The 288,358-nt window shown below is 49.2% G+C and overlaps 1 protein-coding gene across 1 annotated transcript; it reads right to left on the bottom strand.

Moving 5' to 3' along the window:
• Nucleotides 1-64,135: 64,135 nt before the first annotated feature.
• On the bottom strand, nucleotides 64,136-274,643 carry CCDC91 (coiled-coil domain containing 91). Its single transcript, XM_056134580.1, has 13 exons — nucleotides 274,580-274,643; nucleotides 254,841-254,884; nucleotides 251,736-251,814; nucleotides 219,794-219,948; nucleotides 218,095-218,298; nucleotides 216,869-216,973; nucleotides 190,652-190,729; nucleotides 168,846-168,953; nucleotides 133,701-133,793; nucleotides 133,539-133,607; nucleotides 130,897-131,073; nucleotides 117,804-117,917; nucleotides 64,136-65,295 (listed from the first exon to the last, which is right to left on the bottom strand). Exons 2-13 carry the CDS (start codon nucleotides 254,868-254,870, stop codon nucleotides 65,185-65,187), a joined length of 1,323 nt encoding a protein of 440 aa, XP_055990555.1. The 5' UTR covers nucleotides 254,871-254,884; nucleotides 274,580-274,643; the 3' UTR covers nucleotides 64,136-65,184.
• Nucleotides 274,644-288,358: the final 13,715 nt, after the last annotated feature.

Here is a 288,358-nt window from a genome sequence, read left to right as displayed (position 1 = left end):
CACTTGCCTTGCATGTGGCCAACTCAGGTTCAATCCCTGGCATCCCACAGGGTCCCCTGAGCACTGCCATGAGTGATCCCTGAGTACAGAGCCAGGAGTAACTTCTTAGCATCACTAGGTGTGGCCCAGAAAACCATCCAAAAAAAAATAATAATAGCACTGTAGCACTGTCCTCCTGTTGTTCATGGATTTGCTCGAGCAGGCCCAGTAACCTCTCCATTGTGAGACTTGTTGTTACTGTGTTTGGCATATCGAATATGCCACGGGGAGCTTGCCAGGCTTTGCCGTGTGGGTGAGATACTCTCGGTAGCTTGTCAGGCTCTCTGAGAGGGGCAGAGGAATCAAACCTGGGTCAGCTGGGCTGGCTGCATGCAAAGAAAATGCCCTACCGCTGTGCTATCACTCCAGCCATAATTTAAAAAATAAGTAAAAGGTAATTGCTCACAGAAGATATACCTGTACACACAGGAAGTTCAGATGATTTAGAAACAGCAAGAACAGCACAGGAGCTCGGGAAGGCCTCCAGGACACTGGCCCGTCACCCTGCTCCAGGTTGGAAGTGTAGGGACGGAACCCGGGGCCCCCCGCGTGCCAGCATGGACCCTGGCTCTCTCTGTTTCATCAGGCGTCATGGGCGCCAGACACAGGTCAAGCAGACTGTCCGCGGCGCCGGACCCTCTGCTGAGCCAGCCGTCAGCACGGCCATATATCTAAGCTGAAATGACGTCAGGAGCTCTGGGCTCCCGACAACTGCCAGGGAGCAGACACGCCGCCTGAGGTCGGGCCCTGCTTCCCCCCTACCCCACCTCCCACCTCGGCCTCAGCACCCTCCTCCTCCAAGCTGCCTGCTCGTCCTTCAGTCGCCAACCCGCTTTGCACACGCACACTGCGAAGAAGCGCCAGGTCGAACCTCACCCAAGCTCAGCCTTCCCCACATCCCCGACCTTTGTTGGGGTGGGGGCGGGAGGCCTGGCCGCTCCAGGAGACACTGGTCACGTGGGCCAGCAGGCAGACGGACGGGCCTCGGGTCCCCCCTCACCAAGCATCACCACCCGCTGGTGTTGGCCGGGCTGGGGACGGGCTAGGGAGCGCCTGGCCTGCCTCTGTGCTGCCTCCCCTGCCCGCTCCTGGTCATGAGGGGAAAGAGCCTTTCCTGCAGGACCCTCCTGGCATTGGGACCGCCAAGGGTCAAGCCGGGATGACACTGCCCTGGTGCAGCCTGAGGCAGGGAGCCTGGGCTCTGGGTTCCCTAGCTCGGTCCCCCTCGGGTTGGAGGGCCTGGCCCGGGGCGCCCAGGGGTGCCAACACTGAGCTCCGGCTTCTGACCTTTTCCAAACCCTGCCCTGCCGGCAGCAGGGGTGTGGCAGAGGGCACAGGGAGGAGACAAACCACTAGAGATGCTGCGGCCTGGGGGACAGAGTAGAAACAGCCTCGGGGAACACGGATCATCCTCAGCCCGGTCCAGTGGGTGCACAAAGAGCTGAGCCTCGTCCCTGCCCCAGCCACAGGGGGGGTCGAGACCAGCGGCCTGGAGCACAGGCTAACAGAGCGCCCTGCCCTCTGTCCTCCACGAATAGAGTTTAGGACACGGACAATTCTAAAGCTGGGTCCTTCCACCTGCCACTCTGCACCCACAGGAACCAAGGCACGGTCTCACTGCCCACGGTCACACCCCAGCTTCTGCCCCGGCCATAAAGGCCACACTACGCCTCAGGGGTGGGGGCTCACTGCCTCTGCCCTCCAGGCAGCTACAGGGGCTGCACCCAGCACCCCCAGCCCCAGAACCCCACACCCCTCTTTCTGCCCCCAGAACCCGCCTTCTCCCCGCCACCTCCTCCTTTAGCCCCTACGCCCCTCCTCCCCTCACCCCTGCTTCCACCCCCCCGCCCACCCCCTCCTCCGCTCTCCACCGAGAAGCTCTTCAGCGAGTCAGAGAAGAAGGCGCTCTTTCTGACAGCTTGGCCCGGGAGCCCCAAATGTAAACTCACATCACAGCTCCCCATGAATGATTTTATTCATGTGCAGGTACTCCGCTTCTTTTATTCAAATACAGTTTTAAGACATGCAATCCGCCGAAAGGAAGTGGAATAAGTTTTTCTTTTCTTAACTTTCCACCGGGCAGATGGACAGGCCCGCGTCGGCCTTAGAACTAGGAGGGCTCCCTCGGCCCCTCCTGCTGGAACCTGCCCCGCGCGCCGGGCGCCCGGAACATCAAGGCGGGCTGGGCGCGTTGCGGGTGTGTGGGCCGGGCTGCCGGGCCGGGCACCGGTGCCACCCACGCCTCCGAGGCCCTGCCCGGTGCCCTGCGTGCTGCCGCGGCCGGGCTGCCGGCAGGAAACCGCGCGGTGCAAAGACTAAACATTCTTGAGGAAAGCGCAGGCTGGCTGCGAGGGGCAGTTACCGAAATTTTCCAAATAAATAAAGCAAACAAGTTACTTCAGGAAGAAGTCCACAGCTATATGATTTATCGCGCTGGGAGGCGGCCCCTGGAGGCCGGGGGACGCGGCCAGCGAGGCCACCCAGGCGAGCCCGTGGACGCGCTCCGGCCGCCTTCTCTGGACGCTGCTCCCGGGGTGCCCACGCAGAGCGTCTGCAGGACCCGCGGCCTCCACGGGGGTTAGCACCCGGCTATTCACCCGGAGGGGGAATAAGGTTCCTATTTAGAGGGCCCTGGCAGCGGCCCCGAGAGAAAAAAAAATCCTCCTCCAAAATCAATGTTTGCTTTGCTGAGGGCCTCCTTAGGCGGCCCTGGAAACAATCCTGTCTGTCTACCGCAGCGCAGTGCCCAGCGGCCAGCCCGCCTGCCCGCCCGCCCGTTGCAGCCTCCAGAGTCAACAGGGACCCGGGCAGGGGAAAAGGGACAATGGTCCCTGTTGCCGGAGGCCTCGAAGGAGGACGCTGTACAGGAGAAGCTCTGATGCAGGCCTGCCCTCCGGACCCCCAATGGCCGCCCCACTGACCACCACACTGATTCCCCCACTGACCACTGCACTGACACTGCACTGACCCCCCTCTGGCTCCTCCACTGACCACTGCACTGACCCTCCTCTGGCTCCCCCACTGACCACTGCACTGAGGCTCCCATTGCCCACTGACTCTACCCACTGACCACTGCACTGACCACTGCACTGACCCCCCTCTGGCTCCTCCACTGACCACTGCACTGACCCTCCTCTGGCTCCCCCACTGACCACTGCACTGAGCCCCCCACTGCCCACTGACTCCACCCACTGACCACTGCACTGACCCCCCTATGGCTCTCCCACTGACCACTGCACTGACCTCTCCCACTGCCCACTGACCCCCCACTGACCCCACCCACTGACCACTGCACTGATCCCCACACTGAGCCCTGCATACTGACCCCCTTATTAACCCTCCATTGACCCTCACCCACTGGCCTCACATTGACCTCTGCCCACTGACCTCTGCCTACCGACCCTCCTGCTGACCCCATCCACTTAGCACCCAACTGACCGCCACCAATGTCCCCCAGCCTGTACAACCACTCAATACTGTTCTGGACTTTACTGAAGAAATGACTGTCCAGTAGCTGACCTTCTGAGTTTTTCCCGGCACCTCCTGAAAGCCATACAGACACAGACACACACGCACACACACACACACACACACACACACACACACACACACACATCTCATGGACCATCAGACGCCTCCCAACCCTCCTCCCCCATACGAACGCACAACACAACACAGACCATAAGGTACCCCCCCACCACCACCACCACACATACACACGCCCCAGCAGGATGCTGGTTGAAGGGATACTGAAACATACTCCACATTCCTGCAAGCAGACCTGCAGAGGCGATGTGTAGAACCAGATAGTGAGGCACACGGGGAGCAGAGACTCTTCTGGTTAACTCCCCTTCTACATGGGTTAACATTGTTCCATTGTTCAACTTCAGTCCTTTATTCAGATGACAAGTCTCCTCAATTTTCGAAAAGAACTTTCATATGCATCTGCCGATATAAGTGAACTGCATTTGCAAACGACAGCAGCAACTTACAGCCTCCACGTGGCCTGGGCAGTGACTCGGATTCTCAACTCCCAGGCTGGACGATCTGACTTTCGCTCCCGGTTGAATGAACACACTGAATGAACACACTGATGCAGTTTTCACAAAAATGACAGAAACTCAAACGATAAGTTGTCCCTCATTGAAAGTAAGGCATATGCAGAGACTGTGACAGAACAGAAATATTTATAAACATTTAGTGACACTCCAAATGCTCAGTGACACATTTCCCTCAGAGCATGCATCTGTGAGGCAGTGAGAACATCAAGAGCTGAGTATATCTATTTGTGTCCAGAGCCATGTCTGGGGTCTCCTTCCTCTCCCCCTCCCTTCTTCTCCCCCTCCCCCCCCCCCCGTATCTCTCTGTCTCTCTCTCTGTCTCTCTCTGTCTATATCTCTCTCTCTCTCACACACACACACACACCATGCCAAGGTGACACGAAACTCGATGGACCAGAGCCATAAATGCAATAAACATGGAAGACACTTTAAAAAAAAAATCAGTAAATAACCAACAAAGAGAATTTAATGAACACGAGGAAACCAGTAAGAATAATCAAACCAGGAAATGAAAAATGTTCAAGAAAAGTAGCCTCTGTAACAAAAACATTTTAGAAAAATTGAATTTATTTTAATGGCATAATGTGCAAAAGAAAACCCTGTTCTAATTAGAATAAGAATGTGCAAAAAAAGAAAGGAAGAAGAAAGGAAAGAAAGAGAGAAAGAGAGAAAGATAGAAAGCAAGCAAACAAGCACAGCTCCTCCGAAAGAAATAAATAAGGAGAAGTTTCAGACGGAAGACTGAAAAGCAAAATTACTGACGAGGTCCCAATACATCATCATTTTTAAAAACTGGATTGAAAAGAATGTGGAAAACAAAATAGCGATATTAAGACTGTTCGCTTTTGTGACTTCAAAAAAAATGACAGAAACCCAAACAATAATTTGTCTCTCATCAAAAGGCGGGCATATGCAGAGACAGTGACAGCCCAGAAATATTTATAAACAATTAACGACATTGCTTTGTCACCTGATACAACTACTTTGGCTTTATTTATTTTTTTAAAAGACTCATTAAATGATTGGAAACAAGAAGTTTTTTAAAAAATTGGCTTTGGGTGTGCGGGGAAGAGACAGAGGGAGAGAGGAGAGAGAGTGGGGGAGAGAGACAGAGAAAGAGGGATAGACAGAGGGAGAGAGAGACAGAGGGAGAGAGGGGAGAGTGGGGGAGAGATAGGAGAGAGAGGGAGAGAGGGAGAGGGAGAGAGAGAGAAGAGAGAAAGAGAGAGAGGAGAGACAGAGAGACAGAGGGAGAGAGGAGAGACAGAGGGAGAGAGAGAAGAGAGACAGAGAAGAGAGAGAGGAAGGGAGAGAGAGGAAGAGAGAGCGAGAGAGAGCAAGAGAGAGGGGGGAGAGAGAGAGGGAGGGAGGGAGAGAAGAAGGGAGGGAGAAAGGGAGAGAGAGAGAGAAAGAGCACCTCCCTAGAGGCAGCAGGGCAGGGGTGGCAGGAGGGAGATGGGACGTGGGTGTGGGATGTGCCCGGTGGAGGCGGGTGTGTTGTATAAGGGAAACCGGATCATGCACAACTTTGTAACTGTGTATCTCGAGGTGATACAATTAAAACAATGTTTTTAAATGTTTTGGAAGCTTTGAAAACTCACAGTACATAAAACAAGTTTAAATACTTGCAAGAACGACCCCAGGCCTGGCCTCTCAGATCACATTTCCCACCCCGGCAAGCCCCCCCAGGACCCCGGCACCCCCGAGATGGGACCTTCCTCCTGGGACGGCGGCTGGCCCTCAGGGCACACACCCCCACGACGCAGCCCCCAGCCCCGGCAGCCCCCAGCCCCAGAGGCCCCACTCACCGAGGCTCTGCAGGGGGAAAGGGCTTGGGTCAGGAAGACCCCCGCCCGCCGCTGTCCTCTGGGATGTGGGCATGCTCTCCCGACACCTCAGGGAGCTCGGCCTGGCCAGGACCCCACAGGGCCTGCACAACCGCTCCTGCAGCGGAGCACCAGCGTGTCTGCATGTCTGTGCGTGTCTCTGCGTGTCTGCGTGCCCGTGTGCGTGTCTGCACGTCTGCGTGCGTTTCTGCGTGTGTGTCTGCGTGCGTACCTGCCTGAGAGTCTGTGTGCATGCCTGCGTGCGTGCCTGTGTGTCTCTGTGCGTGTCTGCGTGCATGTCTGTGTGTCTGTGTGCTTGAGTGCATGCCTGCATGTCTGCTTGTGTATTTCCCTGCATGTCTGCATGCATATCTGCATGCCTGTGTGCATGCCTGCGTGTCTGCGTGCATCTGTGCATGCGTGTGTCCCTGCGCGTGCGTGCGTGTCTGTATGCATGTGGGCGTGTTTGTGAGTGCCTGCATGCCTGCGTATCTGTGCATGTGTGTGTCCCTGCGAGCGTGCGTCCCTGTGTGCACGTGTCCCTGGTGTCTGTGTGCGTGCCTGCATCCTTCAGTATCTCCCCGTGTGCATCCCCTCGTCCCCAGGTGCATGCCAGCGTGCTGTGTCCCTGGCTGCATGCTCACATGCATGCTAGGTGCCCCATCACCTGCCTGTGTCCCCTGAGAGCTGTGTGCGTGCACGTGCTGACCCGTCCATGCCGAGCTCGGCCCGTGGCCCCACAGTGTGTTGCTTGGAGCAGCAGGAAGCTCTCCCTGGGCTCTAGAAAGCGGCTGGAGAGGACAAATGCCAGCCCTCCTTTGCCGGAACAGCGTGACCTGGGCCTTAGAAAGAGGGTGGTGCTGCGTGGACACACTCAGTCCTCCCACCCTTGAGGACACCTAAGAGACCACCAGGGCCTCGGAGCTCCAGGGCAGACTCCTCTGGCCCTCGGGTTCCTTTCCAGAGCCCCGTGGCTCACTGCCCCCCTCCTGCGTGTAGGGGAGGCCTCGGTGCCAGGCTGCAGGATGGAGCCTGGAAAACCTAAGAATTCCTCTTAGACATGGAGCTTCAAGGGCCTGCCGCCATGAAGAAACTGTTTTTCCCTGAAATAACTGTGCAAACGGCACACTCGCTGGGCTTTATAAACATCAGAAGGAGCCTGCTGACACCCAAGTGCAAAAGCCCCGCCTTGGCCAGGATGGTCTCACTGCAAACAGCGTTCCCTTCCACCGAAAGCCTCCTGGCCTCGGCAGAGCCCACACCTCCCAGGCACAGAGGCTGAGACATTCGCCCCCTCCACTGGCAAAGGTGTTTTTAGGGTGCCGTGGGGCTCTCTGGAGCCAGAGGCACCTCCCGCCTGCACCCCAGCGCAGCCCCACACCTCGATGTGTTGGGCATTCACCGCTTCACTCGCTCTGGGTAAACAGCTGCCCTTCTGCCAGCCAGCACTCGCCTCCTCCCGCGAGCCGCCCTGGTCCAGGCCTGGGCTGGACCAGCAGCTCACAAACAGCCTGGGCTCGGGGCTCGCTGCGTGGCAAGCCAGCCAGTCCCGGCGGGGGCCGGGGGCCGTGGAGCTTCTTGGCTCTCACTTCAGCGAACTACTCTGGGGCAGCCCGCGAGGGGTGCTGTGCGCCTCTAAAGTGTCGGAGTGCTTTGCTGGGAATGGTGAGCGCCTGCCTGCCAGTCTGAGAGACCGTGGCAGCCCAAGCTGGCTGCATGGGGCAAGGCCTGGGGTGGGTGGCTCTGCCCCAAAGCTGGCCGTCAGCTCCAAGGTGCAGGATCAGAACTCATCCATGTTCTTCTGAATCCATGAGCTTCTTTCTGCCCTGCAGACCGTCATCATCTTCTTTGTAACCTGCGATGGTACCTCATTCTCGGCTGATAAAGAGAAAGGTGCCTCACACGTACTCATTACATCCACTTTATGAAGAAAAACAGCCCCCCGGCCCCTTGTAGACACCCTTTAAAGATGACGCCAGCTCGTGCAGGATATGGTACAAAGGGCGAGGTGCTTGCCTACCGTATAATGGACCAGGTTCCAGTGGTCCTCCAGTCCCTTCTGATTCCTGAGCACAAAGCCAGGGGGATCCCCCATCCCCCCAAAACACCCACATAGGGAGCTGGAGCGATAGCACAGCGGGGAGGGCGTTTGCCTTGCATGTGGCCGACCCGGGTTCAATTCCCAGCATCCCATATGGTCTCCTGAGCACCACCAGGAGTAACCCCTGTGCATCACCAGGTGTGATCCAAAAAAGAAAAAATAATAAATACATTTGAAAAACCCAAATAAATAAAAAATTAAACTAAAGCAACATAAAACGACATAATTTTTTTACAGGAAAAGCATTTCTGGGGAGCTCATGCATTTCTTCCCTCCATCCCAACGTCCATATGATCACGTTAGTTTGCTCTGCTGCCAACTTAGTGCTTCCATGTGTTTTTCTTCCTTCTTAAGTGTACTATAAAAAGATGATTAATCAAACAGGGAGGGCTACCTTTGATTAAGGAAGCTGTGAACGGCGACTGGACGTGGGTGGGAGGTTTCACTCAGCCGTTTATTTGCTTCTCGATGGGAGAGCTAGCAAAATGGACTGCAGGAAGCACACACGGAAGGAATCACTGCAGCAATAAAAACCTTGAAAGGAAACGGCGACTCCCGCTGCCATCAGCAATAAGCAGTGCCGAAAATGTATCTTTGCCTACATTTTATTGCACATTTAAAGGGCCTCCAAGTGCTAGACAAACATTGAATGTTTCCAAAGTCCCATGATGGATTATGTAAGTCAGCGCCACCTCGCATTATACTCAGTTCACGATGGAGACGCGGGCGCAAACCTGAACTGCAAGAAGGAGATTATTTATCAATTGCTTCACCTCCTGTAGATCCGAAAGAGGCAGTGTGTGTGGACCGGGCCTGGCTGCCCAGGGTGGACCCCCTGGTCCTGGCCTCTTGTGAGCTGAGAGAACGTGGGAAGTGTTCAAACCCCATGTGCCTCCATTTTTTTTTTTTTTGATCTGTATAAAGGGGATGGGATTCCAAACACAGTAACAACAAAGTCTCCAGTGGAGACGTTACTGGGCCCGCTCGAGCAAATCGATGAACAACGGGAGGACAGTGGTCAGTGATAAAGGGGATGATAATATTTCCTCTGTCAGATGAGATAGGGCAAGTCATGCGAAGAGCTGCTCTAGGCTGTATCAGATGGCTAAGGAAAGACGGTCTTGGTAAACCTGAGGAAGGAAGGTCTTGGATAACATTGGTTTGACCTTTCTCCCTTGCTTCAGGGAACTTAGGCTTATTGGGTTACACCCATCACAGTTTGAGGTTCTTCATGTGCCTGGAGTGAGCAAACACCATTGGGCTATACCAGCACGCGACAGGGATGAATGGAGATGTTACTGGCACCCGCTTGAGCAAATCGATGAGCAACGGGATGACAAGTGATACAAGTGATACCCATCACAGTGCTCCCGAGGCACTCCCATTCCCCTGTGCTTATCTTTAACCTCTCCTCAGTTAATCACCTATATCCCCAAATCAGACCCTATTATGACTTGTAAGGGCAGACTCTTCTAAGGACTCTGAATTGTGTATTTGTAAGTGAAATGTCGCTTTTCTCTTTCACTTATGTCCTCTGCAGTTTACTTTAGAGCAATGTCCTTTTTGTATGGACGCAGGAAAAAAGTTAATGCTATGCTTTGTAACTTGGGAGTTAATTGACTCTGAATAATATTTACTCCTGGGCATCTGTCATATTTGCTCGACTTAAGCCTCAGTTGCCCTTAGTTCCGAGCACCCCAAAAACAGGGTCCCAGTGAAGAGACTAGATGGACCCAGGGCAAGCTGTGATCTACCCTGACATCAAAAAGGAACAGATTGGGGCTGGAGCGATAGCACAGCGGGTAGGGCGTTTGCCTTGCACACAACCAACCCGGGTTCAATCAATTCCCAGCATCCCATATGGTCTCCCGAGCACTGCCAGGAGTAATTCCTGAGTGCAGGCAGCCAGGAGTAACCCCTGTGCATGGTCATGGATGAATTCTGTCAAGACCCATAGAGAAGTGACTGGACAAGGACCCTGCTCACCTGCCCTAAGGACTGTAGTCTGGGATCCATAGCGAGACGACCCCTGGAGAGCCATCCTTTGAGCTCAATATATTGTGGTCACACAAAATGACTAGAAAGATTATTAAGAACTACATATAAGGTGACTGTTAAATGTTTATGAACTAAGGAAAGGAGAAATACGAACTTAGATGAAATTTCTCCCTTGCGGACACACATAGAAGGAGTGCACTCATTTGTGGAGTATGAAACAACATCACATGAAGCTGACACCTGAGGATAGTAGATACACAGGATTGCTCCGTAGCTGGAAGCCTGCCTCATGAGCAAAGGGGAGAAGGCAGCTGGAATAGAGAAGGGATCACTAGGAAAAAGATGGCTGGAGGAATCGGTCGGGATGGGAGACGTATGCTGAAAGTAGATAAAGGACCAAATGTGATGGCCTCTCAGTGTCTGTATCGCAAACCATAATGCCCAACAGTAGAGAGAGAGAGTATGGGGGAGATTGTCTGCCATGGAGGCAGGGGAGGGTGGGAAAGGGGGGATATTGGGGACATGGGTGGTGGGGAATGTGCACTGGTGGAGGGATGGGTGTTCGATCATTGTGTGGCTGTAACCCAAACATGAAAGCTTGTAACTATCTCATGGTGATTCGATAAAATTGAAAGAAAGAAAGAAAGAAAGAAAGAAAGAAAGAAAGATTCCTCCCTTGGGCAGCTCTCCTAGAAGGATGAGATCTTTGTATGGGGCAGGAGGGGCTATGTTGATTGTGCTACCTCACCTGTGTGTAATCGCTACTCCCAACCCTCTACAACCAGGCTGTGGGAGTGGGCTGGAGGAGGAAGGATATGGGCAGTGAGTGGGACTGGGAGGAGGCAGAGGAAGAATAAATTTAATTTAAAAAGCAAATAGGAAACATGGTTAGCTCATTCCATTCCCTGCACGAGTGTCCATTTGTTGTGGTATCAGTAAGTGGTTCTGAAAAACGTCTTCTCAGAGATCCTGGTGCCGGAGTCATGTAGGCAGCCCTCGGCCCACAGACACGTGCTTGGAAACTCAGCACCGATGTGTGTTTCGGATTCGTTGAATTTACTTGTTGAATTTAAATCTAAATTCGAGAATCAAGACTTTTCAGTTGCCACCTCAGCAGTGATCACTCATTTGAGAAGAGTTCCCAAAGCGTGTATGTGTTTGTGTGTGCGTCAAGGAGGACAGCTGTAGGTGGCTTAGCTGCTCTTGGTGGTCTATAACTTGGAAACGTATAAAGGCAGCATCGTCCTCATCGACAGACAGCGACTATCGGGCAGAGGACTAAACAGCACAGAAGTCACCAGGCGCTTTAGGCCGATTGGATTTGCAGCCAGACACTAGAACCCATGTAGGCCTACGGGCTGAGCACTGTGCAGGAATGAGCCCATTTGTTGTCAGGTGTTGAAGCCATTTGATAGTTTAGGAATGACCATAAAAGACAGTTCTTAAGACGCGACTGTGGCAGAGCAGATGGCAGTCAGCCTCTGACATCCTAAACGTACCCGTACACTTGCAAGTGCTCGGGGAGGGAGACAGACTATGAACTCGTGATGTTCCCACCCAACAGAAGAATAAATGCACAGCAGCTGAGATAAAGGGGGCGGGGGGTGGCTGTAGGGAGGGGAGGGCAGGGGAGGGGAAGGGAGGGTGCGGAGCATACAACATCTCTGCCCTCCACCTGGAGAAAACCACACAGCGCTCCTTTCGAGAGCCGGTTTCCCTCTCAGCCCGCTTATACCGCATTGCACTCTCTGTTGCGATGATCCCTGACCCAAGGAGAAGGTCTTGCATGGGGAGGGGAGGGGATGGGGAAAGGGGATGGGAAGGGAAGGGAAAGACACCTTAGATGGATTCTAGGACTGAACCGCTTTATTCCAAGAAACACGAGCTGTGAGTAGGTGCCCCAGTCACTCGGGCTGAGGGTTGGTCCACCTGGCCCCTCAGCACGACGCCTTATGTTGCCTAGCTCAATGCTGACTCTGGACGCACCCGGTCATTTTCTCACTTTCACTTGGTTTCACAAGTGGAGACCAGCAACTGGCTGAGCTCAGTGTCTTGCGTAAGTTTGCCATCCGGGCTTCAGAATTGTAGCTTTTCTTTCTTTCTTTCTTTCTTTCATTCATTCATTCATTCATTTCTGCAGCTTCCTGAACACCCAGACTGTGCCACGATGCTCATATCAGTGATTCACTTGTCGTCTCCAGAAGGGAGAAAGCTTGCGAGTGACTTTCCCACAGGTGACTCTGGGCCGATGCCGATTAGAACCGCACAGTTCTACGGCCCATGGATTTTCCTGTGAGGAGACGGCATAAATTCAGGCACTAGGAATAGACAATACTGTCTTATTTTCTTCATGTTGTCTTAGTCTGCGTAATAATATTTTCTTTTATCTAGCTTCATTGCAAGAATATAGTATGTAGTACAGAACATGAAGACCTCCAGTGAGCCACAAGCTGTAAGTGTCAAGAATTAGGAGTGAAAAGTTCCGTGCAGGTTTTTAGACTGTGTGGGAGGTTGACTCCTAATTGTTTGTTGAAGGACCAACTGTACATGCATCAATAAAAATGATTCTGAGCCTTGAACGACCAACCTCAGAAGTGTCTTTCTTTAAAGCTCTTTTTTTAAAAAAAAATAATTTATTTAAAATTTGTTTTTTAAAAAATAAATTCAATGATAACACTGCAGTTTGCAAAGTTGTTCATAAGACAGCTCTTTCAAACATTCAGTGGTCCAACACCAATCCCACCTCCAGTGTGACCCTTCCCCCACCAACGAACCCCGTTTCCCTCCCACCCCCCAAGCCTGCCCCTTGCAGGCACAAACAAATTTACTTCATATTGCTCATTACAACAAAATGGAATTATCATAAAATAGACCAGGTAAAGTCCCCTTGTGGCGTTTGTTCTATCTCACAATGGCGCTGCTAAAGTTTGGGGAGTTCCTGGGCTGCCCGGTGAGCTGTGAACATTCTGTGTTTTTGTTTCACTCACTGAGCTTGGCAGCGAACTTTTTTTTTTTTTGCCTCTTTGCTTGTTTTCGAATACAGAACTACAGAATGAAAGGACACGTATGCTTTATACGGTGGCATTGCCAAATTGTCCCAAAGGAAAATTCTTCTCTCGCGGGCATTGAGTATCTACGTCCTCATCGTGACAGCAAGCCTGGACTCATTCTGTTCACTTGTTCTAATCCTCTGCACCAAATATGTATCTAAGTTAAATTTCTGATTGGTGGTAAAAAGGGCCATTCATGACTGCATATTTGCGAGTCGTTTGAATAGCTCTGTGGATTATCTGTTGGCTCTACCATGTGTTCCCATGGACATACTTTTCCTCTGGGATGGCTAATCCTCTTGAGAGAAGTTTTCACTGCATTCTGAATGGATGCTAACCTATCTGATCACATGACACAAACCTGTTCTGCAATTCAGTCTTGGATGTGTTGCTGCTGCTCTTGAGAGCTGGTGGAGCATACCAGGCAGCCAGGGGCCACACCCGTTAGCTCTCAGGGCCACGCCATGCCAGGGCTCGGACCCAGGGCCTCACCCCTCCACGCATGCGCCATTCAAGCTACACCCCACCCAATCTTGCATGTTCCCATCTGTGGAGTCCAGAACTCTAGAATTATTCCGTAACCAGATCTGCCTTTCGAACTGGGTTCCTCTGGGTTTTGTGTTTGGAGGGAGGTATGGTCTTTTCCCACAAGCGTGGATAAATTCTCCTACATTTCCTTTTAAGAACTCTGCAATTTTATTTTTACATTTGACACAACTATTACATTTGGATTAGAAAGATACTTATTTTTTTTTTGGTTTTGCTTTATTGTGCTTTTCATTCTTATTGGGGGAGGGGGGCCGCCAACAGGATTACCCCAAGAAATGCTGGGAAGGTCATTCCATGTGGGTGATTTTGCTTCTTGGGCCACACCCAGTGGTTCCTGGGGCTTCCTCCTGCTTGTGCTCAGGGACCACTATTGACGGGGTTCGAGGACCAGCTGCAGACCTGGGAATGTTGCCGTATTGATCTGCACTATCTTTTTGGACCCCAGTTTTTAAAAAACATTAATGAATAAAACCACATAGGGTGACTTAATGGAGCCTTTTCAAATAGACTAATTTTCCCCCCTCAGGTTTCTCTAACAACTCAAAACACCGTGTTTATAAAATCGCTATGTAAAAAAATGTAAATTGCTAAATCTTGTCCCGCTTCAGTGGCCAGGATTTTCTATTATTATATATGCCCCCTTTTAATTCAATATTTGACTTAATTTGTTCCTATTAATTATGCTTGCAGGTATATTGAATTACTTCCAGGTAAATTGGAGAAACATCCAATTCCCTGAAACAACCATTGGAATTTTGAGATTCTGCACAATTTTTGGATTACCATGGAGCCATTTGACATCTTCATAATATTTTCCTCCCAGCACACAGTATGTCCTTCCACTTAAGTCTTTTTTTTTAAAATGTTCTTGGAGAGAAGATTTACCTTCATCTAGCACATTCCAGGCTCCTTCTCAATGGATTCTTTTTGACATCTGGTTTCCCCAGGTTACAGACAGAAGCCAAGACAGGGGTGCTCAGTTCAAAGGCTTTGCTTCCCTCTGACTGCAGTGCCCAGAGAGCACTGTCCCCCAGCTGGGAGAGTGTGAGACCCCCATGCCCAGAGAGCACTGTGTTCCAGCTGGGAGAATGTGAGTCCCCCCCATGCCTGGAGAGCACTGTCCCCCAGCTGGGAGAGCGCGAGACCCCCATGCCCAGAGAGCACTGTCTTCCAGCTGGGAGAATGGACCCCCTTTTGCTCTGGCTCTCACACTGCTGTCATCTGCCCCCTAGTTCTGTGCCCCCAGGGATGCTGACGGGCAGCTTCTCCCAGCCAAGCAGGTCCTGTGTTGTTCTGCAGCGGTTCCCGCCGAGTATGTTTGTTTGGGGAAATCTAAGTGGCTGAGCCTGCATGTCCCTCCGGCCCCCACCCCAGGATTCTGGCCAAGCCCCTTTCTGCTGCACGCCCCCAAAGACACAAGTTTTCCAGCCGCGGGTGAATTGGCATGAGAGAGGCCACCTCAACACGAGTGTTGGTCCTTCACCCGCTCTGCACTAAATGTCAAAGGGCTGAGCCCTCGGCTTCCAGGGAGTCCATGGTCGACTGCCCATCACCCTGGGTAGGAAGGGGGGCTGGGAACCAAGAGGAAACTGTGACTCCAAACACGTGACACAGGCCCGTACATGTGAACTCAGCTCTGCTCTGAGGAAGGGCTGCAAACCCTTCACCGGGCGCTTCCAACTCACCCGCCCTCTGGCCCTCTCTGCTGCCTCGGCTGGGGGGAGCCCCTGGCACTGGCCTGAGTCCAGCTTCTGCCCTTCCACTTCCGTCCACGGCCCACAGAAGGCCCAGCAGGCCCGGCATCCCTGGGTCACCACACCCCTTGGAGGTGAAGAACTTCAGCCAGCATCCCCCCTTCTCAAAGGTCTCCCGCTGCCCTCCTGAGCGCAGATTGCCCTGGACACCCCCGTCCAAACACTGGGCACTGCCCGGTTTCTGCAGCTGCCCTGCCTCCCGCATCACTGGCACAAAGCCCTGCCCAGGGACAGATGTGGAGCCGTGACTGGGGTCAGCCAGCGCCTCAGCATCTGCAGACTCCCCTGAGGAGCAAGAGGCCAGCCCGGGGTCTGTGAGTCACCGGCTACAACCGAGGGCTGGACCGCAAGCAACAAGGGTGAGGAGAAGGGCAGATGGAGACAACCCAGAGCCCGCTGTGCCGGCCCGTGGGGGGCTGCGGCGAGGAGAGCGTTTTCCTCCCAGGACGGGGAATGCCGAGAGGCAGAGGCCCCGCCCGCCCGTGGGAGCCTCCGGGCCCCCAGAGAACAGGGTCCCGAGAGCCCGCAGGGATGGCCGCCTGCACCCGAGCACAGGCCCAGGCGAGGGTCGCTCCAGCCCCCGTCCAGCCTCAGTCAGGCCAGTGGGCAGTTACCTCCAATGTGGCCGGGTCTGAGAAGCCAGCACTTCCCAAGAGGCGGCTGGGGGCCCCTCCTGCGGACCCTCCTCCAGGGCAGCCCTCAGCTGCTCCCTCTGCCCATTGGCTTCTGTTTGTTATTAAATTTAGCAAATACAACGTTTAAAAATTCTGTTTGGGGTGGTTGTTGGGGTTGGTTTACACCCGGCCGAGTTCTGGGCTTACTTTTGGTGCTCGAGGGTCACTTCCATGGAGGTCAGGGGCCATACAGAGTTCTAGAGATAGAAACGGGGTCGGCACATGCAAAACAAGCACCTAGACCAGAGGGCGATCACTTGGGCCCACATTGTCTCTTTTTTGGGGGGGGTTGGCACACCCAGCAGTGCTTAGTACTTAGGGTTACCCAGGGGTCACTCGTTCCAGACACCGCGTTCTTCTTAGAAAACTAAAGCATCGGCTGGGAGATGCCAGCTCTGATCATGCAGGTGACCTGCTGGCCTCCAGGCTGAGATCTCTGGAGACTTCTGGGATGGGGGGTGGGCTGGGTGCCCCCTGCCGCAGGGCCCAGCGCCCCAACCACACCTGACTTCCCCTGGCATCCAAACAGCCCAGCCTCATGGCTCCCTGAGTAATCTGGAAGCAACATCAGGCTGCTGGAGCGTCCAGCCCATGGGTCCTGGAGCGTCCAGCCCACAGGTCCTGGAGGACATGGCCGCATATGTGGGCGCAGGACACCCCGAATGCACAGCAAGTGAGATGGGGACAGCGTAGGGAAGCCCCCATCCCCAAGAGTGAAAGGGCTGACCGAGAAGGGCCGGCTAGTGCCTGACTAGTAAATCCCTGGACAATGATGTCAGCAGCACATCTGTGAGACCTATGCCTTGACAAGCGGGATCAAGTCAGCCATCTGCGCCTGCTGAGGGGGCGGTCTTGGGGGCTGGGGGATGGAAGGGGCACTGCGGGCATTGGTGGAGAGAAGGTCACACTGGTGGTGGCACTGCCGTCGGAGCACTGAATACCTGAAGCGACTCATTCCCAACATCTTTGTAGATCACAGGCTTAAAGTTTCAGACATTTAAAAAATATTGGGATGGGGGGACAGGGGGTGGGAGGGATACTGGGATCCGTGGTGGTGGGAAATGGGCACTGGAGGAGGGATGGGTATCTGATCATTGTATAATTGAAACCCAAGCACAAAAATTTGTAAGTCTGAAACTGTACCTCATGGTGTCTCACTAATAAAAATTTTAAAAAATATATCGCATTTGAACTTCTTCCTCTGCCTCCAAAACCACCTCCTTTGTACACACCAACTCCCACATGCCTCTTCCTGCCACTTCTGCTCTGTCCTTGGACAAAATCCCTATGGCCTTCCCAAGATTGGTGACCCCGTGTCCCCAAGACAAGTCCATTGGAGTAACCAAGACCCACAACAGCCGAGTCATTCACCCCATTGTGAATCACTGCATCAGAAGATGAGGGTGAGACCTGGCCGGATGAGGGAAGAGATGAACCTGTCATTGGACTCACAGAGATACGCCGAACAGAATCACAGGACCGGGATTCAGATGGAGGGCTGGGCTCTTCAATGCTTATTCTGCATCCCCGCCAGGATAATATACATCTGGTGGGGGGGAAAAAAGGAGTCTATTTTATTTCATTTTTTGGCTTTTGGGGGCCAAACCTGGCAATGCTCAAGGCTTACTCCTGGCTCTGCACTCCGGAATTCCTCCTGCTGGTGCTCAGGGAACCATATGGGATGATGGGAATCAGACCCAGGCCAGCCCCATGGAAGGCAAATGCTCTACCCACTGTGCTATTGCTCCGGCCCCAAGATCTGAGCTCATTTGGAACCAGGACTAGAGATAGTTCTAAAGAATATATAGTAATTTGCACAAGAATGTTTTGACTACTCGCATTGCTGTGAAAACCTGAAGATAGGCAGGACAATACTTGCAGGTATCTGCATAGAAAATGCCGGGAAGATGCCTGGGACCCCATTGTGAATCACTGCATCAGAAGATGAGGGTGAGACCTGGCCGGATGAGGGAAGAGATGAACCTGCCTTTATTGTTTTATATATTTTTCAATGCCTGCATTTATTTCTGCCATGAGCAAGTATTATTACATTTTAATTTATTTCAGTATAATAGTGAATTATTTAAAATGATTTTTTTTTTAATGAATCACCATGAGTTACAGACTGACAAACTTTCGTGCTACATTTCGGTCATACAATGATGGAGCACCCATCCCTCCACCAGTGCCCATTCTCCACCACAAATATCCCCACTATCCCTCTTAAGGTGAATTTTTAAAAATAAGTTTAAAATTTAAACTTTCTGATTATTAAAGTATAAAAAATAACAGAGGAAAAATAGCATTCATTTATTTTCTCTTTGGGGGACTTCCAAGTGTACTCAAGGCCCTTATTGGGGATTCCTAGACAACCGACGGTGCTAGGGTCAAGCCCCATGGCCCCAAGGATGGCATGAGTCACCCAGGCAGAGCCAGGGCTCCCACGTCCACACGGGTCGTGCTCGGGTTCCCGTGGTTTCAGGCTCGCGACACGCCAGTTGCACGCGGAGAAGCACCTGACCTTCACTGGATGCTCCTCTCTCCAGGAAGTAGGAATCAGGAGAGGAAAGTTGGCCAGAGAGACAAACGACCACAGGGAGAGGCAGGTCCGGTATGTGCCGCCGGCGTCAGCCTTGCCCCATGGAGCTGGCACTGGCGCCAGGCCTGCCGGCTGGTGAACACGTGGGCCCGTAAGCAACTTCCTCCCCCGTGGGAGCCAACTTTATTAGACCAATCACAGCCACAGAACCGAGGGGCAGGATTCGGAGTTGATGAGGGTCTCTAGAGTCACCCACAGGAAGGGCATCTGTTGGCAGTGAGGTTACTTGGTCCCCTGGGAGCTGTGACATGGAGTGTCCAGGACAGAACCGAAACATGGGGCAGCATGGTGGGGGGTCCCACGCCCCCTGGCTCCCAGTCAGCACTGGCTGCCAGCCATGGCATCTGCTTCTTCAGACGTGAGCCTGGTCTTGAGCCCGAGTGCCCACCTGGAGCCTGTACAGACTGACAGGGAGACACCTGGCCTGGGCACCCGCAGGCTTGGCAGGTGGACAGCGGGGCCGGGGCTCAGCTCCTGGATGCAGCCAGGGATGGACTGAGTCCCAGGTGAAGGCCAGGGTTGCTTCCCCACACGCCCAGTCTCCCACCCAACCCTCTTAGACAACTGGGCAAGCCCCATGGCCCCTACATGGATGAAGGGCCAGGCAGGCCCCAGCAGACGCCTTCTGTTGTGTGGTCTGTCCTGTGGGCCCTGCCCATGAGCCACTATCCCGTCCCTCTTGAGAGATCACGATCACAATCACGACCATCCTGTTGTTCATCGATTGCCTCGAGCAGGCCCCAGTAACGTCTCCTTCAACCTAGCCCTGAGATTTTTTAAAAGTGCCATATTCAAGGCTCTTTCAGGGTTAGGAGAATGAGACCCTCATTGTTACTGGTATTTGGCATATTGGGTACGCCACGGGGAGTTTGCCAGGCTCTGCCGTGTGGACAGGCTACATTCAGTAGCCTGCCAGGTTCTCCAGAGTAAGAACTAGGTAATAAGATGTTGTGCGACCACTTCCGGGAGGTGGGTTTTACAGTCTCTGGGTCTTGGCCATTGATGGGATTACATGGCGCTGGGGGTCAGATGGTGGGTCACACCTGACTGGAAGATGGAGGATCTGGGTGGAGGATGCTCAGCCCCGATCCAAGCAGGCTTGGAGATCTCAGCCCTGGGACCCGCATGCCTTTGTTCCTCTGCCGGTACCTTCATACCTTGAGGGATCTTTTGTGATTATTTAAGCACACGATTTGATGCTGGTCCCACCCCTGGCCCGGGTACTCCCGGGGGTGATAGCTCAGCCCTCTTCCACTTCCTGACACGGAGTTCATGCTTTCAGCAACTGAGGACTCGGAGCCCGGAATGGCCCCTCCAAGAACAGGCAACAGCTATGGACGCTGTCTCTGCCCCCTTACGGTGCCCTCCACGACAGAGCTCTGACTGGTGCCCCCTCTTCAACTGTGATTCAGATGCCAGGAGGAGGGTTCTGGTGCCGACACCCTTAACCATAAAGCCAGATTCCCTCAGGAATCTTGTCAGTTGTGGAAGTTCGCCTCTCCTGAGCTCTCTCTGATTCTTTGTTGCCATGTTTTTTCCCCATAGGGAGGCTATTGACCCCTTTGTCCTTCTCTGTAAATCAGCTTGAAAATAAACTTGTTTAGCTCATAAGCACAGCCGGGCTCTCAGCACCAGTCAAGCACCGAGCTGAATGGCCCCAGAGTCAAAAACTGCTGGAAATACAGCGGGACCCCGAAGAGAAAAGGAGCAGAATGAGTGCCCCACATGGGCAGCACAGAGACTCCGAGACCCTCCTGCCCAGGGCTCCGAGACCCTCCCACCCAGGGCTCCAAGACGCTCCTGCCCAGAGGTTCCTCCACTTCACAACTGAGGGAGGAGGTGGGGAGGGAAAAGCAGGAACGAGCAGGGAAGTGTGCTGATCTGGGAGAAATTCTGGAAGAAAACACCAGAGAAGGGAAACATCCTGCCGTCAGCCACGGCACGTGGCAGTTCCCTCTCCCCTACTGACCCTGGCAGTGTGGCTGACCTGCTGGCCATCTCTGGTGGGATATGGGGACGGGGACGGAAGTGGCGTGTGGCTGGACTCGAGGTCCGACCTCTCCTGGGCTGTCTCAAACCCGCTTCTCACTGGTTTGTTAAGCCTTTTCTTCTCTGGGATCCATGACCTGAGAGTGGGGGGAGGGAAGGAAAGATGTCAGTCTGCACGTTCCGATAGTTCCAGGATATCGGGACACTTGGAAAAGACTAACTAGAAGACAGAAAACCAGCGACAGAGCCCTTCCTAACCTTGTATTTTATTATTTTTAATTATTTTTCAATACTGCCCAGATTTATTTCCTCAAGTTGGAGAGTCGACCGGTCTTATTGGCGATAGTCATTTTAAAACTCAAACGAACCGCGGTTAACATTGAAAAGCAACGACCACGATGCCAACAGCCTGGCATTCAGGAACAGCCCGACAGCAACAACCGACACGGGTAAGCAGGAGAGACACATTGGCAGGGAAACGGGTTCATTTCCAGCGTTTCTAAAGGCTGAGTATATAAAACAGTGACTACATGTTCTGTTCAAACAATAACCTTAGGGTGCCTTAGAGTGTTTATAACTATTTTCAAAAGGAAGTTGCATGGGTTAAAGGACTGCATCAGGGATCAGAAACTTCCACCCCGGCTTTCTCAGTATGGTCTGGCTGTGTGGCCTTGGGTAAACTACTTACCCTCTCTGTGTTCCTCCCCTTTTTCATAAAATGAGGATTATGCTGTGACCACATAGAGGAGGTATTGTGTTCACCAATGAATTAGCAACGAGAATGAATCATTCAACTATGAACAAAGCAGTGCTATGTCTAACCTAAAACACATTTTAAAGTCGTTGGAACCGGTTCCCTTATTAGGTAAATAAGGCAGTTTGACTAGTTGATTTTCAAAATAAATTCCAACTTTAAAAATTCAATTACTCTCAAAACCATGTTTCTAAAGCAACCCCAGAAAATTCATAATTTACTTTTGATATTGAAACTGTCTACTCCTTTGCATAGTTTCCAAATGAGGATTACTTTTTTTTCTTTAGAAGAAAAAAAAAGGAAAGGTTTTTATGACATGGAATGTAGAACAGAGAAATCGCTTCAGCATCCGTGTCCTTGTCTGCTCTTAGCAAACCCAGTTAGTTTCTTTGAGTCCTGAGTCTGATTTACCAGCGAATAAATCAGAGTAAGTGGGTGCCTATGATAGGACCTGAAATGTCTCCCACGAAACCCCACGAAGGAGCAGGAGGGAGAAGCCTGGAGTCTGTCTGCTTCTCTGCTGCCTCTTCCGGCCGTGGCCAAGTGACCACCTGGCCGAGGGCTGTACACGGGCCGCCCCACACAGTCCTCTGCGTTGACATCACAGCCACGAGGGTGGAAGTAAAGTCCTTGAATCGACACAGTTCTGACTCATGGAATCACGAAACAGAAGAGTTCCAGGAGCTTCTTCTATCAAACCACGGGATAAGGGAGAGTAACGAGGCGTGGCTAATTTAATCATTTCCGTAACCTCCAATAACTTTCCACTACGCACGGATTGCCTAACCTTTGCCCGATGCCCGCCCTGGGCAGCCCGTGAGCATTGTCTCTGGGTCAACTCCGTCTCCGCCTTGGCTCAGACTTGCTTCCCCGTCTCAGGGAACTCTGCTCTCCCGCAAACACCAGGCTCTGCCCCATCCTCTCAAATCACACTGGGATGTCCCGGGTAAACGTGCTTGTTCTTGTTTGGATTTTTCTTCAGCTCACCCAGTGGTGCTCAGGGATCACGCCTGGTGGTGCTGGGGAGACGGTACTTGGTATCCAGGATGGAATCCGGGCCAGATGCATTGGTAGCACCTCTGCAGCCCAGAATATGTGCCTGTTCCTGAGATCACCCTTTCCCCATACTCCCCCGACCTGAACTCCACAATCTACTTCTTTGCTCGGCATTTCTTTGTCGAACTCCTCAGACACGGATCTTGGGCCCTTTCTTGTTTTTATTTATTTTTCTCCATGCTTTATTTAGATACTGTGGTTTACAACATTGTTCATGATGATTTGTTACGGGCATTTAATATTCCAACCCCAATCCCTCCACCACTGTCTCCAATTTTCCCAATCACCCCTCAAGCCCATCCCCGAAACAGACCCACGATAATTTATTTTATATTACTTGTCACCCAGAGTCTCTTGCCCACACACGAGGCTGTCTTCAACGGGGCCCCTCGGAGGGGGGCGGGTTGAGTTTCCCTCCCGGCCCTGAGCAGAGCCCTGGCAGCCAAAGACCTCTGGAACCAGCCACAGCCATGCTCAAGGCCATTCTCCACACACTCGGATGAGCCTCACGCATGAAGGAACCGGGAACCGGCAGAGGAACCCAGATGCGTGGGTCACGGGGCTGAGATCTCCATGCTTGCTCGGATCAGGACTGGGCCTCCTCCACCCAGATCCCCCATCTTCCAGTAGCTAGGCAGTTACACCCACAAACTGCCCCTGGTACCATGAAATCCCATCAACGGCCAAGATCCAGAGACTATAAAACAAAGCGCCCGGAAGCGACCTCTTACAATCTAGGTCTTCTTCTCAGAGAACCCAGCAAGCTACCAAGAGTATCCGGCCCGCACAGCAGAGCCTGGCAAGCTCCTACGGCGTATTCAATATGCCAAAAACAGTAACAACCATGTCTCTCATTCCCCTGACCCTGAAAGAGCCTCCAATGTGGCACCGTTGGGAAGGATGAGTAAGGGGAGGCGGCTAAAATCTCAGCGCTGGGATGAATGCAGACGTTACTGGTGCCCGCTTGAGCGAATCGATGAATAATGGGACGACAGAAATACAGTGATATAGTGATACTTGTTACCAATAAATGACCAGTGAATGATTAAAAAACAAATCTCCTTAGAAGAAAATTAGTGAAAATTATTGCATCTCACCAAGGGGACCTTAAATCCTTGTCTGGAGGATTACTAAGATGTTTGCTACCAGTTAAGTCTTCTGTATTGTGTTTCTGTCCATCGAGAAAGGATCATCGTGGTGTCTGGCTCTCAGTGGCACTCAGCACCTTGCTGTGTGATGAGTGAGGGGGTGGGGGGCTGTTCTTCCGTGAGTGTTCTCTCCCTGGGCAGGGTTCTCTGTAATCAGTGGGCACCAGGCTTTGAGGATGAATGAATCAGATCCCCGGGGACACAGACATAGTACAGCGGGGAGGTCATTTGCCTTGCATGCAGCTAACCTGGGTTCAATCCCCAGCATCCCATAAGGTCCCCTGAGCCACTCCAGGAGTGATCCTGAGCACAAAGCCAGGAGTAGGCCCTGAGCATGGCCAATGAGGCCCCCCCCAAATAAATAAATGTAAGAAGGACCCCTGAGAACATGGACAGTTCAGTTTACAACGGAGTGGCCAGTTCACACAGCCAGTCCCCTGGCAAAGATGATTTGTGTGTCCTGTGAAGCCCTCACAACTTTGGGGACAAGTGCCTAGGCCAACCGATGAGCTGGGTGACCCCACATGCACAGAGGACACATTTCTTCCAGAATGAGTCGGTCTAAGTGGGTGTTCCAAACAGATGACCTTGCTAGAAGACAAGACCCCAGTTACAGGGACTAGTGTTTCCAAGGGGACATTCCCGCCCAACGCTTCCCCGGAAACTCATAGGCTTTCCCAACTCTCCACCCTGAGCAGAAGTTGGTGGAGAGGCTGAGTCGTGCAGGAAACGGCCTGATATACTGTGAGGACGGGCATGGCCCTGAGATGCCACTCTGTGGACAGAGAAACCAGGAACTGGCACCGAGCTTGAGGGACGAAAGTCAGGGTGGCCCAGAAGGACTCCGGGGTGCTTTGCGGGTGCTGGAACTGCCCTCTTCATCCCGGCCAGAGGACGCTGCCCAGCACTCCCTGTGGTGGTCTTTGTCTGTGAAGTTGATTGTCCTAAAGCGTTAGACTTCAGAGAAGGAGGAAAAAAGACTGTGAAGGGGACCCAAAGTTGCCAAAAAGGAGGAAAAGAAAAGGTTTGGCCTGTGGGGAGTAAGAACTCACCTGTTTCCTTCCGTTAGCCGAGGCAGCTGCGGAAGGCCTTCCCTGCTGCTTCCTCGGGTCCTTCCTGGCCTTCCTCTCCGGCCTGCGTTCCTCCGTCCCTCTGCTGGTGGGCACGTTAATTCACCTGGCCGCCTGGGTGGGGCTCCCAGTGTTACTCCACCGATAGCAGAGCTGTGCTGTAGCGAGGAATGCTGCTTTGTGGATGATCCGAGCTGGCTTCGGTGTGGAGCTAATCGCGGGTAACCTCCCCAGGCCTCGGGAGATTACCGATATCACACACCCGGTCTGTGCGTTACATTTCCTCGTTACATTACATTACAGTAAGTCTACGAGGTATGAACTAACAAAAGATAAACTGAGGCATACTAAGGATTCCAAGAGTCTCTCTGAGCCAAACTCGACTGAAAGCAAGCATGGCTTGGGCTGGAGAGAGCTCGGTCCTCCCACCTATGCGCCTTCCCAGGTGAGGCTGGAAGCAAAGAAAGGGAATTGTTTGATGGGCTGTGGCTGAAGCTCTCACCTTATTTGGGGGAGCCTCGCCGGCGACCGTGATTTTGATTTCTTAACCTTGAGACAATATGGCTGTGATCACTGCCACTGTCCTCCCGTTGTTCATCGATTTGCTGGAGTGGGCCCAGTAATGTCTCCATCATGAGACTTGTCACTGTGTTTGGCATATCGAATACATCACGGGTAGCTTGTCAGGCTCTGCCGTGCGGGCGAGATACTCTCAGTAGCTTGCCGGGCTCTCCGAGAGGGGTGGAGGAATCGAATCTGGGTCGGCCAGGTCAGCTGCACTCAAGGCAGATGCCCTACCGCTGTGCTGTTGCTCCAGCCCGATCTATCGCACAGCTCAGGCTGTGATCAATTAATTGTAATTGGGGCTGGAATGATAGCACAGTGGGTAGGGCGTTTGCCTTGCATGTGGCCGACCCGGGTTTGATTCCTTAGCCCCTCTCAGAGAGCCTGGCAAGCTACCGAGAGTATCCTGCCCACACAGCAGAGCCTGGCAAGCTCCCTGTGACGTATTCCATATGCCAAACACAGTAACAAAAGTCTCACAATGGAGACGTTACTGGTGCCCGCTCCAGCAAATCGATGAACAACGGGAGGGCAGTGCTGCAGTGCTACAGTGAGACAATCTAGGCTTAGATTTGACTTTGCGAATGTCGGCTGCTAAGGCATTAACGGCCTTCAGGTTTCACAGCTTTTGTAGTACTTGCTAATTTCTGCCTCTTTACACATAAGGGCGCAGAGTCCCACAGCTGGGAAGCATCAAAGCTGGATGGGAACGCAGGTTGAGCTGCGATCACAGCCGCCTCTCCCCCGCCTTCTGGCGTCTGCTCATCCCGGCCCAGCCAACACCTTTCTTTCCCCTGTAAGATCAGACGGACTCCGTGATGCTCTGGGCAAGGCTGGAGAGGCCAGAGGCACCGAGGTCTGGATCAAGTGCAGTTCTCAGGCCACAGTCCCCAGTCAAGATCCCTCCCGCTCTCTCAGCAGCTTTGCAGTGATGTGGAGCAGGTGCATCACAACAGAGCGCGCTTCAGAGACACCCGACTCAGGGCCTCTCACAGTTACCTGCCTGGCATCATTGTGAAGTCAGTGCAGTCTGCAGTGCTAGAGCCAGGGCTCAAGTGTCTTATTTAGCATTTTGGAGGGTCTGAGGGAAGCCGGGCCCTAAATTCTAGCTGCTTAACTTAATCACTTAACTTCCCGTTAGTCGTCGATTTGCTCGAGCAGGCGCCAGTAACGTCTCCATTTGTCCCTGTCGCGTGCTAGTGTAGCCCAATGGCATCTCTTCGCTCCGGGAACATGGAGGGCCTCAAACCGATCGTTCATGATCTTGACGAAGAAGTCTGACCATCTGGTAGGTGGGCGGCCACACGGTCTTTTGACATCCCGTGGAATCCAGTCGGTAACAGCTCTAGTCCAGCGGTCGTCTTTAAATCTCATTACGTGACCAGCCCATCTGATTTTCGACACCTTGGCATATGAGACAGCGTCCCTGATCCTTGATCGTCGACGGATGTCAGAACTCCGGATTCGTTCTCTCATTTGAGTGAAACGTGATATTCCAAGCATAGCTCTTTCTATTCTTCTTTGGGAGACCTGAAAAGCGTTCTCATCTTGTTTGCGTAGGGCCCAGGTCTCTGAGGCATATGTTAATGCAGGAAGAACAGTGGAATCAAAGAGATGTGCCCGGAGCCGGAGGTTCTTCGTCCTCTTAGCTATTTCTTCGACGTTCTTGAAGGCGTTCCAAGCCGCTCTCTTCCTCCTGCCCAGCTCGGGTGCCAGGTCATTTGTCATGTTGACCTCTCGACCTAGGTACACATAGCTGTTGCATTCGGAGATGGTCGTTCCATTGAGAGCGAATGGGGCGTCAGGAACGAGGCTGTTTCTCATAAACATTGTCTTCGTAAGATTCAGCTGTAGTCCTACCTTTCCACACTCGCGGTCAAAGTCGGCCAGCATTTGTGCCGCTTGGCTGATGTTTGGTGTTATTAAAACAATGTCATCAGCAAAGCGGAGGTGGTGTAGTTGCCGACCATCTATCTTCACTCCCATTCCTTCCCATTCCAGTCGTCGCATGATGTTCTTGAGGGTGGCACTGAAGAGTTTCGGTGAAATGGTATCACCCTGCCGCACCCCTCTCTTGACATCAACGATCACTTCTTTGTAGAATGGTGAGATCCTGGTAGTGAATCCGCAATAGAGCTCACGGAGGATCCTGATGTATTGGGCTTGAATGCCCTGATTGGCTAGGGCTTCGATGACTGCTTCCGTCTCAACAGAATCAAAGGCCTTCTTTAAATCAATGAACGTGAAACAGAGCGGCATCTTGAACTCCCGAACTTGAACTCTAGCTGCTTAATGAATTTTATTTATTATTTTATTGTATTTTATTTTTTGACTTTTTGGGTCCCACTGGCGATGCTCAGGGTTTGTTCCTGGCTCTGCACTCAGGAATCACTCCTGGCATATGGGATGCCGGGGATTGAACCCCGGTTGGCCGTGTGCAAGGCAAACACCCTGCCTGCTGTACTATCGCTCCAGCCCCTGTTATCAAATTTTAGATAATGGAGCTCAACTTTGAAATTAGGGGACTGAGGCTGAAGGAGAGGAGGGGGGTGGGGGTGGGGGGGGCTCTTCCGGAAAGCACTGGCTCCTCAGCTCAGACAGATGAAATCAAGCCCTTCTCTGCAAGTCTCTGAAAATAATTGATAAGAGTTTTGCTTGGAGGAAGTAAGCTGATACGATGCCCCTGGCACTATTGTTGTAATGTGTTTGCTTAACCAAGCACACGGAGGCAATCCAAGGTGAGGAACAAGGAGGTCTTCATTACACCAGCCGGTCCGACCGGTGGGTCTAGGCTGGGCAGCCCCTGAGACCTTCGACCAGAGCTCAGGGGTCCCGAGCCTGCTTTTACTCTGAAAACTCCTCTTTGCTCAGCTTCACACTCAGGCAGTACGGGACCGGGGTGCACACACGTGATGGCATCTTATCAGTGTGGCCGCAGGGAGTTTCCTAAAATCAGCATTTTCTTAGCCCGGAACAGGGAAGTTCATCCCGAGTGCAGACAGGGTGGGCATCTCTGAAAACTTTCCACCCACAGGCAAATCATCTCTGTAGAGGACATGCTCCAAATCAACTATGAAACCAAAGACACATATAACACATTTCCATCATAACAGGATAAATTAGGACGTAGCTTATGGAAAGTGATACGACACAGTAAGTGCTTCTATCTGTTTACACAATTTGGCTTCCGGGTTCCAGTTTTAACAGACTAGCCTTGGAAACAGATCTAGTCCAGTGGTCGTCTCTAGGTCGACTAGAGCTGTTACCGACTGGATCCCACGGGATGTCAAAAGACCGCGTGGCCGCCCACCTACCAGATGGTCAGACTTCTTCGTCAAGATCATGAACGATCGTTTTGAGGCTCTTCATGTTCCCAGAGCGAACAGATGCCATTGGGCTACACTAGCACGCGACAGGGACAAATGGAGACATTACTGGCAGCTGCTCGAGCAAACCGACGATTAATGGGAAGTCAAGTGATCAAGTGATCAAGCCTCAGAAATAGTCAGGGGTAAGTAGAGGTTCATGCATGTGGCAGTAAATATACACATATATACACAGACACACATATGTAAAGGTTCTGAAGCTGGCACGGGGTTAGGGAATCTCGGAAGGGGGTTCTCATATCCCCTCTCCAGAACTTTCGTTTGGAAATAGATTGTTTAACGTCTCTCACCTCCTCAGCTCATCGCCCCCAGGACAAAATGTAGGTTTTGTGGAACCGAGACAGAACTCATTCCTCTGACCTTGTGTGTGTGCATTTGGGACCTCAGAATGGACTGAGGCTGGCGTTTCCTTGCTTCTCGTGCCTGACCTCCCTTGGCAAGCCCTGCCAGCACTTTGGAAGGCACAGACTTAGCCCCTAAGGCTGCCTGTGCCTCCCTCTCTCCCCTTCTCCGGTGCTCACTAGACGCCTTCCCAGTCCCTCGGGACCTTTGGTCTTTGTGAAACTGCACCGTGGGACTGGGTTACGTGCCGCGGCCCTCCCAGGACCCCCAAGTGCACAGTGATAAGCTGGGCTACACCAGAGATAATAGCTCCTGTGTGCTGCACCGGCAGGAATGGCTTTGCAGAGGCAGTAAACACGTTACAGCTGTTTTTCTGGAAAGAGCAACGAGCGTCAACCCACACGGCCCGCTTTGTTCTTGCTTGCCACTTGCCCGCAGGACAGATAACACTGCCTCAAACCTGTAATAGCTCATGTTTTGAAACACACAGAAAGAACCTCATCTGCCAGGAGGCCAGGTGACCCGAAATCCTCAAGTCCCATCCTCCTTTGCCAGACACAAACAAGAGGCACGTTTCTAGCTGCTTGGCCGCGTGCGACTGTTTCTGAGCAAAGGCCCGGCAGGTGGCTCAGCCCGACGCCCGCCCGGCCTGCTGCCGACTGCCGGGAAGCCCGCACCTCACGCCGACCTTCTGGTATTTGGCTCACACCACCCACCCGGCTTTGTTTAGGCCTTAAGCCTCACTTAGACTAGGCAGTCAAGCCTTTCTAGAAAGATGGAACGGCCAGAAATGGTCACCTCTTCTCTCTCCCACTCCGACGCTCTGTGAACGGGTCGGCGATGCCACATTACACGGGGACACACTGTGTCCAGTGTCTGTGATGACCTTCTCTGCGAGCTCATGTCAGGATTCAGTTCATGGGGATGAAGTGGTACTGAGGCTTGAAAGCCCATAAATAACACTGACTACCATTCTGGTCATTCACGCACAAATTGAAGACGTATCCATTGGACATATTGTGCCAAGTGTATCAGTGTGGGTGTTCGTTTTCTTTCTGCTTCAAGTGCATAGTAGGACTAGCCCTCGGAGAAGGAAGTCAGTCCAATGGGACGAGACTTGAGTTTTCAGAAGACCCTATCCCAAACTTGGGATTCAAGTACACCCTGGTCTGTCACATTCCAGTATTTGTTCAAAAGTTTGCCACTGATTTCCATGACATTTACATCATTACTTTCTTGTCCATCTTTTTCTTTAGTGTTTCTAATTACCTTAATTTTTTTTTACCGCTCCCAAGGTAACATGTTGCTGGCGTTTGTCTCTCACGTGTTCCTTGGAGCAGAGGTTTTTCTAAGTTGCTGTGGCAGCGACCTGCTGTCCCCTGGGGCATTGTCTCGGCTCTCCCCCTCCACCCCCGCTAGCCCCACCTGGATGGGTCACGTATGATCACGTATGATCACATATGATCCCTTTCCAGGGCCCAGACCTGCGCTCCTCGTACGACTCTTCTTCCTAAGAGCTCTCTGCTCGGCCCGCTGGGTCCTTACGCTCCTTCTTCTTTTCAGGGTTCCTGTTTGATCCCACGAGAGCGCAGCCTCAGGAACATCCATGGAGGGCAAGGGGAGCATTTCCTAAGGCCTCACGGTTTCCACATGACTTGGTTTCATCTTCAGAGTCAACAGGGAGTGGACGTGGGGCAGAGTCTGTGACCACCAGTTTCTCCCAGAACTTGGAAGGCTTTGCAGCTCTTTTGAGCACCCAGAATTTCTGGAAAAAAAATTTTTTTTAATGAAAATAAAATTCTTACTCCTTCCTATCCTGTCTTCTTCATCTACTGATTCTGTAGACTCTGCTCATCAATCTGTCTCACTGTTTGAACATCAGTGGTTCCCATGACCACTGGGTTTCCCTCTCTCCTCTCACTTGGCTTCCTGTTCTCATTTCCTCTGATTGGAGATATTCATGTCTTTATCCAGCTCAGACTTTTTTCCTTCAAAAATCAAGATAAAAACATCCTCTAGATTCTGTTCTTTGATTCTGGAATTTCTCTTAGATTTTCGATCTGTAAATAACATTTCTGTGTCTCTGAACGGTTTTTTCTTGTTTTGCATAGCATTCTGTATGGTTTCCATGCATTTCCTTTACTGAAAAATTTGGCAATTATTGTTTTAAATTCGATGAAATCTCTCTTGCTGTTGAGCCAGTTTCTCAGAGCACCGACGTCTGGGCGCCCATTTCCGGCCGTGTGATGGTGCGGGTCTCTCCTCAGTGTCTCTGTGCTGAGACTATCTCTGGCGCCATTCCTCGAGGGTCCTGATGGCACCTGCAGCTCTGCCATGACTGCTGCTGGCTGGGCGTCTGCAGGGCGCTGCCTGGCACTGGCTGTTCTCCTCCACTCAGTGAGAGAGCCGTGGTCAAGGCGCCGAGCATGGGCGTGTCCATCCGGAGCCACTCTTGGACGATCCAGTGAGAAGCTTGGCCCTGCGTGGGCAGGAGGGACTTCACACGGCAGCTGGCAGCCCGCTGAGGACTTCCTGGCATCCAGAAATCGCTCCCAAATCCTTCCTGTACCTATTCAGGGTCCCCATCTACTCCCTCCCACGGTGATGCTGCATGGGGCGTTAAAACGCACGTGCATTAACTTAATCTTGTTCTTCTTTACTGTCACTTTGCATTTTTGAAGTGTCACCTCCAGGTGTTTAAGGAAATCGCACAGTGGAATCTGCCTTCAAGGCCCATTCTGTCTCCTAAAGCTTTAGCCTTGAAAAGTTGATGTGTTCTGGTGGAGGATGGGCACTGGTGGAGGGATGTGTACTTGATCACTGTGTAACTGAAACCCAAGCACAAGAATTTGCAAGTCTATATAAAAAAAAAAAGTTGATGTGTTCTCCGAAAGAGTTAAGTTCTATGTGTGTCCACACAGACGCATAGACACACGTACACATACACGTACACACATGCACGCACACACACGCTTGCACACACACGCATACACACACGTGCACACATACACACATTTGCACACACGTGTACACACAAATGACACACGCATGGTGCAGAACGCCCCTGTGAAGTAAGGCGATGGGAAAAGTCAGAGGCACTCAACCAATGCTTTGGCCACTAAGAGCCATGTGGGAAGCAGTGACAGTAGTGGACACTGGTCAGCTAGGGCCTTGGGTGCAGACTGTGGGAAGTGTCCCTCAGTTGAGCTTCCTTGTGCTCTGGCACTTCTGGGTGCTGGCTGAGCCACCCACACTGGGTTCTTCCGCCCAGGGTTTTGTCCCTCCATCCTCACCCATTTCCTGCAGGCAGGTCATGAGGATTTTGCAGTTTCTTGAAAACCTACTTTGCAAGTGATATTACATGAGGGATTAAAATGCAAGCTCCCTTTCTTCCCGAGGCCGCACCGGACTTGACCCAAACACTCTTTTCTTGAAGAACTGCACTTCTGTGTAGCACAAACGGCAAAGACTTTGAGGGTGTTTTGCGGGCGAGTGAAAAGATTAGTCCCGGGATGTTTGAGTCTGGGAACAGTGGTGCTTTGGCAGCATAGAACAGTGAATGTGTGTGAGATGAGCCCGGGTGGGTGGCACCCTGCTGTCCTCACTGCACTTCCGTTCCCCTTAATGTGTGTCTCCTCACAGGACAGGGGTCGGTGTCACTCCTGCCAAAGCCCGACTCACCGCGTAAACTTACTCCCTTCGTGTTTGTTGTGACTCTAACCCAAGTTAGCTTATTTCTCTGCTGTTTTGCTTTTTCTTTTCCTGATTTCTCTCTGTCTCTTCTTCCTTCACTGCCCTCATTCTCCTCCTCCAGGCAGTGATCGCACACTCCCGGGTCCCCTTCCCCTTCCCCGGGGTGGACCCGGCACCGCCCCTCTCTGTGGCAATGGATTCCCCTCACGACGTGCTTCCCGGAGCTGTTCCTTCGAGAGCCAACTCAGCCAACACCCGCTTCCTTCTCTCTGTGCCTCCACCTGCCGTCCTGCCATCTGCAAAGGTCTGTTGCTATTGTCACAGACATAGGCTTGTTCCTGTCGTGTTGTGCCTGCGGCCTGCTGCTTTGGGGACGGTTCTTCCTCGCCACGTTCATCTACCAGGGGCCAGCGCCAAACTCCCTCACGGACACACGAAACCACGCCAGGGGCTGGCTGGTCCCATTCAGGGCCAGGGACAGAGAATGCTTCTGGCCTCAGGATTACATCCTACCCTGTGATTGCACTTTCTCCAGAGAATTCCATACAAGGAATTATGACTGCAAAATCAATAAAACAAGTATCTCTTTGGGGCTGGAGCGATAGCACAGCAGGGAGGGCGTTTGCCTTGCACGCAGCTTACCTGGGTTCTATTCCCAGCATCCCATATGGTTCTTCGAGCACCACCAGGAGTAATTCCTGAGTGCAGAGCCAGGAGGAACCCCTGAGCATTGCCGGGTGTGACCCAAAAAGCAAAAAAAAAAAAAAAAAAAAAAAAAAGAAAAGAAAAGAAAACCCAAACAAACAACAACAACGACAAAAAACCTAAACAAGTATTTATTGTTCTGTTATTGATCAGCGGTAGACAAATAAGACTTTCTGTTCAAAAAGTCCGATTTTGGGCTTGAGCTGGGGCTGAGGTGGAGCACAAGCTTTGCCATGTAAGGATAAAGGCTGACAGCCGCCATCACACGGAGATTCAGTGCACACTAAGATTCAGACGACAGTGACACTCGCAGCTTCGGACAGTAGGAGTCTCTTTGCTTTCTTTTCCTGTCTTTGTCTGGGGGCCACACCTGGCGGGGCTCTGGGCTTCTCCCGGCCCTGTACCCAGGGGCCACTTCTGGCGGTGCTCGAACCCTGTGTGGTGGGAGGGTCAAGCCCAGGGCGACTGCATGCAGGGCGAGTGCTTCCCTGCTGCTCTCTCTGGCCCTGAGTTTCTTCTCCTTGAAGCGGCTATGGCCTGGAGGGTCTCCAGCGGGGCCCGGGCAGGCAGCGTGGCGGGGAGCGCGGGCACGGGTGCGAGCTAGGGAGACTGGCAGAGTCGGCTCAGGTGAGATTGGGCGCGTTCAGGGTGGCATGGCCGTAGACCAGGGCCAGCCCAGAGTTGCTCACTTGCCCCTTTCCTTGAAGAGATCTGGGTAAGAAGAGGCGCTGAGAGTGATGGGATGGGCCGCCTTCACCAACCGTGGAGGGACTCGCCGTGGGCCGGCTCCATCTCCATCTCTGAGGGCGCGTGGACAGAGCGGTGGCCACTCTGGGCTTGCGGTGCTGAGGTGAAGGTGTGAGCTTCGGCGTCAGACCTGCCGTTAGTTCCCCTTACACAGGGGCCACTCCCACCGCTGCTGGGGCCCATGTGCTCAGCCGGTGATGCTGGCCTGCTGGCCGGAAGGTTGTCCAGGCATCCCAGGACTAGGGGCCAACAGGGCAGGGGCCACGGGTAGAGAGGGCAGCGGGGGAGGTCAGACGGCAACACCACCTCTGTGCCCTATGGGCGGCCAGTGAGTCGGTGAGGGTCCGGGTGGCCAGTTGGAGGCCCAGGGCGGGCACAGGGCCAAGGGCCCGAGGCCTGGTCCCGGCCCACATGCTGAGCACTGGTCAGGCCACACAACCATCACATGCGCCCAGCACTGCAGATGGACCCATGCCCTGACTCACTGCAGCGTCCTGGGAAGGGCAGAGTGACCCAATAAATGTGTTTAGGGACTAAATGGGCAGGGGAAGCCCCGTCTGGGGCCGTGGGATGCAGCCCAGACACCGGGGTAGGTGGCGGCTGTTTCCCGCTTCATTCTGTGGGAGAGCAGAGTGGAGGGGAGAGGAGGGAGGGAGGCAGGGCAGGGCCAGGCCGCTGACGGGCTGTTACAGGCCGGCAGGACAGAGAGAGACCGCAGGTGGCCGCCCCTTGCCTGCGCTGTGCTCTGTCAGACCTTGGCGGAGGGGAGCTGCGAGTCTCCTCTGTCCCTCCTGGAGGGGGCGGGTCCCTCCAGCTGTCTAGGCAGCGAGACTGGCCTCTCGGCACTGGCCTGGCTCCTGCCCCCAGACCCCTCGGGGTGCACCCAGGGGCGACAGTTGGTCGGGGTACAAGAGGAGGTGTGTGTGTGTGTGTGTGTGTGTGTGTATGGGGAGCTCATTCCTGGAGGCGTCCTCCTGGGGGGGGGGGGGCAGGCTATCCTGAGCCCAGGCCGCTTTCTAGAAAAGTCTCCAGGCAGCGTCCACTTCCTCCCTGACGGTGCAGGGTGAGAGGGCATGAGGGGAAGCGTTTGCATGCCCAGCAGCTCTGATGGGGCCTCTCTGATCACCTGCTGGGCAGCTCTGGGGGCTTCCCCTGGGGAGTGGCCCAAGAGCAGGGCTGCACCTGAGACCCACAGGGTGTGACGGCAGCTTCGACCTGGCACCTGGGAGAGAAGGAGTCCGGGCCCCGCTCCCGCACCCAGCCCATGCAGCGGCCAGACGAGCGGCTCTGTCCTTCCTCCAGACGTGGCAGGGTCGGAAACCCTCGCCAGCCCTCGAGGGTCAGGGCTGAGGTACTGTGGAAGAGGCGTGGATGAGGAGGGATGCTGACCATTCGATTCTGGGCTCAGCAGGGGCCAGGCCAGGGAGGAAGGTGCCCCCTTCTGTGTCCTTCCTGCACCCTTGTATGCCCACTCCTGTGCCTGCTGCCATAATACCTGCTCCTTTGTTCCATCCAAGATTTTAGGGGGGCCCTGCGGGGAGGTGCTGGAGACCCCCGCCACTAGCTGCAGGGGGACCTGAGTCTCTGGGGCTGTGCCCTCCCCCCCGGTGCAGCTCCCGTGGCTCCAGCAAAGACCCCGTGTCCCAGCCTCGGGTGCGGACGTGAGTCTGGCTCGCTGGGGAAGGCTGGGCCCGCGGGCACCGACCGTCTCAGCCAGGGAATCTGCCTGGGATCATCCACCCGTCCGCAGCAGGAGCAGGAGACACGGGGGCTGCTTGACAGAGATGGGCACTGACAAACGGGACACATTTTTGAACTCCTTTCAAAGTCCCAACTCCGACTCCATTTCACTTCCTGAGGCTCTGGATAACTTATAGACAATTTAATTGCCTGTACTTGGGACAGGGAACTCTCAAAATGCTGGGTATAATATTTGGATTTAAAGAAAAGAGACACCACAATAGAGACCATTGTTCCAGTAAGTAGAGACAGGTCCATGTATTTCAAACCTTGGACAAAATATAAAGAAGATCATTGAGCCCGAATGCGAAAGAATTCCACGGCAAGACTCGGAAAACAATCCACCGCGAGAATCTGAGAGTCGGAATACTTTCGGGACAATTGTTTTGTGAAGGAGCATTTATTTTATATCACTTTTTAATAAGACCCAATTGTCAAACTGTTTAAAATTCCATCGGGAAGATTTAGATTATCACCAAAGTGTTTACCCTGTTCCCTTCCATGAATATTGGATATTGGCTTACCCACGGAAGACAATGGAAAGAATCTGAGAAATGCTGAGGCTTGCAGAAACCGAGAGAGACGGCGTTTCGGAAATATCCCAGGCTGTGTCAACGCAAGTGACGCTGGGGCTGGATTGACAGCCGTGACGCTGCCCGCGTGGGGTGGCCCAGGGGCTGCGAGGCTGCGCCCCCACGGAGGTGAGCCCCTGGGGGAGGGGTGGGGGATGGAGGCTAACAGGTCACCCTCCTCACTCACAGCCAGGCTTGCCAGGGAAAAGCCATGTTTGTCCTGTTCTGTTCCTCGGCTGCTGTGCGACGCCCTCACGTGCTTACATGAGCCTCTGAAGTGACACCCGGGACATGGGACCATTGCTCCTGGTCGGCAGAGGGTCCCCACGAAACAGCATGTCGGGAGCAGGGTTGGACTTGGGGGTTAGGAGTGTGTTTGCTCATTCTGGCCCCCAGGGAGTTCTAGTCTTCCCAGGGCCACAGGGCTGTGACGCACCTCAGCGACTGGCGGGACGGTGGGGCAGCTCGTCACGTGGGCTGTGCATGGGCTGAGACTGGGGCACGTTTCTGGTGAGTGTACCACCCTGTTCCTGCCGTCCACTGTGAGAATCACTCAGGGAAGGGGCGAGGTGACGGAGGGACAGCGGCAGGGACAAACCTGACACGCGTGGCTCAAACTGCCCCCAGCCCAGCGTCCCTCTGGCCGCCCGCAGGCCACTGCCAGCCCATCCCCCACCGGGCCCCTCCGGCCTGATTTCCTGCCTGTAGCTCCCCGTCCTGCCAGCTGGTCTCCACGATGTGTGCTGTGGTCCCTCAATTATGCAGCTTTCCCCTATGCCCCCTTGGGACATCGTGGGGGAGGAAGGAGCCCAAGCCCACTGGCCGGGAGACGCTGGTCTCAGCCTGAACACTTGCAGGCGAGGGCGGGTAACAGCAGCCCTGCCAGAGACATCTCCCCATAAGCCAGAGATGTCTCCCCAGAAGCAGAGGCAACTCAGCCCATGGGCCTGGCTAGGGATCCTGCCTCCCTCCGAGGAAGCTCATTGGCCTCTCTGAGCCCTCACAGGAGGTTGAGGACCGTTTGTCTGAGGCCCCGTCACCCACGCAATGGACCCCTCTTCTCTGCCCCACGCTCAGGGTGCCCAAGCCCCACAGCCTGGAATCCCACCTCCCTGCCCCGTCATCTCCCTGCTCCTTCTCCCTGCTCCTGTATGCAGCCTCCGGTCCTAACAGGTCCAGGAAGCACCTCCATGCACAACAGCAACAATCCTTTGTTAACTTTGAAACTTGGCGGTTTCCAGGGGCTGGTGAGGTTGCCGTGGGGCTCAGCCTACAGTGCTCAGGCTGGCGGTGCTGGGGGTCTTGTCCTGTGGTGTCAGGGGTCACATGACCCCCTATTACTTCTCTGAACCCTTCCCAGCAGGCTCCGGAGCCACCTCCTGAGAAGGCACCCAGGGTCTCGTCCGTGGAGCGGGAGGCCTGCTTGGAGCCGCGGGAGACCCCTGTGCTCTGCCGGAAGTGAGCGTTACTCCCAAAGAGGGGTTTGCAGAGTCTGAGTAGGTGAGCACGGGGCCCGTGGCATGGTGAGCGCTCAGACGATCTCATTTCCTCTCGTTGCAATAAAATGAATGAGGAGCAGCTTGGAAACCTCCCAAGCATCTCAGCCGTGCAAGCAAGACGGGCACAAGCACAGCTTAGGTCACTCCTCATCAAGGCCCGAAATCGAACACAAGCTGAAGTCGCCTTCGAAAAACGGAGGAAGAGAATCCCGTGACACCAGCCCGCCTGGAGGGCCACTGGGCAAGGTCAGAGGAGGCTCGTTTCGGTCCAGATGTCACCCTGCTGTGCCCACCACGCCACGTCCATCTGCCATGTCCATCCCACCACGTCCTCCCCACCACATCCGTCCCACCGTGCCCCAGAGTCCTTCCTTGTGTTTGCAGTGTCCTGGCCAAGTGCCCTGCGGGCCCAGTGGCTTTCGGTCAGTGAGAACATCGCGTGGGGAGCCAGTGTCCATGCCCACATTTTCCTGAGTGCAGATGTCCCGGAGCCCCTGCCTTGCCCTCCCTCCCGCAGTGGGGCAGAGGAGGGGCGACAGCTCACCCCGCGTCTCAGGAAGGGGCCACAGGTCCTCTCCCATCTCCCTCGCGGTCTGGGAGCCCGTGGGGGCTGCAGAAAGCCCCAGGCCCAGAGAACATTCCCGAGCTCTGCGTCAGGCTGCTGACAGAGAAAGCAAAGTGAGTCCTCGGACTCGGCCAACAAGTGCTCCTCCCTGGACCCCCTGGGCTCCTGCTGCAGAGCTCAGGTCCAGATTCTGATGGAAGCCGGCACCCAGCCTTGGGCTTTTTCATAAAAAAGCACAACTGCAGGTCAGTGGGTTTCACCTCTGGGGAGAGCGGAGCTGAGTGGGTGCACCAGGGACTCACGTGGGGGACGGGGCCCCAGCCAGACCCGGGACCTGCAGTGGCCCCTACAGCCAACTCCAGCCAGGCCCATAAAACCGGCCGCAGCCCCCAAGAGCCAACTCCAGCCAAGCCTGGAACCTGGTCGCGGCCCCTACAGCCAACCTCCTCCTGCCCTCTCCTCACTTCCTCCCCAGGGCAGAGCTGGTGATTTGCATCTTCCATGCCCTGGGACCCATCCCTGCTCCCGCGAAAGAAACACAGAAGCAGCAGGGGGTATTGAAGGGACATGTCCAGGGACGAGGGAGACCCTCCAGGCACAGCTGGAAGAGACGGGGGTCGCGTAGGGAGGCAGCCCCTCCCATGGCGGGTGCAGGGCTCTTGGGCGCTGTCTCCTGAGGGTGCTGGGGTGGGTGAGCGGGGGGGGGGTCTGCTAGCATGGGGGTCTGTGAGCAGGGAGGTCCTTGAGCATGGGGGTCTGTGTCCAACCTTGCTGCAGAAGCCTCCTGCACTGGACCTTGGCAGCACCACGGAATAGTTTAATCCCGGGTCCAGCAAAGCCCTGCCCTCTGGGCCTTGTCCGGTTCTGAGCCTGTTGGGCGGGGGGCTTCTTTCTGCTCGGGAGAGTGGGGCTGGGCCTTCCCCCCCATCCCCCCTGCTGCCCAGCTATCACTGAAACGCCAACAGGTGTCAGCTCCCGCCGGAAGCAATTCACCCCCTCCTACCGTCCGATGCTCAGGTTGACCACTGGTGTCCAGGCCACTAGTCATCACAGCACAGAGAGCTGCTCCCGGCCCTCGGAACACGCTCCCCACGCGCTGCAAACCTGACTTCCGGGACCCTCTGAGGAGTCCTTTCAGTCAATTACTGTCATCTGTCAAAACTTCCTGTTTTTTTTTTTTTAGGAGAATCTGAACTTTTGTATTTTTATGTAAAATATTCCAAATTTTAAATATAGCAACGTGCCTTTTTTTCTTTTTCTTTTTTTCTGTAAAACATTCCAGGAGCCAAATAAAACAGGGCTTTAGGACAAATCCTGTCTGCAAGCTGTCAGTTTGTGAAATCTTACTTCGCCACATACTGTCCAAATAACTACCAGCGAGGGGCGGGCAGGGCGGCCTCTACCATCTGCGTCTGGTTAGCGCCAGAGCAAAGCAGGTCGAGCCCGTCAGATGTGCTCCCACACGCGTGCGGGCCGGCCAACGCGCCCACCACTGTCCCCCCGCCCCGGCTCTGCATCTGGGGGCTTGGCAGGAGGATTCGCTCCGTAGCCTCGGGGTTCCTGCTCCCCCATCACGAGAGCTGCAGGGGCGTGGAGGGATTATTCCGGGGCAATGCTGTGCCTCTGCCCTTGAACCCGAGTGCCCCCATGTCTGGGAGGGGCACGTTGCGGGGGCAGCAGGTGCGTCTCCGTGTGCCCGCCAGCTGTGAGTGGAAAGGGGGTGCGCAGGTGCTCGGGAGATGGGGTGGTGTGACCTCCTGCCCACGGGCTGTGAGCGGCCTCACGCAATGACTGAAGCACGCTGGGCACTCCCACGGTCGGGGGTCCTGATGGGCGAGGCTCCAGACGCTCACCCTGCAGATGGGCCCCTGTTCCCACCCCCCCTTCCCGCCAACACCCATGCCCCAAAGTGACCAAGGGCTTATGTGGGTGTCGCCAGGCTGCCTCTTGTAGCTGATCACTCTGGGGCTCACAGGTTCCTCGGAGAAGGAGGTATCACCCACCCTTCCTACCCTCTGACAACTCAACACCCGGACCATCACACCCCTTTTGCCGTGCCTAGCCCACATACAGTTGGCTGTCCTGCGTTTCCGAGACCCCCAGGGAGTGTCTTGCTGTTGGTTATGAGCGTGAGGGATGCAGTCAGGAGTCTCTCGTTTCCAGGGCTGGAGCGACAGCACAGCGGGGAGGGCATTTACCTTGCATGCGGCCGACCTGGGTTTGATTCCCAGCATGCCAGATGGTCGCCTGAGCACTGCCAGGAGTAATTCCTGAGGGCAGAGCCAGGAGGAACCCCTGTGCGTCTCCAGGTGTGACCCACAAAACCAAAAAGAAAAAAAGTCTCTCATTTCCGGTAAGTGATGGGTGGCTGTTTTGAGATGAGGGGCCGAGGTAAACAAAGACAACGGCTGTGTCTGGAAGTGAGCTTTGTGGGGGCGGTCTGCTGTCTGCCCCCAGCCCTGAGCCTTGTGTTCTCAGAGCTCAGCCTCCCCCAAAGGGAAGAAGGACAGAGTTACTCACCCCGTCCCGTTGCGCTCCAGCTGGCCTGTCAAGAGAAGCGGCCCGGCTCCCCGGAGCAGGTGAGCCCAGAGCCGAGAGCGGGAGTGCCCAGTTACGGCCTCTCTGCGCGATGAGGCCGGGGGCGTGCAGGACAGTTGCCCCTTCTTTACGATGATTTTGAATGATGGGAGCATCTAGGTCAGTTTTCCAAATATCTCGCGGGCATTGAGGGTCTCCGAGCGCCCCTTCAGGGGCCCCAGGGGTCACTCCTGCTGCTGTCCAGTGAGCTGCTCACATGGACCAATGCGACCGCCACTCCAGCGGTTCCCAGCGACCTCCAGGCACACGCCCAGAGGTGCTTGGGGGGTCCCGCGGGTCGGGGATGAAGTCGGGCTGTGCTCCAGCCGCCTCTCCTCAGCCATCCGCTGGCCAGAGCTGAACCCCGTCCTCTGGAATCTGACCCGTTCCCAGCACAGACTTCTGGCGCGGCCCACCCCTCTTGAAACAATAAAAGCAAAGAAGGGCTTTAACATCAAAGTCATAGTCATGTTACCGAGAATTTAATAAGGCAGTTCTTCCAATAATGTCATTTTGTTCCATGTTGTTTGTTTCCTTATAACATTTATGGAAAATATGCTAGCCAATGTTTCTGTTACCGAATCTGCTTCCATTCTATATTTTTTGGATCCAAGTCAGTTTCCATGAAACTGCAAATGTATTACTGTACAGGAGCACATCTCCATGTGTTAACAAAGGGCGTTTAACGCTTCCTTAGCAAATCCCTGCTCCAATGGCTTTGTCATCCACTCACCTGTCTGTCGCTCTGGGCCTGGGGGCGGGGGCAGGCTGGGGGGACTATCAGGCCAGAGACTGTGTCAAAAGTCACCCCTGCCCACAGGGACAGCGGTAAGGAGGCATCTGCCCACGGGCTTCCTGGGGCCAATTGAGGTCACAGTTGCGTATGACCCCAGTGCTGTGAGGTTCAAGAGGCAGCAAGTAGGACAAGCCTGGAGTTCCGTGCTGACTTGTTTCTTTCTTTCTGCAATAGCCTCTGGTTTTGAGGCTGCTTCAGGCTCATACCCGAAAGGAAGAGAGAGATCTCACATCTCCTGCCACCAGCACTTGTTATGATTGCTGAACCTACACTGGCGTCACAGCTCACTGAAGCCCACAGTTCACCGCACGCCACGCTGGGTAGCGCCCATTTGATGGATCCAGACCAACACGCAGGACAGGAGTCCAGCACTTTAGGGGACACCGAGTAGCTACACTGCCCTGACGTCCTTTGTGCCCGTGAGTCTCTCCCCGACCCCCTGACAACCCCTGTCTTTTGGCTAATTCATGACTGTCATTTCCAGAACAGCAAACAGCTGAACCATCCCGAGTGACGCATCTTCGACTGACTTACTAATGTGCATTTAAGGTTCTTCCATGCCTTGGCATGATGGAATATCTGTCTTCCTTTTTGCAAATATTCCACTGTCTGGACATACCACAGTTTGTTTATTCACATATTAAAGGCATCTTGGTTGCTTTCGACTTTGGGCAATTATGAAAAGCTGCTATAAATATCCCAGGGCACATTTTTTTTGAGAGGATCTCAAGTTTTTAGCTTCTTTTTAGTAAATATCGAGTACAATGGGTGGATTGAATAGGAAGAGTGAACGGATGGAAAGAGTTAATGAATGGGAGAGTGATGGATGGATGGATGGATGGATGGATGGATGGAAGAGTGAATGGAGGGATGGAGGAGGGTGTGGATGGGAAGAGTAGATGGATGGGAAGAGTGAATGAATGGAAGAGTGATGGATGGATGGAAGAGTGTTTCGATGGGAAGAGTGAATGGGTGATGGAGGAGTGTATGGATGGAAGAGTGGATGGATGGATGGGAAGAGTGAATAGATGGATGGAAGAGTTTGTGGATGGGAAGAGAGGATTGGTGGGAAGTGTATGGATCGATGGCAAGAGTGAACAGATGGATGGAAAGAATGGATGAATGGGAACAGTGATAGATGAGAATTCTTACTGCTCCTATTTCTCACCAGTATGTGGTGTCAGCAGTGTCCCAGGCTTTACTGAGTCTTGGGTTCTCTTTATGTTCCGTAAAAGAGATGTGTTCACCTGATTTTTTTTTTTGAGCGTGGGGGTTGGGATTGGACCATACCTGGCTGTGCTCAGGCTCACACCTGGAGGTGCTCGGGGACCATCTGTGGCACTGGGTATGGATCGGGGGCACCCCCTACCTCCTGGGCTATTTCTCCAGCCTAGCACACCTGATTCTTCAATCCTGCCCACTGGATTACTGTTGTTAACTGGATGGCCTTGACCCTCATGTCGGATAACCTGTTTTAATGTTTCTTTCTATGTATAAACTTTAGAATTAGTTTACCTACACCTGGGATTTTGGTTTGGAATTCATGGATCATTCTAAGAATTTATTCCTTTTGACTTTTTATGTTATCAATTAGAAACTGCTATTTTTACAAATTAGTCTAAGCTACCGAGAGTATCTTGTCCGCACGGCAAAGCCTGGCAAGCTCCCCGTGACGTATTCGATATGCCAAACACAGTAACAACAAGTCTCACAATGTTACTGGACCCGCTCGAGCAAATCGATGAACAACGGGAGGACAGTGCTACAGTCTAAGCATAGAGATTATTGATTTCATTGATCCCTGACCTCAGTTACTGGGGGTTGAAACAAGGTCCCCAGCATGCAAAGCATGTGCTCCTGAATCCTGTACTATCTCTCCAGTCCCTATAGCTTCCTTTTCAACATGTGCATTCAATGCTATAAATTTTTCTCTATAATAAATGCATTAAATGATATGAATGTCACTCTCAGCACCATTTTTCCTGCATCTCACACATTTTTAGAACATTCATTTATTTTCTTAATAGTCCAGAGAATACACTGAGTCTTGGAGTAATGTAAAGCTGGGTAGTAAATCCTGGACTGATAACCCACACTGTCTGTTACTGTCACTGTCCTCCCGTTGTTCATCGATTTGCTCAAATGGGCCCAGTAACATCTGTATTTTGAGACTTCTTGTTACTGTGTTTGGCATATCGAATACGTCATGGGTAGCTTACCAGGCTCTGCCGTGCAGGCGAGATACTCTCGGTAGCTTGCCGGGCTCTCCGAGAGGGGCGGAGGAATCGAACTCGGGTCGGCCATGTTGGCCGCTTGTAAGGCAAACGCCCTACCCGCTCTGCTATCACTCCAGCCCGATAACCCATAATGATAATGAATTCAAGTTCCCAAAATACAATTGTATTTTTGGGGATGGAGGAATCCAAAGGGGCATTTTAACTTGGAGTCAGGCCCCCGGAAAAAGGAACTGGACAAGAAAGGAGGTTAGAAACTGAAACTGGTTTTACGACCCTATGTGTGATTATTTTTACTCGGAGATTTTCTTTTTTGGACTACGGAAATACAGCGTCAATGAGAAATTTTCGCTCTGCAGTTTTACTCATTCTCTTTTGTTTCCCCTGGTGCATAAGAACAGCCAGCTCTGTGACTATAACTTTATGAGATGACAGTAAAGCTAGAAACAACACATCCTATTGTAATCTGGAAATCTCACGTCTCAGGACTTACTAGGAATGAATTGGAAGGTGGAGCTAAAAGAGATTCTTATTCTACCATTTCCTCTGCCCCTCTGGGAGAGCCCGGCAAGCCACCGAGAGTATCTGCCCGCATGGCAGAGCCTGACAAGCTCCCTGTGGTGCATTCCATACGCCAAAAAGCAGTAACAATAAGTCTCATAATAGAGATGTTACTGGTGCCCGCTCGAGCAAATCCGTGAACAACGGGAGGACAGTGCCACAGTGCTATTCTACCATGTTTATGAAACATCACTCAGCAGTCAGTATTTGGGGAAAAAAAGTTGTATATACACACAAGGTAACACTGTTCAGCCCGAAAAAGAAGCTTGGCCACTTACCACACCATGCCGGACACAAAGGATGTTACTCTGACGGAACTAATTCAAACAAGGCTGCAGCAACAGTTCGGCGGGGAGGGCGTTTGCCTAGCACATGACTGATCTGGGTGGGATCCCCGGCATCCCATATGGTCCTCTGAGCCCGCCAGGAGTGATTCCTGAGTGCAGGGCCAGGAATCAGCCCTGAACACCACCATGTGTGGCCACACACACACAGAAAGAAAGAAAGAAAGAAAGAAAGAAAGAAAGAAAGAAAGAAAAGCAAATAAAACCAAACAGAGAGGCAGCAATCACACGTGTGATTGCCAGGGGCAGGGATGATGGGAACATGGGGAGTGTGAGTCAAAAGGTTTTAGTTCTGTAAGAGAAAACTCCGAAGATGTAGGAAAGAGTATGGTGTCTCTAGCTAACAGCATTATATACTCAAACATTTCTGGCGTCAAGTATTCGGACCACAAAAAAGAACCAGAACTATTCACTGCTAGTGAGGACAGCTTCGTAGCTATGTCACTGGGTTGTAAGCTTCAGCTGTCTGTGGTTTTCAGCGCACCAAGCAAACCTCAACAAAGCAGCCTGAGATAAGACAGAAACGACAGGTCTGTCCCCAGAATTGTGCCCGGGTCATGTGTCCACTCCCCGGGGCGCTCAGACGGGGTGTCCATGCCTCACCGAGGAGGAGAGATGAGGGACAGAAACCCCTATAAAGTAAGGCAAATCCTTTCTTTCCTTTGCAAAAATACAACATAAGGAAGTGACCTGGCCCGGAATAGTGGAAAACAGACAGGCCGGGGTTCTTGTGCTGTAATGAATCCCCTATTTTCCCTCTCTTATAGGGGGCCCACGCCTCTCCAGCGGCCCCTCCTAAGGGCTGCCTGTTGAGTTTGACTCTCAGCATGTTGAAAACCTTCCACCTTCTCGCTTCTGTTGCTATTGATAATTCACAGAGTTGAGCAATAGGCAGATGACACATGGAAATCAGAATTACGACTTTTATGCAGACCACATTGTTTTTTAGCCAGTAAATCTCCTCCAAATGGCTTGGAAAGGAGTTTGCTTTGTACTGCTTTCAACTAAGACGAGCTCCTCACACGCTTCCCCACCATAATACTCCATAAAACCTCTTCGGGTTCCTTGAGCAAGCGACACAGACAGGCTACAGCAGTCCGCCTTTCATCTTATGGAAACCCCCCACCAGGGTACGGGGGGAAAGGTAGGAGAAAATACAAAAGCCAACTTTGGGGGAGTGATCTGGAACACCCCAAACTCACCGCAATGAAGACAGACCATTTTTTATTTTTCTGGAAGAAAAAGCAAGTGATAAGAAAGTCTCAAATATACGAAGGTGTATCTGTGCTCAACCTCGGCCAGTTGCCCAGGGCCCTGGCACATGGATTCAAACAGAGCCAGGCAGACCTGGCATCCTCAGACGGGCACAACAGAGCTTGGAGACTGAGCACCACAGCTGAGGCCAAAGAACCACATGGAGAAGCAAAGGGTTGGCCGTCACCAGGGGTTGGTTCAGCTGAATAACGGGCAGCCCTTTGGCAAGTCATGAAATTTCTCAGTGTCTGAAATTCTGAAGCTGAAAAACTGGATGCCACCCTCTAAGCTGGGGTGGGAGAACCTGGGTGCAGCCCCCCATTCCCCTCCGCCTCTGGTCCTGTCCCTCCTTCCTCTCTGGCAAGAGAGAAAACTCTTGCCTAACTTCTCTCCTGTCCACCAAGATTGTCATTTTTCTTCTTTTGCTCTTTGGGTCACACCCGGCGTTTCACAGAGGTTGCTCCTGGCTCATGCACTCAGGAATTCCTCCTGATGGTGCTCAGGGGACCCTAGGGGATGCTGGGAATCGAACCTGGGTTGGTCGCGTGCAAGGCAAATGCCCTACCTGCAGTGCTGTCATTCCAGGCCCATGACGGCCATTTTCTGACCTTGCCATTGTCATTTCCAAATTCTTCCAGAGTGGTATCCGACTTTCACAACTTCTGTTTGTCGCCCCCCCACCCTCTTTTTCTGCAGCCAGCGTTCAGTGTCACATCAATAAACCATGAGAACGTTTTAAATCAAACTGCAGAGTAAAAAAGGACAACAACTCCTTCCTCCTCTGCTCCTTGGTTACCTCCGTAACCTGGCTCGTAACCTGCTGATGAGAACCTCGATACAGGCCACCTGGTCACAAACCTGGGGCAGGGAGAGGCCTCCCTTTGGCACACCAGACTCCCTCTGTGAAGGGTGGGGGAGTTTCCCAAAGGGACAGCAGTAACCCCATGTGTAACTGGGGAAGAGGGGAGAGGTGTGTCTGTTTTTTTTTGTTGTTGTTGTTGCTGTTTTTTATTTGGGGGTCACACCCGGCAGCAGTCAGGGCTGACTCCTGGCTCTGACCTCGGGGATCACTCCCGGTGGACTCAGGGGTTCTAAGGATTGAACCCAGGTGGGCATATACAAGGCAGTGATCCACCAGCGTCCTATCTCTCAGGTCCTGAGTGGGGGGCAGTGTTTTCTATTTGTTCATCTTAAAGGTAGATTTCTGGGGAATAGATGGTGATTTTTTTTTTTCTGGAAGGGGAGTGGTAGGCCAAGTAAGTTTGGAAACTTCTGATTTAGAACTATTCTCAATTGTACCTAAGAAATTATAATGAGGGGCCGGAGAGATAGCACAGCAGGTAGGGCGTTTGCCTTGCATGCAACCGACCCAAGTTCGATTCCCAGCATCCCATAGGGTCCCCTGAGCACCGCCAGGAGTAACTCCTGAGTGCAGAGCCAGGAGTAACCCCTATGCATCGCCAGGTGTGATCCAAAAAGCAAAAAAAAAAAAAAAAATTATAATGATGTAAAATTGTGTTTCAGCAGAAATTCTCAGACTTTGCTGTGTATTAAAGTCAATTGGAAACTAATTTAAAAATGAAAGTTTCTCTCTGTTTTGGGATTTTTGGGTCACAACCGGCGATGTTCAGGGGTTACTCCTGGCTCTGCATTCAGGAATCACTCCTGGCAGTGCTCAGGGGACCATATATAATGCCAAGGATCGAACCCAGGTCAGCCATGTGCAAGGCAAATGCCCTCCCTGCTGTAATATCACTCCCACCCCCAAAATGAAAATTTCTGAATCTCCAGCAGATTTATTTGGAAATTTCAAGCAAGGACTAGGACTCTCCCTTGTTACAGCTATTCCTGGTATTCCCAATGACCCTGCAGAACAATCCCCACCCTTAAATGCTTAGAGAATTCGGGTCATTCTAAGGGTGATGAGGAGTTTTGTCTTTGTGGTATAAAACGGATTGTGGTATATCATAGGTGCAAAATAATTTTTGTATTAAAGTCTATTACATACCATCAGATGGTAGTTTTTCCCTTAATACCTGTATGTCTTAGAAAAGTTAGTCTTACTCTTCTAATATTTGACCCAATAACCCTGTAAGCAGCACCCAGGAAGCACTGTGGGAGAGAAGACATTCGTGTGCAAAATCCCAGCGTGAGGCCATAGAGATAGTACAGCAGACACGCCCTTGCTTTGTTATATATCAGCCACTTGCATGTGTCTGATCTGCTTCAATCCCTGGCACAACTCACAGTCTCCTGAGCCCTGCCAGGCGTGACCCCTGAGCATAATCCAGGAGCTCTTCCGGGTCACACCCCACGTCCTGCACTCCACCGCCCCCTCCCACCACAAAGACTCCAAAAGCTCAACTTAGCTTTGCCGAGTCAGGTAGGGATATTAAAAAGGATGATCTCACGGGCACTGTCATCTCAAGAACTAGATCATTCAACTAAATGAAGCTGACCCCCGATTCTTCATAAACTCCTTCCCACAAAGGAGCGTTTTCACCCGCAGGGAGGAGGAAGGCTGTGCCTGGCGTTGGTGGCTTCGTGGAGCAGGGGCTGGGAGTGGCCGTGACCAAGGCGTGACTATTTACAGTCTCTCAGCAGAGTCACTTCCGACTTAGCTGGGAACAGCCGCCACCTCGCCACACTGTGACAGGAGCGTGTTTTTTCTTGCTGCACTAATTCCTATGGAAAAACTCTGACCTGTTCTGCAGAAAAGAGAAAATGAGAGTTGTAGCCTGCTTGGGAAAAGAACGATATGGGGGACTGTGTTATTGGAGCCGTGTTCCCTGCCGTGGAAGGGCGGGTAGGTGGGCTCTGGTGACGCTAACCATGAATGAGTTCTGTCTGGGTTTGGATTCACTGCCAGGCCATCTGGAGAACCAGGGGTCTTCGGGCCTGGGAGGTGGCCCAAAGGGTTATGCACAGGCCTATTCTGCCTGGCCCTGGGTGTGGACCCTGACCTTACGTGGCCCTGCTGGACTTAGCCCTGGTGGCCCCCACATGCTGTGGGCCCCTGCGGTAGGTCTTGGCCTGGGCCCCCTGGGAGCAAGCCCTGCACGAGAGGAGAGGAGAATGTCTCTCCCGGCCCCTGCAATGTGTCTACAGACACATCCATTCGCTTTTACACAGAGGGAATAAACGCAGAGTTCCTGGGTAGCACACAATGTGTGGAATGTGTGTGAGCCTAGTTTCTGGTTAAGGTTTTTGTTTGTTTGTTTTGGGGTCATACCTGGTGCTGCTCAGGACTTAATCCTGAAAACGCTCTCAGGAATCACTCCTGGCAGGGGACCATCAGGGGTGCCGGGGCTCGAACCAGGGTTGGCCGTTTGCAAGGCAATCATCACTGTGTATCATCACTGTGGCCCTGAAAATTTTGATATGAGGCAAAGCTTTCGGTAAACTTTGCCAGCACTGACTGGTTCAGCCCAGCTGAGGCCCAAGACTGCGTCTCCAGCATCCCTGAACCCCGGGCTCCGCGTGGGGGACTCCGAGCAGAGACACAGAACAGACGCATTGCGGGTGAGGCCGATATGATCTCTGGAACAAGATCTAGGTAACCCGCAGTGAGATTCTCGGAGAAGTGACCATCTACCAGGCCAGGTTGTCTTGAGTTTTATCTTGCCTACGAAGATAAATCAGGCTCTGCCGAGACACCGGAACACTCCCGAGTCAGTGGTGACGTACATGCCAAGCTTCTCTCTCACTTGGCTCGAACCCTCTGCTGTTAGAGACCCTCTGCCGACTGCTTCAAGTGGAATGCAGTGGGGAGACTGTCGCCTCTGGTCTCCACAGCTCAGCCCGGATCTGCCCACTATTCCGGCATGTGACTCTAGTCAGCTCTGATAGACGTGGTTGAATATTTGACTTATAATGATACACATCACAGCTCACAGCATCTGTGCAGAAGAAACTCTAACGAGAGACAGAGAGAGAGAGACACAAACACACACACACAGAGAAACAGAGACAGAGACAGGGACAGGGACAGATAGACAGAGACAGAGCCACAGAGGCAGAGAGAAAGAGAGACAGAGTGAGAGACAGAGACAGACAGATACAGAGAGAGACAAAGAGAGAAAGAGACAGAGAGACAGAGAGACAGAGACAGAGAGAGAGAGGAGAGAGAGGAGAGGAGAGAGAGGGAGAGAGGGAGAGGAAGGGAGGGAGAGAGAGACAGAGAAACTGAGACAGAGAGAGATACAGAGAGACAGAGAGAGACAGAGACAGAGAGACAGAGAGACAGAGAGAGAGGGAGAGGGAGATAGAGGGAGAGGGAGAGAGGGAGAAAGAGTGGGAGAGAGAGACAGAGAGAGGGAGAGACAGAGAGAGAAAGGGAGAGAGGGCGAGAGGGAGAGAGAGAGAGACAAGAGACAAAGAGATAGAGAGAGAGAGAGAGAGAGCTCTGAGGGCTGGTCCAGCTTCCATCCCTGGCATTACAGGGTCCCCCAAGCACCCAGAAGGCCCCCCCGAGCACAGAGTCAGGAGTACTCCTTGGGCACTACTCCATCTGGCACCCCTAAACGATGAGGAGAATCCTCAGTTCCAGAAGCGTATCGTAAACCTCCACATATAGCTTAAATGGTTTCCAAGGGAACATTTCTCAGAGTTGACAAGCTGCTCCAGAGGGAGAGATCATGAAAAAAGCCTTGGAGACGAGACGCTGAGTCAAGTAGAAGCAGCAGCTTAGACGGCGATTAGATAGTTTCAAGCGTTTTATTTTATTTTATTTTGCGTTTTGGGTCACACCTGGCGATGCACAGGGGTTCCTCCTGGTTCTGCACTCAGGAGTCACTCCTGGCAGTGCTCAGGGGACCATATGGGATGCTGGGAATCGAACCCAGTCAGCCGTGTGCAAGGCAAACACCCCACCCGCTGTGCTATCTCTCCAGCCCCATCAAGAGTTTTTAAAAACCTAAGGAAACCTCGCTTTAAAATCAATGGGAATCTGTTTTAAAACAACTCCCAAATGCCATCCATGTGAGTCTTAGCGCAATCTAATTTTTGTTAGTGTGTAAATGAAGTAACAGTAACAACAACTCTACAAAGTAACTAAAACCCTGGCGACAGGAGACTTGATGGGAGCCCCTAAGTGCACTGTTCTGAGTCAGTCATTGTCACTGTGTACGGTTTGATCACTGGGAGTCTGAGTTAAGTGGGGAGTTTATTATTATTATTATTATTATTATTATTATTATTATTATTAACCCACTGACTACATTTCATATATACTTTTTGTCTTGGTGAAGTTCTTAGAAAACCTTGGTCATGGATTTAGAACTTAAATCCATGTTAGGCCAAAGTTTAAAGAATATGTGCAGTTCATTTCCTGATCGTTCCAAGGTCTCTGAAACACTGAGTCGGCAGAACGGAGTCAATTCTCAGAGCTTCTCTCTTTTAGTTGCTGTACATCCTGATATCATTTCTCTTTGCTTTTTGTTTGTTCAATTTTGTTGTAGATTGGAGTAAGAGAGAAGGGGAGGTAGCTCAAAGGGCCGACTGCCGGCTCTGCATGCAGGAGAGACCGCCATGATCCCTAGAAACACAGTTTCCTGCCCGCCAGCAGGAATCAACTTGGAGCTTCAAGCGAGGTATGGCTCCCTAGCCAAAGCAACAATGAAAACGAAGTGACGTTGGTTTGAGGCATCGCGCAGGCCCGCACTTCAGTCTCGCCAATCCTCTGACCTACGTGCCACACTGTTTGCCACCGAAGGTCTGGTTTCTCTCCGCACAATCAAAGGGACCCTCCCTTGGCCCAATTTGCTCACCACCTTCCTCTTCTCTTCCAGTAATCACTATTTTGTTCCTGTGGTTTCAAGGTTTCTTTCCTTTTCTGCTGTTTTTTTTTTTCTTCCATCCTTGTTTTGTTTCTTTATCTTGCCCATTGAGTGAGACTCACTGTGTCCTTACCTTCCTGCTGGAACTATTCTGTGGGCATGACAACCTCTAGCTTTGTGTTACTGCAGATGGCAAGACTTCATCTTTCTTTCCTTTATTTTAAACAGAGCAGAGTGGTATTCCATGATGTACACACACCATACCTTCTTTGTTCAGTCTCCAGTAGATGGGCCTTCAGGTTTTTAATTTTTTAAAAATATTATTGACTGGGGCCGGAGTGATAGTACAGTGGGTAGGGGGTCTGCCTTGTACATGGTCCACCTGGGTTCGATCTCTGGCATCCAATAGGGTCCCCTGAGCACCACCAGGAGTAATTATTGAGTGCAGAAACAGGAGTAACCCCTGCTCATCGCCAGATGTGATCCAAAAACCAAAATAAAATAAAATAATATTTTATAAATAAAATTAAATAAAAAATAAAATAAAATAATATTGACTATTATGAATAATACTATTATGAATAATATGGGAGTGCATATATGTCTTCAAAGGAGTGTTTCCATATTCCTCACAGCGACACCAGAAGTGGAATTGCTGGGTCATATGGTATTGCTATTTTTAATTTTGTGGAGGAATTTTCATCCTGTTTTCCACAATGACTGCACCAATTTACAATTAACATTCCAACCAACAGTACAGAAGGGCCCTTTCCACCACATTTCTGCCTACACTCATTTCTCTGACTTCTTTAGTTTTTGTTTCCTGGACATTTTCAAACACCAGGTACCAGATGGGTAAAAAAATTTAAAAAAAAATCAACCTATCCCAAAACTGACACACAAAACTGACATGAAGAATTCAGAACTCGATTGCTAACATCACATATGATGCCTACCTTCCTCCACAGACACAGAATTGTGATGAAACTTACTGGTCCAGTCGAAGAATATGGCCTGAGACCCTTTCAGAAAAAAGAAGAAATTGTCTGAATTTAAAAGAAGTGGAAGCCGAGCTTAATTAAAACTTTTGTGTGAGAGTCTTTGGTCATTTGACTCCTCCTGACTGGACGCCACTGAGGGTCGCTGGCCACCCCGTCTGCTCTGGGCAAGTTCCCACACTGTCCCTTCAGCTGAGCAGGTTAAATCCGTATCTCCGTCAGGAGCAGAATCTGATGTGTAGACAGAGCGTGCAATTTTGTAATCTGCCAAGCCAGAAGAGGATTTAACATTACATACAGAGCTGTAGTCAAATTGTCCAAAAATGTTCAGTAAAATAACATTGCCAATCATCCTCCGTTTAGCGAGCTGGCAAAGGCAGCATGACCAAGCTGAGAAATAAAGCATATGGGATGTCGTGTTAGCTCCACGCTTCCAAGGCTGACGCCCTGGGTGGTTCTCAGGATCCCTCCTGCCCCTCCGCTGTGGGCTTGAGGCAAGGCCGACTCCTCCGTCTGATTTCATGCGACTGGTCTAGTTCCAATCAGCGTTTGTCACCGACTCTTCATAGCACACAGGAAGGCAGCCGACGCAGGGAAGAGGCGGAAAAGTGAATGAATGGAGTCTGTGGAGGACAGACGAACCCGAAACAATTGTCAATCAGGAAGGTTCTCACCGGTCAACGCATCCAGGTTCACGGCTGAAAGCGAGGGCGTCTTAGGATTCTCAAAATATTTGCTCCTCGCCCCAAATGTCCAACAGCAGATGAATGACAAAGAAGCTGCGGTTTAAATACAGTCACGGCCCTGGCCCTGTAAATCCTGAACAGCCACGGGGAGAGAGTCACACAGTTGGAACTTGGAGAGAGTCGCAGGGTGTTGACTGTCCTGAGTGAAATAAGCAGAGGAAGGACAAGCATAGGATGATTCCACGCACCTGTGGCATATCTAAAAAGACAAACCACCAAGGCCCTGGGAGGCCTCAGTGGGCGACAAACCTTGGCTCCCCAGCGCACACGTGGGGTTCAGCTGTAGAGTAAAGACAAGGAACGAGAGTGGGCGACTGGCAGGAACACAGACAGGGACACAGCGGACGCGGACGGGGAGGAGACCTGGAGCACTGAGCCGAAACAGCCGTTCCTGAGCCTGTCAGTCAACACAGGGCAGGGTGGGGGAGGGCCACGGGTGACACGCGTGGGGTGGAGGGCAGGGCCGGGGGCAGTGATGAGCAGGTGTCCAGCGACTGTACATCAAGACTACAAACTTGAGCATGATTGTAACCCTGTTACTAGAATCATTTTCCCCCCTTTATTTTGCTGCTACTGGGAGAGACTCTTTTTTTCTTAGAAGATGCCTTTACAAAACTCTGTTTTTAAAATACTCTTTTATTAAACAATTACATATGCCTATGTAAAAAAAGATTTTTTTTTTTTTTGCTTTTTGGATTATACCTGGCGATGCTCAGGGGTTCCTCCTGGCGGTGCTCGGGGGACCATATAGGATGCTGGGAATCGAACCTGGGTCAGCCGGGTGCAAGGCAAATGCCCTTTCCACTGTGCTATCACTCCAGCCCCCATTTTTTCATTTTTTAAAAAAAATTCTATTTTTTAAAATAGACGTATGTAATTTTCAATGGAATCACCATGACTTACACAGTTCCAAAGTTATTCATGATTGGCTTTCAGGCATACAATGTTCCCTCCGTCAGGGAACACCACTGTACAGAGTTACTGAAGTAACCCTGCTCTAGATTATTAGATAAATGCCAGGAACACAGCATGAGTAAGACCCCGGCATAGAGCCCATAAGTCGATTTCCATCCATCACTGTATGCTTGATGTAGTTACTCTACCTCTGAACACTACTCTCCTCCTCCGACAATCTACGGGTTTTTCACTTAATCACTTAACTTCCCGTTAGTCGTCGATTTGCTCGAGCGGGCGCCAGTAACGTCTCCATTTGTCCCTGTCGCGTGCTAGTGTAGCCCAATGGCATCTGTTCGCTGCGGGAACATGAAGGGCCTCAAACCGATCGTTCATGATCTTGACGAAGAAGTCTGACCATCTGGTAGGTAGGTGGCCACGCGGTCTCTTGACATCCCGTGGAAATCGGTGAAGCCTTCAGGGTCAGGTGAATGAGACCAGTTGTAGTTACTGGTTTTGGCATATCGAATACACAGCGGATAGCTTGCCAGGCTCTTCCGGATTTTTAATTTCTACGGGTTTTTAATTTCGTTATATTCCCAGAGTGTGACCATACCTGCAAGAGCACAATCAGGTCACAGGCTTCTCCCTGGACTCTGCATTTCTGTCTACTCAGCCGTGACGTCCATCTCTCATCTTCTGTATGTGCTGGACACGACCCACTAGCAGGCGCTCCGACCTTCACCTGGTCAACTCAGCCGAGGGGGCCGGGGTGGGTGCAGTGCCAGGCATGGGGCTTCCAGGGGCCTGTGGGGCCTGGCAGGAGGGCTCTAGCCTCTGGCCTGGACGGTCAGCCTGGGTGCCAGGCCCCGATCCACACTCCCGGGGCTTCTGGGCTGGGGGCACATGAGCAGAGGTGTGTCCTGTGGGCAGGCTCACGACCATCAGAGCATGGTGGTCGTGCGTCTGGGTGGGAGCAGAACGTGTGGGTTTGTATTCTGCATTTATTGTGGAAAAGGGTGAAATAAGGTCAGGCAGGATTCACGGGGTCAAGCTTTGAGGCCAAAACTGGTTTTCCAGGGTCTCTCTTTATCGGGACATTGAAAACTACAGGCCATCTGGATTAGACCATCTGGATTAGAATCTCAGAGGCCCCTTTTCTCTCTTCTTTTTCTTACAGTGGTTTCCCACACTGCCTCACCTGTCACACGAAGAAGGGAGAAGGGACTGAGGCTGTTCTGAGATCAGGAGAACAACCTGGTCCCTGCTGCTCCTTCGGCAAGCGACTTTCTAGCCTGTCACTCTCTAGCACGAAGCCGCTAATCCCACGAGGCTGTGTACATCTGAATTTACTCAGAGAGAAATGAACTTCCTCACACACACTAACCACATGTCAAGTGTTAAATAGCCACATGTGGCCGGTGGCGATCTTACCAGGTCACACAGACGTAGAGAGTTTTCATCCTCTCCAGGACTCTAGCAGGAAGCATTGCCACACTGTCAGCAGAGAAGTTGGACGCTTTTCTTTCTCTTTCTTTATTTTCTTCTTTCTTTCTTTCTTTCTTTCTTTCTTTCTTTCTTTCTTTCTTTCCTTTCTTTCTTTCTTTCTTTCTCTCTCTTTCTTTCTCTTTCTTTCTTTCTTTCTTTCTTTCTTTCTTTCTTTCTTTCTTTCTCTCTTTCTCTTTTCTCTCTCTTTCTTTCTTTCTTTCTTTCTTTCTTTCTTTCTTTCTTTCTTTCTTTTTCTTTTTGGGTCACACCCGGTGATGCACAGGGGTTACTCCTGGCTCTGCACTCAGGAATCACTCCTGGCAGTGTTCAGGGGGGACATATGGGATGCTGGGAACCGAACCCAGATCAGCCATGTGCAAGGCAAATGCCTTCCCTGCCGTGCTATCGCTCCAGTCTCCTGGATGCTTTCCTTTCTTTTCTTTTTAACGAGCATACTGATAACAGACTTCTGGTCTTATTTGAAAAAAAATGATGTAAAAATCACTTGATCACCTGACTTCCTGTTAATCGTTGATTTGCTTGAGCGGGCACCATTAACGTCTCCATTCATTGCTGTGGCATGCTCGTGTAGCCCAATGGCGTCTATTCGTTCTAGGAACACAAAGAGCCTCAAACCGATCATTCAGGGTCTTGACGAAGAAGTCTGACCATCTTGTTGGTGGGCGGCCACACGGTCTTTTGACGTCCCGTAGAATCCAGTCAGTAACGGCTCTAGTCCAGTGGTCATCTCCAAATCTCATTACGTGTCCAGCCCATCTGATTTTCGACGCCTTGGCAAACGAGACAGTGACCCTGAATTTTTTTTAAATTTTTATTAGTGAAACACCATGAGGTACAAATTTTTTGTGCTTGGGTTTCAATTATACAATGATCAAATACCTATCCCTCCACCAGTGCCCATTTTCCACCACCACGGGTCCCAGTATCCCTCCCACCCCACCCCCCATCACCCTTCACCCCACCCTGCCTCTGTGGCAGGGCATTCCCTTTTGTTCTCTCTCTCTCCTTTTGGGTGTTGTGGTTTGCAAAAGAGGCATTGAGTGGCAATCATGTTCGGTCTATAGTCTACTTTCAGCATGCATCTCAGGATTCTTTCTCTCATTTGAGTGAAACGTGATACTCCAAGCATAGCTCTTTCGATTCCTCTTTGGGAATAGCGTTCTCAATAAAATACTGTAAAAATATTGTCCAGAATATTTACAGTATGTAAAAATATTGCACATTGTACAGAACAAAAGACAGAAGCCCATTTCAGGCCTTGTACTCCACGGCTGCCGCAACCTAATTCTCTCTGAGGGGTCTGGTCAGACTCTTCTGTCACAGAGGAAGGGTGACCACCTGACCTGCATACCAGCCTGCTGAGAGGGGCGCATCCAGGGGTTATCTGAGACTCGCCTCTCTCGAGGTGGTGGAATACGTGTGTTGTTCCCTCCTGAGAGCACAGGCTGGATCAAGGCAGCTCCTGGCTGTGGCTCTGGGTCGAGAGCTGGCTGACCACCATAGGACATATGGACCCTACACGCTGTTGTCACGTTTGCCCTGACAGCAGGTGATGTGGGCCACGAGGCAAGAGAAAGACGAGCAGAAACGCTTTCACAGAGGCTGGACTCCTCCTCTGTCTCCCAAGCAGGTCAGTGCCGTCGGAGGAAACGCTGCTTGCTCGGGCCTCAGACCAGGGGTTTTCATTTCTTCTTCATCCAGTGCCTTGAAGGTTCTAGTTTCTCTTCACTCTGTCAGAAAATGCCAGAATCGCCTGACGCTGCATGTTTTGTGTGATTTTAAAGAGACAGAAACATGATTAGCTTGAGGGCTGAGGGCATGGGAAGCTCCAACTTTCACCTCTAGCTTTCCTACCACCATGAGTCTGATTCTTGAGCAGGTCACGGAAGAGACAGTGGATATTTGTAATAGTCACTGCCCTTGTCCCACGGTAACCATCAAGAAGAGAAGTTCCGGTTTGGGAATTACATAGCGATAGGAGAAATATCGACAGGCAGATTCAAGTGATGGGGAAGACATGGGTGAATGAGAAAGAAACCTGCTGGGCTGAAGTTCAAGGTCTCTTCGTCATTCGTTGACTGAATTTTGTCTTTGCTCCAACCGGGTGGAGTTTGTGTCCCTACATTTGCTGCTCCAATGACGGAAACTACCACTAATACCTTGACCCCATTCCTATCCCATTGCATATGCTCCTGGCCTCAAAGTGAAATCATAAATGTATCTTCCCATCGAGACGTAGTAGATTTCGGTTTTGGGAGATCATGGATTGCGGCACAAGAATTGGTTACCCGGGAGCAAAAATGAACGCATATGCTCAGGTGGACTATTTCAGAAGTCTGCATAAGATATTCCAGCGGTCGTCTTTAAATCTCATTATGTGACCAGCCCATCTGATTTTCGACACCTTGGCAAATGAGACAGCGTCCCTGATTCTTGACCGTCGACGGATGTCAGAACTCCGGATTCTCTCTCTCATTTGAGTGAAACGTGATATTCCAAGCATGGCTCTTTCTATTCTTCTTTGGGAGACCTGAATGGCGTTCTCATCCTGTTTGCGTAGGGCCCAGGTCTCTGAGGCATATGTTAATGCAGGAAGAACAGTGGAATCAAAGAGATGTGCCCGGAGCCGGAGGTTCTTCGTCCTCTTAGCTATTTCTTCGACGTTCTTGAAGGCGTTCCAAGCCGCTCTCTTCCTCCTGCGCAACTCGGATCCCGTGGATTCCACGGGATGTCAAAAGACCGCGTGGCCGCCCACCTACCAGATGGTCCGACTTCTTCGTCAAGATCATGAACGATCGGTTTGAGGCCCTTCATGTTCCCGGAGCGAACAGATGCCATTGGGCTACACTAGCACGCGACAGGGACAAATGGAGACGTTACTGGCGCCCGCTCGAGCAAATCCACGACTAACGGGAAGTGAAGTGATTAAGTGATTAAGTGCATAAGATATGACAAAGGAGGTCGTTAGGCTCAGTGGAAGAAAGGGAGTCAGGATGAGGCTATGAGTAAACGGACTGTCGAATTGGCAAGTTTGGGAGGGAAGAGGGACAAGGCAGAGCTGGAACTTGTTGAAATGGGAAGACGAGGTGGTGATGAAGCTGCTGTTGATGTAAGGACTGCATGCAAGTGGAAATGTTCAGTAGGCTGCCGAACACAGGACTTGGTCTGTATGAAGAGAACGGTGGCACACACACTGGGTAGTATTTAGCTACAAGGAGTTTTGCAAAGTTGTGGAATCGGATGAGATCACACAGGTTGTTAAAAAAAAAATCAAAACAAGGGCACCAGACCTGTTCTATTTGAGGTCTATGTAACACTGCATTGCGAGTTATATAGAAGCTTTAGTTTTCTCTGTGGGCTACTTGACCTGCATTATAGAGAATGTGCATTTCAGACCCGAGCAAACACACTTATGAACACAAGAATTCTCCATGATAGGAACCGCTAGCGCAGCCAAGAGTCTATATGAAGTAAATCACTGTGACACTTAGAATGTCATTAGTATGAGTGAACACATCTTACTTTTTAATAAGCACATTATCTGGATGGCAAAGAACCTACAGACCAGAATTTTCTTGAAAACAGCTAACATTTTTACCTTGTTTATCTCACTTTCTAGAACTATTACCATCACACCAGCTTTGATGTATACATTTTTACTATTTTATGCCAAAAAGGGAAATTACAAGGAAAATTGTTGCTTACTTTTAGCTATATAAAAGCCATTAGTGTAAAAAAATATTGGCTTGCTTGTAAAATTGTAACAGAATTTTAAATATCCCACTGAGACAATAACTGAGCATTTACTAATTGAATCGCTGTATGTTTAAAAAATTTTATAGGTAAAATTAAGCATTGGAACATTTAAACAAATTAAACATGTTGGAAGTTATGGAAAACAGGCAGAAATTAAAATATTACAGGGAAAATGTTTCATAAAAGGTCAGGTGTGCTGATGAATGGTGACTAACATATTATAAAAGAATACCTACGAGGAGGAACAGAAATGCAATATTCACTATATACATATCTTGCTATGAGGCATTTTTGATAATTTGCTTCAGGAACTGAGCTGAAGTCTGTGACTTGGGTCTTCCTTTGTAAAATCAGCTCTCAGGCTTCTGAGAACTGAGTGTTTCCCAGGAAGGAGTCAAGTTTTCCCACCTTCTGAATGAGTTTGTTCCTTGATTTCTGTGTAGTTTTCAAAACTAAGAGTTTATTTCATGATTTGAGGACAAGGCTGGATTTTGAGACCATCAGTTGTTTGGGGGACCATTGTCACCCACACTGTTCTGCACTGATCTAGACACCGTCTGCCCTGACCCCAGCCCGGACACTCTTGTCTTCCGACACAACTTCACTAGATCATGGAAATCATCTGTCTACTTCCGGTCACCAAGACTCACGTATGCAAGTGGCTTCCCAAAATGTCCTCCTTCTCCCATTTATGACTGAGATCTGATGGGCTGGGGTGAAGGAGTCTACTGCGTCCTCTCTCGTCCTCTCTGAGCAGGTGGACTCAGGTACATACCGTCATCTGTTCACATTCAATTTCCCACATGCTCTCTCCCACTTACACTCTCAAGGGCGTTCTCTATTTGAGTAGCACATCCCTATCAGAGTGATGTTGCCATTCTAGCAGTGTGTGGAAATGCAGTTCATTTTATTGTTCAGAAGTTCGGTTGATTCATGGCCGTTTCTGTCTTATGAGACTTTAAACTTTCTCAAGAAGACTTGATTAAAACAGCGATGTTGCCTTCAGCATAGAATAAAAAGCAGAGGTGGGCTCTCAGGAGGACATGTATGTAAAGAATATAATTATAAACAGTGATAATACAAAATCTGACTTAATTCTATTAGTACAAAGGAAAAGCAGAGAATGCAGCACCCAGGGGTGGGGTGGGAAGTGGAATTCAATGAAAATCACCTTGTTGAAATGCTTCTAGGAAAAAGAAAGAAAACCAGTGGACAGTAAAGAAAATGTTACCGTTTTTTCCCCTTTATATATTGGTATACACATGGACACACACACACACACACACACACACACACACACGTATACCAATGACCGGTGTCTAAGTGAACGCAGCACTATATAATTGGGTTGTTTGTAATTTGTTTGTCATTTAAATAGAAGTGTTTTAGTTTCATTGGACCTGAACAATATTCCTGACAGTCCCCACTGCAAGAGCGCGTCAGTGTTCCCTGTCACTCAGCGCTGACCTGCACGGTCAGTGTCCTGCGCATCAGAACATGCCAGGCTCTGCGTTTGCTCCTGCTTCTTGTTAAAAGCGTCTCTGGGGATACAGTAGGACTGTCTATGACGATGTAAACAGAAGAACGAAGGCTATGTGCTTGGTGCTTTAACTCCTTTTTTCTTGGAGTTTTACATTTTCCAAGTTGTTTTGTCATTTTTTTTGCCTTATGCAGGATTTGTGCAGAGAACTTTCTGAAATGAATGGATAATTACTTTTTACTTTTTGTTAAAACATATATAGAATTTCTTTAAAATAATTTTTTTTATAGAGCCGTGATTTACCAAGTTACTGATAGTTGTGTTTCAGGCATACAATAATCCAAAACTATTTCTTGATTCCACTTAGTTTAAGATTTACAGGACAACACTAATGGCCACCACTAAAATGATCAAAACCCAAAGATATGAATTTTGGAGACCTGACGGGGTACAGATGGCATCAATCACACACATCTTTGTGCCTCTCATTCCAAAGCATCACTGCAAAGTCCTCCTGCATTGGCACAGAGCCAGCCCTTCCTCAGGCCAATACCCACGCCGACTCCTACCACTGCCACAGGGAGCGCTCGCCATCATTTTGGGGATCTGTGACTTCCTTGGCTTTGGGATTAGGGGCGTTTGTTCAGCTGTATTTTTAGCATTCCTTAAAATAAATCAGTGTTCTTTTCTGGATGTGGATCAGTGCCATGGGGGAACGAAGCAAGAGCCGGGGAGGGAATCTGAGCTGCCCTCGCTGAACCCTGGGTTTGTATGTGCACACACATATGCATGTCTGTTTAGATGCATACACACGTGCATGTATATATGTTCACACATATGTATGTTTATATATGCACACATGCATGTTTATATATACACGCAATGCTTATATATGTACACACGCATGCATGTATATATGCACACATATGTTTATATATACACACATGCAAGTAAGTTAATATATATGTACACATATACATAAGTGCTTTTTGTCATGCATGTAATAGAAACTGGCTCCAGCAAAGGGGAGAGAGCACTGGTATGTGCTGGTACGCTGGAGGGTACTGAGGCATTCGCAGAATCCACAGCTCAGGAAGGCAAAGTTTGGGGAATTCCTGACCTCAGAAGCATTTCTGTGCCCCTCTCCCCACTGGTTTCCCACATGCCTTTTCACTGCAGGTGGGTAGGGTGGGTCTCCCTGCAGGATCAGGGGGTCTGAGTAACCCAGGGGGAGGGTAACACCATTCGGCCAGTAACCTGGGGTCACCACACCTGTCTTTGTGGACAATTCTCAGAAGTCAGGCTGGCAGATTCTACAATACTGGGAGTTTCTAAGGCTTAATTTCACAAACCGCCTCGAATATAAAGTCACTCCTTCCAGCTCACAAACGGGGACCCCCAACTCCTACTAGGCGGCTGTGCAACATTCTCCCCATTTAAATGTGGCAGGCCGGAGCCCAGGCTATGGTCCGAATGGACTCGTGTTCCTAAACCATGCAGTAGGCCTGCTGGGATGGACGTGTCCAGGTGTTTTCTCCCGGAGAGAAAGTTGATATTTTCTCCAAATGGCCGAGGACTGGAGACAGTGAAACCCTCTGTCGGAGACTGTGACAGAGTCCCAGGTTCACCTTGTTGTGGGAGCAAAAACACTCAGTTCTCCCCGTTAGTAATCCGAGACCATTCTCTCCTTCCCAGGACGATTTCTGAGGCACAGTGAAGCACCGGCACAAAGTGGACACACAAAGCAGAGCTCAGCTATCGTGAACCTTCAAGGAAGCTACCAAAGATGGAGTCACAATTTGAGAGTGGCTTTAAGACGTGTTCTTTACTTCCCCACTTTATTTGAACACCATGATTTACAGGCTACTGAGTGTAACCTACCCACACAGCAGAGTCTGGCAAACTCCCCGTGGCGTACCCAATATGCCAAATACCAGTAACAATGATGGGTCTCATTCTCCTGACCCTGAAAGAGCCTTGAATATGGCACTTTTTTAAATCTCAGGGCTAGGACGAGGGAGACGTTACTGGGGCCTGCTCGAGGCAATCCGGCGAACAACAGGATGGTCATGATCGTGATTTACAAAGCTGTTCATGATGACTGGTTACAGGCATTCAATATTTCATCCCAATCCCACCCACCACTGTCTCCATCTTCCCAACCATCTCCCCAGCCTGCCCCCACAGCAGCCCATGATGATTTATTTTATATTGCTTACCATTAGGGGGCTAATGTAATGATAAAAAAAAATACGTCCATAGGGTTACCTCACTGATCTGAGGGTCACTCACCCCTGCGTGATGGCCATCACTTAGAACTGTAACATGAAGGGCTAGGCTGGAGTGAGAGGAGAGAGAGAGAGGCCTTCTGCCTTGCACGTGGCCAACCTGGGCTCGATCCCTGGTACCTGGCAGCCTCTGAGCATGGCCAGGAGTGAGCCCCGAGCATGGCCAGGGACGGCTCAGCCCATTCCATTATTTCCAAGGAGGAATTTCGATGACCACAGCACCCTGTTACGAGCTGGTTCCTGAATTAAAGGCTTCTCTTCTCTTCCACTATGCTGCAGTTCAAGTCAGTGGCCTGCTTAGTAAAAAATTTTTTTATTTACATAGAAAAGTAGTTTCACATTTAGGGGTTTTAAAGTAAGTAGGGGAGGTACACATGAAATACATGAACAAATATAGAAGTTTAATTAAAGGAATAATTTTAAAAAAGCAATAACCAAAAGACTTTTAGAACTCTTTTTATTACATAGCAAAATCCCAGAAAAGTACAAAGTCTGTGAAGGTAGAAGTATTTCAGATAACACAACAAAATCTTTGGATACATTTTAATGTCATTTTATTTTTGCTATTAAAAAATGATGATTTTTGCACTGAAGCACACTGCTTATGAACTAAGAACATTCTTAAGAATTAAGCGGGGGTGGGGGGATTGATCTCTGACATTTGAACTTGAACAAATGGATGTTTTATTCTTTCTAGAAACTACTTTTATCATATGGTTTCTAAGAAAAATTATTTTATTGATTTAAGGTGACTGTAAACAAACAGAAAATAGGCATACATCCTGTACCCTTTTAAGAGTTAAGCTGGATCAAAATTATAGTCAGTGTAATTTTTAATAATTATAATTTTTAATTGTAATCAATGAGACACGTGGGTCCAACGACAGAAAAGTCTTAATACCAAGAATGATTCTTTGACGTCAATGTTCTGTGTCCCAGTGGTTATTCCCATTTAGAGTTCCATTAGTGATACCCACCACCAATATAAAGTTATATCCACCATCAAGACAAAGTGGTGATGCTGAAATCTATTTCATTATATTCTCAAAATCAAATAAATATATAATTGCAATCTAGCATCAGGAATTATCATGAAGTTTTAAGTATATATTTACAACTTTTGCCAAATACAATGCAGTCAACAGCCAACAGAAAGGCCAGCATTTACTTAGTTATCTTAATTGACTCTTGGTAATCTGGCGATTCTCAGTGGATTTTGGGTCACATCATCCTTTCTGTTGCTGTTGCTCCTACTATTAATAAAATAGTAAGTGCAAAGGTGAAAACAAGAAAGTAAATAGAAATTCTCTTCTTTTTAAAATTAAAATTCTTGATAGTTTTTTTAAAGTAATATCTTGGTTTTATCTTTGAAGTAGAAATCAACTGTCCAAGGTTTTGAAAGAAAACAAAAGCATCTTTCTAAGTCACAACATCTATTTTCGAGGTCTAATGACAGCCACTGCCAGTGGGGGTGACTGGTCAAGTGTCTTTATTCAATGTCAGCTGGCTCTGTAGCGATTAAAGCACTTAACTGTTTTTGCGCACAGGAGAGGAACAGTTCCAAACTGGACAGGCTTCTCTGGCGGATGACTTGATCAAGCTGTTGATTTTTTTTAAGAGAAAGAGAAAAGAATTTTTTACTGAGTTGAGGTATCAAGAGTAATATGCCACTAAGTCCACTCAGAAACTTTAAAAAGTTAAATTCGGAAAAATCAAAGCAACTTTGAACTTAGTGGTAACCTTGCCACAATTTCTAGTTTATCAATTATTTCTAGTTTGTAAGTTGGTACCTGTTTTACTGTCGGGTCATGATTGGCAGTGCTCAGGGCTTACTCTCGACTTGGAACTCAGGAATAACTCCTGGCGGTGCTCAGGGGGCCAGGTGGGGGCTGGATTTACCGTGGATCGATCGTGTACAAGGCAAGTGCAATACCAGCTGGATTATCTCTCTGGCCCTAGCGTTAGCTCAGTTGAGGCAACGATAATTACAATTTTATAGTTAATGTTGGTATTTAGTCATTTGAGAAATACCACATATTTCACCAAAGCAATTTTAAAAGATATAAAATGTATAAAATATCAATTCTTAATGGTCTATAAATCAAATCCCTACAAAGGTCATAGCAGTGTAACATGCAAAACTATATATGCATAGTGAGAAAAACAGTATAATTATATCAGCAGGGGATAGCACAATAAAAACGTTGAAGAGACAAACACTTTGGGGGTCAGAGCTATAGTACAGCAGGCAAGATACTTGCCTTGCACGTGTCCAAGCCGGGTTTGATCTCCGGCACCCCATCGGGTTCCCCAAACCCAGCCATGTGTGATTCCGGAGAACAGAGCCAGGTGGAATCCCAGAGCATCACCAGATTTCGCCCTCCTTCCCCAATAAACAACAACAACAAGAAATTTTCTTTCGATGAAAAGCTTTTAGAAAAGGCACACTTTAAGAAATATTTAATATAACTGAATTAGTGTTCCTGCTAAGTTAGAGAATTTTTTTTTTTTTTTGCTTTTTGGGTCACACCCGGCAATGCACAGGGGTCACTCCTGGCTCTGCGCTCAGGAATTACCCCTGGTGGTGCTCAGGGGACCATATGGGATGCTGGGAATCGAACCCGGGTCGGTCGCATGCAAGGCAAATGCCCTACCCGCTGTGCTATCACTCTAGCCCCAGTTACAGAATTTTAATTAGGACTATTTTAATGTATTAGTAACAAATTAATATAATGACCCAAATAAGAGATTATAGTAATGTGAATAATGTGAAGAATTATGATCATATCAAGAATATTTTTTTCTGCTCGAAAAACAGCCAATGACAACACATTGCCTAGAGTTTATAGGGGAGCTCAAAGGAAAAAAATATATTGCATTCCACAATATTACTTAGGATATTTGTGTAAAAGCTGACGTAAGCTCCCCCAACATAAGAGGAAGAAATGAATAAAAACATCTTTTAAATTAAACTTGCACTTGTATGTCCCATTGCTAGCTTAACATAACTGAAAGTCATAAAAAAAAGGAAATACAATATACTGAACAACAATTTGTAAAAAGGCTGAACCAAGATTCAAAGACTCCACCCACCCTTCCCCCCAAAACCCTAAGCCCCAGGAATCAGACTTCAATTATAATTATATTATAACCAACTATAATTATAATATAATATATAATCAGACTTTAATTATAATATCCTGGGACTTTAATATGTGAATATAAATTATATCTATGTGTGTGCCCTTTGGGGGGTCTCCAGGTGGTACTCAAGAGGCGCCACCCAGGGAATGCTGAGGGGACCAGGTGGTCCTGGGGTCAAACCAGGTTTGGGCAAAGTCAAAGGCCATGGCTTTAACTCCTGTGCTAAATTCTCTGGTCCCCAATAGGCGATATAAATGTGATATATATGTATATGTTTATAACTTTTTTCTTGATGCATTTATACATAACTGAATATATGTAAATATGCATCCTTTTCTTTTCCTTTTAGTTTTCTTCCTCTCTTGGGTGGAGCCAAACTTACTCTGTTAAATGAAGCCAATAACGCCCCATTTGGACAGGCGCCCCGAGGGGCTGGCTTCTAACTACTTGTACCTTCGCATCGAGAGAGGGTATGGGTCGGTCGAACAGGGATGATCTGGGATGAATCAACACCTACTTAAACTTCCGAGAGACAGGCAGTCCAAGTGGGAAGGGACAGATGAACTTTTCATTCCGAGGGCGAACACACGCTTTCTTTCTCCCATCCAACGACTGACCAACTTCGAGGCCCGACCCTGCTTAGCTTCTGGGATCAGACGGGATCGGGCACGTTCAGGGTGGGATGGCCATAGGCGAACACACGCTCTCTCTCACGGAAAAGATCACTTAGGAAGTTCAGGTTTTCAAGTTTCATCGAATCACGTAAATCATGTTGAAATCAAAATATTGTTTTAAAAATGACCGTAAACTTGGCCTAACTTCAAGCAGTGCCGACTTCCAGTCCATTTCCAGTGGTTTCTAGCTCCAGTTTTTGGGAGGGGTCCTTCGTCCTTCCTAAGAGCTTAAGGGGCTCTGGGGTCACTCGTGTCTGCGGGCAGCGACAGGCTGATGTCCATGGGTCACTGCGGCCCTCAGAACCAGCAGTTATGTTACTCAGGAAGTAAAGATGAGCTCGGCACTCTTGGGAATAACTAGGAGGTGACACTGATATTCTGTAAGGAAGAAAACTGATCGGAGAGCAGAGTTTCCAATCTGGCGTTTTTTTTTTTTTTTTCCTGGCCTTGGAACCTAACATGAGGGGAAGATTCAGGAAGATTCAGGACCTTCCTCTTATGAAGACGCCGAATTCCTCTCTTTGAAACAAGCCCATCAAACTGATGTTCTTGGCCGATTCCTGAATTTCCACAGTCTCTGTTTTATTAGGCATGACCTTATTATCTTTTATTGAGGCAAGAAGAATTCTGGCAAAGTCTTTGGCTCGTACTGCCCCTTTGAGAGTGGGGCCCGGTGTCCCCCCCGATCCCGTGGCTTTTATTCTAAAGTGCAGCTCAGGGCTATTAAAACCAGGGAAGCAGGGCAGAGCGTTGGGCAGGACGGGCAGGGAGCCCCTCACGGACAAAGACGGCCACCGCGAGGTGTGAACGCATGAGGCGGAGTTGGGAGAGAAACCGTGAGAACTGGGGAAGGAGAATTTCAGGCCAGATGAAACCGCAAGAGAAATGGCTGGTGGGGGGTTGGCCGGGCTGACCCCTGGCGATGGTGTCCTGAGGGGGCCGAGTGGCAGCAGGAGAGACGGGCAGAGGGCGGTGGTCGGGCCCGGGGCAACAGGGCCAAGGGAGGCAGTGCGATGGGTCTCCCGGACTCTGAAGGAATCTCACACCTGCTCTCGCCAGACAGATAGCAGAGGCTTCACGCTCAGGACAGTCTGAGGGAGGAGCCACTGTGTTGCCGCCGGGCTGAGCATGTGGGGCAAAGGCCACGCCATGGAGCAGGTGACCAGCATGATGGGGCCGGGGGCTGAGGAGGCTGGAGGCTGCATGAGTGGCCCAAGCAGTGGGTCTGGCTTGAACACAGTTAATCCCACACTGAGATGTCGGCGACGATGGCCGTGAGACAGTTGAGGGGCGGGAGAGGCCAAACACCCTCATCCTGGGGCGTCCCACGGCCTGGGCAGGGGCGGCCACTGTGAGCATCCCAGGTGATCCCAGAGTGACCTGCACCGTGTCCCCCCGAAAGGCTGATCCCGAAGCTTCCCCGGCGGCTCTGAGTGCGGCTGTCCCGTGGCCCCGACGTGCTCCTCGGCAGGGGATGGGCAGCCTGGCACGCGGGCGGAACCCTCTGCAGTGAGGGACGTGTCCTCCCGGAGGAGACGCGCAGGGGACGGCTCACCTGACCTGACGAGGGGCCGAGAGCAAAGGGGGGAGTCGGCCACACTGGGGGCTGATTTCTAGTCTCGGCGAGAGCCGGATTCCTGCTGTCCTGAGCCCTCTGGGTGGTGGGAGATGCTGTTCTCTCTGCACGGCTAAGGTGCCCCACGGACCCCCCAAACGCTTCTCGAGCAGGCCTTGAATAAGAATATAGGGGGCCTCCGGGGCTGGGGGAAGGGCTGGCAGGCACCAGGCTGGGGAGACACCCCCCAAACGAAGGAGGAAGTGGATAGAAGGGAGTTGGGAAAATGCTCCAGTCAAGAGATTTCTTTGCCAGGGGCTGGAGCGATAGCACAGCGGGGAGGGCATTTGCCTTGCACGCGACTGACCCGGGTCAACCCGGGTTTGATTCCCAGCATCCCATATGGTCCCCTGAGCACTGCCAGGAGTAATTCCTGAGTGCAGAGCCAGGAGTAATCCCTGCGCATCACCGGGTGTGACCCAAAAAGAAAAAAAAAAGAGATTTCTTTCCCATAAAACTTCTTGCACTGCGAACTGCCAAAATGGCAGCTGAATAGTTAATGCTTTGTGAACTTTCCAAACCTTGACGTGTGTGTGTGTGTGTGTGTGTGTGCGCATGTGTGTGCACTCAAGTGCATGTGACCAGGGTAAGCATGCTTTAGAAAATGCTTCACAAATGAGCTTCTTCTGAGAACTCCTCTAGACCCCAGGAAAACAGCCAATGTGAGGAGACCCTGGTCCCACCTGGCCGTCCCCAGGGGAGAGGGCAGGCACGAACTGGACAGTCTGACGCCTCTACAGCTGTGGAGAGCTGGTGCTGAGAGTGAGACCCCGACATCTCAAAAACAGACTTCGGGCAGGGAGACGTCAGGTTTCGCCTGTGGCTGTGATCTGGGTTTGAATCCTGGCACTGCATACGCCCCTGAGCAGTCAGGAAGGGCCCTGAGCACTGTGCGATGGCCCAGGCTCCCCGCCCCAGACGTCTTCAGAATATGTTTCAATAGGCTGATCTGAGTTTACCCTGGTGTGGATCAAGTCAGTTCCGTTGCTTCTCTAACTTCTGCAGTCTCGCGGGTTTCCCTTCGAAAATAGGGGTTTCTTCACATTTCCAGAGAAGTGGATTTGATTGCAAGAAATTTGTATTGTATATAAAATCGAAGCTTTAGATGGAAATGTTCTCTCTGAGAATATGCCTCTGCCATTATTTTCATTGAAAAATTTTATTTTTCGTTTCTGGGCCACGGCCGTTGGTGCTCAGGGCTGACTCCTGTGCTTAGGGGCCATCCTGGTGGCCTCGGGGAAGCACGAGGCTCCAGGGAGGGAACAGGTCGGCAACAAGCAAGGCCAACACCCTATCTGGCCCAACTATAACGATACTATAAAACATGAAGGACAGGGTTGGACAGGGGGATAGGGGGTGGGACGGATACTGGGACCCGTGGTGGTGGAGGATGGGCGCTGGTGGAGGGATGGGTACTCGATCATTGTATAACTGAGACCCAAGCACAAAAATCTGCAAGTCTACAACTGTACCTCATGGTGTTTCACTAATAATAATAAAAAAAATAAAAACATGAAGGACAGCGGTTATCACATAAGGTGCATGTCTGAAACCAAGTCGTGCCCATCTCCTCAACCGTGGACTAGTAGAAAATGTGGACATGACTTCTGTCTGAAGGCATTCACAGGACCCAGAGCAATAGTGCAGCGGGGAGGGTGTTTGCCTTGCATCCAGCAGGCCAGGGTTTGATCCCCAGCATCCCATAGGGTCCCCTGAGCACCGGCAGGAGTAACGCCCGAGTGCAGGGCCAGGAGTCACCTCTGAGCATCACTGGGTGCGAACAAAAAATGTAAAAGAAAAGAAAAGAAAAGAAAAAGAACACATGCACAGACCTTTATTCATCCTGCAACAGTACAGTCCAAACTCCACATGTCGCTTCTCGTTGGGAATACTTTTCATGTGTAAAGTGCATTTCTAATCTACAGGACTAAGTTTTTATCCATAAACAATGTCAACATGTAAAGAAGTTGCACAACTTTCTAGCCGGCGAAAGATGAATCCCAGATGCTCGCTGGGACAGCGTGAAAAACAGGCTCAAGAACCTTTAACCTTCTGGGTCACGACGCAACTGTGGTTTTTGTTTTATTTTGTTAAGCTTGTCTGCGGGTAAGAAAACTGCCTCCGAGCCGTCTACATCCTCCAGGTCTGCGAAGTTCTGCGGTCTGCCTTTCTGGGGAGCACAGCAGTGCTCTCAGGGGCTCCTCTGAGCTCTGTGCCTGGCATCACTGTGGGGATGGAGGCGGCTGAGTCACGTGCAAGGCCTGAGGTTAACGGTGAGCTCAGACCTTGGTCCCCCCCCTTTTTTTTTTATCTCAACCTACCAGAGCACTCGCTAGGAAAAGGAATCCTGGGATTTGCTCTTCCCTAGACCCACCTGGGCAGAACGAACCAGTGGGTACCTCAGACGTGACTATGTCGACCTCAGGAACGTCTACTCAGTCATACGGGCAAGCTGACGGGGTGGAGGCACCTCACTCCTGCTCCTCCAACCAGGTACACTGCCTGGTAAAAGCTTCCAGGACAATAACAAAGTTCAGTGAAAAAAACAAATTCTGGGAACAACTATTTTGCTTCTTATTTTGAAAAATTTCAATGAAAAATTTCCAACAAAAATAAAAGAATTTCTGAACAACCCTAGTGCCGGGGCCAAACAGTGGGTCCCATCTGATCCCTGGCACCAGATCTGGTTCCCTGAGCCCTGCCAGGATCCCGGAGCACAGAGCCAGGAGTAATCCTGGAGCACCACTGATGTGGCCTCCAGATAAAAAAATGAATAAATTATAAAATAAATTCTTTAAAGCTCATAATCCTTTATTAGACTGTATTTTTTGCTTCATGACTTATGTACCTCTTGTCATTTTCAACTGAACAAGTGTTCTGATAAAATAAATTTTTAAAAAGAAAAAAATCTTGGAAATTCTAACTCATGGAGCTCTGGTCCGTACATGAGAATGCTCTGCCCTATGAGTGTGTGTTCTGCACCCTGTTCTCTGGAGCACGGTTCAAGAATTTATCTCAAATACAAGATGGATTGATTCTGGCAAGGCAGACTTACTGATCTTAATCTAAGATTCCCTATAAAGTTTCGAGTATAATTTGTTACATGCTCCAAAACCATGAATAATCCTAAGCATTATTTTCAAGATATTGGAGAGTACAAGTATTTTAATCTGTAGGATGGATTTTTCTTTTATAGATCGAGTACAGAAAAAAAAATCTCAAAGTTTATGAGGTAATAAAATCTTGTAAGTTTCTCAATTTAACTTTTAAATATTTTGTTAATGTTGCATCAGTGAAAGCGACATTTTCTGCTACTTTACTATATCTTTGGACTTTCGGCAATTTAAATGTCATATATTTTGTTTTCGGGCCATGCCTGGCGGTGTCCAGGCTTCCTCCTGGATCACGCAGGGACCATAGGGGTGTGTGAGGGACGGGGCCAGGCCATCTGCACGCCAGGCAGGTGCCTCACCTGCCATACGATTTCTCTGCTCCCATCTTACCTTGAAGTAGAAACAATTACTCTTGGCTTTGTCTTCTCTTACTATCGTATCATAAAATCCACAGATGCCTGCCACAGTTCGTGTTAAATGTTTTAGGTACAAAAAATACACTGGAGAAGAAAGATGGCGGCCGCACGGGAGCCTTGTGGACAGCAGGTTTGAGCCGGGGGCGGGGGGCAGCAGGGGCCTCATGGGAAGGGGGGCGTTCTGGGCCATCCTTCACGCCCGACCGAGGTCACCAGCTGCCCCCCACGAGCGGCTCTCCGGCACAGCCACGACTCCAGGGCACACACAGAAACCAATCTCTTAACTATCTAACTTTTAATAGAAATACTTCCAGGGTTAATAAGTGAAACAGCAGAAATCCAAAACTGCGCGGCCACTATTGCGGCCGTGCGACATTGTATTCTTAAACCCAGCTGTAGAAAGCAAATCATTTCACAACGCTGTTTCAGCATGTCTGATTGGGGGGGAGGGTCATAAACTCTAAACAATAATTGTGCATCTTCTATTGAAACAATGTATCTAGTCAAAGTAGATAGAGTATTAACTAGAACTCATCTGCCTCACAGGAATTGGGAGGGGTGGGAGGTGGGGTTCTATTGGGGTTCGCGGTTAAAAATAAGTATTGGTAAAGGGAAATGTGTTTGATATTTACACGACTGAGACCTAAACCTGAAAGCTCTGTAACTTTTCCCACAGTGATTCAATAAAGAAATAAATTATTAAAACAAAACAAAACAAAAAATACACTGGACTGTCCACGAGGTTGACTAGTGAGCTCCCTTAAAGCTCCATTTGCCGGATGGGGTCTCTCTACCCTGGCTCTGAGAACAGTGCTCAGCCGGCCCGTCATCCTGCAGGTGACGCTCTCTGGGCTACTATGACGGCATAACTCATCTCCCAGGCCCAGTGTCGCAGACTAAACAGCAATACAAATACTGTCAACTCACAGTTCCTGTGGGTGGGGAGGAAACCGCATGGCTTCTCTGTGGGGCCCCAGGTCGCGGGTCTACCAGGACGGGTTTGGGCGTTGGCTGGGGCTGGTCCAAGGAAGGTTCGAACAGAACCTCGAGGAGCTTGCCCAGGGCGGGGCGGCAGCCGAGCCCAAGGGAGACTGAGAGACAGCACGGGCAAGCCCAGGGAATGAGAGCACCCCAGGAGAGGAGCCACGGCTCTCCGTCATCCCCCTAAAGGAAGCTCAGCCCCGTCACCCCATGGGAGGAGAGGGCACGAGGCCGGCGTCGCTGGGAAACAGCTCGTGTGTATTATCTCACCTTGACCCCATGACTTCATGCCTGAGCCATGTAGCTTAGGGAGGTCCTTACGGGCCCGAGTGACGGGGCCGGGAGCTGGGGGCACAGGCGTGGACGGCCGCTCTGCCTCTCTCGGACCAGGATGCAGTTGCGGCCGGGGGCCTGGCACAGTGTCTGCTTGGTTATGAATATGCAGGGCTTTCTGGCACTGCAGAGACAGTACAAAAACCTGCCACGATGCCAAAAGCTCTCGATGCAGTCATGACGATGCGTAATTATCTTCTCTTCCCAAACGCCGGTTCAGAAAGGTTTGCGTTGCCATATAGACGTTCCCTGACAATGCAACAGAAGCATCCAAAGACCAGCCGGCACGTAACCTGTGTGAGCCATGATTTCCTTCAGGATCTGTGAACTCCAGCGACTGTCACGGAGCCTGCAGTGCACTGCCACCCCCGTCAGCAGTGACAGAGAAAATGTGATGACGGATGGTGGGTCAGCCACATTCAAGGCAAACGCCCTCTCTGCTGTGCTATTGCTTCGGCCCTAACAGTGCATATACTTTAAGTTGACACAAATTATTTCTGGAAAAAAAGAGGCATTTGATATGGACCCCAAGATAGTGCGAGGAGAGCTAAAGATATTTTGATATTGCCATATGTGAAAAACTCATTTAAACAATGAAATATTAGCAATCATGTGATTAAGACTGGAAATGGACATTTTTATATGCAGGTAGTATCATAAACACTCTACACGTACTCGTTTAATACAACAATCCCATGTGAAGAATGTACTATTTTAATTTCCATTTTATGGATGAAGAAAACGTTGCCCATAGGGGCTGGAGTGATCATACAGTGTGTAGGGTATTTGCACATGTCTGGCCTGGGTTTCTGGTCACCCCACACTGTCCCCCAACACCCAATGCCAGGAGAGACCTCTGAGCACAACTGGGGGAGGCCCCAAACCAGCCAACCAGCGAACCCAAAGCAAAACTAACAACAAAAACCCAAAATGTGGCCCAAAAGCACTTCCCAAATTTATACATAAAAGAGTAACAGTGTTCAGCTTTGATCTAAAAAATCACTCTCAAATCATACACTACACACTTCCCTCAATAGATAAAAGTCACGGTCACGGTCCTCCCGTTGTTCATCGATTTGCTCAAGCGGGCCCATTGGAGACTTTGTTGTTACTGTGTCTGGCATATCGAATACTCTCGGTAGCTTGCCGGGCTCTCCGAGAGGGGCGGAGGAATCGAACTCGGGTCGGCCATGTTGGCTGCTTGTAAGGCAAATGCCCTGCCGCTGCGCTATCGCTCCAGCCCAGATAAAAAGTATTCATATGTAATGCTATAGTGTTAGTACTAAAAGATTGCACAATAAGTGGGATATGTAGCAATGTTAAACAAATAAAAACAAGAAAAGGTGAAAAATCCCACTCTTTAAAAAAAATCGTAGAAAAATTTGAAAATCTGTGTTGGTGGGATTTGGAGCAGAAATTTTATAAATTGGTGGGCTATGAATTTATGAGACTATACATTTATGAGACTGGGTATGTTAGTATGTATATTTTGCTTTTATTTCAGTGATCAACTTTTCTTGTCAAAATAACATCTTTTTCTTGTCAAATTTTCTTGTCAAAATTAAAATACTTGGGGCTGGAGCAATAGCACAGTGGGTAGGGATTTGCCTTGCACGCAGCTAACCTGGGTTCGATTCACAGCATCCCATACGGTCCCCTGAGCACCGCCACGGGCAATTCCTGAGTGCAGAGTCAGGAGTAACCCCTGTGCATTTCCAGGCGTGACCCAAACAGCCAAAAAAAAAAAAAGACATTAAAATACTTGGTGTTTTTGCCTTTGGTGTGTTTTAAACAAGCAAATGGTTGTGAACTAAAATTCTTAACATAAACAGCCATCTCAACTGACTGAAAACTCCCATTTAAAATCCTCCCTTCAGGGCTGGAGCAATAGCACAGCGGGTAGGGCGTTTGCCTTGCACGCAGCCGACCCAGGTTCGATTCCCAGCACCCCATATGGTCCCCCAAGCACCGCCAGGAGTGATTCCTGAGTGCAGAGCCAGGAGGAACCCCTGAGCTTCAGCTAGGTGTGACCCAAGAAAGCAAAAAAAAAAAACTCCCTTCTCCTATATAAGATATATATTTTACATATGCGTGTATATATACATATGTACTTTTTAGATGAGCAAGATTCAGAAGAAACTAATGATTTGACTTCATTTGGTGTCTTTACCAAGTATGTCCCTACTAAAGCAGTAGAACCCCAGAGGAAGTAAGATGGACGCACGTGGAGGGATGATTTTCTTAGAAGCAAAAGTTCCTTGCAAGGGCACAGAGCGACTGAGGTGCTCCTGCAACGCTGTACTGAGTGGCCACATGGTCACTCTGCTCTCCGGCTGCTGCGTTCATACCGGGACTCAAAGCACCAAGCGGAGCAGCCAAGGCCCCGAAACCTTTCTTCATGCTTTAATGTAAACAAATGACATTATGCAACTGAATGGAAGGATCAAGTAACCCAAATGGTGTGTGGTAAATCAAATGCAGATGATTGTCACACAAGATTCCACTGGTGTGACCTAGCCAAACGGCTTGCCACCTCATTTACTATAAAGGTATCGCTACACTTGGATGAAAACACCCAACTTTGCTGTTACATATCCAGATTTCTCTAAGAAAAAGAACCGGTGGAATTTAAGTCTACAGTCAGTAAATACCAGGATGGTGACTCTGAACATACATTAAAAATCGGTTACGTGTGTGTATGCCAAGCTAAAGATCTACTTCAATATCCTAAAAATGTGGAGGTTTTTTGCCTACTTGAATATGAAAATTTAGTAGTTAAAAGCTATGTGACTCAGAGGCAGCGAAATCACATACCCGATTCTAGAAATTAGCATTGCCCCCAAACAAAGGTATTAGAAGAAAATGGCAAATCATTATCTCCAGTGAACACAGGCAGATAAATCGTCAAGAGTGTTAGCAAATTGAATCCAAAAAGCAGACAAAGTAACTAAAAAATACACTGTCCCAGACATGCACATCTGTTCAGCCTTCAAAAACCAATCAATAGCAACCACCATACCAACAAGTTAAACAAAGATTTTACAATCAACAGATGCAGAAAAGCCATTTGACAAAATGCAGCACCCATGCACAGCAAAAACTCCCAGCAGTCTCGCAGCTTAATAAACTTTTAAAGACCCAGAACTAATATGTTTAAGGATAAATGAAAAGCTTTTCCACTCGAGTCAGGTGCAGTTCAAGGATGTATCCTCATAACCAATTATTTTCCCTCCAAAACCGTATTGGAATGCCTTACTAATGCAATAAGTCAAGTTAAAAAAATTTTAAGGAAAAAATTTAAAAGTATTCACATTGGTAAGAAAGTCAAAACAGGCTGTTTGGATGGTAAAGATGACATGGAAAATCTAGAAAAATCTGATGAACTGACAAAAACTGGATGGAAACAGTATTTAGAACCAACTTACACGGACTTGGAATTGGTGAAACTTTTTTTAGATACACCATCAAAGACATACTCAATGAGGTATTTAAAATGGAAAATTACAAGACAACCACAGATATGGGGAATATATAAGACACCTGACAGAACACTGTGATTCATAATCACTATTCAAACTCCTAAGCAATGAACAATGACTAAACATATGCACAATCTCTCAACATCCACCTAACCAGAGAAGATGCACAGCGACAAACAAGCGTATCCCAGGTGCTCTGAGCGTCCTGCGCTGAAAGGAAAGTGCAGGTCGGAGCGGTGAGATGCCGCTACAATCTCGTGAGAACGGCTGGCATCTGAGACTGCCCGCCAGAGCTGACAGGATGAGGAATAAACAGGAACTCCATTCAGCGGGTGACAATGCAAAGCTTCATTTGGGTTTGAGGAAGATCATCTCTAAGATTCCCACACAGCTTGGGGGTAACGCAGAGACAGCACAGAAGTTAGCAGATAGGAAACTATTTGATGAGATATCCAGTCAGAAAGTTTTTGATGAACAAATTCACAGTTTAATATCAAATGTTCACAACAAAATTCTGTTATATAAGTCTATTCGTATTTCCTCAAGATTAAATTATTTTTGAAGACCTCAATAATTATCAAAGATTATATTAAGGATGGCTCAAAGTCCATGTTTTATGATATACAGCAGTGGCATTTACTAGATATATCATTCCTCACAACACAGTAGCTAATTTCCACAAATGCTTTAAGACATAAAAGAAGTAGGCGGGAGCTACGGCCTTATGTGATCTTGCATCAAAGTTGGGACACGTTACGCCACTGAGTCATTCTACTATGGACGGGAGATGACAAGAGAAGGCGGAATTGGAAAATAATGGGAAAACAGAAACCAACAAGGGTCCTAATCAGAATGACTGCTTAGCATACTAAATTTCTTGAAAGTGTTTACCCCATATCTAGAGTTTAGATGACTATTAGGTAAAGTCAGAATTAAAAAAGGATACTTCTTAAATTCACTCATAAAAGATAATTCAATTCTTTGTAGTCAGGAAGAATACATGTTCACGAGACACAAAATATAGGAAAAAAGCAAAGTTGAGAAGCAGCATAAGGAAGACTAAACAGATGATACTGAACACAGCTTCTTGAAGGGGCAAGTTCGCTTCATTTCTCCATTCGTTTTATTTTTGACGAAGTTCTTGATGTTGGACTTCCTCTCCTGGTGTCTCCCCACTAGCATGGACAAGGAAGCCCCTTTCAGACTTGTAGGATAACACTGATTTGTCCTTTCTGCCTTGCCACAGGGAGCTTAGTTTACTGGGTTACTCTCATCACAGTGCTCCCATTCTTCGGTGTTTATTTATAACTTCTTTCTCTGTGCTCTGTTGATTTGTAAATATTGTTTTTCTCTTCTCCTTAAGTCCTTCGCATAATTAATTCAGAGAATGTCCTTTTTGTATGGACACAAGAAGACAGTTAATGCGCTCAATGGTCTTTACCTCCTAGGCATCTGTTCTCTGGACTTAAGCCTCAGTTGCCCTTACTTCTTAGTACCCCCAAAGCAGGGTCCTGATGACGAGGGACTGAATGGACCCAGGGCAAGCTATGAGCTATGTGCTACCCTGGCATCGAAATGGGCCTGGCCAAAGTGCCAAAATGCTTAACTATGAGTTAAGACCATGGTCATGGGCAAATTCTGACATGATCCAAAAAGTAATAACTGGAGTAGGACCCTGCTAGGGTTAGGAAAGATTAATCTGGCCTGAGCACTGGAGTTTGAGTCTGTGGCGAGATGTTCCCAGGAGAGCCACCGGACAAGTTCAATCCATGTCTTACTGTGTCAATACAAAATAACTAATATTAAGAAGTAGAATTAAGTGTTAATTAATATGTTAATTAAATTATTGGACCGAGGAAAGGAGAAAAACACCTTAAGTGGTATTTTGCCCTTGAGCCGAAGAAGGGCTTTTGGTATGTTGATTTTGCTATGGACTGGGTGTAGCCTCTACCAAAAAAGGAGAGGGGGGGGGGGAGAGAGAGAGAGAGAGAGAGAGAGAGAGAGCGAGAGCGCACGCAGGGCAGCAAGATGGGGCACGGAAAGACTAGCAAGGAGGACAGTAGCACTGTAGCACTGTCCTCCCATTGTTCATCGATTTGCTCAAGCAGGCCCAGTAACGTCTCCATTGTGACACTTGTTACTGTGTGTGGCATGTCGAATACATCATGGGGAGCTTGCCAGGCTTTGCCATGCAGGCGAGATACTCTCGGTAGCTTGCCGGGCTCTCCGAGAGGGGCGGAGGAATCGAACTCGGATCTGCCAGGCCAGCTGCGTGCAAGGCAAACGCCCTGCCGCTGTGCTATGGCTCCAGCCCAAGGGGGACAGAGGGAGGAGAACATAGAAGAATACAAGAGTAGGCGCGTGGAGAGAGAATGAGTGAGCCCAGGCTGCGAGAGGGAGCACGGAGAGATGAGCGGGAGAGACAGGAGGAGACGGGAATGAGGGGCAGCCTGAGACTACAATGGGGGGCTCAGAGAGACTGGGGCAGGCACGAGGGGAGAATGGAAGAAACGGCAACTGATCATCAACCGGCTTGGCCTCGTTTCGTCCTCCGTCTGCCCGTGACATGGGCCACCCCGGGTGGGTGAGCGACCCAAGACCACCCAACCCCGGGGAGGGGGGGAGCCGCCAGGGCCTTCCCTAGCTGCCCGGAGATTATACACGGACGATTCTGTCTGGCACGTTCAGCTCAAACTCACAACACTTTCCTGGCTAAACCTCAGAGGATTCTTGGTCTGCCTTCAAATGTTAAAGAAAAATGCTGAAATAATGGGCATACAAACAAACCCACAAAACAAGTCGATTTAAATTAATCTTCCCCTTTAAAGAAATAATATCATAATCCGTATTGTGTTATTTAAATAAGAGTAGCACCGTAGCACTGTCCTCCTGTTGTCCATCGCTTTGCTTCAACGGGCACCAGTCACGTCTCCATGGTGAGACTTGTTGTTACTGTGTTTGGCATATTGAATACGCCACGGGGAGCTTGCCAGGCTCTGCCATGCGGGCGGGATACTCTTGGTAGCTTGCCGGCCTCTCCGAGAGGGACGGAGGAATTGAACCCAGGTTGGCCGCGTGCAAGGCAAACGCCCTACCCGCTGTGCTATTATTCCGTCCTCAAATACGAGTATAGGCAGAAAACTGAATCTCTTACAGTCACACCTCCCAGAAAGACCTGTCTTTTGTTTAAATCTGTTTTACACACACACACACACACACACACACACACACACACACACACACACATTTACATAATAAAATGAAAGAAAAATACATTTAAGTCTATAGGACCATATGTCTCAGGTTTTACACCCATATTAATATTTTCTTTTGTGCTGGCTATAAACCTGGGGTCTCCTACATGCAAGGCACATGTGCTCTGACATTGTTATTCCCACCTCAAAATGCACTTGCATATGGGTGCCCTGTTTTCACTGGACATAATTCACTCAGTACCCTGTTGCAGACATTTAAGTTGTTTTTTGTTTGAAAGAGATATTCTGAAAGAAAACCAGTTTCACTGGGGCCAGTGAGATAGTCCAGCAGGCCAGGGGGCTTTGCTCTGCACACAGCTGCCCGGGTTCGATCCTGGCACCACATACGGCCTCCCAGACCCACGAGTGATTCCTGAGCGCCAAGCCAGCATCGGCCATGAGCCTGCCACCCTCCCCTGTAAGCAAATAACAAACAGACCATACTGTGTGACTCTGTGCCGTTGGATAGGGAACGTCAAGTTTCATCGAGATTTCCTTCTGAACGTTCTGAAAAGGCAGGGAAGGCTGCAGGAAGACGTATGCCCACACAAAACCACTCCAGAGAACAGAAAGTCAGTCGCTAAGATGTGCTGGGAGCAACATTCAGGTCTTGGGCTCCAGGTGACAGAGACGCTGGAGTTGGGGCCATGAGCCCACCTACCACATTCTCGATTCCAGCCCACAATGCAGGCCCTGCACCCGGGCCCAAAGCAGACAGCTGGGAACAAGGGCTGACATGACCTCTTTTTTCGTTTGTTTGTTGGAAGTAATTTTAAAAAACACATAAAGTGAAATAAAACAAAGAGGAATTAGGAGAGGGGAAATAACTCTGAGAGAAAGGAAACTTGATAGCTCTCAAAAGCATTTTTTTAGAAATACTCACACATTTAAGTTCGTAAGTAACTGCCAGCGTAGATGAGGGCGACTTGTAAAGCGGAGAAGGAGAGGGATGGATTTTACAACAGTCAGCGTGGGAGAAGAAGTTACTGGCAGGCGCCGGGCAGGGGCAGGGCAAAGGTTTGCTCGCACTCACGCCGGCATCTCGCATCTGGCTGAGTTTGCCCGCCCTGCTAACGGGCATCGGACGAGACCTCAGCCGGCTGCCCTAATCACAAGCGTCTCTAGGCAGGAGAGGCACCCGGCGGGCCTTCCTCGAGCTTAAGAGGAGGAAAAGAATTATCTGCCCCCTAAGGCTTTCCTATTAAACGTGTAAAAGCACATCTCCAAGGATGCTTTAGAGAAAGAGACACTTTGATATATTTAGCGTTAGATGAAGCGTTTCGGCGTCAGACGATTCTTGAAATGCCAGATTGTTCTCCAGGGCCGCAGGAGTCTCTGGCCCGAAAGCACGCACCGGAATCTCTTCTGTCGGCCCACCCGAAGGCCTGGGCAGTGGCGGAGGCGGTGGCCACATTCTGCCTGACCTCCACGGGGTCCCTTCAGCAGGTGGGCTTGCTTGGGGCAACTTCATCGCGTCGGATTCTCAGAATTCACATTCAGTTAAAAGTTTTCATAAAAGGAAGCGACGGAGTAAATATAGCCCAATATACCATAGTTTATGCTCTTAATATTTAAAAGGTATTATTAGGTTATTACTGATAGTTTACACACACACACACACAGACACACAGAATGTTTTGCTTACACAGGTATTATACTATTGTGAAATCAGTCATATGTTTCCTGACTAGAAACGTTTTATTTTTCTTTTCATTTTTGGGCCATCCCCAGTGATGCTCGGGGTTACTCCTGGCTCTGCACTCAGGAATTACTGCTGGCAGTGCTCAGGGGACTATCCTGGACACTGTGGATCGAAACCAGTCGGCTGCATGCAGGGCAAATGCCCTCTTCCCACTGTACTATCGTTCCAGCCCTTAGAAATGTTTTCTTAATACTTAATCTAGAGGGTGATAAAATTGTAGGTTTATTTACATGCTCATATACTTTGATGCATATCAGTGTAATTAGCACTATGTGTGAAAGAAAAATTAATTTCTTCTAAATAATGACAGTTGAAGATAAAGACTTCAGTTACTTAATACAGAATTAAGTTGTTTACACGCCCACTACAAATAAACGAAGAAACCACTATCTTTCCTGTTAGAAAACACCACTCTAACATGGCGTAGTAGGAATACTCCGCGATATTTGCAATTCCTTGACCACAAGTTCCCCTCCTGTATAGCATGAGGGGAAATTTTTTTCACTCAAACACAACCGAAGACCCACGAGATATTCTGCGAGACTCGGAATCAGATTAAATTCTTAAGAGTCCTGCCATTCTCCTGCAGCACCCCTCTGTCGAAACCACAGCGGTGATTCTCGACTCTTTCATACCAGCAGACCAGGGGCTGACACCACCGCAGAGAGGGCAGGGTGGCGAAGCACGCGGACAGACTTTTTCATTGCTTTTTGGGTCACACCCGGCAATGCTCAGGGGTTCCTCCTGGCTCTGCGCTCAGGAATTACCCCTGGCGGTGCTCAGGGGACCCTATGGGATGTTGGGAATCGAACCTGGGTAAGCCGCGTGCAAGGCAAACGCCCTCCCCGCTGTGCTATCGCTTTAGCCCCTTGTTTCATTTCTCAATACCTTTGTTTTTGTTTGGGCGTCACACGCGGCAGTGCTGGTAGTACTCGGGACTCACTTCCGGCTCTGTGGTCCTGGCTCTGCTCAGGGCTGACTCCCGGCTCTGTGCTCAGGGCTGACTGCCGGCTCTGTGCTCAGGGCTGACTCCCGGCTCTGTGTTCAGGGCTGACTCATGGCTCTGTGCTCAGGGATCACTCCCGCCTCTGTGCTCAAGGTTCACTACTGGCTCTGTGCTCAAACATCACTCCCGGCTCTGTGCTCAGGGCTGACTCATGGCTCTGTGCTCAGGGCTGACTCATGGCTCTGTGCTCAGGGATCACTCCCGGCTCTGTGCTCAGGGATCACTCCCGGCTCTGTGCTCAGGGCTCACTCATGGCTGTGCTCAGGGCTGACTCCCGGCTCTATGCTCAGGGCTCACCCTGGCAGTGCTCAGAGCCCACTCCTGGCAGGGCTTGGGTGACCAGATGTGGTGCCAGGGACTGAACCCGGGTCTGTCATGTGCAAGGCCAGTGCCTCCTGCTGTCCTTGTGTTCGGCCCTTTAGTACCTTTTTCAGTGTGAGACCTAGAGCTGGCTTGGTAAAATCAGTGCCACTGGAAAAAAAAAAACAGGGAAGTGGCACTAATCATGGGTTCTCTTATGAATATGTCTGCCTGCTTTCAAATTGGAAACTACAGATATTCTTTCTATTGATTCAAAGCAATTTTTTTTCCAGATTAGGAAAAGGGGAAAAAAAGAAACTCAGATTGATGTTGGGCCATGAACCTGGTGCTCTCCACCTTCCGGTGCAAACCAGACAGCTGCAGAATAGACGAAAACCCACTGGGCTTAGGCCAATACCATGCGGTTTTATCACTATGGCTTTATAGCATAGGTTTTAAGTTAGGTAGTGAGACACCCACAGTTTCTTATTTTTCAGCATGGTTTTTACTCAGGGTCTTTTATGATTCCACACAAACTTGAGTAGGGACTGTTCCAAGTCCTTGAATGAATTTGGAGCGGGGTTGCATTGAATCCACATAGTGTTTTAGGTAAGTGGGTCATTTTGACCATCCAAGATAAACCCCCAGGTATATGGTCAGCTAATATTTGACAAGGTGCTGAGGGCGTGGAGTGAGGACAGCCTCTTCAACAAATGGTGCTGGGAGAATTGAATAACAATGTACAAAAAATTAAAACTGGATCCATATCTCATACCTTACACAAAAAAAGTCAATTCAAAGTGGATCAAAGACCTTAAGATCAAACCAGAATCTATAAAAGACATCGAGAAAAATACAGGCAGAATGCTCAAGATCTGGACCTCAATGGAGTCATCAATGACACGATGCCTCTCACGAAGGTGACAGAATAAAAAAAAAAAAAACAAGTGGAACTACATTCAATGAAAGAGTTTCTGCATGGCAAAAGAAACACGGGCCCAAACTGACGTACAGCTAACTGAACGGGAGAAAATATTCATGGTGAACACATCAGATAAAGTGTTGCTATCTAAGAGATGTAAAATACTTGCAAAGATCAGCAACAACAACAAAAAACCCCCAAGACCCCATAAAATGGAGAGAGGAAATGAACAGGGATTCTTTGCAGGAAGACCAACAGATGGCCATCACATCAGGCACATGAAAAAATGTTCATCATTACTTATTCTTCGAGAAATCCAATTAAGAGGACAACGAGAGACATCGCACACCAGTGGGACTGGCACAGAGCAAACTTATGGGACAATCTGTGTTGGAGAGGATGTGGTTAAAAAAGAACTCTCCTTTGCTGCTAGGGGAGGAATGCTACCTGGTCCAACCCCCATGGGAAACAGGATGGAGAGTTCTCAGTAAACAAAATCGACCAGCCCTATGACCCAGAAATCCCGCTTGTGGGGGTCTACCCCCAGGACAGAAAAGCATTCTTTCCAAAGGATGCTCGCACACCACTATTCACTGCAGTGCTCAGTACAACTTCCAAGATCTGGAATCAACCCAGGTGTCCCACGCAGACCAGCGGATCAGGAAGATGTGGTCAATACACACAATGGAACACCACACAGCTTGCAAGGCATGGTATGTTGGACGAAGAGGGACAAACACAGGATGCCGTGACTTGTACGTGGTATTCAGAGTGACTCAGTGAGGAACTGCAGTGGTGTCAAAGGGGGGATGGCTAGATCACCCTTGGCCCCAGTTTAGGGAGGAGTAGGAAAGAGACAGATGAGAAGCAATGGGGCAGAGGTCAAGGGGATTCCGAGGGATGACAGAGCTGAATTTCCAAACCACAGAGGCCCAAACTTTAGAAACCAGATTCCAGTGGTGCCTACGAAGACAGCAGGCTGGGCGGTGGGCAGGAGAGGGGGAATCATTGGTGGAGGTGGCTGACACTGGTGGTGGGTTGGTGACGGAACAATGCACGTCAAAAACCCAACTGTGAAGGACTTTATAATTCCTGGTGCCTTAACACAATAAAATGTTAGGGAGAAAAATAAACCTATTTGTAAAGAATGCAAATCGAAAACCAAATACTGGCGGTCCAGGCTGGCCACAGAGGTTGGCAATGGGATTTAAGAAATGAGATTAACATGAAATGTTAAGTGCTAATAGCCATCTAGTCACAAACTTGTGTTTTTGATAATTTTCTAAGACATGTCTATAAGTGAAAGAAATATGGTTAACTTATTTCATTGAAAACACTGCAGAAAAATCCTAGCACGCCCTAAAGCTAAGGAACTTAGTATTTTCTCAGGGCTGAAAATCATGTTCATAGGCCATGATTAAGCGGAAGACAGAAACCTGGCAATGTCAGATGACAATAAGGGACCATGCAACACTGAGTTTTCCCAGATAAAATTAACATATGAGAACGGGAACAGCAGTGGCCCCGACAGACAGAGCAGGTAGAGTATACCCTTCCCTCACGCCATGGAGAAGGAGTTGCCTGGGCTGGTCCTTGCTCTGATCTCTCCTCTCCTTCTTCAGCAAATATTTACTGTGTGCTTGCAAAGTATCAGGCACTATTCTATTTATTGGGAACACCCCCCCTCCCCCCGCCCACTCCCAGCCAAAAACAAGCATGTTTTCTTCTTGGGAGAAAACAGAAAACAATTTCAAAGTAATAGCACTGCACTGCTGCACTGTCCTCCCGTTGTTCATCAATTTTCTCGAGCAGGCACCAGTAACGTCTCACAACAAATTGTGAGACTTGGTGTTACTGTTTTTGGCATATCGAATACGTCATGGGTAGCTTGCCAGGCTTTGCTGTGGGGGCAAGATACTCTCGGTAGCTTGCCGGGCTCTCCGACAGGGGTGGAGGAATTGAACCCAGATTGGCCGCGTGCAAGGCAAACGCTTTACCCGCTGTGCTATCACTCCAACCCTTCAAAGTAATAACAACAACAAAAAATAATTTGAGTTATTGATCCGTGCAAGGGAAATAAACAAGGCATTGGCGGGAGAGCACGGCTGGGGGGTAGTGAAAAGCATGGAGCGACTTCTAGCTGTCACAGCTGGGAGGCGCCTCTCTAAAGAGGTGACCCCGGGGAGGCAGGAAGCTGGCAGGCTTCAGGCCGGGCACTGCGGTGGCCTTGTGTGTCCTGGAAGCAGACACTGTGTGCTGTGGCAAGGATCGGGCACCTGGGTACCCCCAAGTGTCAGTGAGGATGAGCTGATGGGCTCTTGGGATGTGGAGATGGTGGGAACACTGTCTCGGGCAGAGGAAGGTCAGAGACACGGCGGGAAGTATGATGTTGACCTCTCCTTGGAGGGGTGGGGTTCGGCGTAAGGACCATTAAATGAGTTATTATTACTCTCTGGCTCTTGATGTCAACCAAGAACAACGGTGAAGGAAAGAATGGGGAGTCCTCTGCCTTGGTGGCCTGGACCACGAGAGGAGACGTCACGGCACGTGTTGCAAAGCGGGACTGGATTCAGTACCCAGCCCGCACACTGGGTTGCTCGGAGCGATCTAGAGTCCCACAGAATAGACGAGCCCGAGGTAATGACAACAGAGTCGTGAAAATGAGGTAAGTCCCTACAGCAGACCTCAGACAAGAATGGAGCACTGCAGCACTGTCCTTCTTGTTCATCGATTTGCTCGAGTGGGCACCAGTCACGTCTCCATTGTGAGTCTTGTTACTGTGTCTGGCATATCGAATACGCCACGGGGAGCTTGCCAGGCTCTGCCGTGCAGGTGGATACTCTCGGTAGCTTGCTGGGCTCTCCGAGAGGGGCAGAGGAATCAAAACCCGTTCGCCGCGTGCAAGGCCAACGCCCTCCCTGCTGTGCTATCGCTCCAGCCCCAGCCAAGAATAAGAGTAAAAAACAAAGAGAGGGAGAGAGAGAAAGGGAGAGAAAGGGAGAGGGAGAGAGAGACAGAGAGTTACCAGTCTGCTGGATATCACCAGGTGACCGCTTAGAAAGGGAGACAGACAGAGAGAGAGAGAGAGAGAGAGAGAGAGAGAGAGAGAGAGAGAGACAGAGAGAGAGAAATATAGAAATGAGAAGTAGTTTGTAGCTTTAGGCCAGAGCAGCAGGAGTCATTGCTCTCTCCACCTTCTTCTAAGGACTTCAAGTTTCTCCAGCATAGACCAACAGACCTGCAGGAACTCTTACAGGGACTTGATTCTTTATTGCAGAAGGAATCTGAGTGGTGGAAAGACAAACAGGAGTAATCTACTCATGCTACCTTCAAGGCCAGGGGACGGATTCTGATGCAGCCCTGGGGGATGGGGGGTGGGTGGGTGACGGCCCTGCTGAGGTCATGTCTCTGGCCCGCTCTCACACTGGACCGAGGCTCCGGATGGAGCGTGCAGGGTGGCTGGGCCTCTTCTCTCGGGCTCAGGCAGCCCTTTGGCGCCCTCCAGTCCCGGGCCCCCTTCGGGCTGAGCTGAGTTCCTCGGGCAGCCACACTGTGACTGGCCCTTGCCAACCTCCCTTCTTCCCCGAACCATTATGACGAGTGATATTTCCTGCACACAGATGATCTTTGGGGCAGCCAATGACTTAAAACTCAGAAGAATGGACTAGCATCGGCTAATTACTAAATCTGGATACCTCACAAAGACAACATAAAATTAGCTCCCAGCACTGGACGGGCGGAAGAACAGCCCATCCAGGGGTCGTTGCTCTACACCCCCCCCACCGGTGAGTTTCGATGCAGAGTATCGAAAAGCAACTGAAATACACTCAGCACGTTACCAGTCTGCTGGACGTCACCAGGTGACCGCTTAGAGCTGCTGGCATCCTGGCGAGAGGGCAGGGACGCTGCTCGGTGTCCAGGAGGGGCCGTTCGCCCCACTCCGAGTGGACAGCCCGTCCTCACATGCCAGCAGAGTGTGCCCACACAGGGAGACCCAGTGAAAAAACCGCTATTCTGCCCGCACCGACCAATGGAACCTGGCCAGTGTATTTCTCTCACTCCCGCTGACGCTGCCGTCCCTGGGTCCCAGAGGACCTGCTGTCTCTGCCTGTAGCAAGCAGTCCCCAAGGAGTCCACTGGCCTCCGGGCTCCCGTCATCTTCGCAAACCAGTCCCTCTTGGGAAGTTGGTCTGATGTACTCTCTTGTGCTTGACGCTGAACAGCCTAAGGACACCTGGTGGCTATACCTTTCCCCCGTCTGTCACTGAATGTGTTTAATGACATTTAGCACAAAGAGCGATGGAAACGTCTCTGCTTTCCAAATGCCTTTAGAATCGACTTCCCTCAGCCCTAACACACACCCCCACGGGGCGGGTTGACACAGGAACTGGAGGCTGTTTACCTAACGGGAATTCTCCCGCGGAGCAAAGGTGCTGGTTAAGCAGTCGTCCTCCCTCTCTGCCGGAGCACTTCTTGGTAGGACTTCAAGAATCACAAGGCAGAGGAAGAGAAACTGCATGTCTGATTGAGGTCCGACTGCCCGAGTCCACGATCCTATAGGCTCACCTGAGACGGTAACTAAGACTCTTTTCAGATACAGGGGCGTTCGTTGTTTTTGGCTTTCCTTCCGGCCTTGGATGTGGTTGCTCTTGGGGCCGGGCTCCGGGTCAGAGTCTGTGTGGCAAACCCGAATTTGCGATTCCTGGCAGCAGGGCTGCGGCACACGGAGCTGCGTTTCTCAAACAAGAAAAGAAATGAATAATCGCTTCGGTTTAGAGCCTTTGATCCACTTCATTTTTCACTGTGAGGAGATAGAAAGGCAATTCTCTGGGTTACTCGAGCGTTCGCTTCCCAGAATAACTCTTCCAAGGCCACGGAGTATTCTGAGCCTGTCAGCCGGTAAAGCCCAGCTGGTTTGCAGCGCAGGGCAGAGAGACAAGCTCCTAACACACGGACCCTCGAAGTTCGGGCTCCGTGACTGTCCCCACATGCTAGGTTAGACGATTCTAACACCAAACTCCCAATTCTTTAAGCAGGGAAACTGGGAAAATCTGAATGCGAACTTAAAGTTGAAGCTCCTGGTTCCTGCGGAATTCGTATCAAACACCAGCTTCTTGTTCAAAAGAAAATAAGCGATGATAAGTCCATTAGGAGATACTTAATGGGCATCACTGTACCACTGTAATCCCGTTGTTCATCAATTTACTCGAGCAGCTGCCAATAATGTCTTCGTTTGTCCCAGCCCTGGGATTTTAGCTGCCTCTCCTTACTTGTCTTTCCCAATGCTGCCAGATTGGAGGCTCTTTCAGGGTCAGGGGAATGAGACCCGTTATTGTTACTGTTTTTGGCATATCGAATACGCCACGGGGAGCTTGCCAGGCTCCGTCGACTTAATGGGTAATGAAGCGTGCTTAACCACTGTGGTGCCTCTAGTTTGAGTTGTTCTGTAACAACCTCATCTGTTTATTGCTTCTTGTAGCAGGTTCTAAGCCTGAAACAGCAACTCCAAAAGAGATCTCTCCAGATTAACTTGCAGCTTTGGGAAGATGCACTTCTGCTGGGCTTTCCCTGCCAGCCAGTTCCCTGCCAACAGGGCAGTTTTTCTTCATCTTCTGAGTGAGGAGTATATGTAGGAATCGTTTAAATGACCTAACCATCCCTATGCATAGCTTCACAGTTCTGTCTGAGCGACCTTGTTCTCGTTCTTGAAAGAAACACTCCTTTAAGAAATGAAAGCCATGTAGTAGGTGTGGAAATATTTAGTGATTATGTAATCACTAGGAAATCAGGGAGGGCTCAGGGTGGTCTTTAATCTCTTTCTTTGCCATTGTGAGCCCTCTTTTCTGAACCTGCTATTGGCCATCCTACATTCTGAGAAAGTACCAGAACCTTGATGACCAATGGCTTTCATTGGGCTTTGGGCTACGTTCACTGAACTCTCAACAGAACGCATCAATCAAAGGATCTTTTCAATTCTTCTCATGGCACCTTCGCCATCACGGGTTACGGGAATGATGTTATTCGTACTAAAATTCAAGTGACCTCATCCGGCAGGTGCTTTGAAAGCCATGATCTCATTCTGCAGTTGGCGGCCAGGTCAGGCGTGATGCGATGCAGGATACACTTACTTCTTCGTCTGCACCCTTGTGCTTGGTCACTGTGGCAGAGAATGAGGTTGCTCAGACAGAACTGTGCTCGCTCCTTCCCACTGGAGGCAACCGGACTGGCTGCTACTCCTTTCTCTGGCTGCCGTTCCCAGGGGTCCGATTCAGCAGCATGGGGATGGGTGGAGGCGGCACTGTTACAGGCAGGGGTGCGTAGGTGGGAGCATGTGCGACGGGGATGGAATTCAGGATCAAGGACACACTCAGCAGAGGCACTACCACGGGAGCTCGCAGCCTCCTGAATACTCTCATTCAACTACTGGATCTTAATTTTCCTCTTTTTATGAAATTGATCTTTCTAGTCCACTCAAACTCAAAATTAATAGTCATACATAAAATAGAAATTAATACTCACTGACATGTCTTATTACTTTTGAGAATTTTCATTTTCCTTGGTTAAAATTAGAGGTTATTTATGTAAGCTAACTATGAGATCGTATCATATTAAAAAAAAATCTGATCCCTTCGGGAAAATGCTGGGTGCCAATGCTTTAACGGGGCACCAGACTCAAGACAAGAGACAGCATGGTAGGCACTGACTCATCTCTGCAGTCAGAACACAGGCACGGACTTCCGGAAGGAGAGGCCGGATGAATCACTCCTGCTGATAGTTTAGCCTTCAGATAACGGGGAAAGACTTAAGAAGTTTATACTGATTGTAGACTATCAAATACTTTAAAATGTGTGGGCTTATAGAATTGTCTTAACTTAAAAATAATGGATAGAGTAATACCATTTTCATTGATTGAAAACAAAGCAAACAGTAAAATAATTTCCACAAACAGATGAAAATGATTTATTTTTAAGCACTCTGACCTCTTCGGATCTTGATTTCTCCACTGCACTCAGACAAGGAGCATTACCTGGTGATCCGTTCTTATAAATCTTATAAAAAATACACTGTATATTGTTAAAGTCATTTATGACTGAAATACTATTTTCTCCATTTTTTTTACCTGATCCAAATACAAACCATCATGCTTAGTCAGAGTGCAATTGGGACAGTGAGACAGCAACCAGGCCAACAGTTGCTGTGACTTCAATGACTGTTTATTATTTAATGCCTCTTGGTCTCTGGATTTAAGTAGCCGGGCCAGACTATTCTCCTACGTGAGTATTGTGAGGTCATTTTTATCATAAGATATCTATCAGTACCTTTTGGCAATGGCCTACATTCAGGACAGAAAATAAAGCAAGAACAGGCAAAAATACCTGACAAAAAGATGTTTCTTTCTACTGGAAAAACAATCCTTAGAATCTCACTTCTTATTACAGTACATCATCCAGATGCATAGATGGCCCAGACCTCGACGCTGCCAGTGTGTCCGAGGTTCCTGTCTCCTGCCCATCGCCTGTCACCCCCTTGCCTTCACTTCTTATCACACCATCGATTTCCCTTCCCTGTCCCTCTCAGGTCTATAATCCAAACACTAGGGGAATCTCGCTATCTCTACATTGCCCTTGTCCTGTTATTCTTTATATCACAAACAGGTGAGGTCATCTGGTGCTTGTCTTTCTTTTTTGGACTTATTTAACAAGAGATCCTCCAGAACTACACAAGGAGCAAGTTACATGGTTTCATCCTTTCTTGCAGCTGCATAATAATCCATTGTGTGTGTGTGTGTGTGCGCGCGCGCGCACGTGTGTGTGATGAAGGCATAAATCGCCTTTCTTTTTCTCTAATCTGCTGTTGAATCCCTAGTTCACTCTGTAGCTTAGTTATTGTGCTAAGAGCTGCAATGTGCATAGTGTGCATATGTCCTTCTCAATGAATGTTTTTTGTCCCGAGGGCAGATACCAAGAAGTGGGATTGCTAGGTCACATGGCAGCTCTTTCACTTTTCTGTCAAATCTAGTACTGTTAATTTGTAGGCGCCTGATATTTTTGGAACTATTTTGAACGGAGTAGTCTCTCTGATCTCCTTCTCTAGTTCACTACTTGCATATAGTAATAAGAGATTTTTCTGTGTTGACTTTGTATCTTGATATTCTGTAATGGTTTCTAGTAGCTTTTAATAAACCTCTAAAAATGTATATGACCATGTCATCTGCAAATAGTGATAGTGACTTCTTTTCCAATCTGGATCCCTTATTTATTTATCTTGCCTGAGTACTGTTGCTAGGAATTCTAATACTATATAGAATACAAGTGGTGACAGTGGACATCCTTGCCTTGTACTTGATTTCAGAGGAAATACTTTCAGATTTTCATCATTAATATGATACGAATTTGTAATAGACAGCCATTAGTATCTGCAGGAAGGTTCTTTCCACCCCTATTTAGTTGAGTTTTTTTTTTTAAAGTCATGTACTGATGTTGGATCTTGTTGAAAGCTTTCTCTGCACTGAATCATATGATCATATGATTTTTATCATTTACTGATATGATGTATTAGGCTAAATGATATGATGTATTAGGCTAAATGACTTGCATATTAAACCATCTTTGCATATGTGCCATGAATCCCATTTGATTGTGCTATACAATCTTTTTGATATGCTGTTGGGTTAAGTTTGCTAAGATTTTGCTGAGGATTTTTGAGTTGATATTCATCAGGAAAATTGACCTGCAATTTCCTAGTAGTGTCTCTATTTCTTTGGGTATTAGTGTAACACTGGCTTCATTAGATGGACTCATTAGATGGATGTTAGACAGATACCCTTTCCTTCAATATTTTTGAAGAGCTTACAGAGTAGAGGTAGTAAGTCTTCTCTGAAGATTTGATAGAAGTCACCAGAAAACCCATCTGGCCCAGGGCTTTGTTCTTAAGGAAATTCTTCATTATTGTTTGAATTTTTTTTTTTTTGCTTGTAAATGGCCTGCTTATATTTTCAAAATCTCCTCAACCATATTTGGAAGATTAGATGATTCTACAGATCTGTACAACTCTCCAGTATAACAGCATAAAGGTTTCATAGTCATCTCAGAATATCTTGAATTTCTGAGGTGTCTGTTGTAATTTATACCTTTTTTTTAAAAATCTCCGATTCAGTTTATTTGATCATTTTCTTTTTTCCTCATGAGCTTAGCTAAAGGTTTTTCTGTCTTGTCTATACTTTCAAAGAACCAACGCTGGTTTTATTGACTCAGAGTATTACTTTCTTGATTTCTATTTTATTGATTTCACTCAAGCTTTTTCCTTTCTTTCTACTTTTTGGATTCATTTGTTGTTCTTCTCCAGAATTTTGAGACGTGTGTTGAGGTTGTTGATTTTAGCTTTTTGTTTCTAAGCTTCAGTTGCTATGAATCTCCCCTTTGGTAGTTTTTCACCTGTATATAAAAGATTCTGATAGTTTATATTCTCATTCTTATAGTTTTAAGAAATCTTTTTATTTCTTGATGTCCTCTTTGATTCACTTGTTGGTGTTTTGTTCAGCTTCCAAGTTCTGGTTATTTTCCCCATGGCTTATTATGATTTCTACAATTGTAATTTAAGTATGTTTGATTTATGTGCCGTATGTGATTTATCCTGGAGAACGTTCCCTGTACACTAGAGAACATTGTGTATTTGGCTGTTGGAGATGAAGGTCCCTGTGTATGTCTGTTAATCCCAGTTCTTCTAACTTCTCACTTAGGGCTCTGATACCATTATTGACATTTTATCTGTTTGATCTGTCTAGGGTGAAAGTGAAGAGCTGAAGCCCCCACTACGACTGTTTCGATTATGTCATTCTTTAGCTCTGTGAGCAAAATCTTTGTCAATGCTGCTGCCATTTCATTTGGTGCACATATGTTGGTAATATTTAGTATTCCTTGATCTCTTGTTCCCTGACCCAGTAAACTGCACCCCACGAGTCTCTAACTGCTTTGTTCGGGTTGAGCGCTATCTGGCCTAAGAATCACTGTCCCAGATTTTGCTGCCTACCAAGGCTTTGTATGGTTGCTTTCCATCCTTTCACTCTGAGCCTGTATTTATCTTGTGACTTTTGGTGTGTGTCCTGTAAGCAGCAAATAGATGGGATTGTTTCCTCATCACAGACAAGAGAGTTGAGCCCATTGACATTTAGAGAGATTATTGAAATATTGCCATTTTTGTGTGGGGTAATGATTTTAGCAATGGGCCATTTGCTTTTTATAGGCAGCCTTTCAGTAATTCTTGAGGGCCGATTTATATGTAGTAAATGTCGCTAGCTAGAGCGATAGCACAGCAGGTCGGATGTTTGTCTTGCACAAGGCCAAACCGGGTTTGATTCTTCTGTCTCTCTTGGAGAGCCCAGCAGGCTACCAAGAGTATCCCACCTGCACGGCAGAGCCTGGCAAGCTCCTCGTGGCGTATTCAATATGCCAAAAACACTAACACAAGTCTCGCTTTGTATTCCTGGAATGAGCAGACGTCATGGGGCTACCCTAGTATGCAACAGGGACGAATGGAGACATTACTGGTGCCCGCCTGAGCAAATGAATGAGCAACGGGATGACAGTGCTACAGTGCTAAATGTCACTAGCAGTTGGACTGAAAGGTTATTATCCCTCCCTCAAATCTGGACAGCTGGTCTATTCCTCCACCATTTCAATTCCACTGTATGGATTCTTTCATATTCTGAATCAGTTCTTGAATTGACTGAATTTACCTTCCAGTGATTTCTTAATCTCCATGGCCTTTGCAGAGAGTGATCTCATGTCCTCCTCAAATTTGAGCTTGACAGTGTTGGTGAACTTGATGACTTGCCCGGACCTCTGACCCTGTCTGCCAGGGCATCCGAATTTTTTGGTTTCCTCCTTGTTCAGAGTAGAGTTCTTACATTACTGATTACCTGAGAATAGATCTGACCTAATGAGGTTTTTTTTTTGTTTGTTTAATACTGGGCACCTGTTTATGCTTATTTTTCAGATGATTTTATTAATCATGACATGGTAACTGATTGTGCTATGAAGGTATAGATCCAATTTCTTTGATTAGTGTCCAGGGAATTTATGGGGGTCCTCTGGCACTGAATTAGGACTCCATAGTGAGTGTGTGCAGTGAATAGAATATCACAGTCATGTGGATGTGTGTCTGTACAGTTCTGGGTTTTGTTGGGGCCATCAGGACTGGGGACAGGTGTCGCCAGGGGCCCAGCCAAGAGGAAGGGTTCGCTTTCCAATTCCCTTCAGTGCATCTGGTTTAGAGGTTTAAAACATGTCAATAGGCATGAATCCCTAGGCTAGGGGTAGACAGACCCAGACCCAGTTACTAGCAGGGCCCGGGAGGTGGTGACAAGGCCTGAAAAACAATTTGCTCTGCCTTTTATAATGCACTAAAATTTTAATTAAAATATTAATTTTAATATAATTACATCTGCTCTAAATATTAATTTATAAATTTCATCTCAATTATGTTCCTCATAAAAGTGATTCACAACCTTTCATGGTCTCTTTAAAGATTACTTTGTTCTTGGTTGCCCTGTCATCAATCCAACAATTTCCTGAGCTGCTTAAGAGTCTACTGACTTTATGTCACATTGCCTAAGTTTATATTTTCCTCCTCATCATAATAACAGAGAAATAAAAAGAATATCCTGTATTATTTCAAAGGTCTAAGGAAATGAAGTATATTTCAAAATAACGTTAAATCTGCTATTGAAATTATTGGCATATGAACCGGTGACAGTAACAATTTTTTCATCTCTTTCCATCCTGAGTTTGTCTCAAATATGTCTTCTGGTTATGAGAACATTGGTGACTAGACTGAATAGTTATAAAGTCTTCAAAGAGATAGTGGGGGGCTGGAGAGAGCAGTGGTGGGCACCTGAGCTGCACGCAGACAGATGCGGGGACACAGGTTGGCGAAAAGCCAGGCAGCCCCCAGGCCTGAACCACCCACGGGCCACAGATTTTCTACGTGAGTGGATGTGGGTGCCCCTCGGATATTCTGGCGCAGGAACAGCAAAAGAAACTGGCCAAAGGAATGTGGCGGAACACGGCCTGGAGTGGGCTGGGGAGGATGGTGGCAGCCCTCGGTGCTGTGAGAGAGGGCAGTGTTTTAAGAGATCCAATCCTATTCAGGATGACTCGAGTGAACAACTTGTAGGTGACAGACAATAGGCAGATCGGGCGATAGTTGCCAATGTCATGGATGTCTCCCTTCTTGAACAGTAGTACGGTCCTGCTGGTTTTCCATTGGGACTGAACCTTGCATTCAGACAGGTAGCGAGTGAAGAGCCGAGCCAGCGTATTGATGAGTACTGACGGCAGGTTCTTCAGGTGTTCAGGTCTGACCTTGTCTGGCCCGGGTGCTGTTTGTTTCTTTACCGATGAAATGGCGTGTCGGATTTTGGAAGGGAGAACGTTGGGAACGACATATCCATCCTGTGGAATTTGGAATGTTGGCAGGTGGACATGGCTATCCAAGAGATTTGAGTAGAAGTCATGGATAATCTTCTCCATTGCCCTCTGGAAGATGTGATAGATCCATCATTCGTTTTTCTATCCTAATTTATTTGGCACTATTTCAATTGATTAATCCTTTTTTAAAAAGTGAAATTACTTTTAAACTCCTTTTCTAGATGACTGTTTGGCAATGACTTGCATGTCTGTGTTTTTAAAGACAAATTTCCAAGACTTCATTTCAACGTCATGAGGAATAGCTATTTTCTTATCATCTGTCCCCCAACATCTTACAGATGCTCCATCAATTGTTCTTGCTTATTTAGTCATTTATTCAATCTTTTAAACAAATACTTAATTATAATGAAGCCGATATAGACACTATCCATTTAAAACCCATATCACAGACCAGAAAATATAAACAAAATAAAAAAAGAGCAGTGTTCTAGTATATTACACTTTTGCGTGAATAACTTTAACTGTGAATGAAAAGAACTCTGGGATCTTCTGACAAGATTTCCCATTAATCTTAAAATGCTTTTTTTCTTCAGTGAAGCCATCTTTGGAGTTAGTCATAGCTATAATTTAGTTTCAATTGATTAAGCCATTATATTTTTTAAAATCTTGAGTTTTTAAACAAAAATTTTAATTTAGTACTTTGTGGTGGGCTGGAGCGATAGCACAGCGGGTAGGGCGTTTACCTTGTACATGGCCAACCCGGGTTTGATCCCTCCGTCCTTCTCGGAGAGCCTGGCAGGCTACCAAGAGTATCCCACTCGCACGGCAGAGCCTGGCAAGCTCCCTGTGGCATATTTGATATGCCGAAAACAGTAACAAGCCTCACAATGGAGACATTACTGGTGCCTGCTTGAGCAAATCAATGAACAACGGGAAGACAGTGCTACAAGTATTCTGTGGTATAACAATTCACATTTAACTCTATAGTCTCTCTCTCTCTCTCTATATATATATATATATGTATACATACATACATATATATTATTTATTTGTTGTTTTACAGCCATATCTAGTGATGCTCAGGGCTTACTCCTGAGGGGGCTGGGGGACCATCTGGGGTGACAGGGACTGACCAACCCAGGGTGAGTTGCATGTGTGCAAGGCTCACATCTTACCTGCTGGACTATCTCGTCAGCCTCATTAGTTTATTTTAATGCTCATTTTTAACAGGTGTTATCATTTCATTCATTCATCATCCTGTTATTCGTCGATTGCCTCGAGCAGGCCCCAGTAACGTCTCTTTCATCCTAGCCATGAGATTATATTCAAGGCTCTTTAGGAGAATGAGACCCATCATTGTTACTGGTATTTGGCATATTTGGTAGGCCACGGGGAGTTTGCCAGACTCTGCCCTGTGGGCAGGCTACATTCGATAGCCTGCAAGTTTGTCCAAAGTAGGAATGAGACAATAAGATGTCATAAAAAAAAGTTCTGATAAGATGTCGCGCGGCCACTTTCGCGGCCGCGCGGTTCCGGGATCTGGATTTTATAGTCTCTGAGTCTTGGCCGCTGATGGGATTACACGGCGCCAGGGGGCCAGGTGGTGAGTGTGACCCCCGCCTACTGGAATTTGGAGGATCTGGGTGGAAGATGCTCGACTCCAATTCGAGTAGGTGTTATCAATGGGAAAAAAAAAAACTACCTTGAAATGACACGGGAGGTCAAGTCTGGCAGAGTACACAGTTTACTGTGCTCTTACTAAATTGTGGTGTCTATTTAAAAAATTCCACTATGGATTATGTTTAGTGGGAATTTGGGAACACCGGGCTGAGTGGCTCTAAAGCCCGTGGGAAAGGTGCTTTAGAGCAGCTTCTGAAGGACAAGTCAAGGGCATCTATATCTTCATTATGATAAAATGAACTAAATTTATCTTTGACTGTCCTGCTTGTTTTCAGGAGGGGAGAGAAGGAACAAGGCCTTGGGGTCAGACAGGAGCCCGTGGCCCCCACAGGACTCTGCCTTCTACCTGGAGGGGGATGGGTCCATTTCATGGGTTTATGTGAAGAAATCCTGTTATCTAATTTAAATTTCAAAAGGAAGAAATTTTCATCTAGTATTTTCATTATAATAAAATAAATCTTTTCTAATGGATGAGAAGGTTTCAGTGTCCCAAAATCCATATGAAAATTACTATAACTTGATCCAATGACATGTGAGACCGGCCAGGCAGTTATTACCAGAGACAGGTAGGCTGAGTCTGAAACAACTAGGACTCTGCATTATCTCTGGGGCTCTATTTAAAAGAGAACCCAAAGCACTCTTAGTAAGTGTGGTCTCTGCAGAAGTTGCTCACGATGCTTGAATCTGGATGATGTACTGTAATAAGAAGCATCTTATCTGTGGAGGTACAGACCCCAAATTGACAAAACATTAAGCATACAACTCTAAATACAAAATTCGAAATAACACAAGTTTAGAAGAAGGATTCTTTTTTTCATGATTTTTTTCATGATTCTTTTTTCATGGTTTTTCTTTTTTTTTTTTTTTCACGTTGTAAGCAAACTAGGCATCCAGAAGGTTGCCTTATGAGCATAAAATCTGAGAAAATTTGTTAGGTCAATGGTATTTTAAACAGTAACAGAATAGTAACAGAACTTTATCAAGAGCTACTATCTGCCATGCTTCACCTAGGAACTGATAAACAACTGGCAAAAAAAAAATGAAAGAAAAAAAAGAAAAACAAAACAACAAATCCCTCCGACACCATGAATTTGTGTTATTTGCTGATACATTCTTAGTACTTAAGAGTACTTCATGACACACATTAGATATTTGAGGAGACTTGCTGATGGACTCAATAATATAACACAAGTTTTAGATAGTACGTGCTGAGAAGAAAATAAGACATGGAGTGATACGATATATCACTATAATTCTATTATATTAGTAGGAGAGATGAAAGCTAACCTAGATTGAGTGGTGTGTTAATTAAATTATTGCTTGGCGATTTTTACCTATTCTTTCTCCCTACTTTCATGTAAGCCTACAGAACATCCCGTCTGCTGATACTGAATTTGACCAAGTCACCCGCTTTGACCTCCTGGAGGATTTACTAGTATCTCTGCCCTCGAGCTTGGGCATGGCCACTTGGCTGACGTTGGCCAATGTGGCTTCAGTGTTGTGATGGTGTGTCATAACTCCAGAGTGTCTAGGTTTCCCCGCTGAGGTGAGGAAAGCCAGTCTCAGCCCCGCAGACCCCTCTCAGAATGTGGGGAACTGCTCCAGTTGTCTGATTCCCTTCACTAAACTCAGGGACTTTGATTCTGAAATATCGACGCTACTTTTACTTTTTTCTTTGATAACTGATATGGAGATCTAAAATATACCCTAAATATCAGAGAAAAGGCTGCATTCTGGTGGGAGGGGATAAAGGGATTCTTCCATTAAAGTCCACAATAAAAAAGGGAGATGTAAACCTCTTTTTTATTAATAGGGCATTTTCGTAATTTTACCACTCAGATCAGTCGCAGGCAGAGGAGAGCATGTTGACTTAGCCCAGTGGCTAAGCTCCACCCCGACAAGATATTTTCATTTTCAACACATGATACATAAGGAAAGGAAAATGTGAACCGCAGGAATGGAATAAATATTGAGGACAAAAGCGAAGTGTTGAATATATTAGAGTCACACTGAGTGTTAAGTGAATAAGCACTCTAAACTTATAAAGGGAAAACTAAGCAACCGAGTTATTTTATATGCGGAATGTCTCCACAGATGGATAAAAGGCAGACATTAAAATTCTTGTAAAGTGGTTAAGAAACTATGATTAATATATTCTGGTACAAGAAAATAATCACATTGTACAGACAAAAACTCGGAAAATATGAAGAACCAGGACGACTAGAATCGTGAGACCAATGAATCGATTTTTAGGTACACTGCTGTTATATAGGGTTTATTCTAAAACGCTGCAGTTGAAACCAAGAGTTGAGAAGGTCACCGATATTGAAAACAGTTACTCATAAGAGACTCGCAGTGGCGGGAAAGCTCCAACTTTGAGTCGGGTTTTGAAGAGCTGGGGTCTTCCGTAACTAAGAAAATCTCAAAGACAAGACTGAGGCAGGGTCTGTGGAACTGGACGACACAGAACTTGGTCCTCCTACACCAGGGGGAGGGTCAGAGGGGGACAGCAATTGAGGCCGTGGCCTTAACAGGCACAGAACTGTGACTCAGTTTGATAAACAGTAACTTGCCGTACTCTTTCTCATCATTTTCAGTTACACATACATAATCAAAGTCGAAAAAACCGCAAAAGCCATGATAATGGCAAGAAAACCTGGGAGAAGAAGGAATAAGAAATCGTCTCCATCGACGGAACCAGAGTGAGAAATAATACAGAGAACAAAGGCGGGACCAGAGCACAGCACAGGAGAAACCCACGTTCAATCGAGGTGAAGCCAGGAGGAAGCCAAATTAGTGAAGCCCTTTCATCTTTTTTTTTTTTTTTTTGCTTTTTGGGTCACACCCAGCAATGTACAGGGGTTATTCCTGGCTCTGCACTCAGGAGTTACTCCTGGCGGTGTTCAGGGGACCATATGGGATGCTGGGAATCGAACCCGGGTTGGCCGCGTGCAAGGCAAACGCCCTACCCGCTGTGCTATCTCTCCAGCCCAGCTCTTTCACCTTTAATGATGTTTGCAGCCACTATTCCATGAAAACAAGTGCTCTGACTGACGTTTCCGATGGATCCCTGAATTACCAGGGGGAAACCGCTGGTTAGTGCTCACCAGTTCAATCACTAGAAGTTAGAACAAACAAACAGATACGGATCTCCTAGAATGAGCTATTTTTAGTCTAGGCGCATGGAAACAAAAACTTTGTCCCAAACATGTATCATCTAAATACTGTTTCCCCCGATTCAGGCGTAATGGTTGGAAACCTTAGATTCCTCGGGAAAGAATGGAACTGTGGCCAAGAGGCAAACTTTCTACAAAACGCCTGATGAACCTGGCAACTGCTCCGTCTTGTTCAGTAGGAATTAAATCCACATAGTCTGACGCCAAAGGAGATCAGTTTTAGAATAAGAGACTAAAAAGTCGGAAAAAATATTTCTGCCATAACGACAGCAACCAAATCACGCTACGGCCGCTTGTAAGGTTCTTTGGCCCCTACTACTCTTTTGCCGGGGGACTGTCGCCTCTGAGGTGTGCCTGTCTAGGTGACATAACGGGCAGCTCGGCGTCCGTCCACTCTCCCCACGCTGGATCGGGGCGGTGAGGGGCAGTGAGAGGCGGGGGGGCTGTCAGGGTTTGCTCCCAAAGGGTATTTGCCATTTTCTCGCTGTATTTGTTTATTTAGACCCCCTTGCACTGCTTTTCTATATAACACAGAGAAGTGGGATCCTCTGGTATTTAACTTAACTTTCTCTCATTCTGCCCATTGGTGGCAGACAGCAAGGCTTCATCTTTCCCTACGGCTGAGCAGTATTCCGCCCTATGCACACAGACCCCGTTTGAATACTTCTTCTGCAAGCCAGTGCCCAGACAGGGTATCCGGAGGAATCAAACGGAGGCGTTCTAACTCAATCTGGTTGGGAAAGACCCTCGATCGCCTGTGAGGCTCTCCAGCTATGCCCCGGGACCTGGAGGATGGGTCCCTACCGCTCGCCAGGCAGAGGTTTCCTGAGCACGGGGCCCAAGGTACACACACTCGAACTGAGTTCCTGGCACCGGGTTTCTCACTATGAATTGGGCGAAGGCTTTTTCCTCTCCGTCCACCGCAGACAATACACACAACTGCTGCTTTCACGACAAAGGGTGAGCGCTGAGCCCTTTAACCCCAGGGAGGTAGGAATGACTTGGCTCTGTGCCATAGGATCTTCCACAGAACCCGATGGTGAGAGGCAGGCTCAGGGTGCACATGCGAGTCTGTGAGGAAGACGGGGTCTGCGGAACACCCCGAGTCTGACAGGGAAGCGGAGAAATGAATGGCATTAAGACAGAGCTGCTACTTTCAGTGAAGTTTCTGGGGAGTCCTGTGAGCCAGCACCCCATGGAGCCTCGCAGGACTGGGTCCAGCCAGCGTGCATGTTAGGCCTGATAGGAACTGTGTCACCTTGAGAATCTTGTTTTTCCCCACGTCTGAGGGAACCGGAAGGTGTGTCCTGGAGGACAATGGTGGGGTTTCCCAGCCTCCCCAGTATCTCTGTGACCTTGATAACAGCACTGTCGAGGTGTCAGTGATCAAGAGTTCCATCCGAATGTTACCTGGAGCCTGTGGAAAAACCGGAAAGAGGAATCCCGGCTAAGATGGACAAGGTCTGGGACCAAGCCACGAGGCATGAAACTCTTTTCACTTTGAAAAGCAGTATTTAGTTCACTAGTAAGTGCTGCTAGAAGCTGAGTTATTATAGTATATTTGACTATTAAAAAACAAATGTGAAGTAATCTAATGAAAATGAAGTTGGTTGAGGAATTGACCCAGCCACTAAGTCGAGCAGCTCAGAAGCGAACATACTGAGTGATGAAGACAGAGACGGGTCTGCTGTGATGTCACATGCTGAGATCACTCAAAGTAGTGCAGCCACGACACAGAACCATTGGATTGAACAACAACAACTGTCCTCCCGTTGATCATCGATTTGCTCAAGCGGGCCCAGTAACGTCTCCATTGTGAGACTTGTTGTTTCTGTGTTTGGCATATCGAATATGCCACGGGGAGCTTGCCGAGCATATTTTGTTTTTACAAGGGGTCATCGAGCCTTTTATTACTGAGTTACTAGTTCTGTATTTGGGGGAGGAAGAGGCGTGCTTGGGGTGTTAGGCTGTGCTGGTGAAGGTGCTGATGTTGGTCAGCCAAGTAGAGCATCGAAGTCCGTACTTGTCTATTTCCTTCTCGGGGCACAATCTTGTCACTTCCCTCCTTGCAAGGCAGAGCGCACCAAACATGCTGATTTTGTGCCCGGCACACAGGACTAAGGTGCTTCCAATGAGGCTTGCCCCCAAGGATTCCACAGGAATCGCTATTTGAAGAGGCAGGCTCCGTGGCACATGGAATGAGCTGGAGTATGGGGGAAAATCCTGGGGATGGGACACAAGTGGCCCGAGGTACCAGGCTGAAGCGACTGTAGTTCCTCCACTGCTGGGGGGTTGGGGGTAGGCCTTCCTCTCAGGCTGCTGGGGGACGCCAGAGCCTGGCTTCTGGAGCCTGGACCCCACACCCTTTCTCCCACCCAGAGGACCCCCAAATCAAGAGAACGACTCTAAAATCAGTTGATCGGAGTGAGCTGTTGCTTAAAGTTAAAATAATTCTTAAATTTATTAAATTTTATCAAAATTATTATTATTATTATTTATTATGATTTCTCTTTATCAAGGGCTGGAGCGATAGCACAGCGGTAGGGCGTTTGCCTTGCACGCAGCCAGCCAGCCTGGCCGAGCCGGGTTCAATTCCTCCGCCCCTCTTGGAGAGCCTGGCAAGCAGTAACAAATCCCAAAATGGAGATGTTACTGGGCCTGCTTGAACAAATCGATGAACAACGAGAAGACAGTGACAGTATCTTTATCAAAATTATTTAATTCCGATTTAATAATCGGAATGAAAAATGGCTTCGAGATGAAACGGCACTCTATCAAATGTCAACAGCACCTTCATATTTAGTTAATTTAGAATTTCTGGCAAGAGGAATGCAGTGATAATAATCTGTTCCCAGGGGTTGTAAACGGATGTGAATACTAGAACCTAAAAACACCTAAACAGTACGGAATCCATGCACGGAATCTCAACGAAACTAGTCAAGGAGGAAGCAAATGAATGAAACAAAATCACCAGGAGAGGAATACAACATTATGATAATAAGAACATCAATTCCAAGGGAGTAAGGAAGGGCTGGTGCTAAAACCAGTATTTCATTAGCCACTTAGCACATTCATTTTTTTTTTAAAGGAACAAAAACAGCTTGGCAGTAGGCTGTCAGGCACATCACGCAGCCAGAATCTGATTCACCTCAGCCACAGAGGGGGGCTGACAGTGAGCACAGTCAGGGAGCCCTCACCCATTCCCCTCTAGGGAGCCAGCTCAGCCCCCAGAGGGACCCGACAGGGCGACAGGGTGAGCCCAGCCTCCAGAGCGGGCGGGGGCACAGAGAGGTCAGGCCAGAGCATGTGAATCAGCCCTGAACAGAATGTCAGGGAAGCTTTCTGTTTTCATATGAGAAGAAAAATACCGCATCTCTTAGAAAATGATTATTTCATGCTGTTTCCAAGGCACTATTAGTTACAAACCAAATTGTTATTTTTGCTATTTTTTCAAAGGAAAAAAAAAACGAAGGCTGAGGAGATATATAAATGGAGAGTAGGCCTATAATAAATCAAACTGATTAAACTTTAAAGCTAAGTGTCGTTTTAGGAGAAAAATAATCACTTTCTGCTGAAAGCTAGAGATTGTACAAATGGGAAGCGGAAAGTGCGCAAAATATTTAAAGATGTTCTTGAACAATAACGCAAAGAATGTAAAGAACTTGTATGTCACAGATATTTAAGATGGTTTAAAATAGTCTTAAACCTAAACGGCGTAAGCTTATAATAGTCTGAATGAGAGGAAGTTATTATATCTCTAAATGTTTTATAAAAACCAATCGTAGCAAAGCCTATAATATTGCCGTTTAATCATTCAGCTCTTCCTGTAAAGGCTAGCAGTTTCGCTGTCCTACCTAGCAAGATTCTACTAAGAGCAGACAGCTACCACAGAGAAGTCTCAGGCAAATACTGGGGTTACACTGCTTAACCCTATTCTAAAATAGAACAAAACTAACTTTTAAGGGAAAATATTCTCCAAGCCAACATAACTTCAAATTTAACAAAATGGATGGTTTTCAAACATAATATGTTTAGGTCATGAGTCAGTGTTCTTAATTTGCTATATAAAAAATTTGTTAGCAATAAACTTGTACATTTGGGTACACGTTAAACTGAAACAACGCTGGAATGTTACTTTCATTCTGTTTTTAAAATTCCTAGAGGAAGTATAATTTTAACGGAGCTTGGCACTGGCCCGTCAGTAAAATGTGCATTAATTCCAAGGATACACTCAGCAAAGGACTTGTAGGAGAACTAAGGAGAATAGTGAGGGTTTTAAACATTGGTGCGAATAAGCTAGATTGGACAAAAGGTCCATAGGTTGCCATGACACCGAATAACAGCCCTCGACTGGCTTTAACAAACAAAACTATCGTTCACTTATCACTGATACCCTATAAGCCTGCGGTCGTTCTAATTTAACAGACCAATTTTGTTGTTCACAGTTTGTAGAAACCTCATTCTAAGAATCTGCCAATCTTTTATGACCACATAACATGGTCATGAATTAGGAAAATACCAGGTTTAATTTGTTTTTTCATATAAACCAAGTTTTAAAACCTTGAAATATTTGATACCAAAACTAGGGAGGTGGAGAGATAGTACAGGGGTCAAAGTACTTGCTTTGCACGTGGCTGACCCGATTCAATCCCTGGGTCCCCTTCCAGTTCCGCGGGTCCCGCTAGGAAACCTGACCCCTGAGCACTGAGCCAGGAGTAAGTCCTGAAGATCACTGGGTCTGGCACCAAACCCAAATAAAAAAAATATCTCATCTAGTAGCTTTTGCAAGGAAAACAAAAAACTCATTACAGATTAAAAAAAAACTATTTAAAAATAATTTTATTTGTACGTAATCTATAAATCGAAGCGATTTTTCAAGTGAGGGAGGCATCTGTACATTAGCCAGTTTTTTCATTTTATCTGGATGATAAGGTAAGTTAAGTAAGGTAAAGGCCCTCCTGTTGATCATCGATTTGCTCGAGCGGGCCCAGTAACGTCTCCATTGGAGACTTTGTTGTTACTGTGTCTGGCATATCGAATACGTCACGGGGAGCTTGCCAGGCTAACATTTAATTTATTCAATGATTTTAAATTTAGATCAAATCACCTTACTTAATAACCATCAGATTTGCTCGAGCGGGCCCAGTAACGTCTCCATTGGAGACTTTGTTGTTACTGTGTCTGGCATATCGAATACTCTCGGTAGCTTGCCGGGCTCTCCGAGAGGGGCGGAGGAATCGAACTCGGGTCGGCCATGTTGGCTGCGTGTAAGGCGAACGCCCTACCCGCTGTGCTATCGCTCCAGCCCGATCAGATAAGTATGATTTATTTAAATGGTTTATACAAACATTAGTTATAAATGATCATTCTGGACAGGAACGGAGTGTTGAAAGTAGGTAAAGGGATCTACATGGTAACCTTTCAACGTCTGTACTGCAAACCATGATGACTAAAAAATGAGAGGGGGAGGGGTGCCTGCCACAGAGGCAGGCCGGGGTTGGGGGTGGCCTGAAGGGGTTGGAGGGAACCCGGGGACACTGGTGCTGGGAAATCACACTGGCGAAGGGACCGGTGTCGGAACACTGTATGACTGAAACGCGAACATGAACAATTTTGAAATGCTCTATCTCATGGTGATTCAATAAAAAATAAGGTTTATACAAAGGTAAAAGATACGATCAAAGAATGTTACTGGAGACAAATATCCTAAATATCTTTTTAAACGACAGTGCGTGAAAGTAAGCCACCTGAGATTTAAAGAATCAACAGATCCCTCCCTTTATTACTTGCAATCAAACAAAATTCTTGACTCTCCTTAGTGAGTATCCAATATAGGGCAGTTATCCAATACTGCCAGCTCTCCATTTTCCTTATCTATAAAACTACACGTGATATTTCCGAGTTGTTTCGAGGATTGAGTGAGACGACACAGCAACCGTATCTTGACTGAACGTGGCACTTAATAAACAGTAGCTGTTTTGTAGTCTCCTAATACAGAACATTCTGCTTTTTAAGCAATGTAGATTTCACAAACATCAGACATTCAGGTTGAACGTTTGACACAAACTACAATTTTTCTCCCTAAATCTGGAACGCAAAACTGGGCAGCGCTGTTACCCCAGAGAAGATCAGAGGAGGCTTCTCCGCATCACTGAGGGCTTCGGACCCTTGCGGTCTCCAGCACTGGCGGAGGGTCGTACTCTCGCTGAGGACAGCGACCGCCTCTGTGGATGTCCCGCACCTGCCCTGTGAGTGCTGCTGTGTGCGGAGCGACACACTGCCCAGGGTTCCAGCCCTGGCATGGTCCCCTCTGCTCCCATCACACACGCGGACACGACAAACGCAACTGGCGTTTCCTAACAGGATGCGTCTCGTGCCACAAGTGGGAAGACTGAAGTCTCGGGCATGCTACTGTTGTGATGTGACTGAGGAAAAGTCCATGTTTTCTATTTTCAATTTCTATTTAAGTTTATTAATTTAATTTCTTTAGTCTATTATCAAGTAATTATTTATTTAATTTCTATTTTTTTTTATTTCAGTGCTTGTGAAATCAGAGTAACAGTTATGAAGGTGATTCTAAGCAACAAATTATACACACACGCGCACACATACATATAAATACTAACTTTAGTTGCTAAACAAGTCTACAATGCTTGTGATGGAGACTCAGGTGACCTTACCCAGTCTGGCAACGCTCCAAGTGAGTGCTTCAGCCCTGTTCTATTGATTTTTCCCCCGGCTCCACACCTCCACAAGAATTCTTTTTTTCTTTTTGGTCATACCCGGCAATGCACAGGCACTCCTGGCTCTGCACTCAGGAGTTACTCCTGGCGGTGCTCAGGGGACCATATGGGATGCTGGGAATCAAACCCGGGTCAGCCGTGTGCAAGGCAAACGCCCTCCCTGCTATGCTATTGCTCTAGTCTCTCCGTAAGTATTTTTAAGACACGAAACAACCCAAATGGAAGTATTCAAACTTACTGTGCATTGATTTTAGAAACCGGTGTTTGGTTTCAACGAAAAGCAGTCTAAAAACAACTTTAATATAGTATAAAAATTGCTGTACCCATCTAGATTTTATATGCACATGCGTACATTTTAGTGTAATTTTTAATTGCAACCTATGTTATAGTCCCTGGAATAGGAATAAGGGGATTTAATCTAAACATTAAGTTTATATCTACAATATCTTCTTGGGCAATCCACTGTTGAAGCGGAACTGATTCAACAGAGTTGCTTCATCAAAGTCCATGACTGTTTTTTCATGTTAAGCTCTTTCCAGGTCATTCTTCTACAGGAAGTGGCGAAATTTAGCAAAATACTTAAGAGGATAAAAATTATTATTAAAGTACAAATAGGGCAGCAACAAATCAAAAAATATATACATATATAGTATATTTTGGGGTAGGCTTCTCAAGCAATAATTGGAGGTCGGGGGGCACTTCTAAAAATATTCTGGGTTCTCTTTGTGGGGGGCTTTGTTTGCCCTTCTCAGGGCTGACTCCTGGCTCTATCCTCAGGGATCACGCTGGCAGGGCTCAGGGGCCCCTATGGGGTACCGGAGATCGAGCCAGGGTCGGCTGTGTGCAAGGTGGACCCATTGGCCAGCTGCTCTGGCCCAACTCCCAGCTGGCAGCTGCTCCAGGAGTCAGTGCCACTAGGGGTGCCCTGGCCCTCAGAGGCCCCTCAGTGCCAGCGTCCCCAGGGTCCCAGCAGGCCAGACCATGGGATACGTGGGATTGTGGGTCCCACCCAGACCCCTGTGCATCTGAGGCAAACACCCTGTCTCATCTCTCAAACCCCTGCGTGGGAGGGAAATATCCAGGGGTTTTGCATATTATATGAAAAAATTTTCAAAAAAAGACATTTAAAAAATAGCAAACATGTATTTAAATCATACCTATATAAACTTTTCCGAAACTACAAAATCTTTAAAAACCTACTTAAAAATTGGTCTCACTTACTTTCTTTGGCTCAAAGATTTTGATTCAAATATTGTATTCTTAGGGCTTCTTTTCTTTTTTTTTTTTTTTTGGGTAACACCCGGCGATGCACAGGGGTTACTCCTGGCTCATGCACTCAGGAATTACTCCTGGCGGTGCTTGGGGGACCATGTGGGATGCTGGGAATTGAACCCAGGTTGGCCATGTGCAAGGCAACGTCCTACCCGCTGTGCTATCGCTCCAGCCCCCAAATATTGTAGTCTTTAAATTTAAGAGAAGAGTAAATTTGTGACCTAGTTAAAAAAAAATGACCGGGTAACATGATTTATACTGGCTCTTTCTGAATAATTTTATTTATTTGTGATTATGCACCCCGCATGGGTACATAAATTAACAAGTTAGAAGGCAAATTTTGATGGCTTGAAAGTATAGGTTTGCACTGTGGGCTAAACACTGTGGGCTGGAGAGGTGAGGCACAGTGGACAGGAGCCATGTCGACTGACCTGTTTCTTGCATGGGCCACTACTGGTCTGCCCTGCACTGCCGGGGTCGTCTGGATGAGGCTGGGGCTGGGCAAACCCAGAAGAACAGCACTTCTCCGCACTCTTGTGTAAAGTAATTACCATGATGCAACCATAAATCGATGTAATTACTACGATTTATACCAGTAATTAAAAAACTTAGAGAAGATCAATCATCAAAGAAAAAGCCACTCACGGTCTTCAGATTTAGCTCTTAGGTATCCTACCTTCCCTATTAAAAATAAGAAACACAAGGCTCACGAGACAGACACTTGTTTTGAAATCATGTTTAAGTCAAGCAACTACAGAACTGACCAGAAACTAACCAGAGCTCATTTCAGTCAAATCAGACTTTTGAACAGACGCGAGGGGCAGATATGAAGACTGGAGCAAACGGAAGTGAACGAGTCTTTTACTCATTCAGAAACGCCGACGACGCTTGACCACAAAGTCTTTGAAGTAAAGATAATTGCTTCTTACTCTTCTCTAAAGATATAAATTAAAAGGATCCTCTCGAGTGAAGATTATTTTCCTGGAGGTGATTTAGAAAATACAGGACATAATCCTGGTTCTTAGGAGGGAAAAAAAAATAATCTTTTATTACATTTGGATGAGATTTTATTTTTTGGGAATCACTGCTTGGCTGTGAGCAGTCGTTGCTGAATGACATTCACACTTCCTCCCTCACAGCGAGCTCAAGTGTAACCCTCTTAATTTGTGGGATGGTTTGGAACCCTTCATTCTAATCCAAGGGCCATAGGTCGCTATAAACCACAAATTCTTCCTCCCAGGGGAAGTGTCAGGGGATGTGGTCTCTCGCCCCCCCCCCCCCCCCCCCACTCCTTTCTCTCTTTCAACAATTTCCTTAAGTCTACAGTTATGGCTCTAATGACCAGACCTAACATGCTATAATGCCTAATTTGGCAATTAGTATCAAGAGAAATCCTTTCTAGAATAGCAAACATGCGAGAATTTTAGTTGTCTATTCATAATAACGGATTGATGAAAACAAAATAAGCATTTTTGATAAGAGAATAAGGAAGAATTTTTTGAATAACATGTATCAGTAATCTCTTACGTAGACGAAAAATACCCAGGAAATATTAAGAAACCTCCGTCATATTTTAAAGGGCCGATAGAGAGGGAGAAAACTACCCCAGAGATGGTTTTGATGAACGGAGTTAGAGGTTGACAAACTTTTCTGTCAGAGGCTGAATATCTTAGTTCAGGTGGGACCTCTCGGGTCTCTTAACTATTCTCCTCTGCTGGAGGACCAGGAAACCCATGACAGACCAAAACATCAACGCACGGTCTGGCTATGTTTCCGGCAAACGTTATTTACGAAAGCAGGCGGGAAAGGAGAGCTGACAGCAGGGCTACACGCGACAGCCTCGTACCTGGAATTCAGACTGATCGAGGGGTGTCTGAGGGACAATGTCCACCTTCATAAAACGACTTTCCACTGCAATTCATTACATTGATCTATTTCTATATTCAGAGAAGTTACATTCTTAAATATCCTTAGGCTCTCCCTCCCTCCTTTCCTATTTATTTATTTATTTATGGCTTTTTGGCCACTCCTCGTATGCTCAGGGATTACTCCTGGCTCTGCACTCAGGAATCCCTCCTGGCGGGCTCAAATGGGAGACCAAATGGGATGCCGGGGATCGAACCCGGGTCCACTGTGTGCAAGGCAACTTAGGTTTTCTTGTTTATATTTTCATCCCTAGCAAACAGGTGATAGTGGAACTCTCTATGCTCACTACACAATTCTGTCCCGTGGGCAGCCCCAGGACAGCAGCCGCTAACCCCGGCCCCCAGGGATGGGGCAAGTGCATTAGGATCCGAGCCCCAGAGCCCCAGACCTGCCCAGCACCGTTCCCAATGGAGAGAATCCTCGCTCAATCCCTCCCACGACACACTGAGGTCCAGCAGAACCTCTGCTTTCTCCTCATCCTTTTTTAAAAACTCTGATTCCTCTAGTTTGGGTCACGTGTTTGCAACAGGCTGGTGCTTGTGGCTTTGATGGGTGCAGTTACATGCGCCAACGTCCTGTGTTAATTCTGGGAAAATGACGTTTTTACCACTTCACATGAAGACTGTGAGATTGGGTACTGTAAAGGATTAGAATTCAATTAATACACAATTTATAAATTCAATATAATACATTTTGAGCTAAAAGATACACTTTGCATGTGAATTCTTAAAATAACTCAAAAAACATACAAGGAAGGAAGTTTTGTCATTGGAACTGGCCCGGTATAAAACATATTTGATATTTTTCTGCTCGGTCATTTAAAAGGATCTTCTTTTTTGCATATGATTACATATTTTTTGTTATTATGACTTATACTAATGGTATAAATACCGTGCATCCAAATTATTCAATGAAGTTACCTGTAATTATGATTTGCTGAATTGTGCACATAAGTATACCTTTTTCTATCCAAGACGCTTAGATAAGATGATCTAAATATTTATTAAGGTTTGAGCTATTAAGGTTTGGTGACATAAAATTGAGTGCATACAAAATTGGAAATAGCACTTGAAAGTAAAATGTTTCCTAGTCTAAATTCAGTTTTAAGATTAGCATTAATTTTAGTTCTAAGCAGAATCCCAACACTTAAAAGAAATGAATCGCTGATTAAACACTGTTGGTTGTAGTTTCACAAAGAATTGTTTGCGTTACTTGCCACGGTATTTCTCCACGTGTTATTCTCCACGGTAATTTCATTCCACTGCATTTTTTTTAATATAGGATAAGTTGTAATTATCTGAAAAGTTAGACATTTCGATTTTTATTCTGTAATTTTTTAAAAAATAAAAAAGAACGGGTTGGAGAGATAGTACAGGTGGTCAGATGCTTCTCTTGTAAGCATCTAAGATGGGTTCATTCAAATACCTGGAACCACATATGGTCCTCCCATCACTGCTAGGAGTGATCCCTGAGCACTGAGCCGGGAGTAAACTTTGAGCATCAGTGGGCCTGGCCTGCAAAACCAAAGTAACAGAGATAAAAATAAATGTATGAAAGAAAAGATCTCTTCCAGTGATTTCAGTGAAGGGTAAGATAATGTTAGAAGGAGAGGTTATTAAGACAGAAGAACTAACCCAACATTAGTTCCTCTCAAAGAATTCTGTAACGAAAGAGGCTGCAAAGCCAGGCTAGAAGGAACCAAGTTCTAAGGGGCTTTTGAGGTGTCTAATTGTGAACATCTGAAGTTGACTCTCTACTTTAGAAAAGCTGGAGAGAAGAAAGGAAAATTTTTGTTCTGGAAAAGTGTAAAAACTCTGATGCAAACAGAGTTCCAATCTCCCAAAGGAAGTGGGAGATCTGAGCTGCCTAATTTAGTCTTCTGGAAAGAGAGAAGGAGATTATGAATTTGTTGAAAAAAAAATAGTTTCATCTGAGTATTATTCTACAAGCTATAAGACATATACTATTTTTTGTGGAGAAGTGCCAAGCCCAAAGATATTCATAAAAATTAACATGAAATACGGAAATTCAGTTTTGGAAAGTATACAGTGAATCTTAAGTTTTAAAGTTATTTAGCAATTAATTGATGTTTTTCTTTCAGACATTTGAGCCACTTTCCTTTTTGTATAGCTTTTTCCATTTTTAGAGACCAATTCAAATATTAAAAGTATTTCATAATGTGTTATTTATAAAACTCAAATCCCAAACAAGCTGGGAGTAATAAACTTGCTACAAGTATTATGTTAAACTGTGTTAATCTTCTATGAGTTTAGTAATAAGAGCTGGATAATTTTAGAATCACATTGCAAATTAAAGAGGTAAAAGAATGCCAATCATTGATGTGAACAGCATATTTCTGATTAGGAAAAATAATGCTAGTTGGAACTCCTGAGATTTTTTCCCAGATCCACTGAAACTGTTAGTAATTGCACTATACATTTATTGAGTCCCTCCTTATCTGTTTTATAGTACGTATTAACTAATCATAGTTCTCTTAAGACGGATATTAGATTTATTTCCACTAACATATAAAGAGAGGGAAGCAGAACTTCGATAAGAATATAATTAAGTTATCATGACTTTGTTCTTGTTCCTTCATGAATATTTCTGTGACAATTGGTTTAAGCTCTAGAATACAAATGAACAATAAATTCTGAATATGATTTCCAAGAAAATAACTGAAATGAAAAGGTCTCTCCAATGATCTGTAATGGTTAATTTACCATATTAAATTAATATTACCATTAAATTACTATTCTCACATAGAGACCAGAACACACCAGTAAAGGTGCTTTTTGCTCTTTTGCATTTTAAGCATCTTTTGGGGACAGCCATATTAATTTTTTTCTATAGAAAAGTACTATTATTTTTACCTTTTAAAAACCATTTAAAAATAAGCATAAATTTTAAATAGTCAAATTCAAATATACGGAACTACCGTTATACCTCACTCAACAGAGAATTAACCCCAACCAAAGTTCAAGAGCCAATCTGGCATTTGGGTCTCGCTACTAAAAGCCGCCTGAAGTTGCTCAGATCAACCAGGGCCTACGTGGAAGGGGCCTTCTCGGGCCCTCAAACAGCTCAAGGGGTTCTAGCTGCCTTCGTCTCTCCTCAGCGTCCCCCAGAGCAGACTGTGAGAGAGAACCCAAATATTGCTCTGAACCCATGGAGCTGGCATGACTTGCAACTTCTCTCCCAACACCAAGAGCCACGTGAGACGCCTGCTGACTTGGAACATGTCTCACACAGGTGACCAGGGAAACCAGAAAATGATTCCTTCTGCCACGTTTCCCAGCGTGCAAAAGAAGGAAAGCAAAACGGCCACTGAAACCACCGTCTTACTAGAATGCCCCGGTCTTCCCAGGTCAGGGAAAAACACACTTTTCCTCCTCCAAATCTAATCAGGTGCTCTCGAACCCCAATCCACCTCTGCCAGGGCCCAGTTAGTATGAAGTGAGTATGAGATTTCACTCCATCCTGTCATCGTAGGTACACACACCCGTTGCCAGCAAGAAGACGTCACGGACGCCAGACGTTAACCCACGGACCCTGTAAGTATTTCAAGGGATGAAATCTCTAGGGGGAAATGCTGCAGGCAGATGCGGTTTTTAGGAAATAATTAAACGAGAAGAAAATGACGAGCCTCTAAGCAGTCCAAAAAAAAGTTCTGGTGCCAAAAGGAGAGAGAGAACAGGAGGGAATGCCCTGCCACAGAGGCAGGGTAGGATGGGGGATAGGGAATGGGAGGGATATTGGGATCATTGGTGGTGAAGAATGGGCACTGGTGGAGGGATGGGTACTGGATCATTGTATAACTGAAACTCAAGCACAAAAATTTGTAAGTCTGCAACTGTACCTCATGGTGTTTCTCTAATAAAAATTAAAAAAAAAAAGGCACGGGGAGCGCTTCCCTTAGAGATGTGAGTCCTAATCTCCTTCGAGAGAGAAACTCAGGTACCACCTGGAAAGTGTGGACCCTCAGGAGAAGGGGAGGGTCCAGGAGACTCTAAACGTCCTGAAAATTATGTTACCCAACACGAAAGGACCACTGGGAGTCCAAGGCTGTCGCTGTGACAACACCAGATTCACTCTCATGTGGGCAGAGAACTCCGGGCCAAGATAATTTGGAGAAATTGTATATTGCCTCCTCCTAAGCCACGCTCTGCTTTTTTCCACCCTGGAGAAGCCCGTGTTTTCTCCAGAACACATATGGTAACCCTCTTTTTCTCTCCCCTCACACTTTAATAAATCTATTTTAATAAAATTCTTTTGCTTCACTAAAAAAAAATAAAATCTAATGAATGGACTTGCTTTGATATATCATATTTTATATGGCTTTAGTGCTTGAATAAGGATGGGAATACATTATTAAGAAATGATGATTTTGTTAAGGACGACAGACCTGGAAGGCATCTTGAATTTATTTCATCTGGGATCTTTCACTATTGATTTCCTATATTATTGGAATACACAGTCATTCTTTCACAAAGCAGGTCTACTTCTGAACCAGACTGTTTCAAATAAACTCATGGCATCCATATGGAACCTGGAGTTTTCTGAGACTGTCTCAACTTCCTAAAACGTCAAGGGACTATTTCTGGCCTACAGTCTCCTCCTCATTGCGGGGGTAGGCATCTATCAATAATTTGCCTGGGTGAAACTATTTTTAAAAACACCTCGAGATGTGATACACCAAGATCTGATTCCACTTCAATGAGCGTTAATTTGTCTGGGAAGCCTACTTAGCAATTTCTGCTCTGCTGACAAATTCTCTTTCGTCGAAGCCTAATGATAGTTATTGAGGGGTAAGAATTTTCTTTGTACTGAAGCAAATCTGACTTCAAACTAAGAGTACAGAACTAGCGGGGTGTCGTGAGCTTTGATTATACTCCTGGCCTCCCAACTTAGCTGCCAAGTGACGGGTAATAACTTCTATTTTCTGTTTTGCCATTGTAGCTATCATTAAGTTTAGATAGTACATTTCACATTTTTTCAGACATACTATTTTATGTAATTGTTACACCGCACATGAGCTAAGTGTTCCATGGTTATATACTGAAACCTAAAATTATAAGACTATATTTTATACAATCCCTAAGTGTTACATAATTACCAAATTTGTTGTATAATTTATGATAAAATAGTTGTAGATTTCTCAGTACGTATCAATGAATCTTAAATTGTTTCTCATCTGGCGTATTAAGAAGAGTAATCATTTGCTGAAAAGATCACAAAGCAAGTTTGACCCAGTGTTTTCGGCCGCTGCTCATGGCCACCTACTAAAACCACGTCTCAGTGTGGGGCATTCACCCTGGACAGCCTTGGGACGGCCGTCTAAGCGCTGGAAGCATCTGGATCAAGCTTCTGCGACCAAACCGTGGCCGGAGTCTTAATCTGCTAACGGCCAGAAAGTCCATTAGAACATCAGTGGTCGTAGGAGAGACATCTAAGGAGTACATGCGAATTGATGTAAATAGTATGAAAAATTAATAAAGGGAAAAAAAAACCTAGAAACCTCCAACTGTCTACATTTCTCCCAAGTATGAAGTGAAGCTGCAAAACCTGAACGTGATTCCCAGCTGTCCATGGAGAAACTACGAGGGTTCCTTTTTTTTTTTTTTTTTTTTTAACTTTTTGGGTCACACCTGGCAACGCACAGGGGTTACTCCTGGCTCTGCACTCAGGAATCACTCCTGGCAGTGCTCGGGGGACCCTATGGGATGCTGGGAATCAAACCTGGGTCGGCCGCGTGCCAGGCAAATGCCCTCCCCGCTGTGCTATCGCTTCAGCCCAGAGTGCTGCTTTTTGGGTTGGGATCTGGGCTTGTGATTCTGGACACAGTGACTGATTACTGCATCGCAGCAGGAAAATGAACTTAGAGACTCCTCCATCTGACACCAGAGACACTGCGTGGGGCTGACTGGGGTCGGAGGAGACTTACTCTTTTCTGTTCCTTTATATACTCTATCAGCTCGTCTCTCGTTCTTCTCACGGCCTCTTCCACAGCCTTTTCGCTTCGTTTCTGCTCTTCCATTATTGCCGCCTTCACCGTTTCCTGTGTGGAGAAGGAGGAGAGTCAGTGGGGGGGGGGGGGGGGGGGGTGAGCCCGGGAGGTCCTGCCCATTTCACAGAAGCTGAAATTTCTCTCCAGGGCCTTGAGCTCGGTCTGTTCAAAGCCTATCTTTTAAAACAGGAGTAAGAACTTGCCAGACCTTTGGGAATCTGAGATGCCACGGAATTCACTTTTCTAAACTGAATGCAAAGGAACCGTAATGGAATAAGCCGCTTACTGCAGGGAGCGCCGGGGGCCCCGGTGGCCTGGGAGAACATTCGTCTGATGTCTGCATGATGGATGGCCTTCCTGTACTTTGCGCTATCCACAGAAGACTTCCAACTTGTGTTTATTCTTCCAAGAACACCCTAACGCTCGAGCTGTTTTATTCACGTTTAATTTTCCCATCATACAATAATCAAGTGTGGTCTGGGTGGGAAGATTTACAACTTCGCTGGGTCCTTCTGCCAGGTTAAGATGTTGAGGGCCTGGACACTATGAATGGGAGGCAAAAGTTCTACCCTGAAAGCTAATCTTTGAAAACGAGAACTCTAGGGAGAAAAGTGGTACTCCCCGTGTCACTGAAATGGTAATTAAATACCTGGGAGATTTCAGAGAAAAAGAAAGCTAAAATTTTGAAAAAGAATTTTACTTCTGGAAAAAAAGCAAAAAACAACCATTTTCGAATGCAATTATTTCATGTTCAGGAGTGAATCCACAAGACAAACTTCCTTCATTTCCTCTACATACATTATCTTATTGCTAGAAAATGCCTTGACATTTCTCAGGAGGACTTTTCTTTTTCTTTTTAATTTTTTTTTTATTAGTGAAACACCATGAGGTACAGTTGTAGATTTACAATTTTTTGTGCTTGGGTTTGATTATACAATGATCAAATACCCATCCCTCCACCAGTGCCCATTTTCCACCACCATGGATAATATCCCTCCCACCCCCACCCCCTCATCCCCCCCTGCCTCTGTGGCAGGGCAATCCCCTGTGTTCTCTCTCTCCTTTTGGGTGTTGTGGTCTGCAAAAGAGGCATTGAGTGGCAAACATGTTCAGTCCATAGTCCACTTTCGACATGCATCTCCCCTCCTGGGAGGATCCTCAGGAGGACTTTTCAACCAATTTTGGACACATTTATAACCCAAAAAATACAAAACAATATTAAAGAGTTCTATATCCTGAATATATTTACTATGGAAAATTAAAATTATAGAACAATATGAACATGGAATAATATATAAAGACAGTCTTGTGTGAAGAGAATGTAATTGAAACTTTACTTACTACTTTGTAATTGGCATTATTTACTCAAAATTTATTTTTATTATGGGGTTAGAGGACGATCTGACTTGGACCACACCTGGTGGCACTGAGAGCTTACTCCTACATCTGTGCTCAGGGCTTATTCCTCAGTGCTCAGGGATCATTCTTAGTGGTACCCAGGGGACATACATGGTACCAGACAGAAACGGAGTTGGGGGGTGCACCTTACTCTGACTATCCCTCTGACCCCTATTCGTTGTTTTCAGTGCTATATATTCTTCTTTCATAAGATGGTTTATATTATATGGATTTATAATTTTATGATCAATAATTTACTTGTTTTTAATAATGCAGTAAGAAAGTACACATATATGTATCTTTAAGGCATTTTATATTCTTTCGTAGTATGGTTTATATTGTATTATATGGGCATATAATTTTACTTTGGTAATTCATGGCTTACTTCTTTTTTTATAACACAGCAATAAAGCATACACATACATATCTTGGTAGTGCCTGTCAGGCATTCTACAGAATTCAAGAAACTGAATAATTCTGGCTAAAACAATGAGCTCTGAGAACAAAAAGTATGAGCTCTCTTAGGGCATTTCATAATCATTTTCCTCATTGGTAACCCAAGAGAATGGGTATTTTCTTGTGTCCTTTATTCTACTTAATCCCATTGGGTTTTAAACTGCTCAATTACTTGTTGGAGAAGGACATCTAACTTTATTCTGCACAGTTTGCTTATTTGCTATTGGGGTCATGCTGGCAGTGCTCAGGGGTCCCTCCTAGCGGGCTCAGGGGACTATATGGGGTGCAGGGGATGGAACGTGGGTTGGCTGTGTGCGAGACCTACTTGCTGTACCTGATCTGGTCCGTGATTTGATCCCTGATTTAGAAAAAGATTTTGTGATATGTGACAATTTTTGTAAAAATACCAACTATACATATATATATATGTATGTATATAACTATATCCGGATATATCCGGGTGCCAGGGTTCTATTAGGATCTGTGCGAGAACCTCATATGATGATTTGATAGTCTACCATCGAGGTACAGCCCCGGCCCCTCAGCAACAGACATGGAACAGCACAGACACAGGATGAAGCAATTCCTCTCAAAAATCATCTTAGCTCATGCTCTCTCCCTACTTACACTGTATACTCTCAACATCTTCGATTCCCGATTAACCCATGAAATCTTTTTCCAAATCTGAGCACTGCCATCATGGCGCAGTCAGGCAGCCATCCATCTGTCCTGCGTCACAGTCAGGCGGACATCCATCTGTCCTGGGGTCGCCTCAGGCAGCCGTCCGTCTGTCCTGGGTCAGAGTCAGGCAGTCGTCTGTCTGTCCTAGGTCACAGTCAGGCAGCCGTCCGTCTGTCCTGGGTCAGAGTCAGGCAGTCGTCTGTCTGTCCTAGGTCACAGTCAGGCAGCTGTCCGTCTGTCCTGGGGTCGCATCAGCCCCTGGCTACAGAGACTCTGCTCTCTCCTTTGCCTAAAGATGTACCTGACCTTCAAATTTCACCCTTACTCTGACTAGCTGCGGGTTCTGAGGCTAGAAATTCTGTCGTTTTAAATGCCAGTGAGAAGGCTGGTCACATTCTGATTTCTCGCCATTTGATTAGACTTTCCCTCTAATAACTGTATATATATATTTTTTATTCCGTTTCCCAATGATTTCTTATTGAGAAATACGATTATTACTAAAGTAGTAATTTTTTAATGAAAAAATTTCAGGGGCCGGGGTGATAGTACAGCAGGTAGGGTTCTCCTGCCTTGCACACCGCCAACCCAGGTTTGATCCCTGGCACCCAAAGGGTCCCCCGAGCCCACCGGGAGTAATTCTGAGTGCAGAGTCAGGAGGAACCCTTGAGCACCACTGGGTGTGGCCAAAACAAAGGGACATATAAGATTATTTCTTTTGAGAGGGACAGGTCTAACCCGAAACCCCTGTTCCCTCATCTGGAAAGGTGTCCGGCATTCAAGCTTGGGAGATTCACAGTAACTACCACCACCACCACTAATGATCATGTATCATCAGATCCTTCGTTTTTACTATTTTTATGCTCAAAAGCCTGACTAATGAATCTCATGAAATGGTTGTCTCATTTCCTGTTCTTCTCACTCCCCTTTTCCCTTGTTTCATAACTTTGCGCTCATTCTCTAGAAAGAACGTCATCTTCCAACAGGACCTCTAGGGTAATTTTTCCCCATTAAAATTCTTCAAACGTGAGCCGGCCCTTTCCTCCCCACCCCAACGGGACCCCAAGTCATCGCTCACGAACGGCCTCTCTGGCTCCTGATCAAGCTGCTTAATGGCCATGATCCAAGAGACTCAGAAACAAATCTTGGAACCCAGTGGTTTTTGGCAGAAATGCATCCAGACACCACAGTAGGTTACTGTCGCCGGGCCACCCCAGGGGGGAAAGGGTGTTGTCCCTCTGCCTGCTCCCCCTATGCGGCTCGGTGGCCACCATCCTTCTGAGGCTACTGGACAGTCAGGTTTGGGCCCTCAGTGAGGAGACACGTGGGGCCTCATGGGATGGGGGTGGAGCCGGCCCTTTCTTCCCCATCCCAACGAGACCCCGAGTTGCCGCCCATGAATGGCCTTTCTGGCTCCTGATCAAGCTTCTTAATGGCCACGATCCCAGAGACTCAGGAACAAATCTTGGAACCCAGCAGGTTTTGGCAGAAATCCCTCCAGATTTAATTGTTACAATTTCGGATTTTCAAAATCACGCGGCCACTACTGCAGCCATGCGACCTCATATGTAATTCATAACCAGCAATAGAAAACAAATTGCCTACAGTTGCCTTTTCAGCAGATCTGAGTGTTGGGGTAAAATCCCAAATTTAATAATGGTGGGTCTGGTGTCAAAATATTGAATGTGATCAAGTAGAGAGAGAGTACTGTGGAAACCATCTGCCCCATAGGTAGGAGGAGGGTGTGCGATGGGGGTATACTGGGGTTTTGGGAGTGGAGAACGGGTACTGGTGAAGGTACGGGTGTTACATTGTATGACCAAGACTTAAACCTGAAAGCTTTGTAACTGCTCTCATGGTGATTCAATAAAAAAATAAATAAATAAAATAAAAATAAATGAAATTTTTTAAACGTGAAAAATAGTAGCGGCTCCCTGTTTCAGATATAAACACACTATGCCCAGAGTTCGTCAGTGAGTACAAGACACCGAGCCTTCTCCTTCTCCGTGGATGCCCGCTCTGCAGCTCATCCCACGCTGAAGCATGATTACAGGGGTGCTTTAGGGACCGGGATGTCACAGCTGGTCGGGGCGGCTACTTCCTTGGGCAGCTTCTCATCACAACATCTTTGGTCTTTTGTTTTGAGTTTTCTGGATTCCTCCAGAAATCTTCCCACTTCATGTCTGGCTGTGAGCACTGTGGGATGAGAGCTCACGGGAATGGCAAGGTTCTTAATAACCCCCTAAAAATCCTTAAAAAAAATGCCCAAGCCCTCCCACTCCTCCTTAGCCACTTTATTAGTATCAAGACCTTTCCTGGGCTTGGCAACCCCCGGGCCCCCATCCTGAGACCCTCTACTTAGTCCCACCCCTAAGAGAACAAGTTTGAAGAGATTGCATTTTGAAGAGATTTAGTCTTTACCTCCCTCCTTAGACTGGATTTGTAGATGTGGAGGAAGAACAGTTGAGTCCAAGCAATGACAAGTAGCCCGGTGGCACTGTCCTCCCGTTGTTCATGGATTTGCTCGAGCGGGCCCAGTAATGTCTCCATCGTGAGACTGGTTGTTACTGTGTTTGGCATATCGAATACGTCACGGGGAGCTTGCCAGGCTCTGCCGTACGGGCGAGATACTCTCGGTAGCTTGCCGGGCTCTCTGAGAGGGGCGAAGGAATTGAACCCAGCTCAGGTGCACACAAGGCAAACACCCTACCGCTGTGCTATCACTCCACCCTATTCCACAAAATATATATGATATATACAAGTTATATATGTATATAATTCATATATAATATAGAAGTATATATACACTACATATTGTAGCACTGTAGCACTGTCCTTCTGTGGTTCATCGATTTGCTCGAGCGGGCCCAGTAACATCTCCATTGTGAGACTTGTTGTTACTGTGTTTGGCATACCAAATACATCACGGGTAGCTTGCCAGGCTCTGCTGTGGGGGCGAGATACTCTCGGTAGCTTGCCGGGCTCTCCCGAGAGGGGCGGAGGAATCGAACCCGGCTTGGCCGGACTGGCAGCTTGCAAAGCAAACGCCTTACCGCTGTGCTATCGTTCCAGTCCATCCAGTTACAAGTAGTTAAACTCTTTAAAGACATATGACTATTTCAAAACTGCAGCCACAGTTTCTTCTGCAGACACAGAACTGTTAATTCTTCCTGCGCCAGTTCTACGTTTGTATTTCTCTTCGTAATTTTTCATTGCTTCTCAGCTTTGCAGCTGGTTGATATGAAATTGCTTACAGCATCTTTGTAGGATCGTCAATTCATTTCTCAGATATTTATTAATAAGTCCCTCTTCTCAGTTTTACCCAAGACTTGTGAATTTCATGTGTTTCAAACATGACAGTATAATGTTTCGAAACTTTCTAGCTTAAGTCATGAGTCTTTTCTTCTACGTGGATTATTCTTTTTGTTTGCTAGCTTAATAAACTGGGAATGCTAGTCCATTATTTTCCAGCGCTTACATTTTTACTATACATTTTTAAAAACTGTTTTTTCCTCCAAAGTACTATTTCAGATGCTTCTCACTTTTTAAATATTTTTTTAGGATGACTGAATTATTTTCCTTTGTGTTTATTAGCTTTATCAGGGATAATTTTATTGACAGTGAAATGCATCAGTCTTAAGCAATGCCTGAGTGAATATTTACATCTACATATATATGTGTGTGTGTGTGTGTTTATTTCCTAGAAAAAAACAAAAAGATACGTCTGTGCTGTTGGAATTTTTCTCATGCTCCCATAGTGGTATAACCACTGTTGTAATATCACTGTAGATAATATTTATTAAAATCCTATATTTATGCTTTTGTGACTGGCTTTTGTTCAACACAGTTTCTGAGATTCATCCATACTGCAGTGCACCATTAATTAGTTTGTCTTCACTTGGAGCACTGCTCTGCTGTACGAATATACCATAATTTCTTCATTCACTGTGCTACTAGTGGGTACTTACAAAGTTTTATCATATAAGGGGAATGAATATGAATAAAAAAGTCTCCTGTCCCCGTGCCTGGCTATTCCTCACCGGGGCCCCTTGGAGGGGAGCGGGTTGAGCTTTCCTCCCCACCCTGACCAGGGCTCCGGCAGCCGAAGACCTCCAGGACCAGCCACCACCATGCTGAGACCACTCTCCGCACACATGAAGGTACTGGCAGAGGGACAAATCCACGCGGGTTCCGGGGCCGAGATCTCCAAGCCTACTCGGATTGGAGTCGAGCATCCTCCACCCAGATCCTCCAAATTCCAGTAGGCGGGGGTCACACCCACCACCTGGCCCCCTGGCGCTGTGTAATCCCATCAATGGCCAAGACTCAGAGACTATAAAATCCAGCTCCCGGACGAGACCAGTGCAGTCTCCTGCCCCCGCGCTTGGCTATTCCTCACCGGGGCCCCTTGGAGGGGAGCGGGTTGAGCTTTCCTCCCCACCCTGACCAGGGCTCCGGCAGCCGAAGACCTCCAGGACCAGCCACCACCATGCTGAGACCACTTTCCGCACACATGAAGGTACTGGCAGAGGGACAAAGCCACGCGGGTTCCGGGGCCGAGATCTCCAAGCCTACTCGGATTGGAGTCGAGCATCTTCCACCCAGATCCTCCAAATTCCAGTAGGCGGGGGTCACACCCACCACCTGGCACCCTGGCGCCGTATAATCCCATCAACGGCCAAGACTCAGAGACTATAAAATCCAGATCCCGGACGAGAGCAGTGCAGTCTTCTGCCCCCGCGCCTGGCTGTTCCTTCCCGGGGCCCCTTGGAGGGGAGCGGGTTGAGCTTTCCTCCCCGCCCCGACCAGGGCTACGGCAGCCGAAGACCTCCAGGACCAGCCACCACCATGCTGAGACCACTCTCCGCACACCTGAAGGCACCGGCAGAGGGACAAAGCCACGCGGGTTCCGGGGCCGAGACCTCCAAGCCTACTCGAATTGGAGTCGAGCATCTTCCACCCAGATCCTCCAAATTCCAGTAGGCGGGGGTCACACCTACCACCTGGCCCCCTGGCGCCGTGTAATCCCATCAGCGGCCAAGACTCAGAGACTATAAAATCCAGATCCCGGACGAGAGCAGTGCAGTCTCTGCCCGCGCGCCTCGGTGTTCCTTCCCGGAGTCCCTTGGAGGGGAGCGGGTTGAGCTTTCCTCCCCGCCCCGGCCAGGGCTACGGCAGCCGAAGACCTCCAGGACCAGCCACCACCATGCTGAGACCACTCTCCGCACACCTGAAGGCACCGGCAGAGGGACAAAGCCACGCGGGTTCCGGGGCCGAGATCTCCAAGCCTACTTGGATTGGAGTCGAGCATCCTCTACCCAGATCCTCCAAATTCCAGTAGGCGGGGGTCACACCCACCAACTGGCCCCCTGGTGCCGTGTAATCCCATCAGCGGCCAAGACTCAGAGACTATAAAAACTAGCTCCTGGAACCGCGCGGCCGCAAATGAGGCTGGGCGACATCTTATTATGACATCTCATTCCTACTTTGACAAACTGGCAGGCTACCGAATGTAGCCTGCCCACAGGGCAGAGTTTGGCAAACTCCCCGTGGCGTACCCAATATGCCAAATACCAGTAACAATGATGGGTCTCATTCTCCTAAAGAGCCTTGAATATAATCTCAGGGCTAGGATGAAGGAGACGTTACTGGGGCCTGCTCGAGGCAATCGAGGAATAACAGGATGATCTGTGATTGTGATTGTGAAAACAATCATCCATACATCGTGCAGTAATTTCTGATACATATATTAATAACTGTGGTAGTAGTAGGAAGCAGTGTTTGTGTTTAGCTTTTTAGTAGGTTATATCACATTTTTGAAAAGCGAGCAATAGAAAAACGTGTCTAAAGCCTGAATGTAGAGTTGCCCTGGCCTGTTTTCATGTTCTCAAGCATTTCCAACCAAGCCCACTGCATCAGCTGACATAAACTGCCCTGGCTGAGTTGTCCAATACCTCTGCACTGCTCTCCGGACGGGTGAAGTGTCCCCCACAAGCTGCACTGCAGGAATAGAAGGAGTTCTGCTCATGTGTTTCTAATTCTATCATATACATACACACATCTAATTGTGTACAAATATAGTACACACATATACATACTATACATAGGTAAAGGTAAAAGGTAAAGGCCCTCCCGTTGATCGTCGATTTGCTCGAGCGGGCCCAGTAACGTCTCCATTGGAGACTTTGTTGTTACTGTGTCTGGCATATCCAATACTCTCGGTAGCTTGCCGGGCTCTCCGAGAGGGGCGGAGGAATCGAACTCGGGTCGGCCATGTTGGCTGCGTGCAAGGCAAACGCCCTACCCGCTGTGCTATCGCTCCAGAGCGATAGCACAGCGGTAGGGCGTTCGCCTTACACGCGGCCAACTATACATAGATGTACTATATATATACATATATGTACGTGTGTGTATATGTGTGTGTGTGTGTATATATATGTAGAATTTCCAGCAGAAGCCTGGAAGAGCCAGACTGCTACTGAGACCCAAAAGACCCGTACAAAGGATGAACGTGTGTCCTGACGCCCGCGCGAGCCCTGGGCCGCCCCACTTTATAACCTCCTGCTGCTTTTCCACTCGGCTCTACCTTTCAAGGTGTTTTAATCGAGTGGTGCAGACACAGGAATGGGTCCCTAGTGACCCACCCTGGCAGCGCCACGGTCATTTGCTGGATGACTTCATTAATCGAAAGAGATGGCCCCCAAAATGGCAGGAGCGCAAGAAGCTGAGTGACTTGAGAGTCCGTTCTGCAAGTTAGGGGCACAGCATGGCGAGCGCCCAGTGGGCACTGGGCCAGCCCCGAGGCTGTGGAGAGGGCGGAGGGAACTCTAAGGGCGGGGCTGGGGTGGGAAGGAACCCCAGAACACTGGGGGAGGGAGTAGCACTGGTGGTGGGATGGGTGTTGAAATACGATATGCCTAAAACTCAACCATCAATAACTGTAAATTACAGTTCTATAATTTTAAAAGTAAAAAAGGGGGGATGGGGGTGAGACTAGGAGCCAAAAGAAGCCCCCCCCCCCCGCCCCCAAGTCCCTAAGCTGAGGTAAGAAGAACCCTAAATTAAAAGGAGGAGGGCAGGAGAAGGAACGTGAACACGGCTAAGGGTGATGTCATGGGCAAAATGGGAAATCTCCGGTAACGTGAAAGCCATGAAAATGGGGTGAGAGAGGGAGAAGCCCAAGATTCCATTCCTCTGGACCCGAGAACTTGGTAGACGGTTCTCGTGTTGAAACAGCAACGGAGGAAAAAGGAGAAAAACCTCTAAGAGATGAGTGGCCAAGCCGATATATAGAATTAACTCCTGTGTCCCTAGATACAACACTTTTGACAATCAAAAATGCAATTCTGAGCTCACTCATGATGAACTAGTTTACTATCAAAATACCATAAATAAAAAAAACCTAAAGCAAACTAATGAACCGAAACTAAATAAACATGGAAAAATTATTTCCGTGCTGCGAGACTATCTGGTCTGCTAAACTGAAATAGAAACGTTATTTCCTTTTCAAAAAAAAATGGGGTCAGGTGGCAACCCTGAATTTCTTAAAGAAAATTTTACCACTGATTGTGATGTCTGTGGCTTTGGGGGAAAACATGACCCTGAATTACAGGGGCTGTGGTTATAAACTATTATGAAGAGCTTCCAGCGTCAGACATAGTTTGAATATCTGTATGCATCACATCTTTTCACAGGACTTTGCTAAAACAGCAAGATTAATGATTTTCTTTTTTTTTTATCCACTCTGGTGTCAATAATGAATGCACTTTCTTTTTATGAAAAGATTTTAAATGGGTACAGAATTTAATATGGAATCAAAGAAGCCAGATTCACAATTTTTCTTCTTCATATCTGTGAAAAATGTACCTAAATCTGCCACCAGTGACTTCTGACCAAGGTCAAACAGATATCTCTCAAACAAGCTCTGAGACATACATACCACAACAATAGATGTGTTTTGTCATAGTTGACACAGTTTTCTCAAGCAATGCCAGAGAAATCCAGGGAGCAATTTTAGTTGCGTAAGTGTGTTACAGTGTTTGCTCTTCTCCATCATTTACTCATTTCTTGTGTGACTTGGTGACTTTCTGCAGCCAATAAAAATGCTATTAATTACAATTTTTCCCCAAATTCCTTTAATTCAAAACAGATAAAAAAATCTATTTGCGGTACACAGTAAGTAGACTTTCGGCGATGATCAAGACACAGTAATTACAGATGTCAAAGCATACTGCTGTATACCTGAAACTTAATCTTACAGACTACTGTTATCAATAAAAATAGGACAAATTTACTGGTGAAAGCTGTCTGATTCTGGACTTTTGATTTCTGCAAGACTCTTGGGTTAGTTTCGATTTGTGGTTACTTGTTCTGGCTACTGGGAGTCTGAGAATCTGTTCGTGTCTTAGAGACTGTCTGATTTGTCTGGTGTCTAGATGTTCACAGGCCCATGATCCTTTGTATTTCTGCAGCATTTGCAGTCACTAACATTATTTCCATGTCTATAGCTTTTTTCTTCACTTATTTTAGAATAGAATACACATTTTATATATTCTGGCTTAGCATTTATTGAGGAATTTTTATGTTTATCATGGTACTTGCTAATGTCCTTTCCACACTTGGCTGAGATGATCTATCATCACAGCAGACACAGATGGAGAAACCACATTGCATCTGCCGACAACTGTGGTGACGACTGCATGACAGAGACATAGAGAAACTGGCAGATTCGCCTTCTCCTCGGTGACCTCAAGGTGAGGCCATGGTCGTCATCACTGAGTTGCATCTGACTGATGAGGGAGGCGTGCGTGAGTTCAGAGTAAACCACGTGACACGCTGCCTCCTGATGGTGAAGGATCAAGAATGTGTTCTAGGAACTACGTGAATGAGCGAGGGTCACTGGCTTAATCCCTGTCACTGGCGAGGGTCACTGGCTTATGCCCTGAAGATTACAGGGGCTGGAGAGGAAGCACGTGCGGGAGGTCAGGCACTTGCCTAAGATGCAGCCAATCTTGGTCCGAACCCCGCCACATACGGTCCCCAGAGCACTTCCAGGCACGGTCCATGAGCAAGAAGCCTAGAGTGAGCCCTGAGCACAGGTGCACACGTCCCCACGTTCACAGGGAGACGCCGTGAAGCTGTGAGCTTGTGAGCACTTGAATGGTGTGGAGGCTGTAATGGAATGATGAAACTGTCCACTGAGGGTCCAGGGGGGAGGCGCATTGGTGCCCGCAGCCTGGCTTCCACAGGAGATAAAGTGCTTGTCATGAAGTCCCTCAAAAAGTGTGACAACAGGGGCTGGAGCAATAGCACAGCGGGGAGGGCGTTTGCTTGGCATGCGGTCAACCCAGGTTCGATTCCCAGCATCCCATATGGTCCCCTGAGCACCGCCAGGGATAAGTCCTGAGTGCAGAGCCAGGAGTAGCCCCTGTGCATCGCCGGGTGTGACCCAAAAAGCCAAAAAAAAAGTGTGACACATCCGCAGTATCTGAGGAGGAGGTTTGGGAAACCTTGATGGGTCTCCCTTTAGATCAGTCAAGGAGTCATAAGAGAATCTATTCTTAAAGGCATTTTAGCTACACTTATGAGAAGGCAGGTTGGGTTTTTTTTTTTTTTTTGGGAGGGGTCACACCCAGCGATGCACAGGGGTTCCTCCTGGCTCCTGCACTCAGGAAACACTCCTGGCGGTGCTCAGGGGACCATATGGGATGCTGGGAATCGAACCCGGGTCGGCCGCGTGCAAGGCAAACGCTCTCCCGCTGTGCTATCACTCCAGCCCTGGTTTTTTTCTTTAAGTAAAATACTTTTATTTAAAGAAATTTACTTTGAGAACTGTGAAGGGAAAGACGGAGAGAGAAACATGTTCGGGAGAGAATCCAGGCTCTCCGGAGTGGCAAACACAAAAGAGCTGGGGAAGGTTGTATAGTTCTATACAAATCTCCATCCGAAGGCACGGCTGAATGAACAACGGCCGTGTGCGTCATACTTTGATCATCGAAAAGTCACATGATAAAATTGGCCACCTACTTATATCTTGTCTTGGAGTGACTTTTGTGTGTGTATAAAAAGTAATTGACAGGAAGCTTAATATAATCATAGTAATTTGACATAAAATTGCAAATAGTACAAAAAAATAAAATTGTGAGTTTTGGGATGGGAGGGGTGGGGAGTGGGAGGGATACTGGGACCCGTGGTGGTGGGAAATGGGCACTGGTGGAGGGATGGATGTTTGATCATTGTATAATCGAAACCCAAGCACAAAAATTTGTAAGTCTACAACTGTACCTCATGGTGTTTCAGTAATAAAAATATAAAAAAAAATTGTTAGTTTTCAACACCAGAAGGTGAGAGTACATTGATACTGGTATTTGTTTAAAATATAAACGGAGAAAGCAAAATAAATACTAGTGAGGCTCACTGAGTTCACCATTTCAAGCAAGAGAAGTAAGGAAACTTCATGTTGAGCCAAGAAAAGACGCAGGAAGTCCAGCTCACCGACCTGACTGATCTCCCTCTGCTCCCGCACTGCCTTCTGGATGGCCTGCGAGACTTCTTCCTGGTCTCTTGCGTGCTCCGTCTTCCACAACTCCCGTTCCTCAGCGTGGATTTTTTCCAAGTTTTTCCTTTCTTCTTCAATGGCTTTTAGAACTGCATCCTTCACTGCTTCTTGCTCAAGCTTCAAAAGAAATGATGGATACGACAAAAATATTTTGGAAAAATGCACAGTATGTCCTTGAACGATACAGACTCGGGTAAAACTAAAAGACATAAAACACCGTTTCCATAAGAGGCATGGTTCTGGTATTACCATTTTCTGCATAAATTTGATGATTTCTCAAAAATGAAATATACAAATATTTTTGTGGTACTCATTTGAAAGAAACCAAGCCTTAGCTAAAAGTAGTAGCACTATAGAGTAGTAATCTTCAAAATTTTATGTCCCGAGATTTGTTCATACTCAGGTGTAGCAAGGACTTGAACATGATTGTTCTGGCTCAATTCTCCACCTTGAAACTGGCTACGCCTCAACCTGAAATGTGTATTTCTGGCAATTCTCCCCTTGAGAAGTTTGTCTTTTCCTAAATAATTCCTCTCTCTCTCTCTCTCTCTCTCTCTCTCTCTCTCTCTCTCTCTCCCTCCATCCCTCCCTCCCAAAGACACATTCCTTTAAGCAAGTTTCTTTAAATAAAACCATTTACTTCACTTAAAAAAAATCTTTTGTTCAAATATTAACACACCAACACAATAAGAGAAGACCACATTAACACCCCACTATGGTAATGAGCAGATTATCCGGACAGAAAATTACCAAGGAAACCAAGGCCGCAAATGACGAACTAAGATAGACTTAATAGATATTTATAGATAATTCCACCCTTAAACGACAGGGTGCAATCGCATATTTTTTTCAAAATGTATAAGGGTATTATTAAGGTAGATAATATATATTTAATTAAAAAACAAATCGTGCCAATGAAATTTTAATACTGGTACATTATAGTCCTTTCTGACATAAGTATATCTTTTATGCATAGCTCATTTGTTTGCTTTGGGGGGCAGTCAGATGTCAGGGATCACCCCTTGCTCTGTGCTCGGGGCCACTCCAGAGCCAATTCGAATGCTGGAGTAGCTTTGAGCAAGTCATGCCCCCGTTTCCCGCCTCTACATGCATACTCCTGACAGACATTTTAAAGAGAATCTGAAACTCAAATCGCTATTCGGGGGGGAAACGTCCAAACTTAAGTGCATGAATTTAAAAACAACAGCTGAAAATGAACAAAGAATCAATGTACCCCTAGAATTTTATTTCTCCAAAGAAAAGATACTTCTATGGAACATAAACAGTTAATGAAGTTGCTCTGTTACTGTAACACTTGTAGCACTGTTCATAGATTTGCTCCAGTGGGCACCAGTAATGTCTCCATTGTGAGACCTATTGTGACTGTTTTTGGTATATCAAATACACCTCGGGGTGCTTGCCAGGCTCCGCCGAGCGGGCGGGATACTCTCAGAAGCTTGCTGGGCTCTCCCAGAGGCGTGGAGGAATTGAACCCAGGTCGGCCATGTGCAAGGCAAATGCCCCATCCGCTGTGCTTACAAAAAATAAAATTTAAAAAAAGCATTTTTAATTAGAAGACACCGAGACACTGAGTTCTGCGGCTCTTGCTGATGGTACCGCATCTCGTCAAGTCACCAACAAAAGGGACACGTTTGCTGCTATCACAATCAACCCTGTTGGAAATGTCTTAACTATCAGCATGTATAGAAATTCAAGATTCTGGCTTTTAAAGCTCAAACTTTATCACTGGCAACAGAAACTATCTTTTTTTAAGGTGCTTGTCTTACTCTGTTTACTTTGGCAGACATTTTCTCTAAAATAAAGTCTGTATAACCCTGGTTGTTCAGTGAAATTGTGTTTCATGAAAAAAAATCATAACTACGTTAGCTGCTGCAACTCAAACACAGGAATTCTCAAGAAATCCCTCCTGCTCTGGTGTAATGGAAAGCCCATCACCGGCCACCTCTGACCCTGGAGAGTGACGGTTTTCTTCTCAGGGTCACTCCTGGTAGTGCTGGGGACTGAACCCAGGTGGGTACAAGTAAGGCAAACACCTTACCTGCCGGACTATCACTCAGGCTCCATCTAATTGCAAGTTTTTAAATAACAAGATAAAAACCATCCACAGCAACCATTAAAGTTGTTTGGTATAATAATGAGATGTACATACAAGACTTGAAGTATTTGTTCACTAAATTTAGGTTCAACCCGCCAAATCAAAAGCTAGTGTAACATTAAATATACGTATACCCACAAATACACGGAGCATATGTACTTAAATCAGTTATTTCAAAGCTGACTTTAAAAATCTTCTATCTAGATAAGTAAATAATTACACACACAACTTGAAAAATGCATATGAAATACCAAATGAACAGTTAAGCATTTCCAACATATCATTCAATTAATCATCTCTATAAAATATTTTAATGTCACTATAATCCTGTATGAAAATTTAATAAGAATATGAAAGATTAAAATTAATCTTATGACATCAATATATAAAAGAATGACTATACTAATAATAAACATTTGAAATTCCACTTTCTTACAAAGAAGCCCATGAAGAGAGACACACATACCTTTGCAGCAGACACTAATGCTTCTTTGTTCCTTTGCCTTTCTTCTTCCAAACATTTTTCTAATATTTCCTGCGAATGATAAGGCATGTGGATGGACACTAAGTATGTTGTTTGAGGCACCAGAACACATTCTTTCCATGCTGAGTAACCCGCGGGCCTCACCTTCTGTTCCTGAGACTGCTGAACCAAAGCTTCCTTGATTTTGTCCTTTAAGAGTTCCTTCTCTTTATCTAGCATTTCAAGAAGTCTCTGATGCTACAAGAGAAGATAACTGGATTATTATTGTGACTCAGGCAGATAATCCACAAAAATAGTTGTTTAAGTTCACTTGCCCTGAAGAACACGTAATCACCGTGGATACAATAGGAGCTTTGCTCAAAACTTAGTGTCCCAAACCATGGAACCCTCCGTTTTGCAATTAGTCAAGAGAGAGATTGTCTTAGACCCTTCAAACTCGACAAAGTATATGAGAATAAGAAAATGCCTAAATTTATTTTCTCCCAACTAAATTTGGAAAAATTTTTCTCTAAAATAGTTATTAGCCTGCCACAAAAGAAACAAAGAACTGATGCCCGTTGAAAAACAGCTACCAGGGTTGATCTACGTAGTTTTAAGCATGAGTAAATGGGGCGATTTATTGCTGTTCTTATTCCAAGATTTTACCATAGATTCAAAAAACTCTATAAATCAAGAATTATGAAAACTTTCCAAGGAATATTATAGCTAATATAAATTTGTGTGTTGATTTGTATTCCAGAATGCTAGTTTGGAGCTGGTACACACACCCAGAGCAAATCATTATGGATTAGGGAACTTGGGGGTCTGACTGGGGTTTTCAAAGAACAAAATGAATTGGTGGGCTCACTATCTTCAGTATAGCCAAGTCAGGTACTTGTTCTGGAGCAGTGTTTAGTGGGGGGGGGGGGGGGGGGAAGAACTAAGAAATCACATTCCCACATACCTTGGTTTTTCAGTCAGTTAGTAAAACAAATTAGATCCTCCGATTTAGAATGTCATTACATAGAAGCCACCTTAAAACTGAACTTAATCTGACACCCAGTGACATAAAACTGATACAAATTTGTTTTTTAAAGTTCTCATGACATAACACTGCTTTTATGACCAAATAGTGGCCAAAATTATCAAATAGTCATGTCTATTAAGAAAACCCCTTATTCCTATTTTAATACCTTTCATCTTTATTTTTCTAAAAAGAAATCACAAGAATATGTGTTTTTTCTTGAATAATTGATACTGTATGATGTACAAGAACTTAATTTTATTTTCATGCACAAAGAATGTCAAAGATTCATAAACAATACCTAATCCTATTTAAAATAACCACATGTGAAACTCAGAAAAGATAACACACCTTCCATTAATCAGACTCACAAAGGAAAAAATCTAATTTTTATAAAAGACTAAACAAATCCTATGGCGCCTTTGGGATAGAGTAATTTTAATACAAACAGAATAAAATTATGAGAATTAAAACACAGAAAGAATTTCCAGAGCCAGAATACTTTGAAAATGATTTCTCATTAAGAAAAATTGTTTTGTTTCAGACTAATGGAAATTATTGAGGAATTTAAAGAAGGTCACATTTCTGTAGCCATCCAACAAGAACTACTCAAAGAGGGTACACTAGCCAAGATGACAATGCATTTCAGAGAATTCCTGAGTAGAATTTTAAAAATTGACAGCATGCTACCAGGAGATGATTTTTGAGTTTTTCTGCGAGAGCAAAGCAAAAATGACCACATAAAAATCATCACACATAAAAATGTATCCTGAATAAAATTATCTACTTGAGAAAATATAATTACAGATTAGCTACTTTTCTCATCCAGATAAAAATTTGCTATTTTGAACACTTAAAACACCCAGATAGTTAAACGAGCTTTTCCATACATCACGAGCACAAAAAAGCCGCACATTAAAGCACATTAAAGTTTCCCCCTTTTCAGATGAGTCCGGGAACCAGCAGCTAAGGAGACTTTCCAGTCTCTCAGTCACTTCAGCAATGTCCATAAACGTGCAGACAGACTTGAAGCCACGTACGTAGATAAAAGCAGCCCAGTATCACCTGGTTCGTATCTAGAAACTTTAAGTTCTTATTCCAAGTAGAATGTCAGGTAAGAGCTCACATCCGCTCGAATTTTAAAGAATCTGACTCATCCCCGCTCACGTCGATTTTCTTTTCTGAAACCGTATTACCATCATTTCCTGAACAAAGGCTATTGAATCTCAGGAGGGACGATTCCGAAACGTGCTGGACGGCACGGGGCAAGCACAGGTATGAACCTAAACACGCTTCATTAGGAAAGCGAAGAGCCTAACAGAAACAAACCGTTCAGTAAAAGAGACGTTTTCTAACATATGCTCATGAGAAAAACCCTTAAAGAAGCCTGGCTGACGCCCGGCACCACGTGTGACCCCTGCCCGCAGAGCCAGGAGGTGGTCAGACCACTGCGGAGTGTGGCCCCAAAACCGAGAGAGAAAAGGAGTAGTGAAAATCACCCCCATTTCCAGGACCCAGAGACAATCATTAGCTTCTAGGCCATGCATACAACTATGTCGGGCCGAAACGCTTCATGTAAATGACATGTCAAAGTCCAGTGCCAGGGATGAGCACCCCCATACCCGGCATGTCACCTACCTCGAGCCACCTCTGGACAGCTCCTAGAATCCTGAACCCTACAGTTGCATTTCTATTTGTTTTTTTTTTGGGGGGGGCACACCTTGAAGTGCTCAGAGCTTACACAGGGGGCGCTACCGGGTGCTAGGATGGAGACTGGCCGGGCAAACACCCGAGACACCTGCTGGACTCTCTCCAGCCCCAATACTGATGGACAAATGTCACAAGGCATCTGCTTTAGTAGATGGCACCATTTATAATTTACTATTATCTTATTTACCCAGGGCTGGAGCGATAGCACAGCGGGTAGGGCATTTGCCTTGCACGCAGCCGACCTGGCCAACCCGGGTTCGATTCCTCCGCCCTTCTCAGAGAGCCCGGCAAGCTACCGAGAGTATCTTGCTCGCACGGCAAAGCCTGGCAAGCTCCCCGTGACGTATTCGAGATGCCAGACACAGTAACAACAAAGTCTCCAATGGAGACGTTGCTGGGCCCGCTTGAGCAACTCGATGAACAACGGGAGGACAGTGGACGGTGCTACAGTGCCTATTTACTCACATCTATGTTTGCGATATTTCACTTTGCAAGACTCTTGAATTCAAGGTATGAATCTCTGTGAGCCTGCTCAGTTACAACTTTGGGAAAAATTATTAGGAGTGGAAGTCATTGCTTCTTAAGATTAAGCGTAATCTCTAGCTTGACACATACCCTCAAACAGAGAGGAAGTGCCCGACGAAGGAGATTATCCTCGAGAACGAATTATGGTCTGGAATCACACATAACTCGGGGAATGTTTACCCTGCTGGGACTTGGAATCCAGCCCTGATCTGTTGTTCCTTTTAGCATCCTCTTTCAAAATGCTATTTCTGTTACGGTTGCAGTTATTCTATTCTCTTTTCCTGAATTACTGGGTCATAGTTTTCTAGAGTGGCAACGTCTCTCTACTTAAAAAGTCTTTGTTTCCTCACGCTTCCTTTCTGTTGCAATGTTTTTGTCATTTTGGGGAGACTCTACCACCTTTTAGGAAGGCTTTCCTGTCCACTTGTACTAAAATAGACATTAAAACACCACAAGAAAATTCTGCACGGGTGCGTGAGTGTCGGTGTTCGCTGGGGATTCCCAGGCCCAGGTCTGGGCCTTTCAATCTCTCAATCTGTGACCCTTTCTTCAAGAACGAAAAATCCCCAAACTTTCTCGAGGTGTGCTAACATCCAGCATTCTAGATTCATTTGGTTAAGGAGGGGAAATACTGAGCTTCTGATTGTGTTCTCACAATTTTCGCTAGTTTTATAGGAAAGCAAACTTACAAGGTTATTTAACACTTCACACTGGACATTTACCCAAAGAGTTCACTTTTAAAGAATCTGCCAGATTGTCTAAAACACTTATGTGACCTCCTCCCAGCATACATGATTTAATTTTGCTTCTCCCCGAGGCCTACTGACTTTTGCATATAAGCTGCGGGCAGTGTTTTTAACCTCCCAGTAGATGTGTACAGAGTGTTTTGTTGTGGTTTTAATTTGAATTTCCTTAATGAATAAATATTTGGTATATTTCTACATGGGATGAAGATATTTTCTATCTACATAAGCTTCCTTGATGAATTAACTGTTTATGTTTGGCTACTTAAAAGTTATGGAAATAAGGAAGTTCATGAGCCAATATTAAGAGCACCTATAGAGTAGTATTTTGGACACTGGAAAAAAATGAAGAAATTCAAAAAAACATAAAAATTCCAAGACTAAACCAGGAGGGAAAAGAAAATCTAAATAGAACCTCACTAGTAAGGAACTGAAACTATACTCAAAAGCCCTGCACCCCCACAAAGCAGAGGTGCCTTCACTGATGAGCCAACTCAACAAAGAGAGAACACCCACCCTCCAAATGCTTCCAATAGACTCGAAAGGATGAAAAAACTCCCAAATACAAGTCACGAATTCCACATGACCCACACCTAAAAAAAAAAAAAAAAAAAAAAACCAAAGATCAACATTTTTGATGGGCATATACGAAAAAGGTCTCAAACAATACATGAAAAGAATGATGCATCATGATCAAGGGGGATTTATTCCATAGAACAAGCATTATTCAAAATTCCCAATCCATAAGTGATAATATGCCACAGTATCCAAAGACCCAAACATACGACCATCTCAATAGACACAGGAGCATCCGACGGGATCTGACACCCATCTCTGATAAAACCCATCAGAACGCCGCAGAAGGGACCTGCCTCAACATATGAGAAACCACACAACGATGATATTCAGTGCTAAGATCAGGACAAAAGGGGAATGCTCGTACTCTTCACTATTTCCTTTACAGCACTAAGGATGGAACAAAATAATTTGACAAGAAAATGACATAAAATGAAAGTTGAAAAGGAAGTTGAAAAGGAAAAGGAAGATTTCATAAAAGTTGAAAAGGAAGATTCACAATTCAGTATGTCCAGACACCAGGAGTGACCCCTGGTTGCAGAGCCAGGAGGAAGCTCTCAGCCATCCCGACGATGGCCTCACAACAAAAACAAACTAAAAGAACTGTTCCCCCCTCCTGCACCGTCCTAGCCGCAGAATCCAAGGGAAGGAGGCTCCGAGGACCTTTGTGACATAACTCAGCTGGAAACCCTGACATCATTCAATATTAAGACTTCCTCTAAAAGCATTAATGATTTCTAAACAAAGAGGGACTTTCAACAGAATTTGCAAGTGTTTTAAGTCATTATGAAAAGCACCATGTAAGAGCAATAAGTTGACTGAAAACATCGACTGGTGCTTCTTAAAATGACACTGAAACGTTTTAACTTTAAAAAAAAACAGAAGCAATAAATGAAATACTATCGAGTAGCATTAATCTTAGATGGACGCTTTGTGGAAAGGCATCCGGGAGAGTCCTTTTGAGATCGATCAGGAAACAAAAGGCACTCAGAAATAGGTTATGCTTTTGCCCACTTTGGAAGAAATTCTTCCAAGTGAAAAATGTTTGATGCACACTCAAATATAAATATAGAGGTTCTGTGGTTTTTACTTGATTCCTGTAAAAAAAATCTTTCCTGGAATGTGAGTCATAAGAGATATTGTAAACAGATTTAATCACAATCACACATGGAAAGTTTTTGTCTATTAACTTTTAACATAAGCAATCGCGTTCAGGTACACAGTTCTCTAGTTATCACAGGTCCACAAATTTCACGTCATTTCACATCTTGTGTGTGTAGCAAATGTGCTGTAATGCAAACTCAACAAACATCTTCTTTCACCTTCCCTACAGTGCAAACATTGACCAAGATCAAGGGACCCGGCAGGACCGTCTTAAAGCTCGTGCTGATTTATGCCTTCATTTAACGTGACTCGAAAAACACAAAATAAATTTAGTAAGTGTCAATATAAAATGTGTCTCAGACATTTCACTCATCCATGGGCCAACACATTAAATACTGTTTGGAAAGAGAACCAAGAACCTAGAAAAGATAAACTCAGAGATGAAATCGACTTTAAGTAGTTACCCACAAGCCCAAGAATATCAATAAACTTCTTAAAGTGAATAAAATGAAACTAAATGCTATACCAGCAGACCAACCTACCCCAAATAGACATATTTCTCGCACGCACAGGAAAACGTAAGCAAAAAAGTGATTCCCCACATTTAAACAGGCCTTTGACTTAAGGGTAGGAGGGAAAGGGGAGGGGCGGAGACTCGGAATCAGAGCAGCATGGAGGTTGCAGGATAGTTTGCATGTTCACAGAGGCTCTTTATCTGGATAATGCTCATCCTACCGGGTTCCAAAGAACATCACAATCCTGGATTTAAAGAGAAGAGCAATCTACATGCAAAAAAATGGGCTCAGAACTCTGCCTAACACCGTGTACAAAAGTAAGATCAAAATGGATTAAAGACCTCAACATCAGACCAGAAACCATAAGGTACATTGAAGACAAAGTTGGCAAAACCCTCCATGACATTGAAGCTAATGGTATCTTCAAAGATGCCACGCCACTGGCCGAGCAAGTGAAAACAGAGATAGATAAATGGGACTATCTTAAACTAAGAAGCTTCTGCACCTCCAAAGAAACAGTGACCAAAATACAGACAGTCTACAGAATGGGAAAGGATATTCACCGAATACATATCTGACAAGGGGTTGATATCCAGGATATACAAAATACTGGTTAAACTCCACAAGAAGAAAACATCCAACCCCATCCAAAAATGGGGCAATGAAATGAACAGAAACTGTCTCAAAGAAGAAATCCGAATGGCAAAAAAGCACATGAGAAAATGCTCTACATCATTAATCATCAGGGAGATGCAGATCAAAACCACAATGAGATACCATCTCACACCTCAGAGACTGGCCCACATTCAAAAGAACAGAAGCAACCGATGCTGGCGTGGATGTGGCGAGAAAGGGACACTCCTTCACTGTTGGTGGGAATGCCGAATGGTTCAGCCCTTCTGGAAAACAGTATGGACGATTCTCAAAAAATTAGAAATTGAGCTCCCATTTGAACCAGCAATACCACTCCTGGGAATATATCCCAGAGAGGCAAAAATGTATAGTCGAAGTGACATCTGCACTTGTTTGTTCATTGCAGCACTCTTTACAATAGCCAGAAACTGGAAGAAACCTGAGTGCCCGAGAACAGATGACTGGTTAAAGAAACTTTGGTACATCTACACAATGGAGTACTATGTAGCTGTTAGAAAGGATGAGGTCATGAAATTTACATACAAGTGGTACAATATGGAAAGTATCATGCTAAGCGAAATGAGTCAGAAAGAGAGGGATAGACATAGAAAGATTGCATTCATCTGGGGGATATAAAGTAACAAAATAGGAGATTAATACCCAAGAATAGCTGAGATCAGCACCAGGAGGATTACTCCATAGCTTAGAGGCCAGCCGGGCATTCTAGGGAAAAGGGCAGCTCAGATAGAGAAGGGAGCACCAAATAAAGGGTGTTTGGAGGATCCTCCCGGGAGGGGAGATGCACGTCGAAAGTAGACTATGGACTGAACATGTTTGCCACTCAATGCCTCTTTTGCAGACCACAACACCCAAAAGGAGAGAGAGAACACAGGGGATTGCCCTGCCACAGAGACGGGGGGATGGGGGGATGGGGGTGGGAGGGATACTGGGACCCGTGGTGGTGGAAAATGGGCACTGGTGGAGGGATGGGTATCTGATCATTGTATAATCGAAACCCAAGCACAAAAATTGTAAATCTACAACTGTACCTCATGGTGTTTCACTAATTAAAAAAAAAGAGAGAAGAGCAATCTGCTTCAACAATTTGTATGAAATAGCTTTTGAAATGCCTATCAGTTCCATATATTTCTTTCTTTTGCTTAAGCTCAATACAGAAAACTTATTTCAACACCATAGCATTCGGATATGCTTCTGAAATGAATGACCAAGGCATACGAGATCATTCTTTCAGAAAGAAGAAAGAAAGGAAAATGCTATGCTTTTTTTTTCAAGTCACCTAACTGGTGAACTACTTTCCCACAAACAATCTGATGCTCTGCTTCTGATTAAAACCACTTCTTTCTTTCTTTCTTTCTTTCTTTCTTTCTTTCTTTCTAACTTTTCTCTTTTTCTTCCTCTCTTTGTCCGTCCTTCCTTCCTTCCTTCCTTCCTTCCTTCCTTCCTTCCTTTTATTGAATCACTGTGAGAAAAGCTACAAAGCTTTCAGGTTTAAGTCTCAGTCATACAATGATCAAATATCCCTCCCCTCACCAGTAATTATTTTTCACCGCCAAGAACCCCAATACACCCTCCCCATGCCTGTGAGGCAGATGATTTCTACTTAACTCTCTCTCCACTTTGAATACATTCATTATTTCGACAAAAGATGCACCATTATTGTTTGGAATTTCCCCCCAACAATCAAAACTGCTGAAAAGGCACTGTGAAATAGTTTGTTTTCTATTGCTGGTTATGAAAACCATATGATGTCATGCGGCTGCAATAGCGGCCATGCGATTTTGGATTTCTGATATTTTATTAATTAAGTCTGGAGGGATTTCTGCTAAGAGCCAGATAATTACGAGACTGGTTTCTGTCCGTCTGGTGCCATGGCCATGCCGGAGAGCTGCTCATGGGAGGCAACTCATGGCCTTGGTTAGGCGTGAAGGACAAGCCAGTACCGCCCCCCTTCCCAGGAGGCTGCAGTTGCCCCATCACCAACCGGCTCATACCTGGCTTTCCAATAAGCTCCGAGGCGGCGGCCACCATGCTGCCACGGGGAAAAAAGCTGGAAGAAACAGACACCCTTTCCCTCCCAGGGGGCATGAGGCCGGAGTTTAACACATAGTCCATTCACATTTCTGCTGCAAGCTGCTGGGCTCTGGATTAGGTCCATGTGCCTCTGGTGCCATGGCCATGCCAGAGAGCCGCTCGTGGGGGGCAACTCCTGGCCTCCTCAGGTGGGCTCTTAGCCTGGGCACTGCATGCAAGGAAAGTGCCTTCCCTGCTGTGCCACTTCTTAGGGCTCCCAACTTTCTTTTTTTTCTTCTTTTTGGGTCACACTCAGAGGTGCACAGGGGATACGTACTCCTGGCTCATGCACTCAGGAATGACTCCTGGAGGTGCTCGGGGGACCCTATGGGATGCTGGGAATCGAACCCGGGTTGGCCGGGTGCAAGGCAAACGCCCTACCCGCTGTGCTATTGCTCCAGCCCCTCTTTTTTTTTTATGACAATACAATATGCTTCCTACAGCTACAAATTTATCACCAGAAAATACTATGTAGTTATCACTCAATTTTTGACGCCTTTCTATCATATAAAGTTTGCTTTTAAACTGTGCCATAATATAGCTCAAATCCAGTTAAAATCAGGCTCAGAAGACCATTTGGTAATAATTGTTTTGTTTTCGGGCTACACCTGACTCTGCACTCTAGGGTCTGTCCCCGGAGGACGCAAGGAAATTCATGGGGTTCTGGGACCCAACCCAGGTCAGTCACGGGCTCTTGCCAGGCCCACGGTACCATCTGCCCAGCTCCACAACAGGAGACTTGACTTTATTACGACTGGGATCTTTCAGGTAAGAAATAGGCCTGGGGAACACAGTGCTTACCATTTGTATTGTGTCATAAATGCCACTGTGAGGTATGCATGGGTGCTACGAGTTAGTGCATATGTGGCACATGACCACTGCTCTTTTTAAAAGGAACGGATGCCTGTCTTAAACGCTAACCGGCTGAAGATTATTTATGACCCATGATACGAAATATTATAAATAACCGAAGGATGCATACTGAAATGAGATCACTTTTGGTATCATACTTTTGGCTGTCTAGGAAACAAAAACCTATTTAGTAAAGATAAGTATGTATAAAAGTCGGGGGCTGAAATAATGCAAAACAGCAAAAACAACAGTATGATATATAGGCAATGTTCCTTATAAAAGTGGAAAATACAAAACATTTTAAACATCCAACAAAGGGGCAATGTATGTATCAACAAAGGGCTATGACCTGTCAACCGAGAAGAATATCATGGTAAGCACTAAACATGTGCTTTGATATTTAATTATATCTATAATATACAATTAACTGAATAGGCACAAAGTTACTTAAAACTGTTCTCGTTATTTTGTTTCTGTTTTAGCTATGAGATATTATCTATATTATAAATAATTATGAAAAGGTATTCATAAGAAAAAGGTCACCCTTGTGGGGAAAATGATAGAGTACTATTGTTATTAAAACTTAATCAGTGTCAGAAAGACTGTTCAGAGGGCTGAGCAAAGGGACACAAATTTTGCATTGGGGAGGCCAGGATTCAGTCCCTGCATCCCACGGACCGAGCAGAGTGGGCAGGGGACCACACTGCCCCTCGTCCTGCCAGGAGCACGCCACACTAAACCTCTCCTCACGAGAAGCCAAACCTCAACCCCACAAATAAAATTTTAATAAAAATTCAAAGGCAAAACACAAATTTCATCATAAGAAAATAGGGGCATGAGCATCAGATTTGGCCCATGGGTAGGGGCGAAAGGGTGAAGGGTTCTATGGTGTTTTAAAGTACTTTACAGCTGAATAATTAACCATACTCCAGCTGCACTTTACGAAAAATTGAATAATATCCCACAGATGATTTTACAATGAATAAATATAGCCATGGAGGGGATACATGATTGGGCACTGATATAAATATTACTACCTCAAATCTCACACTATTGCTCAAAGATAGAAAAACAGACATCTGGAACGCCATGCCTTTCAAAGCCTAATGCAAACTTGACCCTCTTCAATTTTAATCTTTCCCCAAAGTCACCTCACCATCGTGATGACCCACTTATTCCCGTTTGTTCGGCAACCATTCCTGCATTAGTGGGGTCAGCTGCACCCAGGCCAGTGCTCACCCTGTCGGACCTTTCTGGAAGCTGTTCATTTTCAACCCAGATCATTTACTACAGCGGCAAACACCCAGACGGGGCAGCAACAGTGGAGTGGTGGCTTGAAAACACCACCGTCTCGCTCAGCCATTGGTCCATGCGTTTTTATTTTTCATAAGGCTACCCTGCGCTCCTAATTATTTAAAGGCTGCTCACAGCACTACAGTTTTTAAAAGGGAAGAGATGAGAATGATTAAATTTGTACTTTTCTGGTGCAAAATATACCACGAAGAAAACAGAAGTATTGGAAATGGGGGGGTGCAAAACACCTTAAATATTGCTGAGCTGGCAAGTTAGTAGGCAAAACTGATGAGGCTCAAATCTCTAAGACGAAGCAAAATTGGAATCACTATTCTTAAAAGAAGACTGGTACGCGAATATTAGTGTTTCGATTCTAATCGGTTATCCTTCTTAGAACTTCTAGAACAGGAGCAGGAGCTGGATGGGTCTCCTGTTGAGTGAGCAGTGGCAGGAGAGTTCATGCAGCCTGGCCAAGACAACACCCTGGGAACTCAGATGCCCATGGTGGCGGGGTGGGGGGGGGAAGTGGACACGGGCAAGGTGGAGGAGCCACAAGGGGACTTTGGTGCTGGAAGTGGTGTGGCCACAAGTCCTCCGAAAACCTGACATTTACACCTTGTTTCCGGTGTTACCTCAATGAAAACAAGCCTTTGTTTGATATTTAAGTATCATTTTAAAGATCCAGTCCAAGGGGCAGTGAGCAGAACTCAAAGCAAAAAGGAGACAATGTATCAGCAGCCACAGGAGAAGATCCATCGCCCTTAACAATGACAGTGTGAGCCACAAAGTATCCATCAGTACAAGAAAAAAAGTCATAAAAACCAAGTTCATCAAAATGACAGCTTATGAAACAGGACTATCGTATGCTACCCAACAGAGCTTCAAAATTTATCTCAAGAGGTGCAGAAAAAGCGTTTGACAAAATGTGAAATACCATGAAGAAGGAAACTCTAGAACCTGGACAACAAGGGAACGTACATCAACATAGTAACGCTGTCTGAGGCGAGCCACAGTTCACATCAGAGGGAGTAAACCGTCAAAACTTCCACGCAGATGGGACTAGAACAAGGTCACCTCACTCCTGCTCCCTAGAATTCCTTGGAAGTGAAGATGAAAATTTAATACTTTGCACGTTTTGAAAATGGTTGTCACACACTATTATAAAAACCCAGTTGCGTCAAGTTGGAAATAGTGTACATAAATCAAGTTGTGCTAATGGCCATAGCAAAGAACTATTGGGGACATTGATAAATCTCAATCAGCACAGCATCCAGGGTTTCGAGTTGGACCTGAGAGGCAGCTCGACTGGCTGAGAGGATGCTTTGCAAGCGGGAGGCGCCGGGATTAATCCCTGGCACCAACGGTCCCCTGAGTACCGCCAGGAGTGACCCCTGAGCAGAGCGCCAGAAGTGGCCCCGAGCACTGCTGAGAGTGGCCCCAAACAACATCGGGCTGCAAATTTGGAATAAGCTCTAATGAAAAAAAAATGAACCAATTAAAATAAGATGAAAGAGCTGTACACTGAAAATTACACAGTATGATTAAGGAAACTGAAAAGACACAAAAGGAAACACCTAGGCACAAGGATCAGAACAGTAAGTGTTGCTGAAACAGGCAGACAGTAGAGGCTCTTTGCAGATGTAGGAAGATCGAGCAGAACTACAAATGAGAAAAATGACAAACCTAGAATTGTGTCCCATAAGATTATCCCCAAATGAAGGGAAAGAAAGACTTTTTGCAACAAAATCGGAGGAAACTTCCTTTTGAAGTTTTTTTTTTTTTAATAGTCCAGGAGTCTATTTTTAAACAAACACTGCTCATGCCATGAATTCATAGGGAACTGGCTCTGGCAGCTCAGGCTCCTTTCCCTTGGTCCTTCCAAAGTGTGCTTCTCTGGGTGCAGCAGGCTGGCGCTTCATTTGAACCCAAGTTCCGTTCTCTTTGGCTTCCTTCTTTTTCTGATCATTTCCCTTCACCCGTTTCAGGAAGCTGTCTCGACTTTCAGAGTGCTTCATATGCTCAGTGCGGAGCACATTAATTCTCTTGGCAAGAATCTTGCCCTTGACTTGTTTGTTAACAACAGTGCCAGCGGCATGCTGGGTAACATCGTAGACTCTTCCAGTTTTGCCATGATAACGTTTGTGGGGCATTCCGTTTTGGACAGTGCCCATTCCCTTTACGTCTACGATATCCCCTTTCTCGTATATACACATGCAGGTGGCCAAAGGAACAACGCCATGTTTTCTGAAAGGTCTGGAGAACAGATAGCGGGTGCTCCTCCACTTTCCCTTTGTGTTGGTCATTTCTGCCATTTACTGGGCGCTAGCATTTTTGTGTTTGTGTGTTTTTTTTTTAAATTAAAAATGTTAGGTCCCAAACTCAGTCTCTATAAAGGCAGATCAGCAGAGAAGGATAAGGAAAGGCCGAAGAAAGTCTGCCTCGCTCTTACTTGCTCTGAAAGATAAGTGACATCAGTGCGCTCAAGTCATGGTGAGAATTTATCTGATTATGAAATATGTTTTGAATACAGCTGTACTTAAACCAACTATACTGTGTATATTAAACGTTTATTTTTTTCCTTAGTGTCCTCCTAAAACCCTTTCCTTTTAAAAAAAAACCACCCCTTGTCATGCTGTGTCTTCATAAAAACACAAAACAAAGTTGTGTACAAAGGCAAAGGCAAAGGCCCTCCCGTTGATCGTCGATTTGCTCGATCTGGCCCAGTAACGTCTCCATTGGAGACTTTGTTGCCACTGTGTCTGGCATGCGTTTAGTCATATCATTTTTATATGCTAATGGTAATACCTGTTTAAGCTTAAAGATAGCATATCGATTCATATAACATTCTTTCCTAAGTTAAGCTACTGAAACTGTCATAAATAATCCAAATGAGGCTGACTAGGGAAAAAAAATCCTTTCGTAAGATATATAAGGTAATTCAATTTTAGAAAAGTGAAATAAAAATTTCACTTGATAGCTCTGAAAAATATAAATACAAACTGTCCACAAAAGGGAATAAAGGCATTTTGAAGGGATGATAAAATGTATTTTAATCTTGATTTAGGTGAAAGTTGTAACACTGCGAAAACTCATCAAAATCAAAGAATAATAATGGATGAATTTCACTGGTCATGAAGTTTGTGTCAATAAACCCAAAGGAAAAAAATATACATTTAATGTCACCTAAATATAAGTTAATGTTAACTTACATCTGTCCACTTAAAATAATGCCTTCACTTTCCCTTCCTGTTAAAAGGCAGTTTCTTTTAACTATTACCCCTTTTGAATCCTTCCCTGAACTCAAAGAACTGATAGTTCTCTTACTAGTAATCCCATTTTCTCTCTCCTGTGTAATTTTTTTTTTTTTTTTTTTTTTTTTGCTTTTTGGGTCACACCCGGCGATGCTCAGTGGTTACTCCTGGCTCATGCACTCAGGAATTACTCCTGGCGGTGCTCGGGGGACCATATGGGATGCTGGGAATCGAACCTGGGTCAGCTATGTTGGCTGCATGCAAGGCAAACGCCCTACCTGCTGTGCTATCGCTCCAGCCCCCTCTCCTGTGTAACTTTTATGTTACAATTTATTTTATACCTATCTTCCAGAATAGATTCTTAGCATCATAAAGACAGTGTTCTTATATCTTAAAAATCCTCAAGTACAGAGCCTAACATATCAAAATCTCTCAAATTTAAGTTCATGGCATCATTACAGACAGTCGTGCTCAAGAGATTCTACTGGCTATTAAAGTGACAAACTCAAGATGTTTGTCATTTTTAATATTCATGTTAAAAAAAGAACGTGGATACGTATCAACTCTGATAATATCAAGCAACGATCCTTTACTGAACCATGAGGAAAGCAAGAACTCGTGGTCACCTAAAAGTATACACAAATATTATTGGGAAACTAATTAAATAACTCTCCGAAGTGCACCCTGACCAATGCTTTAACAAGGTTACAGTTTGAACCGCACCAATCATCTGGTTTGCACGGTTTCCTGCTGGACATCAACACCAACCACTCGTCAACCAAAACCACCTTGGGAAATAGTTGCGGCGGAGATTTACACAGGGCAGTAATGGACTAAATTACTGGGTCCGCTGAAAACAGGTCAGAAGCATATATAACATGACAGGAATGGGAAAGTCGGTGAAAAGAATTATGGGTCAGACACCCAGCCCCCTCCTCAAAACACAATTGAGAGTTTTAAGACTGAAGTGATTGGAAGATCTAAGAAAAGCTTGGCAGTTTTTTTTCCCCCACAGAGCTTGTAATTATCATAAAATGTAGATTTGGTGATAAACATCTTGGGAAAAAATAATCACAGCTTTAACATCTTTTAGATAGCAAATGAATCACACCAAATAACTTTTGACTTAGAGTATATGCATGTCACCTACCAATGTGAAAATACGATTTCAATATATTCACCCAAATCACTGATAATAAAACGGAGCAAATTACTGGAAAAGATAGTACCGTGGGGCTTTCCACTGTAAACCGCTTCATTAAGTGGCTACAAAGGCATCCATTTTTATAGCTGCGAGGGTCATTCAGTAAATTATCCGAGGGCAGTGCCTTCAGAGACTTCAAACTTTTGTTGACAATGATCTTATGAGACTTTAATTCTTAGGCAATATATCTGACCCTTATTTTCTTGCCGTTAAAATGTTTCCCAGAAATGTAAACCTCTATTTTCTTGGCTAGCCTCTTTGGGTTCCAAACTCATCAATGTACAACCATGCCCAGAGTTGTCATTACAATCAAGAATTCAGAGATAGTCTTGGGATGTGTAGAAGATTTTCCACTTGCAGTCTAGGGCACGTCTTTAAATTTAAAAACAAAACAAGCAACTAAACTAAAAACTGAAAGACCATGGACTATCTGTCACTTTTTTCACTTGCCGGATCCCTGATCCCATTCCTTGGTCACAATTCACCCAAGCAAACAACTACACTCGAACGTCTTCAACAGGTTAGTGCGTCGTTATAATCTTTCCACAACTTCCCATAATTAGAAGGGGCATCTGTTCTGCCTTTCTACTTACTGTCCCCTGTCAAAAGGAGAGAGCTTTATAGATCTTTGTACCGATAAGGAAACGAAAGAGAAGAAAAAGTAGCTGGAATCAGACAAGAAGAGATGGAACAGGAGCAAAAATTAACTTCCAATTTCATGTCCTCTAAGCTAGGAATAGAACTGTTCCTTCTGTGGCATTTTTCTGAATGAAAATATTAGTACAAACAGTCACCTCTTCTCTCAAAAAAAAAAAAATACACTGGAAACCTACATGAAGTCTTGCCTTTTCTGTATTTTACTAATGAAAGTGTCACGCCACTTTTCTTTTTAACCGCTTTTAATTTACTATTCAGTAGATGGAGAATAAAGAAATGTTGTAAGAGACGAAAATAATTTTATGGCCGACCACAATCTGCCCAAACATCACGATACGCACCAGGATGACAATCAGCGGGAAGGAACGTGTTTTCCCTGGCCGGGAAACAGGCTCCGGGCCAACTTCCTCTGCTTATTTGTCAGATTTCACTTTGGTTTGGAAGCCGACCCCGGCCCCACGGTGATCGGAACTCCTGCTGATGGGCTGTGAGTGGCCCAAGTGTCATGCTGATCTCTAAGAAGGGTCTGAGCAGGAAGGAAAGGGTCGGTCTGATTAGTGTTCTGTAGCCATGATCTCTGAAACTGATCTCTCAGTGCTATAAAGTCGGGGTTGGATGCCTAAAATTACACCTATCACCCCTGGAAGCTGGTATAAAAGGATTACCAAAAATCGATTCATTTATATCACTGGATGAATTCTTTCAAGTTACTAAGAAGACATCTTATTTTCCGATGCAGTTACAGTCTTTGTTTGAATTTACTTTTTTAAAAACTACACTTTGAATGTTTTGATATATCAGTATTTCTGGAAATAAAGTATTAAGATAGCCAAATTCCACAATGTTACTGGGCCTGCTCGAGCAAATCGATGAACAACGGGAGGACAGTGACAGTCACAGTGATGCTTAAAAAATGAATTGAATGATTCCCAGAGAGCATTTCCCAGTGGGCAGGCTTCCAGCGTGAACAGGCAAGAGTGCGGGTGTAAAGGCAGGTTTCCTGTCCTTGAGGACTCTCCGAAACAGCCGCCCACAGTCCGGTGACAGGTGAGGACGGGGCAGCTGGCCGGGCACAGCGTGAATCTCAGACACCGACAAACATGCTCGAGCTGACCAACTGCATCACTCAGGATTCTGCACAGAGGGACCGATGAGAGGGTGGAGCGGGGCGGGGTGGGGGGGAGATGTTATTTCAGGGACTGGCATGTGCAGTTGTAGGGGCCCGGGAGCATGAAACCCACAGGGAAAAGGAACCTCGGGACTCTGTACCCATAGGGCAGAGACCCAGGCACTACACCCACAGGGCAGGCAGAGACCCGGGCATATACCCACAGGGCAGAGATCCGGGCAGTATATCCATGTGGACTGCGGGGGAAGGGGCTGTGACGGCCTCAGCAGTCTTTGCTCCTCAGTCCTTGAATGCACAGCTGATGCTCACAGGTACCCGTGAGTCGCACCAACTCCATGTAAGGCTGAGCAGCGCCCGCAATCCCTCCCACAACGCCCACAGAGCCACTAGCCGTGCCGGTCACACAGACGAGCACCAAAGCGGAGCTAGAAAGCTCGCCATCACTCTGATGTAACGGACTCACGCATCAAATTAAATCCACAGGTAAAAGCTCTGTAACCAGGGAAGCGATCACCTGTGAACTGGTAATCATGTCACTGTTCCCATATATTAAGAGATCTTAAAATGCCGATAATATCATTAGCAATAACAACAAAACTTCCTGTTACTTAATTTCAAGAATTTATGCTTCATAAAAATAAGCGAAGAGAAATAACATATGGACAAGATTGCTTGTGTTGATAATCTGCCCACAGATAAAAAAGAATGGGTCGTTTCGCTTGGCATCATCCTTTCCATGGAGTACCACTTGCATGTAAATTTCATGACTTCGTCTTTTCTAACAGCTACATAGTACTCCACTGTGTAGATGCGCCAGTTTCTTTAGCCAGTCATCTGTTCTCGGGCACTCGGGTTTTTTCCAGATTCTGGCTATTGTAAAGAGTGCTGCAATGAACAAACAAGTGCAGATGTCACTTCAAGTAGACTATGGACCGAACATGATTGCCACTCGATGCCTCTTTTGCAGACCACAACACCCAAAAGGAGAGAGAGAACAGAAGGGAATGCCCTGCCACAGAGGCAGGGTGGGATGGGGGGCATGGGCGTGGGAGGGATACTGGGATCCGTGGTGGTGGGAAATGGGCATTGGTGGAGGGATGGGTACTTGATCATTGTATAATTGAAACCCAAGCACAAAAATTTGTAAGTCTGCAACTTGACCTCATGGTGTTTCACTAATAAAAATTAAAAAAAAGAATGGGGTCTCCTTGGACGCGGCCAACTCCGGGTCGATCCCCGGCATACCATATGGTCCCCTGAACTCCACCAGGTGGGACCCCCTGAGCACAGAGCCAGGAGTAAGCCCTGCTCCAGGTGTGGCCCTCAGAGGAAACTCAAACCAAACTAAAATGAAACAAAGGAAATGGTGATAACGAAGGTGCCTATGATAGGACGAACAAAGCAGTGGAAGTCCCGTGGGCGTGGGCGGCCGAGAGCTACGCGTGCTCGTGGGCACTTTCCACTGTGAATCGACCCAAAATTCCAGCACCGAGGAAATGTCCCAACAGCCAAGGTCACAGGCTCTACAATCACAGTGGCGGGAAAAAAAGAGAGTGGGGAGAAGCAGCACCCAGCCCGGGGGAGGCGTGAGGAACGGCGCGGTGGCTTCTGTCCCGTGGGCTCCCTGGCTGGACAGGTGCCTCTCTCTGTCCCCCGGGGACAGCACAGGGCTCCGGCGAAAGCAGGGGACACCCCCAGCTGGTTCTGGTCTCCGCGTTTCTACTTCACTTGTGCCGAGCCATCCGGGCGCACCGGGAAGGAGGACCCGCACGCGGACAGCAGCCGCCTGAAGAGACATCTTCCTCCCCACTGCTTCCCCCGGGACGGAGGCTGATCCCAGGGGCAGGGATCCCTCTGGTCGTGCCCCCTATCCCCCCACTCCTGAGGGAGATGCTTCATTTCCACGCACCCACACCCCGGGGGGTGGCTCCCGGCGGTGCTGGCCAGCAGGGCTACGGCTGGAAGGTGGTGGTGGGGGTGGGGCTAGGGGGTGCTGTGGGGCTGCTCAGACCACCTCGCAGTGCTCAGGAGTCCCTAAGATCACAGCTGGTGGTCCTCAGGGTCCTCCAGCAGCAGTGGGTGAGACCAGCAGTGGGTGAGGGTCTGCCGGGGCCAGCTGCAGGCCAGGCATGTGCTGTAACTCTGCACTCATCGGATCAGCTACTTTGGGGGGCTGGAGGTCTCCACAGCTGTGCCCAGGGGCCTGGGTGCCCCTGTCTCTCTCCGCAGATGGCGGGTGGTTCCAAGTGGGCGGCGGGCAGCAGGGGTGGGGACGGGGCCTGGGCAGGCCAGAGGCCACATGCCAACGCCACAGCCGCCCGCCCGCACTCCTGACTCAGTCTCCCAGGGGCCGATTTGAAGGACCATTTTGACTTTCTGATAACACTGAGAGTAAGACTCTGCTACACTTTTGTTTTACAAAACAAATCTATTTCAGCGATCATGAACGCCTGTGAAAAATCTTATACAACTTCTATTTTCCTTAACTCCGGACTCGTTTTCATAAGATTTCTGGCCTTCGTTTTCTGTTTATACCATGCAGGCTTTATTTTGTCATCTGGTTGCCGTAAATAGGCCAACACCTGATTTCACTTATAATTGTGATTGAGTAATAGGAACCAAATTTACTCTCTTGCCTTAAACAACTTAAAAATATGTGGAAAAAAATAAAACAGCTTTCTCAGACATCGGACCGAAAGTGGCTCCGAACGGGCCTGTGGGGGGAGAGAAACAAATGAGGTCAGCTCTGCAAATATCCCGTTTTACTGCAGGAGAGACTTTCCAGAACTCGGTGCTGGAAGCAAAAATCAAGGCCAGCCTTGGCACTCTCCTGTGAGACACCGTTGAGGCTCTGGAGAAACCCGGGGAAGGCCGAGTTCCTGGGGCAGGAGCCGTCAGAGGCAGGTCCAGAGAGGGGCAAGGAGGCCCTGAGCCCAACGGGACACGGCAGTGCAGACCCGCAGCGTATGCACGCGAGGGGACCCCACCTGGCGGTGGCACAAAACCAAGTCTGAGAGGAGGAAGCGGGGTCAGCGACTCACGCATCCAGGCCAGTGTGCAGAAACGTCACGAGTCCCGTCCCCGAGGGGCTGCCTTGAGGGCGGGCCCAAACCAGCCCGGAACCACTTTGCTCTGCTCCCAAGAAAGCGAAGAAACAAACCTTGGAAGGAGTGCCCTGCTGCCAAGCAAGTGTATCTCAATAAAGTTAAATAAATGATGTTCAAATAGGAGCATCGACAGCACCCAACAGGTAAGTTTCGAGTGACTGACATCCGAGACGAATCTTCACAAACACAGAACGCAGCCCGTACTGAGGACGAAAGCGAAATCCTTTGGGGCTGAACCCCAATGACAGATGATGACCAGGGCTGGCCGACCACAGTCCCAACATTCAAAAAGGTACAATGAAGACCCAGGAGGAGAGCCACGGCAGACAAGAGAAAGACGGACATCAGCTTCTTTACTAAGAAGTGAACTTGCTACTACGTGAGAAGTCAACGGTGCGGGTGCACGGGTGTGGGCAAGACGGAGGGAAACACAGGTGAAGGACTCAGTTTCCCCAAGTGAAGGTGACTGTTTAAAAGAGACCCCGGGGTCCCAGCGAGCCGGCCCATACGTAACCCAAGAATTTATTGGAGCTGGTGTGCCTCAGTTTCCCATGACAACTGTGCTGCATAAGAGTGGGCGGGTCCTTGGGGTGTCAGCTCTGGTCCGGGGGGTAGCCAGGGACAATCCTGCCCCTTCTGTTTTCATCCCTAACAAACCCGTCTGGCGTCGGGACAACCGTCAGCACAGAGAGCAGCCAAGAGGCATGTGTGTCAGCTGCACATGGAAAACCCCAGAACCCGGGAACAGAAATCAGTGAGGGGAAGCCGCCCCCTCACCCACTGGAGGCGCTAATCCAAAGCCGTCAATTCTTTTTCTTTGTGGAAATCAGGAACTGATTCCAAAATTTATACTGAAAAGATAAATAATTTAAAAGGGTCCAGAAAGGTTTACAGAGTGGAAAGGCCAGAGAAACCACGGTAGGCGCGTGCTCGGCACCTGCTGGAAGCCGCCCCTGTCGGGACCCCTGGACACTCCCTGCAAGCCACCCCTGTCGGGACCCCCGGACACTCCCTGCCCACTGTCCCACACAGCAGGACCGCAAGCCCCAAAGGGTCGCAAGCACGTGCTGAGCTAAGCCTCAGTGAAGGGGGAAGGTGATTCGCAGGGGAAAGTCTTGTACAGAGGATGGGTCCCTGGGAAAGAACAGAACAGACCCTGAGCTGTCTCATGCCACGGAACCTCAACCCAAATCACAAGTTAAACCCCCAGGGAGACAGCAGCACCCCGCAGCTCGGGGGACGCGTGAACGGGTGCAGGCCCAGGAGCACACACAGTGACACAGCCATGAGGAAAGTCGGACAGTCCGTCGGGGTGAAGCAGGCGCCGAACCCGAGGGCCCCAAACGCTCAACGGGCCCACCAGCCCCTTCAAGGCAGAGACGAAACAAAACACCCAAGCACTGAATCCACCCGGACATCGATCTTCTTGAATGAAACAAACAGAAACTACCCTGCAATTGCTCTCCTGACGACTCGGGTGATTTCAGCACTCCCGGGGAGGAAAGCCCCTTCGGGAAGAACCTCACAGACCAGACAACCGGCCGTCTCAGGAGAGAGGAAGATTGATGTTCACTCCAAAATCTGCATTGCGAATCTTTTCCAGAAGCTTCGTTCGTGATCACTTGAGAGGCAGGACAGTGCAGACTTCCTCTAAGCAGCGGGAACCCGTGCACACGCGAGCAGTGAACCGAGAGGGAAACGGCGATCAAAGGGACATGCAGACTCAAGCGAAACGCATCACGCGAGGCAACGGCAATCAGACGCCAAGGGCGACAGAGCGGGGCGGTGGGGGGGGGGGGGGGGGGGGTTCCCACTGACGGATCGTGGAAAGGGTCAAACTGCAGCGACGTGCCACAGACGGCTGAGATGGGAGTGTCAGTGGTCCTGAACAGCGCAGAGAAGTATCGGGAGGGGATGGAATTTGGGCTGGGAAATACACGGCGGTCACAACCCACAGGGCCATCCTTTGAAAAGTGAGTTACTGGGCCCAAAAGGTCATGCTGCAGCTAAGGCGTTCTGCGTGTGACTGACCTCAGCTTACTCCCCAGTGCGGTCGCCCGCACCAACAGTCCTGAGCACAGAGCCACGAGAGGGCCCTGAGCACCGCTGGGTGTCACTCCCAAACCAAAAAACTACAAATATGCTCTTCAAAACAAAAATCTAGGGCCAGGAGACGGCTCCAAGGTCTGGAGCGCAGGTACCCGCAGCAGTGCCCAGGGCAGGGCCGGGGCCACCTCTGAACACTGAGACAGGAGTGGGCCCACCCCCCACCCCCCAGGACTCCCCGTGCACCCAAATTCACAAGAGAAAGAAAGAGCCGGAAGCATATTTGAGACGTGAAGTGCCTGGAAGTACTGGTCCTGAGGAGGAGCCCTCGTCCTGGACAGCTGACCAAATTCCTGCCCGGTTTCGAGATGCCAGGCTCAGCAGGAGTCATGCGCCCAGCCCCCTCAACCCGCACCCAACCAGGAGTTCTTGCAGGTTCTTGAATTCTGCACTTGTCCTTATCTCTCTCTCTCTCTTTTAAAATTTTTATTAGTGAAACACCATGAGGTACAGTTGTAGACTTACAAGTTTTTGTGCTTGGGTTTCAGCTATACAATGATCAAGTACCCATCCTTACATGAGTGTCCATTTTCCACCACCACGAATCCCAGTATCCCTCCCATCCCCCATCCCCCCATCCCACCCTGCCACTGTGGCAGGGAATTCCCCCTTGTTCTCTCTCTCCTTTTGGGTGCTGTGGTTTGCAAAAGAGGCATCGAGTGGCAATCCGGAATCCATAAGGTACATTGAAGACAAAGTTGGCAAAACCCTCCATGACATTGAAGCTAATGTGTCCAGTGGTGTCACACCACTGGACAAGCAAGTGAAAACAGAGATAGACAAATGGGACTATCTTAAACCAAGAAGCTTCTGTACCTCAAAAGAAACAGCGACCAAAATACAAAGACAGTCTATAGAATGGAAAAGGACATTCGCCCAATACACATCCAACAAGGGATTGATATCAAGGATATTCAAAGTACTGGTTGAACTCCACAAGAAGAAAACATCCAACCCCATCAAAAAATGGGGTGATGAAATGGGCCTTATCTCTTTTCCCTACGGCAACAAGATTGAACAACAACTTAATGTTTCAGCAAGGGTCACACACACACACACACACACACACACACACACACACAGATAACACACCGTAATGTTCGGTGTTCTGAAACACCTCCTTCTTAACACATAGCAAGGAGTGAGGTAACAGCAGAGAAGGAACAGAACATCTTCCTGTCAAAGTAGGTCCGTGAAGACACAGTGCCAAGCCAGTAGTGCTGGACGGAGTTAGGGTCCTTGTGTCTGGGGAAAGATTCTGGGCCTCGAGGCAGAGGGGACAGGACGCTGCAGTGACCACTCACCAGACTACAGACATTGTATTGCCGGGTCAGGCCTCTCAGGGAGAAGGAAGATCTGCATCTCTGGCATGTGATAAAATAATGTGATATAATATACTGGGTTGGAGCTATAGCACAGCGGGTAGGGTGTTCGCCTTGCAAGTGGCCAACGTGGCCAACCCGAGTTCGATTCCTCCGCCCCTCTTGGAGAGCCCGGCAAGCTACCAAGAGTATCTTGCCTGCACGGCAAAGCCCAGCAAGCTCCCTGTGACGTATTCAACATGCCAAACATAGTAACAACAAGTCTCACGATGGAGACATTACTGGGCCCGCTCGAGCAAATCGATGAACAACGGGAGTGACCGTGACCGTGATATAATATACTCACACGGAAAGAACGGCGTGGGTGACAAAATCACAAATAAAATCCTACTCTGCATCTTGAGTAGTATGACTTCCAGGATATATTTTCGTTGAAGATATTTTATTTAGCTGGTTTTTAAACTGATCTAAAAAGTTTTAGAGGAGTTTTTTTTAAACTAAGGTTTTTTTTTTAATTTTAAGAACTGGATCTAAAGCCTCAAAGGAAAGAGGAAGAAGCTATAAAATGGACTATAAAAGTAATTTGAGTATCTGAATCCACAGTATCACCAAACAGTCAGCTAATTGTATTTTGGAGTTGGGTTATCTCCATTTTCCTTCTTCCTGTGCAGTCTTGCCAGTATGAAAAATTTCTCCCCCCCCCCCCACTGGGGGTAAAAAAAAAAGGTTTGCTTTTCATTTCTAAAGCATGAATCTGTAAACCCAGAGGAACGGTCTTCTCTTCGTTCTACGGGACCCCTACACGGGACGTCACGTGTGCGCGATTAACGGGACGCCACCAGCGTCTCCTTGCTCCCCCCCTCCCCCTCCCGCCAGGGCCCGACGTGGCCTGTCTCGCGGATGAGTTAACGGGATGCCACTGGTTTTATTTCTGTTTCCTTCCCTCAGTCCTCTCTCCCTGTGCCTTTCTTTGTCTCCCTTCCCTGGGTTCAGGTGCCAAGACCACAGTATTTTTCTGCGCTGCCCGACCAGAATGAGAGTAGGTGTCTTGTAACAATCTATCATTACCAATTTTCCTCTAAATGAATGCAGGAAATACTTAAAAACATCCCCATGATCTGGAGATGTGATACACTGAGACTCAGATGAGCGGCCAAGAGGGAGCGCAGGCCTGCGCCGAACCGAGGGGCCCATGTGACACGCGAGGCCAGGCTTCCAGGGCCCGTTAGCCCTAATGAGATCCAGACGGGACTTTAGTTCTCAATGCAGTTCAGTTCCAAGCGAGTTTAAAACATTCCACCAGTTCTTTAAATTTGGAGGCACTTTTTTAAATTTCCAATTACAGTTTGGGATACCTTCAAGCATGGTATTCACGTCGGATTCCAGTTGAACTCTCCTACTTGTCCTCCACGCAGACCAAACAAAAACTTAACTTGTTGACATACAAACGGTTTGGATATATAAAGTGGGGAGGGCGCTTGCCAAGGACACAGCATCCGGGTTCCCTCCCTGGCACCCCGCGTGGTCCCCCAAGCCCTGCCAGGACCCCCGTGTGCAGAACCAGGCGTAAGCCCTGGGCACCGCCGGGTGTTTCTGGAAGATGGCAATGAAGAAAGACACAAGCACTCACCTCCTTACATACACACACACACACACACACCACACCACACACACACACCACACACACCACACACACACACACTCACACACACACATTTGGCTTCTTGCCTTCATTTGTTTATTATGATAGACTTTTAAAACACTTCCGTGATAAAGTTTAAGTTGTAAACTACATATACTAAGGAGTAAAAAAAAGTTAGTTTTCAGGATAACGAAGCCAAAGAGTCCTGATTATGAAGGTGATGCTGGCGAGCTACTGTTAATCACTCCCAAACCCTGTGACTCCCAACAATGTAAGTTTCCTCTGGACTCATGGACCGTCCCTGGATGCCAGGCCCTCGGGACCCACACACCGTTTCTCCCTCCAACCATGTCAACGGGGGCCCAGAGCTGCTTCCCACAGAGGCCGCGGGCTGAGGGCCACACCCGCAGTGGACAGAGCCCAGCTGCTCTGTCTGTGCGTCGGCGAGTGGCAGGTGGAGCCTCGTGTGGCTCTCACTCAGAGATCACGGGAGAAAGCTAAGAGACTCGAGTTTTTCCCTGCTAACCGTATAATCATACCATAATGATGTAGGCTGAACTACCAACAATGTTGTTTATCTAAAGGGGGTGATTTCGTAGAACGGTTTCACTTCACAGGTATTTTTCCCCCCTGTGGCCAAGGGTTAGGTGCGGTTTTATTATAATAGCAGTTTCAAATTTGGGGAAAACTCACTCTGCAATAATTCCACTCTGCATGGCATGCGTGAGCTCTCGAGTATTACCATTTTTTGCACATAGTATGGGTTTCACAGGCAACAGAAATAAACTCTCTAACGAAGCTACAAATTAAGATTTAATCACAAATAAAGGTATTACATTTTACCTTAATATTAATGCATAAGAATCTTTTAGAAATGTCTGCCTCTTAAATATTTGTTTTTCAGAAGTGTTTTTTTTCATATTTTTCTTTTTAAATGCCTGCTATAGTGCATCTATTTCTATTTTCAGCGACATACTTTACAGCCCATTTTCCCATGAAATACTTATCAATAGTGTGGACACTTCATGGGAAGATGAGAGCGACCCCCAGTGCAATCACCCATCTAAGCTCTGGGGCCTTGTACTAAGTAGAGTAAGTGAGTGTGTGAGCATGTGTGTGTGTGTGTGTGTGTGTGTGTGTGTGTGTGTGTGTGTGTGCGTGCTGGGGTGGGGGCGCGGCTCGTACTACCAGGCCTGAGCAGGATAAGAAGAAACATGGAAGGTCACGAGTAGAATCTCAGAAGGGCAAGAATGACCATGAGCCTGGGATGGGCATTGCCCTTTGCTGATGCAGGGAGGGGCTTGGGCCCCCGCTGCCCAGTGCACCCCCGCCCCCATCAACGTTTAAAACGAATAAAGAGAACAACAAAGAACACCGCTGGAGGGCATCACAGCTCCCAGAGAATGCTCCAGGTCCCAAACAGAGCCAACCCCACTGGAAGGTCCCAGATGGGGTGGGTGCCGCATCCCGCCTTCTCCAGATGAAACCCTGGTGACCATGAGTCTCTACAAGCATAGCTCGGGCATGCGGGAACCAAGACATTTGTGACATCTCCTTATATATACAAAGTCATCAACGGAAAGTAAATCATCCAACGTTTCTCCCTGAAAATCAGGCTTAACTCTTTTGCAAACCACAACACCCAAAAGGAGAGAGAGAACAGAGGGGAATGCCCTGCCACAGAGGCAGGGTGGGATGGGAGGCATGGGGGGAGGGAGGGATACTGGGACCCGTGGTGGTGGGAAATGGACACTAGTGGAGGGATGGGTATTTGAAATAAATAAATAATTTAATAAAAAAAAATTTTAAAAATGAATAAAGAAAACCCATTAAAACACCAAGAGAAAAGACAGTCCCACTCTTGACAGTCCCGTGTAGCTAAGGGGAGGGCAACATTCCCTAAGTGATGGCAAGACTTGAAGACGAGGGTGCCAGTACCTTGGAAGCCAGGGCTCCCGGACCCTATAGGAAAGTCAGAGGGCATGGACCCACTGTGCTGTGGCAAAACACTTCAGAAAAAAAATGTTGTTAAAGTGAGGGAGTATACTGAAGGGAGAGAAGATGAGAAGCAAGTCCACACTTGAGTACACTTATAAATACATAAGAACACCAGAGGAGGAATGGAAACAGCATTCTGAAAAACTTACAAACCAGCTAGAATTCTGGATTAAACCACGAGGAGTTTGATTTTAATTAACCAAGGGCCGTGGCGAGAGCCTGGCAGCCCGGGGGTGACGTCCCTTCGAGCAGGGGGTCAGCTAGAGAAGGAGTTTCCCTTGGCGGCTGCCCCCACAGATGCAGCCTCATGGAGCCTCGGGAAACAGACCCTGGGCTGGTGCACGCACTCCCGCGACTCCTCCCCCGACCCCTAAGCTCTGTAGGTGCTTAACCTAACACTGTGGAAATAAAAGCCTATTCTGGATGAAATGCAAGAGAGGAGGCTGGAGAGACGGCACAGCAGGAAGCACTTCCCCACACGCACTGGTCAGTCATTTAGGTCTGGTTTCCTAAACGGTCCCTGAGTGTGATCCCTGAGTGGAACCTCACCTGGGAGTGAGTCCTGAGCACTCGTGCACTGTCCGGTATGGCTCCAAAATTCACACACACACACACACACACACACACACACACACACACGAAAGAGAACATAAGCTACTTCTGACAGATGGGAGACAATTAATACAAAGTCAGTTTCACACCAAGTGTATCCCAGAAAAAGATGGACATTTCAATAGTGCACAAGGAAATCTTATTAAGGAAGCAACACTCCCTAAATGTTTAGGCACCCAAAAGAACTGTGTCAGATTGGGAACAGGAGAGATAGCACAGAGGGTAGGGTGTTTGCCTTGCATGCGGCCGACCCGGGTTTGATTCCCAGCATCCCATATGGTCCCCTAAGCACCGCCAGGAGTGATTCCTGAGTGCAGAGCCAGGAGAAACCCCTGTGCATCGCTGGGTGTGACCCAAAAGGAAAAAAAAAGAAAAAAAGAACTGTGTCAGATTTACTGGCGATGAAAGGGGCTGTAAAGAGATGAACACAACCCGTAAGTAGGGTCTGCTATTCCAGCACCTGCCTCTGCAAGCAACAGGCAAGTAAAATACACTTAATACATGACCAACAATTTGACCAAAATACTGGGTCTCAATAAATGCCACATTAAAAAAAAAAAACTAACAAAACAGGGACCAGAGTCGTAGTGCAGTGAGTAGGGCGCTTTCCTTGCACGTGGCCGACCCAGGTTCCATCCTGGCACCCCACGGGTTCCCCAACCCCACCACGGTGAGCCCCGAGCACTGAGCTGTAAGAGAAAGCCCAAAGCACAGCCAGGGTGGCTCCCCCCACACAAAAATAAATGAAGAGATAAAAAAGAAAAAAGAGACACTCTACCAACAGAAAATGTAGATTCTTTATAAGTAGACCAAAAAAAAAATCTTTATGAAGGCTGAACATACTCTGGGCCGCAAAACCAATCTTAAAGGCTTATTTACCTCACATGAAATGTGTTTTCTGTCTAGCCTAGCATGATTATAAATCAGTAAGAGAAACATATTGGGCAAACCACAAAATATCAGAATCACACACTTCTCCATAGCCCACGGGTAGAGGAAGACGCCAAGGAGAAATTAAGGAGGATTTTTAACTGACTGAAAAAGGAAAACATGACATTTGAAAATGCGAGACATACAGGGAAAGTAATACTTGAAAAGAAATTTATATTATTGTATGCCTAGGTTTAAAAAGATTTCAGTCGACAACCCAAGCTGCTCCTCAAACAACAGGCACCAAGTGAAACCCCCTGAAATCCAGGAGCAATACAAGAGTACCAGGGCGGCGGGGCGGGGGTCGGTGAGAAGCCCGGGAGAGGCCCGGCCCGCCTGCTGCTCCCATCACTGCCCCAGCGCTGCGGGCTGCCCTCCCGTCTCCGCACCAGCACAGGTCGGCCACACTGAGTGCTCCCCTGAGTTGCCTCTACCGGGTTCCAGAGCAGTGTCATAAAATAACTGGGCGCACAGTCTGGTGCTGCCGGGGACCAAGGAAACAGGTCTCTGGCCCAAGCTTCCTGCAGGACGAGGACAGCACCTGGGGTCACCTCCAGAAAACCTCAAAGGGGATGTGAAATTTACCTACACAACCAGAAACTGTGTCAAGAATGAGCGAGCCCCCAAACTGCCGCAGCCTCCCCGATCAGAACATTCAGAAGATGTGGTGGCCCCATGTGGTCAGTCAGGACCCTGGAGCTTAAATTCCACACAGCAGATGCCAAGAACAAAGACATGTGCATCGCCAGGTGTGACCCAAAAAAAGCAAAAAATAAAATAAAAATAAAAACTTCTGAGGCCTGCGAAAGAAGCCCGAAGGCTGGCGCACCGGCCTTAAGGAGTGGGGTGCTGGGTTACTCCCCCACCCCACATCCCATCACGGCCCTGGTGGTCCCGAGTGTGTCAGGGCCCCTGGGAGGCCCCCGAATGTCAGCTGACTTGTATATCGAACACATGACAATACAACCACAAGGAAATGACCTTTCTTCCTCAGACTGAAATTTAGCCGCATGTAACCCTGGCGTGGGGCGGGGGTGGGGGCAGCAGACTGCACAGCCAGTATCGAATCCACGCCACGGCCGCGCCCGTCTCCGTCCTGACCCACTGGGTTCAGGCAGCGCCTTTCTCACGCCCGCCGTGCAGGTGAGGAGGCCAGGGACGGCCTCGCTGACTCTGTCCGTGGCCAAGTGAGGATCCTTCCAAGGACGCCGAACCTTCCGCTTACGACGACGGCAGCAAGGTTGATTTCCCTTTACCTTCTCAACTTAGAAAACGAAAGGACGCGTACACACAAGCTGGAGTCACGTGGGGGCTTTACAGATTTCAGATTTCAGTCCTTCATCTGGTGTCGCCTGCGAATCTCTGCTCCCAGTTGGGTGTCGCGGTGTCATAGCTTGAGTTCTTTTTGCCAGAAGCAATCTTTCAACTTCATCTAGACGCACTTGCTCAACTTTGATTTTGTTATCTGGGACACTGAGGTCCCCTCTGATGTCCAGACCCTGCGCATTTCTGCCTGTGTTTTCTTCAGGTGTGTTACGGTTCTGGTCAGATCTTCAGGCCTTTATCCAGTTTTTCTACCTCCATTTGTTGAAGAGGTTCTCACTGCTCCACCCCGAGCATCCAACTGCTTTGTCATAAATTAATGTTCCTGTATCTGAGGGTCTTGTCACTGAGATCCCAGTTCTCATCCTTTGGTCTGTCCTCATCCTTTGGTCTGTCCGCCTGTCCTAGTCCAATACCAAGCTGTTTGGATTCCTATAACTCTAGTACGAAACCTAATACCTTTGATTATTGGTGGGGCTTTAGGTTTCTGTGCAAATTTTAGTAGTGGTCACTCTAGTCCCTTGAAGAATGTCATTGGGATTTTGATGAGAATTTCATTAAATCTGTATAATAGTGCTCTGGGTAGACAGACAATTTGAAAATATTCTTTTAATCCATGAACTTTTCCCATCTCCCGATGTCCCTTCAGAGTCTTCCCTGAGTGACTTACAGTTCTCATGACACATATTTCACATCTTGTGTTAGTGAATTCTAGGTATCTTGGGCAATATTCTAAATGGGGTAACCCTTTGATCTCCATGTCTTTGAGTTCACTGTTTATATATAAAAAAATGCAACCTATTTTTGTGTATTGATTTTGCAGTCTTCTGAGAGTTCATCAGTGGAGTTTTTAGGGTCATACAAACACATTTTCATGTCATTTGCAAACAGTGAGAGTTTGACATTTTTTCCAATTTGAATTCCTCTGATTTAATTTTCTTCTCTAATTGTTGTGGTAAACAAGACTTGCAAGACTACATGAAACAACAGTGGTTAAGGGGGACATCCTTGCCTTGTTACTGATCTTAGGGGATCTTTCAGGCTTTTTCTCATTGAGCATGATGGTAGCTATGTTTTTTTTTTAAATGCCCTTCACTACCTTGAAGAATGTTCCACCTATCCCAATTTTGTTGAGGGTTTTAACCATAAGTGGATGTTGAATCTTGTTAAAAACTTTCTCAGCATCAATTGATATGATTATATATTTCTTTATCTTTAGTTGGTAGAACATGTTGCATCATTAGATTTCTGTGCATTGAACCACCTTTGCATCCCTGGGATGAATCCTAGTTGATCGTAGTTTATGATCACTTCTGATCACATCAGAAAGATCATTTCTGATGTGTTATTAGGATCCTATTCATGAATGCTTTCTTGAAGATTTTTTGCATCAATGTTCATCATGGATATTGTTCTGTAACTAGGATGGCGTTGACTTCACAGTACCTGCTAGGAAATATTTCTATTTTTTCAAGGTTTTGAAGGAGTTTGAGCCATATGAGTAGAATCTTTTCTTCAGAGTTTGCTGAAACTCATGAGTGAGTGCACCTAGACAGGGACTTTTGCTCTCAGGGAGACTTTTAGTCACTGTTTCAATGCCGTTCCTTGAGATTGGTCTGTTCAGGTTTTCGAGTTCCTCCAATAATCCCATTAAAAAGTGGGAAGAGATGAAAAGACACCCCCATGAAGAAGACATATGGATGGCAAGAAAAAAGGGTATGTAAGAGTGCTTGCTGTCACTTATACTCAACAAAACAATGACATATTACCTCACACCGGTGAGAATATATTTTTAAAAAAACAACGCAATAGAACGGGAGATGCGTGCTGAAAGTAGACAATGGACCGAACATGATGGCTGCTTAGCACCTATATTGCAAACTGTAATACCCAAAAGGAGCGAGAGAGTAAGAGGGGAGGTGCTTTCCACAGAGGCAGGGGGTGGGAATGGTGGGGGTGGCGGGAAGGATACAGGGAACATTGGTGGTGCCGAATGGGCACTGGTGGAAGGACGGGCACTTGACCATTGTATGACTGAAACAGAATCACAGAAGTTTGTAAGTCTGTAATTTTCTCTCACAATGATTCATTAAAAAATTTAAAATTTTTTAAAGACTTTAAAAAAAAACAAAAAGTAAAAAATAAATAAATCTTTAAATAATTTTAAAAAAAGCAAGAAACCACCTATGGGTTGGAGCAATAGTATAGCAGGCAGGGCACTTGCCTTGCATATTGCTGACCAGGTTTCAAACCCCGGCATCCCATAAAGTCCCCTGGGCACCCCCCAGGAGTAACTCCGGAGCACAAAGCCAGGAGTCACCCCTGAGGATCAGTGAGTGCAGCCCCAAAACAAAAACAAACAAGTGCCAGCAGGGTGTGGTGAGTTCTCAAGGAAAGGCCCAAGCTTGTAACTGACCCAGCTGGTCCATTTTTAGGTATTTACCCCCCAAGAGACAAAAGCATTAATTAAAAAATCATATGCAGACCGACCTTCAAGGCGGGTTTTCGTTGGATAGTTGGCCACGGAAGCAAATGTCCAACAGATGAACGGATCACGGGCACGGAGGGGCTGGAAAGACGGCGGGGGGGAGGTGCTGCCTCTCCCATAACGCCCCACAGGGTCCTGGCGAGGCACCTGCCACTCACGCAGCCACAGACAGATGCCCAGGGCACCCCGAGCGACAAGAGCGGCCTGGGGCACGGCCAGGTGACCCAAAACAAAAGGAAACCCCAAAGAAGCTACAGGACCCGTGCACGACACAAAACTACGCGGCCCCAAGAGGAAAGGCAAGGCACGAAGCGGGTGGCGGCTTGGGTGGCACCGAGGGGACCCTGCAGGGTTGACGGGCCCGAGCCCCGGGGCACTCACAGGGGGTTCTCAGGGCCCTGCGCAGCACAGACCAACATACCGGGGCTGCGGGCCGTGTCCGACAGCGGTGACATCCCAAGACTGGAATTCAGGGCCAGGGGGCCAGGTGCGGGGCTGTAGGGATGAGAACCAAGAGATGGGATGTGACACGGGCCGGGGGCCTGGAACCCAGGTGGCACTGTGGGAGGGAACAGCAAGCACCGAGCACCCCACCCGGGCTGGCAGTCAACAGAGGTCACAGGCGCTGGCCGTGGTGGGTGCACTGTCTCTGCACCTCAACGCCAGCAAGTTGAACACCCTTCAACCTCTTTCACCTAAACTATAATAACATTCTTTAAAAGCGTGCATTATTCTGAAGGAACCATCCAACTACTAATTTGTTCAATTAAATGTGCTTATTTCACGTGGCACCTCAAGAAACAGGATTTGGAAAACAAATGTGAGATCACCCTGTCTGTACTTGACACGGCTTTGCCAGCTGAATCCCGGGTTTTTAAAAGGTTTGAAAGAAGCCTTCTGGGGGCGGAGGGTTCCCAGCGCACTGGGTGGTCTGCATGCCCCTCACGGAACCGCCGAGGGATGAACCCGAGGTGACGACTGAGTCCTCTCAGCAGTGTGTCGTAGCTTTCAGTTTACAGGGTTTTTTTTTTTTTTCTAGCTTTTTTGGGTCACACCCAGCGATGCTCAGGGCTCACCCTGGCTCTGCACTCAGGAATTACTCCTGGCGGTGCTTGGGGACCCTATGGGATGCTGGGGATTGAACGCGGGTCGGCTGCGTGCAAGGCAAACGCCCTCCCCACTGTGCTATCGCTCCAGCCCCAGCTTACAGGTCTTTCACCACTTTGATTAAATCGATCGAAGAAAATTATTGATAAGCCTTGGAGCAACAAGGCCCAATTCAATCCCGTTGTGTAGCAGATACTAAACCAAGTGCACGTCTGACACACGCTGCTGAAAGCCTCGTGGGCCAACGTGTTTCCACGCAAAGACTGGGATTTTAGAAACAAATGGTGTTAGGGGAAAAGACTCTGAATTTGTATGAAACAGGTTGATAAAATTAGCTTTAATCAAAACTAGAGACACACAGGCAGGCCAGCACATGTCATTCTCTGGTGTGGGTCTCTAACCAAATCAGCGTTGTCTCTGAGAGACGGGGATGGCACTGATCAAACAGGCAAGACGGCGCAAGAATGATTCCCTGTGTGGACAACGGCTGCTCCAGTGACCACCGGCCCCCCGACTCTGCGGGCAGGAAGCAGCCGGGAGTGCTGGGACCAGCGACCCTCGCAGCAGGGTGCCGCCAACGAGCACCGAACAAGAGACTCATCCAAGATCCTCCTCCGGCAGAGACGCAGACGCCCGCCCCCAGCCCGGCTGCGAGGAGGGTGGGCTGACCGACACTCGGGCCGGCTGCAGGAGCACAGGCGACACGTATGCAGCTCCTGTTGCTTTCTCGCTGCAGGTCAGGGCCGCTGCCCCGGGGGCCACCTCTGTCTCCCCTGGAGCTGCCACCCAGATCTGCGTCTGGGGCAGGCCAGGACTACTTCAGTCTGCTCTGGGCAGGGAGGGCCTTGGCCCACTGCCCCCCTGGACACCCTCCTACTTCTGAGCTCCAGGCCACTGCTGGGCGGAACACAAAATGTTTGGATTTTCTCTGATGGGGACATGCAGATATTGAAAAAAAAAAATCGAAAAATTCAAATGCGAAACAGTGCCTCCACGCAACTACGGGTGATTCGAAGATAAACTCCCCAAAGCATCCAAGTACAAGTTCCCGATCTCGTCACAGTCACAGGCCAGAGAACAGCAAAGGCCGTCGCTCTGCTGGAGTTATCTGATGGACATCAGGGCCACGGGAACCGAAGCCAGCGTCCCCATCAGCCGGAGCCAGACTCGCCGATCTCAGCCCCACCCCCGGGGCCTATTTTTCTGTCTATCGTCAAATGCCCCAACTTTAACTCTGAGTTTACACAAGCACACTTTCCCCTCCAGAGTTCACCCCGGAGAGCACATGGCGTGAGACTGAGCCAACAGTGCTCGCGCTGGGCGGCGGGCGGGCGGCGGGCGGCAGGGCTGGGCCCGGCCTGCGGTTACCTGGGCGTCTAAGAGCTCCTCACACCTGCGCGCCTGCTTCTCGATGGCGGAGATGTACTGCTTCTCGATGGCTTCCACTTGCTGCTGGACGGAGCACTGCAGCAGGGCCTGCAACAAGCAAGCAAGGGACACTTGGAGTTGGCCGCTGGCATGCACACGGGCACACGGAGCCGAGACGCAAGATGCCCGGTGCAAGGCATGCACACACACACACACACACACACACACACACACCACACACACAGACACACACACAGGTACTGGCTCTCCGCTCAAACCCAGCACCCGGCGGGCGGGACCGGGTCTCTGGACCCCACCTTCCTTCCTCACGGCCCTCGCAGAAGGCCAAGTCGAAGAGGATGATAAAGGGGGTGGTGGTGGGGGGGGAATGCTGTTCTGTGAAACCTAAATTCAGTTTAGTGGAGACCACACAGGATGCGGAGTGTATAAAAGCTGCTGAAAAAAAAAAAGGAAAGAAAAAACCAGACATATTTCACTGGCTGACAAAACTCCACATCCTCTCGGCACGCTGCAGCATCCCAGGGCCAAGCATGAGCTTCAAGACCACAAGTCAAGTGAAAGCAGATGGAAACTCTGAGCAGCTCCAACATGAAAGAACCGCCCCTGCGGGCCCCGCCCCGAGTGTGCAAAGGTGTAAGTCAGAGCCTGGATGTCAGAGTCGCCAGGCAGGGCCTGGGCCGTGTGGGCAAACCGGGCGGCTGGGACAGGGCCAAGTGGGCACAGCCCTGCCCCCAGCCCCAGCCACTCCGAGCACTGACCCCGAGCAGGACGCCACGGAGAGCCCCGGGCTTCTCCCACCCACCCACTTCCTCCCTGGAGATGCTTTGAATACTATCATCGTTTCCCCTGTCTTTCTTTAAAAAAAAAATTTTAAAGGCACTATATGTTATATGTAACATGTTTTCAGTATTATCATGCAAGCTATTTATAAATCTTGAACCATTTAAAAATCTGCACTCAACCATATACATAAGACCCTTTAACAAATATTCTATTTTTGAAGGTCTATCTGGATAATAAACTACTCATAATCAAAATAGTAAGTTGAAACAGACACGTCTTATAGAAAACAGACCTTTGGCACACTCACCAAGAAAGGAAACTAAGCCAAATCTCTTAAATAATCTGTTTTGAAAATAGATTCACTTGGTTGAAAACAACGAGCATTAAGAAGCTAAATAAATATGCATGTATTTTTAAAGCTGAGAAAAAAATATTTGTAAAGCCCCTGGAGAGGCCTCAGGTTTCCATCTAATTGATGTTGTCTTGCAACCGTTCGTCTGGATGAGGGTCCTACGGTCCCCCAGTCTTCATCGGAAGCTGCAGAATTACGGGGGATTAGAGAAGGAAATGCAAGGCCGAACAGGGCTGCTCGGGCCCTTCTTCCGTTTGATTCCGTGGATGCCTCACAGAAGGCAACAGGGCCCCTCTCGGCTCTGACTAGGTAGTGAGACACTCTCGCACGCCTTTGGCAAAGACAGAACATACCATTTGTTAGAATAAAAAAAATAAACTACCGACAGTATAGCCATAGATCACTCCCTTCCGTGTAGTCACAGTATTCTCGGAAGGGCTGAAACACCCGTGCTGGAGGGGACTTGGGATATGGGGGGGGAATAAAAGGCAGTAGGGCATTGGCCTTGTGCAGAGCCGCCCCATGGAGCCGGGTTCGATTCCTCCTCCCTTCTCGAGAGCCCGGCAGGCTACCGAGAGTATCTCCCCCGCACGGCAAAGTCTGGCAAGCTCCCCGTGACGTATCCGATATGCCAGACACAGTAACAACGAGCGTCACAATGGAGACGTTACTGGGCCCGCTCGAGCAACTTGATGAACAACGGGGGGACAGTGGACAGTGCTACAATGCTTAGTAGCAAACACTGCTTCCACCTCCCAATTTCCTGGGTCCAGGGGACCCACAGTTGGAATAGCCAAGTGTGAGGTCCAGCAGATCAAATCTTTTGGAGAGACACATTAATGATACATAATAAAAATCTTCTCACCCGAATTAAGAAACGGTCACAGAGTGTTTCTCCAGGGCCCGGAGCTGCCGCGGCGGGCCAGAGCACACGCCTCCATGAGAGCACCCTGAGCCCGGTGGCCCCGGAACCCTGGTGAGAACCTGCACAAAGCCTTTTCCTCTGGCGGTGACTCTGGACATCGGATCCCTACTTCCCCCAGGGCGCACGGCAGACCCGAGCACAGTGAGGGAGTCACGGCTGCCGACTCTGAGAGGATGCCCAGGAGTCATGCCCAATGCGGCCCCCCCAATCCCTGAGCCCAGCCCGGTCACTGAGACTCACACGTCGACACAATGGGGTGCCAAGGGCGGGCCGGGCCACCTCCCTGACTGCCCCGGGGTGGAGAAGGCCAGGGAGGCCGCGCGAGGGAGAGTCGAGGGCGTCAGGCAAGACTCGGGCTGCATCCAAAGACAGGACACAGGAGAGAGAACAGCAACGCCAGGAGGGAACGGGGCAGGGGGCATGGGTGTCAAGGGCCGAGGACGTCCCGGATTAGCCGCGCCCAGGTGCCGGGAAAGGTGGCGGTTCCCGAACCCCGGGGAGCGCCCGGAACACCAGCCGCGCTGGGCGCAGACAAGCACGCCGGGCGCCAATGTCTACGCTCGCCTGGTCAACGCAGGGCTGGACCCTGACTTTCCAATGTAATATAGACTATAATAACGGCCTTTACATTTCTCACATATTTTCGGTATGAAAATAAACACCAATCTCCACATCTCCCTGTAATTATTTCCCGTCCGCAGTTGTCTCTCCAGGTGCCAAAGACTAAGCGAGTCTTTCCATGGGCCCATGAAACTCTCCAAAGTAGCATTCGTTTGTAAAGCGCTTTAAACTACTCGCAACACATAAACGGTGTAGACCGAGAGTGTGTTGGGGTATAAACAGCCGTATACAAGCTTCCTGCAACGAGCAACGGAATGGGAAGAGGGTCCCGCGAGAAGCAGAGGGTTCCTGTGGAGACGGCAGCTTCCTGGCCCCTTTCTAGCTCTGACTGCAGGTCCTGCCACCCTCCGAAAGAGGGAGTTAATGAAGCTATCGGAGTGTCCAAAAAAAAAAAAGTTACCAAGGGATTGTTTTATTAATTTTAAAGGTTTTAGCTTCAGTTTTAGCGCATATTTTCTACAACATCCTAGATACCACTCAATCATCCTAAAGAGCGAATCTCGCTTGAAGGAATACCTATACTTCCCAATGAACTTCTTACCAAGCACCGGGGAGAGAGGAGGCGTAAGAAGGATGCCCCCTGCTTGGGGCAGGTGAGAACACGGAAGGTCCCAATTACACGGCAGCATCACTAGACTTCAGCTTCCGCGACTGAGCTCAGCTACCAAGTTGTTGCTACTATTCTGCTTCATCTTTACGAGGGACTCTCACTTTCTAAGTTATTATCTTACACTAAACATGTCCAGTCTGTCATTCTGCTCTACGGGACAAACTTCGAGATTATCAAATAAAGGACTTCCAAACTCCTTGGAAGGAAAAGTATAATATGATCACTACCATGATCACTAATAGAAAGCAAGGATGTCCAATTGAAAGGCAACTCCACCCACACACCCTGTAGATCGGTATTTTTCAATTTCTGAAATAGCACTGTAGCACTGTCCTCCTGTGTTCATTGATTTGCTCGAGCGGGCCCAGTGACGTCTCCATCGAGACTTGATGTTACTGTGACTGGCAATGACAGATCTTGGCAATAGTGAACAGTGCTCCAGTGAGAGCCGCGAATGTCTTTCTGAGTAGACATTTGTGGGCCTGAGCGTAGAGGCCAAGAAGGGGAACTGGTCAGATGAAAACTCAATTCTCAGTCTTCTGAGCAGTGTAGCACTGTGGCACTGTCCTCCCGTTGTTCAGTGATTTGCTTGAGTGGGTACCAGTAACGTCTCACAACAAATTGTGAGACTTGTTGGTACTGTGTTTGGCATATCGAATACGTCACGGGGAGTCTGCCAGGCTTTGCCGTGCGGGCGGGATACTCTCGGTAGCTTGCTGGGCTCTCTGAAAGGGGTGGAGGAATCAAACCCAGGTTGGCCGCGTGCAAGGCAAATGCCCTACCCGCTGTGCTATCACTCCAGCCCTGTTGTTCAACAGAGGTCGACCCATGTGACACCCCACCGTCGGGTGGAGAAGGCTCCTTTCCCCTCATCCTCGCCGTCAACACTGGTTGTTTTTTTTTTGCTCCTTTTATGTCCGCCAGTCCCACTGACCTGGAGTGGCACCTCACAGTTGTCTGACTGACCTTCCCCAGCCATGACTAAGTGATTCCGAGCATATTTTCACGAACCAAGCGGCTGCCTGTACGTCTTCCTTGCGGAAGTGTCTGTTCACTCTTCTCCCCACTTTTGGATGGAGTTGGTTGTTTTGTTCTTGTTAAGTTTTACAAGTGTTTACATATCTCGAATATTAACACTTTGTCAGAGGACAGGTTAAGCAAACATTCTCTCCCGTCTCTGGGGTGTCTTTTTACCCCGGTCATAGTTCCTTTTGCAATGAAGACTCTTCTTAATTTGATGTAGCCCCTTCTGTTTATTTTCGCTCCTGGTTAGTTGGACAGTGGCACTGCACTGTTGAAGATGCTTCCAGATTCGATGTCATGAAACATTCTCAGGATAATTTATGCCTTCAGGTCTCAGGTCAGAGTCTAGGTAGAGCCAATGAACTGAGTGTCTACTGGACTTGACCTGAGTGGATTCCCAAATCCCAATTCCTAAAACCCAGACAACAACTAATTGCCCTGAAAAATCCCCAGAGATCTTCTCCCTTGGAACAGCCCGGTTCTTAGAGATCTGATTCAACCTCAACAAATTAAATTATGCATTCGGATGTGCAGAGACAGTCTCTGAAAACACTCACACCATCTCAGTATGCAGTGCATGATCTTAAAAGCACACAGCACAGCTCAACATATAGGAACATTCATTCAATGTTTAAGTTGAAAGCTCTTCCTGTCAGCCTCAGGCTGTGGCTCCGTGGCAGAGCACGTGCTGCTGTGGTAAGGCCCTGGGGTCAGTCCTGGCACCGCCATAGCAAATAGGATTTTTCTAATGATATTCGAGTCGAACTTAGAAAAGGAGACAAGTAGGAAGCTCAGGAGCAAGAGAAATGAGACAGTGAACAGCAAACCCACGGTCACTGCAGGCAGAGCTGGGAGGCGGCGAAGTCTGGTGGCTCCCCCAAGCCCCATCATTCGGGCCCCAACACATCCTCCACGGGTGACAGACCTGCAGGGGCCACACTGAAGTAGGCTGAGCTTTAAGACTGGCCTGGACGTCCGACCGGCAGAGGAAAGGATGACACTCTTTCTTATCCATGACGTTCTTAGTTCAACGCTTAATCGCATCAAGTGTCAACACATTAACTATTGTCAAGGGTCATTTGAAATCCAGCACAATTTCACCTTTCCTAGAAAACTACTAAGGTTTCATTAGAAATGATTTACAACTCTTCCCATTTTTAACTAAAAATAAGCAAAAGTAGGAAGCATCTTAAAATAGATAAATTAAAACTGAAGGGATACTTTTGGCTCTTTCAGTGCATTTGGCTTTTTGAGTACAATATTTCATCAACTTCTTAGAGACTGTAAGACCTGTTAGCACGATATTCCTTTCAAGATTTTAAACATATTACTATAGCACTGTAGCACTGTCCTGTCCTCCCGTTGTTCATCGATTTGCTCAAGAGGGCCCAGTAACATCTCCATTGTGAGACCTGCTGTTACTGTGTTTGGCATATCAAATACGTCATGGGGAGCTTGCCAGGTTTTGCCGTGCGGGCGAGATACTCTCGGTAGCTTGCCGGGCTCTCCAAGAGGGGCAGAAGAATGGAATCCAGGTCAGTTGGGTCAGCCGCGTGCAAGGCAAATGCCCTCTCCGCTTTTACTATTTTGCTATTTACTATTTACTACTTTTACATATTACTATAAAGCTTGCTATTCCAAAAGAAAGCCTACTTAACTAAAGCATACTGGAAAGCATGATGACCCTTTGCCGCTGCACTGAATCATGCCACCTGTCCTCCCATGAGCTCCAGACACAGGCCGAGGTCACAGCATGCGGCCAGAGCTGGAGAGGGGATAGGACAGAGGCAGTGACAGTCTGCAGCTCCACAGACGCCGGGAGGTGGTGACCCACACGCAGCTCCACAGGCGCCCCGGAGCCCTACAGGATGAGTCTGAGCACCACGGAGAGGTGATATGAGAGAGAGAGAGAGAGAGAGAGAGAGAGAGAGAGAGAGAGAGAGAGACTCAGAGAAACAGAAACAGACAGAGAGATAGAGTAAGAGAGAGACAGAGACAGACACAGAGACTGAGACAGAAAGACAGAGAGACAGAGAGACAAAGAGACAGCGAGACAGCTAAAGAGAGAGACAGAAACAGAGAGACAGAGGGACAAAGAGAGAGAAAGAGACAGAGACAGACACAGAGACTGAGACAGAAAGACAGAGAGACAAAGAGACAGAGACAGAGAGACAGCTAAAGAGAGAGACAGAAACAGAGAGACAGAGACAGAGGGACAAAGAGAGAGACAGAGACAGATAGAGAGACAGATAGACAGATAGATAGACAGAGAGACAGAGACTAAGAGAGACAGTGACAGAAACGCACCCAGAATCACAAACTAATGACAGCAAGCACAAAGCAAGTGGACTCGGATCCACCCCCGTGCTTCTGTCTTAGCTGCTGTCAGGCTGCGCCACCCTGAAAACTTTCTCCTTCAGCTCCTCTTCACTCTCTTCCTGCTGGACCAGCAGTGACGAGGGCACCTTCCTTCCTGCCTCGTGTCGGGCTCGGGATGGAGACTTGAGCGAGAGAAGCGATCCTGGCCTCGGGAACGCAGTTACGGGCACGGGGAGGTGCTACACGCTCCAGAGAATCCAATGGGATAAAGTAACTGAGTGCAGAGTCAGGAGTCAGCTCTGACACAGCAGGGTGTGGCCCCCAAACGAACAAAGACAGAGACAAATACAGAAACAGCGTGCATGTGCACCCAGACCCCGGGTGATGGGGTGATTCTAAAAGTCACGTGACGATGGTAAGGACCCAGTACCCACATTTTTTAAAAATTTTGCCACTGAATTTTTTAAATTTTCTTATTTATTTTAATTGAATCACCATGAGATAGTTGGAAGTTTTCATGTTTGAGTTTCAATCATACAATGATCGAACACCCATCCCTCTACCAGTGCCCATTCTCCACCGCCAATGTCCCCGGTACACCCAGTACACACCCCCTTCAACCCTTCCCCTGCCTCCATGGCAGACAATTTCCCCCATACTCACTCTCTACTTTTGGGCATGACGGTTTGCGATCCAGATACTGAGAGGCCATCACGTTGGGTCCTTTATCTACTTTCAGCACACATCTCCCATCCCGAGCGATCCGCCCAACCATCACTGACTCAGTGACCCCCTTCTCTATCCCAGCTGCCTTCACCCCCAGCTCATGAGGCAGGCTGCCCGCCATGGAGCAACCCTCCTGGCCCTTGTGCCTTCTGCCCTTGAGTGTCAGTCTCCTGCTATGTTGTTTTATTTTCCACAAATGAGTGTCCCTAAAGGCTTCTGAGCCGGCAGACCCACCGAGGATGAGCCTGGCTGAGTTGAGAGAAACACCAGGCTGGCCCCGAAAACGGGATGTGGACATTTTAGAACGCCGCAGGATTGCAAGGACTATTACGCAGAGAGTGAGTTCAACGTCCGACGTAGGAGCAATATGGGAAGAGCTTCTCGAAGAAAGATTTCAGTCTGGGCTTAGTACTCCCATTTCCTCCACACTCGCTCCAAATCACACTCGGAGCCCAGGTCCCAGCCTGGGCGGGAAGGAGGGAACAGCCAGCGGCCTCTCTCTTGGCCGGACCCAGACAGAGGGAAACAGTGGGCAGTTAGCAAAGGTGTCTCTGGGTTCGAGGTTTATATTAAATGAATGGGTTCTCGGGGCCAGAGCGACAGCACAGTGGGTAGGGCATTTGCCTTGCACGCAGCTGACCCAGGTTCTATCTCCAGAGTATCCCATATGGTCCTCCAAGCATCGCTAGGAGTAATTCCTGAGTGCAAAGCCAGGAGTAACCCCTGAGCATTGCTGGGTGTAACCCAAAAGGCAAATCACAAATCACAAATCATCCTGTTATTCGTTGATTGCCTCAAGCAGGCCCCAGTAACGTCTCCTTCATCCTAGCCCTGAGATTATATTCAAAGCTCTTTAGGAGAATGAGACCCATCATTGTCACTGGTATTTGGCATATTGGGTACGCCACGGGGAGTTTGCCAGACTCTGCCGTGTGGGCAGGCTACATTCGGTAGCCTGCCAGTTTGTCCAAAGTAGGAATGAGATAATAAGATGTTATAATAAGATGTCGCGCGGCCGCAAATGCGGCCGCGCAGTTCCAGGAGCTGGTTTTTATAGTCTCTGAGTCTTGGCCATTGATGGGATTACACAGTGCCAGGGGGCCAGTTGGTGGGTGTGACCCCCGCCTACTGGAATTCGGAGGATCTGGGTGGAGGATGCAAAAAAAAAAAAGCCAAAAAAACGGGTTCTCATTCTCGAGGAGAATCCCAAAGTGGCCACGCTGGGCCTCACAGACGGCCCCACAGAGGGCAGGGACTCATCACATGCAAATAGAAGCACGTGGCCATCGTGGCCATCGGCTGGGGGCGGACACACAAAACCCAACCCATCTGGTCCTGAGAGCCAGAGGGAATCTTCAGGACAAAGGAGCGGCCACGCCCGTTGTCAAGGGATTCGAGTAACACAAGTAACACAAGGGCTGCTACCTCAAACACCACAAGAGTCTCCAGTGAAAATTTCTTTTGTGCCATGGACAACACATTAAAATTAAGAAGTTTCTAAAATTAACTACAGCGTAGAGGCTCTCCACGTCGGCCGTCCAGATTCTTTAAAGCTCTGAAAAGCTGCCACCCCAACAAGCCTCTCCCTCGGACAGACGCCACAACGCTGCTCCCTCTGACCTGAAGGAGTGCCGGTTTCAGAGAAGGGAAGGAGGGAGGGAAGCAGGGGAGGAGAGGAGGAGCCCGGACTCCCGGTCTCCTCGGGATCGCAGGAAGGGCCAGAGGAAGCCTCAGGTGACTGTCCATACCACCTTCTGGAAGACAAGAGACCACAGAACTCAAGACAAGCAAGGAGCAGGGAAGAGGGGTGCTCGGCAGAGCGGGACAGGCTGCAGGCGGCTTCCTGTCAGGACGGAAGCCCTGAGCAGCCTAAGACCTGCTCTGACCTCGATCAGGTTTGGCTTTTCTCCATCCCCAATCCCTTCCCCTCGGGGAGATGTGCAGGCGAGAACAGCAAGGCCGCTTCTCTCCTGTGAAATCATTCTGGGAAACTGAGTGCACGTAAACCTCTACGTGGAGGATACTTCAAGACACGTCTGTTCTAGGGCTGGAGCGATAGCACAGCGGTAGGGCGTTTGCCTTGCACGCGGCCGGCCCGGCTGACTTGAGTTTGATTCCTCTAGCCCTCTCGGAGAGCCTGGCAAGCTACAGAGAGTATCTCGCCCACACAGCAAAGCCTGGAAAGCTCCCCGTGACGTATCCGATATGCCAAACACAGTAACAACAAGTCTCACGATGGAGATGTTACTGGGCCCGCTCGAGCAAATCGATGAACAACGGGAGGACAGTGACAGTGATGTCTGTTCTAACCACTTACTGATCTTTAAAAACTAAATTCCTGGGCTGGAGAGATAGCCCAGAGGGTAGAGCGTTTGCCTTGCACGTGGCCGACCCGGATTTGATTCCCAGCATCCCATATGGTCCCCTGAAAACCGCCAGGAGTAGTTCCTGAGTGCAGAGCCAGGAGTAACCCCTGTGCATCACCAGGTGTGACCCCAAAAGCTAATAAATAAAAACTAAATTCCATTTTCATGATCAACAACACAGGTTGTGCAGAATTTTCCTCTAAGTTACTGGAAACCCATTCATTTAATATAAACCTCAAAGGCTAGGAATAAACCCTTTACTCCATCCAAAATCCATCAGCACTTAGAGGGGTTAGAGGTTTCATTCAGATCAACTTTCTCAGAGGACACACTGATGAAGATGAAATTCTTCTTCATGCGTTCATTTTGATCACTAAGAGAAAAAAATATTATGAACTCAGAAGACAATGGCAGATTTTTTTAATTGACTGAGGTTCTTGATTTAAGTCATCTCTCATGTCCATCATTCCAACCACCACTCCCAGCACCAGTGTCCTCTCATGCTACCCCAAAGTCAGATTTGGAGTGATGGGTGAAATAGTCCATCCTCTGAGCTGGGCGGGGCAGGTCTCGGAGGGCCCTGTAGGGGGCACCCTGCTGGGTACAGGGAGCTGAGGTACAGACCAGTCATCCCAGGGGCTCGGATTCCTGGATGTTTCAGTCCACTGGGTTGCTTTGATGCATCGATGCAATGACCTCTCACCCCCACCCCAACCCCAATCTGGTCTCCCAACCAGACACCCAAATGCCCAGCTAAAACACCCAAAAGGACGATGTGAGAATCTGGTGCCTGACTGGGACCACATGAGGGTCCATCCAGAAGGACTTGCTGTCTCATTTCTCCAGAGCAATTGGAAACTGGAATGCCTGCAGATCAGGAGCACGGCCATGTAAAGGCAGCTACCCCGCTTCCGGGGAAGACAAAGCGTGAGGAGCAGGGAGTGAGATTCAACTGTTATGATGCAAGCTTCCATGTCATTTAGGACATGTGAAAACGCTTGTAACCCTGTCAGAACGGGTCAGACCTCCCTTCTTGTGTCCATAGAGAGGGAAGACGTGAGAGGTGCCGAAATTCTGTTTCGCGAGTAAAAATTCCTGGTTTCCTAAGGCAGATACTGGCAAAAAGTTAGGTGTAATCAATTATCAGTCAGCCCTATTAAAACAAAGGTTAACTGTGATATAAACTGATACCATCTTTTAAGTATATTCTTAAAAGGAAAGTGAAAAACAGACCAAGAGGAAAGTGGACGGCGCGTCGTAAGAAAGAACTAACTCTAAACCCCAGTCAATCAGGACATTTTCTTTTGGGAGGCGATACTTTCAAAGTGTGTTCCCCAGCAGAGACCCTGAGTAACCATCATGTGGGGGAAATCCTTCCCCCCTTAATCAGCCCCCACCAGGCCAACGGTACAGGCACAATGCAAAGGCGATTCCCTTAAATCCCTGCTAGAAGAAGTTTTCTTGCCAGGCTCCCAGTGTCTTGGGTTTGGGGGCGGCTGGAAAGACCACAAGATCTGCAGGCGAGAGGCTGGCTGGGCCGAGCACTGAGGCCCACCCGGCCCGCACCAGGCGCCCGGCCTCTCCCGGCCCTCTGCCGAGGGGACCGCTGAGAGGTGTGAGACCAGCGCCAAGGGCTGGCCCCAGACCCATCACCAGCATCGACAGGCTGTGAGGCCAAGCTCTGCTGGCAAGAGCAAACATCTTTATTTGTCCAGGAAAAATCCGATCACATGATAAAAGCTGGAATTTATGAGAACCCTTGTTCAATCAAGTAAGGAAAACTATAAATTTGCTTCATACCTCTGGGTTATGAAATAAATAAATAAAGTCGTTAAATTAAACAAAAGGATCTGACAGGTCTCCCATATTTTAATCTTTATGGCTCTCCTCTGCACAAAAACTTAGCAATCTCTAATCAAGGGAAAATATCAAAAGGAGAGAAAACAAAGTTGTTTCCCCTCCTCGGAGCAAAACTTTATACAATACAAGTAATTCTACACCCTGGGAAAAATGGGCCCCTCCGTGTAATGTGCTCCTTTATAAAACAGTACAAACAACTCAAGAGTTCACATAAAGTCCTCGCAAGTGATGCTTTTGAAAACTGGAATACAGTACGCTCTGTGATACTCTGAACTGGCATTTCACATATGGGACACTGCAGAAATTCAAAGGGCTCCTTAGCAAAAGGCACTGACTTCTGGGGCCAGCGTGAGGGAGGGTTTAGGTTACAGCCAGTGATGCTCAGGGGTTGCTTCTTCCTGGCTCTGAACTCAGGAGACCACGTGGGATGGCAGGGATTGAACCTGGGTCTGCCGCACGTAAGGCAAACGCCCTACCGCCTTGCCGCTGTACGATGTCTCTGCCCCCGAATACACCCAGAGCATGCTTCCTCTTTACAGAAAAGGCAGAGGCAGACAACACTCGGGATGGGAGAGAGAGAACAGAAGGGAGTGCCCTGCCACAGAGGCAGGGTGGGCTGGGGGGGATGGGGGGTGGGAGGGATGCTGGGATTGGTGGGGGTGGAGAATGGGCACTGGTGGAGGGATGGGTACTGGATCATTGTATAACTGAAACCCAAGCACAAAAATTTGTAAGTCTACAACTGTACCTCATGGTGTCTCACTAATAAAAATTAAAAAATAAAATAAGTAAATAAATAAAAATTAAACCCTCTGACGCTAAAAAAAAAAAAAAAAAGAAAGAAAACAAGGCTAACATGAAAATGAATACATGGGGACTGTTCCTTAGAGGAATTTTGGAAAAAACATGTGCATGTAGAGATTCTACGACTGTTTTATTCTAAGTAGCAATCTGTCTACTTAGTAAGTTCAAACTGTGTAAATGTAGGGACAGAATAGGAGACAGACACCAGCTATCACAGAAAGTCTCCTAAAATGCTTTAGCACCCTGGCAAATCAGCTGCCTATTCCTGGCTTTCTCAGGGCTATTTGCCTCTGGGCCCTGAAAGCCAACTGAAATATCCTGAAGTCAAGTTTCAGAAGCAAAGGTGGGGGGGAAAACGGGCCACCGAGGGAGCGCCGCGTTGTGTAGCTCAGTGGTGGTGCCCAGAGGTACCAATTCTATAAGTTAGGGCCAGTTCTGGTAACGGGCTCTTGGCCAAATGCATGCACACGCAAAAACGCAGCATGAAGAGAAGGTTCTGGAGAAGAGCCTGAGAAGAGGGTATGCAAAACCCCTCTCCTCTCGAGGGGAATGCCAGGAATCCCAGGTGGGATGTATCCGTGTGTGTCCCATTCCCCCCGTCCCTCCCCCACCAACTGCATCTTCTTTTTAGCCACTTTCAGGCTACTTCCACAAATCTGTCAACTACCTTAAACATTTTTAAATTCAATGTTTCTATCGGCTATGGCTTTGAAAAATGCCCCAATTCCTCAAGTTCAAACAATAAAAAAAAAAAAAGCGTGATTCACAAAACAGAACCCAGAGAATAACTTAAAAGTCTAAGGTTAGGAAGGAAATCTGAAACTTTGCAGGGAGGTTTCAGAGAGAGAGAGAGAGAGAGAGAGAGAGAGAGAAAGAGAGAGAGAGAGGACTGCTTCCCAGCACCCGAAGGCAAAGGCCACATTCACTCACACACACACACACACACACACACACACACACACACACACACACACACAGGTCTATATGTCAAAGAAGGGAGCTGAGGGTGCTGTTGTCACTGCCCATAGTGGGAAATTCTGTAGACGGTAGCAAGCCAGGAGCCAGGACCATCCCCCCCCCCCCCAAATGTCCGTCCCTTCTTGGAGTGACGCTGGAATCCTTAATGAGCCAGGCAGAGGGTGAGGGAAAGCGGGAGCGAGGAGCCCAGCAGAGTCCTCGGTCCGGCCCCCTCCGGCCGTCCTGCCCCACTCATGCCGGCAGCAGTGCCAGCCTGAGCCCAGGGTGCAGAGGCAACCAGCACTTCCTCTGGAAAATTCTTCCCAAATGTTAGCGGGCAGAAATAGAAAAGTCATTTTGAGAATACGTATTTGAAGTGGCTTTTACCTCCAGTCCTTATAGACGGCAGATTAACTGAATAAACATATTCTGAGCTGCTTCTGGAGAAAACAGCAGGAGCCAGTCCATCCTGGGTGGGGCGGGAGGGGAGGGTCCCGCCTCAAAGGCCCGGCCCCAGGCCCGAGGCTCACACCCACTTTAAGGGTCTTTTTGCCAGGCGACTCTCAGCTCTGCCCGCTACCAGGAGGATCGCTTTCTGATCGATCCCTTCGCCCACGTCAAGGCCAACAAGATAAAGCTCAAGGAAATTTCATGTCGGCTAAATTCTGGTTTCTCAGACACAGCCGAAACCTTCATTTCACTGCGAATGTTCCAAACCTGAGGCGAGGCAACTGTCGGAGCAAGATGGTTCTGTGGCCACTCTCCTTCCTTACACAGAGAGCTCTCCCTCCCTCCCCTTCCCTCCCTCCCTCCCTCCCTCCTCCCTCCCCCCTCCCTCCCTCCCTCTCCCCCTCCCTTCCTCTCCCTTCTCTCTCCCTCTCTTTCTTTCCCTCTCCCCCTCCCTCTCCCTCCCTCTGGCCCTCTCCCTCTCCTCTTCCCCTCTCTTCTTCTCTCTCCCTCTCCCTCTCTCTCCCTTTCTCTCTCTCCTCCCTCCCTCTTTCTCCCTTTCTCTTCTCCTCTCTTCCCTCCTCTCTCCCTCTCTTTCCTTCTCTCTCTCTGCCACTCCTGCCACTCTCTCCACTCTATTTTTCTTCCCTTGTTTTCTCCATCCCTTTCTCTCTTTCTCTCTCTCTCTCTCTCTCCCTCTCTCTCTCTCTCTCTCTCTCTCTCTCTCCCCCCCTCTCCTCTCCTCTCCTCTCCCCTCCTCTCCTCTCCATATCAAGTTGTTAGATGATAAAAACAAGGCGATGGCCACGGGTTGAGAGTCCAGATGAAAGGGTAAGGCAGGATTAGCAAATGCACTGGGGTAGGAGAATGACGGGAACATGTTGGCTCCACAGACCCCACCCAGGGCCCCACTGACACATTGACTGACTGAGACTTCCAGGGGGAGAAACCCGTCTAGGCAAGAACACTTCAAAGGGCACAAGAACAGCTCCTGAGATGCAGGCACCAAGACCAGGGCGAGGGAGCAGAGTGGGACAGCCGGGCCAACCTCTGGGGCCAACCTCTGGAACCCAGAGCACCAGCTTCAGGGAGGGCCCAAGAGCCCTCAGGGAAAGCAATTCTGGAGAGAAGACGGGCAGCGGGCACCGCGGGTGTCTTGGGGGGGGGGGGGGGTGCGTGTGTGCGTACGTGTGTGTGCATGTGTACTCGCGTGTGTGTGCACGCGTGAGTGCATGTGTGTACATGTGTGTGCTTGCGTGTGTGCGCATGTGTGTGTGTGTGTGTGTGTGTGTGCATGTGCGTGTGTGCATTGCACAAGAACAGCAATGCCGAGACGACACCAAATAAAGGGAAATTCTCCAGGCCTGTAGTAAACAATTCTGGCTGTGCTGGAAAACCTTCCAAGATCTACATTTACTTCCCTGTTGTTAATTATCAGGATAAAAGATTTTTTAAGACCATGACATGAAAGGAAAAAAAAATAAACAAAATTAGGTAAACATTATGGGGAAAATTGGCATCTGTGGCACATGAGGTTAATTTTAGCTTTGTTTTCTTCTGCGCTTGAGCAGAACATCCAACGTCCTTTTCATCAGTCCGGGGAAGCGATTTCTCTCCGAAATGAAAGGACCGGCTTTCGGCTGGAACCCGAGGCCGCCGGCTCTCTCCGTAAGAGGGGACGCCCTCAGGAGACGTCACCGCAAGTCACAGCTCCGAGGGGCGCTGCCGGCCAGGCCTCAGGGGCCGCTTCCCTGGGGCCGAGGGCAGCTCGGCAGAGGAGGCGACCACCTTGCGTGCCAAACGAAGGCCAACCACACTTCCACTTGCACGACCGTCAGCATCGGTCCCCGAGCACTGTCAGGGGTGACCCCTGAGCACGGAGGCCGGAGCAGGCCCGAGAACAGCCAGGTGTGACTCAACTCGGCCCCACACACGGCTACTGCATTCACAATGAGAATTTCAGGGTCAAATAGAAGCTCAAATTCTAATTTTTTGAGAATCGTCCATACTGTTTTCCAAAAGGGTTGGACCAGTTGGCATTCCCACCAGCAGTGAAGGAGGGTCCCTTTCTCGCCACATCCGTGCCAGCACCGGTTGCTTTTGTTCTTTTGGATGTGGGCCAGTCTCTGTGGTGTGAAATGATTGGGAGGATCCTCCCAGGATGGGAGAAGCAAGCTGAAAGTAGACTATAGACCAAACATGATTGCCACTCAATGCCTCTCTTGCAAACCACAGGACCCAAAAGGAGAGAGAGAGAACAAGGGGGAATGCCCTGCCACAGAGGCAGGGTGGGATGGGAGGGATGGGGGGTGAGAGGGATGCTGGGACCCACGGTGGTGGAGGATGGGCGCTGGTGGAGGGATGGGTACTTGATCACTGTATAACTGAAATCCAAGCACAAAAATTTATAAGTCTATAACTGTATCTCATGGTGTTTCACTAATTAAAAAAAAAAAAAAAAGAATTTCACCAGCTCCTCTTGGTTTGCCAAGGAACAGGTTCCTGGTTTCCCCTCTCGTTTACTGAGAAACCAAAATTCAGGTATAAAAATTTGTGAACAATCAGCGGAGTCTTTGCCCCAGGCCCTTCTGGCTCCAGGATAATCAGCCTATTAACACAAGCTAAACAGTTCTTCCTTTTTGCAGAAGCACCACATTCCTTCAGAAATTCAGAAGCAAGTGTCGCCATAAGTTATTACAGAGAATAATGGATCATATCATATAATTTCTCATAATTATTGTGTCCCCTGATGTGATTTCTAATGTGATTATAATAATAAAATACATAATAGTACACATGACTCTGGGTTTTAAATTTATTGAAACAGAGCAATGAGTGGCAGATTCCCAATTCAGTTCCTATAGCAGGTAACTTGAAGTCGAACGATCAGTTACTACGAGAATAAATTCCAATTTGATGGGGTCAGGCAATACTTTAAATACAGACGTCGCTCGAGATGCATTCAAATTTTCAGTGACGTGTGCAGCATTTAAATCACGTTTATTTTTAAGCCAAAAAATGCTGATCCGGCGCTGGAGCTACAGAAAACCTAATGTCATCATTTGAATTGCTGGACAGAAAAATAAGTGACAGCAGAAAGGCAGTCGGACTTGAGAGGTTCCGGAAACATCCAACTACGGATCTGAAACACGAGGCATGACAGGAGCTGGTCAAGAGCTCCGGGAGGACATTCACATCAGAGGCTAGGCTGGCTCGCTCAAACCAAGATCTCAAACACCTTAAAAAGTATAGTCGAAGCGACATCTGCAGTTGTTCATTGCAGCACTGTTTGCATTAGCTAGAATCAACCCGAGTGCCCGAGAACAGATGACTGGATAAAGAAGCTTTGGTACATCTACACAACGGCGTACTGTGTAGCTGTTAGAAAAGATGAAGTCATGAAATTTACATACAAGTGGTACAACATGGAAAGTATCATGCTAAGCGAAATGAGTCAGAAAGAGAGGGATAGACATAGAAAGAGTGCATTCGTCTGGGGAACATAAAGTAATAAAATAGGAGACTAACACCCAAGAATAGCTGAGATAAGTACCAGGAGGACTACTCCATGGCTTTGAGGACAGCCGCACACGCTAGGGGAAAAGGCAGCTCAGATAGAGAAGGGAGCACCAAGCAAAGGGTATTGGGAGGATCCTCCCAGGATGGAAGAAGCGTGCTGAAAGTAGACTCTAGACCGAACATGATTGCCACTCAATGCCTCTCTTGCAAAACACAACATCCAAAAGGAGAGAGAGAACAAAAGGGAATGCCCTGCCACAGAGGCAGGGTGGGATGGGGGGGGGGGGACGGGGGTGGGAGGGATACTGGGATCAGTGGTGGTGGGAAATGGGCACTGGTGGAGGGATGGGTATTTGATCATTGTATAATTGAAACGCAAGCACAAAATTTGTAAGTCTACAACTGTACCTCATAGTGTTTCACTAATAAAAATTTAAGAAAAAAAAAATTCACACAAGGTCCAGTATCAGACTGTGTCAGAGAGCAGAGAAGGGGCAGCGATGAGGCCGGGGCCAGCTCGGGGTCCCGGGACAGACGGGGAGGGGGAAGGGCAGGGGGCGCACAGACACTGGCTGGGGCGGAACCGGACTCCCCCACTTCACTTTCTGATGAAAACACACATAGCAGGGGGAGCACTATCGGGGGGACAGAGGCAGCAGAGAGGGGGGCTTCCCCTGTGCCTGGGTCCGGCAGGGAGCTGGACAGTGCTCCTGACCGACTGACCGACTGACCGTGCAGGGACAGGGCACAGGTATTGTGCTGGGTGCAGCGCGTCCCCGCCACCACCACCCCTCACTGACACCGCTGGGCTCCTGCTGCTGCAGGCTGGGGTGGATCTGGATGGACGGACAGACGGACAGAGGGACGGGCAGACAGGGAGGCTGGGCGGGCAGCCCAGGATGGAGCAGCAGCCGGTCAGCTCCCCCCGTGGCTCCAGGAGGGCGGCCGGGAGCACCACGAGACCGTGACAACGGCCACCATGATGGCACCACAGGGACAAGGGGTGAGGCTGGCTTGCTGGAGACGGGACAGACGGCCCGAGGGAGCCTCGGGACAGGGGACGGAGGGGAACGATGGCCAGAGGGAGCCTTGCTCAGACACGGCCCCTCGGGGTGGGATGGTCATCTTCACTTTGCTCAGGAAAGAAAACTCTGGTGATCAAAACCCGAGGGCTGGGGGCCAGTTCCCAGAGCGCGTCTGCTACAAAGAGATGGGGACATGCCCACGCCCAAGCACAGAGAGGGGGACACGCCGACCCCATAGCACAACAGCACAAAGAGGGGACATGCGACACCCACAGCACAGAGAGGGGGACACAACCACAGCAGAGAGGGGGCACAGGACGCTCACAGCACAGAGGACACGGGATGCCCACAGCACAGAGAGGGGGACAGGCTGACGCCCACGGCACAGGGCCCACAACGAGTCTGCCAGGGACCAGCGGTCTGGTCCGGAGGAAGGACACTGCTGACGACCAGCGGGCAGAGGGAGGGTGCTTGCATCGCCTGCTACTAGCCTCCGGGGGAAGGGCCAGCCTTTGCCATGCCAGGGCACATGATGGGTGGCAATGACACAACACGGCACAGAGGGGCCTCCAGCTAGCAGAGACACAATCCCTGCAACTCCGCAGATTTCCCCTTGTGCATGGCCCATGGGAGAATAAAGCACACGGGTGGAATATTATACAGCTATGAAAAGGAAACCGTGGGGCGAGGGAAGGCACTGGGCTTACATACTACTGGTGTGGGTTCAATCCTCAGCACCACATAGGGGCCCAAGCCTCACCAGGAGTGATCCCTGAGCACCGAGTCTGGGGGAAGCCCTGAGGACCCCCGAGGGGACGCCAAAACAAACCTGCAAACAGGAAATCCTGCTGTTCTCGGAAGAACAGGGACAGACCTCTGGGGCACGATGCCAGGTTTTTAACACAGTGACACTATGCCCACATGTCCTGCTCCCCCCCACTCCCACCCCACAGCCTCGCCACAAGCTCACAGCTACAAAGATGAGCTTGGAGACGGAGAGTCGCCAGGGCTAGGAGAGGGGAAGGCCCAAAGGGTAGAGAGGACAGGTGAAGGGTCAATGGGTAGAGTCCCCGTTGGTCCCCGTGGCCCAGTGCCCAGCCCCACGGCTGCAGCTGGTGACAGTGTGCTGTGCGTGTGGACGGGGTGAGGGTTAGTCCGGGACGTTCTCACAGTAAGAGAAACGCTTCTCACTCACCACAGCAAGTAGGCAGGTGCTGAGATCCCCGGGGTGACACCTCCGGGACGGGGCTGGGTGAGGACAGCGACAAGCCCACACCGAGGCCAGGAGCTGGCCTGGGCTGGGCTGAGTCTCCTAATCACGACGAGACACCTACCCAGAAGCTTAGATCCGTCGGCAAAATTAAGCCTTAGAAGAGCCCGATGAAAAGCTGCACTGTCGAATCAATTCCTAGGGCCACAGAGAGAGCGCAGTGGGTGGGGCACCTGCCTCGCACACAGCCGACGGCGGCTCTATCCCAGGAACCACACGGGGTACCCCGAGCCCCAGGAGAGATTGCTGAGGACAGAGCAAGCCCAGAGCTTACTCACTGCCGGGCGTGCCCCAGAAACAAAGTCCTAAGATGATCGTATGAAATTCTCATCGCTGAATCTAGAATTTTATTCCTAACGCTTTCTTCAAAGAATCTCCTAATAGCTGATGCCCGGCACATTCTACGCTTCCTCCCTAAACAAACGCCCAATCGCAAAGCGCGATGAGCAACGCAGTTTCTTCAAAATATCACCGGCACAAAACAAATTCCCAAGTTTTTACCTACGATTTTCACTTCGCTGGCTGCCGGTGTGGAAAGGAATTTACGAATAATGCTTCCAGCCAGGGGTGAAGCTGAGCTAGAAGCCCACAGAGTTCAAAATACAAGCCCGGCGCTGTCTGGAAGAGCTCACCAGCACACACGAACGGTTCCCAAGTATTTAAAATCAATAAGAAAGAAATAAATTCATTTAATAACGTATCTTTTAAGTCAGGAGAATTATGGAAATTCCAGTATTTTATTTCTCCCCATGCTTAGCTTCAGGGAAAAAGAGATGATGATTCTGAAGAGACCCTATAATTTTCTCTATCTCAGTGGCTCTAAAGCTGGTTTCTATTAGCAGAACGAAAATATCCCATCTTGCAAAGAGCCGGTAATCACAGCTGTGAAGCCGGCACTTCCTAACGGCCTTGCCAATGTCACCCGTCTCCGTACTTGGTGTTGTCACAGCAATGCCCTGTCTGTCCCAGGACAGATCTACCCTATCTTAGTACTGAAGGTGGCTTTGTAAAAATCGCTCTGCTCTTGAACTGATTCTGGATATATTCCTTTATCTACTTACATCCAAGTGACTTATTACAGGGAAGGTTTTAACATTTGGTCCTCAGCTAACTAAAATGGCATCCACTTGAGTCAAGCAGATGAATAAAATGTCACCAACAGTAGTTTTACATTTTACATTTAGATGTGTGTAATTATAATAATAGCTTTTAAAACTCTCAATTTGCTCTTTAGGATAAAACTTATGTATGCACACACTTGAAGAAATAGAATACTGTCTAGATCACGATACTGTAAATTATTCTAAATAAGTCAGAATAATTTATTATTATAATTTATAATTTGGCGTGTTCGATATGCCAAAACCCAGGAACGATGATGGGTCTCCTTCCCCTGACCCCGAAGGAGCCTCCACTGTGGCACTTGCTCAAATCCCAGGGCGGGGACGAATGGAGACGTTACTGGTGCCCGCTCAAGCAAATAGACGGAACAATGGGTGACAGTGATACGGTGATCAGAATTCACTCAGAATAAATCAAATTCCATTTAAAGAGTTAACTGTATTTTTCAGATTTATACTGTGCCGAACCATTTTTCTGTAAATGGTGGGACCACAGTAAAGACAAAGAGAAGAGCTAATCTGGCAGTTATATCTGTATCATTTTGCTTCCAAACTTCTCCCCTGCTGGTTCTGCATCCTTCTTCATTCTAGAACTTCTCACAGGCAGAGCTGTCCCTGGCCGTGCTCCTGCACTGTGCCCCGGCACGTCTGGATCCAGAGAAATAGTTTCCTTTTTCTTCCTTTGTGGCCTCTGGGCCACACCTCGTGACGCACAAACTCACCCCTGTGCACTCAGGGAGCACTCCCGGCGGGGTCCCAGGGAACACAGGGGATGCCGGGATCAAACCCGGGTTGGCAGCATGCAAAGCACGTGCCGAACCAGCTGGATCCTTTCTCTGGCCTGAGAAAGAACCTCCTTCCCAAGCCCAAGGACACCCGGCTCTGTCCTGCGGCCCACACAGTCCTAGGTGTGGACATCTCCCCCGGCAGACCGTGGGGCCAGGAGGCAGCTCTGCACTCACACACACACACACACACACACACACGCACACACACATGTGCGCGCGCGCGCGCGTGCGCTCTCGCCTGCCCACCCACCTGCACAGCCAGCCCGTACCTTGTACTCGTCCACGATGATGCTGAGGGCTTCATGGCCGGCCTTCCTCATGTCCTCCAGCTCTTGCTTATGTTTTTCCTGAAGCAGAAAGGGAACAGACTACCATCAAATCTTTCGTTGCTCAAACAACGGAACCACAGACTTGGACATGGGTGGTGACGGTGGGGTCCGTGCCACACCCATGCCGCTGCTGAAATCAAAGAGAAAAACGATTTTTGAGGGGCCAGAGTGATAGTACAGCAGGGAGGGCATTTGCCCTGCACGCATGCGCGGCTGACCCGGGTTCAATTTCCAGCATCCCGTAGGGTCCCCCGAGAACCGCCAGGAGTAATTCCTGGGTGCTTGAGCCAGAAGTAACCCCAGAGCATCACCAGGTGTGACCCAAAAAGCAAAACGAGCAAACAAACAAACAAAAAAACTATTTTTAAAAGTTCTGAGTTATGTTTAAGACTCTGGGAGGTTGTGACAAAGAGGAACCGGTGGCCCGCGCAGAGGTCAGCCAGAGCTCCGGGGCACGTGCTGCCCGGCCTGAGTGGACTCAAGGCTGTGTATTACTTTTCTAGTAACACAAACTATTCAATAAGTAAAGTCAGAGAATGACTAATCTAAGTGGCCAACATTACTGGCCCTCTTCTACCGAGTGGGGGGCACGGGTGGGCTGTCTGCGTCCGTTGTCACCCTCCGACAACAGACACGACCACGTTCCACTTTCTCAAGCCCAGCGTCAAGTCTTCAACCCCGCACTGTCAGACTGACGAGAAATCGTACGGGGGGAAAATAACAAATGGCAAAAATGAGAGTCACGGGTGGTTTGGATCTTAGCTGTCATACTGTTAAAAGTATTTCTGAGGGTCAGGGAGGCAGGACAACGGTAAGGAGCTTGTCCGGCACATGGCTGACCCAGGTTCCATCCCTGACACCACTGTGGCCCCCTGGCCACCAGCAAGCGTGATCCTGAGCACAGAGCCAGGAGTCAGCCCTGAGCAGAGCCGGGTGAGGCTCAGAGACAAACACAAGGTATGAATTACGTTTAAAAATACAGGGAAATGGAAAAAAGTGTATAGGATTGAAATTTTACCAAAGAACTGGACTTCATGTTGAGAAGATGAACAACTAGTAACTCACTAAGAAGACCAGTAGATGAAAAAATAACAAGGAGACAAAATGATAAAAACCCAGAGTGGGGCATAAAGATAAGCACAAAGGTCACTGTCTTTAAAAAAATAAATTCACTCCTGGGAATATCTCCCAGAGAGGCAAAAAGGTACAGTCGAAGCGACATCTGCAATTGTCTGCTCATTGCGGCACTCTTTACGATAGCCAGAATCTGGAAAAAACCTGAGTGCCCGAGAACAGGTGACTGGTTAAAGAAACTTTGGTACATCTACATGATGGAGTACAGTGTAGCTGTGAGAAAAGACGAAGTCACGAAATTTACATACAAGTTGTACTACATGGAAAGTATCATGTTAAGCGAAATGAGTCAGAAAGAGAGGGATAGACAGAGAAAGATTGCATTCATCTGGGGAACATAAAGTAACAAAATAGGAGACTAATACCCAAGAATAGCCGAGATAAGTACCAGGAGCTTTACTCCATGGCTTGGAGGCCAACCACACATGCTAGGGGGAAAGGGAGCTCAGAGAGAGAAGGGAGCACCAAGTAAAGGGTGTTGGGAGGATCCTCCCAGGATGGGAGAAGCATGCAGAAGGTAGACTATAGACTAAACATGATTGTCACCCATTGCCTCTTTTGCAAACCACAACACCCAATAAGAGAGAGAGAGCAGGGTGGGATGGGGGGGATGGGGGGTGGGAGGGATACTGGATCCGTGATGGTGGGAAATGGGCGCTGGTGGAGGGATGGGTATTTGATCACTGTATAATTGAAACCCAAGCACAACAATGTGTAAGTCTGCAACTGTACCTCATGATGTCTCACTATTAAAAATTTTTTTAAAAATTCAAATAAAAGGTGAAACAATAAGGAGCTGGAGAGATGGCACAGCAGGTAGGGCGTTTGCCTTGCACGCGGCCGACCCGGGTTCGATTCCCAGCATCCCATATGGTCCCTTGAGCACGGCCAGGAGTAATTCCCGGGTGAATGAGCCAGGAGTAACCCCTGTGCATCGCCGGGTGTGACCCAAAAAGCAAAAATAAATACATAAATAAATAAAGACCAGTCCTTTACTCAGAAACCTTTAAAAAAAAAAGTGAAACAATAAAATGTGGCAAAATACTTCCGCAATCTCCAGACTGCGGGAGCCTGTGGACCTGCCCTTGGGCCCAGGAAGCCCCAGGACATGGGAGCTACGGTTCTCTCAGTGACTCAGGGGCGCTACATGGTCCCCGTGGCTGGACTGACACCTGGAACAGGACGGGGGGAAACAGCAGGGTCTCAGTTCTGCCCCTGAAAACCTCCATGAAAACCTGATATCTAAACAGGAGGAACTAGACCTACACCAGCCTGTTCTGCTGAAACACCATCATAGGGCACCAGAAATATTCAGAATATTCAGAAATATTTAGAATCTTAGTGGCGCCTTTGTGCAAGATGACCGACCAAGTATTAGTACTCAGATATACAGCGATCTGAAGCTTAACAGTGAGCACCCACAAGCCTCGAAGGACAACGGGAAACAACAGAATCCAGTTTACTAGCGGGTAGGGGCTAAAGTCCAGGCAAGGCCTTGGGCTCAGCAAGATTCTCCCCTGGAGATGAAGAGGACGACAAGTCAACTCATGCGATGGCCGTGGAATTAAGCAACGGCTAGAGGAAAAGTACGACCCACCCAAAAAAGAGGTGACTCGGAGTGTGAAAGGACCAAGCACATGGAATGGAAGGCACTGAAGATTCTAGCAGCAAGCCCCAGTAACAGAGTCGTGCATGTGGAGAGCCCTTGGGCGCACGAGGAGACAGAACACAAGCCAACCACAAAAACAAAGCGCAAACAAGTCGAAGGTGGGAAGAGAATTGAAGATTTTTTAATGAATAACAGCAAGAGGAATGATCGCTGAGTTATAATAGGAATACCAAAGGAAAGCAAGAATGACTGGTGGAAGAAATAACTGAGACCCCCTAGTATCTGGGGGCAGCTTCTGCACAGACCCAAGAGGCCCAAAGAGTAACAAGCACAACAGACCCAAGCAGAACACCAAGATACACAGGAATCAAAATAGCACAAGCAAGAGACAGGACGAAAGAAATGAAGCATTGAGAGAAAATAAGAACATCAGGTGTGGGTAAAATAACGTAAGAACACAAAGATCTCTCATAGGATACTATACAAGCAAGGATAGAATGGAATGAAATACTCAAAGTAACGAATAAGAAAAAACTCGCAACCAAGAGTCCAGTACCCTGCAAAGCTGTCATTTAGATTTGAGGGCGGGATGAAAACCTTCTCAAACAAGAACTATTGACGTTAGGCCAACCCTGCAAGAATTACTGAAAGTCTGCCAATAAAAAGACAATTACAAAAATAACTCACACACAGTGGCAACACAGCCCTTTATCCCATTAATCTCTCTGAGTGTCAGTGGACTAAATTTCCTTTTCAAAAACTATGGAATGGCTGGATCAGGAAACAAAATCCCTTACTAGCTACAGAAAACACACCTAAATTCACAAGATAAATACAGGCTCATAGGAAAAGGATGAAAAACATACAAACCAATGGTAGACTTAAAAAAAAATGGCTGGGACAGGCATACTTACATCAGACCAAACAGTACTCAATCTAAACAAAGTAGAGACAAGGATGAAAGCAATTAGCTAAGGGGAAAGAGATCACGCAGTACTAATCTTGTCAGCACATCCGCTTAGATGCACAAGTGAAGGGGTGGCAACGTCTATGGAGATTCTGGGCTTCACATACCTAAAGAATCATATTGATGGAAACACCAGCAGTGGGGGGCTTCAACACTGCACTAGACAGAACTCAGAAAGCATTCAAGAGAATAGAATGGAACGAAATGAGGAGAGAGAAGAACTGGGACTAATACGCAGGGCCCTCCGCCTAGAACATACATCAATGTACAGGTACAAAAATCATAACAAAGCACCCTCCCAGGCTACAAGGCCACGACAGCAGAAATGAACCACAAGTGTGTGCTTTCTCTCTCCCTCCCTCCTTCCTCCCCTCTTTCCCTCCCTCTTTCCCCTCTCTCTCTCTCTTTCCTTTCCCCATCAACTCTAAAAAAATAAATAAAAAGGAAATTAACCACAAAAAGGATAGTTTGGGAAAACTATCCAAAACTTGGACACTGAACAAAATGCTGCTAAATTGCAAGCGGATCAAAGGGGAAATCAAGGAAGAAATAAAAAGATCCCTCAAAACTAATGAGAATGAATAAACAAGCTATCAGACTCTATAAGATACCTCAAAAACTGTACTAAAGGGGAAATTCAGAGCAATGTAGGCCTACATTCAAAAATTAAAAAAGAGCATATGCCACAAACAAGTGGTACTTACAGGGACGCAAAGATGGCTAAACACACACCAGTCAACATTACATACCACATCAATAAAAGATAAAAATCATATGATCTATCAACTGATGGAGAGAAAACATTCAACAAGAAAAAAAAAAGCCATCCATGATAAAGACCTGCGACAACAAAGGGGTGGAAGAATCAAAGAAACTTTCCTTGCAAGCCCACAAACATCATACTCAAAAGTGAAACATTGAAAGCCTTCCCTCTAAAATCAGGCATAAGGGAAGGTTTCCCAGTTACCTCAGCTACTCAGTATAATATTAGAAATCTCTGACAAAGCAATTAGGCAAGAAAGAGTTATTAAGGGCACTGACAGAAAAGAAGAAGTCAAGCTCTTACTATTTGTGGATGATATGAGACGATACTTAAGTCCCAAGACTCTCCAAAAAAGTTACTAGAAACAATAGATTTATATAATAAAGTGGCAAGGGAAAAAATACACAAAAAACCCATAGCTTTTCTATACACTGTCACTGGGGGGTCACTGTCCTCCCGTTGTTCATCAATTTGCTCGAGCGGGCCCAGTAACATCTCCATTGGAGACTTTGTTGTTACTGTGTCTGGCATATCGAATACGTCACGGGGAGCTTGCCACGCTCTGCTGTGCGGGCGAGACACTCTCGGTAGCTTGCCGGGCTCTCTGAGAGGGGCGGAGAAACTGAACTCGGGTCGGCCATGTTGTAGGGCGTTTGCCTTGCACGCAGTCAACATGGCAGACCCGAGTTCGATTCCTCCACCCCTCTCGGAGAGCCCGGCAAGCTTCTCTATACACAAACAATGAAAAAGAGAGAACTTTAAAACACAATCCTGTTCACAATTCTGTCACCGGAAATCATGTATTAGTGTAAAATGTCTATCACAAAAACTACAAACATTACTAAAAGAAAGAACAATATGACACAAGGAAATGAAAACACATCCTGTATTCAAGGATCAAAATGGCAATACTGCCCAAAGCATTATACAGATTCAAAGTGGTTCCTATAAGTATACCCATGACATCTTTCAAAGAAATAGATAAAACACTCCTGAAATTTACATGGAATAATAACCCAACCCTGAAGCCTGTAGAGCCAAAGCAATCCTAGGGGAATCAAAACTAGATAGGAGGCGTTGTTTTACCCAACTTCCAATGGCACTATAAAGCTATAGCGATTAAAACAGCATGGCAGCTGAATAAGGACAGACTCTCAAAGCAATTAAAGAGTTGGGAATCCAGAGGCAGATCATCAGGTATGTGGACAGTTAAGCTTCAGTAAAAGACCAAAAATTATGAACTAGAGCAAGGAAAACCTCTTCAACAAGTGGTGCTGGGAAAACTGGTCAGGCCACATGCAAAAACAAAAAAAGGCAGACCCTTGCTAAGACCAGGCACAAAGCCCAATCAATAATGATTAAAGGCAGATACTCTACCTGAATCCAAACTCACACTGAGGAAAGCACAGGCAGACTGCACAGAGGGTCTTTAAGGAAGCAACACCTCTGGCCTCGCAAGTGGACGCAAAGAGAAACAACAAACATGACTCCGTTAAACTAAGAAGTTTCTGCATCTCAAAGGAAACAATGAGCAGAATACGGGACACCCCACAGACTGGGAGAAAATACTGGCCTAGCACTCATCGGATAAAGGCTTAGCATCCAAGATTCATTAAAGCACTAGTAGAACTTTATAAGAAAAAATTCCAATCCCATGAAAAAATAGGAGGAAAAAATGAACAGAAACTTCCTCAAAGAATGGCCCTCAGGCACATGAAAAATGCTCTGAGGAATGCAAAAGAGTAAAATATCAACTCACATCACGAAGACTTGCATACATTGAAAAAAGAAAATAAAACAGTGCTGATGTGGAGGCCGGGGAAGTGGGTCCCTCATTCACTGCCTGTGGGAATGCTGACTAGCTCAGCATTTCTGATAAATAATATGGATGCTCCTCAGAAAACTAAGAACTGATCTTCTATATGATCCAGCACTTCCCCTTCTCAGAATAAAACCCCAAGGGCCCAAAAACACAATGCAGGGAATACATTTGCATTCCTACACTGCAGCCCTAGTCACAACAGCCAAATTCTGGAAGCAACTCGGTTGCCCAGGAACAGCTGACTGAGTATAAAAACTATGGCGCACAGACACAATGGAACACTACTTGGCAGTAAGGGAAAAAATTAAGCCACGCAACTTACTGCTACGTGGAGAGATCTGGAGAGCATTATAAGGCCGAGTGAAGCCAGTCAGCGTGAGGGACGGCCACAGGATGACCTCTCAGGGAGAGAACAGAGCCAGAACTTACAACCAACCTATCCGCAAAACAATCCCATTCCAACTGACCCCAGGGAGAGCTTTCCTTCAAAATGTCAGACGCAAAAAACTTCCTTAGAGAGGGAAGAAGCAGGAATAACGTTTTCCCCTTAAATAAGATGACAGGATTTCTAAACAAGGAAAGAAGGAAAAGATAAGCTGTTCTGAGGAGTTGGGCTTCCAGAGGAGAGCACCGAGCGCTGGGCAGCCCCCAAGTCTATTCACGGTCCCTGAGTTCAGAGAGACCCAGCCCCGACGTCCCAACATCCCCAGGACTCCTGGCGCATATCCAGGCCAGGCTGGGGTAACTGAGCATGCCCTGATTTCCCCACCCCCACAGCCGTTCGGGGAGAGGCGCCTCCCAGTGAGGGAAGCCCTGAAACAGTCATTTGGAAGCTGCGCTTGGCCAAGCAGTGGTGTTGAGTCAGGCGTCTCTGAGAGCCACACGCCAACCAAGTCCCCCCGCATGGCCGCCCCAGTCACGATCTCTTGCAAAAATGACTAAGTCTCCACAGGCCGCACGGCGAGCAGCGGATCAGACGGGACTGGCCCTAGCAAACACACCTGCTGGCGGTGTAGACGGAACCCACCAGCTGCCTCGGAGGTGCACCCGAGAGAGAAACGATCAGCAACGCTCCTGAGATTCCCACCACTGGTCTCCTAACGGGAAAGGAAAGTGCGACTCAGGGCATGCATTAAGATTTATGCCAAGAATGTGTTTCGAGTCCAACTGCCTGGCGCAAGTCGGTACTTATTTCTCACTTCATATTACTGGCGGTGCTGACAAACCAGGAACAACCCACTGCTGATTATACGTAAGAAACTCATCCATGCTAATAACGGGGTCCTCTGTCATCTCATGGCGTCAGGCCAACAGCTGGTGGCTCCGTGTGGAATGAACCAGCACAGAGCCCTGAGACACGGAGAGGAGACGGGGAGGCGGGCGGGCGGGCAGGGGAGCACGGCCGAGGGCCACGCAGTCGCCCTGCCCACCTGGGAAGGCACCTGCTTCTCCCTTCCCAGATCCTTTGGCCGAGAGTCGCTTGACAATCAGGCCGAACAGAATCAGCAAGTAGTGCCGGGCGGAGAGGCTCTCCAGCAGGCTTCACCCACTCTCTGCAGCCACAAGAGCACATTCCTTCCACAACAACTAATCAACGAGATTGGACACGGCAGCCATAAACACCTCCGGATATTCCCAACGGAAATTTGCAGGGCAGGGCAACAAAATAAGATAGTAGGATCCCGTCCAAGCCATGCAACGCAAGATGGTGACTATAATTGACCGCCCAACACCAAAGTCTCAAGAATCCAGTCCACCAAGGCAACCTCGTGGTGAAGGTCACTCGGACAGGCAGGGAGGGGCAGAACCCGCTTGTTCCGGCGGCGCTGTCCAGAGGACAGAGATGACCCTCTCCGGGACGAGCAGAACTGGGTGCCGTCCGGCAGTGGCAGGTGGCAGTAGCCCCTGCCCCGTGACCACGCGTGATGCCTCCACCCCACCATCGTCCTAAGCTTCAGTTTTTCTTTGTAACCAGAGAATCCTTCAAAATCACATTGACTCAGTCACGTGTGGAAATAAAGGGGGTTTTATTTTTGCCACAGTTAAACTAAGCCCAGCACGAACAGCCTGAGTCAGAGAGCTCCAGCTCTCGAAAGCCCTTCAGAGGACAAATTTGCATCTCTGGTCTGACCCCAGCGGGCTGCCCTGATGCACGCACGGATCTCTCCAGCACGTGGCACCCGAAGCCATCGGTCGGCTTGGTGCTCTCCTCCCCATCAGAAACCAGAGCAACACATTCCAGGTAACAGAACAAGCTTCTTCCGGATGGTTCCTAACAGGTCCAACAAACGTGACTCGCAGGACCCCAACTGGCTCTCACTGGCACGAAGGACCAAACGTTTCTCTACGCTCACTGCCAACGCCCAGATACAAGAGGGACATGTTGGCGTCTAAGTCACAACTGCAAGGACAAGGATGGTACCTGAGGCCCAGGGGAAAAAAGCCAATGGGTCCCTTGAGCGGGCGGGAGGCCCGGCACCCACCTCTACCAGTGGGGCCAGGCAACCCCCCCTACTAGCGAGGCAGGGTGTCCTCCCTCTACCAGCGGGGCCAGGCGACCCCCCCCACCCGCCACAGTCTCTTGGCCCCAAGGGCGGCCCCTGCGTTCCCAGCTCATGTACTAATCGCCTGTCTGCTCCGTCAGCGTCACCTCAGGATCTGTGCCAGAAGGAAAGGCAGAAACTCTTTCCCGTGCCCGATTTAAAGGAAATGACTAGTTGTCTCTGGGAGTACCAGAGCAGCAGACACCCAGAGCGCCGCCAGGCAAGGCCCCCTCAGATGCCAGGGCCCTGGGCCCGCTCCAGGCAGGCGTCTGTCCAACAGGTAAAAAAAAATAATCTGCGATTTTTAACCCACCAAGTTTGTCCTTGTTTGGAAGGGCAGTTTCCTTGGACCCGCTCTGCCCAGGAGACTCGGCACGCAGGCACGGGGAGTTATTCCGGGAATGGCAACACAAGCCTTGGTGCTCGCGTCCTGCCGAACCATCGGTCCTGTTGTTGGTCTCACGGGTCTCGCTTTCCAACAGGACGTTGGTGGCTTATCCGGACCTCAATGCAGCCGTGCGGCGGGTGTTTGGAACGGACGGAGATGACCCAGTGCCAGGACGGGGTAGGAGCCGGGGGCTCCCCCTGGGCAGAGCAGAGCCCACAGCAGCCACCACTCGGCTTCCAGGTTCCCTCGGAGGGGAACGGGCGATGGCCCAGCCCACTCAGAGTTCCTGGGTGGGAGACAGGGGGAAGAGACCAGAACGGAAAGGAAACCGCCCCCTCCCCCCACCTCGGGGGTATCACAAAGACCCAAAAATAACGCTGGCATCACCGAAGCGGTGAGGTGTCAGGCCCATAAGATAAGGATTATGAGCTAAACGAAGAGGTTTCAAAGCCCAAACAAAGGGTGCTTGGGGCTTTGGGATGTTGGCAGAAGGGCCGTGAGCTGGCTGTGGCCCCCAGGCACCTCTGGGTATGACCCAAAAAGCCAAAAGAGAAGAGCCGAAGAGTAAAGTTAAGCCAACAGTCCAGAAAGGGCGGGAAAGCAGAGAAAGGGAGAGACACAATCAGACCCTCACTGGATCCAGAATTCAAAAAAATCAATGTTTCACAGAAGAGAAAACAGACACGATTTACCCAAGTACAGGGGCACCACGTGTGTCGTCAAGAATGACGCAGGGGCTTCCCCAGGTGGCCAGGACTCCCCCACGGTGGACGACAGGGCCCAGGGGACACAGACCCCACAGCAGGGCTGCCTGCCCGCCAAAGCCAGCAATCTGTACCTGGGCCAACTGCAACTTGATATCACACACTATTTTTATGTCAACTGAGTGTCATTTTTTAAGCACTGGAAGCACTGTCTTCCCATTGTTCATTGGTTTGCTTGAGCGGACCCAGTAACGTCTCTGTTATGAGACTTGTTACTGTGTTTGGCATATCAATATGTCACGGGGAGCTTGCCAGGCTTTGCCATGCGGGCGAGATACTCCCGGTAGCTTGCCGGGCTCTCGGAGAGGGGCGGAGGAATTGAACTCGGCTTGGCGGGACTGGCAGCTTGCAAAGCAAACGCCCTACTGCTGTGCTATCGCTAAAAATGAAAAAAAGTTTTTTTATAATCCTCTGAAAGCTACAGGTCCCCCTGGCTACTATTCCAGGATTACACTGAGCCCTGGGTCCCAGGACCGCACGCACAACGAAGGCTCCTGTCCTCTCTCGCACAAGCCAAGGGCACAGATAAGTGTTTCCTAAACGCTGACTAGGGGTGGGGGTCCTGAAAGGAACCATCTCTTCCGTACGGAGACCTGGACTTTCCCAGATGCCCAAAGGAACTGACAAGCTCGGAGAATTCTAGGAAAATGAGATTCAACATATAAAAAGCACTTGGATCGAGGTGGCAAATACCAGGATTCCTCCTCCGTCTCTGGGCCCCCCTTTGGGGGGTGAGGGGGCTGTGGGAGGCAGACTCCAAGGCCACAGGCATACAAATCAGGGGCTCTGGCCTGTTACCTCCCAAGCCCCACTTCACTTCTGATTTTAATTTATGTGTCAGTTTTAAGTATCAGAAGAAATTATTTGTGACTTGTAAAATATGAATTACATCTCTCGTGCTAAATTAGATTTCAGTCTCTCCAATATTGGCAAAAGTCGCTGGGCAGCAGGCAAAGGCCTTCCCTTCCTCGGGGAAAAGTAGGCCAGTGTCTCTGACATTAAACACATTCACAATCTACCGGAAAAAAAAAAAGAGACATGGCTCTTAGTAATCAAATCCTCCCAGCAACGCAATCTCCATTTCTGGAAAAGTTGCTTGATAGGATGAGGAAAAAAATATTCTACAACTCCTTACCCCATTATAAAAACGTGTCTCACAGTTCTGAGAGGGAGGTATCGACTCTCCAGACTTCACACAGAAAATAACACAGATGAAAAGTAACTTTCCCCCCGGCCCCTCCTCGGGATGTGACAGCGTTTCATTTGCAATGAGGTCTTCAGTTAAGGATATGGGGAACGGGTAAGTTGTATCCCGTGGGCGATTGATAGTATAGAAAGAGAATTATCTGGACACACGAAATACTCGCCAGGAAGAGAAGCCCCCGCACACTTGTTACTGCCCATAGCAGGCGCCGTGGACGTTGGGGCTCAGGCGGATTCTTGGCATCAAAGACCCTTGACTCCCCGTGATTACCTTCAAGACTACGCCACAAACCGAAAGGAAATCAGTAAAATTAGCCATTTCAAATTGGAGACAACTGGCCCGAAGAACGACTGACAACCCAAGGCTTATCAGGGACACAGACGAGCTACCAGTGATCTGGAAAATGACTTTTGCAGATCACCCAGATGAAACACACCACTCACACAAAAAAAAAGGTTTCTAAAGGAAAAATTCATTTGAATAAATGCACTGAATCAGAACTTACCAAATTTTAGATGAGAAAAAATTTTCCTGTGCGGCATTTTTGCAAGGAAATGGCCTTTTTGCCTTTCTTTTTCATCTTTGAGGCGAATCAACAATGAATGACCTTCCTTCGGCTCCCAAGGCTCAAATCTGAGAACAGATCAACAGATCTCCACCCCACCCCCACCCAAGTCCCACAAGAGTCAGGAATTTAAGTCTCCAGGGGCCGGAGCGATAGCACAGCGGGGAGGGCATTTGCCTTGCACAAGGCCAACCCAAGTTTGATTTCCAGGAGTAACCCCTGCGCTCACCAGGTGTGACCAAAACTCAAATAATAATAATAATGGTGATAATAATAATAATGGGCTGGAGCAATAGCACAGCGTGTAGAGCGTTTGCCTTGCACGCGGCAGACCCAGGTTCGATTCCTTCGCCCCTCTCGGAGAGCCTGGCAAGCAGAGTATCTCGCCCGCATGGCAAAGCCTGGCAAGCTCCCCATGATGTATTCGATATGCCAAAAAACAGTAACAACAAGTCTCACCACAATTTGTTGTGAGACATTACTGGTGCCCGCTCGAGCAAATCGATGAACAATGGGAGGACAGTGCTATCAGTGCTAATAATAATAATAATTTGCTCGAGCTCGATAATAATAATAATAATAAATAAATAAATAAATAAAGAGTTGCTGATGGACTAACCGCACCTCTGTGAGACGGGAGCTGAACACGAAAGGTTCGCGCGGGATGAGGAAGGAGCATCCAGGGCCTTGAGGCGGCCTGGACAGCAACAGCACCGGGCAGCAGGGAAGGGTGGTGCCGGGGTCCCCCCCACTATGGCCTCTTCTCTTGGGCCCTTGCCCACACCCCCCAGGCCGGTGCACCCGCTCCACGAGAGCAGAGCCTGCAGAAGGTGCTAGAAGATGCTGGAGGCCGGCCCAGAGGACACCCACCCGGGCCCACCACACACTCTCCCCGCTAGCTGCCCCCACTGGCTCACCACACACCAGCAGGCGCCCACCCCCTGGGGCCCCGCCCGGCTCAGCACTGCCCTGCTGGGCCTCAGCAGGACCCCGCGAATGAGCCCACCCCATTCTGGGCCAGTCGACACATAAGCAAGAGAAGCCCCTCCGCCTGCCTTTCCCCCCACCCCCACCCCCGGGTGCGGCCAGAGGCCAGGGGCAAGGGCAGAGATGCCCTGGGCAGAGCAGGGCCTGGAGGCTTCCATCAGGGATTCCCCAGGACTGGGGCTCACGTGGTCAGGAGCAAACCGACTCAGTGGCTGCCGGGGGAGAAAGAAATTATTAGAACTGTCATGGTTCTCCTGACTTAGAAGATTCAGGACCTCATCAAGTGAAGAAGCCCCCGTACGAATAGCACAGAGAGAAAACACCCACCGCCCATCTACAGAGGGTGAACTCTGAGGCAGACAAAGCACCTGCAGGACTTAGCCAAACACCAAGCAGCCGTCAGGGAAGGAGTCGATCGCTGGACTGACGCTTCCTCAAGACACGAAGACGGCCAACAGGAAGGGCGACAAGTCAAAGGGCCCTTCAGCATTTCTCCTCGGAGAAACGGACTCAGGAGCAAAGAGACACCACGACACACCAGCACGACATATGTGATGCACATCAGAGAGAGGAGACGCACCCCTGCTGGCGGGGCGGAGGGAGGGGGATGGTCCCTGTGGGTGGGGGACACAGAGATTCTCACGAATGAACAACTGAGCTTCCACTGGACGTGGAGTCTGACCTCTTGGCAGCTACACACGGGTCCCCAGAAAGTGTTCTGGAAAGATGCTAGCTGCCACAGCTCACGGCAGCACCAAACTCTGGCAACAAGCAAGGATCCCCGAACAGACGGCTGCACAAAGGACCTGAGGTCAAGATCCACCAGGATCCAGCAGGAATGGGAGGCAATGACCTCCCCACATGCAGGGACACAAAGAAACACCACAGGGAACAAACAGCCGATGCCCGAAGCCATCAGTCCCTGAGGTGTCGGGAGAGCCGCACCTGCCAAGGCCGCACTGCCCAGAGTGTTGTACAGGGCCTAATCAGAAGGGAAGGGGAAAAGGAAAGAGGAAGGTCACGACCTGGAACTGCGGACCCCCAAGGACTGAACCCTCCCCGTCTTAGGGAAGGGATCAGAGCATGGTTAACCTTACTTATTTAGGTGTTATTTATCTCCAAGGTTAGATTTATTTTAGAATCTAAAATAAATCTCTCATTTTTAATATCCTTTAAAACACAGTTTTTTTTTATTGCATCACTCTGACAGAGTTATAAGCTTTCATGTTTGGGTTACAACCACACAATGATCAAACCCCCATCCCTCCACCAGAGCACATTCCCTATCACCAATATCCCCCGTATGCCCCCCTTTCCCACCCTCCCCCTGCCTCCACGGCAGACACGATTCCCCATAATCTCTCTTTACTTTTGGGCATTTTATGGTTTGCAATACAGACCCTGAGAGGTTATCCTGTTTGGTCCTTTATCTACTTTCTGCACACATCTCCCATCCCGACCAGTTCCTCCTCCAGCCATCTTTTTCTTAGTGATCCCTTCTCTCATCCAGCTGCCTTCTCCCCTTTGCTCAGGAGGCAGGCTTCCAGCTATGGAGCAATCTATCTGTCCCGCGTATAAAACACATTTCTTTTTAAAAAAAAATTTTTAACGTAGAAAAACGCCATAAACTGTTGATACAATTCTAGAATTAAACTTGATTCGGTCAACAAAGCTCCGATATTAAAATCATTAAGTATTTAAAAACTCAACAGTTCTGTGAAAATTGTTACATCTGATCACGGGCTGCTTAGCCCGTGTCTAAGAATTCATTCCACCGTTTGTGATTAAATGAACCATCTGCTCTTGTTTCTGCTGAGTTTAGTCAGCTTCCATGTTACTCTCCCATCTCCTAAGGTGCTCCTCCTGGAATTTCGGTCTTGAGCAATCTGGGGGTGCAGGGGCAGCGGCTGGGGCTGGTAGGGGTGGAGTGAGAAGGGTGTAGGGTGGGAGGGCGCCCACCCCAAGCCCAGCGTTCCCAGCCCAGCAGCAGGCACCTGAAATCATCCCCAGCTGGGCATCTCTGCAGAGGACATCCGTGAAGCCACGGAGCAGAGCCCTTGGCGTGGGGTGCGGGTGGGTACTGGCCCACTGCCCCGAGGGGGCCAGCGAGTCTGACCCATTCCTAACACAAAATGAAACCAGGAAGAAAGTTCTTCTCTGACACTAAGAAATCTATTCCCCAAGGGGCGGGACTTCAAAGGGCAGCTTTTACACACGATCTCAGAGGTATTAGACTAATAAAAACTAACTTCTGATTCACCAGGATGAACGCTGGGCTCTCGTTTTCTCTCTCACGCTTGTTAAACAGATACATCCGGAGATATAAAATCATGCCAGAACAGCTTCCTGGGGCTGGAGAGATAGGCTAGCAGGTCGAGGGCTTTCCTGCATGCGGCCAACCTGGGTTTGATCCAAGGCATCCCCTCTGAGCACCGCCTGACCGAGCACAGAGCCAGGAGTCACCCCGAGCATTGCTGGGTGTGGCCCAAAAACCAAAATTTAAAAACCAGCCTATTGCTCTCCTCACTGTGGTACTCCAGCAGCTTTCCAAAAATAGACGGATTTGTTATGGCTTTCATCTCCATCCTATCCTGCAAAACAAGTATCAAAACATGATATTTCAAGATCTGTAGCCCTTCCAGGTCGCCTTAAAACGATTTTCCAGAAGAGCTGAGGGCCAAAGCCACCGGGGCGTCTCCGTTCTCACAGAAGGCGACCCTCTCTCGGGTCTTCGACCCTTCCTCGTCCCTCTGTCCGGTCCTTTCCCTGGCCTGACTTGGCCTCACATGAACCTCTACCTCTCCTGGCAGCAAATAACCAGGCCCGGACGTCCCCTGAGCTCACTGACAACTCGTCAGCCAGAGCCTGGAGCTGAGGGTATTAAACCCATCTCTGGGCCGGGAGGTGGTCTCCGGCCTGCAGTTCATCTGCTCTGATAGGACCAAGATGAAGTAAATACAAGGGGGGAGTCTGCAGAGAGCCCCTCCCCCCCCCACACACACACTATTTCCTGGCCGTCTTAATTCCCAGATCACAGCTGACGGATGCCTTGACTCGAGGCTCAATTGAAGAGACCAAACCCATCCCAGCCTGGAAACGTGGATGGTTTTGCTAAAATTAAGAAGGGGCAAGGATGAAGGTGAATACCCCTGAGTGGTGACTAACTCTCCCTCCTGAAGACTTTCTCCCCAGAGGGGCCTTCAGGGAAAGGCCAAGCTCAGAGCCTCACCGCGGGCCAATGCACATGCGTGCACTGTCCACTGCACGAGCACTGCCCCGCCCCGTAGCTCCTGCCCCACTCAACGGGCACCAGGGTAAGCAAAGCCAACGCCAGCTTAGACCCAGCAGGCTTTTGTGCTGGCCAACAGAAGGAAGGATTTGGTGGAAATGCATAACAAAGACTCTGAAGTGAATTAAAATGAAAGAAAGTCAACCAAAGGACAGAGACTCGACTCCAACCCAAACACCTTTGCTGCAATGATACTTTCACAAAGTCACTGGCCCTGAGTGTCGGGCACTGAATTATTATTTGCAAAACAGGGAACTGAATCATATTTTAACTTGCTTGTTATTTCGGGAAAACTTCTTTATTTTCCACTCAATACCCTATGCAGAGTCCAGGTATGAGAATGTGTTTTTATTTTTTCTTTTTTGAGACAATCAAGTTTATGAGGTGCATGGGAAATGATGGAATCCAGTTTTTTTTTTTCTTATTTCTTTTCCAGTGTCTGGAGTTTATCACTCGCCTCTGTCTTCAAAGGCACCAGCTGAGAGAATATTTTCTATTTTAAGCATCTCTTGCAAACAAAATGGTCCTGTGGAGCTGTGCAGCCTACAGAGGAAGGCTGAGAGGGTATTGCTTGAGAGATCATTACCTCATTTATAAGCCGAAAGGGAAATGTCCTGACACCTCCTTTCCTTCCTAGAGGGAAACTCCAGACAAGGTGGCCCGCCTGCCCTCAGCATGCACAGAAGAAGTGGACACAGTCGATGTGGCCTGGGGGGCCGGCTCCCACTCACACCTGTACTCACCCCGCTGTCCACCATGGAGCCTGTCCTCGGGCTCAAGGCTCATGCCACTGGCCCTGCTGGACACACCCCCCTGGGGAGCAGACGCCAAGGGCAGCCCCAGGTCTTCTGCCCAGTGAAGGTGACCAAGAACCAAACTGACGGATCTATGCCCAGCGGTCTGAAATGTCCGTCTGACTCTCCCTAAGCTGACAGTCCGGCCTCTCCAGACCTTGACCTTGACTTTCCAACTGTCCGTCATGCCTCTCCAGGCTGCACTCAGAGCCACGGGCCGTATGGAGCCCCCCACGCTGTCGCACATGCCCACGACAGCCCCACCTTGGCCCAGAAGCGGGGTCCCCCCGTGGGTCTGTGCCCCCGCCAGCAGCTCACACGCAACGCGAGGGCCCGCAGCTGGCTGTCCACGGGCAGTGCCAGGCTCTGGCCACCAGCACGCAGACGGGCAACGGGCACAAGACACGCGGGCACAGCCTGAAGAACCGGCCCAAATCCCCAGCAACAGAATCACCCAAGGGTCCAAGGCACAACGTGCCGGGACCAGACCTGGGCGGATCCCAGCCACAGTGGCCGCTCCCGTCCAGCCCATCCTTCTCACTCGGCCGCGGGAGCCCTTCCCAGGCTTGACCGACCATCGGGGCCTGCCCCCAACTCCTCCCCACGTCCTCGACTGGCGCAGACCTTCTGCCCAAACTGCCCTCTCTGCCCGACCCTCCTGCGTGACCTCCAGCCACTGGGCCGCCTGACTGTGAACACCCACGTGCCCACCTCTGTCCACAGGATGGGGCCAGCACTGGGCTGCGAGTTCGGGCAGGCCACATCCACTGTGTCTCGGGCCGCAGGGACCGATTCTCTCGTGAGCCCCTGCCCATGCCGAGACCCTCGGAGACTCTGGCTCCAAATACCCCACCTTGGGGCTGTGGGGGCCAGAACCAATAACACTCCAGGAGCAACACAACTTCGCCAGAGGAACTGAGACACAGAGGGAGCGTCTCTCCAGGAATCTGCTGGGGGAGGAAGAGCCACGGAACACAGAAACCACGGGAAGCAGACCGCAGCTGCCGGGAGATGCTCTCCAAGGGGCCGCGACAGGAGCGAACAGGCAGGCCAGGGGCAGCAGAGCCCACTCCCCTCTGGGCCGGCTGCACAGACCCTTCTCCAAGGCTCCACAAGGCACCACTTTCCGCCCGGGGAAGTTCCCTTGCCGAGTCTGAAGCCAAAGACCCACAGCCACGCCAGCAGCGACCGTGTGGGCGCCCGGCTCCATCCCCCCGGCCACGCGCTCCGGAGACGCAGACGGGCCCGTGAGTTACCTAATAGAGCACACGGACCTCGGGATAATTTGCTTCAGACCCATTTTTCCATTTACTGCTGAGGTCTGTGGCTTTGTTCTAGAATGGCTGAGGTCAGGGTTTGACCTCAGATAAGTAGGGAAATACAGTAAATACATCCCTGGAGACTGTAAACTGGAGTGTTCAAAAAATAACAGGCTTGCCTCACCACGGGCTTAGCCACAGCCTAAGTCCAGGCTTCCTATTTCGTGGCCATACCATTACGCTCACAAACGCGCGTGCGCGCGCGCACACACACACACACACACACACACACACACAGAGCTCAAAAACATTTACTAGGCATACACACACAAAAAAATCTGCGTAGACTTTAAGAATTTTCCTTGGGTGCTACATAATCTCTGAAGAAGACAGACACACCCCAACTGTGACAAATGTCATTAGTGAGCGTCCAGAGTGACTAACATCCCAACTGACTGCATGTGCAACACTGAGTGTGTTCCGGCGAAGCACTGAGAATACTCTTCAAGGATTCATGAGCCATCCAATGTTTCCTGTTGGCTTTTCAGCCACACGCCACAGTGCTCAGGGCTTGCTCCTGGCTCTGGACTCAGAGAATCTCCCCTGCTGGGTTCAGTGGACCATGCAGGGTGCCAGGAAGCAAACCCAGGCCAGCCATGTGCGAGGCAGGTGCTCTCTCCAGCCCCAGGACCATCGAACTTTCTAAGAGAACATGGCTCTGAAACCCTAGGGTCACATTAGAAGAACTTGGTACCAAATTTAGCAGAGACTCGGGATCCATTTGTAAATTTTTTTTTCAGGACATTTCTTTCACGAGATTAATTCATTTCTATTCAGGAACTGTTTCTAAACTTTAAAATAAGGGGAAAAAAAAAGATTTTCCATTGTCCTAAAACATTCGAACTAGTTAACTAACTAGAATTTACTTGGCTTCTTATTTAAACACTACATTTACAAGCTCTAAATGTGCTGTAATATAACAAATCATTACCAGATATCTAAGTAGCCGGAACACGATGAATCATTTACCTACTGAAATCAAGTGTTACCATGTGTACTTCATCACGACTCATGCTAAGATCTCTGAAACTGCATCTGGAGCGGTGTTTCCCAATGCCGGTGAGTTGATGTGGGGTAAGACCCCGATGTCTTAGACAGGAGGGCCCAGCAGACCCGCCCTGTCCCCCTCCCCCCCCAGCTCTGAGGGAGGGGACGTCGCGGTCACTGCAGCCGGCAGCAGCGGCTGAAGCGCAGGTTCTTCCAAGGACTTCAAGCTGGCAGCTCAGACGTGGTTTCCTGAACCGGGCTCATGTCTGCAGTTACCATTCGAGTGAGCAGAGAGGGATGAGAAGAGACACCAAATGCCTTCAAGTATGTGAACCAACATGGAAAGGTTCTGAAGTTAGACTTGTATCGTGAGCTCTGAAAACTCTCCCCAATATCATCAGTTTTTTGTCTAAAAACTGTCAAATTGTCTAATTTCAAGTCATGGAGCGACAGCACAGCGGGTAGGGTGGTTGCCTTGCACGCGGCCAACCCAGCCGACCCAAATTTGATTCCTCCAGCCCTCTCGGAGAGCCCGGCAAGCTACCAAGAGTATCTCGCCCGCACGGCAGAGCCTGGCAAGCTCCCCGTGACGTATTCGATATGCCAGACACTAACAACAAGTCTCACAATGGAGATGTTACTGGGCCTGCGCGAGCAAATCGATGAACAACGGGAGGACAGTGACAGTGACATTTTTTAATTGGTTAGAACAATGCCAGGTAGTTTTTTTTCCCCTATTTAACGCTGTCTATTGGGTTGAGGGTATAAAATGGCTGCAGGGCGCTTTGTGCCAGTCCCGCCTCCCACAGACCTGCCCGCACTTGCCTGCCCAAGTGCCCTAAGTCACTACGGGGACTGGGGCAGTGGCCACTCAGAGAGAGGAAACACAGCAGACACCACCCCAGCAGATCAGAGCTAGGAAAGGACACCAGAACACGAGGACAAGCTACAGGACAGAAATCTGAATTAGAAACACTCAAGTGAACGAATGAAGCAGCTCAGGAAATTGTTAAACAGGATAAATCACATCAAAAAAGATGATAAAATAGCCAGAATCTGGAAGAAAACCTGAGTGCCTGAGAACAGATGACTGGTTAAAGAAACTTTGGTACATCTACACAATGGAGTACTATGCAGCTGTTAGAAAAGACGAAGTCGTGAAATTCACATACAAGTGGTACTACATGGAAAGGATCATGCAAAGCGAAATGAGTCAGAAAGAGAGGGACAGACAGACATAGAAAGACTGCATTCATCTGGGGAACATAAAGTAACAAAAGAAGAGACTAACAGCCAAGAATAGCCGAGATAAGTACCAGGAGGTTCACTCCATGGCTTGGAGGCCAGCCGCACGTGCTAGGGGAAAAGGCAGCTCAGATAGAGAAGGGAGCACCAAATAAAGGGTGTTGGGAGGATCCTCCCAGGATGGGAGATGCATGATGAGTAGACTGCAGACCGAACATGATTGCCACTCAATGCAAACCACAGCACCCAAAAGGAGAGAGAGAACAAAAGGGAATGCCTTGCCACAGAGGCAGGAGGGGATGGGGGGAATGGGGGATGGGAGGGTTACTGGGATCCGTGGTGGTGGAGAATGGGCACTGGTGAAGGGATGAGTATTTGATCATTGTATAATCAAAACCCAAGCACAAAAATTTGTAAGTCTACAACTTTACCTCATGGTGTTTCACTAATAAAAATTAGAAAAAAATAGACGATAAACTAAGAATAAAAGGGGGCCCTATTCTGGATGGGTCTCACTCCATGTGGCTGAGTCTGGGCCTGGACAAGGGGGGGCCGGGATGCGCACCAGACACTGTCCATCTGATCATGGCAAATCTCTGGTGAGGTTCTGAGTGCCTCTGTTTGTTCTGTTTTGTTCCAGAAGGGGCTAAGGCCAAATAAATTTGGGACTCTCTGACCTAAAACATAGTGATGCTATTATGAAGCACATAATCTCAATAATAATTTTAAAAAAATTAAATCAGCACATGGTGATTATTTGTTCACAGGAATAAGAACTAGGTGTCTCAGGCACAGAAACGAGGAATTGGGCTTTCATTCCATTCCTTCATTAAAAATTTAAATGTAATTTTAAAAATTACATGTAATTTCAATGTCTGACGCAACTGAAGACATTATTTAACTAACGTGGGATAGTACCTAAGCCTCTTTAAACAGTCCCCCCTGGAGATCCGAATGGAAGCTGGGACGGAGGCCGGCCGCTTCGAAATTCAAAGTCAGAGCAATGAAGGAAAACAGTGAAAACCAGGAAATTGGTGGAGACGACCGTCTAAAGCGATACACCACACTCTGCCATGAAAGTCTAACTTCTTAAAATGTTAAATTGATCCATTAAGTAACATACCCCCAAAATGTTCTTTCACTACAAACACGGTCAGCTTCTTTGGCATTTTCAGATGATGGAGCTGATAGCCCGGAGGCTGACAACGCCTCTTGTTCTCCTACACCTCGACAGAGAAACCCCCGTAGCAACATTGAGACTGGATTTGGTCACCGACTCAATTCGCTTTGGTGTGAGAAAGAAGCTTCTGGGGTCCCTGCGCCCGCTTCCTGCGCTGAGCTGTGAGGAGGGAGGGTCTCAGCATGTCCGTGAGACGCGGGTGGGAACAGGGCGCTGGAGCACAGCTCTGGGACAAGCTGACTCCCGCTCGTTCCCGCTCTCCTCCCGCTGCTCCGCTGGGCTAAGAGAAGCAGCCAGTGGAGCAGACGAGGGCTCATCCCTCACTCTCCCCACACCACAGCAGCCGGTCCTCACAAGGCAAAGCGAAAGCCACAGAGCACCTCTCACCGAGGCCTTCCACAGGAGACCAAAGACAGACTGAGATCCTGTTTTAAAGAGGACACGGAAACACTGGCACCAGTGACACTTATTTAAATAACACGGCTTACAGAGAATGTGTGAGGGAACACAGGTTCCCTGAGGCCTGAGAGGTTAGTTCCTCTCGGTCCCATCATGAGCACTTTGCAATGAACACCCTCATGAGGCACTGCAAGGGGCATCGGCATCCAGAAGACCAGGTCCAGCCTCCATGAGCACATGCAGTGTCCCCAGGCCAGCCTCCATGAGCGCATGCAGTGTCCCTGGGCCAACCTCCATGAGCGCATGCAGTGTCCCCAGGCCAGTCTCCCTAAGCGCGTGCAGTGTCCCCGGGCCAGCCTCCATGAGCGCGTGCAGTGTCCCTGGGCCAGCCTCCATGAGCGCATGCAGTGTCCCCAGGCCAGTTTCCATGAGTGCATGCAGTGTCCCTGGATCAGCCTCCCTGAGTGCGTACAGTGTCCCTGGGCCAGTCTCCCTGAGCGCATATAGTGTCCCCAGACCAGCCTCTCTGAGCTCGTGCAGTGTCCCTGAACCAGCCTCTCTGAGCGCATGCAATGTCCCCAGGCCAGCCTCCCTGAGCGTGTGCAGTGTCCCTGGGCCAGCCTCCCTGAGCATATGCAGTGTCCCCAGGCAGCCCAGCTCCCAGCACTGACAGCAGCCAGGGAGACACGACAGCCAACTGGTGGCTCAGGGCAAAAAGCCAAGGCACGTGGAGGGAGACCAAGTTCCTACACTCCGAGGAGAGGGACGTAGCCTTGGCCGAGTCCACACAGCATGATACACACAGTGGGACCCTTCTCAGCCTAGGGCGGGCTGACAGAGAGGGGGGAGGTGGGGGGAAGGTAGGGGAGGGAGAGTCAGCCCCCCTGCCCGCCTGCTTCCTTGGAAGTTGCCTGCCCGCATCCCTCCTGCCCCTCAGCCCTTACGATGTGAAACAGGGCCCCAGAAAGGCCCTCAGTCCCCACTTAGGACCCTCTGGACACACTCAACCCTGACCGCTGTACACCCACTACGTGCAGGTCGACAAAACTGAAACCTCAACGTCCTGAATGTGAAGATCACGTGGAAATAGTTGTGACTTTCATGAATAGGTTGGAATTTTTTATTTTCTATTTTGAACTGCTCACATTTCCCATTCCAAATACTAGAATTCTAGGAACACAATAAGCGCCTCGACCTGTGTAAGGAGGAAGGTCTCGGCCAGTGGGGTCTCCAGTTGAGCCTGTAGGGTCTCTTCGTGTGCCTGAGTGTTTACGTGATGCGTCAGAAAGGCAAGCACCAGTGTGTTCCCCGCCACTGTAGACAGTGGGAAAGGAGGCTTCTATGTTGTAGAACCACAAATATTGTCACAGCCAAAGGGAAAGAATACGGATAAATATGTGGACCTTCAAACACCCAAGGGACAAGAGGCAGATCACAAACTCAAGCGAGAAACAGAAGGTGTCTGACTTAAAACCGCTTTTATCCTACTTCTTACTGCCTCAATCCAGCATTCTCTGGTCTCCTTTGACACCGAGAAAGTAGATACATCCCTCCCTCTGTGCCAGCTGGGAAGAGACCACATCACAGAATAAGGGTCAGAGGGGAAAGCCGTGGGGGGAAGCCGAGGCTCGTGGCGTCTGAGCAGGGCAGTCACTGCCCGCGGAAGCCCGTGGACACGCGTGCACGGGGCCTTGAGGGGAGGAGGGAATGAGAGTTCCAGGGGCCCAGACAGCGACCACTCTGCCCTCCTCAACTTGAAGGATCCCACGCGCTGTTTAGGTTATATTTTTCCTCAACCAGGGTAGTTACTTCAAGTTACTTGAAGATAGGTAAAGGTAAAGGTCCTCCTGTTGATCATCGATTTGCTCGAGCGGGCCCAGTAACGTCTCCATTGGAGACTTCGTTGTTACTGTGTCTGGCATATCGAATACGTCACGGGGAGCTTGCCAGGCTCTGCCATGCGGGCGAGATACTCTCGGTAGCTTGCCGGGCTCTCCGAGAGGGGCGGAGGAATCGAACTCGGGTTGGCCATGTTGGCTGCGTGCAAGGCAAACGCTCTACCGCTGTGCTATCGCTAACCGAAAGGTTGGTGGTTCGAGCCCACCCAGGGACGAGGCGAAACTTTGGGGCTGGAGCGATACTTGAAGATGGAAATGGATTTTCCACCAGTTAAAACTTCCTTCCCACTGACCTTCCAAGACGATCTTAGGGACTTTCCTCAGTAAGTACAGCTCAAAGACCCCAACGTTACTTTCAAGCAAACACAGAACCTACGAGAAGACAGAGAAGACAAGGAGCCGCCCCCCCCCCCCACCCCAGCCCTCAGTTCTCTCTCAGCCTCAGGAGAGGCCACTGGACATGACAGAGCAAGCAGGGCCACAGCAGGAGACAACCGACAAGACACATCCCCCAGGAAGGCCCCAGCCCATGGGGGGGGGGGGGGGAGGGCGGGGGGATGTCACTGCACACCCAGCTCCTGTGCAGACTGGAGACGGAGGCCAGCCTTCACCCCGTGGGCAAGGAGATGCTCGTGACTGCCCTCCACAGGCGGGTCAGTGAGCAGCAGGTCACCTGGGGCACTTTCGGGGATGGGGGGGGGGGGGGGCCCAGCGTCCCTCCCCTTCCTTCCCAAAGTCTGAAGCCACTTCCTGGGTGCCAGGAGGTTTGCAGGGAAGAGGAAACGAGTGCTGAGGATGAGCACGTGGACTCGGGAACACACCAGGGTCTCCACCACTCGGGCAGGAAGGCAACAGAGCCGACAGCCCCTGAAGCCGCAACCCCTCCCCCGAAACAGGCAGCGGGGCTGGAACGGGGTCCAGGCAAGGGTGCGGTGAGCTGGCATGAGTCATGCCAGGAGTAGTCACATCAAGTTACTTGAAGATGGAAATGGATTTTCCACCGGTTAAAACTTCCTTCCCACTGACCTTCCGAGAGGATCTCAGGGACTTTCCTCAGTAAGTACAGCTCAAAGACCCCGACCTTAGGGTCACAGGCCACTGAAGCACAAGGTCTGACCACATCCAGATGCCACCAACGGAGCAGATCATTCTGACCGCAAAGAATTAGGAAGGTGTTAAACTTAATATGGAAAAGCCATGAAGAGAGGAAAATCAACACCGAGGCCCCAGCACTGTTGGGAAATGACCTGGCCAGGCTTGTACAGCAACCTCTACAACCACGCCAGCCCAGCGAGTACGGGCTCCAGAGAGAGTGCAGGGGTGACCAGCACCGACCGGCCTGGCCTGCAGCTCAATCCACTGCCATCCCCGGCAACACGGGCCCCCAAGCACAGGGATGGGAACAGCCCCCGAGAGCCACCCGGTGTGGCCCAGAAACAAAAAAATGAAACAAACAAAAACCCACAACAAGTGATCGTGAATATGCAAGAACACGGAAATAAGCGTTTCAGCAACGAAATGTAAGAACGATCACAGGCGAATCTTAGAAGAGGAAAAGCAGAGTAAGAAAAAATGCAACATATAATTTGCTTCCTAGCAGAATGGAGAGACGGAAGAAAGATACAGTGAACAAGACGATGAGCAACAGAAATTTCCACCTGAACGAGAGAGACAGAGACTGAACAAAAATGCCCAGAGCAAGGACGCGGGCCCTGCGCTGAGTCGCCTGGCTCAGGGGTGGTGCCACGGCAGAGGGTGACGGGCATGCCCGGCTAGGACGGTCCTTCCCCCCATGGTAGGAAATGCGGAGCTGTTCCTCCTGGTCTGAGGGAGACCGTCGCGAAGCTCCCTGGGAGGCCAGAGCCACAGCAGGGCGAGAAAAGCCCCTGCCTCCACGCAGCCCATCCGGGTCTGATCCCCAAACACCCCCCGGGGTGGTCCCCAGCTCCGACTGCGGGAAGGGAGTGCTCGCGTTCCAAACAAGCCACGAGGGAGGTTACAGATCGGTTTGGAATTGACAGGATCCAAAACTCTTTCCAAATATCAAAATCCGAAAATCAGAATGTTCAATTCCACTTTATCTATCAGAGAATTTTTTTTTCTCTCAAACTGAGTCAGTTTCCTGACCAACGGCTCCTATAGGCTCCTTCTTTCCGATGGCATTTATCACTGACTTCGTCAGTTCATCGATGATTAATATGGTGGAGCACCTGAGTCTCGACTCAAACAAATGCTTATTGAGCACTGAATAAAATCGTATTGCGCGTTTAAACCAGAAGGTCTAAATGTTGCTGCTTTACCTGCAGTTCTTTGTATCTATCTTGGAAGGAAACGGCCTCTTGCTCTTTCTCCTTAAGGAAATCTTTTTCTAGGACACCGTGCTTTTCCAGCAATGATTCTACATCCTGAAAGAAAATTTCAAGCATAAACAGTTCATGGCCAAGGGAACAAAATATTCATATTTTAGATATTTCTATTTTATAACAGTTTATGTAATATATAATAGGCAACTGTTTCTACAATATCTAATAGTATAATATAATGGAATAAAATATTTATATTTTATAATAGTTAATGGAATAGCATATTTTTTATTCGGTGAACATACCAGAAAATACTTAGTAAGGAAAAACCACATCGAAGTACAGGGTAAAGTCTAACAATTTACAGGCTGCATTTCTCACTCATTTCCACGTGGTTATCAGATGCTAACACTAAAGTGATTTTCTCTAATAAATGAGTCAGGGCATCTAGCTACCTGCAATCACTACACTCTTCCCTTCTCTGCACCTTCCAGAGACATAAGCAAGAGCCACCTGTGACAGCAGCCACGCTCCCCGGGGACCCACCGTGCTCTGAGCACAGGCCCCTGGGCCCAGCCAGTGTTGACAACTGCCAACTGCAGAAGAAAAAAAAAAAAAAGACATGCTCGCTCTCCGAGGTAAGGAAAAGCGAAGAGATCCAGCTACACGCGGACAGAGCTTTAAAATCACGCTGAGTGGCAGATTTCTTATTGCAAGTTGTCTTATTTAAGTCCACATAAATTGAACTTAAACCTCCAAGGCAAAGGGTACCATCTTCTTCCGCGAACGAGCTGTAACTGGGAGGTAGAATTCGACCAAATTCTCAACCTAAGAAGGCAGGCATTCCATTTCTGTCTTCCTGTTCCATCTTGCTGCCAAGATCTGACTCAGGGCCACATGCACAGGAAGCTTCTCCCTGCCACGGAGCGAGATCCCTGCCACTCTGCCAGATCCCTGCCATGGAGCTCAATCCCTGCCATGGATCTAGATCCCTACCACTGAGCTCGATCCCTGCCACTCATCTAGATCCCTGCCACGAGCTAGATCCCTACCATTCAGCTAGATCCTTTCCACTTAGCTAGATTTCTACCACAGAACTAGATCCCTTCTGCTCAGCCAGATCCCTTCCACGGGCCTCGATCCCTGCCACAGAGCGAGATCCCCTCCACTGATCTGGATCCCCAGCCCAACAATTTTTTTCCCCAAGGCGAGCGCAAACATACCTTTTTAATTCTCAGTTTTTCTTCTTCAGAAACTTTGAGTTTCATTTCCAGGCTGGAGATCTTCTGTTGCAGCTGTGCGTTTGAGGCGTTGACCCCAGGGTCCTCAGAGCCGTCCCCGAGAGCGATCGCGCCATTACTTTTCTCATCAGTCAGACCCAGTGGAAAAAGTGAGATGTCCAGATGAGTGTGTGTTGACTGCTGCATCTAAACCACATTTTGAAAAATACACAAGGGGGGAAGTTTACACTGTGCCAGTCATGAAAACATCCAAGGGTACCAGAAACCACATTTGAAAATAGGGTTGCAGCAAAGGGTCTGTGATTGTTTCACCCTTTAAAGTAAATCACCCAAAGACCTCAAACTGCTACAACAACCTGATTCTTGCAGGAAAAATATAAAATTTCCTCTAAACTGTAGAGTGTCTAAAGCATTTCTCATTCTTGCAAGCATTCAGAAACATTTTCTCACCCTTGAAAGTATACAGCTAAGTATGCTGATACTCACCAGTTTTCATTTATACACACACCCACAGTGTATATATATATATATATATATATATATATATATATATATATTGCTTTTTGGGTCACACCCTGCAATGCTCAGGGGTTACTCCTGGCTCTGCACTCAGGAATTATACCTGGCCGTGCTCGGGGGACCCTATGGGATGCTGGGAATCGAACCTGGGTCGGCCGCATGCAAGGCAAATGTCCTACCCACTGTGCTATCGCTCCAGCCCCACCCACAGTATATTTTAAGTTTCAAATAAGAACCTGAAGTGTACCAATACTCCAAATTTGATCACCACTTCCTCATAAACACAACAGGTGATCCAAGGGGTCAAAGAACCCTCTGGAATCAGAACCAACTCCAGCATCCAACCCAACATCTGGACCAACAGATACTTGAATGAACAAACCTTAGAACTGCAAGGTTGGATTTTTAACTTAAACTCAGGGTCAGAAGACAGGACAGCAGATAGAATCCTTGCTGTGCACGAGGCCAATCCGGTTCTATCCCCAGGGCTCCACCTGGCTCCCAGAACCCCATCAGGAGGGCACCAAGTGATTCCTGAGTGCAGAGCCAGGAGTAAGCCCTGAGCAAGGCTGGGAAGGCCTCAAACCCAAAAACAAATAAAACCTAAAAATAAAGCCTTCAACACAACTTCAGTGATTGCTCTAATACCTGAAAAGCCTACAGTTTGGTTTCTGAAAAGAGCAAATACTGTTTTATGAGGACTTTTCCTTTGATGTCATAGATCTAAGATGCAAAGCTGAGTGACTTTTAATAAATGAGAAAATCCAATCACATTCTAGTATATAAAGTTATTTAGACCTCCGGCAATTGCGGATAAAACAACCTACCCTTCCACTCTTCTAAAAATTCTAGGCACTCCCACAGAAATATGAGAAGAATATGCACAAAAAAAAAAAACTACCCGTGACGTATTCGATATGCCAAAAACAGGAAGAGCAAGTCTCACAACGGAGACGTTACTGGTGCCCGCTCAAGCAAATCGATGAACAGTGCTACTAAATCAGAAACACTTCAATGAAATCATCAAGACACACACACACACACACACACACACACACACACACACACACACACACACACTGCGATGCTGGGGGTACAATCCGGGGCACCGTGCAGGCCAGGCCAGGCGGCCCCCGAGCCGGGCCTGCTCTCGGCTGCGTACCTGGGCTTTCGGAGGAGTCTGGCTGACAATGTTGCTCTCGGCATGGGTGCTCTCCGGTGAGGGGACGGGCTCGGACAAGAGGCGGCCGACCTGGGCAGGGCGCTCATGACCCAGGACAAGTTCGGGAGAGGCTGGAGAGAGATGGGCTCCAGGAACTGCAGGCAAACACACGCGACAAAGGGAGGTTACGGCGGAGATCACGGAGGCCGGGGGCGGCAGCTGGCAGGCAGAGGCAGGGGAGAGGCAGGCCCTCTCTGAAACCCCCAACGCCCCGAGGTTACCACGATACTCGTGACACCAACACAACCCGCCACCGCCACAACCAAGCAACTCCTTGACGTCTTCATGTTAGCACAGGAACACGGGGCCAGGAGACCGCTGCCACCGTCCAATCTGCCTGTTCTCTCAGCAGTGAGCCCGAGAGACTCGCCCAGCTCTGGGGGGCAGGGGAGAGCGCGAGTGAACTGGGGGTGCAGAGGGACAGAGGCCCCCCGTGAGGAGCGCCCAGGCTGACAGAGGCAGGCAACCGTCTCTCTTATTAACTTAGGCTGCCACGGACAAGATGTTCGGGTCAAAGTGAATTTTTTGCTGGCGGGATTATTTCTCCAGGAAATAACAAAGGATCGTTCCGTACGTGGTTTCGCAACAAAACATCCGAGTGTGACGAGGGTTCGGACACAAAGGTCAGGAGAGAAAAGCCAATTTCCAAGCATGAAAAATGACAACAGAGATGAGGGCGAGATAAAGACGCAAGATTTGCACCACGGCAGTCTCCAATGTCCTTTCTGATCGTTCGCGTGCGTCTGTATTGTGTGTTTTAGTGCTTGCGCGGGTCCTGTCGGCAGCAGCCGGGCCTGCACCGAGTTCATCAGGCCCTTTGTTCCACGCCACCCGCAGGGTGACGCCTGAGGAGTTCTGCCACAGACACTGTGAGGGCCGGTGGGCACAAATGCACTCACGCCTACCGCTGTGTGCCGGCGCCCCCAGGACCACCTCACTGCCTCACACCTACTTGGAACCAGCCGCCACCCTCGCGGGCACTCCTTCCCTTGGCCTTCCCCCCACCCCCACTCCTGCCCGCTGCCCGCCAACACGTCACTCCATCTCCCTGCCATCTCCTGCTCGGCCTTCTCCATCTGGCCTTACGTGGCCTCGTTCCTAGGCCTCCCGATCTTCTCCATGTGTGTTTGCTACTTTCAACTCCTAGTATTTAAATGACCAGCTAGAAACGCTGGTGTGGCGTCCAGGCCCCCAAAGTGCCCAGCCTTACCCGGCATCTTAGGAGAAGCCCCTGGGTGGTGGCATGTTCCCCATCCTGGTCAACAGAGCATCGGTCACCTCCTGGCTCTGGCCAGTCGCGCTGCCAGGGCAATGTCCTCCCCGGGACATGACACGGGCGGCTCCTCTGTGACCTCACAGTGGTGCTGCAGGCGGGAGGGTCCACCCTGGCAGCCCCGGGGGGCACCTCTGACTCGGAGAAACAGGCAGCCACGGAGCTCAGCTCAGCGTTTCTCCTCCGATTTCCGCCCATGATCCCCTCCCGGCTCGTCTCCTTCCTGGGCCCCTTTCTACCAACTGGCCCCAAGGGCTGCGCTGTGCCCCCCATTTACACAGTCTCCACCCGGGCCCCTCGGAATATCCTGGGGCCCCCAGGGAGCCCTGTGGCTACCGGCTGAGAAACCAAATCGTGGAGATCCATTACCCACCCAAACACGAGAAAATTTTCATTTCCCAATGGCAACAAAGCATCGATTTCCTAAAATACAATAATTGAGATATTATCTATCGACCCATGGGACACATTTAAAGCAGTGATACAGAAAAATACAGCCTCGGGGCTGGAGCAATAGCACAGTGGGTAGGGTGTTTGCCTTGTGCGCGGCCGACCCAGGCGACCCGGGTTTGATTCCTCCACCCGTCTCGGAGAGCCCAGCAAGCTACCGAGAGTATCCCGCCCACACAACAGAGCCTGGCAGGCTCCCCGTGGCGTATTCGATATGCCAAAAACAGTCACAACAGGTCTCACAATGGAGACGTTACTGGTGCCCGCTCAAGCAAATCAATGAAGAACGGGAGGACAGTGCTGCAGTGCTATGTGATTAATCCCAGTCCTCAAAGACCAGAGTGCAGAAAGGAAGGAAAGCTTCATTAGCATTCTATAGCTTCAGCATAATATCAGTAACTATGCTTGATAACTTGGGGCTCAAACTATAGCACAGCGGTAGGGCGTTCGCCTTACAAGCGGCCAACGTGGCCGACCCGAGTTCGATTCCTCCGCCCCTCTCGGAGAGCCCGGCAAGCTACCGAGAGTATCTCGCCCGCACGGCAGAGCCTGGCAAGCTACCCGATATGCCAAACACAGTAACAACAAGTGTCACGATGGAGATGTTACTGGGCCCGCTCGAGCAAATCGATGAACAGCGGGAGGACCGTGACCGTGACCGTGACATGCTTGATAAAAGAAAACAGAAAAATTAGAGATTTGTAGAATCACATATTAATAGCCAGGTGGTACTGTCAGTGATACACTGATAAGCAGAACTGAACACCACACTGAGAAAACAATATGCACTCTAGGAAGTCAAGGCTGACTCACTGCTGCAGAATTAAGGGAACGTGTTAGAACCAGATTAAAGAAGAACATTATGTGATTATCTCCAAGCCTCTGACAGTGCTTTTAATTTATCAAGAGAGTCATTTCTGTTAAAAACTCAAATAGGAATTGGTGGAACATTTTCTTTATATTATAAACAAAGAACTCAAGTTAGCACATTACCTATTGGAGAAAAACCAAAGGCATTTTCCCCCAAATGCCAGAGCCATCAAAGGACCTAACTAACACCATACCATTTAAAACTGTGCTGAAGGCATGAGCCTTTGCAATTAAATCAATAAAATAAAAGCCAGAAGACAGAAGATGCGTTATTTGGCAAAATGAGAATATACATTAAAGAGAAATAAACCCATGGTGATAGAAAACTACTGTTCCCATGAGCAACGAAGGAAAAATAAATAATTAGGAATAACTCTAGCAGGAATCATGAGGAAAACTCGGAAAGATAAAAGAACACCTTTGAGGGACTGAGGCCTGGGCCACAATCAGCAGCGCCCTGGGTTTCCCCAGCGCTCTGTGCTCAGGGATAACTTCCGGCAAGACTCAGGACAGCAAAGCTGGGTCTGCAGCAAGGCGAGCTCCCTACCCACTAGGCTGCCTCTCTGGCCCCAACACATTTCTTAAAGCCTAAAAGGTAGATAAGGACAAAAGCTCAAACTAGCTCTTGTAATAGGATATGGCCCGATTCAGGAAATCAGGACACAAGGCCAAAACTCCGCCCTGTGCGGGAGTCCCACTGAGCTGTGATGACAAGGGTGGCCCAAGGTCACAAGGCTGGACAACGACCTTTAAAAAGACGTTTATAGGCAAGCAACTGGCCCTACAAATTAAAGGCACAGCCACATTTCCACCAGACAAACTAGATTTCACACTGAAAGGGGAACTAGGAGATCAGAATGAGCATTAAATAATGCTTAAGTGCTCAATGCATCGCTAGGATTAATACCCATTAGCACAGGCACACCAGAGGATCACCAAAACCCAGGAAGAGACACCTAACATGCCCAAAGAAAGGCCTAGAAATCCCATTCTCCTCACCGGAAACCAGCAAGGATTGGACAGACTGAGCTTCATCGCTTATAAGAGTCTCAACCCCGAAAAAGACCAACTCCACATTTTTCTCCAGCACACATGAAACGTTCTTGAGGTCAGACCACATCACGGAACACAAAATAACTGTCAATAAGGTCATGAAGATTGAAATCATATAAAGTATCTTCTCAGATCACAGCTGGATGCTAGAAATCAACCACTGAAAACAAAGCTGGGGAAAAAAAACTCAAACATCTGGAAACAAAACAACATTCTACTAACAAACTCTTGGGTCAGTGAGGAAACCGAAGACACAGACTTGGAAAGTTTCTGGACACGAACGAGAATGAAGACACGAGTCATGAAGGCTGCGGCGGGCGTGCAGGGCAGCCGTCGGCAGAGGTCACTGCATTTCGGCTTCTACTGGAACCAAGAAAACCCTCCAAGAATCAGAGCAGCCTCACACCTAACAAAGACGATGATTATCGAAGTCGGCAGGTGGGAGGAAGCAACAAAATTACAAACAAATGGAAAACCAGAAGACAAAGTGAAAGGTCAAGTCAGTGGACAAACACAACTGACAAACCCTGCATTAGACTTCCAAAATGGAAAAGAGAGAGAAAAGACCTAATAAATCGGTTCGGAAACGGGGAGGGGGTGTGCAAGATGAGACTGAGAATCTGCCCTGCATCCATGAGACCTAGAGTTTGATGCCCAGCCTGAGCCCACGAGCCAAACGTAGCCCCACATGCAAGCAGCACACCCATGCGTGGACTGTCCAAGCACATCCCAAGGAGTGTGTGAAAGCAACCCAACTGAACTGTGTGACTGTGGGTCCTTGACCACAGCAGAGAGAAGAAAATTCACAACAGAAAACACAGATACAGAGAATTTTAAGAAGTCCTTTGTATTTCTATATTCTTCGAACAACTTTAGGCCACGAAGTTGGAGAGCCCAGTGCGGAAACGGCAATTCTTGAGACTCACCAAACCTCTCTGAATAAGAAAGCTACAGAAAACCCGAACAGACCAGTAACAGCCAACAAAACTGAAACAGAAGTCAAGATATCCCCAAAAACAAAAGCTAAGGTTTAGGTAGTTTTACTAAACCTTCAAAGATTGCCTATTATTGTCCTTCTCAAGTTCTTCCCAAAAAACCAAAAAGGGGAATTCTTCCAGAAGCATCTTATGGTAGCATGAGACCCCATTACCCTGGATACCAAGGAAGAACACACATGATCAATAGCCCTAATAAACAAGCATGCAGAGATACGCCACGAAATAGCAGCCAACTGATTCAACCAAACATTACAAGGACTGTACCCCAGAGCCAAAAGAAATGAACTCCAGGGATGAAGGGCCAGCCAGGATACATACACAAATCAACAAATGTGACACATACACACACCAATAGAAAGAGAAAGCTTGTGCGCATGTCAACAGATGCTGAAGAACCTTCTGACAAGATGCAGTATCCATTTACAATAAAGACACTCAACAGGGCTGGAGACAGCACAGCGGAGAGGGCACTTGTCTTGCACGTGGCCAGCTGGTTCATCTCCAGAAACCCAGATGGTCTCCCGAGCACAGCAGGAGTGATTCCTTAATGCAGAGCCAGGAGTGACCCCTGAGCATCACCAAATCTGGCCCACAAGGGAAAAAAAAAAAAGGAAAAACATCTCTCAACTAACTTGGGCCAGAAGGAAACTACCTCAACAAGCCTCCTAACAAAATCCACCTACAAGAAGCCAGCAGCTAACATAACTCAATTCCAAAATCCAAAGAAGAAGGCTATTCCTCTCAGATACAGCACAAGACAGCAATATTTAGTCTCACCACTACTGTCCACTAATAGACTGCATTAGACTTCCAAAATGAAAAAAAAAGCGAGAAAAGACCTAATAAATCGGTTCAGAAACGGGGAGGGGGTGTGCAAGATGAGACTGAGAATCTGCCCTACAGTCATGCGCTATAGCATGTGAAGTACAATCCAAAGCAACTGGGCAAGAAAAATTAAGAAAATCCAAATGGAGACATAAAATTATCACAATTTGAGGACAGCATAATAATAAACATAGAAAACCTCAACTCCACTCACTACTGGGAAAACAGACCAGAGGTTCCCAAACTTATTTGGCCTACCAACCCCTTTTCAAAAAAAAGAAAAAATTTCACTCGGTGCCCCCTGGAAATTGGCCTTCTAATTTAAGCAAACAAACAGAAAGAGCCCCCAGCTGTCCCTGAGGCAGAGACCACTCCCCAGAATCATTGAGGGGACTCGAAGGGGTAGGCTTTCTCACCCACCCTGGGAAAGACTGCAGTCAATCAGTAAAGGAGCAGGCTATATAATCAATACGCAAAAATATGCTGCACTTCTTATAGAGAGAAAGAATGAGCTAGAAGAAACAGACCAATAATCCAATCTCAACGGAAGTGCCTAGGAATCAACAAGGAAGCTGAAAGACACACAAACTAACTGTAACTTGCTGTTAACAGAAAGAGAAGACACACTCCATAACAGTCCAAATGGGTCGCCCCTTCAGGCGACCACCCTGCCCTCTGTGCTCCACAGATGCAGTGCAAAACTCCAGTGGTGTTTTTCAAGAAGACAGGAAAAACATTGCTAGACCTCAGAGAGCCAAAACAATCCTGAAGGAAAAAAGAGAGGAGGTATCGTGTCCCTTGAGAGTATCCCATAGAACTTAAGCATCTAAGATTAGACCCAACAGGCCAATGGAGCAGAACTGTGAGCCCAGACACAAATCCTTATTATATCTGATTTACCACAGAGCAGATAAATTTGTATATAGAGAGTTTACAAGAGAGAACCGTCTCTTCAACAAAAGTTGCCATAAAAACTGGATATCCTTCAACAGAAGCAAGAAACTGGATCATTACCTCACACTGTGCAGTCCCATGAGCGCAGAATGAATTAAGAACAGGCCGGGGAACTGGTACAGCGAGTGAGCGGGGCATGTGCCTCGGGTTTGACCCCTCACCCCCACCTGGTTCCCCAAGGATGCCGGGAGTGATCCCTGAGCACATCTGACTGGGGCCCAAAACCAAAACACAAAACGTAAAGGCTCAGATGTTATAATGGAAACTGTTATATAAATTAAGGAAATGAAGAAAAAAACAAAACTCCGTGATACTGTCTTTAGTGCTGTCTTGGTTGACTCAGTTCCTTGTATAAGGAAGACAAAAACCAAAGTAAATAAATCTGATTACACAGATCCAAATAGCTCCTGAACAGTCAAAGGAATGGTCACTAAGACAAGACATCCCGCTGAATGGGAGAAAGCACTGGTACACCGTACATGTGACAAAGGGCTAACATCCAAAATGTGGGAAGCACTCGCAAACTCAACAACAGCAAGAAATCAACACCATCAAAAAATGGAAAAAGGTGCTGAAGAGACACTATTCCAAAGAAAACATAAAGATACCCAAAGGACACCTGGAAAAAAAATAGATTCATCATCACTTACTATCAATGAAGTGTAAATCAAAAGTGACCATTAGATAACAGCCTCGCCCCTGTGAGTATGGTCTATGTTAAAAGTCACTGTCTTCCTGTTGTTCATCGATTTGCTCGAGCGGGCCCAATAACATGGTGAGACCTGTTACTGTGTTTGGCATATCCAATATGTCATGCATGGGTAGCCTGCCAGGCTTTGCGGTGCAGGCGAGATACTCTCAATAGCTTGCTGGGCTCTCTGAGGGGGTGGAGGAATCGAACTCAGGTCAGCCATGTTGGCTGGGTGCAAGGCAAACGCCCTACCTTCTGTCAGAAACCTGAAATCTCGGTGGGACGTGTAGAGAGAGGAGCCCCCCTTCCCTGTTCGTGGGACGTGAGGCTGCGTGGCCCCCGAGGAACGCAGTACAAAGGTTCCCCCAAAAACTTCAAATAAAACTGCCACATGATCCAAAACCTACAACGCACTAGAGCAAGCAGATATACTCCCATCTATGCTCACTGCAAGGTTATGTACAATAACCGAACTCTGGAAACAGCCCAAGTTCCCAGGGGCAGATGAATGGAGAGAGACGTCGTGGCCGATCCATAAACAACGGAACACCACTAAATGCTAGAACAAATTAAATGCTGCGTTTTCCTGCGGAGCAGATGGAACTGGCTCAAGTCATGATTGCGGAAGGAAGGAGAAAGACAGCAAACGGCAAATACCAGATAATCTCACTCCTGTGCGGGATACAGAGAAACCAAGCCAGGGAAGAGGGTGCCCAGGGACACTAGGCTGAGACGCTGGCGCTGGCCAGGCTGTGTGGGGGAGGCGGCGTGGCCGGAAGGCCCCACTGGACTGAGGAGGGGGCATGGGGGGCTTTGGTGGGGGGCGGGGTGTGGCAACAACATTCCATCAAAGTGCACAGACCTTCGCATCTTGGAGACTAATACTGTATCAAAAATATTAAAAGTCGTAACAAAATAGGAAACTAACACCCAAGAATGGACGAGATTAGTACCAGGAATTTTACTCCATGACTTGGAGGCCAACCACACATACTAGGGGAAAAGGGAGCTCAGATAAAGAGGGGAACACCAAATAAAGGTGGTGGGAGGACCCTCCCAGGATGGGAGAAGCATGCTGAAAGTAGACTATAGACCGAACATGATTGCCACTCAATGTCACTTTTGCAAACCACAACACCCAAAAGGAGAGAGAAAACAGAGGGGAATGCCCTGCCACAGAGTCAGGGTGGGATTTGGGGGGATGGGGGAGTGGGAGGGATATTGGGATGCGTGGTGGTGGGAAGTGGGCACTGGTGGAGGGATGGGTATTTGATCATCGTATAACTGAAACCCAAGCGCAAAAATTTGTAAGTCTGCAACTATTAAAGTCTCACTATTAAAAAATTTAAAATATATATATATTAAAAGTCAAATTAAAGCCTTTTCAAAGGTGTGATGCCTGTCCACCAGCTTTAATGCCAACTGATATTCATGACATGCATACCAGAGCAACACTTTCAATAAAAACTAAGGGGCTGGAGCAATAGCACAGTGGGTAGGGCGTTTGCCTTGCACGCGGCCAACCCAGGTTTGATTCCCAGCATCCCATATGATCCCCTGAGCACCGACAGGAGTAATTCCTGAGTGTAGAGCCAGGAATAATCCCTGTGCATTGCCAGGTGTGACACACCACACACACACACACACACACACACACACACACATTTAAAAAAATAAAATAAACCAAACATTTAGAAGAATTAGGAACTTTTGTTGTTGTTGTTTCTTTTGGTCTCCTATACAGCTGCATATTTTTAAGCCTTAAGTCAGCTTCCAAACACAAGTGACTTCATTTTTAATGGAAGCTCTGGTTCTTGAAGGCTTCGGGCTGCCGGGTGAGTTCTCAGACAGCAATGCAAAGCGGGGAGGACGCCTTGGCACACTCAGGAATCACCGCCTCAAGGTTTCACTGACAGACACATTCTGCAGCACAAGAAAGAATCCTTTGCATGAGAATATCCCCCAGGAAAAGGAGCACCAAGTTTGCCAAGACAGGGCATTTCTCCCAGCAGCTCTGCTCCGGGCAACTCTCTTTTGTTTACTCGTGTACAATAATGCTTGTAAAGTCTAAACAAAAATAGGCACAAATACCATGCACGTTATCCTCAAGGAAATCTGCTTTTCCTGTTGACGGCTAAATAATGCAAAGGAGAAGTCCGCTAAAGGGATAACAGTTCCGACAGTTCTGTTAAATTAGAAAATACTTTGGCCCTTACCCCCCCCACCTTCCCCTTTCCCCCAGTCTCTCAACTCTTGACCCAGCAGATGCAGACTTCCCCTTTCTTACGCTCTCTCTCTCTCTCTCAAGTTTTTATATCCTGACTAATTTCCAAGACTAAATTTAAACTTAGATTATACTTAAATACGTAGAGCTAGTAAAATTCAAATCAAGTGGCTATTTTTCAAATGACAGATTAAGAGCCCCAAGGCCACTGTCACTGTCACTGTCCTCGCGTTGTTCATCGATTTGCTCCAGCGGGCCGAGTAACACTGTGAGACTTGTTACTGTGTTTGGCATACTGAATACGTCACAGGGAGCTTGCCAGGCCTTGCCGTGCGGGCGAGATACTCTCAGTAGCTTTCTGGGCTCTCTGAGAGGGCCGGAGGAATCAAACCCGGGTCGGCCAAGTCGGACGCATGCAAGGCAAACGCCCTACCCGTTGTGCTATCGCTCCAGCAAGAGCCCCAAAGCCAAAGTATAGAAACTGGTTCCCGTAGGGAACCCTATGGGAAGACGATTCCCTACAGGAAACGCCCCTTGATTTACAATTTGGGAGTGGGATGTTGTCTCCCTGGGGTCATTCCTGGGGATTCCCAGCTGACCAGTCCAGTCTGCCAACGTGAGGGCCACGGAGGTGTCGCTGCCAGGCCCCGAGCTGCCAGGGATTAGCCAGGTCACACCCTGCACATAAAAAGAAGCTATTCAAATCCCCACTGCTTAATCATCTTCACAGCGGAAAGAAAAACATGAATAAAAACAGAAACAATTTAATAAAATAGGGCATTGTCTAGTGAGTCATAATTTGGAAGGAATAACTTAAGATCACAAGTATATCTTTAAGCCCAGTTAACATCTAAATTCGGAGCACTTTTCCTCTGAACACAGGGCTGCATGAAGGTGTGGTCTCGGCAGCATCCCAGGAGGAAGGAAGGAAATAACGTTATCACAGCGAAAACGCCGCATTCGCGTCATGCACGAGGCGGCGGCTGGCTCCTCTGTCCCTGGGTGGGGCCGTGGCAGGGTCAGCGGGAGTTTGGGCCCTGCTCCCACGCCGGCCCCATTCACATGCTGGGCCTCGCTCGGGTCCGAGCCCAAGTACTCCCCAACCAAGGCCGCGGGCCCTGCCATGACCTGGGCAATCTGAATAGCGCAGATGCCGCTCCCGGGGGCATGAAACTCAGTTGACACACAGGCAGTACGCAGGAAGGGAGGCGGGCGCCAGCCCCTAAAATAAAGTTTCAGAAGCAAACTAGAGGGGCTGGAGCAATAGCACAGCGGGGAGGGTGTTTGCCTTGTACGCAGCCAACCCGGGTTTGATTCCCAGCATCCCTTAGGGTCCCCCAAGCACTGCCAGGAATAATTAATTTCTAAGTGCAGAGCCAGGAGGAACCCCTGAGCATTGCCGGGTGTCACCAAAAAGAAAAAAAAAAAAAAACTAGGAGCCAGACCAAGAGCGCCAGTGGCCGACGGCGGCCCTGAGGTCAGTGCCCTGCCCGCCGGCTCTTGCCAGCTCCATGAGCACTGCCTGGTGCAGCCCCTGAGCAGAGGCGGATGTTCAGGCTGACCCAGCAGGCTCCGGATTGCCAGGGCGCTGCTCAGGAAAGCAACCCCAAAGGGAATCTGAAAGAGGCGTGACCAGACATGAGCAGTGAGGACCCCTGTGCCCGGGACTGCATCCATCCACCCCCTAAAGTGCAACTTAGAAAAACACTGCACGGCAGAAATAAGCTTCTCCCCAGCACTTAGGGCTTAGCTCGGGAGAGGAAAGGCTTTCTGGGCAGCGGGCAGCACCCGGCACATCCCAGGCGGAGTCAAACACAGGCGTCCCATGCATCCCGGTGACAGGCCAGGCCAGTCCTGAATGGATTTGGAGACTTCGTGGAAACAGTGCACAGGAGGGCACGGGAACCGGAGAGTACCACAGTCACGTCAAAGGCAAAGTCAGAATCGCACAGACTCATGGGAGAATGAAAGCGAACCACAGGGAGACTGCCTGTCCCCCAACGGAAAAAGGGAGCCCATCAGAGCCTCCTGTTGGGGTTGGAGCACTAGCACAGTGGGGAGGGTGTTTGCCTTGCAAGCGGCCGACCCGGGTTCGATTCCCAACATCCCATATGTTCCCCCGAGCACCGCCGTGGGTGATTCCTGAGTGCAAAGCCAGGAGTGACCCTTGTGCGTCACTGGGTACACCTGCAGGCCCTGGGCAGCTTCCTGTGGCAGGGGAAGGCCGGAGGGATCTACTGGACACGCCCCCACCAGGGAGGACATGGGAAAGGGCCGGGCAGCACCGCAGGAAGCACCCCCTCCCCCCCTTCCACGGAAAACACCTTCTTCCCGGTGACCAGGGGAGCTCAGTGTCCGGTCAGGCCACGGACAGTTATGAGAAATGAGATGCAGCAGCAGTGGTCAGAGAAATGCCACGGCCACGTACACAGACCAAATGTACACAGACCGTGCAGGAACTGTGCAGACATTGTGGAATGTGGATTCCTTTGATTTTATAAATGAATAAACTGAGATCCTACACTTAACCATCCTGGATAAGGATGGACACGGATAAGAAACTGTGTTTGTCTGACTCTACGGCTCACACTGAATGTGAAAGTGCAAGGAGTAAGAACACAAGTCAAATCAGGTAGGGCTTTAGGGTGTGTGTGAGCAAACAACACAAATTCAGAAGGAGAAACTAGAGCTCACCACCAACTGGCAAAAGCACAAACTGGAAAAAGAGATGAAAACTCCCTTTACAAGAGTAACATTTTCAATAAGTTTTGTATTTAAACTGTACAAACTCACACGGTCGCGTCTGGCAAACTCCCCATGGCGTCCCCAATATGCCAAATACCAGTAACAATGATGGGTCTCATTCTCCTAACCCTGAAAGAGCCTTGAATATGGCACTTTTTAAAAAACTCTCAGGGCTAGGACAAAGGAGACGTTACTGGGGCCTGCTCGAGGCAATCGACGAACAACAGGATGGTCGTGATCGTGATCGTGACAGTACAAACAACAGAAATCATTACTGTGCTGTTATTAAGAGTCTGAAGAGAAGGTAAAGCCTGCCTGCCTCCCGTATGTGATTTCACAATGCCAGTGAAACGAATAACGCAAAACCAACAGCCTTCAAATAAACTCAACTGTATCCTACTGCTCACATGGAACTCATGAAGCCGAACAGAATTAGCTGAAAGTCCACTTCTGTTCTTCGTTAATCCAGCAACGAAGGAGTCCAGCTGTGGTATGTATGTATATATGTATATATACATATATATATAGCAACTCCTCGAGCGGGCCCAGTAACGTCTCCATTGGAGACTTTGTTGTTACTGTGTCTAGCATATCGAATACGTCGTGGGGAGCTTGCCAGGCTCTGCCGTGCGGGCGAGATACTCTCGGTAGCTTGCTGGGCTCTCCGAGAGGGGCGGAGGAATCGAACTCAGGTTGGTCATGTCAACTCCAGTGCACGATTATTCGTTCCCTCCTCTCCTTCTCCAAACCTCGGTCCATAGCGTGCCACGTGCTCAGGCCTCTAAGCAATGGGTATTACTTTTCTTCCGCTTCATCTTTCTCGTATCTTTCTATTGATCTATGGCCTCGATTGATCTTTCCGCTTCCGAGCCTGCCCAGGCCACTGTCGGAATAAGCCCTTTTGTAGTGGATGCAAGTATTTTCAGATTTAGCCATTATTCTCTTGAGTTTAAAATATAACTCTACTCTCCCAGTTGGGCTGGAGTGATAGCACAGCGGGTAGGGCGTTTGCCTTGCAAGCGGCCAACACAGCCGACCTGAGTTCGATTCCTCCGCCCCTCTCGGAGAGCCCAGCAAGCTACCGAGAGTATCTCGCCCGCACGGCAAAGCCCAGCAAGCTCCCCGTGACGTATTCTAGATGCCAAACACAGTAACAATAAAGTCTCACGATGGAGACGTTACTGGCCCGCTCGAGCAAATCGATGAACAACGGGAGGACAGTGACAGTGACAGTGACCCTTCCAGTTTACCCAATCACCAACAGAAGCCTGAGCCGGGTTCCCCGGAGAGCCATTGCCTGGTGCAGAGAGGGGAAAAGGGACGCCCCTCCCCCCTCGGGGAGGCAAGCACAGCGCCAGGGTCTCCGCAGGAAGGGCAGCGACACCCAGAAGCCCACTGTCCCCTCAGGTCTGTGTGAAGCCAAGACCCGAAACAGTCCCCAGCGGGCAGTCCTGCTGCGGGTGACCCAGGGGGACGCTTCAGATAAGCTCAGACCCGGCTACTCCAGCCACTCAGCAAAGTAAGGCGCTGGACACAGTCCTCATCACTCTGTGGGCCTGGTGGTGGTGGTGTGGGCATGTTGTGGTATGTGTGGGGTGGTGTGCAGGTGTGATGTGTGTATTTGTGGGATGTGTGTATGTGTGTGTGTGTGTGTGTGTGTGTGTGTGTGTGTGTACCTCACACATGCAAGCCAAATGCTCCACTACTGAACTACAACCCCAGCCCAGGAGATAATTCTTTTTTTTCCCCAAAAAAAACTAGATCTTCAAGTTATAGGTATAGAAATTTAAAAGATTAGCAGTATGAATAATTCTGTCCCAACACAGTTTAAGATTTACATAAGTGTAGCACTGTCCTCCCGGTGTTCATCGATTTGCTCGAGCGGGCACCAGTAACATCTCACAACAAATTGTGAGACTTGTTGTTACTGTGTTTGGCATATCGAGTAAGTCACGGGGAGCTTGCCAGGCTTTGCCGTGCGGGCGAAATATTCTCAGTAGCTTGCCGGGCTCTCCTAGAGGGGCGGAGGAATCGAACCCGGGTCTACGAGTGCAAGGCAAATGCCCTACCCGCTGTGCTATCACTCCAGCCCAAGAGTTACATAAAATTAATTAAATCCTACAAGTAAAAAAGTTACCAGGAGAATTGTTTAAAAATTTAAGAAAAATCTGAATAGGCCTGTGAAAGTATAAAAGCATTTCATCCTAAAAAGATAATGTTGGTTTTATGTTGAAAAAAATTGCTTAATATCTGCATTAATCAGCAAAAGAAAAATTCTGTATTTTTAAAACCTTAATAGACATCGAATGAGCACACACAAAAAAAATACATGAATTTATTATCAAAAAGTATAAAAACACTTAGCTACTTAGGAATAAACATACCTTTTAATTTTATAAAGTAGTTCACAATATTTGATCACATTTAATATTCAAACACCATCACACCTTCCTACCACCATATCGCCATCCTGAACCCCAACCACTGCCCGAAAGCAGAACTGAGATCATTTATTTTGTATTGTTTGTTATGAAAAACCGCTGAAAATACTACAAGAAATTTTCCTTAGAGGAAAGAGTATGAAGATTATTGTGTTTCACCCAGGGGCCATTAAGCCCTTCTGTAAGAGATCACTAACGTTTTGTTAAAGGTTGAACCTTGTGTGTTTATATATATACATTTGTTAAAAAAAAAAAATATTTCCCTCTAAGATTGGTTGCCTCCTGCTTTAAACCCCATCACATGTGGTGCAGTAATCTTGGAGTATGGGTGGTGTGAGGTATGGGGTGTCCAGTAATAGGTTCTCTCATGGGTGAGGCTTGGCGCGAGAGTGTGGAGAGTGTCTGTGAGTGTGGTGGTGGTTGAGTTCTGGAGGTGTTCAGCTCCTGGGACTGGGTCCCTTCAGACGGGGAGGGGTCTCACCCGCCCCCTCTGGGGCACCCTGAAAAACATACCTTTCTTAATCTAGTGGAGGGCAACCATGAGCTCCGTGCGTGAATGCCACACTCAACAGCAAAGTGCTAAGAAACTGTTCTGTCTTTTTAATAAAGCTCCTTTAATGCTTCTTGCAAAACTGGTTGTGAGGCTCTGAAGTGCAAGATGTTGCCTGTCCGTGAATCGCTGTGTCCTTCCTTCAGCTCTGAACGATAACCTGGCTGGACAGCGTCTTCGTGGAGAGGTTCCTTTCATTGAGTTTCCCTTTCCAGCATCCCGGCGTCCCCTCCTGGCCTGCGTCTGGCCTGGAAGCCCCTTTGTCACTCCCAGGGGCATTCCTCTGGGGCTCAGTTCCTCTGAGTTTGCTGCTTTCAATATTCTCTCTGCCGTTGGCTTCTGTCATTCTGCGTCTTGGAGTCTCTCTGCTTGGGTCTGTTTTTGCCAAGACCCTTCAGGTCCCCGGAGTAAGTGCCCCTGCTGCTCAACTCTGGGAAATTCGAAACGAGGCTTTCTTTAACTCCCCAAGTGTTTCTTCATCAAGTTTGCTCCCCCCACCATTCTTCAGACACTCTCGTGACTCTTCTCTTGTTTCTCCTGAACTCATCCCAGCGTCTTCTGAAAAGCTGCTCGTTCTTTCCCGACTTCTGTTTTCTAGAGGTTTCCTACGTTGCATCTTGAAATTCACGATCTTTCCTTCAGTGGTTGTTGACCTGCAGCTCAGGCCTCCCGCTGAGTTTCTCTGCCGCCTCCCATTCGTCATTGCTGTCACTTCTGGCTGTCGCTTTCTCGTTTCTGCTGGGAGACGTGGGCATCCCTGCCTCCCTATGCCGTCATTCCTGTGGGCTCATCAAACATCCTCAATACAGGGGTGCTAAGGTCCTCATCCGAGGAGTCACCCAGCTGACTGCTCTCGGCAGAGCCTCTCATGATATTATTTCATGTCTGATAAGCAACATCCCAGCCTCCCCCGCGTGTCTGCTACGTTCTAAGGGTCAGTCTTCACAGTTCCTCCCATGGGGAGTCTCTGACAGGCCAGGCTGGATGCTGGTTTTTCATTTCCTACTGGTCCTAGAAAATGAAAAATGGGCTAGAGCAATAGCACAGCAGGTAGGACTTCGGCCGTGCACGCGGCCAACCTGGGTTTGATTCTTCCGTACCACTCAGAGAGCCCAGCAAGCTACCGCCCACACGGCAGAGCCTGGCAAGCTCCCTGTGGCATATTCAAGATGCCAAAACCAGTAACAAGTCTCGCAATGAAGATGTTACTGGTGCCTGCTCGAGCAAATCGATGAAAAGCAGGAGGACAGTGCGACAGTGCTACTGGTCCTCACCCATTGAAAAAGAGAAGGTTTCAGTGTGTGACGTGTGAAGTGTGATGAGTCGAGCTGTCAGTTCCGAGCACGGGCAGTGGTGAAATGATGGGCGCAGGATGAAGCTGCGGCCTGGAGGGGTGACGAGCTCCAGCGGGTTCGAGATGTGGGCATGCAGCCGTGGAGATGCGGAGGTTGGGCACAGAGACAGCCAGGACCCAGGCAGAGGGAGAGGGACTTTGCTCCCAGTCCTAAAGGACAGTGGGGAGGCCAGCCAAGAGGGGAACCTCACCTGGACAGTCGAATGAGCAAGCACAACACCTGAGAGGCAGATGGAGAACTCCCAAGACACAGTGCCTTTTTTTCCCACTTTTTGGGGTCACACCCAGCAATGCTCAGGGGTTACTCCTGGCTCTGCACTCAGGAATTACCCCTGGCGGTGCTCAGGGGACCCTATAGGATGCTGGGAATCGAACCTAGATTGGACGCATGCAAGGCAAATGCCCTCCCCGCTGTGTTATCGCTCCAGCCCCAACACAGTGCTTTTTTAAATTTTTTCTTTTTTCTTGTTTTTTTTTTTTTTTGGTGAAGCAACATAGTTTTTACTGAACCTTATTTAGAAATATGTGAGAGGAGGAAAAGAGAGGAAGTACAGACTCAAGAAAGAGCAGATGCTTCTCCAGAGTAGAAGAGCAAGACAGCGTGTTTTCAAAGACAAAGCAAACATATTCTAAGAGCCAGAAATCTAAAATCCGCACGTCCTCAACCTACAAGTGGGGACTCAGGAGCAAAACATCAGACAAAACACAGATGTTTTAAAGAAAATTTGGGTTTTGCTTTGGAGTCACACCTGGTGTCGCTCGGGACTTAGCCCTGGCTCTGCACTCAGGGGTCACTCCGGGCAGTGCTCTGGGGGCCATACAAGATGCTGGAGCGAACTCGGGTCAGCCACACGCAAAACAAGTGCCCTGCCCACTGCACTATCATTCTGGCCCCAGACTGCAAAAGTATTGACTCATCTTGGTGTGTCACAGTTCTCAGCAACTTTGCCCTTTCTCTTCTGCACCCAAATCCAGAAGGCCTCCTGGGGTTGGCCAAAGCCAAACAGAACGGCAAAGCTTGCAGGTTGAAGGGGCGGCCCCTCTCCCTGGGAGACGCCGTCCTGACCCACTGGCTGACTGGGTCGAAGCGGAACCGAAGCACCTGCTGCACTGACACAGCCCCCGGCCCTGGGCTGACAGTACCAGCCGGTCGGCAAGCGCAGCAAAGCCTTCCGTGACCTCCAGTCACCACCGCCCCGAAAACAATTCCCCATGATATCCCGCCATACATTTCATGCACTTCTTCTTACATGCAGAGTTTGTTCACTGCATGGTTCCCAGCTGTGCATGCGTGATAGTCTCCTTCAAGAACGAGCTTCCAAAGAAACCCACTAGAACAGCCGTTGTCCAAACAGACACCGAAAGGAGGCACATGCCGTCCGAGAAGGAACATCTGCCACAAAGGGGTAAACGGAAGGTGACTCCCTATGAGCACAAAAGTCGAAAACGAAAAATACCGAGAAACGTCGGTGCTGAAAGCCCATCCCTGGGACAGTGAGGACGCACAGGACGAGACGCCCTACAAAACGCTGATTTAAAGGAAACCTCAAACTGAGGTTCAGAGTATTTTGTATTTACTTTCCCATAGAACCGTGATAATTAGCTATAATATGATCATACATCTACAACAACAACAACAAAAAATAACACCAAGTGGCCTATGCTGCCTTGATGATGAAAGGGTTTTTTTTTTATTCCTCTAAAGGTATAATCTAGAAAAGAACCAAACATTTGAGATCAGAGGTGAGCGGATACTCTGTGCATTTACCTTTCCTGAGAGAAAGTACAGACCATGGGGGCTGGAGCAATAGCACAGCGGGTAGGACGTTTGCCCTGCACACGGCCGACTCGGGTTCGATTCCCAGCATCCCATATGGTCCCCTGAGCACTGCCAGGAGTAATTCCTGAGTGCATGAATCAGGAGTAACCCCTGTGCATTGCCAGGTGTGACCAAAAAGAAAAACAAAACAACAACAACAAAAAAAAGAAAGCTCAGACCAGCCCGGGGAAGAAGTGCTCAGTGAGAACCAGTTTCGACAGCACTGGTCCAGGTCATGGGTGGGCTGGAGCACTGTCTGTCGAGTATGGGCGATGCCCTGAGCTCTGCCCCTGCACACCCACGCACAGAAAACCAGAAGCTCCTCCAGAAGCTCAATCCGTTTTCCAGGTCCTTGAGGTCTATGCATTATTGCCGAGTAACAAGAGCGGGATTCTTCTCGGGGGGAAGCCAGGAAGCTAACCCGGCATCAAGCACGTCATGAGAGAAAGACAAGTCAACTGTGAGTGCCTGCAGCCATCCAAGTGAAGAGGGAGGGAGGGAGAGTGACGCATCCCACGGAGAGAAGAAGCGAGGGACTTCAGTCTCCTCCACAGTAACCTGAGGAAGAGAGGAAAAGTCCCAGACCACTCAGGAAGGAGAGCAATCATCGAATTGTGCCACTGAAGAGTCCCCACTCGTCTACAACGGTTTATTTTACCCAGTAAAGAAATATCTTGAAAACTAAACACATTCGTCTTCAAGGAACAAAAGAATGTGCCACAGAAAAACCCCTTTAATTTGAAAAATAAAGAAAAATGAGAATATGTTAAAGATGATACTCTCACTGCAAATGAAATTTTCGCGTTACGAACAACTCCGAGCCGTTTGACTGTAAGATTAGCAAAACCATCAGTAATTTATAGCTCACATTCTTTGCATTCTAGGGTGAATACAATCATTATCCCTCACAGCTCCTATAATCACCTTAATAAGATTTAATTTGGAATTCAGAAATTGACGGAGTGATAGAATGATGGAAATCATTAAATTTTTTTAAAATCACCAAACCAACATTAATATGGGAGACTTCACCCCATTCCATTCGTTGTACATATGCTGAAGCAAGTTATTTTTCATTGTTTTACTTGTCACCCGTTTCCACATTTTCCCCTCGAAATAAAAATGTTCAGGAACAATATTCGCGTCTCTCTTTAAAATAGATCATTCTGTTAAAAGATTTTTACCCAAATCTCCCTACTTGCTACAGAGCTCAGAGGAATGGGAGGGAACACATTCAAAGAGCTAAACCAAGATCTAACATTTGATCTAACAGGCAAAATCAAACCACGTGCAGCTCTTAGCAGCAACAGTCAACAAACGCACACGACCAACAGGTACGGGGGAGAGGATTCCCTTTCAGGGCCCGGAGCAACTGGACAGAGGGTGGGGCATTTGCCTGGCATGTGGCTGACGTGGGTTCGAATCCCAAGAACCCACAGGGTCCCCCTGAGCACTGCCAGGAATGATCCCTCAGCACAGAGCCAGGAGTGAGCGCTGAGCACTGTTGGGTGTGGCCGATAACCGGTCACGGTCCTCCCGTTGTTCATCGATTTGCTCAAGTGGGCCCAGTAACATCTCCATTGTGAGACTTGTTGTTACTGTGTCTGGCATATCGAATACGCCAAGGGGAGCTTGCCAGGCTTTGCCATGCGGGTGAGATACTCTCGGTAGCTTGCCGGGCTCTCCGAGAGGGGCGGAGGAATCGAACTCGGCTCGGCCATGTTGGCTGCGTGCAAGGCAAACGCCCTACCACTGTGCTATCGCTCCAGCCCTGGCCGATAACCAACCACACAAAATTTTTAAAGAATTTCCTTTGGGGGCTGGAGCAATAGCACAGCGGGGAGGGAGTTTGCCTTGCACGCGGCCGACCCGGGTTCAATTCCCAGCATCCCTTATGGTCCCCTGAACACTGCCAGGAGTAACTCCTGAGTGCAGAGCCAGGAGGAACCCCTGTGCATCGCCAGGTGTGACCCAAAAAGCAGTCACACCATGTTCCAACAACGGCCCTTCCCCATGCCGGCTCTGCCCAGACTTCCTCAACCTGAGTGACCCCCGGCTGCCTCAACAGCCCTCACTACCCGGTCCCCTGCCAGTGGCCCTGTTCTCTGCTGGTGACGGCAGCGTGTTGGTCTTTGGAGTGAACTGGCAAAGGCTTGGGTGTCGGGACCCAGAGGGTCCCATCAGTGTCCCCAGTTTCCCTCCCCTGCCCACACCCCTGCCTGGCATCACTTTCCTTCTCTCCTCTGAGGCACTGCGGTGCAAGACTGTCACTGAAAGGTCACCACATGTATCCCTTACCTCCTTTCAAGCACTCAGTGCCGTCCAGAGTGACCATTTCTAATTATCGTTGTCACAGTGGTCCCTTCTCTTTCCTAACTATCCTCCCCCGCAAATGGCCAAAAGGCATATGGGGGGAAACGCTCTGCGTCACTGATCATCAGGGAGATGTGACTCAAACAGCAAGGAGATGTCACTCCATGCCACAGAGACTGGCACGCATCAAAAAGAACAAGAACAACCAGTGCTGGCATGGAGGTGGGGAAAAAGAAGGATTCTCACTCACAGCTGGTGGGAAGGCCGACTGATCCAGCCTTTCTGGAAAACAATATGGACATTCTCAAACCAGCAATACCACTCCTGGAAATATACCCTGGGGGCCCCCAAAAATCTGCACTCAAATGTTCATTGCAGCACCATTCACAGTAGCCAGAATCTGGAAACAGCCCAACGAAGTCCCCGAGAACAGATGACTGGTTAAAGAAACTATGGTACATCTGCACAATGGAGTACTACACAGCCACTAGGACGGACGGACACAGAGTGTATCGTGCTGAGTGAAAGGAGTCAGAAGGAGAGGGACAGGCAGGGGATGATGGCATTCATTTGTGGGATATAAAAAAAGAAATGCAATCACAATATGAGACTAACACCCAAAGACCGTAGAGACAAGGGCCAGGAGGACTGGCCCGTGGCAGGATGCTTGCTACAAGTTAAATGTTTTTTGATGCAAAAACTTTTTTTATCTTTTTAGTTTGAGACCGGAGACAAACTCCTCAAAGCGCGGGGCTGAACTCCTCCTCCTCTCTGCATTCCCAGGCTGCCTGAAGGAAGCTGGAACGAGTGAAGGCAGGTGGCAGCCTAGCGAATGCCCCGACCAGGGACAAGCCTGGACACTGCTACACACATGCTCCCAGAGAAGTGAACATAAGCACACAACATACGACCCACGACATCCGACATACGACATCCAACATCCGTTATCTGGCCTGCCGGAGAGCAGGACTAGGGGAGGAGGAGGAAGAGGAGGAAGAAGAGGAGGATTTTAGGGGAACCATCTCTGGCACGTCCACAAGTTTCATTTTCAATGACCTGTGGCCCCTTTAATCAGCTGGCTGGACACCCGAATGCCTTCCACATACATGCAACCGTCTATACGAACCACACGCCGTGTGTGTCTTCACTTTGCTCTTCCCGGCCCCTCCGCTGGCTGGTGTCGTTCTCACGGGGGCTGAGAGCAGGTATCCGGGAGCCAGTGGGCCCGGCCAGGGTCGGGAGTCTTCAGAGGGGAAGCGGGGACGCCAAGTGGGTGTGATTCTTCTAGGGCTTTCGAGGCAAAGGGACCGGCATTCCCTTGGACCCAGAAGGTTCGCAATCATGAAACCACAAAATGTGTTTAGGGAACAGCAAGTTCTTCAGCATAAATGCAAAGCCAAACGGCGCCAAGACAAATGTTCTACCGAGGCCCCAGTCAGAGCCGGGTGGACCAGCAGCAAACAAGACCGAGACGGCGGCTGGCGATTCTACTCAGAGAGAGCGGCCAGGGAGGACGCCCAAGACCCGGGGTGACCAGGCCAGTAGAGGTCAGCTGCAGGGGGTGGGCTGGACACCAGCCCGGACTCCCTGGACAGGCTTCAACTCCGGACACTGACACCCACGGGTCACCGTGACAACAGGGCCACGGGGAAGCCTCGGAGACAAAGAGAGGACGGGGGCGCAGAGCACAGGGAGGCCCGGACAGGGCGGGGCTGTGTGGCGAGCCCAGGCCCGTCCCCCTGCTGGGTCCGGCCACCCACGATGCACAGCGGCCCCTGGCCACACTGAGGAACTGAGTCTCGAGAGCCACAGCACCGGCCGGAAGGGGTAGTGGGGCCGTTGGTGAGAGCACTGCCCACAGCGCTGACCGCGGGAGGGACGCCAGCGGGCACTCGGCCAGTCCCCTGTGTCACGGCTGCTGAAGGGAAGGGCAGTGACGACCCTGACGAACCTGGCAAGGAGACTGCATCATCCCAAAGATGCTCCTGCCGCCAAGCGAAGGAAGACCCAGGATTTAGCGGATGTGGCACTAACAGGCCTCCATAAGCCTCCACGCGCGCCACAAGGAAACGCTTCATTTCTTCCCAGAAAGGTCAAGATCTGAGTTGAGGATGTAGCTCAGTGGCAGGGCACCTGCCTTGCACAGACGAGGTCGAGTCAATTCCTAACACCACACACACACACACACACACACACACACGCACGCACAAACACACACACAAACACATGCACACACACATGCACGCACACACACGTGCATACACACGCACACACATGTATGTGCACACACACGCACACACACACAAATTAAGTGGCACAAACACCTCCCCCTACAAAAAGCTGAACTAAAATATACCTGAATCAGTTCTTTTTGTTCCAAAACATTTGACATCAATGTCTATTTCACACGTCCTTCCAGCAAAAGCGGCTGTGTTTGCCAAACCTGCAACCGGACGACAAGTGCCGTGTGATATACAGTTTCCATTAGCCCTTAAGAAAACTAACAGCGCTCCTTTGAAATTTAATCTCCCATAAACCTCAGTCGGTAAGTAAAACAATTATAAAGTTAAAAATCTAAAAGCAGAAATGTCTCTAAATCACACACACCGACACTGACACTAACCCCTGGAAGCGCACATAGAAATTCCAACAGGCAAATGCACGAGGTTGTAGACTAGAAACTCAGTCATGCCCCTAGGCAAGTCTTCAGCCTACAAACAGTTTTAATATTCGCAAGAAGCAAAACTATGAAATAACTTTGATTAAAAAAATCTTGGGGCTGGAGTGATCGCTCAGTGGGTAGGGTGTTTGCCTTGCACGTGGATGACCTGGGTTCGATTCCCAGCATCCCATATGGTCCCCCTGAGAACCGCCAGGAGCATCGCCAGGTGTAACCCAAAAAGAAAAAATAAAGTAAAATAAAATAAAATAAATCTTTCCTGGCTAGTGTGATGCTCCAGCCGGCAGGCCACTTGCTCGCATGCAGCCAACAGGGGTTTGATCCTGGTCTCTGAGCACCGTCAGGGATAATGATCCACGAGCACAGAACCGGGAGGACTAAGCCCTGCTCGCTGCCAGCAGTGACAGTAAATCAATACACAAATAACCCTGGCTGCATCCTGTCCCCTCCCACTTCTCCCTTGTGCTACATCCTGGGCACCTGCGCCTTCCTGCCAAACACGCACACGGTGCGTTCCTGGGGCCCAACATACTTCGAAAGCCTCCTCAGGACAAAGGTGTGGAGCAGTGTCAGAGCACGAGGTCACGGTCCCCCTGTGACGGGGGGGCGGAGGCCGGGATGGGAGTTGGCAGGAGAGTAGCCGAGGCTAGAGGGATGGGACCCAGCAAAAGGAACCGCGTTCGCCTTACAGTGTGTGTGTGTGTGGGGGGGGGGGGGGGGGGGGGGGGGGGGGAGGGGGGGTTGATTTGCTGCCAAACCTTCATTTTACAATGATTTGCAACAACATGAGAATTTTTTACCAAGCCCTATTTCTAAAATGTTTCACTGCCATCAATTTACTTTTTTTTTTTTTGGCATTTCAGAATTACATGGAACAAAGATCATATCGCTGTTAAAAAAAAAATTTTTTTTTTAAATTACATTTTAAAGGGGAATGGAAAGACAGAACAGTACGTAAACTGGTCTTGATGAGGCTGACCCAGGTTCAATCCCAGCACCCAGTATGGTCCCTCCTGCTCCAGCCCTGCTGGGAGTGATTCCGGAGCCCAGAGCTAGAGTATGCCCTGTGGACAGCCAGATGTGGCAGGGAAAAAAATTTATGTGTGCATGTGCATAAGCAAAAAGTCTAAACGTTAACTGATGATGATGAAAATATACAGAAAAGTTTCTCTCAAATATGATAGTTGCTTGCTCAAATTTGCATTTTCCCTGTGCTTCTGACTACGTTTCAGAGAAAATGGGATTTCGTAGCTGTCCCCGTGCTCACTAGGCCCACGGCCAAAGTCAGGCACCGTAAGGCACCAAGGAGAAGCTGCTCATTACAGACAAGGAAGCCAGAAGCTTTTAAACAAACTAGGGACTCAAAGGGCTGGAGCGATAGCACAGCGGTAGGGCGTTCGCCTTACAAGCGGCCAACACGGCCGACCCGAGTTCGATTCCTCCGCCCCTCTCGGAGAGCCCGGCAAGCTACCGAGAGTATTCGATATGCCAGACACAGTAACAACAAAGTCTCCAATGGAGACGTTACTGGGCCCGCTCGAGCAAATCGACGATCAACGGGAGGGCCTTTACTTTACTTACTTTACTAGGGACTCAAAATCTGGACAAACACCCACCTAGCCTCTAATTCAGGGGGTACAAACTCAACTGGTCGGCCACCCACTTTCCAGGAAAAAATAAATGTACTCAGCGCCCCGCTGGAAATTCTTTTTTTCTTAATTGAATCACCGTGAGATACAGTTACAAGCTTTCATGTTTGAGTTTCAGTCAGACAATGACTGAATACCCCTCCCTCCACCAGTGCACATTCCCCACCACCAGTGTCCCCATCCCAACCCTCCCCCTGCCTCCATGGCAGACAATTCCCCCCATACTCTCTCTCCACTTTTGGGCATTCTGGTTTGCGATCCAGATACTGAGAGGCCATCACGTTGGGTCCTTGATCTACTTTCAGCACACGTCTCCCATCCCGAGCGATCCGCCCAACCATCACTGACTCAGTGACCCCCTTCTCTATTCCAGCTGCCTTCTCCCCCAGCTCACGGGGCAGGCTGCCAGCCATGGAGCAGTCTTCCTGGCCCCTGTGTCTACTGTCCTTGGGTGTCAGTCTCACGGTGCGTTATTTTATACGCCACAAATGAGTGCAGTCCTTCTATGTCTGCCCCTCTCTTTCTAACTCAGTTCACTCAGCATGATGCTCTCCACGGCCGTCCACATATAATGAGAGGGGGGCAGGAGTTGGGGCGTTTGCTGTCCAGCCAGCTGACTCCGGTTCAAGCCCTGGCACCTCATGTGGTCCCGAGGTGCCCCGAACAGCAGCATCAGGTGTGGCAGAAGAAAGAAGCCTCGCTTCCTCACGGGGACACAGGGCAAGTCCCCAGCAGCCCTCCAAGGGCCCTGAGCCCGAACAGGCCCAGCAGACCTGAGAGCACTGCACCCTGGGCACCCCTCAGGGTCGCTCTGCTCTGAGCCTTCAACGCACAGATGAAATAACCCAACTGGAAAGACGGCAAAGTCAGAGCTCCCGAGCTCTGTGGGACCCACCGCACGCCTGACAGCTGAACTCTCCCGTCCTCACACACACACACGATTTGATTCCCACCCCGTCCCAAGGGGTGAGGCTGGCTCGCCATCACGGCTGGGACCAACAGGCACCCTGTAGAGGTGCAGCGGAGGGAGCGCACTCGACAGAGTCACAGTTCCCTTGGCGTCCTTCCACGGAGCAGAGCGTAGGACAAGAGTCTTCCCCTCCCTCCAGAGGAGAGAAGAAAGCAGACAAGGTGTGTCCAGACCACATCGTCACCACCCACTGCTCGGCACTGGGCAGCGAGGTCGATTCCAAGTCTCGGTTACTGTTCTGAGCGCTGCAGTGAGGAACATGTGCACAGGTCCTGTGGGATGAATGGTCTTCTGTCTTTGGAATGAATGTTTTTCGGTAAGTGCCCAAAAGTGGAATCTCTGGGCCATACGGCCGCTCATTTTAAGTTTACTGAGAACCCTCCACACGGTTCTCCACAGGGGATGGGCCAGTCAGCATCCCCCCAGCAGTGGGGGAGACGTCCTGTCTCACCACACCCCGCCCACACAGATCGTTCCCATTATGTCTGAGATGTGCCCATCTCAAGTGGAATACTATGCAGCTGTAAGAAAAGATGAAATCATGCAGTTTGCTGCAACAGGGAGAAGCCTAGATCGCCGCTTGGCCCCAGAGCAGCGGGAAGAGGAGGGGTGAAGGGGAGGGGGGCAGAGGTAGATGAGACGCAGTGGGGGCAGGGGTCAAGGGGATGCAGGTACGTGGGTGTGGGGTTAAGGGACGTCAGAGCCGAATGTCCAAACCACAGTCACAGCACTGAAATCACGAGAGCTGAACTCTGACACCCGAACTTACGAGGCGCCTGCCAAGATGGGGGGGGGGGGGCTGGGCGGCTGGAGGGGGGCCCTGGGGGACCTGGGGGAGGAAGCTGACACTGGGGCAGCCCCAGCGAGGGAACCCTGTGCCTCAACAACCCAACTCTGGACAACTCTGAAACTCACGGTGCTTTAATACAAGGAAATTCAGAGAAAATGCCTCGCACAGATGAGGCCGAGTCAATTCCTAACACCACACACACACACACACACACACACACACATGCACACACACAAACACGTACAAACACGCACGTACAAACACACACACGCACAAACACTCACGTACAAACACGCACGAACCCACACACACGCACACACACACTCATGTACAAACATGCACGAACACACACACGCACAAACACACACGCACACACACGCACGCACGCACACAAACACTCACGTACAAACACGCACGTACAAACACGCACAAACACACACACATGCACACACACAAACACTCACGTACAAACACGCACGAACCCACACACACGCACACACACGTACAAACATGCACGAACACACACACACGCACACACACGCACGCACACATGCACGCACACACATATACGTGCACACACGCGCACACACACACAAATTAAGTGGCGCAAACACCTCCCCCTACAAAAAGCTGAACTAAAATATACCTGAATCAGTTCTTCTTGTTCTAGAATATTTGACATCAATGTCCATTTTACGCATCCTCCCAGCAAAAGGGTTTGTATTTACCAAACCTGCAACTGGACAAGTGCCGTGTGATATACAGTTTCATTAGCCCTTAAGAAAACTAACTAAAATGAACAACAGGCAAAGGAGCAACCGGCCATCCCGGCGACCACGCTCCCCTGCAGCCCTGACTAAGAAGCAGGCACTCAGCACCCTGCTGGTCCTGCCTGCCCGGTGCGTGCACACGCGGCCGACGGGAAGAGAGAGAGTTTCCCGGCCCTGCAGGTGTGAGAACGGGGAGCCAGTCACCCTCAGATCTCACCCCAGGGAGAGTTGGGACCGAGGACTTGGGCTCGCTTTGATTTTTTTTAAAAATCAAAGCAATTTTTTGCTTTGATTTTTTAAAGCAAAAAATTAGCGCCCCCCCCCCCCCCAAATCTACCAATCTATTATCGGTGGGTGCAAAGCATCATCTTTGTTAAATGATCACCACATTTTTTTTTCCTCCAACAAAAATCTGTGGACTCAGGTTCTGAACTCGTGTAGATGTGTAACACAGATTCTACTGGAAAAACAGGGTTAGCGAGGAGAGTAATGGGATATTAATAAAATGACCGATTTGTTGTCCTAGGTTTTCCTGGCCAGGAGAAGGGAGAATGGAAAAACTGAACCATGAAATCAAAAAGGCATCTGTCTTCCAGGTTTCTCTCTGCCAATGTCTTGAGAAAAATGTTTGAACTTTCCTGTTGGCTTTGTATGCAAATAGCTCCAGATGCAAAGTGAACCACATCTAAGTGCCTGGGTTCAACATCTGCTGGTCCGATTCCCATTATTCCTTCTAAAGGGTCGGCTTGTGACAGACAGTCGCGTTTGCCCTCCATAGAAGCTGTTTTGAAGGAGCTAATTTGGATTAAAGTATCTCTCTGGACCACTTGTTTTTCTCTTTGATGACCAATGCATTCTAATGTGGTCTGCGCAGCGCCGCGAGAGACTCAGACACAGATTGGGAAGGACAGGACTCAAGGCTCAGCCTCCCACCTCGCTCCTCGGCGATTCATAAAGAGTGAGCGGCGCTGTGCCCTGGAGAGGTGCCACCCACACTGTACACAGTGGCAGCAGGACAACGCTTGGATCCGGCGCCTCGGCCAAGGCCTGGGCCAGGGCGGGGAGGTGCCCGCTGCTCGGGGCTGGCCGGCGGCAGGGAGGGCATCGCTGCAGAGGGCACTCGGACGCCCACCAGCTCTCAAGTACGGTCGGAAGGAGAAGGACGATGGGCTCAGGGATCCACTTAGATGCTGGCACAGATCCCCAGCCAGGAAACAGTGCCAGGCACACTGACCCCACCAGAGCCCTGCCCAGGGTCACCGGGGCCCAGCGTGCACCTAGGCAGGGGGACGGCAAGGGGTGAGCTCCGCTTAACCCCACCCAAGGGTTCAGGAGACACTGATTTTGAGTAGTTTACTTAAAAAAAAAAAAGAAAGAAAAAAAAAAGCATGACAGCTGTACAAACTTTTGTACAAGTCAACTGGTAAGGTGGTTTTTTGGGGTTTTTTTGCTTTTTTTTTTTTTTGCTTTCTGGGTCACACCTGGTGATGCTCAGGGGTTCCTCCTGGCTCTGCACTCAGGAATTACCCCTCATGGTGCTCGGGGGACCATATGGGATGCTGGAACTCGAACCCAGGTCTGCTGGGTGCAAGGTAAACACCCTACCCGCTGTGCTATCACTCCAGCCCCAAGGGTTTTTATTTTTGAAAGCAAGAAATTAGTCCCCAAGATCTCTGAAAGCAAACAAACAAAAATTGTACTACGAGTACCACTAAGGAAGTCCAAGTATTCTATGCTATGGAAAATCTCGAATTTTTCCTTAGAAAAATGTTGAGAAACAAGGGTAGGACAAGCACCATCTACCGCTTCCAGACCCCCAACATCTGGGCGTGAAATATCTCCCTCTGCCCCTGGGTCGCCAAGGAGCTGCAGGGGCTGCACCTGCCGTCGGGGGTCCCGGGCGGCCCCTCTCAACCCCGAGGCCCCAGTCGCGAGGCTGGGCCGGGCGTGCACAGGGAGCTCAGGAGTGCCCAGAGGAAACGGCTTCTGAACGATCTTTAAGGAATTATCTGAGATTTCCCACATTTTTCTGCTTTTATGGGAAGCTTAGGCTGGCTTTCCTTCAACTTATTATAATCTCTAAACACTATTTAATGGCCCCTCTAAAACGTTTTTAAAAGAATCCAAAAATTACTTGCAAGTAAATCTGCTCTGCTAACCGTCAAGCAATAATTCATGAACGCGGTTTCTTTTGTTTTTGGTGTTGAGGGGTTCGGTTTTTTGTTAGTTGGGTGGTTGGTTTGGGGCCGTACCGGACAATGCTTGGATTTATTTGCTCGTGGCTCTGTACTCAAAAATTACTCCTGCCGGTGCTCAGGGGTCACGCCTGGTGGTGCTCACGGGACCACATGGGATGTTGGGGATTGAACCCGGGTCAGCTGCATGCAAGGAACGGGCCCTCCCTGATGACTACATCTCTCCGGACCAAGAACACTGTTTCTTCTTTTCAATATTAATTTTTTATTTTATTGACACACTGTGAGAGAGAGCATTACAAAGCTGTTCATGATGCGGTTTCAGTCATACAGTGTTTCAACACCCACCCCTCCACCAGTGTGATTTCCCAGCACCAGTGTCCTCAGTTTCCCTCCCACTCCAGTCCCAAATGACCCCTCACCCCTGCCTGCCTCTATGGCAAGCACCTCTCTCCTCTCTCTCTCTCTTTCTCTCTCCTCCCTTCCTTCCCTCTCTCTCCCTCCCTCCCTTTCTCTCTCTCCTTCTCTCTCTCTCTTCCTTCCTCTCTCTCTCTCTCTCTCTCTCTCTCTCTCTCTCTCTCTCTCTCATTTTAGGCATCATGATTTGCAATACAGATGCTGAAAGGTTATCAAGCATATCCCTTTACCTACTTTCAACACCCAGTTCCTGTCCAGAGGGGTCATTTCCCTATGATCATAACGGACCCTCCTCTATCTTAACTCCCCTCCACCCCCCCAACACCCTTGTGGTCATTCCCAACCATTGACCAGTCCTCCTGGCCCATTTTCCCTGGCCTTGGATGTTACTTTCAGACTATTTTTTTTTAATATCCCACAAATGAATGCAGTCATTCTATCTCTGCCCTCTCCTTCTGACTCACTCAGCACTAGCCCAAGAACACTGGTTCTTAACAAGCCACAACGCTCTTCCAGGTTCTGAGGTTCAAAAGGCTTAACCCACAACCTACACCCCAAGGTTTGGCCTGGAGTAGAAAGATGAGAGTGGCGCTGAGAAAAGGGCACTTGAAGAGACATAAATCACACACACACACACACACACACACACACACACACACACACACACACCGTTTGTGGAGGAAAACAGGAGGATGAACCACCTCCCACCTCGGCCACACGCCTCACACCCCCCAGAGTCCCACAGGACCCGCTGCGACAGGGCAGACAGGTGACAGGACAGTCACCAAGCCCTGCACTGACAGCTGCCATCCGGAGATGGGCAGACAGGGAAGTAAGGGCCAGGCCGCCAGCGGGCAGGGGTGAGGGCTCGGGGTCGGAAGGGGTCCAGCTTACCTCCCTCCTGGGGGCGCTCTTCATCCCTGCCTCCTTCCCAGAGGAAAGAAACCAGCGCCAACACCCCTGGGGACCCGCATCCCCGATGAGGACGAGGACGAGCCCGGGAACTCAGCCCGGCGACCCGCCCCCAGGTCACCCCCAGCAGCACCCACTCGGGGACCCACTTCCCGAGACACACGTCCGGGAAGATGAACATGGGGAAGGGCTGTTCGCAGCACGGAACTCCACGGAACAATGCCGAGAGCGCCGTGTGGTACGGAGGAGAAGGCGCACAGTGGGGACACACCGCAAGGAAGAAACGCAGCACCCAGGCCGCCCCTTCCCGCCCAGAGGAGACGAGACACAGGGGCAGGGCGCGGAGGGCAGTCGGGCCACAGGGAGACAGGAGGACAGTGCAGCCGGGCCAGGACACGGAGCAGAGGCCGCACAGGGGGAGAGGCGGGAGCCCACCTCAGATCTGCCCCCAAGCAGGCCCCTTCCCGGCGGGCTGAGAAGCAGCAATCTGACACAGGGTCCCCTGCAAGCTGCGTTTCCCCTCAGAACTAGTCACTGATCCCATCGCCAGTGCTGGGGTTGGGAATTTAAGTGCTCACAGGGTCTCGGACACAGTATCGCACAGAACCAGCCTCCCGGTCTTGATCCGGTCAGTTTCCTTCAGTGTGTGGCACCGTCGAGTGGCCCCTTGGCACTCAAGCACTGGCCGAGGCGAGAAGCTGGGTGTCGGGCAGAAGCAGACCCTCGGCGGCCAACCAGGCAGCCCACCCACAGCCTGGACAAGCAGACAGACTCGGGAGCGTGCGTTTCCCTTCACGGCACCGTGCTCCCACTTCAGATGCCATCAGGGGCCCCAGCACCTGCTCTGACACCTGAGAGTCTCGGTGTGTTGGGGGACAGGAGCAGGTGCAGGGACGAGGCGCCCCTGGACCACGGGCGCCACGGCCGCGGGGTTCCTACCTGCAGGGAACGCGGCCCACGGGATGGCAGGGGACGTGGTCGGCGTCTCTCCGCTCGCGCCGTCGAAGCTCTCTGCAGCCTGCAAGACCAAGGGAAAGTGTCAGGCGCTCTGTGGGCAAGTTCAGGGGTGGGGGAAAGGGGCTCGTGCCTCCACCCCCGGAGCCGAGGGGCTGCTGTCCCCCACTCCCGCCCGCCATGCGCTGTTTCCTGGGTCTCACCCTGAGCACGCCGTCTGCCTCAACCAAGCACGCTCAGGCTCGACCACGGGGGCTGTGCCAAGCGGGAACTCTAAGCTGACCACCCTCCCCCCAGGACACGCTTCACTTCCCGCTACAACCAGAGACCAGAGCTCTGCTGGATGGATGGCCAGTGGATGATCAATGGGTGATCACTGATGGATGATCAGTGGATCAGCAGGAGGCCTACCCGAGAGCCACAGAGGAGCAGGACTCAGCTCTCTCGAGCAGCCCACTGGCAGCACCGGCCGGCATCAACCTTCAGACTCATGCCCTGGGCCGGGCCAGCGGCAGAACCCAGGACCGGGCAGCACAGGTGGCAGGGCCCACCAAAGCATTCCCACACGGATGGCCACGCACTCCAAGCCACGGAGCTGATGCTAGCGAGCGCCCCTGCTGCGGACACGGTCTGAGGCGGGGGCCTGGTCTCTGCAGCGTCCAATGTCCAGGACAAAACTGCTACTGAAACCAAGAGTCAGAACTTCAATCTGGTTTCTGCACTGTCAGCTAAAGTGACGGTGATTAGGACCGGAAGGTGCAGGACACGGCAGCTGCTCCGGGCACAGCCCGCAGGGGAGGTGGGCCACAGTACCCTGTGGGATGAGCACGATGAGAGGGGCAGGGCTGGTCAGCACCGCCCCCAGGAACGGGAAGGACATTCCCTGGACAACTGCCCAGGCCCCCCAACTGACTTCTGGCATGATGAGCCGAGCGTGGTTCCGACCATCTCCCTCAGTGGGTGGCACTGGGCCCCTACTGAGCACGGGGACCACAGGTGCAGGGGGACGCAACAGAGGCCACAGGTCGGCGCGGCGGGGGCCGCCGTCTGTTCAAAGGAGGCCGTTTTCCGGGGGCCTGGAGGGACGTTTCTTCTGACAAGGCCAGGCGGGCCGAGAACACCTGCGCTGAACAAAGGCGACCGTGCTGGGTTTTAACCTTCAAATAACCAACCCCCTAAACAAGGAACCACGACGAAATCTAAAACGTTTCTTACATCCTCTAGCAAGTCTTTCCGACTTGCCCTCAAAAGAGAAATAATTTTAACAAATTTTTAAGCAATATTTTTAACGTCAGATGCGTCACATGAAACGCGAATATGTTCGGGGAAAGGCCGAAAACACACAAACACACTCAACGAAGATCAGATTTAGATAAAACACAAAGACAGGAGGCTCAACACCGCAAATATCCCCACACTCACTGACGTGCAGTGACGACCAGGAGAAGAAAATAATCTAAAAAAGAACATGATGTCCTGGTAATCAATAATCAATAATCGATTGACAGTCAATCATCGGAACCGTTGGCCCAGGGTATTCACTAGACAGAACATACACTTAGGACCTCATTCCTCCTCTTTATGCCACACACCACACTCCCGAACAACTCCTTTTACCAACTACAGTTCCAAACTAGGTGAAAGTCTTACTCTATCCAAAAAAAAAAAAACCCACAACAGCCAGGCTTCACCTGACGGTCTCCCGGGGCTCGAGCTCAGGCATCCCAACCCCTACTCCAGAGATTCGCCTGCAAGACTCTACCAGTTCCATAAAATTAACTGGGTGGTGAAAGATTTCAATAAAATGAACACACACTAAAAAGGATCACGGAGAAGACAGTGCTGCTTAGAACGAGCCCAACTCAAACCTAAGGAAGAGACCCACCCACACAAACACCCCCCTCGCCTGGCAGCAGGGCACCCAGCTGTGGGCTGAGAGTGCTCCACCAGCATGCCCGGTGAGAGTAGGCAAACCCTGCAGGCCGGGCGGCTCCTGGGCCAGGGTCTCCCCCAGGCATCGCCCCAGCCCAGCACCCTCCGGCTCAGGTCTGCACCAAGGCCAGTCCTCAATGCAAACACGGGCACGCTCAGCTTCCCAGGCCAGAGACTTCAATTTTCCCTGATTCCCTTTTTTTTCCAACTCCAGATTGACATTCAAAATGATCATGAGATGGGAAGGGGGGCGTTTCGGTCCGCCCTTCACGCCCTACCGAGGCCACCAGTTGCCCCCCACTAGCGGCTCTCCAGCACAGCCATGGCCCCAGAAGCACAAGGACTTAATGCAGAACCCAGCAGCTTGGAGCAGAAAAGTGAAAGGACTATGCGTTAATCCAGGCCATCATGTCTGTCCGGAGGGGAAAGGGTGTTGCCCCAGTCGCCCTCTCCTCTCTGGAAAGATGGCGGCCACATGGGAGCCTTGTGGACAGCAGGTATGAGCCGGGGGTGTGGGGGCCACTAAAACCTCATGGGAAGGGGGGCGTTTCGGTCCGCCCTTCACGCCCTACCGAGGCCACCGGTTGCCCCCCGCGAGTGGCTCTCCAGCACGGCCAGGACTCCAGAGCACAGAAACCAATTTCTTAACTATCTGACTTTCAGTAGAAATACTTCCAGGGTCAATAAGTAAAATAGCAGAAATCCAAAACCAACATTTAATTCTTGAACCCAGCTGTAGAAAGCAAATCACTTCACAATGCTTTTTCAGCATGTCTGATTTGGGGCGGGGGGTAAACTCTAAATAATAGTGGTGAATCTTTTATTGAAACAATGAATCTAATCAAAGCAGATAGAGTGTTAACTAGAATTCATCTGCCTCACAGGGACGGGGAGGGGTGGGGGTGGGGTTTTATTGGGGTTCTTCATGGTAAAAAATAAGTATTGGTAAAGGGAAATGTGTTTGATATTTGCATGACTGAGACCTAAACCTGAAAGCTTTGTAACCTTTCCCACAGTGATTCAATAAATAAATAAATTTTTAAAAAATGATCATGAGAGATGAGAATCACAAATGCCAGCAACAAAATCACGCCGTGTCAAAACAGCACTTTGTGCTAATCCCACGGAAGGCAAGAACCGGTGAGTAACAGCACTTACCTCAAATCCACCAAAGTCATCATCGTCCATTCTTCAACTGGCACCTGAAACAACATCAAAAGACTCTGGTAAAAAGCCCCCCACAGGCATCTGTGGGAACACGCCCCCCTCACTGAAAGGCACGTATGTTTTGACTCCGACCGCGGGTAAAGTGATTTCATTTGCGTTCGGGGAACAAACCTATGCACGAGCGTTTTCGACGCAAGAGAGACTTGCAAAGTTAGCCATTCTGGCAAAGTTAGCCATTTCTGTGAGTTTTTTCAGCTAACCATGGATTTTGCCATCTTATGTCGAGACGCCAGGAGTGGAAAAATATTCTTTTACATTTTCATTTGCTTTCCCCAAATTGGCGCTGGGGCTCGACTCAGTGATGCTTCCTGCTTTCTGCATCTGCCCTGGGATGTCTGGCACCATCAGCACGGACCCGGCGGAGAACGGGGCTGCGGTGAATTCCTGGGAATCCGGCCCGCACCGCAGTGGCTCTTCCCTCGGTTTCATGGCCGAGGTTGATTTAAATTTTCAAAATTGATCAGCATTTCTGAGTTGTGGCCACAACTTCTGGAGCATTTTGATATGTGTATTTTTAGCTGAAACTGCTTTGCACTTTTGGAAAAATGTGGAGCAAGTTACTAGGCTGATCAAGATAAATCAAGTCATGTATTCACGGGTGATGGGGGAAGGAAAACACAAGCGAGTAACCAGCACTGCTCCCTCTCTCCTTCCCGCCTGGGAGACCAGAGACCAGCAAAAGAATAACGCGTGCTCCACTCGCCTGAACAGACAGCACAACGATGGAAGGGGAAAAGCACCAGGTCCTGGCTCTTCAAAAAAAAAATTCAAGCCAAGAAGAAAGAGAGAAGCTTTTATTGGCCAAACCGAAAATACAGAAAAACGAAAACAAGTAAAACGTGATGGGATACAGATGCATACATATCAAACAGACGCTCACAACCAACACTGAACCGGTGGATCCAAATCAAACTCGAGTCAACAGAAACTATCTTTGATAAGTGAATAAAACCCAAGACTCAATGGAGTTCCCTTCACCCAGTAATACAAGAAGGACTGGAAAGCAGGAAGACACTCTTCTAACTTCGAAAGGAAAAACAAGACGAGCCAAACAAACGAGGCCATAGAATATGCAGTGATTTTAAAGGCACTTTGAGTCATGAACTTCTCACCGAAATTAACACTGACGGCTTCAAAAATCAACCCTGTCAAAGAAAAATAAACAGAAGGAACAATCCCAAGAATTGTTTTGTTTTGTTACAAGTCAAGAACATTTCTCTTCCCAGAAACTCGGTAGGTAATGGCATAAAAGGAATACACGGAGGTGGAGATACACGGTCAAAGACGGACGTGAAGTGACCCAAGCTACGAGACTGGCATTGTCGTGGTCACCCACAATTTTACAATCTGATGAAAAAAATTTTTAAGATGTATTTCTCTAAAAATCAAATCTAAGCGAGTCGTCCACATACAGCACTTGAAAAATACAAACCAGACTTTCAGAAACTCTTGATGGTGGTTAGTTTGAAATGGAATTCACATTAATTTTATGTTGCAAGCGAATAAAAAGTCTGTATGTGATTACTTTTTTTGTAAAAAAATAAATGTTGAAAGATGAGCGATATGGATACTGAGAATTAACTGACTCAAACTATAAACACCAAGTTTGTCTCTTCCACATGGATCCCATGAATCTCAGGAGACAATTAAAAATATTTTTAGCATCTACAAACACTGTACCCAAAAACACGGATGGAATGGAATTTTTAGAGTAATGCTTCTCAGTGCCATTGTAAATCCCATCCCAATAAATTATGTGGAAGGTGCCAGAAAGTTTCAAAACATAAATACCCGGGCTGAACAATCACTTCAGCCTGTTTTGCTGTGGTAATGAACCAAATACTAGCAGTTTCCCAAGAAATGATTCAGTGCTACGAAAGGCCTTTCTGGTCGCCACGGATGTTTCCCCTACCCCAGCAACTTCCAGAGACTGAAATGCACATGACAGTGTATTTTATTTTCAAAGAAATTCTAGTATCTCTTATAAAAAAAAAAAATGTGTCCTGAGCATTTTAAGAAAAGTACTATGAAAATAATATTTTGAGAGCAATCATCTTTCTCTGAATAACTCGATCTCCAGTCCTGCTACAATTTCTGTTTCCTTCTGAGCCAGGGAGAAAAAGCACGAGGAGTCAGGGAGGAGCAATTCAGTCCTGAGATGCAGAACCCAGTGCGTCCGAAGCAAATCCCCAAGCCAGCGTCCTGTCCTGCCGCGGTCAGGACAAGTGGCAGCTTTTTGATGAACTCGGCTACTTGAGTACATTCAAAACAGTTGATCTCCAGTGCGTTCAGGAACGCTTTTTACCATTCTGAGCACTTAACGAGTCAGCTCATTAAACACAAACAGACCTGCCTGCCGGTCTGTGCGTCTGCCGGAGGGGGCAGGCTCCGCTCCCATCCTCGGGGGTCCTCCGGGAACTGACAATTCTTCGAGTTCCTTGCACTTGAATTGAAGGTTTTGTATGACACAACTGAATTAATTCCCTTCACTGTGCTCGGCACTTAATGTGGTGATGATAGTCTAAAAGAAACACACAAATCCGACACAATGGAACCCATTTCTGCTCAGAAGCCCTATGGAAGTCATCGCTTGCGGAGGTGACGCTGGCCCTCAAGGATGCAGGGGTGAAGCGAGGGGAGGGAGATCAGAAGAGCCTGCACCCGTCGGGAGGAGACGGTTGGGAGCCTCAAGAGAGAAGGAAAACTCTCCAAGGCGGCATGAAAGACTGGGAGCGAGCTGGCAGCCTGCGCCAGCTCCAGGTAGGGCCCGTCCGGGAGACTTAACAGACTTAACCCGAAGCTTCAAAGCACGCACTGAGAAGCCGCCTTTAATGCAGTTCCCTCCCCAAAGCCTCATCCCCAAAACACAGTGCCAGAGTTGTTCTGTGTGCTCCCTAGTAAGCAGAGTCGGAGTCGGGATGTGAAAGACAGAAACTGCAGAACACGTGGGCGCCAACCAAGATGCAGCCTCGGCCATGGGTGTGGGGCCCGGAACCCCGGGAACTTTAGGGGCTCCCGAGTGGGTGAGGGGAGTGCACAGGATCACGACAGGGGCGCCCCACGGTCCCTCAGATCTGCACCAGCGGGAACAGGTGGGCCGTGGAAAACGTGGCATTCATCACGGGGATCCAGCCCGGAGAGCCGGGGGTGGCAGGTTACGGCCAGAGTCTGGCGGGGGTGGGTGGCGGGGGGGGGGGGGGGGACACCGGCAGCCATGAGGCTCTGGGCTCGGTCCCCGACACCCAGAAGCTAAATCTGGAGAGAAAGGAACGGTGCGCGACACTCAGGCACGGCCGCCGCCTGCCCCCCTCCCCCCGCCTCTCCCTCCCAGCGTCCAAGCACCTTATAGGGGCTCTCAGGCCGCCTGGGTCCAGCCCTGCCAGCGCCCCCCAGGGCTGTCTCCTGCCTGTCCCAAGAGACGGTGCTGGGGTGCTGAGACTCAGTCCCCTCCGTGGCCCCCGTCCCCGGCATCATGCGGCCACCCTTGGCCATCAGCGTCTGGTGCCACCCACTGCCACGCACAATCGGAGACGCAGAAAAGGCTCTCGTATTTTTTATTTTTTAGAAAAGAGGCCAAACAGAAAGAAAGCAAAAGATGGAAGAAAGATCGCTTAGGCAGGTGGCCCCTGGGAGGGGAAAATGAGCTTTCTCTTGAAAACGCCAACAACAGAACGGCCATACAATCCGGTTTCCCAACTCTGCGGTACTTATACCCCAAACGCAGAAACACTCAAGTGAATATGCACCCCCAAACAATGGGCAGAACCAGAGGCAGTCTCACAGTACCGCAGGCGAAGACTGAAGAAGGATGTGGTCAGCGTCCAGGAAATTCTGCCCCCACACCAACACGGACAGAACTGGGGGCTTCAGGCTCAGTGACACCAGTCAAGCCAGACAAGCAAAGGGTGATTCATGCCTAGTGGAACACAAAAGACGGGAGGGAGGGAGGGAGGGAGGGAGGGAGGGAGGGAGGGAGGGAGGGAGGGAGGGAGAAAAAGGAGGGAGGAAGGGAAGGAGGGAAAAAGGGAAGGAAGGAAGGAAGGAAGGAAGGAAGGAAGGAAGGAAGGAAGGAAGGAGTGAGTGTAGCTAAGTGAAGTAAAAGAGACCAGTGGCGCCGGTGTTCCTCGGCCGCAGACTTCAGAAAGCCAAGGCCCAGACAATCCCGCACGGGCACAGCCGAGCTCCGTGAGGAGTGCAGGGGTATCCTCGGGGTACAGGCAGGGGCGGGGGGGGGGGGGGAGGCCACTGCAAGTCTAAAGCAGCAGCCACAGCCCTGCAGACCGGCTGCGGGGACAGAAAGGGCAGCTGGTAGGGCCGGCGTGAGGCAGTTCTCTGTCATTCTGAGCTGTCCCACGGTTCACATTCTCCCCAACAAGGTGAAAAACCTGAAATACACGTAGAGGTGACCAAATCCAAATTCTAACATTCATGTAGAAAAAAAAAAGGACAGAAAATCTATGGTTCTAAGAAGCAGCGTTTAAAACTGAATTATTGTGAGAAAGGAAACATTCATGTCATATGTAATTTCTACTAAATATCTAAATCTAATTTAAAAAAATTTTTTTACTACTCAAAAATAAACAGCCACTTCCCCCCTTGAGCTGGATTCTGGGAGCTGCGTGTCACTCCACCCTCTCCAAACAAGCCTTTCTCTCCCCTCACGGCCTCACATTCCTTCCAAGGACTCAGAGCAAATGACCAAGGCTTGGCCACACAGGAGGCCGGGAGCCACCTCCAGAGCCAGGGGGACGGCTCCCAGCAGGACGGTTGGTCCTCCACAGACGGGACTTCCCTCCCCGGCGCGCTCAAACACCCACGGCTCCTTCCTGCTCACCCCGAAACACCACCGAACGCTCCATCCACCAAGCAGACATCCTTAACAATGAAGCAACACAAGGAGGAGGGAGGGTGGGGGGAGGAGGAGGAGGAGGAGGAGGAGGAGGAGGAGGAGGAGGAGGAGGAGGCAGCAGCCAGCCAGGTCCTCTGCCACTGCTCTGGCCCTTGCGCGCAATCCCCGCCTCTCCACTAAACACAAGACACTTCCCATCCCCGGTCCAACTCGAACACTAACAGCATCCAACGGCCTTTCCCTCCCTGAGCGCCTCAGGCCAACCCTGCGGCATCTTCACCCCCCCACCCCCTCCCCCCCACTCCCCACCCCCTCTGCCCCTGCCAGCCTGACTTGCAGGCCCCATCCCCTCAGAGCACATCCTGCAGGACTCACCCCTCCTCGGGAGCCTTACCTGGCCAGTACTCGGCCTGAGGGTCGCTCTGGCGGGGGACGCGTGTGGTGTCCTTCCGCCCCTCCCAATCGCAGACCCCAAGTCCCAGGAGGGATCTGTCCGCTGCGCCCAGCCCCCCGCACCGCGTCCCATCACCTCCTATCATCACTGTCCTTCAACCACTTCCCAGGATGCCTCCAAACACTCCTGTTTCAGGGTTGCTCCTTTAATAAAAAACAAAGCGTAAATCTACAACTGTACCTCACGGCGTCTCACTAATAAAATTTTTTAAAAAATAAATAAATAAAGCGAAACTAAAGATAGCAGGAGGAACAAGTCACCGGCACTTGACTGTATGTAGTTTTAGGTCCTCGGTCATTGAAGCTGGACTCTCTTCCTGTCATTCTTAAAGTGACAGACACCACAAGCCCAAGAAACATCATTTCCTGCAGGACAACAGAAAAGGGGGCAGACTATCGATTTTCAGCCACAGGAAAATCAAGGACATTCTTAGAAAATTAATGGCAAATGTCCTCCCTACACAGTCCTGCCGGCTGAGACGTCCCGAGAGAACGGGCTCCAGGTACTTCCCTCACACAGGCCCATCCTGAGCCCCCGACACCAAGCATGCTGACACTCGGCATCCGACTCCGAGAGCCCAGCTGGAGTGAGCAGAGGCCGCGGGACAACCCCACAGAGACATTTTTTAGTCCTGCTATTTATTCAGCCACTGATTAAGCTGACTGAAGCGGGCATGAACTGCACATTACTTTTTAAGAAAAAAATTTTTAATTTTATTGAATATCCGAGAGACAGACCATTACAAAGCTGCACATGACTGGGTTTCTGTCATACAATGATCCGGCATGCACCGCTCCCCCAGTGCACAACTCCCACCTCCAATGTCGCCTGCTTCCCTCCCAACCATGCCCCAACCCCCCACCCCCCACCCCAGCCTCCCTCTAGCGGGGCGCTTTCCTTCCTGCGCTCTCTCTCCTTTTCCTCTTGTGCATCATGGTTTGCAATCCAGGTGCTAAGAGGTCACAGTGTTTGTTCAGGGCATTTAGTAGTTTTATCGGGACAGTAAGGCTGGGGCAGCTTTTCAACTGGGTGGCCGCTTTGGGGTGTGGGTGTGATTGCCGAGGCTTCCGGAAGTACAGGGAAGTGGGGGGGAGGTAGCCCATCCCGACCCCGAGAAAGCCTGAGATTTCAATCACAAACCCACATGCCTGAATTTGCAGCAGATTATTCTTTGCAGCGGTCCGTCCTGAGACGGTGGAGTCAGGCCGGGGACATGGTGGCAATGTTGAATTGTGGAGCAAACGGCTGCCAGGGACTCTGCTTGGGCAGGTACGAGGCTGACCCCACCCCCCGCCCCCAATTAACCGTTGTCTGTTCAGCCATGCGCAGGTCTGAAATCAATTGCAGCCTTTGATCTCTTTCGAGATTTATTTATGGGTCTCTGAAATAAGGGCAATACATGAGCTTGCATAGCTGAGCAGGCGTTGGTCCGTGGGCGTGGCTCCCACATACCTAACATCTGGCCGTTTAATATCTTGGCAAACCTGGTCCCAAGTTGTTGGGGTCTGGCCAAAGGTACAGAGGCAATCTGGGGGTATCAGGAAGCCTACACACACACACACACACACACACACACACGCACACCACATGCACACACATGCACACATGCATGTACACATACATGCATGCACACATGGGCACATACACGCACACACGCACACACACTCAGGATTGGAGGCCCGGAGGAATGCGGGAAGCACTGGGCTCAGCACTGGGGGTCCTGACCCATGCCGTGGAAGGGCAGGCTCAGGCAGGGCTGGGGGACACTGGGGACAGAGGCTGGCAGCCGGGACAGAGAATGTGCTGGGGTCCATGGGAGCCACCAAGAATACCTGGAGGGGATTTGTCAGAGCCCGATCTGGGCACTTCTCAACACAAACACACAAGTGACACACCGACGCTTAACAATCAGCATGTCGGAGGGGAGCGTGGAGGGACCTGTTGAAAGATATTCAGAGAGACATTCCCTGCCCGGTGCAGGGGTTCCCGGAGTATGACACAGCATGGCCCCAGCCCGGTAACAGGCTACGAGTCCTGACTAGTCACAGGGGCTGACGGCGACCAAGGCGGGAACAGGGCCCAGAGGTATAGCACCTGTCTTGCATAAAAGGCCCCATTAAAAAAATAGTGGGGCCGGAGCAATATCACAGTGGGAAGGGCGTTTGCCCTGCATGCGGCCGACCCAGGTTCGATTCCCAGCATCCCATATGGTCCCCCAAGCACTGCCAGGAGTAATTCCCGAGTGCATGAGCCAGAAGGAACCCCTGAGCATTGCTGGGTGTGACCCAAAAAGCAAAAAATAAAAAAAAAATTTTTAAAGTGAATTAAACAGCACCCTCTTAAATTCCTTAAACAACAATAACAAGAGATCTAGGAATTCTGTAAGACTCATCCAGATTCCCTCAGTCTAACCCTATTTTTCCATCTACCTAACTCCTCCCTTCCAATTCAAGTCAACCCAACCTAACAAACCCACTCTACTTACTCGACATTCGTTATTAATTATAATATAAATTATAATAATTATTTATTAATTATAATATAAAGATGAATAGACAGCAAACTCTACCCAATGGCACGTGTAATAAACTAGATAGCAATATACTATGTCATAGCCACAAGACATTGTTAGAAAATAGCTACTTCAAATTGAAGTCTACATAATTTCTATCCATACTTTGAAAAGAAAATAGGTAAGTGAAGGCCAAAGATTGGTTAGTGACTCATCCTCCACTTACCCCCCACCCAATCTTCCATCTCTAACCAGAGCCGAAAAAAACTCCATAAACATCTGCTTTCAAGACATCTGAGAAAGCAAATACAATGGGTCTCCTATAGCTTTATAAATAAAACCTACAAAATCCCTGGTTCAAACTCAACAAGTGGGAGGTAAAAAGTCCCAGCCTGTGGGCTCCCAACAAAGGCCACTCAGTTTGACTCAAACCATTGACCAAGAACGTTTCTGGCGATGTTTGGAAACTCACAGATTTCAGACTCTTCTGGAGCGAATTATTCTTCCTTAAAGACTGAAAGTCCAAACTTAGAGTTATGAAGTGACAGAAAACATCACAATCTGAACTCTACTTACACAAAACCACACGGTTTTCGATGCCAAGCCCCTCATTCACAGCTGAGAAAGTCCCCACAGGAGATGGTGAGGCCACGTGGGATTGAGGTCACACAGCCAGACAGAGACCTCGTGTGCCTGTGGCGTCTCCGGGCGCTCAAGGCCGCAAGCTGGCAGCTGCCGGGGCCTTTCTCAGGAGTCCACCCTGCTGCCCGCGACACCCCTCTCCTGAAATCCTCTGCCCCAGAGTAACTCGCGAACTCTCTGTCCTCTCACCGGCAACTCACTCCTGCAACCGCCCATTCTGATGCCCCAGCTCCACACACACCTGCCCGTTCCCACGGGGACAGAGACGCCCACCCACCTGCAGGCTGGCACCTGGACACGCCCCTCAGAGCACCTGGACTTTCGGGAGCATGTGTGGACATGGCCTCTCAGAGTGCCTGGACTTTAAGACGCGTGTGTGGACTTTCCCCCAGAGTGCCTGGACTTTGAGGAGCGTGCGTGGACTTCTCCTCAGAGCGCCTCCACAGTCAGGCCCCACGGGAGCCAGGCACAGCCGGGCCGAGGACGGGCGAAGACGCTGCAGCGTTTTCTTAACCAGCAACCGGCTTCCCACCGTTAAGGAAACCAAACCAAGTCAACAGACTTCTATTTGCAACTAGAAAATCACTCACCTCGGCTGGCTCCCGAAGTTCCATCCTATGGAAAGTCCATTTCGACGCTACCTGGCTCGCACATGCTGATGCTCTGTTTGCATTCGGAAACCACGCCAGACTCCAGCCCACAGAGGCAGGACGACTTCCAGTTTAGGTCTCTCAACCCACATGTACAAAACCCAAAATTACAGCACAGAAAAGCACTGTTAACATAGAGCTCTGTTCCCTTTTTTTTTTTTTCGAGCTCTCCCGTACCCATAATACACAATATTTCACTACCTAAATCAAGCTTCAGTGAGTCTCGCCTTGAACTTGAACACGAGTGCTCTTTCCAGGTCGGACAGCAAGTCCCAGTCAGCCAAAGCGCTGTGTGGCAAATAGAACAGCCATAGCCTTCCGCAGGGCTCCGGGCACTGCTGTGCCCTCGGGGCAGGGGCTTCTGTCACTGCTGACACACTCAGAGGCCCCTGCCACCCAACTCGGACACGACACAATTTAGGACCCAGTTTTGCACCAACAGTGCTTGACGCTACAGGCCAATGATGTCCACTCACGGGCATACTCAGATGTGGACACATGGACAGCAGAAGAAGACCTCCAGGGCCACGGCAGCTGCCGGCAGGAGTCTAACTCCCCAGAGCTGCACAAGGGACCCAGGAAGAGCCAGGCAGGATGGAAATGATCCACAGTCGCTCGTCATCCTCGGAAGACCCTAATCCCGGCTCCATTAGAAAAGCCAAGATGCCTGGCTCCACACGGGGTGCCCAGGCCTTCCGGAGTGACCCCTAAGTGCAGAGCCAAGAGGAAACCCTGAGCACGGCCAGGGGTGGTCCCCAAACAAACAGAAGCACAAAGATCCTACGAGCAGGAAAACCAGGAACAGGACAAAAGGTCCCAATGAAATCTGTGCTGGAGGCAGAACTCCCTGGAAGACGGCAGGAGACTCGAGACTCGAGACTCGTGTGGCCGAGCCTCTGAGAAGCGCCAGGGGCATTTGGGGATAGCAGGACAGAGGAAGTGGGCGGCGGCCGGCCCATGCAGCTGACACAGAACTCAACAGAGGGGCGAGGAGAGGAGGGAGGGAGGGGTCCCACGGGGGGGGGGGGGGGGGGGGGCGCTGCCACAAGCAGGGAGCAGCCAAGCCTGGTGGGAAGACAGCGTCAGAGAGGGAGGGGCCAAACCTATGGACACTGTTAACTACGCAGGTGACACACTGAGGTTCAGGTCTGAAGAAGGAAACACCAAGGGAAATGGCCCAGGAAGGTGCACAAAAGACACTTCGTACAGCAGCAAAGGCACTTGCCTCGCACAAGGCCGATCTGGGTTCAATTCCCAGAACCCATCGGGTCCCCCAAGCAGAGTCAGGAGTAAGCACTGAGCAGTGCTGGGTGTGACCCACCCCCTGGAGAGAGAGATCTCAAGTGAGAGGATACAGACTCACTGGAGAGACACGCTAAGGGATGCTCACAGTACGTGGAGAGCACCTGGAGAGCTGGAGCATGACGGCAAGGAAACGCCTCCAGCCCCCAGCGATCCCGACCAGTCAGCCTGCGAAGAGCCAGCCCAAGGGTCCAGGCAGAAGAACCTCAATACACCGGCTCTAGCTGCAAGGCGGGACACCAGAGGCCTCCCTCTGGGAGAGGCATGGGCAAGGCACACCCTGACACCACCACTCGCCGGTGAGGGGACGCCGGGCCCCTGGGGGTGCGGAGGGACAGGCCTCAAGGCCTCAGCTGGTCCTCTGTCCACCCAGGGGAGGAAAGCCCGGAGCAAACCCCGCCTACAGCACGGCAGGCCGGCACTCCTCGAGGCCAGCTTCCTGTGCCCAAAGGACGAGCTTTCTGCTTTTTAAACTTCCCGTAAAATAAGTTTAAAAATGAATTTCAAAGTGGATCCCACCCAAGCAAGAAGTGAGCGAGGAGGAGGAGGTGGCAGGCAACCAGCCCTGCCGGGGAAACTGAGGGAGAGAGGCGCCTCCGGGCTCTGCGAGGACGTGGCCAGGCCAGGCACCGGCCTCTCTGGAGCTCACTGCAAGCAAATAAGCCTCCGACTGTGGTCACCCAGCCACACAGAAACACACCGAGAACAAGTCCAGAACACAAAAGTCACAGTGGGAAAGGACACAGGGTCCCGCAGGCTTAGGGAGCAAGGATGGTCGCAGGCTCTCAGCAGTGACAGGGGCGGGACTTCTCTGATAAGGAATCCACAGAGGAACCGTCCGAACGCCTTTAAGGAGCTAAAGAAGCATTGACATGGCCTGCCAACAGAACAAGAGGACGAGAGGGCAGAAATGAGGAAACTATGGACAGAAATGACAGAAAAGAAAACCCTGGCAGGAATGAGAAACTCACTGGAAGGTCTCAGCAGCACAGTCACAGCCGCTGGGGACGGGATCCGTGAGCTCCAAGATGAGGAGCAGGAAATCTCCGACAGCAGCAGGAGACAGAAAAGGCCTCAAAGGAAACAGTTAGCTGACAACAGATGAATTTAGGAAGAGCAACAGAACAACCACGGGGCTCACAGAGGGCCAGGAGGGCAACCCTAGTGAGCAGGCGAGGAGGTTGTGGCTGAGAAGGTCCCAGAGGACGAGAGGGCCAGCACCAGGCCCAGGAGGTCTGTAGGGTACCAGCGAACAGTGATCCAAATAAAAATACCCCAAGATACATCCCAATCAGAATCACGAAACCACAGACAGCAACTGAAAGCAACAAGATCAAAGAAGGAAATTAGAGAGAGGAGCATCAGCAAGATTTACAGCACATTTATCAAACGCAACCTCTGGGTCCAAAGACAGAGGTGGATGCACAAAAGTAAGATCAAAATGGATTAAAGACCTCAACATCAGACCGGAACCCATAAGGTACATTGAAGACAAAGTCGGCAAAACCCTCCATGACATTGAAGCTAATGGTATCTTCAAAGATGCCACGCCACTGGCCGAGCAAGTGAAAACAGAGATAGATAAATGGGACTATCTTAAACTAGGAAGCTTCTCCACCTCAAAAGAAACATTGACCAAAATACAAAGACAGTCTACAGAATGGGAAAGGATATTCACCGAATACACATCTGACAAGGGGTTGACATCAAGGATATACAAAGTACTGGTTGAACTCCACAAGAAAAAAACATCCAACCCCATCCAAAAATGGGGCAATGAAATGAACAGAAACTTTCTCAAAGAAGAAATCCGAATGGCAAAAAAGCACATGAGAAAATGCTCTACATCATTAATCATCAGGGAGATGCAGATCAAAACCACAATGAGATATCATCTCACACCTCAGAGACTGGCCCACATTCAAAAGAACAAAAGCAACCGATGCTGGCGTGGATGGGGCGAGAAACTTCACTGTTGGTGGGAATGCCGAATGGTTCAGCCCTTCTGGAAAACAGTATGGACGATGCTCAAAAAATTAGAAATTGAGCTCCCATTTGACCCAGCAACACCACTCCTGGGAATATATCCCAGAGAGGCAAAAAAGTATAGTCGAAGTGACATCTGCACTTGTTTGTTCATTGCAGCACTCTTTACAATAGCCAGAATCTGGACAAAACCTGAGTGCCCGAGAACAGATGACTGGTTAAAGAAACTTTGGTACATCTACACAATGGAGTACTATGTAGCTGTTAGAAAAGATGAAGTCATGAAATTTACATACAAGTGGTACAATATGGAAAGTATCATGCTAAGCGAAATGAGTCAGAAAGAGAGGGATAGACATAGAAAGATTGCATTCATCTGGGGAACAACATAAAGTAACAAAATAGGAGACTAACACCCAAGAATAGCCGAGATAAATACCAGGAGGATTACTCCATGGCCCTGAGGACAGCCGCACATGCTAGGGGAAAAGGCAGCTCAGATAGAGAAGGGAGCACCAAATAAAGGGTGTTGGGAGGTTCCTCTCAGGATAGGAAATGCGTGATGAGAGTAGACTATAGTCCGAACAAGATTGCCATTCAATGTCTCTTTTGCAAACCACAGCACCCAAAAGGAGAGAGAGAACAAAGGGGAATGCCCTGCCACAGAGGCAGGGTGGGGTGGGGGGATGGGGGGTAGGAGGGATACTGGGATTGGTGGGGGTGGAGAACGGGCACTGGTGGAGGGATAGGTACTTGATCATTGTATAACTGAAACCCAAGCACAAAAATTTGTAAGTCTACAACTGTACCTCATGATATTTCACTAATAAAAAAAAATTGCCATTCTTTTTGAGGAAAAGAATATTTGGAATTATTTAAAAAAGAAGAAATAAATAGCTCTAGTAATTCTAAAATGTATATATACAAAAGTAAAACAAAAAGCAATGGATATTTTTTCCCCTGATTTGAAAAAAAGAAAAAAAAAAGACAGAGGTGGGATACAGTGAAAAAACTCAATGAATGAATGCGTCACCAAGAATACTTTACGGAACCAGAGTTCCATTCAGATCTGAAGGGACAACACACAGCTTCACAGATAAACAAGTCAAGAACTTCACAGACTCAAAACCATCTTTACAAGAAGAACTTAAAGGGCTGATTTAAGACAAAAGGGATCCCACAAAGACGCAAATTCCTGTAGAAAGGCGGCATCAAGCTCCATGACAATAATCTCTCCCGATGTCAATGGGCTCAATGTGCCAATCAAGAGACACAGGGCGGCAGGGTGGGTTGGAAAACTGAACTCAACATTCTGCTGCCTGCAAGAAACACAACTGGATAATCAGAGCAAATAAAGACCCAAAGTCAAAGGTTGGAAAGCCAATTCTTCTAGCCAACAATCCCCTGAAGAGGGCTGGGGTGACCATTCTGGCATCAGATGACACCGACTTCAGGCTGAGAAAGGTTAGAAGGGGCAGAGAGGGTCAGGGATCAAGGGATCTGAACACCAGGAAGAGCTCACATTCCTAAATGTAAATGCACCTAATGAGGGACCAGAAAAGACTTAAACCAACTTCTAACAGGCCTGAAGAAAGACGATGAGAGCAACACAATAGGAGCTGGAGACTTCGGCATCGCTGTGTCACCTCTTGAAAGATGAAACTAGACCAAAACTCAGTCAGGAAATACTTGCCTAGGAGGAAGACGCGGAAGAGAGGGGTTAGTGCATCTCTAAAGGGATTTTCATCCTCAAAAGGCAGAACTCACATCTTCTCCAACACACGAGACACTTCCCAAAGTAGACCCCATAGCTGAGATACCAACTACACCTCCACAAAGCCAAGAGCATAGAAGTCCTCTCAACTCTCCTCACAGGCTGTGATGCACTGGAAACAGAAGTGAATCACAAACAGAAGTGGAGAAGCAACTCAAACTCCTGGAAGTGAAACAGCTTGTTACTGAACAAACAATGGGTCGGAGAGGAAATCAAAGAGGAAATTAAAAAGATTCACTGAAAACAAACAAGAGTGAGGACACTACCTACCAGAAACTGTGGACACAGTAAAAGCAGTGTTAGGAGGAAGGATGTTAAGAGAAGGAACCCTATGCAAGGATTCCTCAGGAAGGAGGGGAGGGCCCACATAAACAAGCCGACTGCACAGCCTAAGAAACTAGAAAATGACGGACCAAAGGAGCCCAGAGCAGGCAGGAGGAAAAAAATAATAAAACTCAGAGAAGAAATTAATGAATTGGAATTTTTTTTTAAAAAGCCAAGTCAAAAGATCAATGAAACCAAGAGCTGGTTCTTAAAAAAAAAAAAAAAAAAATGATAGATCACTAGCAAGACTCACAATTAAAGAGAGAGAAAAGACTAATAAACTGAATCCGAAATGAAAGGGGCAACATCACAACAGGAACCACAGAAATTCAAAAGATGATCAGAGATGATGTTGAGGATCTATCAGGCCACAAAATGATGGAACCGAGAAGAAATGGAGAGGTCTTGGATTCCTGTAACTTCCCCAGGTTGAGCCAGGATGGTCTGGGTTACCCAAACACATCCATCGCTACTGAGGAAATTGAAATGGCAATCAAAAATCTCCCCAAACAGCCTAACCCTGGGCTCACTTTGAAATGCAAGCGACCATGAGTGACGGGTCAGAGAAACGGGGGGAGAGACAGCCCTGGGCTCCCAGGTTCACACCACAAGGACAGCCTGAGAGGGGGAGGCCAGCCACAGCCCTCCGGGAGCCCAGCACCAAGGGTCTGACCCCCTCAGAAAGCTCTTGCATGGCCTCCTCCTGGGGAAGGAAGTCTTCAGTGGAACAAGGGGGAGCCTCGGGCCAGGCCTCCTGAGGGGGCCACGTCCACGACCCGGAGCCGAGGTCAAGACTCGAAGGTGGTTTCCTGCCCGTCTCGGAAACTGCCACTGGCCAAGGAGACCCCCATACCACAGACACAGGCACGCGGCCCCTCTGGGTCAGGGATGGTGTCGGCCCCACATGGTCCCACCGGAGAGGCAGGCAGGAAGGAGAGGGGCCACACGCCTTCTCACTGGCGTGTTTTCTAGCTCGGGGGAACTTTTGAAACATCGATACCTTAGGGGAGGGGGGCCTAGAGATAGCACAGAGGGTAAAGCACTTGCCTCGCAGGGCGCTGTGGCCGCTGGTTCAAATCCCGGAACTGCATTTTGGTCTCCCCAGCTCAGACATGAATAGTTCCTAGCACAGACAGAGTCAGCGTGGGCCCTCAGCACCACCGGGAGCGGCCAAAAAAAAACTAACAATAAAATTAATGCTTTTTAATAGGAGACTAACTTTTTAATATCTGCACTAAGGACAGCAGAGGTAAGGGCCAGGAGGATCACACCACAGGTTGGAAGCCGGCCCCACCTGCTGGGGGGAAAGGCAGTTGGGCTGGAGAAGGGACCACTACGACAGTGATGGCTGGAGGGATGGCCCGGGATGGGAGATGTGCGCTGGAAGTAGACCAAGGACCAAACGTGATGGCCTCTCAGTATCTGTATTGCAGACCACAACGCCCAAAAGGAGAGAGAGAGCAAGAAGGATTGTACCTGCCATAGAGGCAGGGGCTGGGATAGGGTGAGGGTGGCAGGAGGGATACTGGAAACAACAGTGATCACAATACGCCCTGGTGGAAGGATGGGTGCGCGATCACTGTGACTGAAATGTAGTCATGAAAGTTTGTAACTGCATCTCACAGTGACCCAATAAAGCACTGTAGCACTGTCCTCCCGTTGTTCAGCTCAAGCGGGCCCAGTAATGTCTCCATTGTGAAACCTGTTGTTACTGTGTTTGGCATATCGAATATGCCACACGGAGCTTACCAGGCTTTGCCGAGCGGGCGGAATACTCGTTAGCTTGCCGGGCTCTCTGAGAGGGGCGGAGGAATCGAACCCGGGTCGGCCCAGTTGGCCGCGCACAAGGCAAATGCCCTACCCACTGTGCTATCACTCCAGACCCCAATAAAACTTATTAAAAAATAAAAATAAAATGAAAGTAATGCTTTAAAACAACAAAGACTATAGCCCGGACCAAACGAGGGCCGACGATTTCCTCCCTCAGGTAGCCGAGAGGTAAACTCAGAGACGGTCACTCCTGCTTCATAGGTCAGGGACAACTGTCAGCTTCCTCTCGTCACTAGGGTCAGACCACACAAGTGAAGCATCTCCCGACCCCACGCTCCGACCCGCTCACTGCCAACTGCTGTCCTGGGGGGCCGGGCGGAGACGTGCCTGCCGCGGCAGTGGCCAGAGCAGAGCCCAGAGTGGGCACCCTCCCCCAACGCCCGCTGCCGGGTCAGCGCCGCACTGCCATCCAGGCTCGCTGGCCGCCTGGAGATTTATGGGGCCTATTTAAAGCTGCGCTTCGGAGCTGGCCAAACGCTGGAGACGCCGTCCAAGGCCCCAGCGCGGTGGCACCGGGAACGCGGCCGCAGAACACGCTTCCGTGCAAGGCCCGGCCACCGCCAGCAGGGTAAACAGCTCGGCGGGCAGCCCCGAAGGAGCGCAGGAACTTAATTCAATTTCTGCCGACCCAAGTTTCCTTGTTCAAAGGTGGCAGTGTACCTTCTGTCAGACAAATTCTCTCTTGGAAGGGGGAAAGGAAAATGACAGGAACTTAACCACTTTGAAATGCAATTAAAGACAAGATTTCTAACCACGAAGCCTAAAAAAGGAAGAAGATGGAAATCATTGGACAACGAAGACTTGGAATTCAAATCACAATTAACACACACACACACACACACACACACACACACACAGACTGTTCTAGAAAGGTAGGGGGTCTGGTGAAGGGTAGACCCCTCCCCTCTAAAAAGCAAAGGCAGAGAAGCGGCCTTGAAGAAGTAGCAGCAGAATGCCACGGGGCCTTTCAAAGGCCGTTCACCTACACGAAACTCATGCAAAGACTCCCAACAGGCTGGCGGCAGTGAGAGGCAGGAGACGTCGCCAGTGGGGACGTGGGCTGAGGCGGCCCCCGGGACAGCAGACGGGAGTTGTAGGGGACGGTCGGATTAGAGCCCCTGACTCTGGCCAGCGACGCCACGGACGGCCCGGAGTCGGCGCTTCTCCAAATCATTAATAATGAAAACGACCGACACAGGAACCACAGAGTGCCAGGAAAAAGATGCACTTCTCTGGAACAGTTCTCAACACGACCAGCCACCACCCACAGAGCCCGTGTGGGCACCAACAAAGCGGGCCCGCCCGCTAATCTGGGAGGCGCTGAGTGGCCAGGGGGCAGGCCCGACCCCAGTCCCATGGACACCAGGGGACCAGCCACGAAGCGCTGCCGCGACCGTCCACTGGGCCGAGATTCCGGGGAAATCATTTTCTCCGAACAGAGTTTCTATTCCAAGAAGTGCCTTTTTCAGACACTGAGTTTCCTCTCGGTGAAAACCCCAGATGAAGCTTTAGAAATAACTCCCAGAATAAAAGAGAGCAGACCTCTCAGAGTGGGCGGGATTTGTCCTCCGCTCCTCCACCCGAGGGGCAGAGAGAGGGGTTCGGGGCGGGAGCGAGGGGCCCTGGGAGACCGGAGAGGAGGGAGCCGCACCGCAGGGGAAGGGCAGGGCCCAGGGGCTCCGACATCTGCTGGGGGGTCAGCACACAGTCAGTGCCCGCATGGCATCCAGCATCCCCCGTCACCCGCCATGAGAAACGGCACTTTTCCAGAGCCACGACCCTTCTTACACGGCCCCCACAAGACAGCTTAGCACCCACCCAAACACAAGCGGACGCAAGACCCACTCGCTCGCGAATGTCTGCAGACTCTACCATGCTTGCTGTTTCCTACACAGCCGTAAAAAATGGGGGTGCGGGGGTGGGCAAGGGGAGGCCTCCTCTGCGCAGTGCGGGGTGCTGGCTGACGTTCCCCCCCCCCCCCCCCCGACAGGCTGGCAAGGCTCAGCTTGGCAAAGCTTGCACAAACTTGAAGAGCACCCGTCATTCCCAGGAGAAACAAAGAAAGAGTGGAAGAACAGCGGAGTCTCCAGAAGAACCCCTTCAGCTTGTGCGTGTCCACAGTCCTCGTCCTTCTGGGAGGTGCCCAGGGGCGTGTGGCAGAAACCTAAGAAGCCCAGAGCAGCGTGACAGTCGAGCCCAGAGGTAGCTGCTCACACACCCACAGGGCCGGCAAGCCAAGATGGAAAAATGACTGTCCCCTCCTGGGAAGGAACCGGGCAAGGAAGGAGCCCGGCCGGCCACCACCCTTCCAGGAAACCCTGGATCTGGGGCCCCGGAGCCCCCAACCTCACCCAAGCCCTTTCTGAGGACCATCCCGGCCCCCAGAGGCAGCAGCACCTATGGGTGACTGGGTTTAGACTCATTCCAGATCTGAGACGGAGACCCTGTGAGCGTGGGGGATATCTCAGGACAGGCAGACACCGGCCACCCCAAACCCACCCTGGGGATGACCCCCCGCCCAGAGCAGCGGCAGGGAGCCCGGCTGCACGCTGGACACCAGTGACACTAACTCCGGCTGCTTCCTGCGTGAGGCTCACTGAGAGGTGACGTGTGTGGGCCACAGGGAACCACATAGAGGACACAGAGCCCCGTACACAGACACCAGGCAGACGGCGAAGAGGCCAACAGCAAGGAAGCTCAGAGGGCGAGAGTGTGCAGGGGCCTGGCACCCAGAAAGGGGGAGGCACTCATGGCTGAGCCTGGGGGGGTCCAGCTGCCTCTATGGCCACTATTTATTGAGTCTCAGGGATTACTCCTGGCTCTGTGCTCACGGGTCACTCCTGGAAGGCGTGGGACCAAACGTGGTGCTGAAGATTGAACTAGGTCAGCTGTGTGCAAGGCAAGGGCCTAGCCCCTGTAGGCTTTGCCCAAATGGCCTTCACTGGCTGAGATCAAAGGGGGGTTGGAGGACCTGGAATGGGGGGCGGGCCCTTGGCAAAGAGCAGAGAACAGAGAGCACCAGGGGTGGCTTCTCGTAGGTGAGTATCAGTGACCTCCCAATCACTACTGGTGGCGGATTTTTGTATGTAGGGGGGAGGTACATGGCAGTGCTCGGGGCTGACTCCCAGTTCGGTGCTCAGGGATCACTCCTGAGAGGGTGATGGGGAGCTGTACTTTCCCTCTGGCCCTGTTTTTGGATAGTTTAATATTCAACTGTTGGTTTTAATCCTATGTCATAAAACCGACTTTTAAAATAACCACAGTACCTACAAGTAAGGACTGAAAAGACACTTCCCAGAGGACACTTTGCTCAGTCCCACATCTAAGGTACGAGGCTAAGTACCTACCTTGAGCAGATGTAACAGCACGAAGGACAATCACGGGAGCCAGACGGTCAGCTACTGGTCATTTCTGGAAAGGAAGGACAGAAGATTCTCTGAACACAAAAGTGCTGAAAGAGGCTAAAACTTGAAAAAAGAGAAGAGCATCCCCAAAGGGCCTCAAGTGACATATCACAGCATCAGGGTTTGCAGTGGGGTGACTTTAGGGTCAGACGAGGACGGACAGGACACTTGTCTTGTTTCATGCCCAGCACCACACACGGACCCCAATTACAGAGGCAGGAGTAAGCCCTGAGCAGAGCCAGGTATGAGAGGAAAAAGGAAGAGAACAAAGGAGGAAAGAAAGGAAGAGTACCCTGGGAATATATCCCAGACAGGCAAAAAAGTATAGTCAAAGTGACATCTGCAATTGTTTGTTCATTGCAGCACTCTTTACAATAGCCAGAATCTGGAAAAAACCTGAGTGCCCGAGAACAGATGACTGGTTAAAGAAGCTTTGGTACATCTGCACGATGGAGTACTATGCAGCTGTTAGAAAAGATGAAGTCATGAAATTTACATACAAGTGGTACTACATGGAAAGTATTATGTTAAGCGAAATGACTCAGAAAGAGAGGGATAGACATAGAAAGATTGCATTCATCTGGGGGACATAAAGTAACAAAATAGGAGACTAACACCCAAGAATGGCCGAGATTAGTACCAGGAATTTTACTCCATGGCTTGGAGGCCGACCACACATGCTAGGGGAAAAGGGAGCTCAGATAGAGAAGGGAGCACCAAGTAAAGGGTGTTGGGAGGATCCTCCCAGGATGGGAGAAGCATGCGGAACGTAGACTATAGACCAAACATGATGGCCAATCAATGCCTCTTTTGCAAACCACAGAACCCAATAGGAGAGAGAGAACAAAAGGGAATGCCCTGCCACAGGGGCGGGGTGGGAGGGGGGGGATGGGGGTTGGGAGGGACACTGGGATTCCTGGTGGTGGGAAATGGGCACTGGTGGAGGGATGGGTACTTGATAATTGTATAACTGAAACCCAAGCACAAAAATGTGTAAGTCTGTAACTGTACCTCATGATGTCTCACTATTAAAAATAAAAAAAATTAAAAAAAAAAAGGAAGGAAGAGTACTCTGTCCCCTCACTCAGGACAGGGATCCAGTTACTCTGTCTCCTTACTCAGGACAGGGATCCAGTTACTCTGTCTCCTTACTCAGGGCAGAGATCTGATTACTCTGTCTACTTCACTCAGGGCAAGGATCCCGGTTACTCTGTCCCTTCACTCAGCACAGGGATCCGCGTTACTCTATTTTCTTTCACTCAGCACCGTGCTTGGTTACTCTACTTATTGGTCTTTTCAACACTACGTCTGCTGAATAACTTAGTTTCATCAGGAGGATAGGAATCTGAAGACAATTTTCTATCATCTACAACAAAATTGCGGCGAAGACAAATACTGAAGAACTAAACTATAAATAGCCCCAGATTTTTTTTTTATGAAATACACTGAAATTCAAATGCAGTTGTGCGCCAGTAATTGCTGAAGTCCGCTCACAGCCAGAAACATGCTCATCCCCTCCCCATCTGAGGGAGGAATCTTTAATGCACCGGAACTCCTCTCTACGCTACCCAGGAACTTAAATCCTGCCTCCTAAGACCAACAATCCTTGCGACAGTCTCATACACGCACGATCCAACTCACATTACACACAAGAACAAAGCGGGGAAAGCAGCAAAGATCCTTTCCGTGAATGAGGCCACAGACAGACACACCTCACTCAGGTAAATGCACAGACATAAGCCCAGGATGAGACACACCCAGCGCCCAAGTTCTGAGCCACACCTCATGGCGCAGCTGGCCTCTGCCGCGTCCTCGCCTGGCCGGCCCTCACCCCAGCTGACCATGACCTCTCACCTTCTCCGACCTGGCCTCCTTCTGACTTTGTTTCTCTGCTGTGCCCCTCCCCACCCCCGTCCAACAGGTCCACGTCACAGTTTCCAGGAAGGGGGATGCTGCCATCCCCGGGACAATGACCAGCTAGCAAACCACCAGGCATCCTCCCTGAGGGGCACTGCCCCGCTGGCCTCCATCACAGGCACGACTCTCCCCAGGGGTGCCCTTGGTAGGTGCCTGAGCACCTTCACAGTAGAGGTGGATCCCTCACCACCTCGGACCCAGAGTCCCAGAAGCAGAGCTGGAAGAGTTTCTGGTCCCACCAACACCCCCCAAGAGCACAGTGCCTGACTCACTCCGGAAATGGGCTGGAGGGACACACTCCGGGGAGAAGAGCCTAATACCCCAAGACCACAGAGAACACCACACACACACACACACACACACACACACACACACACACACACACACAGAGCTGGTGAAGTGCCTGAGGGCCAAGTGTCCTTCGCACAGCCCCTGAGAGCCGCCTCTTGGTCCCTGGGGCCCCTTTTATTCACTCCCATGCAGTCCCCACGGCAAGGTGCAGCACAGGCAGCAGCCGTCAAGGTCACGGTGTCCTTCTCAGAGACCCTCATGTGCGGGCCAGAAGCCTGGGACCCTCCGACGTTGGGGCACATGGGCCATAAGTGACAAATCCCCTCTCCCAGGGACATCTCAGTCTTTCAATTCCTTCACAGAAATCCCTTCAAGTTCCTCAACGAATGAAAAGATGGAGAAAACGCTTCCAAATTATGTATCTGACAAGGACTTCGCATCCTCCTGTTCTCCCGACCTCCCATCCTCCTGTTCATCGATTTGCTCGAGCGGGCCCAGTAACATCTCCATTGTGAGACTTGTTGTTACTGTGTCTGGCATATCGAATACGTCACGGGGAGCTTGCCAGGCTCTGCCGTGCGGGCGAGATACTCTCAGTAGCTTGCTGGGCTCTCGGAGAGGGACTTTACATCCAAAGAGGAAAAAACAACTGCTGTGAGTCAAAGGCAAAACGAAGGCAATTCCATTTTAAAATGGGCCATAAATTTAAGTAGATATTTTCCCAGACATGAAGATGGCCAACAGGAACTCAACAAAACACCAGGGAAATGTAACTCCCACTGACCAGACCACCTGACTCCTCCAGGCAATATCTCCAGCGGCACAGACGTATTAAGGTTCGATAAATGCCGACTTTCCTCTTTCAGCATAACCGTTTGACAATTCGACTTTTTAACGTATACTCCAAACCATAAGTAAAGAAACAGTATTGTCTGACAGCTCAGAGTGGTCAGTGGTGCAGAAGACAATGAGAGAGAGAGAGAGAGAGAGAGAGAGAGAGAGAGAGAGAGAGAGAGAGAGTTGACACTGGAGTTCAAAGGAAGCCACAAGACCAGGAAATCGCAAGACCAGGAAGCCACAGAGCAGGAAATCCCACACAGGCACCCGCTGCCGGGCACCTCCCAGGCACGGGCACTGAGGGCACAGAGCCCCCTCTGCAGGCATCTGCCACGGATCAGACACACGGCCACAGGGAGTGGACTCCCAGTCCCACCTTGATGGGCTTCACCTCAGTCAAATCAAATGCTTAAAAAAAAAAAAAAAGCAGTGACGTGTCCAGAGCCTGATTTAAAGCCGCGTCCACTGGTCAGCCTCTGCTGCACACCGGATCCACACACCCGCAATGACCCTGCCACAGGCACAGGCGGGGTGGGCACACACGGGTGCCGACTAGCTCGCGACCCTGAGGGCCTTCACCTCTGAAGGACCACAGGGTGCCACCGCCATCCTCGCCCTCCCGTTGGCCCCCCATGGAGCCTGCCACTTACCCCCTGCTGGTCCCCCACCTCCAGAGAGATCCCGTTATCACCCCCGTGCTCGGGGACGATGACTCCTCCTCTCTGCTCCCGCTGTCCTTCCCACAGCAGCCTTCAGACTCATCTCCGGCTTCCTCTGGCCGCCTCCTCCCTTCCCAATGCCCCTTCTCTCCACCATCTCCCGGACTATGTGCGATGCACTGAATAAACATACTCATACACACATCGGGTAGAGGCACAGCCCCATGTCTGGGCTTTCACACGCTGAGACTCTATGGGGGAAACTGACCAGCCGCAGAAATCAGCCAACCCGGCCTCAGGTTCACTTACAGGAACTGCAACAGTTTCAACTTACGAATGTAATGAAACAATGAAACAATGCGCAACTGGCCAACCTGAACCCACCTGGGAAAGTTCCTGGGCCCAGCACGGTGGGCTCCATCAGTCACTACGCCCCCAGTCAAAAGACCCCAGAAATTGTCTTTTGTTAACCCTAAAAGAATGAGTAGCATATGAACTGTTACTGGAAACCCTGGTTTAACTATTGCCTGACCACTGTTACCCTAGACACTTGCCAAAACACCTTTGCTTGGTAACTAAGATAGATTTCTTTCTGAAACAACAAGGCATGTACCACTTACGTATCAAACCCTGCAAGAACTGCTTGCTGCCTGAGGTTGGGGTCGCTATCAAGAGACCACTCTGTGGCTGAGACAGCTGACCCCAGTATACTGGAGTAGTCAAACTCCTTCTGCTCTTTCATTATCGTGTTCCTGTCTGTCCATCTCGCCGCTTCGGAACGGACAGTCCTGGGCTTAACAAGATCGATCCGTGTGAGGAAGAGAAATAAAAAATGAAGAAAACGGATTCAAGGACTGGAGAGTCGCTGCACGTGGCTGGCCCAGGTTCAACCCCCAGATCCATACACTGTTCCCCCTTTCCCCCAGACGCTACCGGGCGTGAGACCCGAGCACAGAGCCAAAAGGAATCCCTGAGCAGGGCTGGGTATGGCCCCAAAATCAAAGAACAACAACAACCAAAAAAAAAAAACCAAGCCTCAGAAGCCTGTGGTACCCCATCAGGCCTATGGGAACCCCAAATATAAGCACCCTGTGAGTTCTACACAAAGCGAAAAAAGGCAGAAAGAGAAACTGGAGAAACGACAGAGCCAGACTTCCCAAAGCGCACCTCCCAGAGTTCACGTTCACACAAGCACACACACACACGTGTGCACTTACGCGCACACACATCCCGTCTTATGTGCCTTAGGTGGCCGGCCCAGGTTCAATCCCCAGCACCACATGGGGTCCCCCAAGAGTGGCCAAGAATGACCCCTGAGCACAGTCAGGAGTAAGTCCTGAGCACCACCAGGAGTGGATAGAAAGAGAGGGAAGGGAGGAGGGAGGGAGGGAGAGAAGGAGAAAAGGAAAGGGAGAAAGGAAGGGAGGGAGGGAAAGAGAGAGGAAGGGAGGGAGGAAAAGAAAATTTTTAAAAAAGAAAAGAATCATGCTTTAAACGTCATACACTTGAATACTGTTTTATGAAATCTGCTTTATAAAATATACTGTTTTATAAAATACTGTTTTACAAGAATCGGTCATGCACAGACTTCAATTTCTTCCTAAGGCACCTCCCCCACAGTGCTGGGGCCCCGACAGAGCCTGGAACAAACCCAGGGCTCCCCCCAGCCCTGAGTGAAGCCCACCAACTACTGTCAACCATGAGAGTGGAAACCTATCTTAAGTGTGAAGCAAGTTCTCACCAACTAGCTGATGGACCGGTGCGCTAGCAGGGAAAAACATCACACAGCATTCATGATTTGATTTCAAAAATACAACTGCAAAAGAAAAAAGACTGAAAGGAAAACCAGCACGCCGTTGGCAGAAGTCATCTCATGGTAATGGGCATTAATTACCTGGCTTCTTTGTAGGACTCCTAACTTCCCAATTTCCTGTCACCCCTCAACTGTGACGTCCACAATCAAGCAGGCAACCCAGTTTCACTCACAAATCTTTTGACTCTCAGAGAACCTGAAGCAAAACTGATATCCTCCAACAAAGTGCACGTGTTATTACGGGAAATGACTGTCCTCTCCAGAACACAGGGCAGCGTGGACAGTCCCCCACGCCTCCCAGAGGGGAGCAGACGGGGGTGCCCCCAACTGACTCTCGCCCACAGAACACAGGCTGATCCTAAGAGCTGACAGGAAAGGAAAAGGGTTAATGAGCCATGGCGAGAGGAAGAACAGTTGGAGGCGGGGAGCCCGAACGCCTGCTCGAGGCCCTGGACCAGAGGAGCAGAGGGCTGCCGGGGGAAGGACCAGCGAGTGTGGACACGTCACAAGGACGAGGCCACAGACAGCTTACAGAGGGGCAGGGAATCTCGACCCATGCAAAATTTAACAAAATTGATCAAAAAAGTATAGGCTTATACGTGTGATCTAAACCTATAAGATTTCGAGAATAAAACTATAAACAATAAACTTTATATCTTAGAACAAGTCAAAAATTCCTTGGCACAAATTATAAAATCAGTATCTGATAAACTGACTTTATCAAGTTGTAAAACTTCAGTTCTCTGAGAAACTACTTTAAAACATGCAAAAACACACGGGTCAGAGAGACAGTGCAGTGAGTGGGGCGTGTGCCCAGAACATAGGCCACCAAGGCCAACCCCGGGTACCACACACACACAGTCCCCCAGCCCCTCCTGGACGAATCCCTGAGCACTGCTGGGGGTGGCCCAAAGTGTTTCAAAGATTTCTTTTACATTAAAGAAAAAAAATTGTCACTGTGCTTTTTGTCTTGTTTTGGGCCAAATCCTGTAGTGCTCCGGGCATACTCCGGGCTCTGTGCTCAGAGATGACTCCCGCAAGAGTTCGGAGGACCATACGGGTGCTGGGGACCAGATCTGGATTGTTTCCCCTGCCCACTGTATTCTCTCTCGGCCCCCGGAGGGGGTACTCATAAGCACACCTGATAGAGGCTTCAGAACCAGACAATGGAAGACTCTTGTGACGGGTTAAGGACAACAGCACAGATGTCACACTCATGCTGTGCAGAAGCCCCACCCCGACTAACTCACTGCATCACCAGAGGAACGCAGGTGGCCCCCAGCACCACCTGAGTGGCCCGAGCAGTCCCAAAACCTCAGGGCCAGCCCCACAGGGCATCCTCAGGTGCCTACACTGAGTCACACTGGGATGGCAGAGTGTCCTCAAAAAGACCGCCCCTCCCCCCCAGTGCCCGGGCTTCAGAGGCCCTGTGCATAACCCCGACCCCATACCCCGGCCGCTGAGTCCCTGGGAATGCATCGCTGTGTCAATCCAGAGGGCCCCCAAAACAATTAATCTACCAATCTCTTGCCACTCAATAAGAAAGTAACCAAAGAATAAAAGCTGACAAAGGATTCGAAGACACTTCCCTAAAGCATCAACGCATGAAGCGACAGAATCTAATGATCAACAAGAAAATTCAGGCATTAATGACATACACCAAATACCGGGTGTCAGAGCGAAACTCAAATGACAAACGCTCGCCAGGCTGCGGGACAAGGGAACCCACACACTGTGGGGGGGGGGGGGGGGGTCACACAAACTCGAGCAGCCACCTCGGGGAGAGTCTGCGAACGTCTCATCACCAGGACTCGGCCACACAGCCAAGAATCCCAGTTCGGTTCTTGAACCGAAAGAAACGGAAACACAAGCCCACGCGTGATCGATCCCTCGCTAGACAGAGAACCGTCTGGAAATGTCGGTAGCACCTTCGTCTGGATGTACTGAGCACTGAGAACATGCAAGGGGGTACCCGGAGGGGACACCTTGCTTCAGAGCGCTGGCCACTGACGCAGACAGAGATGCTTGCACCAACACGGCCAACCTGACGGAAGTGCCAACAGAGAGAGATCAGGAATCAACCTTAGTCCTGAATGGCCCCAAAGCTCCAGGCCCAGGGAACCTCGCAGAGCCTTTGGGTGAGAGGAGGGAAACACGAAAACAGAGGGAACCTTCTGGAATGATGGGAAGGCTCCTGGTCTGAATTGTCATGGGAGTCACAAAGATCACGCAATGTCAGAATTGACAGAATGAGATACGAAAATGACTTTTTTTACTTGTGAACTGTAAACTTCATTTGGGGAAAAAAAAAATCAGCACGGAACATTTTGAAGCATCAACAACCAGTGAAATGAAACGGGCTGGAGCGACTCAGGGGCTGGACAGCAGAGGCCCGGGGGTGCAGGGAGCCCGGACCCGGAGGACATGCAGGTGTCCAAGACCCCGTGGGGGTCAACGGCAGAGAGGGGCTTGTGTGAGGACCTCGCCTAAGGCACGGGGACAGGAACTGGCCACCTGGACGGGCTTTCCAGAGGGCCGGCGGATCCAACATCTGTCCCCCTGGGTCGCACCCCTCACCCTCCCGTCCCCCCTGGGCTGGCAGGACAAAATGCCCCTTTCCGGACCAACTCCCATTTCTCCCCTTAAAGGGCGCAGGAGGAGGAGGAGGAGGAGGAGGAGGAGGAGGAGGAGGAGGAGCCGCTGCCCCTGGTTCTTTCCCTGCCCTTCCTTTGGCTCGGAATGGAACCGGGGCGCTCAGCAGAGGGACCCCCGGCCACCGCGGGAGGCCAGGTGCGTCCCAGGGGCGTGGCTCCGCGCTCTCTGTCCGAGGAGGGGTCAGGGGCAGGAGCGGGTGGGCAGGGGCCAGGAGCCGCGGGAGCGCGCAGGGGCAGCGCCCAGGACGGTCCGGCCAGTCCGGGTGCGCGCGCGGGACCCTGCGGCGCTGCGTCACGGGGGCGGGACCCGGGCGGGGACGCGGGGCAGGTGACCGCGGGGGACAGGGGGGAGGGGGAGGGGAGGGGGGGAAGGTGACCGCGCGGGGCAGGAGACCTGGGGAGGGGGCAGGTGACCGCGGGGCCCGGCGCGTCCACTTGGGCACCCTGCAGCCGCGCGGGCAGCGCGGGACGCCCGGGGCGCTGCCGCGGGGTGGCCGCGAGTGACCACGTGGGTGCCCGTGCGGGTGGCCGTGCAGGCAGGTGCCCGTGCGGGTGGCCGTGCAAGTGACCTGCGGGGTGACCGTGCGGGCGGGCGCGGGGCGCGGAGGGGCCGTTACCTGCTCGCCGCCCCGCCGCGCCCACCGCCCGCCGGCGCCCCCGCCGCCTCGGGCCGCCGCTGCCCCCGGAAGTCGACGCCGCCGGCCCGCCCCGCCCCGCGCCGCCGTCACTCAGCGCGCGTCACGTGGCCCGCGCCCGCTGCCCTCTGACCCCGCGCCCGCCGCCGCCGCCGCCGCCGCCGCGCCCTGCCCGGCCGCCCCGCCGCACCCCTGCACGCGCGCGCTCGCGCAGACACGCGCACACGCACAGGCACCCCTCCCGGCGACACCCAGCCGGGCCTCACCCCTGCACACGCACACATCTCTCTGCAACACCCACCAAGGCCTCACCCCTGCACATGCACACACACACACACACACACACCTCCCCGCGACACCCACCCAGGCCTCACCCCTGCACACACACACCTCTCTGCAACACCCACCAAGGCCTCACCCCTGCACACGCACACACACACACACACACACACACACACCTCCCCGCGACACCCACCCAGGCCTCACCCCTGCACACACACACCTCTCTGCAACACCCACCAAGGCCTCACCCCTGCACACGCACACACACACACAAACACACCTCCCGGCGACACCCACCCGGGCCTCACCCCTGCACACGCACACACACACACACACAAACACACCTCCCGGCGACACCCACCCGGACCTCACCCCTGCACACGCACACACACACACACACAAACACACCTCCCGGCGACACCCACCCGGGCCTCACCCCTGCACACGCACACACACACACAAACACACCTCCCGGCAACACCCACCCGGGCCTCACCCCTGCACACACACACACACACACACACACACCTCCCTGCGACACCCACCCGGGCCTCACCCCTGCGCACGCACACACACCTCTCTGCAACACCCACCAAGGCCTCACCCCTGCACATGCACACACACACCTTCCTGCGACACCCACCCGGGCCTCACCCCTGCGCACGCGCGCGCGCACACACACACACACACACACACACACACACACACACCTCCCTGCGACACCCACCGGGCCTCACCCTCACACACACAGGCCTCTGTGACACCTCATCCCAGGCCTCACTCCCATATGCACATCCACCTCCCTGCAACACCCCAACCCAGGCCTCACCCCTGCACACACAGGCCTCTCTGGGACACCCTGGCCTCCCCCCTGCACACAAACTACCCTACAATACCCTCCCCGGGGTCTCATTCCTGCGTTCACGGCCTCCCTGCCACTCCCCCCAGGCACTGTGCTGAGAACGCAAACATCCGGGCACATCCTGGCCTGGCCCCAGGAGCTGCCTGGGACCCCTTGTGAGTGCGACCCCCAGCACACCTCTCAGCTTTCAGACTCCCAACTCCAAAGACTCCAGGACGCCAGCTCCCAGGAGTGACCAACCCCAGCCCGCCACCAGGGCCTCCTGGTGGCCCTGCCTTCAAGTCACTTTTTAAGGATGAAAAAGAGAATGACAGAACCGAACAGATTTTATTTGGCAGGAAGTATCGTCAGACGGATGATTCGGCCCCTTGATTACTGTCAGTAGCTGACAGGAGAACAGTCGTGAGCACAGCCTGGGGCTGGCGGGCTGGAGATGGTCACAGAGCCGGCTCCCCTGGGACAGTCTCCACCCACGCCGTGAGCATGTGGAGATGAACCAGATACACTCGTGCCCTCTGCCCCACCAGCTGCCCCCAGACACACAGACACGGAGCCCGGCAACTTCAGCCTCACTGGAAGATTCCTGCTCACCAGGCATCGGGGACTTTCTGCAATGGGGACCACTTCTCCCGTTTCCCTTGTGCAAAATCAGCACAAACCTGTATCACCCTCTCCGTGAACTGGAGGTGGCAACTGTCGGCGTGGAATCCTCACTTCCAGAAGCTTCCAGGATGAGCCGAGAGACGACAGGAGCCCATCCCTACGGCAGGAAATCGGATGTTTTCTAACATTTCTCTCCCTGCCGGTCCAGGATCTCTCTTCATTTGCATATCAGCCATCTCCTCCTTATCTTTGTATATTTAGCAATCTAAGTGTCTAGTGATTAGAATAAACATTTCTTAAGCATATAATTACTGTTGCATCATTTTTGTAGGTAGGCTCTCTGCTGCCGAGGTCTGCCGAATTTCTCGGAGTTGCCGTTGACGTACGTGGCCTCTGCACCCCCGGCTCATCTAATATTCAGTATTAAACATTTCTCACAATAGGGGAATGTGAGATTTCTGAACACTCGCCATGTGCGTGACACGGGATTTAGTACTTAAGCCCATCACCTCCTTGGCCATTCTGGTCGTGCTGTGGGGCTCTGGTTGACATATCCCCTGTTAGATGAGCCTCTCAGACTCCCCACGGCACAGCATGCCAGGGCATTGCTGCCCCAGGCCAGGGTATGCTGCTACCCCCTCCCGTTGCTTGGTTTGGGGTGTGCCCCACCCTACTGCCCCTCAGTCCCCTGCCTCCCGCACTAATCTGCCCCCTGGGCTCTCCACGTGTCCCTGACAGTTTTAGGCTAGTCACACAGAGCTATGCAACTATCTCCATAATCAACTGGGGGAACATGTGTGTTACCTGAAGAGGAAATGTCATACTTATTGTCAGTCTTGGCTAATTCCACCCATCCCCAGCTCTAGATTTGGGGAGTCACTCGTCTTCTTCTGTCTCTGCAAATTCACCTTTCCTGGCCAGACCCATGGCTGGGGCCCGTGCAACTCAGCAAGTTGGTGACCGACTCTTTCAATTCATACCATGTTCCCAAGGTTGTCTTCCTAATCCGTCCATGGAGTGTGGGATTCTTTCCCCCTTTGGGGCTGCTACAAATACCAGTCTTTCTGGAGCGATAGCACTGTGGGGAAGGCATTTGCCTTGCACGCGGCCCATGCTGCCGACCCAAGTTCGATTCCTCCGCCCCTCTCGGAGAGCCCGGCAAGCTACCGAGAGTATCTCGCCCGCACGGCAGAGCCTGGCAAGCTCCCCGTGACGTATTCGATATGCCAAACAGTAACAAGAAGTCTCACGATGGAGACATTACTGGACCCGCTCGAACAAATCGATGAACAACGGGAGGACAGTGCAGTGCAGTGCATCTACAAAGGTTTCTCCTAACCTGTGTGTCCAGTCTCTTGGGCACATACCTGGCCGTGGGGTGCTTGGAGCCTGTGGGGACACCAGGTTTGACCTGGTGAGGAAGAGCCGCTGTTTTCCAAAGCATCTGCCCCTTGGTGTGTGTCTTCCCCACCCCCCACCCCCCCAGTACTTATCTCCTCGGCTCCATTTCTTGTTCCGGCTTCCCGGTCAACCTCCATTTCTTCTACCTTTATGAGTACGGATCTGCAGGTCTAAGAGGTGGGAAGCTTCTAAGGGGAGGTGCAGGGTCGCTGCCCTGCAGATCCTGAGAAAGAGATGGGAAGTCAAACCACAGGGCGTGATAACAGGTGAGCGGGAGGCAACATCCATGGCCCTGAGCTGGAAGTGCTTCCTCTGAAATGTGAAGATCAGTGGGCAATGGGCAGAAATGGGCAGACTGCATGTGTCTCTGTTCCCATGAGTGTCCTGAGTGCAGCAGGAGGCCGCGCCTTGCCTAGGTGGGCACAGGGGAGGGAGTGTTGAGTGGGGGTGGGGGGGGGAACACGCCCTGGGTAGAAAGGAGCCATGGAGTGAAGATCGTGTGTGTGTGTGTGTGTGTGTGTGTGTGTGTGCGCACGCAGGTGAGGAGGAAGTGTCCCATGCAGGGCGGCCATGCAGGAGGGAAGGGTGGTGTGCAGGCTGGTCGCAGGCAAGGGCCACTCAGTGCCAGGGCCACGGGCCAGTGCTAGGGGTGTCTGGAAGTCTCCAGGAATAGATTCGGCAAGGCTGGGGGGTGCCCTGGGGCCCCAGGGATCGAGCCAGGGTGGGCCACAGGGGTGTATGGTATGCCCCGTGACCCAGTCACTGTCCCCCAGCCCAAATCATGTCTTCGCTGGTAAATTTTAAGTTTGGGAAGTTAAAGATTTAAGGACACCGGCGTGTGGCAAACTTGCAGTGTTTCTGCCTGCTCCAAGCACACGGTTCTGAGTCGAAGGGAACTCACCAAGCACTAAGGCTTTGCTCCCCGACTCCCCATGGATTTCTTGTATCATGCTAATACATTTATCAGTCGTGGCTGTCTGCATGGCTTGCAGAAGTTTGTCCAATTTTTACAGCAACGGTTATAATTTCACAGAAGTTAATAAGGCCTTTTAAATAATACAAACCGGGGCAGCAACTTGCGTATCAGCACTGTCCCGCTGTCCTCCCGTCGTTCGTGGATTTGGTCAAGCGGGCATCAGTAACATCTCCATCGTGAGACTTGTTGTTACTGTGTTTGGCATATCGAATACATCACGGGCAGCTTGCCAGGCTTTGCCATGTGGGCGAGATACTCTCGGTAGCTTGCCGGGCTCTCCGAGAGGGGCGGAGGATTTGAATCTGGGTCGGCCTGTATCAGAACCATAAATATGAAAGCAACCACGGTCCCTAAACCATGGTACAAACTCAATAAGCCAAGAGGATTAATGATGACCAGACACAGAGTGGCCAAAACAATGTCGCTCCATCCAACTTTGGCTTCTGTGAAGTGACGCTTAGTAAAAACTGGTTTGCCAAGCAGAGCGCTCTCCCACCTAGGCTCTCGTGGGGGTCCTGGTGGGCAGACTTCAAGTAAGACAGGTGGGATGGGCCCGGGAGAAGGTGCTCTGTGAACTGGCCTTCGCGGGAAGAGGCCGTGAACCCTTCGCCTTTCCAAGGCAACACTCCGCCGGTTTCTCACAGCAGCTTCTCAGCATTAAAGACTTCTGGCTCCGTTTACCGTGCACGCGTGTTCTCACGGTCTCCTCGTGGAACTCTGTAACTCCCAGGTATTCTGCTGAGTCAGTGAGACGTTCCAGGTGGGCATGCCTGCGAGATTGCATGGGCATCA

The sequence above is a fragment of the Sorex fumeus genome, unplaced genomic scaffold, assembly GCF_029834395.1.
Source record: "Sorex fumeus unplaced genomic scaffold, SorFum_2.1 ptg000100l, whole genome shotgun sequence".
NCBI lineage: Eukaryota > Metazoa > Chordata > Mammalia > Eulipotyphla > Soricidae > Sorex > Sorex fumeus.
Note: the sequence above shows the minus strand (reverse complement) of the source record. Positions and strands in the feature narration are given on the sequence as shown.

What these genes read in the sequence shown, in the direction of transcription:
- CCDC91 (XM_056134580.1), bottom strand. Translation starts at nt 254,870, where the DNA reads ATGGACGATGATGACTTTGGTGGATTTGAG. An exon ending in GTGGGCCGCGTTCCCTGCAG is followed by an intron (nt 219,949 to 251,735) that starts GTAGGAACCCCG and finishes GTTTGCCTGCAG; the next exon opens with TTCCTGGAGCCCATCTCTCT. An exon ending in ATATAAAGGAACAGAAAAGA is followed by an intron (nt 65,296 to 117,803) that starts GTAAGTCTCCTC and finishes AAAAATCAACAG; the next exon opens with CTTGATCAAGTCATCCGCCA.